We start from the raw sequence: 288,358 nt of genomic DNA on the forward strand, positions 1-288,358 counted from the left end.
GGAGGGATGGGGTGGCTGGGTGATAGACATTGGGGAGGGTATGTGCTATGGTGAGCACTGTGAATTGTGCAAGACTGTTGAATCACAGATCTGTACCTCTGAAACAAATAATACATTATATGTTAAGAAAAAAAAAAGAAGAAGATAGCAGGAAGGGAAGAATGAAGGGGGGGAAATCAGAGGGGGAAACGAACCATGAGAGACTATGGACTCTGAGAAACAAACTGAGGGTTCTAGAGGGGAGGGTGGTGGGAGGATGGGTTAGCCTGGTGATGGGTATTAAAGAGGGCACGTTCTGCATGGAGCACTGGGTGTTATGCACAAACAATGAATCATGGAACACTACATCAAAAACTAATGATGTAATGTATGCTGATTAACATAACAATAAAAAAGTCCAAAAAGAAAAAAGAAAAAGAAAGAAAACAATCCCGTTTACAATTGCACCAAAAATAATAAAATACCTAGGAATAAACTTAACTAAGGAAGTGAAAGACTTGTACCCTGAAAACTATAAAACATTGATAAAAGAAATTGAAGACGACACAAACACATGGAAAGCTATTTCATGCTCATGAATTGGAAGAACAGATATTGTTAAAATGTCCATACTACCCAAAGCAATCTACAGATTAAATGCAATCCCTATCAAAATACCAACAGCATTTTTCACAGAACTAGAGCAAATAATCACAAAATTTGTATGGTACAACAAAAGACCCTGAATAGCCAAAGCAGTCTTGAAAAAGAACAGAACTGGAGGTATCACCATCCCTGATACCGAGATATACTCCAGAGCAGTAGTCATCAAAAAGTATGGTACTGGCACAAAAATAGATGCATAGATCAATGGAACAGAATGGAGAGCCCAGAAATAAATCCACAATTATATGGTCAATTAATCTTTGACAAAGGAGGCAAGAATATGCAGTGGGAAAAAGACAATCTCTTCAACAAATGGTGTTGGGAAAACCGGATAGCCACATGCAAAAAAATGAAACTGGACCACTTTCTCACACCACACACACACACACACACACACACACACACACAACCTCAAAATGGATTAAAGACCTAAATATGAGACCCTGAAACCATAAAAATCCTAGAAGAGAGCACAGGCAGTAATTTCTCTGACTCGGCCCTAGCAATATTTTTCTAGATATGTCTCCTAAAGCAAGGGAAACAAAAACAAAAATAAATTATTGGGACTATATGAAAATAAAAAGTTTCTGCACAGCAAAGGAAATAATCAACAAAACAAAAAGACAGGGGTACCTGGCTGGCTCAGCTGGTAGAGCATGTGACTCTTGATCCTGGGGTTGTAAGTTTGAGCCCCACATTGGGTGTAGAGATTACTTGAAAATAAAATCTTGAGGTGCCTGGGGGGCTCAGTCGGTTAAGCATCTGCCTTCAGCTCAGGTCATGATCTCAGGGTCCTGGGATTGAGCCATAAGTCGGGCTCCTCAGCAGGCAGTTCTCCTTCTCCCTCTCCCTCGGCTCTCTCTATCTCACTCTCACTCTCTTTCAAGTAAATAAATAAAATATTTTTTAAAAAAGAAAAGAAAATCTTAAAAAAAGAAAAGACAACCTACTGAATGGGAGAAGCTATTTGCAAATGACATATTCAATAAAGGGTTATAGCCAAAATATATAAAGAATTTAGAATTCCTCATATCAGTGAGATCATATGATACATGTCCTTCTCTGATTGACTTATTTCGCTTGAATGGAACACTGGGTGTTATATGCAAACAATGAATCATGGAATACTACATCAAAAACTAATGATGTAATGTATGGTGAATAACATAACATAATAAAATAAAATTTAAAAAAAAAGAATTTATACAACTTAACACCCAAAAACAAATAATCCGATTAAAAAATGGGAAGAAGGCATAAACAGACATTTCTCAAAGAAGATATCCAGATGGCCAACAGACACATGAAAAGATGCTCAACATCATCCATCATCAGGGAAATGCAAATCAAAACCACAATGAGATACCACCTCACACCTGTCAAAATGGCTAACATCAAAAACACAAGAAATGAGAAATGTTGGCGAGGATGCGGAGAAAAAGGAACCCTCTTGCACATGCAAACTGGTACAGTCATTGTGGAAAACTGTATGGGGGTTCCTCAACAAATTAAAAATAGAACTGCCCTATGATCTAGTAATCACACTCCTGGGTATTTACCCAAAGAATACAAAAACACTAATTTGAAGGGATGCATGCGCCTGGATGTTTCTAGCAGCATTATTTACAATAGCCAAATTATGGAAGCAGCCCAAGTGTCCATTGATAGATGAATGGATAAAGAAGATGTGGTATATATACACAATGGAATATTACTCAACTACAAAAAAGAATGAAATCTTGCCACTTGCAACAACATGGATGGATCTAGAGGCTATAATACAATGTGAAATAAGTCAGTCAGAGAATGACAAATACCATATGATTTCACTTAAATGTGGAATTTAAGAAATGAAGGAACAAAGAAAAAAAGAGACAAACCCAAAAACAGACTCTTCATTATAGAGAACAAACTGATGGTTACCAGAGGGGAGGTGGGTGGGGGAATGCGTGAAACAGGTGATGGGGATTAAGGAGTACACATCATCATGAGCACTGAGTAATGTATGGAATTGCTGAATCACTATGTTGTACACCTGAAACTAATATAACACTGTATGTTGACTATACTGGAACTGAAGACAAAAACAAAAACAAAACTTGATAGAAAATTGGGCAAAGAGCATAAACAGTTCACACACACGCACACACACACATACAAAATATGTAGATGGGTCTTAAAAATATGAAAGATGGGGGGTGCCTGGCTGGCTCAATTAGAGGAGCATGGGACTCTTGATCTTGGGGTCATAAGTTTGATCACATTAGGTGTAAAGATTACGTAAGAAAATAAATAAATAAATAAATATAAAAATAAAAAATAAAGATGTGTACTTTAAAAAATTTTTCTTGGAGTGCTTGGGTGGCTCAGTTGTTAGGCTTCTGCCTTCGGCTCGGGTCATGATCCCAGGGTCCTGGGATCGAGCCCGGAGTCAGGCTTCCTGCTCAGCAGAACGCCTGCTTCTCCCTCTCCCACTCCCCCTGCTTGTGTTCCCTCTCTCGCTATGTATCTCTCTGTCAAATAAATAAATAAAACCTTTAAAAATTTTTTTTTCTTAATAAGAATATGAAAAGATATTCAGCTTCACTCATAACGATATAACACATATTAGAGTTACATTGACATATTAGTGTTTATCAAATTGCCAAAAATTCAAAAGCTTGGTAATATATTCCATTGGCAAGGCTGTAAGGAGAAAGGCATTCTCATAATCATTGGTGGGGGTGCAAACTGACACAAGCCCTAGGGAGGGAATTTGGAATATCTAGCAAGCATTTACCCTTTGATCCAGCAATTCCAATTCCAGGAATTCACCCTGAAAGTACACTGTCACACACATGAAACAATATTTTTATAAGGTTCTTCACTGAGACATTATTTATAATAACAAAATATTAGAAACAACATAAATGCTCAACCCATTAGGATACTAACTGAATAAACTATGATGAATTCATGCAATGGAGTAATATAAAGCCAAAAGAGGTTGAGGAATATTTCTATGAATTAATATGTGGTGATTTCTAAGATACATTAAGTGGAAAAAATCAAGGTGCTCGATAGTGGCATACAGCACGTTACCTTTTTTTTTTTTTTAATAATCTCTACCCCCAGTATGGGGCTTGAACCCATGATCCTGAGATCAAGAGTGGCATGCTCTACTGCCTGAGCCAGCCAGGCGCCCCTAGCATGTTACTTTTTGTATAAGAAAAAGAAACACAGGAAGAATAAACCAGAAACCAATAAAAACATTGCTTATAGTGGATAGGTGGGAATTGAGTGGAAGGAATAAAAATGGAAGTAAGACTTCTGAGTGTACTTTGTTATATACAGTTTTGATTTTTAAACCTTATGAAAGTTTGGTATATTAAAAAAATACATTCAGGGCGCCTGGGTGGCTCAGTTGGTTGGGCGACTGCCTTCAGCTCAGGTCATGATCCCGGAGTTCTGGGATCCAGCCCCACATCGGGCTTCCGGGTCAGCGGGGAGTCTGCTTCCCCCTCTGACCCTCTCCCCTTTCATGCTGTGCTCTCACTCGCTCTCTCTCACTCTCTCTCAAATAAATAAATGAAATCTTTTAAAAAATAAAAATAAAAAATAAATTCAGGGGTGCCTGGCTGGCTCAGTGTTACACTTGATCTTGGGGTCATGAATTCAAGCCCCACATTGGGAGTAGAGCTTACATTAAAAATTTTTTTTAATTTTAAGAAAATTAGTCCGAATTTTAAAATGTCAGTATCATGAAAAAGAAAAAAACTATCAAACTGAGGTTACAGGAGCCAAAGAGAAAAGAAAATTCGATATCTGTGATCCTTAATTAGATCTTGGATCAAAAAACAAAAATAGCTATAAAATGACATTCTGAACCAATTAGGGAATTTGAATATAGACTATATATTAACGATTAAGTATATATGAAATTTGTTGGGCGGGATAAGGGTGTTATGATTATAGAGGAGAATCTTTCTCCCTAACAGAAACATGCTGAGATATTTAGGAGTCAATTGTCATGATATCTCCAAATCATTTTCAAGCAGGTTAGCAAAAAAGCCAAAAACCAAAAAACCCAAACCCCCTAACATAGAAATACATATATAAGTGCAAATATGAAAGATACACTCGTGTTCATTGTCGTACTCTTTCAACTTTTCTCAACGTTTGAAGTTTTCCAAATAAAAGGTTATGAAGGTGGGAAGTAGGTGTTGGTCATCAGGACCCCTAGTACTTGCTAGGCCATCTGGAGATTCCAAGGAACCCATGAGGGCCATAAAGCTCTCTCTGTGGTGCTCGGTGTACATGCTGCGGATTCTTTGAGTCAGTCCTCACCCCATTGTGTAGGGTAAAAAGGTGATTTGGGGAGTCAGACAGACCTGAACTGTAATCCTTGCTCTGTCCCTTCTTGGCTGTGTGTCTTGAGGCAAGTTACAAACCGCTTCTGACCTCATTTGTAAAAAGAGAGATCATGCCTGCCCTGCAGGGTTGTTGTAATGTGCTCAGTAAATAATACTTCGCAGTGCCACCTCCCAAACCACCAAATTCTTTCTTCCTTCCTTCCTTCCTTCCTTCCTTCCTTCCTTCCTTCCTTCCTTCCTTCTTTCTTTCCTCCTCCTTCCCTCCCTCCCTTCCTCCTTTCCTTCTTTCCTTCTTTCCTTCTTTCCTCCCATAACCATTTATTGTTATTCCCTGCAATGGGCAAGGGATACAAATATGAATTTAGTTACTCTAGGAAACTCATAATCAGATGGGGGGAATACACTGTGGTCAATGCTAAAAGATGCGTGCTAAGGCTCTTGCAGAAGCACAGGGGGTAGGGTGGGGTGAGGGGCTGCCCAGGAAGATTTCTCAAAGGCGGTGAGGTCCGGTGGCCTCCATGGGGGATGAGGAAGGAGCGGGAGCTGCACTGAGGGGCCTCAGGGGCAAGGGCAGAGGAGACTGGAAGAGAGTTTGACAGAATGGACAGGGCCAGGCCAGGAAATTGGTTGGGGAAGCCATGGGAGCAATGTGGGCCTTGGTCTCGGATAATGGGGCGCAGCAGGCCGCGATGCTTGGTTCAGAAAACATAGCAGAGCTCTGCTATATTAAATTGGTTTTAAAAACGCTTGCGGGAGGAGAGGTCCCCAAAACAGAGAAAAAAACTATTAAAAACAAACACTTGAACTGACAAATAAAAGGAAGTTATGTACCCTAAACTTTTCCCTGTTGCTCTCCTCCCAGGAGAGGAGGAGGCACGGATGGGGGGCCAGGTCTGGCACTAGGGCTTGCTTCTGCGAAGGGAGATGGTGACCCCAAAGAGTGAGGCTCATTTGTCACTCGCTACCACCGCCTCCTCATCCAGGGTCCGTCCCCACGCACATAAAACTGTTAGGTCTACCCACCACCCCATTTCCGCTTTCTAGATCACACATTTCTGTAATGCACCAACGGTCCGCCGGGCCGGGGAAGCCCGGAGGCCCCCCGCCCCGTGCCAGCGCCCGGCCGAGAACTCGGGGTTCCCTGCCCCCGCCGGCGCGGGGGGCCGTGCTGCTGGGCCCGAGGGTCGGCGGCACGAGCGCTGAGCCTGGCTGGCTACGCAGACGCAGAAGGAAGCTTCTCGCCTAATTCCAAATCATTTTTCTAAGAACAAAAACTATGTACAAATGAATATTTCCATCTTTATTTCAAATTCTAGGTTTCAACTGCAATATTAATGCTACTCCACAGTGTAATTTACTTGTAATAATATATCATTATTTCCATTTTACAGTTCTCTTCTTAAAGTAGTAAAGCAAATGTTTAAAACAGCACAAATCCGCAGCCCCACAATTCTCCATTCAGGCTCAGAATTTGTGCGCTCCTTTCAGAATTGCACATAATTGAAAACAATGAAAACCCCCGATGTGCTAAATGCTCTAGTCATTAAAGCATTTTTTTACTTTGGAATAAAAGACCGTTCTTGTGGTTGTAGTTATTATTTATTTATTTATATTTAGAAGCCCCAAACAAGCTGCTTCCTGTTCCCAGACTGACATCTGCTGGGGATGTCAGGCTGACCCGCTTCCCGGGCAGGCCCGCAGCCGGCGGCCACTCCTCCCAGCCTCGGGGGGCAGGGGACCGCACCTGGCGGCCAGGGCCAAGGTGGCGCCTACCGGCTGCTTCAGCAACCAGCCCCAGGGGACCCAGTTTCTCTCCTGCTTCCGGCAGCTGGGTTAAGCCCCAGAGTGGCCGTGGCTTGGCACAAGGTCTCCAGTGTTGGTGGCTCCAGCAAGGGGCTGGTGGGCAGGAGAGAGACTGGGGGGCGATTAGGCACATGGGCACAATGAGTGTCCTCTGCATGCAAACAGGCCTGCAGACTCTCGAGAAGCCTGCCCTATTTCTTTGCTTTCTCGGGGATGTCTCTACGGGCATCTTTTATTGTTGTTGTTGTTGCTGCTGCTGCTGCTGTCGTTGTCCTGGTTCCTTTGCCTTTGATAGAACTGCTTCCTCTCAGGCAGCCCTGGGCATTGGGTCCTATAGGGGAGGGTCCCCGGCCTTCGCAAATTAGATTTCCTTTCCATTGGCTTCACGGTTAACAACCAGGAAACAAGCTTCCTTTTCCATCAGAATGAGGGTCCCTCTGCCTATTTCCCAATTTGTAGGAAGCCTGGTCTCCCTCTCCTCTGCAATTTAAACCACAGCGGGGTTGGGGGTGGGGGTGTGTGGGGCTGGGGAAACAGAGGGTTCTTTTCTCTCTTCTGGAGAGATCTTCCAGCTCCAGGCCCCCTTTCATCCGTATCTCTGACTCTGAGCTCTGGGTTCCAGCCCCACGAAAGACATTTTCGGTAAGGTGACAGCATCCTGCCCCAGCCAGCCCCGTAACACACCCTCCCACATACTCCTGCCCTGCTCAAGCGCCTCCCATGGGCCCAGATTCCTGCCGCTTGGAACCCTCCGACCCACCCACATCTGTCCCACATCTGTCCCTTCATGACCACCAACGTTTCCTTCCCCCTGCCCAACTTCTTCCACTCCTGCCAAACTGCTCACCCCTACACCCAGATGAAGGCACCCCCAAGCCCACTTAAACACCTTTAATGAAACCTCACTGTCCACAGAAAAAGCCCAAGCCTTTGGCCCCGACATTCAAAGAAACACAGCCCGGCCCAGAACGAGCCAAGGTTTCCCCAAGGCCCAGAGCTGCCTGGGGGGTGGGGGAGTCCCTGGGATGACTTCAGGTGGACTGAGGAGGAGGCCTTAGGAGACGGGATGACCACATGAGAAAAGTGAGTTTGCTTTTTACTCTCTTTCATTTCTCAGCGTCAAGGAGAAAGTCTGGTTTGGTGTTAGTCCACTTTTTTTTTAATAAACTTTTAATGTTAGAATCGTTTTGGATTTACAGAAAAATTGCAAGAATATCTCTTAGAGAGGCGCCTGGGTGGCTCAGTTGGTTAGGCAACTGCCTTTGGCTCAGGTCATGATCCTGGAGTCCCAGGATCGAGTCCCGCATCGGGCTCCCTGCTCGGCAGGGAGCCTGCTTCTCCCTCTGACCCTCCCCCCTCTCATGTGCTTGCTCTCTCTCATTCTCGCTCTCTCAAATAAATAAATTTATCTTAAAAAAAAAAAAGAACATCTCTTCGAGTTTCAGTACTCAGTACTCACGGCACCACCCCCCATGGTGACCATGGCCAGAGGAGGCTGCGACACGGCTTTGTGAATGTCCCTTGCGGCCAGAGCCCTTCCCCAGGCACAGCAGGGAGGGTGAGCGGGACTCTAATCACCTTTTGCAATGATATATTTTCTGTTACCTTTTATTTCCAGCAAGTGATACTACTCATCCACATTCGTAATTCCAAAAAAGCTCTGAAAAAATGAAAGGTTTTTTGTAAGTTTGGAGCCAAAGCTGATTTGAGGCAAGCTATAAATAGTCTTTACCCTACTTAGTGTAAATATTCATACATTTCTCTGCAGAAATATTCATTCATTCTCTGGCCCTCCGGGGATGTTAACTACCATTGCATATATGCACCGTATCACCTTTCGAAATCAGAAAAAAATGTGAATTCCGAAACACATCTGGCACTGTGAGCTTACTAGTTACAGTTATGATATAAAGTTTCTTTTTTTAAAAATAAACTTATGTAAAAAGAGCAAGTCATTTCAAGAGAAACAGCAAGCAAATTGTAAGTACAGGTGACCTAGACTTTTAAGTTCCTCTTTCACTTTTTCCCACCCTTCATAGAAACATAACTAGCACCAAAAAGAAAACAAAGAATCTGCAAGGCCTCCAGATCCTGACCAAACACCTCAGGCGGTCTTCATCTGTGCTCGGGCCCTACTCACCCCTCCACCCACACCCACACTCCGTACCCTCACCCCACCGGACTGGCTCTGGCCTCCAGGCCTTCACACAGTCTGCTCCCACTCCTTGAAATGCTTTTCCCTGGCAGGCTCCTGGCCCTTCTTCCAAACTCAGCTCAGATGCCACCTTTGGCAAGAAGTCTTCCCTGGTTGCACCCAGTCTTGTTTAGGTGGTCAGCCTGTGGGGTCCCATGGCACCCCACACACAGTATTGTGGGTAAGGAAGCAGCTTGACTCTGAGTTTGACTCTAGTTTGACTCGGCGTCTTTTAGCTGGGTGGTTTGTTCTCTTATGCTCACTAAGATTAATCAGTGGGATTGGTGACGATAGCTGCTATATGTTGAACTCACTCTTCTAAGTGCTTTACATACATAAATTCACATCATCCTCACAAGCCTGAGAGGTAGAAATTGTTTTGGTTTTGGGTTTTGGGTTTTTTTTTTTTAAGATTTTATTTATTTATTTGTCACAGAGAGAGAGAGACAGCGAGAGAGGGAACACAAGCAGGGGGAGTGGCAGGCAGAGGGCGAGGGAGAAGCAGGCTCCCCGATGAGCAGGGAGCCCGATGCGGGACTCGATCCCAGGATCCCGGGGTCATGACCTGAGTCGAAGGCAGATGCTTAACCAACTGAGCCACCCAGGTGTCCCTAGAAATTGTTTTGATCTCCATTTAATATATGAAGAACTGAGACCCGGAGAGGTTAAGTCCCTTTCCCAAGGTTACGGTCAGCAGGGGCGGTAGGGATTTCTTCCACCCTCCCTCTTGATCCCCACCATAGAACAGCTAGGGAAGTGCTTGCATCACAGGGCTGCCTGGAGAAAAAAATGGCATAAGGTTGGCCAGGTGCTGCGCCTTATCCTCACAGGCTGCTTCTGGTCAAACCTGCATTGGGTACCCCAAGCACAGGGCACTGATTTGCTTCGGAGGATAGCTCGACCCCAGGGCCCACAAGCTGTTGCTCTCTGCTCTCTCCCATTTCCTCAGTGGAATCTTCCTGCCCAAGCCCAAGCCGGGTGGGGTTTACCCACCGCTTCCTACTGTAACCGGTATTTACAATTTTGGCCTCTCTCTCTGAGCTCAGCAGAAAAAAAATGTGCCAGACTCACATGTCTTTCATCTAGCACCCTGTAGAGGGTCTGAACCAAAAGTGTTTGGTAAAGAAATGCAAAGAAAAAATGATGAAGTAAATGTATGGTTGGGTAAATGGATGGATGGATGGATGGATAGATGGATGGATGAAATAACAACGAATGCACACATTTTGTCCTTAGAATTTCTAATGCATTTGACATACCATGACTAATGAAAAATAACATTATCCAGTAAACACTCCTAAGCAGAGGTGCGGAGGCTGAAGAGAAAAGGAGAGAAAACAACCCGTCGCACTGCATTGCGCTCTATGTCTGTGTTTCTAGTAAAATAGCGTGGTAGTAATATTCAACCCTTCCGATAGGAAGCTGGGAAGGGAACAACCAGGATTTATGATAAAGTTAAGACATTTCAGCTGTGTCATTGGATGAAGGCGACGGCATAACAAGACTTGAAAGTGAATCTGAGGCGAGATCCTCAGCGGCGCTGGAAGGGGCCAAGCGGCGCAGGCCCAGCTCTGGAGCCGGCCACACGTTGGCCCTGACAGAGGAATAACTACGTAATGACCAAATGGAGTCCAAGGCAGACTGTCTGCGTGTCCATGGTGACAAAGGGGAGCCATGTCATTGACATTCAATTTATTAGCCTACTGTCCCTTATCTTCTTTCTTCTCTTCTAACTTGGGCAGTGGAAGGGTAACATATTCATTAAGGAGTACAGTTGGTAAAGGGACAAGTGTCTAATTACGGGATAAGAGGAAATCATTGTGCTGGGGAGCGCAGAGCCGCCGTGAGCCCGGGAATGGCAGCCTCAGACCCTGCAGTTTAATTTATGTGCTATTTATCTCCTCACGTACACCTGGCATAAACAATTAGCACTTGGTAATTTGTTGACCTTATCAAGGCCCTGGGATTTGTTATCATAGTTGCCACCAATATCAACGCTGCGGGAAAGAAACAATTTAGAAATGGCCCGCTAGTAAATCATGCCCATTTAACCAGGTTCAAATTTATTTTAGTCTGGTGGAGGCTTCACATTTTGTCACTTCTTGATCGCTATGTTAATTTTCCAAGGGCTTTTAGGATGCTTTCAGAACCCTAGACTATCACAGTGGGAGTCAGCATCCTTTGAAACGTGACAACGGCCCCTCAGAAAGCACTACCCGCGGGAACACAAGCGCAACAGTGAATTTTGCAAGAGGGTTTTCAAGAAGAGCACTTTCCCCGCTGGCCCTCAGCAGCCCCCGGGACTCGGTTACTTCAGGTCCACCGGGACTCCTTCCGTGTTTGCACCCATTCCAGAAGGCCTGCCGGACTGCAGAGCGCTTCCCCACTGCCCGGCGCCACGCTGTGAGCCCTGAGCCGTTCCGTGGCACCTCCGTGGCTCCCAGCATGTCCCTCCATAGACCACGTGGGACGCCACTTACAGAGTTTCCCCAAACTGTGCTCCCCAAAACTGTTCCGAAGTTAAAACAGGTGTGAAGGAGCGAAAGGTATTTTTAGATCTGAGCTTCTTTACTCTCTCTCTCCCAATTTCAAGCCTTCCCTCCCCATTTAAAGCCGGAACGGGGTACAGCGCTCACAGCCCTAGAGGAGGCTTCTATTAGAATAGAAAACAAAACAACCAGGCTTTCTGGCTTTTGTTATTCAAAACCTAAATCCTTTGGAGAATTCAGCTGATTCTCAAGCAAAGTCTGGATGAATAGAGGGGGATTTACCCCAGCCCGGAAAGTTCTTGAGCTGGAGGAAGGAGTGCAGGGGAAGGGAGGAGGGAAGGAAAGGACAGAGAGGAAGAGTGGGGAGGAGGAGGGGGAATCGAGGGAAGGGGGAATCTGGAAGAGAAGGGGAGAGGAGGGAGCCAGTGACTGTGTGTGGTTCAGGAGAGTTCAGGGAGTTGGTTCAGCGGAGCCCAGGAAGGGGACCAAGGACGAGATCAGCAAGGTCACCCAGACCAGGGTTTGCACTTGGAAGCTTTCCAGAGCCAGGCCGAATGGGTGACACAGTCCTGAGAGGCAATAGGAAGAGCTGTGGACAGAGGAGCTGGAGAGAGTGCATCCTGCCCAAGGACAAGGCTTCCTTTATCCCGAGTGTCGCGTGTCACAGAAGGGCTCGCCCCAGACCTCAGACCTGGCAGGGCCACGTGGGCTGGGATCTGGGGCATCTGAGCAGTGCCTGGATGGATCAGTGAGTGAGAACCAGAACCAGAACAGCACCCCTCCTGCCACCTGGAACTGGGGCACAACCCCGGGGGTGGGGGTGGGGGGCCTAGTGAGGGAATTCCTGGAAGGAGGGACGTTATGTTTTGGTTTTCTTTTTCCCATCAATCTGGAAGAAAGGGAGTCAGAATCTGAAATTACATAGCTTCTGATATGCTTGAGTCTGTGGACGAAGATGTCTATCCATGTCCTATCTTTGGGGAATGCTTATCCACAAAATTAAACACATTCCCTATTGTAGGACTTCCTAGAAATTTTAATATGCTGAAATAAAACATTCTGGATCTCAGAGAGAGGGATTCAACAGATCACTTGTGTGCTGGTAAATGACCAACTCAGGGATCAAATCAGGGATTAAAAACCCTGCCTTACAGCATTTGCCAATTTCCGTGGTATAAATACCCTAAATACCCCATTCCTTTGGCAGCGCTGCCCTGGGCACAGTCGAGGCCCTTGAGGCCCTTGCCACAGTTCTACAACTCCCTGGCCCCTGTCCTCCTGCCTTCACTCTCCACACACCATGGTCCAAAGGGCTTTCCACAGCAAACTCCCCACAGGCACATCTCTGCCTTGAAGATGTTTGCCCAGGTTACCTGGGTAAGACTTGTCCTTTTACACATGTGTCATCGGTTTTAATTAAAGGGACCGGTTTCCTATTCACTAGGGCATTTCTACAGAGTTGAGTTGGTTTTTTTTTTTTTTAATTTTTTAAAAGATTTTATTTATTTATTTTTGCACGTGCGTGTGCACTCGCACACGCAAGAGAGCGAGAGAGGGACAAAGAGAGAGACAGAGAGAGGACTGAACTCCCTGAACTCTACTGAACCACACACAGACACGGGCTCCCTCCCTCCTCTCTCCTTCTCTTCCAGATTCCCACTTCCCTTGATTTCCCCCTCCTCCTCTCTCCTCTTTCTCCCCACCTTTCCTCTCTATCCTCCTTCCTTTCCCTCCTCCTTTCCCCTGCTCTCCTTCCTCCAGCTCTCTCCCATTGAGCAGGGAGCCTGATGCAGAACTCATCCCAGGACCCTCGGATCATGACCAGAGCCAAAGGCAGACGCTTAACAGACTGAGCCACCCAGGCGCCCCGAGTTGAGCTCTTTTAAGTTTATTTATGCCAAGATCTGTGATTTATGAGGCATAACATAATGAATGAATAAAAGACTGGATCCCAATGGTAGCCAGCCTCCAGGATGGCCACAAATGATTCCTCCCTCCTGGTATTCATGCCCCTGTAAAGGGTTGATCTATGTAATGAAGGGGAGCAGATTTTGCCACCCTAAAATATGTCTCTTTAGCATAAGGATTATTTTGACCTAAAGGCAATCAAAACTCAGCAGATTCAGGAAAAGTTCTTTACCTTCCCTTCAACTGCCTAAATTTACACTGGAAAGGGGGTCTGTACCAGGAAGAGAGCTATTACCAGAGAGACTTTTTACCTAAGAAACGTATCTGCATAACAGGACACCTTTGTTTTCCAAACTTCTCTTCTGCCTTCCTGTGAATGGCCTTCCTCCCCTTTGTATCCCCAGACCCACTCCCCTTTCCTTGGCTCTGGATGTTATATAAGCTTCAAGCACCTGGCTGCCCTTTGGGTCTCATATTTTTATGGGGCTCGCCTTTGTTTGAAATTTGTTTTTCTCCTGTTAATCTGTCTTAACATTAATTATTAGACCAGCCAAAAAACCTAGAAGGGAAGAAGGGAAAATTTTTCCACCCCTACGGTAACAAATGGGAAATTTGGGAAATGAGTGTGTGACGTCTTCTGAGGCTAGATCATAAAAGACTTTGTGGGTTTTGCCTTGCCCTCTCTCGGATTACTCACTCTGCGGAAGCCAGATACCATGTCATGAAGACTCTTGAGTAGCTCTGTGAAGGAGTCCACATGCTCAGACACTGTACAGCATCAGTTTGCCGGCCGTGAGAGTGCTCCATGCTGGAAGCAGATCCTTCAGCTCCAGTAAGCCTTTATTTGGATGACTGCAGCCCAGCTGAGCTGCTCCTGGGTCTCTGGCCTGCAGAAGCTGTGTGAGATAATGAGCGCTTATTGTTGCTTTAAGGGGCGGAGTGTGGATGTACTTTGTCGTGCGGATATTTGTAAGTAGTAGAGCACCTAATCAAGAGGAGCTCTACAACCTTGAACAGGGGAGAAAAGATGGATGTGGACATACACAAATACGTGGAATAAGCCAGTATATGTGTGTATCATCAGATACTGACTGCGGCACGTTCGGAGAAACGGGAGAGAAGGGGAAGAGGTTGTGCACTGGAAAAACACGGGGCCCTGTTAGGGAAGCTTTCAGGAGGTCAATTTTGGAAGAAAAGGGGGGAAGAAAAGGGGGTTTGAAGAAAGGCAGAACACATTTGGGGGGGTGTGTCTCTCTTTTTTGGAGAAATTAAATCTCTGAGGAATAAAATTTCTGAGGAGTTTATATAAACGTTCTTTGCGAAATGTGAAATTCACTTGAAAATCAATGTTGCTTTAGGACATTACGGGTCAACCTGTTTTCAGTAAAGTAATTCAGTCTTAGAAAAAGTGCAAAAAATTTATCAGGACACAAAGTTGTTACCAGTTTGCTGTCTACCACCGCGTACACTGGGTGAGACATACCAGAATATTTATTTATTAGGTGGGTTTAAATTACAGAATAAAAAGATTCAGTTCTTGGTGGGTTGGTTTCCAACCAGGAAAAATGGGTATAAGCTGAAATAAAGGGAATGATTTCTATTTAGTTGAAAGGAATAAACAAACAAACAAAAGCCCTTCAATCAACCAGAGAAAATTAGTACCTCTTCCCAGTCCATTGTTTCTCATTTTGCTTTGCCTTTTGTTTTTGTTTTTGTTTTTTTAAAGGAAGTTTAAAGCCATAGTGAAAGTCATGATGATGTGGAAACGCAGGCTGGAAAAGCATCCTGGTATCTTTTTCCTTTTGCCTAATTCTCATTCAAGATACCAGTTTCAAATGACATAGGAAGTTTGCTTAAATCAAATAGAAAATTAAAGCACATGAATTAAGCAGCTGGAAGAAAAAGTACTATAAATATAAAGTAAATGAATAAATATATAAAAAAAATACTCAGCCTCACAATAATTAAAGAAATGCAAGCTACAAGGAGATGCAATTTCTAAAACCCTATCAGACTGGCAAAGACTAAAAGGTTTGATAATGCTCAGTAATTGGGAGGAAGGGGAGTCAGGCATTTCACAGGCTAGGGTTGGGAATGTAAATTGGCACAACAATTTTAGAGCGCAGTTTGACAACATCTAGCAAAATGTTAAATGCACATACCCTTTGACGCAATAACTCCATTCCTGGGTAGAAGTACAAGCTCGAGGTTATCCATTGCAGCCTTGTTGGAAAGAAAAACGAAAAAATAGAAATAGCAACGTACACAAGAGAGAGCAGCTAAATCACAAATTGATGATAACAAATGTGTGGAGTCCTTGCTTATTTTGTGATCAGCAAGAACCCCGAGACTTGATTCTCTTCTTAGAATGGTACAGCCACACAAAGAGCATCTAGCCGTCCAAGTCACCAGGGCGTGGGCTGACCAAGAGCTATTCATGCAATAATAGGAGGGGTAAAAGGAAATTTTAGAACAGGCTATAGAACACAGTCTCATTTATAATAAAGAAACAGTAAAGTGTGTATATATGTTTACATTTGTGCAGAAAATGTCTAGAAAGATACACTAGAAAGAAAGAGTTAACTGTGGGACGCTCAGGAGAACTTTCCATTTTTTTATTTAATACCTTCTTTACCTTCTTTATTTAATACCTTCACTTTTATTTACTTACTTTTTATTTACTTACTTACTTATTTGCCTATTATGCATGTGTAGAGAGTTCACCTAGTTAGACCAACCGCAAAGGTTGAGGTCAGAACTTTCAAGACTGCCTTTGCTTCTGACACCAACTGCCTATGGAACAGTCAGTTTCCATCAGTCACTAGAAGGGCGCACAGAACTCACTGAAGCTTTTCTATTCACGGCTGTGGTTTATTACAGGGAAGGGAGGCAGATTAAAATCAGCCAAAGGAAGAGACACATAGGGCAGAGTCTGGGAGCATTCCAGGCGTGAGGCTTCGATGGTTCTCTCCTGTGGATTAAGGATGCATTACCCTCCTGGCATCTATGCGTGACAATGCACACGGAGTTCTCCCAGCTGGGGAAGCTCAGAGGAGCATCATTGTCCAGAACTGGTTTAACGGGGTTTCATTATGTAGGCACGATCGATCGATTGCCCGCATGGTTGAAATCTACAGGTCGACTGACAGTACATGATTCAAAGCCATACCCTAAATTATAACATCTTTCTGGAGGGGTCAGCGCCTACTCAAACATCCAGTGTGGCCATCTTGTGCCCTAAACAAAGACAGTCCTATCAGGTATGACATAGATGAATTCCAGAGGCTGAGAGTGAAGGCCCGACCTCTTTTGGGGGCAAGGCCAAATTCTTTACTATACATTTTTGTAATTAAAACCTGGAATAGCTGTGTGGTTGGTTTTCCATGTGCTTGTTGGTACATAGTATAGTTTCTAAGTTGTGTTTTTATGTAAGAGGACTGGTTTGCACTGAGACTCCCTGATCATGTGAATTTTTGTCCTGTGTTTTCTTAGATTCTGTATTTGTCTACTTGGTACCCATTGGTCACCGGGTCAGACTCCTGGCCAAAGCTGTTGACTTCTCCTCTGTGAGCCAGCTTTTGTGTCACCTGATAATCATATTACAAATCCTCAAATCAATCATGAGTCCACACTCCCAGCCATGTCTTTTATTTAACTCACATACCAACCCAATATTCCTCTGCCCCAATCACCCAGGGCCATACAGCTAGAGACCACCTCTAGAGCCCAGAGCCTGTTGACTCAAGCTAGCCAACCCTGAGCTGTTTTCTCTGCCTCGCCTTACCTTTCCCATGGGAAACAATAAAGGTCCTGGCCCACGCTTCCCCCTCACTGGCTCTGTCTCCGGATCAAACCTGGTGCTGCCCAGTGGAGCCCTGTGTGGCATGATGTGCTCCCTTCCCTTGGGGAGTAAGTAGTCACGGTCTTCCTTCAATGGCATTAGCCTCATTGTATCATCTCCCCAAATTAAAATCCCGTGGGTACGATCAAGACAACTCTGAAACCCCTCCTCCCCAGGCCCAGGTCTTAAGAGGGTAATAGTCCTTACTTGCTGGGGCAGGCCTGGGCTCCTACATGCTTGTTGATTTTAATGAACAAGTGTACACTGCTAGTTTTTCCTCGAGCGATGGTCCATCAACCGTTCATCTTGTTTGACGCAATCAGAGCTGTAGGTGGAATTTGAAAAGAAGTTCAATAAACCGCTTGTGGAAATGCGTATCCGTTTTCAAATTCTGCACTGAGTTTACTGAAATACTTGTGCCCTAACTTGGTCAGCATTCTTTTGTCACTCTTTCTATGCCCCCAGCCCCAGTTCGTTTAGTTAGCTAAAATACTTGTACCTCCTGCCAATAACCAAACGTGCCTCGGTCAGCTTACAAACTGGAGCTCAGAAGGAAGAGAAAGTTCGACTTATTCCATTTAGGCTGGGCCTGCCTTATTTTAGGCTCTGAGCAAATGTTAGTTTATGAGTGTTTTTGCTTATTACAAAATGTCAGGGATTTCTTGTTGCTGGCTTTAACCCAAAAACCGTAAGTGTACTCTCAGGCAAAGATATGAAAAATAGAAATTCTGGTAAACTGAAGATGTACATTTGGTAGCTAATTCTAAAAAGGACAGTGTTTGACCCAGCAGCCCCCAAAATGAGGTTTGGCCATATTCGTGCATTTTCAGGGACATAAGGTGTAAAGATAGGAGTGGTTTGGAAAAGAGAAAAACTGTAATAATATGAAATAAAGAAAAATTTAAGCCTCTAGCAATAAAAATGGATAAAGTACTGACGTTATGGACAAATAAGATTATGAAATGCCAAGCCATAAAGAATGAGGAATATTTGGACTTTTAATAATGCAGGTGAGCTTTTATAGCAATTAAAAAAGAAAACCATTATGACTGCCTCAGGCAATAGTAGAGGCTGTTTATAGTTGGTTTCCAATAATTCCAAAGGGCTGACCCAATTAAGAACTCCAATTCTGAACCAGAAAGGTTTAAAAACATTTTAAAGAAGACAACTCTAAAATGGATCTTTGGGAATACTGACATTTTTTCTCGAGATCAGTTAATGAAAAATCATTTTATTTATACTATTCTACTTAGCCAAAGTGTGCTTGAAAATCAGAAAAATTAAAATACTTTGCTTTTATAATACTCTTGGATCTTTAGCTAAATTTAACAAGCTATAAAGGAACCATGCCTTAACAGCCAAGTGTAAGTTGGGGAATTGTTTGTGAGTCAGGGTAAAGAGTGTTTGTTATAAATGCTCTTGAGCACAAGGCAAGTTCTATGAAGTCAAGTGTATCTGGGGGCTTTTAGCTGCAAGTGACAGAATACTCAACCCAAAGTGGCTTAAACAGTGAAGGCATTGGACTCTTGCACAAAACAAGAAGTCTGGGGGCAGGCTGAGGCAGGACTAGATCAGCACCAGTTCAGGGTGCTTCTCTGCCCATCTTTTGGGCCTTCCTTTCCACAACTCCACATACAGTCCTTTACTAAATCTGTTTTCAAATCTCAAAGGCAGGCTATCCCAAGGGCCCTGGAATTCACAAGTCCTCATAGCAGGAGGGAAAAGAGAGTGGCAGTCTCTTCTGGTCTCCCTCTTTTGGGGGAGGAAAAACCCACCCCTCCCCCAGCTCTGTCAAGCCTCCTCCTCAGACCTGTTTACATTTCAGAGGCCAGCGCTGGGTCCCCTGCTCATCACTGGCACAGCAAAAGAAAGAGTACATGATGAATTTAGACTAATTTGATTCATTTCCTGGAGTTGGACGCATTCTCTATGGAGCAAAATGGAGATTTTGTTAGCAAGCACAAAGGGGTGAGCTGGGTACGTGAGAGGAGTATGGGCAAACAGTCAGCAGTGTTTGTGATGTTTGGGGGCATTAGCAGGTGAAAGGTGGGGCACTGGTCCCCATGCCTGAGCTGGTCATTGCTGTTCAAAGGATGCATAAAAAAGGAAATATATCTTATATTTGTTATGTTGTTTAAATTGGATAAGGACCTCAGTAAAACCAGATATCATATGTCTGGCTTTGTATCAGTTAAGCTATGGGACAGGCTCCTTACTTAGAAATAAAACTTGGCCAAATCTAATATGGTTCTTCATGAAATCTATTTGCAAGTAAAAAAGAAATGATATCCCAAGGTGCCTGGAATTCACCCCAAATGACACAAATACAATAAGCCAAAGGGCTGAAATGGCTTACACACAAAATTTGACCAAAGCAAAGAAGCTTGCTCTCATGCTGTGATCAGAAGAGCAGCAAGCTGGAGGCTTTGTTCAAAGCAAAGAGAGCATGGAATTCTAAAGGCCGTGGTCCTCCAAAGGGGGCAGAGAGATATTAGTAAACAGGGTTCGTTAATCCACTCAGGCAAGAGCCTCAAAAGTTCAAGATGTGCTTTCTCATCTGCATTTTCACAGGATTTCAAAGAACTGAAATGAAAGGCTGTGAACTGTCCCCGCCACCCCCTCTCCCTTTATATCATAGATCGCCGCAACCATGCCGGCTGTTCTCCACAGAGACTGGAACTTTTCTCAAGAAGGGTGTTTGTCCTAAACAGAAGGTTTGGCTGGCCTGATGAGAACAAGAACCAAGGAACCTTAACCGGGGAAACAGAGAGACAAAATGCCAAGCCTCATGAGAGATGACCTGAAGCGCTGGTATTTCCTATTCCTTGGAACAAAGTAGAGAGCAGGAGCACGCGGGGCCGGGAGGCGCCCACTCTCCCAGGGCTGACCCTCGGCGGGCAGGCTGTGCACCGTCCACACTGATAACATACCGGGATGCTTCTGAAGTAACTGATGCCTGGGTCCATGCGCTCCCCTACCTCCCCACAACCCAATAACTAAAGGGTGCATAAATGGAGCTTCCAGGATTCTGTGCTAGCCCATGGAAACTTGGTTTAAAAAAGAAGAAAGAAAAACAAAAGCAAAAGGGCAAGTTGAAGAGGGCTGTGTAAAAGCTTCTACTTTCCCTTCAAAGCTACCCTCTCCATAGCCCCTCTGCTGTGGCTTTTCACCACGAAACAAGCTACACATCTCCCCATGTCTTCCCTGTCTTCTCTTCCAGTGGAAGAAGCATTCCTTCATCTACCAAAGGCCAGCCACTCCACCCATGTGCCAGATCGCACCCCCTCACCGTGCCACCTCTCAAGGGCTACGCTGCTTCTGTCCCTTCCTTTCCTTCCTCCTTCATCAGCCTCAAACTCTCCTCCTCTCCACTGCTAAAAAAACAACCAACCAACCAACCAGCCAGCCAACCAGCCAGCCAGCCAACCAACCAGCCAACCAACCAGCCAGCCAGCCAGCCAACCAGCCAACGAGCCAGCCAACCAGCCAGCCAGCCAGCCAGCCAGCCAGCCAGCCAGCCAGCCAGCCAACCAACCAACCAACCAACCAACCAACCAACCCTTTTGCTTGAACATCTCCCTCCATTTCTTTTGTCCCCTTTATGGCAAAACTTCTCAAGAGAGTAATCCAAACTTGCTTTCACGTGAAACAGAACTCATCAACCAGCACAACTTTATCTTCTTTTTCTCAACTGCTCAGCAGCATTTGCTTTCTTTTTGAAACTCTGCCTTCCCCTGGCTGCTCTGCTATGCTCTCCTTGGTTTGTTCCCACCTCCTTAGCTGTTTCTTTGGGTCTGTTTTGCTGATCTCCACTCCTTTCCTTGACCTCTGTTCCAGGCTCATTCGTGGGTCCTTTCCCCTTCTTCCCATACTCTCTCTAGTCTAGGTGATCTACTTCAGTTCTCAGGTTTTAAATATCACCCACAGAGTGATGATTCTAAATTTATATGTCTGCTGCCTAAACTTTCTTCTGAATTTCGGATACACGTAACTAGTGGCCAACTTGATATCTACACATTTGTGTTTAAAGAGCATCTTGAGGGTTCCTCTGTGGCTTAGATGGTTGAGCGTATGACTCTTGATCTCAGGGTTGTGAGTTTGGGCCCGACATTGGGCTCCACACTGGGTTCCACACTGGGCACGGAGCCTGCTTAAAAAATAAAAAATAAATTTAAAATTTTTTAAAAAATAAAGAGCATCTTGAACCTACATTTAAACATTTTTAAATTGGCTTTTTTGTTTTCTTGTTGAGTTCTAAGACTTCTTTGTATATTTTGGTTAAATTCTTCATCAGATAGGTCTTTTGCAAATATTTTCTCCTACTCTGTGGCTTGTCTTTTCATTCTCTTTATAGTGTCTTTTGCAGAGCAGACGTTTTTAATTTTAATCCAGTGCAGCTCATCAATCCTTTCTTTTATGGATTGTGTCTTTGGTATTGAAAATATTATCTCCATACCCAAGGTCATCTAGATTTTCTCCTATGTTATTTTCTAGGAGGTTTAGTTTCTCACTTTTACATTTAGGTTTGTGATCCCCTTTCAGTTATTTTTTTTGTGAAAGGTGTAAGGTCTGTGTGTAGATTTTTTTTTTTTTTTATATGGATGTCCACTTGTTCTAGCACATTTGTTAAAGAGACTACCTTTGTTCCATTGTACTGTCTTTGTTCCTTTGTCAAAGATCAGTTGAGCATATGTATGTGGGTCTATTTCTGGGGTTTCTATTCTGTTCCATGATCTATTTGTCTATTCTTTCACCAGTACCACGCAGTCTTCTTTACTACAGCTTTATAGTAAGTCTTGAAGTCAGTTATGTCACCTCCATTCAAAATAGATTCTTAATTCCCACCTCCACACACTTCCCATACCTGCTCCTCCCTCGAGTCTTTCCATTTCAGTAAATGGCACCATCCATTTGCTCAGGCTAAAAACCTAGGAGTCACTCTTCATTCCTCCCCTCCCTCTCCCATCCAGTCCATCATTATGTCTTAATTCTTCCTCTAGCAAGCAGATCAAATCAAGTTGCATCTCTCCATTTCTACTGAGTCCAAGTGAGGAGCCAATCTCATTGGTTCTACCATAACAGGTCTCCCCCATATCCTCCTCCAGTTAGTGAGCACCCCCACCTTTTTTTCTTCAAAAAAAAAAAAAAGGAAAAGAAATTAGGACTTATTATACACATTTTATATTTAGCCTTAAATGAAAACACAACCAGCCTGAGCAAAGTGGGGTTTTTTTTAATTGTTTTAAAGATTTTATTTATTAAAAAAAAAAGATTTTATTTACTTATTTGAGAGAGAGTGGGGGGGAGAGAGACAGAAGGAGCAGGGGGAGGGGCAGAGAGAGAGGGAGAAGCAGACTCCCCACTGAGCAGGGAGCCTGTGGGGCTTGATCCCAGGACTCTGGGATCAGGACCTGAGCCAAAGGCAGAGGCTTAACCGACTGAGCCACCAGGCGCCCCCAAAGTGGGTTTTTTAATGACATCTGTTGGAAATCAGATGGGGATAGGAGTTCAGGCTAATTCCTTAGGAGAGAAGGTAAAGCAGTGTGCCTGGGTGGCTCAGTCAATTAAGTATCTGCCTTTGACTCAGGTCATGATCCGGGGGTCCTGGCATTGGGCTCCCTGCTCAGCGGAGAGACTGCTTCTCCCTCTCCCTCTGCTCCTCCTCTTGCTTGTGCTCTCTCTCTCTCTCTCAAATAAACAAATAAAATCTAAAAAAAAAAAAAAAAGAAAAGGTAAAGCCCTAGACCTGTACTGTCCATGCCAGTAGCCACTAAACCACATGTGGCTACTGAGCACTGGAAATGTGGCTAGTTTGAACTGAAGTGTGTTATAAGTATAAAATACACTCCAGATTTTGAAGACTTAGTATGAAAGAAAAAAAAATTTAAATAGTCTTATTAATAATTTTTAGGTTGATTATGTGTTAAAGTGACACACATTTAGAATATTGGGTTAAATAAAGTACATTTAGATGAATTGTTCCTTTTTTTTAATGTGGCTGCTAGAAAAATTTCAAATAAATCCGCGGCTCACGTTATATTTCTGCTGGGCAGTGCTGCTCTGTAAAGTACATAATGCATGCCTGGTGCAGTTCTCTGGCCTGATATCCCCTTTCCTGCACCCAGGATCTCTGTTCCATCTCTCCTAGGCACGTCAGCCCGCACATTTGCTTCTCCCTCACAGGTAGCTCTCATGACTGGGAGGATTGGGTAAGGTGGTAGATGGGTCAAGATGCCACGTGATCTTTCAAAGCATACATCATGGGTGCCTGGCTGGTTAAGTCATAAGAGTATACAACTCTTGATCTTGGGGTTGTGAATTCGAGCCTCATGTTGAGAATAAAGATTATTTTAAAAAATAAGCTTAAAAAATAAAAATAAAAACATACATCAGATTGTATGCCTTTTTTGTTGAAAACTTCTAATGGCTATCCATTTAAGTTAGAATAAAATCCTAGCACTACATCATACATACAAGGCCCTGCATAACTGAGAACCTTTTACTCATTCCACTTTAGCCATCCCAGCTTCCTGTCTGTTCCTGCAAAACACCAGGCTCTTTCCTGCCTCATAGCCTCTGCATTTGCTGTTCCTTCTGCTTGGGATGCTCATACCCTACTCATTTTGATAGCTGGTTCCTTTTTACTCTTTGAGTCTCGGCTTAATTGAATATATGGAAGTTTTCGGATATGATGTAATTCTAGATGCATTTTTACATTGCCTTCATATCTTTAATTCAGTTATTTAAATGAAAATTCCATAGTAATTATAATCCCATCTATGTAAAAACTTATGTAGATGTGTACATATATGTAAATACAATAACTATTTGGAAGGATACACACCAGTTAACTGATGTTACTTTGCAACCTCACTATGCATACTGTTCCACAACTTACTTTCCCACAAAGCAATATGAATAAGAAATTTTTCTATGCCAATTCATATAGATGTACTTTCTTCTTTTTAATGGCTGAAGCTATTCTTTGGTATGGATGTATTATAATTTGTTTCACCATTTTCCTATATTGATGGATATTTAAATTGTTTCCAATTGTTTTTGCTATTACAATTGAATCTTATTACAGCTGATATGGATTTCAATTCTTTGGATCATAGAAAATAATTTACCTTCTTATGTATGGGAGCCAGTCTTTTATCATAGCCTCTGAAATAATACATCCTGTTCAATTGTGAAATGTGGCCATCTTAAGCATTAACAAATTTTTTGTATGCAGTTTATATATTGATATCTCTAACCAACATCTTTAAAACTTTAAAGTACAGAAGCACTTTGTGACAATTCAATATTGCTAGTAATGCTTTGTGCTTGAGAGCTGTACCAACCAACCATTTATAATTGAAGGATACATTTTTCTCTCCTGAATTGAGGTATAAGTTATATACGGTAAAGTACACAAATCTTGACTGTACAACTTGATGAGATTTGACATGTGTATACATCTGAGTAGCTGCTCCCAAGATAAAAATAGAGAGAACTCCTGACCCCTTAGCAGGTTGAGGGACAGCACATTTGCATTGAGTAGGGTACTTTTTAAGCTGTTTGCTTTCAAATTTCTACATTCCTCATTTCTTTAGGATGAGTACTTCTTTACGATTCTTATGCTAATAATAACCTGGCGAAGAGAGAGCAGGGTGAAGAAATAGGGGAATCACAAAGGTCTGTCGGGTGTTTTCTCATCTCTACTCATCTCTGATCACTTGTTTATTTTTAGAAACTGCTCAAGGATACCCTAGGCTGAATTAATGAGAAAATCATGGATTGCCAAAACTTTCAAGTTTGTATGATCCGGACTGATAGGATTTTTATTCTTCTCTCCCAAAATGGTTTCTACTCATTAAGGCCAATATGGGTCATTCAAAGCAAATAATGCTATACTATACTGGTTGCACAATTATGAACAATCGTTTTTTTGTTTTTTTTTTAAACAGGGAGAAGTTGAGGCGCCTGGGTGGCTCAGTCGTGAAGCGTCTGCCTTCGGCTCAGGTCATGATCCCAGGGTCCTGGGATCGAGCCCCGCATCAGGCTCCCTGCTCAGCAGAGAGCCTTCTTCTCCCTCTCCCACTCCCCCTGCTTGTGTTCCCTCGCTCGCTGTCTCTCTCTGTCAAATAAATAAAATCTTTAAAAAAATAAATAAATAAACGGGGAAGTACTGAGCTGTGCAATTTTGGTTAAGCAATTTAATTTCTTTGCATCTTTATAAGAAAAGGAGTAGTGAGAAAGAAAACTGGAGTTATAAGAATAATAATGGAGATACATAAAATAACGCGAAGTAGGTTATGGTCAGATCACCAATGGCCTCAGTAGCTGAGTTTATATGTTTGGACTTCCTTACCTTTCCTTTTTTTCTGTCTCTTCTTTCTTGGCTGTCCCAAATCCCCTACGCTATTTCAGTTGTACTGGGTTAAATAGAATTCTGTGGCTACTCTGCAAACGTAATAACAATTTTCCGTGAGAAAATTAATTCCAATTTCTAAATAACTAATTTACAATCTAATCTTTGCAACAGTTTATTCTTTTATGACTTGTCATTCTGTTAGCATTACTTAACCTTTCTGCTCCTCAGTAACTTCTGATTTACAGAATAGGTGAGTTAAGCAAGATATTCTCAAATGATATTTTCAGTCTAAAAATTCAATGATTTATACGAAGTCCTGGCATGTTATTAACAAAATGTCAACATTTATCACTCAATCCAACAATTTTCTCTTTCAGAACATTCTTTAGCAACATTAAAATATTAATATTTCTTCCACAGAACAGGCATTTAAATAACCTCAGGAAGACATGCTGCATAGTTGTCTATAATACGTAAGGATTGGACCTGTTAGGTGATGTTAAAGGGAACTACATAGAAATTTACATTTATCAACGTGCCTCTTATACATCTGGAACTCTCTTTAGTCCTTTCATACGAGGCCATTTAGTCTATATGTTAGTATGATCTTCATTATACATATGAAGAAGGATCAACTTGCACAGGGTGACATCCTCGTGCTGGGTGTGGTATCTGAACCTAGATCTGATTAGAAGCTCCTTCCACCCAGTAAAGCTGTGCTCCGAACATGGAACAGAAGGTATAAATTCCAAATAAGGTATGATGGAGACAAGTATAGAAAATGTCTGTATTTGCTGGGGTAAAAAGCTAAGCTGCTACAAGAGAAAAATGGTAGTTTGAATACAGTAGCTTAAAGAACTCTGAAATTTTTTTTTTTACGCAAATTTTTCTTACACACATTTTTTTTTCACACTTACATTTTTTAAAGATTTTATTTATTTATTTATTTGACACAGAGAGATGCAGCAAGAGAGGGAACACAAGCAGGGGGAGTGGGAGAGGGAGAAGCAGGCTCTCTGCTGAGCAGGGAGCCCGATGTAGGGCTCGATCCCAGGACCCCGGGACCATGACCTGAGCCGAAGGCAGACGCTTAACGACTGAGCCACCCAGGAGCCCTGAAGTTTATTTCTCTTTCATTTACCAGCCCCAAGGTTAGCAGCCAGGTAACTGGGTGCTCTGCTCCTCAGAGTCCTTCAGAGGTGCAGGTTCCTGCCATACTGTTGCTTTACTGTCCTCGTACACATTCTTAATGATGGGTTCTCTGGAACCCATCGGGAAGGAAAATAGCTCCTGAAGGAAACACACATCCAACATGGGAAGGCCTAGGTCGGCAGTCAGCCTTCATTCACATTCTGCTGACAAGATTTTATTTTTTTAAATTTTATGTATATATTTTAAAGATTTGTTTATTTTAGAGAGTGTGAAGGGGGAGGGGCAGAGGGAGAGGGAGAGAGAATCCTCAAGCAGACTCCCCACTGAGTGTGGAGCCTGATGTAGCGCTCAATCCCAGGACCCTGAGATCATGACGAGCCCAAACCAAAGGTCACCCACTGGTAAACCGACTGAGCCACCCAGGCGCCCCTCCGCTGACAGGTTTTAGTCATGTGATCTACACCTAGCTGCAAAGAAGCTGAGAAACAGTTTGCTGCAGGACAGCTATACTCAATTAAAATTATGAAGAAAAAAGAATGCATTCTTGTAGCCAACTAGCATACCCTCATATAATGTCATTTCTCAGAGTAAAATCAACAGACTTGATAAAATAATCTGCAAAGCACCTCCTTCAAATAGATAGTTCATATTTATGATCAGGAGAGTAGTGTTCTATAAAACTTTATCCAGAGGACTAGGAAAATGTGATTTGAGATGTAATAAAATGAAGATGCAATCTATTCCTTGTACTCGAAGGCAACCAAGATGGTTTATTTCACCAGAAAAAAAAAAAAAATGGCAATTTGCACAAAGACCAGAAGGAGAGTCAAAGACTCAGACACGTCACTGTTGATTGGTCCCTCCCGCACTCCTGTGGGAACAGAATGCACTCACCTTGCTGGGTGGGCTCTGTGCCTTCAAATGCAGGCCACAGACACAGGCACCATATGAAGCTCTCTTCCCTCCTTAGCTGCTCGCCAAGCGTGAAAGCAACTCCATCAAATGTGATAAGAAAGCCGATACAGAATGCTCTCCTGGAATGGCATCAAAATGAGCTGTGGTTTGAGAAGCGTAAATACAGAGTGAAAGGAAGAGTTGGAGCTGAGAATCTCAACTCCTGTGACTGAGATCTTCTCATGTGTCACTGAAGAACTCTGCTGCACATCGTACAGCTCGGAAGTCTGCTATGCGAAATAGGCAAATCTCCCTATTACCTCCCATTCTTATGTGTCCTTAGGAGAAATACCATAATTATCTGTGATCATCTTTTCAGTGTGACCAGAGGCAGCACTAATAAAATGACTTAGTAGTCAAGTAGACACAAGAGTCCTCAATTGGGGACATCCATTAGAAGTCCTGGAAGTGATTTCCTAAAGAACATTTACATTTCTTTCTTCTAATTTTACATTTGCCAAGCAACTTTCTGTTGTATGATTTTACCTTGAGTGGATACAGACGTTGGAAGAAAGCACTCCAAATATAAATTAAAAGAATTGCTATCAGTTACTAAGCACTTACTAGGCACTAAGCAGTTTTAGCATCGTACATGTGCAAACTCATTTCATCCCCACAACCACCCCATGAGGGAGGTCCTATTACCCCTATTTGAGAGCTGAGGGAACGTAACTTGCCTCACCAAGGTCACACAACCAGGAAGCAGTACAGCCAGGATTGAAACCCTGGCCTCCTGACTCCTAGGAGTTCCTACCACCGTTTCTTACTTATATCTCAGAAACATCTTTTACGGTACATGAAAGAACTTGACATAATAGTTTATAAATTAGACTCTCGGAAGTTTGGAAAACGTTACACACAGCAGAGGCTGAGCTGAGAAAATCAAGTCCGGAGGCCTGCAAAGCCAAGGACCATACGAGATACGTGGTATGAGAACTCTGTAAAGTGTTGCCTGTGTGGTCAAGTGAGTCCCCTCTTTTTTTTTTTTTTTAATATTTCCTACTTGCAACATGGAACTTTTTATTGAGATACAGATTTACAAGAGGTTCAGGATATTCATAGATCAGGAAGGCAATTCAAAATCAGTTTTTGATTTTATAGGGGCCCCAAATCAATTAGAAGACCAAAAAGTCACTTTCAAAGTCAAACCTAGCTCTTTTTTTCTATCACCATAGTGTATTTTTACAAGCTTAAAATGAGATCAATTTTCTTGCCTAAGCAGTTTGCCATCAGAAACATTTCTGAAGTCTCCAGAAAAATAAAAAGAGCAATAAGTATACGTAAGTAGACTAATCAGAAAAATATGAGAGACAGGGAAAGAAGGTATTTTCTGTCTCTGAGTCTTCATTTTCTTGTTTTATTTTTTGAAAGATTTTATTTTAAAGTAATCTCTACACCCAACGTGGGGCTTGCACTCACAACCTCAAGATCAAGAGTCACATGCTCTATTGACTGAGCTAGTCAGGGGCCGCAGTCTGTCTCTGACCCTTTGAATGAGAGGGGACAGAGCTGATACAAAGAATCTTTGAGAATATAATACGAAGAGGTAACTGGAGATAAACATCAATGTGGATTTTGATGCGGGAAGCTGATTAATCACGAGTAGGAAGACTTGCTCTCCAAATGGAGCTTGGCAATTTGTAAGTGAACAGAAGCTTCACTCATAACTATGTAAATGATGAGAAGTATTTGTGCTTTTTGAGGGGTTCTGGCTCTAATCTTAGCCATGCCCGCAGTGCAAGTTATGAAGGTAATAGGATAAAACTAAACTAAGTGCTATCAAACTTTTTTCAAGCTCTAGGCACAAATCTGATCTCTTCTAACACAAATTTGACTAAGATGATCTACAGATAGGTGAAAAAATATTCACTTACAATCCTAAAAATCCATTCATTACATGAAGATACAGGCATATACCCGGTTATCTATATGTCAAAGTTCTTGGAATTCTCAACTTTTGTAGAAAATATAATTCTGTACATGTATAATGTTGCAGAACTTCTAACCAAATCAAACATTTTTGGCATTTAATTTCAGCCCCTACCGAATACAGTTACCTCAAAACTAACTCCTTCCTCTTATTAATGGCTCAGTTCTACAATGCACAATTATCACATTAGAAGTTAAGCAGAAAGTAAAATTACACAATCTTAAAGGCTTTTTAATGAGATTTCAAACTTCTTTGAGAAGTCTATGCAATTTACTTTGGAGAAGACTCAAAAGCAAGAGATTTGATTTCTTCTTACATTGCTGAAATCTTTAACAAATCCACTAATCTATACACTCCTCCAATACAGAAAAATAACAAGAATTTTTACAGCAAACTTGGTCAGCTGCACCTATACCTGAGTTTTATTTAGTTCTTTAAAAAAAACCCTTTCCACTGATTATTTTTCTCCTGTTTACTAATTTTTATGTTAGCAGAAGACCAGCATTTGATTCTCAAAAGGGACATAGGCACTAGAGAGCTTCTAAATTTTATTCATTACTTAACCAGTCCTCTTTAAACATCCCTTCCTATGTAAAGCCATATCTCCTTTAAAATTACTTCTTTTCTTGCCTTTTGTGCTACGCTAAGTAACTTTCAATGTTACGTTTGTGTGTGTTGTGTGTGTTCTGATACTTCCTTGTCTTTAACGTGACACAGTAATACCGGGGCTAACTGCATTCCACTGAATCTGCCCTCCACTGAAATGGCCCTGCGATCACAGACCACCACAGAAGGGCCATGGATGGCGACAAGGGAGGTCATGCAGGAGTGTGGACATGGGAGAGAGCATGAGGCTCAGGGATGAGGAGACTCCTATCGTCGTAAGAGAAGAAGGTGAAGTGGCAAAATGTCTCCAAACAACCAAGTTGTTACTATTTTCTTTCAGAGTTTTCTGCTAAGATTTTTGAAAGTGCTTAACCTACGCATACTAAAATTTTAGCTAGTCTAAAATATTTTAATGGCAAATATAAGAAAAGTTAGTTTTCAAGGTCTAATCTTTTTAGTAGTGGACTTTTACACTCACTATGGAAATGAAACAAGGATATAACCCACCAGACACAAATGGGTTAGTTTTCACAATAATTCCATAATCTTAAAGGAAATATTAAAAATGAATATACTCCTCTGTACAGTCAGAACCACCACCGAAAAGCCCTGAATTTTTGAAGCAGAATTTTTTTTCCAGCATCGTTTTCTTCTTGGTCACAGTCTATCTATGTTATATCCTTCATAACGTCATTGCTACCATCTTTCAAAAAATGTCCATCTACAAATTAATTAACTTCCTTGAGACAAATCCCTGGTCTACTATTCTTCTGATTCCCATGAAAGACTCACTTTTAAGATACAATTGCAGCTGCCCCACACTGCCAGTTACTGTGTCATACACACGCCTTAAAATTCTGTAATCAGCAACCACCAGGTGCCGTATCGCATTCAGCACACCACAGTCAGTCAATACAGACATCCCCAAACACACCAAGGCTGGTTTTGTCAAATGTTTTATTGAGTGTAGACATCTGGAGTACTGTAAAACATGCATTATCTGTAGATTCAAAAAGGAGCAAGCCACATTGTCCTCACTGTCAAATGTGTCAGGCTTGGCATACATGATGGAGATTAATGAAGTATCATGAGAGTAATATGGTTCCTGAAAAGCGTCTACAATTTGGAGTAGGGTCTTAATCACGTGAAAAGCAAAGCTGTTCACATTCAGTGAACTTGCATTTCATTGGAGGTACCCAGTATTTTAATTTTAAAACAAAAATAATTCTGTTTTTAGAAGATTCCCATCCCCCAACTTTATTTTCCCCTCAGTTTTCAGAAATGTTGATTTAAAAAAATCATATCCATTTTTGGAAGTTGTACATTTATCTGAACAATAACTAAAATTTATTTCTTCTTCGGTTGCTGAGGTGTATTAAATTTGAAGAAGATAATATCTCCATCTTCAACAATATAATTTCTGCCTTGTTGTCTGTACTTTCCAGCAGCCTGTGAAGAAGAGATAGAGAGGAAATGGGTTATTTTACAATGAAATACATGAGGTAAACGAGAGCATCAGATGCAAAAAGTATTCTATTTCTTGGGTCATATTAAACAAAAAAAGAAATACAGGAAAATACGTAAGTTCAAAACTAGACTTGGAGAGAAGCACAGTATTCCTGATTTGGGCAGAACTAGATTTTCCATACGTACATAATCATAATGTATTCTCTACTAAATTGTTGGTACATAAATGTAATTATACCAATATCATTAAGTTTCATTACATGCTGTTTATGGTACATTTCTGATGTGTCTGCAAACATCCGGCAAGTCACTGTAACAAAACAGATCAAACTAGGCAGGAAGAAAAGACTATATAACTAGTTTGAAGCTACTTTATTTTCTTAAGGAAATTATTTGGTGATACTGGTGATGCCAAAATGAGTTTGCTACAAGGAAAACTATTCTCAATCTTAATGTACAGATTTTAAATTATTTCCTTGTAGTTTTTTATTTAGTCTTGACAATGGCCACACACAGTGGTGTGTGCTAGAATTCACCACGAAGAAGTTTTCTGACTACAGGCCCTAGTTACAAGCAGACTCTAACAGGTTGGAACTGCAAAGAGAGAGACTTTTCCCACTCGCAAATTAGTCGGCAAAGCAAACGATTCCACCTGCTGGTATGCAGATCCAGAAGCGCAATCCCCCAGTAATTCTAACACCAACAAGCAGCAGTCCCAGAGACCCAGGTTCACCCCAGGCACAGCACACACACTTCATCCAAGCACAACAGGCTCTTCGGCACCTACACTTAACATCGCGCACAGCTGACACAGTCCCACATGACCCCACCATCGACCACTCAACAATGAGAACTCGAGGATCTTTCGGGAAAAATTCTCCCAAGTATTTTCTTTCTGCTAGAATTTACTGAGAACGTGAAACTTCTGCCCAATAAGATTAGTACTTCTCTTTGAAGATATTGATAAGGATGTTCAAAGTCAAGTGCAATTATACTAATCAGAAATAACCCTAACAAAGATTGTACATCTGAGGTTAAAATCAACAAACCAGATCACAGAGCCCTAGTAAGCACATTTTCAAATGTCTAGACTACATATCAAAAATCACCTACCGATACTGTGCTATTAAACTGGAGCTAACTTTTTAAAAAACCAAGATACCCTAACATTCTAAAAGATACAGATATACACATACACGCACACACCCACATTCACATGATTTCTGTAAAGACGTGATATATTGAAGGCCATATGCTACTTATTTTGAGAATCTAAAGCCCACTGTTATAAAACTATAGAGACAATTTAAATCAAATACATATTGACATGACATATTAATGTAAGTTTATATACTTTGTTACCACTCAAGTTTACTACTAATTAAAGGTGACAGTGTTCCTTTAAATTCTCTAGAGACCATTTAATCCATTTCCACTGCTATCAGAAACACTGGTTGAAAAAAAAAATCAATACCCATTTGTGAATCTTGAGTATGTATTAAACAAGACACGTCTAACCAGTTCATTTGCACTTGAAAGCAGCCATCTGTAGAAGCCAGCTTTGCCTAAGCAGATATGATTGCTAATAATGTGATATCCCTGTAGACTACAAAGCCCACACAGAGCTATTCAGTATATAGTTCACAGCACTGGCATTAAATTAGTTATGCTGCACTGGTGTTAGAAATATACACACACACACACAATCTTGCTCTCAAACCTGAAACCTACTTGATAATATACAAGTAAATATTTGTTGAATAAGACAGCAAAAGCGATTCATAAATGTTTTACTTTACTTGGAGTTCAAATTCTGAAATGTTAGTTTTGGAAATTAAAAACCGTACCAAATACTTAATGGTATTCTAAGCTGAAAAGCCAGAGGTCAATCTTTTCTAATTTATAGTATAAAAGTTTCCAGTTAGTGTAAAGCATTTCTACAAGCAAGAAATATTATTTTATTACATATTATAAGGTTTCTCTATTTTGTACAAGGAAGCATTCCCAATTTATATATCTTTCAAGTTTATTACAACATAGACATCGATTAAAGATTGGTAAAACAGGTTTATACATGAGAGTATAGAAAAGAAGCATCGGTTCCTGAATTCTAGTAATAGAAAAATATCCTTATTTTAATCATCTTTACTCTATGAAAAATATATATGCCAACATGATGTAGCATGTTGAAAAATAATCAGATTTTTCAAGTCTGATTAGTATTCCTGACAAAGTTCAATCTCAATGTTTGCTTACCTATCTATCGATACAAATGACACCATTAAAAAGTTAATGACTTTGTTTAGTTATAAAATGTAACTTCTTTCACTCCACTTAAGAAAACAAAATGGCTCTCATTCTACATTGAACCAATTATACCAAGATTTTTCCCTCTTCTTCCTGGGGTTCCAACAGTTCTATTAAAGTTCTGCTGTTCAGTATGATTTTTCCGATGATTACCAATGAGAATAAACTAAACTTGAAATAAACTTTTTTGCACTCCTTTCAAATTATGAAATAGTAAACACAAGAGAGACCTCTTTAACTTCTGCAATATTTTCTAGAGTAGTCTTCAAATATCGAATTAAACTAAAGATAAAGAAGCCTTCCTACAATGTCAGTTTAATCACTTGACCTATTTATCGATTAGAGATGACATAGTACTAGATTTTGCCAAGTAAAACCTAATAAAGCCAAACAAAATTAAGCTTGCAGCAGAATTTACATTTAAAAAAAATCATTTATTACTCATGTATAGCAATGCTTCATTGTTAGTGGCTGCAAATCAAATTATACTTATTAGCTAAAATAAAGCACAATTTTGGACCTGCCCTCTAGTGTTGAGAAAGCAAATCAAATTCCCAGAGATCTTAAAAAAAAAAAAAAAGTACAACTATGAAGTTTTAGCAAGAACAGGTTTTATTTAACTAAATTCCTGTCCCTTTCCTTGAATTAATTATAAGCATAATACATACTACTTCTATTTCAGATATTCAAAAGTACTAAGTATAATTTTTCATTGGCGTTTAGTGAACAAACTCTTTGAAATTATTTATAATTACCTAAAACTATTTTTATTTTCAGTTTTAGAAATATATTAATATACAACACAAATATACTGACAATTCACACATTTTAAAAATTATCTAAAAGCATGTAAACACCTACAGCTTTGCAATCAGTTGACAGTAACACTAAACCCTGACATACATTTTAAAAGACAGTTATCATTCATTTTACTCATGAGTATTTTCATATTAGTAAAAATTATAAATACAAAACCAGAAAATAATTCCTTACCTTGACTGCATTTTCAGAACCTTCCTCTTTAAAATCTTCGTATTTCATTACTTCAGCCATAATGAATCCTTTTTCAAAATCTGTGTGGATCTTTCCTGCAGCTTGAGGAGCCTTCGTCCCTTTCTTTGAGAAGAAAGACCAGAGAAAACTAATTGCATTTAAGATGATTGACTGTAAGCGTAGAGTTTCTTTTCTCTGATCTGCAGTGGGGTTCAACTTAAACTTAGTTTAATAGTACGGTTAAGATGTCAGGTATACAATTAGTACATTTTTAACACTGGGCACTGTCTGTGCAGCAGATTTTAGCACAGACAGATCAGTAGATATTAAAGCATAGCTTTGTTTTTCCTAACAGTCATCCAGTTGTATTGATTTAGATGCAGTGGTCTAGTTTTGGTGTCGGTTTCATTTCGATTTTCTATTCTTCACAGTGGAAAAAAATAAGGATTTTCAAGTAACTTTCAAGCTGAATTATCAAAGGTTTTAAAAAGATAAAAAGCCTTAAAATTTCAGCTCCTCTAAAGAACATATAAAAATCAATATATAAAGGGACATTTTAAAGACATTTCCAACAAATCATATAATCTATGTTCAGCAAATAATTTAGAAATTCTCATAAAATTTTCAAACATGTAACATAATACATGCTGCCTCTAACCATCAGGAAGGAAAATTCAAGTTGATATGGGAAGAAAAATGTCTTATAATTACTCCATATGTTAAATTACAAGGACATACATTCCGGACACACACAACCATGGAGAGAAATTTGAGAAATAATGGTGACCTAAAGGCTGCTTAATAAAGCATGTGAAAGTGATAAGGGGTCTGACACTATAAAGCACAGTTTTTACAATAAAAGATGTATTGGGCTAATACGGCTACTCACTGATGCTTACCTGACTAAATATCTCAGCACATTAAATCATGGATACTTACAATCAGTCTTAAGATAAACCAGCTTTCACACTTTCAAGCCCAGAACATGTTATCTTCCCTGCTGCATATACTTAAGTTTGGAAGTTTTAAGGCTCTAAAATATATAGTGAAAATAAACCGTGGCAATTTGTTTACCAACTTGGATTTGCTTTGACATTATTTTCTAAGTCTATATAAAAGGACCTTGGTTAGAAGTCAATCAAACATTTTTTTACAAAGGGGAGAAGGAATAAAAGTGAATCTCTTATTCACACAACACATTTAACGTTATGTTGAACTGCCTCTGTGATTCTATCCATATTAAATCAAAATAAATGTAACGATAAATTATGATAGTGAAAACAGAAATCAAAACAGCACTAAAATTTATCATGGAGCATATACTAAAAAAAGCATAATAAAAGAATCCATAAGACACTGAATATTTCTGAAAGTTCTGACATTATTTTTATATTCTGTAACGCTATTTGGGACTACATATATTTCAAAATATTTTTCAGTAGTAACTACCATATTACAATATATTTACATTTAAAAGCAAGCCATTACAGTTCACAGTTTCTATTGTCCTCTGGGAATAAATTAGTCATTCTTTCTCATCGTAATCAGTATACATCAATATTTAAAGTACATATCACATTTTTAAAGAAGAAAGATTGAATATATAACACCGCAAAAATAAACACCACTTCTATGAATTCAAATAAAAAAGCATGAATTATTACACATTGAGTTTAGCTCTTTGAGCCCAACTGTGTATCTATGAAGAGCATAATGATGTCATATTGCTTTTATTGCTGAAAATGTAATCCGAGCAAAGCAAAGGAGGAAAGAACCACCCGCAACCCAAACAAACTTAGCGAATACAAAATGAAAAGCAACATCAATTTCACTGCAGACAAACCCAGTCACACAGATTAAGCAAGCACAATACTGGTGCGTCTTATCTCTGACCACAGGAGGAGGGTAGACAGATTCTACAGGATGAAGAAATTCAGACTATGTAATAGGCAGAATCAATTGTTACCTGCCTCAATCAATGCCGCTCCACTTTCACTGTTCAGCAGCTCACAAATAATTAAAGTTATCCTGGACAAAAACCTCATCTGTAATGACTAGCTAACCGCCACCATGACAAACTTCAAAGTCAGTGATATCAATCTGAATTCAATAGTGTGGAACTGGATATAGCTGATGAATAAGTATGAATCTTACCCTGATGGTCCATGCACGTACTTCATCTGGGCCTGCAGTGAAAAAGTATTCTAGTTGGAGTGCTGCAAACCCAGCCTTAATGATCTTTGGCAAAGCGCTGAAATAAAATGAAACAAATTCACTCAACATATAAGTTGATTGTGCCAGAGATCAGTATAGAGCTAAAATTATTCAGTTCAAGCAGAAATGTTAAAGATATTAGTAAACGACCATTCATCTTTCATAATACACTTGAAGAGGCCTGAAAGCATATAACTGTTTCTAAAAAAAATCCCTTCTAAAATTGGTTTTAATTGTATTAGTCTGAATATATCATTTTGAATTGTTTACTATAAAAAAAAAGAAAAATTTGATCTACCCATTCTATGACTATTTTCCTCCAATATTAATTATTTCCAGGACATAGGTCATAAAAGCGAAATTATTTGATTGAAATCCAATGTTTAAACAATATATTAGTGTTACTCAGAAAAAATTAAGGCAACTGATTCACCCTTTCCCCTCCCCCACTGAACATGACGAAAGAGTTTTGGCGATCATTCCCTCTCAAAAATATACATAACTAATACCTATGTTATAATTAAAACACTGTACAGAGATGACAGATGACAGTTAAAAACTTAATTTAAAATAAATCTTTTCACTCTGTCTCATGGTAAAGAAAGGAGAAGATTCCCTCTTTATAATGGTAATTACTCTGTCATTTATTATTCTATCAGCGCAAGCAATTAAATTACTGCAAGGAAATAGTTGATAATAAAGTGTAGGGAAAATGAATGCTAATTAACCTTTGTGTCATGTTCGCTTCCAGATACTTCTGTCTCTCCTCAGCACTCAATTCTTGCAACTTGAGTTCCAAGGCCCCACTAAAAGGAATGACCAAGGCACCTGGGTCATACTTGTCCACCCACTCTTTAATTTTTATCAACCTGTAGACAAAAAAGGGCACAACATTATCTTGTAGTGCATGCATGACTGTACCACATTCATTATTATCAAGTAGCACATACATATTCATAAGAATTGCACGGTTTTATGATGCCATCTTTTTGTGTATAGCTTTCCAAGGTCAAGGCATTAACAGGCAGCAATTGCTTCAGGTATATGCCATAAGATTTTACTGTAATCTAGTTTTACTTTAGCACATTATCTATACGAACCATTATACAAATATTATAAAACTTTTTAAAGTTACACTACATTTATTCAGCATTAACACCTGTGTCCTTGAAACCCTCAATTTTATGATTTATTATTTTCCTTACTTTACAAAGTAAATTTTTAAGAAGCAAAAACATTAAGTTCTGTTTGTATAGGAACCACACCTAAGAAGTGCCAGCTAATTTTGAAGAGTTTTTGCCAAATAAATCATTTGTTCCACCCAGATATTTATATGCCTAGGTCAGTTCCCTCTTGGACTAACAAGAGCTTACAGTTGTACCTGGCTTTGAGGGAGATTTTTTTTTTTTATTATTATGTTATGTTAATCACCATACATTACATCATTAGTATTAGTTTTTGATGTAGTGTTCCATGATTCATTGTTTGTGTATAACACCCAGTGCTCCACGCAGAACGTGCCCTCTTTAATACCCATCACCAGGCCAACACATCCCCCCACCCCCTCCCCTCCAGAACCCCCAGTTTGTTTCTCAGAGTCCATAGTCTCTCATGGTTCATCTCCCCCTCCGATTTCCCCCCCTTCATTCTTCCCCTCCTGCTATCTTCTTCTTCTTCTTCTTCTTCTTTTTTTTTATACATATACTGTATTATTTGTTTCAGAGGTAGAGGTCTGTGATTCAACAGTCTTACACAATTCACAGCGCTCACCATAGCACATACTCTCCCCAATGTCTGTCACCCAGCCACCCCATCCCTCCCACCCCCCACCACTCCAGCAACCCTCCGTTTGTTTCCTGAGATTAAGAATTTGAGGGAGATTTTTGTTATCAAAACAAACATCCAGAAATGCACATTTACAAACCTAGCTGATTGTATCTACACTGTTCTTACTTTTGCAGGAGCACAAATAAGAGAACTGCAGAGGAAATAAATTCCTTTAATCACAAAGGGTTTGGAAAGCCCAATCAGTTAGGGAATAGACACCAGGTTGATACCAGAAAAGATGTTATTGAGTGTTTTTTTTTTTTTCCCTTCCAGATCATGGGTTATTTTGGCAAAGCAGTAGTTAGAACATAAATGAAATAAGTGTAGTGAATACATTAACCAGGTTCTGATTCTACTACTACTTTGCTAGCTCTTTATTTCTGGGCAGGTTATCAAACCCTTCTAAATCTCAGTTTCCTCACCCATAAAAGTGGAGATAATTGTAGTACACATTATATTGTAATGAACCTGGAAAAGCCTGGCATACAGGAAACAGCATTACTATTATGATTATTACTGTTAATAATAACAGTAGTTACTATTGCTAATTTTCATTCTCAGATAATTATAGATTATATGCCTATAATTCTTTTTTTTTTTTTAAGACTTTATTTATTTATTTGAGAAAGAGAAAGAACAAGGCAGGGGGTGGGTAGGGGCAGATGGAGAGGGAGCCCCGAGGCGGGGTTCCATCCCAGGACCCGCGGATTATGACCTAAGCCGAAGGCAGACACTTAACTGACTGAGCCACCCAGGCGCCACCCCTATGCCTATGATTCTGGAATAGGGTTTAGTATGTAAGTGAATATAGATTTCACAGAAACTTATGTTAAAAATATTAATGCATACAATAGTCTTATATAATTCTACGAGCCCCCCACATTTATACCAAGGTTTTAATAGCTATTATGGCAAAAAACTGGCAGGAATTCTTTAAATAATCAGTGTAAATGTCACAACAGGGGAAAAGAAACACAAAAACTAAACCACAAATTCATCAAAACTCATCTATCAAAGAAAATGGCAGGGGATCAGTTATTATAAAATTAAGAATATGGCCTACCAAGTAGGGTTTAGGATGGGATAGGGGAATGAAAAAGTCACATAATAGTTTGTACATGTTTGTTATATAAGGCTAACCTATAATTTACTTATTTAATGTTATCAGTAGTTTTTGATCTTCATAATATTTTTTTTCCTTTGGTCACTTCCTGAAAGAATGGACCAATCCCTAAGATTTATTTTGGAATAAAGTATGTGTCCTTTAAAATAGGAAATCCAAACCAGATATTTTCTTATTCAGAATTATAAAGGACAGTTTAAGGAAAAAGGGAAAATCTGTTTTTATTTTTGCTATTTTTTTTTAAAGATTTTATTTTTTAAGTAATCTCTACACCCAACGTGGGGCTTGAACTCACAACCCTGAGATCAAGAGTTGCACACTCCACAGACTGAGCCAGCCAGGCACCCCAAAAAAGGGAAAATTTAAACTGATAATTCTGCCTATAATAACATTATGAGATTCTAAGTTACTTCACAGACTTACACTGTTCAAACAAAACAATATGGTTTAGTAACATACATTTATTATATGAGTCAGAATCAAGTATATATATATACACATATATATACACACACACACACACACACATATATATATAAAGATCTATAGCAAATATAGATTCATTGAAAATGAAATAAAACAAGCCTAGGTAAAAGGATAATATAAAAATATCACACACATTTTGTTTCATAAATATGGTCAACATAACTAATAAAACCAGAACTGTTATGAAACAACAAGATAAGAAATAATTACTTTGGCTAAAACATCAATTCAGAATAACAATAGTTCTACGCTGTCATTTTAACAGCCTTTCCTGCAGAGTCCTCAGAAGGATTATTTGCATTCCTCAGGTGTTCTATTGTACAATTCAGATGAATAAAGACTTACAAATCATTCCTCTACCGCCAATGTGAGACTTTGATCTGGTGAATACACCATTGTACCTTAACTATAATTGGCAAAAAACCTGACAGTGTAGAGCATCACAAGCTTAATAACAAAGGAGAATATCTCAAAGTGTTGACAGATGATCTTCATAATGCAGAAGCAGAGCTGGTACATTTTAGCAATAAATGAGCACTGAGGTCTAAAGGTCTCTAAAGTGACTGACATCAGACCTGCTATAGCCTCACTAAAAGAAAAAGGTACCGGAGCACTCTCCGTAAAGTGAGTTAGGCTCTTTGCCTGCAAGCTTCACTTTTGTGACTTTCACTGTCATAGAAAACACAGGGAAGATGAAAAGTGAGTTAGGTTCTTTGGCTGTCTGCTTTACTTTTGTTACTTTTACTATCAAACAAAAGTGAGAAATGTCCCAAAGTGATTTTTAATTACATATTTGAAATAAACCTTGGGTAATAAAAAAATAGTACTCAATTTTGAGATTACAGACTGAAATACATATCATAATATCTATTAGGTCTGATGGTTACAAAAGTGTGATAATGAGGCCAAGATCACAAGTTTGAACCCCATTGGGACCAGTTACCTTTTTGCAGAAAAATGTCTATTCTATTGCTACAAACCATACCCCAAACTATAGTTAGTCATCTAAAAATGTGTGCTACCGGCACATGAGGAATATGGAAAATCAAAGTTGAGCTCAGTACCACTACTAGAAAAACAGTTTCAAGTACATTCTGTCAAAGTGACTCAATAATAATCTCCATATACAAATGTTAGCAAATGTCTAAAGAAAACTATCCAGTTGTTAGAGACCAAAATAATAAAATGATAATGATGATGATACTGTCATAGAATATCAAATTATATGAGGGGAGACAAAACAGTAAAGACAGTACACTTCCAAAGAGTTAAACTGTAAAGACTCTGATAATATTCATTTTGCAAATTTATATAAACAGATTACTGCAAGGGGGCCCATCTTTCTCTTGATAAGAAGCCAGAGCCAAGTTGATTTCCCTAAAGTCTATGAGTGACAAACGGAAAGAGGAATTGCCACTAGTCGTATTTTTCTCTCTGGTAATGATTCCATAAGCAAGGGGACAAAGCAGGGACAATCAGTTTTAAGACGAAAAGGATGACACTTTGAGATACACTGCCAGGTTGTGAGGTTAGATTGTTTGGCAGAATGAGATCTTTAATATTAAATTAGTATTAGATTTCCAAAAGATCATGTCTCAAATTTACCTTTGCTCTTAGAATCTGACCTTCTTAGCAAGTCCTGAAATTCCAGATCCCATAATTTGATAGGTTCATTTACATTGTTTGTATTTCTTTTCCCAGATACTAATTTTACTTCTTTTTTTTTAAAGCATGTCCACATATTTCTCCCCCATCCCAAGATTTATTTATTTATTTGAGGGGGTGGGGAGGAGCAGAGAGAGAAGGAGAGAATCTCAAGCATAACACAGGGCTCCATCCCATGACCCTGAGATCATGACCTGAGCCAAAATCAAGAGTTGGATGCTTAACCGAATGGCCACCCAGGTGCCCCTAATTTTATTTCTAAAAATTATATTTGTTTCTCCTTCAAATCTACCTGCTCTTTTTATTTTTTTATTTTTTATTTATTTTTATTTTTATTTTTTTAAAGATTTTATTTTATTTTTATTTTTTATTTTTTTAAAGATTTTATTTATTTATTTGAGAGAGAGAACGAGAGAGAGTGAGTACATGAGAGGGGGGAGGGTCAGAGGGAGAAGCAGACTCCCTGCCGAGCAGGGAGCCCGATGCGGGACTCGATCCAGGGACTCCAGGATCATGACCTGAGCCGAAGGCAGTCGCTTAACCAACTGAGCCACCCAGGCGCCCCTAAAGATTTTATTTATTTGACAGAGAGAGACACAGTGAGAGAGGGAACACAAGCAGGAGGAGTGGGAGAGGGAGAAGCAGGCTTCCCTCAGAGTGGGGAGCCAGATGCGGGGCTCGATCCCAGGACCCTGGGATCATGACCTGAGCCGAAGGCAGACGCTTAACGGCTGAGCCACCCAGGTGCCCCTCTACCTGCTCTTTTTAAGTAATATTTTACTCATTTAATGAATTCTTAGTCCCTTTCCATATTTTATTTTATTTATTTTGAAAGATTTTATTTTTTATTTATTTGACAGAGAGAGAGACAGCGAGAGAAGGAACATAAGCAGGGGGAGTGGGAGAGGGAGAAGCAGGCTTCCTGCTGAGCAGAGAGCCCGACGTGGGGCTCGATCCCAGGACCCTGTGATCATGACCGGAGCTGAAGGCAGACACGCTTAACGACTGAGCCACCCAGGCGCTCCATGAATTCTTAGTCCCTTTCCATATTTTAAACAGATTAATTTAAAAGTTCTTTCTGGGATGCCCTAATTACTTCCTGTTTCTTGGGTAAAACTCTGCCTCCCACCATTAATCATCTGCTAGCAGCCTCTCACAACAGTTGGTTCCTGTATATGTGCTGTGCTGCTTTGGGGTGTGTGGTCATTTGGCAGCAGTAATCAAGCTCCAAGGGAGTCTGTGGTCCCCTGTGTTTAGAGATATATCTATGGGGTAGTTTTGTGCTTGTTCTTCCAGGGAAAGACCTATGGAGAGTCGTGGGCTCTGGATCATTTAAAGGCTTAGTGCTTCTGCACTAGGTTATTGGTAATGCAAATTAAGGCCCCCTACTTCTCATAGTGCCGTCCTAGTCTCGAATTCCTGACAGTACAGGTTCTTCCTTTGTCCAGATGGCTGGGAATGGGAGGTTCTCTAGTATCTGATCATGGGAAGGATAGCTTTTTCTAGGCTTTATGAGTGAGCCTCATTCCAGCACCTGCAGTCTGGGGCCTATGCCTTGACTCTTATTCCTATGCCCGCCAAGGCCTCTAGACCATATATTAGCTGGGTTTTTTCCCTGACGGCCATACTCTATTGATTTCACTCTCTACTCTCACTGAGTTTCCTCTTTGTTTTTGGCACCTAGAAAATCCCTTACTTGCTTTTAAGTCCTTCTGTGTGTTCTAAAAATACCACACCATCATCAAGACCATCCTTTTCTGGTTATTTTCTCTGGTGTTTCTATATATTAGGAATAAGAATGGAGCTTCCTGTATTGGCTAAGTCCATCATCTTAACTGAAAGCTCTCCATACTGGATTTAAATCTATTCTATTGTGTTCTAATCAACAGCTTTCAAACTTTTTTTGAACATTACCCACAGGAAGAAATTGATTTTATACTTGATTCAAACATATGGTGCACAGACATATTGTTTTTATACACATAATCAAACTGACATAGGTTTCACAAAATAATCCTTATCTTTATAGTAGGAAATAGGACAATCCCAATGGTGCTATTTGATATTCTACATAAAACTAAATTCTTACAACTTAAAATAAGCCTCTGAGACAGTTTTCTCTAACGCATTTTAAGGGGCACCTGGCTGGCTCCGTTGGAAGGTGTGCGACTCTTGATTTTGGGGGTCGTGAGTTGGAGTCCCATGTGGGGTGTAGTGATTACTTAAATAAATACAACTTCAAAAAAAACCTTCATACTTTAATAAGAACTTTAACTTTTTTCTACACTTCATGTCCATATAGCCACTCAACTACCTCCTAGCTATTACATTCTGATTATATTTTCTAAAAATCCTTAAAGATGGCTCAACCCAGCACTAAAGCAAAGTTATATTACCACTTATAGTATCTTTGCTGAACATTAAAACTCTCTCAAATCTGTTCATTCTAGTTTGTAATATCAAACTGTATTTAAAATCTTTAAAACTGTTACATATGATACTATTAGATTCTTATATACAACCTACATAACTTTTTGTTTGAATCTAGGTCTTTTAAAAAATTCAGCAGTAAGATCTTGCTTGTGACTGAATGTAAGTGCTGGCAAGAACCGTATGTCAATATTCATAAAATGATGCAACTTACACAAAGGAGGATCTAGGGCTAGTTCCCTGAGTGATTTAACATCATTCAGTCAATGTTATTAAGGACTCGGCCTTTACTAAGTTAGTTCCTCTCATGTTGTTCATGGTATGGATGTACCATAAATCCAGGAGGCACTGAAAAACACTGAGGTCATTTCCAGTCTCTTCCCTTGCAGGTTTACTCTCATGTCTATTAGAATTGCCCAGAGTGCCAAAGAATGACTTTAAAATATCACATTCCTTTTTTCCATTTCCAAACATTATCACTGCAAATTAATGTAAATTTACAGTGTTCTAAAAGAAAAAGAAATAAGGCTATGGAAGATAAGATTATCCTCTTATGGATGACATAAACATTAATTAATCCAGTTCTTTCACAAATGACAATAAATAACACTAGAATTATTAATACTAAAATTAATATAAAACAATGTACAAACTGAAATATATCCTCCTATAAACAATATTAATTCAAGGCCAAAAAATGAGCTCTAGAAAATCCAAAGTTCCCAACTCTTCAGAATTCTTTTTTTTTTTTAAAGATTTTATTTTATTTATTTGAGAGAGAGAACGAGAGAGAGAGAGAGAGCGCACATGAGAGAGGGGAGGGTCAGAGGGAGAAGCAGACTCCCTGCTGAGCAGGGAGCCTGATGTGGGACTCGATCCTGGGACTCCAGGATCATGACCTGAGCCGAAGGCAGTCGCTTAACCAACTGAGCCACCCAGGCACCCCCAACTTTTCAGAATTCTTTGAATAAAGTTATTAGAATGGAGCTATTAAGGAAGTTAGTGGCTGGAGGGGGGAGCGGGGCGGGCGGAAGGAGGGAGAAAGAAGAAATACCAAAAAAAAGTAAACTCTAGTCTAATTGATTAGTGTCTAAATATCTAATCCCTATTCCAAAAGAGATCCCCATCTCTTTGATGTACGTAATAGACTTCAAATTTCCCTGTTCTTGTCTGATTTCATGGAACTGTACAGGATAAAGAATATAACTTTGTTCCTCAAGGTGTGGTCACATCACTTGGCTGTCCATCAGAAATGTAGAACCTAAGAATCTGCATTTTCAAGATCCCCAGGCATTTCACAGGCACATCAAACTTGCAGAAGCTCTGAACTAAAGGACTTTGAAAATGATGGCACATTAACTGAAAGGATGAAAATGTCTGAGATAACTCTGCAGACCGACTGATAACTGAGCACGTGTTGAACACCTATCCCACCGATATGAGGGGAGTGAGAATATAAAAAAGTTCCTGTTTACATCTTCTAGGTTGGAAACCAGAAGGGAAAAAAGTCACTAGAATTTCAGGAAGTGTAAGGAAAATGTTTGCTGTAAATCCTCTGCAATGTCAAAGAAGTTTCAGATTCACAGTAAAAATAATTAGTTTAGACAGTATTACTATATGGTCAACAGTTTCTTACTTTATAAGACATAATTACACCTCTCTTATTCTAATAAGCTTCAATACCTGGAAAAACATCTGTAGTAAGTTAGCTTTGGAGTCTAGATTCAAATTATAAGAAGTGACTCCTACAGAGAGAACTTTGTGAAATTTAAATTATCAAGTAAATGGGGTATTTTTTCTTTTTTAAAGATTTTGTTTATTTATTTGACAGAGAGAGACACAGAGAGAGAGGGAACACAAGCAGTGGGAGTGGGAGAGGGAGAAGCAGGCTTCCCGCGGAGCAGGGAGCCCGATGCGGGACTCGATCCCAGGACCCTGGGACCATGACCTGAGCCAAAGGCAGATGCTTAACGACTGAGCCACCCAGGCGCCCCCAGTAAGTGGCGTATTATGCTACAAATTATTCCTATAAGGACCTCACAGAACCACTGTCTGAAAAACTCCATTCATTCTGCAGTCACTACAATAAAATGGCATTTGTATACATCCAACCACATGTGTGCCTGTGTGTGTGCGCATGTGTGTGTATAAAAAGAAATAAAACCTAGAGAAATGTGCATTCCTTTTGCAGCAAATAAATGAAAATCAGGTTCAGACAGTATTTCAGGGATTAACAAGATTTCTGACTCTAGCAGTAATTGGAAGGTTACGAGGAAACTGAACCGATAGGTGTTATGACAAGCAGACAACCTTAAAGCAAATTAGAACAATTGGGATATACTTATCCTAACACTGTTGGCTCACTGTGACTCTAGGATTTCTTAAACTCTTAATGTGCTTAAAAAAGGATAATATATGCAATTAATCTCTATGTGATGAGCATGTAACAACTGTATGGGAATATTTTCTATGTTCAGCAAAAAGGCTCTGTTTTAAAAAAAATCTTTCAATTAATAAACAGGAGAAAACAGCAGGATGAATCCCAATTAATCTGAGTAAATCACAATAATCCCATTCTCTAGCTGGCAACTGGTTAGAGAATGGGCATGTGAACCAGTTCCGGTCAATGGGGCATGAGGGGAAGCTTCCTAGGGGCTTTAGAAAAAGATTCTGAATGGTTCTTTTGGCTCTTAAACAGAGAAAAGAAGGGAGTCTCTACTGGACACTATGTCTGGATATTACCCCTGGAACTCCAGCAGCCATTTTGTGGCCGAAAGAATGGAAGTGGGGAAAGATGAGAAAAACCCTTCTTCTTGATCACAACCTTGAATTAAACAGGAACACTGAGGGGTGCCTTGATGGCTTAGTCAGTTAAACATCTGACTCAAGTCATGATCTCCAGGTCGTGAGTTTGAGCCCCACATCAGGCTCTGCACTCAGAGGGGAGTCTGCTTGAGATTCTTTCCCATTCCCTCTGCCTCTGCCCTTCCCCTCTGGCACACTCTCTCTCTCAAATAAATAAATAAATAAATAAAATCAATCTTAAAAAAAAAAAAAAAACCAAAACCAGGAACACTGAATTAAACAACCCTAGAGACATATACCTTGGCTCTTACTATTATGTATTAGGATGGTCTTTGTTATTTATAGCTGAAAGCACCTTGATACTGATAATGACTGCATTTTGGGGTTATCTTCATTGAAGTATATGAGTGCAGTTCCTCTTAACTGGTCAAACTCCAATTTATTATTTAAGAAACCAGCTCCTGCAGAGCCTTCCCTGAGCTGCCACATGGACAGATGCTATTACCACACTCTACCCTATATTATAAATTGTCTATTTTTCTTATCTCCTCCCACTATAATAAAAACTTCTTGAGATCAGGCACTTGTCTTTCCTTTTTTTTTTTTTTTCAAGATTTTATTTATTTATTTGACAGAGAGAGACAGCGAGAGAGGGAACACAAGCAGGGGGAGTGGGAGAGGGAGAAGCAGGCTTTCTGCTGAGCAGGGAACCTGATGTGGGGCTTGATCCCAGGACCCTGGGATCATGACCTGAGCTGAAGGAAGACACTCAACGACTGAGCCACCCAGGCGCCCCGGGACTTGTCTTTCTTTGTTCCCAGATATATCCACAGAACTCTCCTGTGTTAGCATAGCACTGACACAGATGCTCAAACATTTTCTGAATGGATGATAAGATGGAAAGAGCTTTAGGCTAAGAACTGCCTAAGTGACTACAGGCAGCTACTTAAGGTTTCTTAGATTTAATTTACTCATCTGCAAACTGATGAGCAGTTTTCCCCATGTTCTGGGTTCCCTAATGGAGCCCCCGAGGTGCTAAGAGAGGAAAGGGTGGAAAGAGATGAAGGAACATGGAAGCTGTGGACCCTTCAATTTGTATTTCAACCATAGCTGCATCATGATCTCTTATATGTTGAATTTCCGCATCAGATTTCATCAGAAGAAAGTTCTGTTGTTTTTAACAACTCTAAAGTTCAGTAAGTAGATGATCCTTTTCAGATGGCAAACTACCATTTTATGGCACATGCCAGAAACTGAACAAGTGCTAAAATCTTTCTGCTTAAATGCTACTGTTCACCATCTTTTTTTCTTAAAAAAATGGAGAGAGAGAGTGCGAGCGTGCACGCGTGGGGGGAGAGCAGAGGGTGAGGGACAAGCGGACTCTGCTGAGAGAGGAGCCTGACATGGGGCTTGATCCCACAATCCTGAAATCATGACCTGAGCAGAAATCAGGAGTCAGAGGCTAAACCAACTGAGCCACCCAGATGCCCCCTACTGTTCACCATCTTCAAAAGAAAAAAAAACCTCTTCCCATTTTCTGTCACTCTCTATTCCCTCACATAGACTTTTCATAGCACTTATGTTCTTAATGCTTATGGTCTTCCACCCAGGATTGATGAACCTACTTACCCAGTTATTAGGACAAGGAACTTTTTAAATATTTTGTTCACTGTAGTATTCCCAGCACCACTTATAATAGCGCCTGGCACAAGCAGATGCTCATTAGACACTGGGTGGATCAATGAATAGGAATGAATTAAGTTGAAAGTTAAAGATTAGGTAAATGAACATTCAGAAGTATATACAATTCTTTCAGACCCTAGTTACCTGTCTCTTCTGTCAGAGTCAACCTTGAGAAATTAGTAAACTATAGCTGACTTGACCATTGGAAGTATACATGTTAATTAGCTAGAATGGCAAAGTGAAGAATCATACCAACAGAATGTGGGGGAAACATACCTAATTCAGGTAGGGCTATACAAAATTCACAATATAGTGGGGTTATTTTCATTCCCATGTTAAATCTGTGGCCTCAATTACTATAATTCAAGTCTAAACCATCAAGGTTTATTGTGAATGTACCAAAAGAAGCACCTCAAACTTTAAGATGTTCCCCAAATCTCATGCTTCTTACTCCTTCAAGGCTACTAAGTTATGATTTGTGTTCATACTGAGTGGTCCCAAGCAGGGTACATTTTTAATACTACAGAGCAATTTTCTCAAAATACAGTTTCTGGACCACCTGTGAATCCAGGACTCTACAAGAAAACCTAGATTTGTGATCTCTGCAAATGGGATTTGCACCTAACCCTTACAACACTTTGCACTCTGATGTCTGATAGCCACTGTTTTTGAATCTTGTTCTCTCTCTCTCTTTTTTTGCATTTCTACATTCTAGCTTTAAACATTACACATAGAAATATCCTATGATTACAGTTGTCATGAGGTATGAAACCAATATTTGTAGCTTGAGACTGTGAAACTCTTTCAGCTGCAAAAAAACTTCCCAACTATTTTATGATCCTATAGATATGAGATTACTTCTGGCCATTGGGCTCTGAGATAAACTATCTTTCAATTCACTTTTGTACAAAGAAGACACCAGGTTGATGCAATCTATAATCAAAACATACATTTATATGGAGAGCCACAAATCTTGACTCAACTATCACAAATTAATTTTTTAAGAATGTAGATGGTATGAGAAATGAGACTTACATGGGGGTGGGAGGGAGAGAGAGAGAACATGAATTGCAACACATATGTCATAGTGGTAGTGTGCCAAAGAAACACAGTACCATAAACATGATGAAAACTTTAGTGTCAAGTGTTTTTGAGATTGGCCTATTGTAAATGATAAAAACTAACCTGAGATAGGAACATATTTAACAAAAGAAGTGTACTTGTACAAGAAAATTACAAAGCATCATTGACATAAATTAAAGACTGAAGTAAGTGGAAAGGCATTCGTACTTGAAGGACTGAATGCTGTTAAGATGTCAATATTCTTGGGGCGCCTGGGTGGCTCAGTCGGTTAAGCACCTGCCTCCGGCTCAGGTCATGATCTCAGGGTCTGCTCCTCTCTCTGCCCTCTGCCCCTCCCCCCTGCTTGTGCTTGCTTGCTCTCTCTCGAATAAAATCTTTTTTTTTTTAAAGATGGCAATATTCTCCAAATTGATCCACAGATTCAATGCATTCTATTAAAATTCCAGCTGCCTTTTGTGTAGAAAGTGACAAGCCCATCCTAAAATTCATATGAAAAATGAAAGCCAAAACAGAGTAGCCAAAATAATATTGAAAAAAACCCTCCAAAATTGGAGGATTCACCATTCCTTATTTCAGAACTTACTATAAAACTGTGTGTCAAGTAATCAATACTATGTGGCATTGGCATAAGGCTAGACCTATAGACCAATGGAAAAGAATTGAGAGTTCAGAAAAAAAGCCCCTACACCTATAATCAATTGATTAAAAAAATTTTAATTGTGGCAAAAAACCCACAAAATTTACCATCTTAACCTTTTTTAAATGTATAGTTCAGTAATGTTAACTATATTCACACTATTGTGTAATGATCTCCAGACCTTTTTCATTTTGCAAACTATTTTATACCCACTGAACACCTCTCTTTCTCCCCCAACTCCAGTCCCTCACAACCATTCTCCTTTCTGTTTCTATGATTTGACTACTTTAGACACCTCTTGTAAGTAAAATCACACAGTTTTTGTCTTATGTGATTGGCTTGTTTCATTTAGCATAATGTGCTCAGTATTTATCCATGTTGCAGCATATGTCAAAATGTTTATTCAAGGGTGCCTGGGTGGCTCAGTTGTTAAGCGTCTGCCTTCGGCTCGGGTCATGATCCCAGGGTCCTGGGATCGAGTCCCACATCGGGCTCCCTGCTCGGCAGGAAGCGTGCTTCTTGCTCTCCCACTCCCCCTGCTTGTGTTCCTGCTCTCACTATCTCTCTGTCAAATAAATAAATAAAATCTTTAAAAAAAAAAAAAATGTTTATTCAAGTCCTTTGCCCATTTTTAAATTGGGTTATTTGGGGTTTCTGATGTTGAGTTTGTTAGAGTCAATTAATTTTTTTAAGATATATTTATTTGAGAGAGAGAGAGTGGGGGGGGAAGGGCAGAGGGAGAGAATCTTTAAGCAGACTCCCCGCTGAGATGTGGGGCTCAATCCCATGACCCATGAGATTCAAGACCTGAGCCAAAACCAAGAGCCAGATGCTCAACCGACTGAGTCACCCAGGCACTCCTAGTCAATTTCTGACAAGGGTATCAAAACAATTCAGTGGATTTCATTCTTTTTAAAGCCTTAATAATATTCCACTGTGTATATATATACCACATTTTGTTTATCCATTAATTCACTGATGAACATCTGGGTTGTTTCTACCTCTTGACTATTGTGAACAATGAGGCGATAAACATGGATATGCAAATATCTCTCCAAGATTCTACTTTCAATTCTTTGGGACATATACCAAGAAATGGGACTGCTGGATTATACAGTAATTTTATTTTTAATTTTTAAAGGAATCTCCATACTGGTTTTCATTCCCACTAACACTGCACCAAGGTTACAATTTCTGCATATCCTTACCAACATGTTTTCTTTTTTCTTTTCTTTTATGGTGCCCATTTTAATGGGTGTGAGATGATTGATACCTCATTGTAATTTTGATTTGCATTTCTTTTTTTTTTTAAGATTTTATTTATTTGAGAGTGAGAGAGAAAGCACGAATGGGGGGGGAGGGGTAAAGGGAGAGAGAGAAGCAGACTCCCAGCTGAGCAAGGAGCCCGACGTGGGGCTCAATCCCAGGACCCTCAGATCACGACCTGAGTTGAAGGCAGGCGCTTAACTGACCAAGCCACCCAGGTGCCCCTTGATTTGCATTTAGTGATATTGGCATATTTTCATGTGCTTTTTGGTTATTTATATATGTTCTTTGGAGAAATGCTTATTCAAATCCTTTGCCCATTTTTAACTGGGTTATTTGTTTTTTGTTGTTGTTGACTTTGTGTTATAGTCAGTTGATTTTTGACAAGGGTACCAAAACAAGTCAATGGGGAAAGAATAGTCAACAAATGGTGCTTAGACAAGTGGGCATCCACAAACAAAAATAAAAATGAGCCAAAGACCTAAACGTAAGAGTTGGAACTATAAAACTCTTAGAAGAAAACATGTGGAAATCTTCGTGACCTTGGATTAGGCAATAGCTTCTCGGATAGGACATGTAAAGCACAGACAACCAAAGAAAAAATAAATTAGACTTTATCAGAATTAAAGTTTTGTGCACCAAAAGACACTATCAAGAAAGTGAAATAACAATCCATAAAATAGAAAAAAATATTGGAACTCATTTATTTGATAAGGGCCTAGTAGCCAGGATATATATTTTTTAAACTCAATAATAATTATAACTTACAACTCAGTAACAAAAGGACAGAAATCCAATTTAAAATGGGCAACGGATTTGAACAGACATTTCTCCCAGAAAGATATACAAATGGCCAACAAGCATATAAAAAGATGCTCAATATCACTAATTACTGAGAAATGCAAATCAAAACCATGAGATACCATTCCATAACCACTACGATGCTTATAATTGAAAAGATAGACAACAGGGTTGCCTGGCTGGCCCAGTCAAAAGAGCATGTGACTCTTAATCTCAGGGCATGAGTTTGAGCCCACATGGAATGTAGAGATTACTTAAATAAGTAAATCTTAAAAAAAAAAAGAAAGTTAAAAAAAAGATGGACAATAGTAAGTTATATATCCATATAATGAAATGTAAGTCAGACATAAAAAGAAATGAAGTACTGATATATGCTACAACATGGATGAACCTTAAAACATATGAAGTAAAAGCCACCATACACAAAGGGCCACATATTCTATAATTCACTTTATTTGAAATATCCTCAATGGACAAATCCAGATAGACATAAAACAGATTAGTGGTTGTCATGGGTTAGGGAGAGAAGGCAAGGGATGATATTAATAGGCTCAGGGTTTCTTTTTGGGGTGATGAAGTGTTCTGAATTAGTGGTGATGGTGGCACAACATTGTAAATATACTATACTAAAACCCACTGAATTGTGTATTTTAAAAAGGAGAATTTTGTATATGCTAATTATCTAAAAATTTAAAAAAAACAAAGCTAAACTGAGTTTTTAAAGATAAAAAACAAAAATGCTAATATTCTGCACATTAGGATCCTATAATGTTTGACCTTCCTGCAGAGAGATCAGAGATCAATAGAAAAAGCAGAAATTTTGGAGTAAGGTAGATATCAACTCAAATTTCAGCTTACTTCCATACTAGCTATAAGATCCTGGAAAAGCTATTCAAGCTTCCTGAACCTCAGTTTAATCACCTGTAACACAAATAATACTACTTATCCTCACAGGTTGATGTCAGTATTAAAGCGCCTAGAACATGAGAGATCTTCAAACTTTAGTTTCCAACCTTGCTGTCTCTTATCAGTGAGTGGGGTCATTCTCAATAGTTACCATAGAGTTAAAAATACTATTAGACTACCTGTGAATAAAGAATGAGAGTTTTTTAAAAACCAGGTCTGTTATTTCTAGGAAGAAATCTTGCCTCACCAACCCTTTACAGAAAGGGAGATAACTGGAAGGGAAAGAATTCAAGCACAATGATTGCAAAAAATATATATTAAGTAACTATGTGTACTAATAAGCATCATGCTAGATCTTGGGGTGCAACTTTGAAAAAGGAGGTAGAGGGGGTAAGGGAAAAACAGGCAAACACATAAATACAAAAGAGCATAATAAGTGTTATGATAGGGGAAGTAATGTGCCACAGGAAAAATGGGGAGGGGGTGCACAATCTCCATAAAGGAAGATTTTGGCCTCATTAAAACTAGAAATTTCAGAAAAACAGAAACCAATACATTTAATTGTCTTTTCAATTATAACATTTTTTTTTTCAGGTTAATTTAGTTATAACAGGAGAAACAGAAAAGGAAAGGGGTTTTTATTCATGACAGAGCTGGAATTTTGTGGGGCCAATAAGAAAGTAAGAAACCCCCAAGGGAAAAATAAATATGGGTGTGTATGTCAGAATCCATTTGCACAGACCGCCTTTCCTAATGGATCCTTCTGAAGTTGTTCTTAATTCAGCCTCTGGAGGGTGCTTCCATATTCTAACAAAAGAGAGCATTCCCTCATGATCCTGTTTATCTAAATCCTCTGTTTACCATGTAGGATACATGTAAATTTCATAAAGGAACAGACACAGAAGGATACAAACCCAAGGCAAATAGTCCACGTAAAAAAGGTAAAGTCCCTGTTTCTGTATCTATGGAGAAAAGGGATTTGGGGGCAGAGGAGAAACAAGAACAACTCTGGAAGAGAAGATCTCTTATGCAAACTTCAATCGTGGCAAGTAAGTTCTTATTAACATATATTTTCAGAGGTACTAAACAGAACCACGTTAAATGAGAAATGAAGTGACTTTTCCCTATCAGTAGTATGCCAACTGGCTTAATATAATATTTTTACACAAGAAAAGAGAATCACATCTACCAAAACTTGTAGTTGGCTTCATAGCTTGTACTTTGTCCTAATAAGTAATAATAAGCCAGAGTCCATTATTTTACTGACAAGACATTGTGTGCAAAATGAATTTTTGTAAATAAAAAAAGTTAATTTATTTCAATGAAAGGAATCCCATAATTAAAGGATTCCCAGGGGCAATCCCTTTGCTAAGAGCGGCAGTACAGAATATGGTTACAGAGCACTGGGGCCAGACAGAGGAGGAATCCCTAGCCATGTCATGGCACCTTTCTAACGTCTCAGTTTTCTCACCTAGAAATGGAGATAGTAATAGCATCTACTTCAGAAGGTTGGTGTGAAGATTAAACGAGAAAGTGCACGTAAAATGCTCAACATGGTATCGAACACAAGGTAAGTACTCAACATATATTTGCTATTATTATTATTTATAAAGTTAAAAATGACAACTTGTGGGGGTGCCTGGGTGGCTCAGTTGGTTAAGCATCTGCCTTGGGCTCGGGTCATGATCTCAGGGTCCTGGGATGGAGCCCCACATCGGGCTCCCTGCTCCTCGGGGAACCTGCTTCTCCCTCTCCCTCTGCCATTGCCCCTGCTTGTGCTCTCTCTCTCTCTGTCAAATAAATAAAATCTTAAAAAAAAATGACAACTTGTGTCTTTTTTAAATACCTCAATGTTCAGACCACAATTTCTCAAAACAGAATTGTGTTGGATTTACTTGTGTCAGGCTATTTTCTGATAAGGCAGGTCTAAGGGCTAACCACATCTATATATATATATATATATATTTATTTATTTATTTATTTAGGCTTTTTCTTTTCTTTCTTTCTTTTTTTTTAAGATTTTATTTATTTGACACAGAGAGAGAGAGAGCTAGAGAGGAAACACAAGCAGGGGGAGCAGGAGCGGGAGTGGGAGAGGGAGAAGCAGGCTCCTGGCTGAGCAGGGAGCCCGATGTGGGGCTCGATCCCAGGACTCTGGGATCATGACCTGAGCCAAAGGCAGATGCTTAACAACTGAGCCACCCAGGCGCCCCTCAAAATTTATCTAAAGGCATTTCTTTTCTTTCTTTCCCTCCTTGTATTGTCCTGTCTGCTGTATAAAAAATGACAAGTTTGCTACTAATTAAAATCATTGCTGAGTGATACTCTTACAGTTTCTAAGAAGGGGCAAAAAATTATTTAGGGCTGCAAATATCATACAAGATACAGATTTGAGGTAAAGCAGTAGGAAGCATATTTGACCTTGCTACGATTTCTGAACCAATATTACTCAGAGCAGCTTCTCACTCCCTGTTCCCTGGCCATTTTGGGAGAGACAAAATTGATTAAACATTTATTCCTTTGCTCCTATTCCTGGTTCAAAGGTTTCTCTCTCCCACCCCGACACATACTGCCTGCTACATATATCTACTGTTTTAAATAAATTCCCTTTAAAGAAATTGCCAGAAGTAATTTTATTAATAACATATTACAATAAAATGCACATTCTTCAGTGGTTTCTCTTACTTTAAGATTTCTGCTCTTAGAATACATCAAAATAATAATTATAAATGAGAATCTAAACGCTATGCAATTGACTTAAGCCCACTTTTCATTTTGTTTCCAGGGGAGATAAATCTTTTCTTTAATAGTCTAACGGTCATTAAAAATACCCTATCTTTAGAGGCGCCTGGGTGGCTCAGTCGGTTGGGTGTTCGACTCTTATTTCAGTGCGGGTCATGATCTCAGGGCCACGGGATTAAGCATGGCGTTGGGCTCTGTGCTCGGTAGGGAGTCTGCTTGAGACTTTCCCTCTACCTCTGTCTCTGCCCCTTCCCCTGCTCACACACTGTCTCAAATAAATAAATAAATCTTTAAAAAGAAATCCTATCTTTATCTTTACACTGTAGTCAAAAGAATAAAAAATATACCACTTCTTGTCTATCAAATTAGTAAAGATTAAAACAACAGTAACACTCAGTGTTGACTGAGGCTAAGGAAATGTATCTTTCTTGAATGGCTACAAGGATGTCCACTGTACTTTATTAATTTAAATTTAAAAAAAAGAGATCAAATAGCATCAATAGAAAACACCAGGGATCTGGATAAAATATAATACATTGATACAATAGCATGGTATATGATAATTATAAGTACTATAAAATAGGTGGAGGGCGCCTGGGTGGCTCAGTCGTTAAGCGTCTGCCTTCGGCTCAGGTCATGATCCCAGGGTCCTGGGATCAAGTCCCACATTGGGCTCCCTGCTCGTCAGGAAGCCTGCTTCTCCCTCTCCCACTCCCCCTGCTTGTGTTCCTGCTCTCGCTATCTCTCTCTCTCTGTCAAATAAATAAATAAAATCTTTAAAAAAAAAAGAAAATTTAAAAAATAGGTGGAAAAACATTCATGGCTCATTAAGACTATCCACTCACAGAAGTATTTATCAAATATCGACTATGTGCAAGCTAAGTAGTGGGTTGGTAGTAATGAAGAAGACAAACATTGTCCTTGTCTTCACAGAGCTTACCAAGTCAGCCTTACCAGGTTGATCTAAGTATTTTTTCTGTATACTGATACACACCAGATAGGAAACGAGGAACCACTGATAGTTTTATTAAAAATTTATTTTTTATTCAGGTATAATTAACAAAGAATAAAATGCACAGATCTTAAAATGTTCAGTTTGATGAATTTTGAAAACTTTATATCCACATGTAACCACCATCCCAACAAAGATAAACTAATTTTTATTTCCCCAGAAAAGTTCCCTTAATGACCCTTTCCAGTTGATCCCACTCCTCACCATGTTGCTCTGTGTATTTTATTGGTGAGGTGTATGACTTCCATAGTACAAATATGTCACAATTTAATTATCCATTCTCCTACTGACAGACATGTAAGTTGCTTCCAGTTTTAGGCTATTATCAATAAGGCTGTTACTATTTTGTGTAACAAAACATTTATAATATATAAGCATATATTTTCATTTCTTTTAGGTAAATACCAGAAGTTGGAATTACAGGATCACAGGGTAGATGTATGCTTAACTTATGTGAAACTGCCAATTTTCCAAAGTGGTTGTACCATTTTATCTTCCCACCAGTAAGACATGACAATTCTTGTTCTACTTCTTTGTCCACATTTGGTGGTTTTTTAAATTGCCTTTCCCTGATTTCTTAAAGATGCTAAGTACCTACATTCATGTTTATCCATGTATCTTCTTTTGTAAAGTGTATGTTTGAGTCTTTTTTCCATTTTTAAAACTGGGTAATTGGTCATAGCATTATTTATTTGTGGAAATTTTAAGGACATAAGTCCTTCGTCAGATGTATGTGTAGTAAATATATTTCTTTAGTCTGTGGCTAATCTATTCACTTTCTTAGTAATGTTTTTTTGATGAAGAGAAGTTATTCATTATGATGAAGTCCAATTTTTTCTTTTATTGTTAGTGTTTTCTGCATCTCATCTAAGAGATCTTTGTCTATCCCAAGTTGTGAAGATACTCTCCTATGTTTCAATGAAGGATCATGGAATGAGAAAATGGCACAGTGATCTGTTTAAAGCAAATCAGAATGCCTTGCAGATGAAAAGAAGCTACAGTGTCAAGGCTGATAAGCTAGGAGGCTGTCACCTAACTCAAAAATGAGGTGGTGAGGTTTTAGTCCTGGTTGATAAGCAGTGTAACTGAAGAGAAAAGGATGAATAAGGGCCAGATTTAGAAGGAAAAAAATGGAACCTATGATTAATTGAATATGGTATGTGAAAGAAGATATATTAAAATGATCTTAAAAGAACTTAAGATTCAGAGGGTGCTAGTACTACTAACAAAGAGGAAAGTTTAAAAGTAGATTCCATTTGGATGTATTACAGGAAAAAAATATGGAGTTTAGTTTTATACATATTAAGCTTAATAATGATAATGGAATAAGCCAAGTGGAGACTGTTTGTTGACAGTCAAGAATAATGAAACTTGAAAAGGGCTAAGTGGAGAAACCAAGGCTGCCGATTTGCAAATCGTTAGCAGAGAGCAGCACTTCTCAACACAACATCCATGTACCAGCAGCAACAGCATCACCTGGGAACTTGTTGAACATGACAGTTCTCAGCCCCATCCCAGACCTACAGACTCAGAAACTCTGGTAGGGGGGCCAGCAATCTGTGTGTGTGTGTGTGTGTGTGTGTGTGTGTTTAAGATTTTATTTATTTATTTGAGAGAGAGAAGGTGAGTGAGAGAGCACAAGCCGGTGGGGGGGGGGGCACAGGGAGAGGCAGAGGGAGAAGCAGACTCCCCGCTGAGCAGGAGCCTGACATGGGGCTTGATCCCAGGACCCTAGGATCATGACCTGAGCCAAAGGCAGAGGCTTAACGGACTGAGCCACCCAGGCACCCCAGCAATCTGTGTTTTAATAAACCCTGCAGATGATTTTGCTGCATGCTAAAGTTTGAGAATCACTAGCATATAGGTTAGAGTCAAAGGTATAAGCACAGAGGGAAAGTGAAAAAAGTTAAAAGTCACTCAATTACTAATCCCTAGGGAAGAGAAGAGCCATGGCAGGCACAGAGAAAATCAGTAAAGAGATTAGAAGTGAAAGGCTAATATACCTGTTACCCAAAAGCCAAGGAGAAGAGAATGTCATGAAGTTTCTAAAGACAATTTATTCTGGTAGGGTCAGAGACAAAAAGAGAGAGACAGGTACATGCATACTTTCATTTATTATAGACACCCCCCACCCAACACCATGAGGGTCATATTGCATTGAAGAAAAATATTATTCAGGATATATTTTCCATATTAGTTTTCCTTTAAATAAGAGAAATCTGCAAATGAAGTAATACAAAAATACTACTATAAAATTACATTTATTTTTATTTTATTCATTCATTCATTTACTTATTATTATTTTAATTTAAATTCAATTAATTAACATATGATGTATTATTTGTTTCAGGGGTACAGGTCTGTGATTCATCTGTGCTCACCATAACACATACCCTTCCAATGTCCATCACCCAATCACCCCATCTCCCCACCCCCCTCCACTCCAGCCACCCTCAGTTTGTTTCCTAAGATTAAGAGTCTCTTATGGTTTGTCTCCCTCTCTGGTTTTGTCTTGTTTCATTTTTATTATTATTATTTTTTAAATAGGCTCCACACCCAGTGTGGAGCCCAGCACAGGGCTTGAACTCATGACCCTGACTGAGATCAAGACCTGAGGTGAGATCAAGAGTTGGACGTTTAGGGGCACCTGGGTGGCTCAGTTGTTAAGCGTCTGCCTTCGGCTCAGGTCATGATCCCAGGGTCCTGGGATCGGGCCCCGCATCGGGCTCCCTGCTCGGCGGGAAGCCTGCTTCTCCCTCTCCCACTCCCCCTGCTTGTGTTCCCTCTCTCGCTGTGTCTCTCTCTATCAAATAAATAAATAAAATCTTAAAAAAAGAAAAAAAAAAAAGAGTTGGACGTTTAACGATTAAGCCACCCAGGTGCCAACAAACTGCATTTCTTTTAAAAGGAAAGGAGAAACTGGCAGCCATTTTACATGTGTAATTTCATTTAATACTTACATAGCTCTTTCAAGGAGGAAGAAGAGAATAGGCTATAGTGTAAAAGGAATGTGGGGCCAAAATAAGTTGTTCTAAAGCCTGGAGGCATAATAGCAAGCTAATATGCTGATAGGAAACATCCACCAGGGGGAAAAACTGATGATACAGGAGAAAGAGAGAAGGAGGAGATGTAGATGAATGGAGATATATACGCACAACTAAAAGGTTGTCTTTGGCTAAGTACGTAGACCAGGGGTCAGCAAGTTCCTGTACATTTTTGTATGGCCTGCAATTTCAGAATAGCTTTTACATTTTTTTAAATGATTTTAAGTAATCTCTACACCTAACATAGGGCTCAAACTCACAACCCTGAGATCAAGAGTTGCATGCTCTACCAACTGAGCCAGCCAGGCTCCCCAGTTTTTACATTTTAAAATGATTTCTCAAAAAAGAAAAAAAAGAGAAGAATATTTTGTGACAGTGAAATTATATGAAATTCAAATTTCAGTGTCCATAAGTGAAATTTTATTGACACTGGCATGCCCATTTGTTTACATACTGTCCAAGGCTGCCTTCAGGTCTAACAGCAAGGCTGAGTAGCTGCAACAGACTCTGTGGTCCTCAAAATTGGAAATATTTACCATGTAACACATACCACAGAACATTTGCTGACCCCTGGGATAGACAGTTCATCCACCTGTGCTCTAAACCTTAGATGTATCTAACTAGAACAGAAGGACTTCAAATGATCTAGATACTTCTATCAATGAGTACTAAAAGTCAGTGTTGAAACATAAGGGATACATTCAACTGATTTCATCCAGCCAGCTATTCAATCAGTCGACAGTATTTACTGAGTCCAGGGTCAAGCACTGGAGATACAAAATGCAGAAAATACAGGCATGGTCCTTATTCTCCTGGGATTTAAATTCTCATGAGACAGAAAGACAAATGAGCAAGATTATATAGCTTGTGATAAGTGCTCTGAAGTAAATACACGATGCTGTGAACCTGGGAGATAACTCTAGACAGAGTAGTCAGGGAAGGTATTTCTGAGGAGGCCACAAGGGCCAACCATGGTGGAGGGAAGGGGTGTGGTGAATAAGGGGGGCTGACAATTAAATGTTCTTACATTTCTGCAGACCTAGAAACATAAGAGGAAGGAGAAATTCATATACTGTGAGTAGCACATGCATGGAACACTTTTCCTGATGAATTTTCCAATGGTATTTTTACTACAAAGTATACACAGTATAATTATATAATGGGTTCATATGGTTTGGGAACAAAATACAAATTAAAACACACACACACACACAACACTGTATAATTACTTAATTACCCGAGAGATAGGAATGGTTCCAGAAAACCATTTCCACTTATCAGGTATATACAGTAACAGTCTTTTTTTTTTTTTTTTTTTTTTTAAAGGGAGAGAAACATTCCACACAACGTAAGTTTTACAGGATACTGGCAAATGCAAACATGCCAAAGAAAGTATAAATGCTAGGCATTTCTTAATTGCTTAAAACAAAATTAAGCTTTTCCTACTTTTTTATTCTATGAATACATCACAACAAATAAATATCAAAAATGAGCATAAAAGGAAAAACCATAGAATGTTCTTCACTTCTAATTCATACATAGCTAATACAGCATAACGTATCAGTTAAAGCTTGACAAATGACAAGCTATGAACTTTGGGAAAGAGTTAGTGTCATTTGATTCTTAATTCTATGGGTTGGCTATGCAGTTTGTTCCATGTTAAAATAATTCTTTCATCATCTTGTTTTTCAGACACAAATAACTTCCTACTTAAAATTTAAGCAGACTGAAGTAGTACAAAATAATCATTCAGTAATCTTTCAGATATTCATAAAATTATACAATTCTAGTTTATTTCTCCTTATGAAAAATAGAGAAAACATGATTTTCAACCATTTAAAAAGCCAGACACAGGTCTTTCGAAATGTATGGTACATTCAATGTAATGATTCATAGTGTCTCTAATAGAAAGATTCAGCAGTTCTCAATCGAGACCTTTATTCCTTCTCTGAATAAATGATGCCTGAAATTTTTATTCTTGTTCTAATGGAATTTCAATGGCCTTCACTGCAAATCTACTGGAAATTTTTGCATATTAAGTGGAAAAAATTAAATGATGTTAACCACATTTTAATGTGATTAAGGCTGACAGGGTCATTATTTCTGCTAATCACTCAGTTTAAAAAGCTCAAACAAAACTTTATAACAGACAAGGTTTTTAATTTTCTGTATATCTTGTTGAAATTAAAAAAAAAAAAAACTGTAGAAGAAGGGAAAAAATCATACTGCAGTCCTTGACAAAAACCAATGAGTAGTTCCTACAATTTGCAGATGGGTTTCATTATACTTAATCTGGTGATGTAAAAACAAAAATGCAAAACAATCTTATACTGCACATGCTCCTCTGGTTTCTTTCTTTTTAAACACAAAGAGGGTAAGGAGAATGTGCTTTGTAGAATTCTGAGTTCTGTGTTTCCTATTTGCTGCTAAATGGAAACAAATATAGTTTTTTCTTTAGATCTTACAGCAAACTAAAACCAGAATTAATGCAGAGTACTGCCTCAAACAATTCTTCAATGTTCTATTTTTTAGATTAATCTATGCCATGCTACTATGAATATTTCAAATATATCAGTGCATACTAAAAATCTTCACTGATACAAATCTCCAAAAAGAGTGCTACTAATTGCTATTAGAAGAATAATAGGAATTCCAATGACTAGCAGTGCTTATAGATAATTTGTCTTTTCTGTTTTCTGGTATGATACTTTGTTCACTGGTCATTCTACACCAGAAACTTAAAATTAAATTAATTAGTTAAGACTGCAGGTATATTTGATGTAATTTTGGTGCTCTACTTGGAAAAACTTATTTTTAAAGTACAACATTACAATATTTTCGAAGCAAAAATGAGCAGGGACTTAGCCAAAAAGACTTAACAAATATCTTCTCTAATTTTCTGAGCATTTCAATATTTTCCATAAAGAAGAGCAGTTAAGCTAGGTACATAACCCATACAATTATATAATAATGAATCAAATACCTCACTACTCTTTTTGTTGGCTGTGAACTGCTTAACTAATACTGGTTGTTGGAAATCATCTTCATCTCTCAGCTACGAAAATGGTAATTTCTAAAAATGATTTGAGGACTGTAATTCATTTTGACATATAACATAATATGACTATTCCTAATCCAGTAGTTGGTAGTTTTTACAAAAACAAAATTAATTAGCTTTAGAAAAATATGATGAGCAAATTATTTTTAAAAAGAAACACACACCTGAAGTTCAGGCAGTCTAATTCATATTGATTCACCCCAATCTAGTAAACTTAAACCAAATTCAATGACTACAGGCAAAACATTGCATACATAAAAAAGATAAAGTAAATATTTTTTTGCATTGTAGTTTCCTAAAGCTGTATGAAACTATGATCACTGCAAATAATAGTCAAACTAACAATTATAAAACTTAAGCTACAGATGCAGTACTTTTATCTAAAAAAACCTGATCCTCCTTTTCATGGTAAATTACTCAACTGCATGCAAATAGATAAATGAGTTTACCTCACTGATCACAATCTCAGTAGCTGACAAAAGCAGAGCACCTGGCCAATAAACAAGTCCTTTGAAATTCAATTTCGTACTAAAGTTTGAAAAATTGCTGTTCTGTTTTGACACTGAAAATTATAACCAAACTACTTTTCAGCAAGAAGATCAGCCTTTTGTGAAGAGAAAGAGATTAGGGTCTGTAGTAGATTATATAAATATCAAGAAGTTCGATATTAATGCTGCATTGTAGGCATAATCTTTGATGTCTGCACAAAAAATTAATATTGTTGAACTTCAAAAAAATTTTAGTGTGATGCTATGCACTGCTGCATCAACGAATAATGCTCCAGAATTTCTGTGTTCATCTAAAAAGAGTCCCTGCTGAATGTTCTAATGCATCTTATTGTGAATCTTCAGCAAATAAAACTTCATGTATGAGCTCATGATGTGCTTTGCTGCTGCAAAGTCACAGACTCTGCGGGAAGCTCTTTATCTTCCCAGCAGTCAGTGCTCTGAGAACATCAGTGCAGCTACTGTAGTTACCTGTAGATTACTTGTATTTTCTCACATCTGTGTCCAGCAATCTAAACCATGATGATAAAGGGTCATTAGGTTTTGAGTGAGGAAGGGGATGGACTAGACAATTTGCTCTGATAAGCTCCTTGTTGGGAGCTCCAGTTTAGAATGTGAAATGTCGGATATGTACAGTTTTACGCTAGAAGGAAAAAAGAATTTCACTCTTCTGCACTGACAATTAAAAACGATGCAGTTTAATGTCTCACTATACACTGTTGATTCACATTTTATTTGAGGGATTTATAATTAAAAGTATTTAAGAGAAATAATTTTCTGTTTGTAAAATGGACGTCTACGCTCTATTAGCCACAAAGAATTCAGGTACAATTACTAAGATAACTGCTGTTTGGAGCACAGCAAAGCAATTTCCCACAGTGGGACTTATAGTTCAATTTACCAGTTGGGCAAATATTTTGTGCTCTGTAGTGGCCTAGAGAGTTAAAAGCTATAGGTAACATTAGAGCAGTGTTATACCTGGAGAAAAGTTTCTTCAATCCAAATGGATGGCTTAGATTTCAAAGTAAAGAGAATATCTTAAAAACGTTTCCCCAAATTAATATTATATAATTTTAAAACTAATACAAAATATAGTTGTCACAGAAACTCTGACTGACCTCCTATCTTCCCTGAAACACAGCTCATAATTTAGAACTCAACACTGTATTTTATTTTTGTATTTGTGTTGGATCATAAATCATTCTGATACTTAATCACATTTTCCTAGTAATCAGCTGATAGAATATGTTATATTCTTGATTAGATTATAGAATGGGAATACTAATTACTTAATTTTAAATGGCTTAGAATAATAGTGTCAGGTTACAGAAATATAAAAAAGAAAAAATTTTTTTTGGTATCCTTCAGTTATTATGTGGCACACCACATAAGTAGGATGACAGAAGTATTTTAGTTTAGGAAAAGAAACAGGGGCTTTAAAAATGCTCGCTGAATTTGCATCCATAATTTACCTCTTATTTAGGTATGCTTATTTTAGTACAATATTGTGTCCTCTACCCATCTTCCACCAAAAGGAAATTTTAAGAGGTTAACAGTGACTAGAACAAATAAAACACTGCCCTACCTCAAAGAACTATATTAAAATTATAAAAGTATGTGAATAAAATCATCCAATATTTTAAAATGAAACATCAAGTAGTGATTTGGTTGTTTTTGGAAAAAGTCTTAAAAGGGTATGCATTTGGACCATTTAAAGGCTTACCAATGCTGCTGGAGAAGAAAAATAAAAATATTTATTGTCAGAGTTGTTTGGTAGCACTAAACACAAGTGAGCTATATTTTCCAACAGGTTAAGGATAAACTAAGCATTTAAAAAACTCCTGTTCTTCCTTTCAAATACATGAATGGTCTACAATCCATTTATAAAAACCATGAGATGGGAGCTATGTCACTATTACCAATGAAGAATCATTTTTAAAAATAAAAATTATTGTAAAATATAACATTTGGGTAACTAACATTAACATCTTAAGGCAATATGAGAACACAAATCCATAATAATTATTCATACACCAAGCCATTGTAAATCTAAATCATTTCTGAAGACCTGAATGTGTCAAGAACTTTGACAATTATGACTGGAGCCAGGAAACTGTAGCAGTGCAGAATTTCTTATGAATTTCTGCAGTTACTTTTTATAAATGCTGTCTTGGATGACAGCTTAATGTGTACCACATGCAATATTTATTCTTCTTCAGTGTCAGACTGTCTAGCCATCCAAGGGAATACAAAGAATGTCACTTATTAGGATAAAAGCACAAGGAAGGTAATCAAGGACATATGTAACATCAGCCAATCATGCCCTATTTCAACATCCTATTCCATTCATAACAGTTCAACAATTATTTGCTTACTGATAACTTGCTTTCAGGCTGTTTGTGTTCACCATAATGGTGGTTTGCATTTATTTTGCTCTTTAGAATTGGACACTTGCTGTGCCATACATGTTTGTCAAAACTTTATATCTTCTGTCAGAAATGGCTTAGCATATCAAATAATTTCTATTTGTCAAGAACTACTAATACAACAATCAGTAGCCCTTGATGTCAATAGGGCACTGAAAAAACTATAAAACAGCAAATGTATAACTATTAAACATTTCATAGAAAAAAATTCTATAAGTGATACACAGTAAGAAAGTCATTATTATTAGCTAAGCCACACACACATACCTTCCCCTGCTTACGGCTTAGGATGCTCAAAAATAGGCATTGCTTTTTCTTTTGTTTCAGTTTTCCAAGATTATGAAGCTGAGAGAATATCCCAATCTAATCTGGTAGTCTTTAAACTATATATCCGAAATGTCTAAGTAATACCAAGTCACATTAAAAAACATACTTGGCCACCCATAGAAATTTCACTTAATAATAGATGTAAAACAGTGTCCCATCATACACCATAATCATGCAATGTGCAATCATAGAAACATAATTAATTATACTTAATCACAAAACTAACCAGATATGACTTCAACAATGTATTCGAATAACATTTAAAGGATTTTAAAAGTACTAATTTCCAGAGACCTAGACAACTAAGACGTTTACCTCTGAACATAGGAAAGGAAACAAAAAGGTCAATATTCTCCATATTCTCTCTCTTGGTCTCTTTTTTCCCTCTTCAGTGTCTATCTCAGATTTGGCCTGAAGTAAAATTCTACCATGTGAAAAACATTCCACATAAACTAACCCACTTTAATCCACACTAACTAAGCCACTTTAGTGGTTTTTTTTTTTTTTTTCCCTGACTCTTACTTGGATATTGTATAGATGAGTTTGTGCGGAATGTTTCTCACATCATAGAACTTTACTTCAGGCCAAATCTCCTCACCCCACTCTACACATGTCTTGTAACACAAATAGCATATGTCCTCCTTGTAAGGGACAAAGAGATAATGATATCTTTAGAGTCTTCCAGCACAAGAGATAACATCCCAGTGACCAAACATTCTCCAAGACCACTGACTCCAAACACCTTAATGTCAAGACCCCTGAATTCAGGGAATGAATGACTTATGAAGGAAACCTGGACCCTCTCCTTGTTCTGACCAGTTCCTGGATGCCTAAGAGGAACCAGACCACAATCATGGTAAAAACTCCACCCCAAGCAAAGACTCATGCTCTTTTCCTTTTTGTGACTCCTGGACACTCTGTCCGTATCTCTATATATTTATCTTCAATACACTCTGTTTTCACTTCCAAGAAAAAAAAAACCAAACACTTTTTGTGGGTTTTTTTAGGGGGTAGAGGCAGAGGGAGAGGGAGAGAGAGAATCTTAAGCAGGCTCCATGCCCAGTGTGGGGCCCGAGATGGGGCTCGATTCTACTACCCTGTGATCATGACCTGAGCTGAAATCAAGAGTCGGATGCTTAATGGACAGACCCCCCCGGGTGTCCCTGGATTTTTCTTTTTTAATTTACATCTATGAACTGTGTTGTAAACCATCAGTTTTCTTAGTTATATAGTAAGTGTTATAATGTACCTGCTGATAGGACTAGGGAAAATCCATTGGGATAGAGTTGGAAAGGTAGAGGGATAAGTCTTGATCAACAAAAAAAACACAGCAAGATTTTCTAAATGCTGCTGTTCCATTTAAAAGTCTTGAACAGGGGTGCCTGGTGGCTCAGTCGTTAAGTGTCTGCCTCCGGCTCAGGTCATGATTCCAGGTCCTGGGATCGAGCCCCGCATTGGGCTCCCTGCTCCGCAGGAAGCCTGCTTCTCCCTCTCCCACTCCCCCTGCTTGTGTTCCCTCTCTCGCTGTGTCTCTCTCTCTGTCAAATAAATAAATAAAATCTTTAAAAAATAAAAAAAAATAAATAAAAAAAATAAAAGTCTTGAACAGGGGTGCCTGGTGGCTCAGTCGTTAAGTGTCTGCCTCCGGCTCAGGTCATGATCCCAGGGTCCTGGGATCGAGCCCCACATCGGGCTCCCTGCTCAGCAAGGAGCCTGCTTCTCCCTCTCCCACTCCCCCTGCCTGTGCTCTCTCTCTCTCTCAAATGAATAAATAAAATCTTAAAAAAAAAAGTCTTGAGCATTCATAAAACAGTAAAATCTCACCAAATATGAAGTTTGGTTATATGCCTAAACAAATTTTTAACTGGATCCTAAAGTTAATTTGGGGGGGGGCGGTGAAGGAAGGAGAGAGGAAACAAAAATACAGTGAAAGGAAGGGAAAAGGTAAGTGACCATATCCTTGTAAGTTTCAGAAGACAGAACACAATATTATAAAAACCAAAAATATGTATATTTAGGAGAAATAAAACAAAATGGGAAACTGCTATCTTTTTAAAAAAATTCAGGTATAATTAACATACAGTGTTACATTAGTTTCAGGTATACAATATGATTCAACAATTCTATACATTTCTCAGTGCTCAACAAGGTAAGTGTCCTCTTAATCCCCTTCATCTATTTCACCCATCTCACCACCCAACTCCCCCTGGCAACAACCAGTTTCTCTGTATTTAAGGGTTTTTTTTTTTTTGGTCTTTTTTTTCTTTGTTCATTTGTTTCTTAAAATTCCACATACAAGTGAAATCACATTTGTCTTTCTCTGATTTATTTCACTTAGAACTATACCCTCTAGATCCATCCATGTTGTTGCAAAAGGCAAGATTTCATTCTTTTTATGGCCATGTAATATTCCACTATATACATATACCATATCTTCTCTATCCATTGATCTAGAGATGGATATTTGGGGTTATTTCCATGTCTTGGCTATTGCAAATAAATATGGGGTACGTATATCCTTTCAAGTTAGTGTTTTCATTTTCCCTGGTTAAATACCCAATAGTGGAATTAATGGATCATTATTTTCCACAGGGGCTCTACCAATTTAGATTCCCACTAACAATGCATGAAGGTTCCTTTTTCTTCACATCCTTGCCAACATTTGTTGTTTCTTGTCTCCTTGATTATAGCCAATCTGACAAGCGTGAGGTGATATCTCATTGTGGTTTTGATTTGCATTTCCCTGATTAGTGATGTTGAGCATCTTACCATGTGTCTGTTGGCCATCTATATGTCTTCTTTGGAAAAATGTCTATTCAGGTCCTCTGCCCATTTTTTAATTGGATTGTTAGGGTTTGGTTTTTTTTTTTTTTGTATTGAGTTGTATAAGTTCTTAATATATTTTGGATATTAACCCCTTATCAGATATATCATTTGCAAATATATTCTCCCATTCAGTAGGTTGCCTTTTTGTTTTGTTGGTGGTTGCCTTTGTTGTGCAAAAGCTTTTTATTTTGGTGTAGACCCCAATAGCTTATTTTTCCTTTTGTTTCCTTTGCCTGAGCGGACATATCTAGAAAAATATTTATACAGCCTATGTCAAAGAAATTACTGTGTGTTTTCTTCTAGGAGTCTTATGATATAAGAAAGTGGTCCAGTTTCATTCTTTTGCATATAGCTGTTTTCCCAGAACCATTTATTGAAGAGACTGTCTTTTACCCATTATATATTCTTGCCTCCTTTGTCATAGCTTTTTTTTTTTTTTTTTTTTTAAAGATTTTATGTATTTGCAAGACAGAGAATGAGAGACAGAGAGCATGAGAGGGAGGAGGGTCAGAGGGAGAAGCAGACTCCCTGCTGAGCAGGGAGCCCGATGTGGGACTCGATCCCGGGACTCCAGGATCATGACCTGAGCTGAAGGCAGTCGCCTAACCAACTGAGCCACCCAGGCGCCCACTCCTTTGTCATAGCTTAATTGACCATACAATTTATTTATTTATTTATTTATTTTAATTTTTATTTCCTTTATTTCTAATCTAGCTGTATGGGTTTCTGTGCAATTTTCACTAGAATGCAACTAACAAAAAAAAAACCTGTGCACTTGTTCCATGAAAGGCTTGCTATAAATGCAATAAAATGCAATAAAAATACTTTTTCTGATGAGCTCAAGATAAAAGATGTCTTTAAAATGTTGAACTAGGTTTCTCACTTTATACTTCTCTAAGTAAATAGGTAAATATTTGCGTTCCAGGGTTGTTATGAGGATTGATCCAAATAAGAGAACATATTATAGGGGTGCCTGGGTGGCTCAGTTGGTTAAGCGTCTGCCTTTGGCTCAGGTCATGATCCCGGGGTCCTGGGATCAAGCCCCATGTCAGGCTCCCTGCTTGGCGGGGAGTCTGCTTCTCCCTCTCCCTCTGCCCCTCCCCCTAGCTTGGGTGTGTGCATGCTTCTTTCTGTCTCAAATAAATAAATAAAATCTTAAAAAAAAGAGAACATACTATGTAAGCACCCCAAAAGTCCAGCACATAACACATGCTCAACAAATGGTAGTCAGTATTCTGCCCAAGACATATGTATATATGTTCTTTCCATTATACTGCTATGCATGAATGTAGAATTTAAACAGATTATGCAAATTATCTATCTGTACTTCATCTAATAAAAGATATGCACATATGCACACACATGTACAATTCCCACTCCCAAGAAGGTCTCAAAAACAAATCCAAGTTACTGAAAATACAAGGAAATAGAACAAATTACTATGTGGTTAAAAACACACACACAAACAAAACAACCAAATGGTAGAAGAAAGTACTTATCTTAAAAAATGACTGATAATATGTATTTTCTATGTAAAAATATATAAACTACTTTAACTACTATCCCTATAAAGGGCTATTAAATTGCTACATGTTTGCAATACAGTTTTCAATGACAAATTCATGAAAATTAAAATACAGTTTAGGTAACAATTTTTTTTTTTTTTTTTTTTTTAAAGATTTTATTTATTTATCTGAGAGAGAGAATGGGAGACAGAGAGCATGAGAGGGGAAGGGTCAGAGGGAGAAGCAGACCCCCCGCTGAGCAGGGAGCCCGATGCGGGACTCGATCCCGGGACTCCAGAATCATGACCTGAGCCGAAGGCAGCTGCTTAACCAACTGAGCCACCCAGGCGCCCTAGGTAACAATTTTTATGTTACCTTCAGTTGGCATTCTCTAATCAGGTTATAGTGAATTTTTAGCTTCAAATTTCACAGTGCATTAACTGTTTAACAACAACAAAATCTTATCTAAATGAAATTTATAGTGATAGGAAATGTAGCTAGTATATGACCTATTGCTCAGGCCTTGTCTACCTTTCCCCCCACCAAGGGCCCAAAGCTGAGGTACCATGGCATGGTAGTAAAGATCATGGGCTCTGGAGATAAACTGCTTAGGTTTGAATCTTGGCACACTGACTGGCTATGCAACCTTGGCCAAGTTCCTCAAGCACTCTATACTTGCTTTAGCTTCCTTAAAATAACAATGGTACCAATTTTGTAAGGTTTTTGGGAGTCTTAAATGTAACTGGAATATAGTTAAGTGTTCAGTAAGTGTTGACTTGACGCTGATTACAACTAATACAACATATTAGGCATATGAATTTGTTGTTATTCTAATTCATGATATTCTTTCACTCCCCTGTTCATTTAAACATCAACTCCTTCACCCCTAGCAATAGAATTATTCTTAACAAATTGTATGGTATGCTGGGGGGGGGGGTAGGGAGGCAAATTCTGCTTACCATATTAATATATATAAAATGATCTGTGGTTACAGCTATGTTTTCTGGGGTCTATTCTGTACTACTATTTTAGACACGGCAACTTGATGTAATTTTTAGTTTTTAATTTCAATACGAGCCATTGTATTTTCTCTAACAAAATTTTTATACATGGTATATGGTTAAAAATGGATGCTACGGTGGGTGCTAAAATATACTGCTGTAACAATATTATATAGTTAATAAAATGATAAGGCAAGGCAAAAACACCAACAGCTAAAGCTTAATATCCTAAGAAAGGCACACAGTTGTCATCCTGACAATTATCTCCTTTTATTAACACTAAACAATTTGGTGGAGATGGTATTTTCTGAGATAAAACATAACAAAATGCTCAAGTTACTTAAAGCAACATTTTCAAAGATATCTGAAGGTTCACAAATATATCTTGTTCTGTCATGTGTGGAACAGACATAAACATTCAAGTCAAATGGGTTTATTTCTACTACCTGCCTGCTACAAGAACTTGGTCATATTCTACAATCTCTCCAACTGCCCTATCTATAAAATGGGCATGATGATATCTATGCTTCAGAAATACTCATAAAATTTTCCTATGTTTCACCTATTCTTCTATTAATATCTCACCAATTTCTAAACTCAAAAGGGTGCCTGCCACATAGCAGAAGCTCAATAATAAATGATGATTTGCCATGTATGTCTTTTGGTTTGGTACAGGAAAGGCTAAGTCAATGTCATTTAATGGTACGGCAGGGGTAAGACAGACAAAAGAAAAATGGCACCATTTAAGGCAACAATTTTAAATATAAATTATGTATGAAAAATACTAGTCACCTTCATGCTTCAGACATCCAGATATGCTCTTTGTGAAAAATCTTTTGAAACATCATTTAAAACAAGAAAAAAAGCCAAAAAATGATTACCAACAGATATTATTTTTCTTTTAAATATCAAAATGGATTAAACCCAGAGATGTCTTCCACAGATTATGCAGTTCTTTTTAAAAGAATTTCTAAGGAAAATGTTGATAATCATCAGGAATATTGATGGCTACTCCTTGATCTTAATGACAAATACTTAAAGTACTAAAAAGGTACCTTTGTATCTTTATTAATGGAAACACTAATCTCATTTACCTTTTGGCTAACGTAACCCATTCCTAATCTAAAATGCAGATTGCTTAATCCAATGATCAAAATGTTTCATTTTAGTGAAAAACCAATTCAAGGCCAAAATAGTACAGTGCTGTGTGGGCCAGGTTGGGATTTGTCTGAGGATTCGATGAACTAATATAAATTATGATGTTATAAAATTTTGACAAATGTTAAGTTGCTGTTTTTTAAAAAGAGTTTATTTTTAAGTATTCTATAGCCCCAACATGGGGCCCGAACTTACAACCCCGAGATCAAGAGTCGTAAGCTCTGGGGTGCCTGAGTGGCTCAGTTGGTTAAGCGGCTGCCTTCGGCTCAGGTCATGATCCGAGGGTCCTGGGACCGAGCCCCACATCGGGCTACCTGCTTGGCAGACAGCCTGCTTCTTCCTCTCCCTCTGCCTGCTGCTCTGCTTACTTGTGCTCTCTATCTCTGTTAAATAAATAAATAAAAATCTTAAAAAAAAAAAAAAAAAAAAAAAAAGAGTCGTAAGCTCTGAGCCAGCCAGGCGCCCCAGGCTATTATTTTTAGTAAAGTTCAATCTACTTCTTTGAGGTCATACACTGAGGGACTTCTTTTAAAAGAAGTGCTTTATGAGTGGTAGTGTGGATCAGCAAGTTGCTAGACAAGCATGAAAAAGGAAAGATGAAATTCAAAGTAAATCTACATATTTGCAAACACTACTTTAAAGGTTGTTTAAAACACTTGACAATCTAAGAATTTACAAAGTTCTTTTCAAGTGGTTGTTTTCAGATTTTACTCTTTTTCAATGCTCTGTCACGCATGCCTTTGCATTCGCTGTTTGCTCTCCCTGGACTGAGTTTTCTTCAGATTCTCTCATGGCATACTCTCTCTTACTTCATAAAGGCCTTCCTTAACTACCCTAACTAAAATGGCACCCCCTCTTCCCCTGCCTTATTTTTATTCATTGTTTTAGTTATCTCCTGACATTAAGTATTAAATATTTGTTCACTGGTTGTCTATTATCCCATGAGACTATAAGCCTTAAGGGGGCAAGGGCTTTTTCTGTTTACCATCTAGAATGGTACATGACACACAGAAGGGCTCAATGATTATCTGCTTACAAAAGGAAAAAGGAAACATAGTACCCACCTCCTCAATGAGTTCACAGTCTTCATAAACATAAATTTGAAATTTATATTCATAATCATAAGTTCTTATGAAATTAACTTCTCTTCTTAAGAAAGCATTTAAAAGACTGAATGGATACCAATATGCAGCCCTAAACTTTATAGATAGGGGTGTACTCAAAGTTCCTACGTCAGTTCTTTTAGAACACATTTTTAAGGAGAATTTAAAAATTGGTGATAAAGGGGCGCCTGGGTGGCTCAGTCATTAAGCGTCTGCCTTCGGCTCAGGTCATGATCCCAGGGTCCTGGGATCGAGCCCCGCATCAGGCTCCCTGCTTCTCCCTCTCCCACTCCCCCTGCTTGTGTTCCCTCTGTGTCTCTCTCTGTCAAATAAATAAAATCTTAAAAAAAAAAAAAATTGGTGATAAAAATGGTTACAGATACCAAAATATGTCTCATCCAAACTGCACTATTTCTACTATGTTGTGAATTAAGTAGGCTTTTGAGGGTATTTCATAATCTAATGTTTTTGATGAGGAAATGCTTTCCAGGTCATGTCAGAATAAAAAAATATAACAGTTTGACTTATATAACTAGCCTCAAATACAGATAAGTCAATTCTACAGATAGGTTTTATTTCCACTTTGTCCTCACTCTAGTCAAAGCAATAGCTGCTCACTATGAGGAAAGATCGGAACATGGTTGAGACCCAGAAAAGACTTATTTTCAAGGGGTAAAGATATGAGAGAGGGAATGAGAGTAGAGGAAAGATCAGGTCTTATCTCCAACCCAGGCATATCTGTTGCTCATAAATTGGGTCTCTGCAACTTCAGAAATGCTCTCTATAGTTCCACAGTTACAAAAAAATCCTACCATGACAAACCTGTACATGAGGGTTGAGAAGGTACTAGATATTTATATAGGCATCATTTCTTTGTGAATATGATATAATCCAATTCATTAAAATCATAAAATTCTAGCACTGGAAGAGGGAATCTTAGAGATGATCTTTACTAACTAACTAACCTTCACTGCCTCATCTCCAACACACACACACACACACACACACATATATACTCCAACACACACACACATATATATTCAAAAATAGGGAAAATGAGATATATGATATATAGGAGATTACAATGGAACTGTTTTAAAGGCTTTTTAAAGAATAAACAGCCATTTTTTAAAAAAAAATTATGCTATTGTAATAAACAATGATTTCATCTAATGGAAGCCAAGAAATAACAACAAAATCCTCTAAGCACCAATGGTAAAGTCACAGGGCCCAATCTGAGAAGGAGAGAGGGGCAGAGTCATGGAAGATGGTGGTGATATCAGGGGAGTTTTATTGCTACTGCTACTGTACAACAGAGATGACTCTCGGTTGTTTGTTTTGTTTTGGAGTACAGCTGTTTCAAAGCATAGAACTACAGCCGTAAACATACATATATATATGTATATAATACATTTTATTCCTTTATCCATATAATAAAAAGAAAAACCAAGGGAATATATCCAGAAGATACACTCAGAAGACTAAACAAGTCCTTTTTCTATTATTGTATTCTTTTTAAGTATGGTTATTAAATTTGGGAAATATTGTTTATACAGAACACATTTTATGTGAACATTCTGATGAATTGTCTTCAATATGTGAAAGACTAAATAATTTGCTTGCAGTCAAAGACCTAGTTAGCAACAAATAAGGACCACCACATTAATATTTCAAATTCTAAAGTAGCAGTATTCTTAATATACCAAAATTCCTCGTAATATATACTACCTAATTTATAAATAGACTGTATGCTCAAAGTTTCTTAGAATTCATTTTCTTTCTTTTTTTAAAGATTTTATTTTTTATTTTATTTCTATAGGGAGAGAGAAAGCGCATGCAAGAGGGGAGGGGCAGAGGGAGAGAGAGAATCGCAAAAAGGCTCCACACTCAGCAGGGAGCCTGATGCAGGGCTTGATCTCAGGACTCTGAGATCATGACCTGAGCTGAAATCAAGAGCTGGATGCTTAACTGACTGAGCCAACCAGGTACCCCAGAATTCATTTTCTTTACAGACCCAATGTTATTAATGGTACCCAACATTTTGGTCTAGCCTTCAAAAGTCTATTTAACTCATAATGTAGTAGCTGAACTACAACATTAACTCCAAAAGTAGATCTTGTGACTGGGGAACACAGGAGAGAGCACAGGAATGAAGGGCAGTGGAAATAATACTCCTTTCCTATTCTGCACAAGCAGGATATTAGACAAAACACCAAAACTGCCCCAAATGGCACCCTCTCCTTTCCTCTTCTATAGCCTTCTCCTAGGAAAAACTTATTCAGATCCTGTATACCACATTAAGGCTCCATTACCCCCAACAGTCCTAAAATTTCTAGGCTTCAAAATTCTCCTCCACTTCTACCAACTACTACTAGTTAAAACTCTTATTTTATGAGTGTAGCTCATCTCAACTCACAGTTTTGGAAACAAAATTTGATCTACAGGTCCTTCATCTCCGGGGCACAAATTTTTAAAAATATTAATAGTCCCTGAATTATTCACCAACGTAAGTGGGGTAGAGAGGCGGGAAAATTCTTTTGTGTACATGAATCATCTGTAATTTGAAAAACACTATATCAGTCAAACTTTTCCTTTCATTTCTTAGATTATGTATGTGTGTGCATGTATGGGGAACATATATTTTAATTTCATATGAGAGAATCCTAGAGGACACTTGTTTGTTATGTTTTATATGGAAAACATTTTAATTGTTCCTTTTTAAAAAAATTTTAATTCCAGTATAGTTAACATACAGTGTTATATCAGTTTCAGATGTAGAATAGAGTAATTCAACAATTCTACACATTACTCAGCGCTCATCATAATAAGTGTACACTTTAGTCCCCATCACCTGTTCCACACATCCCCCTACTGACCTCCCCTCTGGTAAGAGAACACTTGTTTTTTTAGAAGAGCTTTAGTCTCTTAAAGCTAGAAACAACTCTGTGAAACGTTTCCCTATTATATATGCAGTGAAATTCTTCAGCTACTTTAAAAAAGATAAATGTCCTGACATATTTGATAAATTATATCACTCATAAATCAGTAAGTCAATAGATGTGCTAATGAAAATAACAACTGACCCTCCCAAAAGTATCACTTTCTCAAATTCAGTGAACCATTTTGCAAACAGAAATTATTGTCTGTAAATAGTACTAGGCAAAAATGCAAATAAGCCAGGGGAAATTCCTAAAATGCATAGTACAGTGGGTAGCATTATAAATAGCATTGTATTCCTATAAAAAGATGTGATTTCTTCTATAATTATCTTTTTCATAATATGGAATCAGAGTTGTTATTTGGTTTCGTTATGACTAAGCACTCTAGGGTACTAATATCACTTGATAAGAATATGAAATTGCTGAAAGAGTACCCAAAATCCACTTAATGAAACAGAAAGAAAATCACAAGTATTATTACATGTATATACGTGTACAAATGCAAAAGAACATTCCAAGTAAAAAGATTTCTGAATGAGCAAAGTCCTTTCCCTCCTACCTCTTTTAGAGTTCCATCTCTTATAATAAAAAAAAAAAAATTGTTTTGCTTTAGTATATTCTTTTAAGCTCTCAAGATTCTGATCCAAGAAATTAGAAAATAATCAATTCCACAAAATCCATTCACTGGAAATTATTTGAAATCCCAACTCCCAACTTGTAGTGTATATGATACTGTTTCAAAGCTTTATCATAATACAAATTAAAAAGCAGATAGTTGAGAATCATCTAGTAGCAAAAACAAAAGACTGTAAAACAAAGAAGGGGTCTTAAGAAAAATTTTTAGATTCATTTATAACAAGTAAAATTAAGAATATTTTGTCCAGAAGTTCACCAATTTAATCAATCTCATATTTTAAAAAATGGCTTAGTTTAGACTTCCAGAATACACTTGACCTGCCCTATCACCCCTTCATATCTGTCAAAGGAGCATATAAGCACTGGTCCTCATAAAGGAATCACCATTAAAAAAAGTATTTGATTTATGAAAATCATTATAAATTATAGCTTATAAAATTTAATTCAGCTAAAAAACCTCTCACGTGTTAAAATAAACCTACCAGCGTTATGTTGTGATTTGAAGTAGGTAGGAACACACTCAGAATAAATAATGTATTCTCATAGGCTTCACAATGTTAGGTACTTCAAGATGAAGGGGACACAACAACCCCCGAAAACTATATGAACCACAAATGACAAAAAATAGAAATTATAATCCCCCAAAACATTGCATGGATATCTCAGGGCTTTTCCTTTGCCACACTAGTGGATGACAAAAACATTTAAAAATCTCATATATGTGAATCTTGCTTTATACAACAGGGTATGTTTCTGAAAACTTTATGTGAATTAAACCTAATTTCAAAACTACTTGAGAAGCTCCTAAACTAAAATGAATAATTTTTTTAAGAATAATTACTTATTCTCACTTTCTCTGTTTCAAGTAAATCAAATGTATAACAATGTGATTTTTCCACAGCAGCATAAATTTCTAGCTTCAGTAAATAATCTTGTCAGAAATTGATGACTTCTTAGAATAGTTTTATAGAAATAGTTTTACCTTTATGTAGGTATATGTATGTACATGTATATCTGTATTGTGTATATAGATATATAGACATACAAAATTATATGTAAAAAATGAATATATTTTCTTCTTCATTCAGAGTTGCTGAGATACAGTACCTGTAATCCTCACATACAGTTCAAGAAATCAAGGAAATGTTGGATTTATTCTGTGATTCTCCCCCTAACCAGGCACACAATGTATAGTATCGCCAAACTATTTCTAGTTGCTGTATACAAATTATGTGGAAAACTAACAAAAACAGGAAAGTGGGGATGAGGGGACTGAATCACAGAATAGTAAGAATTAATAAAACCTTTTTCTATTTAGAATTCAGTTAGTGAAGCTGACACATTGCCCTTGGTTACACAACAACTTAAAAGACAGAAAATATTTGTCTATCTATCTTGAATCAATTTCAATACCCAGATTAACGGACTCATATAATATTAGTCAAAGGGTAATGTTTAGTGACCACAAGCCCACCAAGGCATATGCAAATATACATGTTTATACACATACCCATGCACACAAGAAGTCTGAATGTCTTAAATGTTAGTTATATTTTTCAGTTGAATATTAACGTGTAGCATATATAAGCAATAAAATGGAATTATCCTTTACCAATAGTTTTAAGATAGGGGCAAGAGAACACAAAAATGAAACATAATTGGAAGCTATGTAGGTATACAAAATATCTAAAATTAGTTTGCTCTACTGACTTCATAACTGGATGGCATATACTACTTACAGAGCAACAAAGGTACAAAGATTGAAATTTAAACCCCTAATTAAGCAATGGTTTGACAGTTCTAATGTCCTGTACCTGCCTGATACCGTAACTCACTAGGCAATCTCAAATGAAAATTAATATGGCAGACAATACAATTTTAGTTATAAGTAACAACTGATCGTTTTTAAAAAATGAAATCCTCAAATGTTCAAAAATCATTGGCACTCACCAAGACAACTTCTGCATTCAAAGAACAGCAATTTGTAATAATAAAAAAGGTTTCTGTGGATTCCCCTTACAACATCTTGATTACTGTCATCTGATCATAACACAACCATACTAACCCGGCTGCCATGTCAGCTTCTCTTCAAGGGGCTAGGTCTTAATCATAAATCAACGAAATGACTAATTCACATCGTTAAAACCAGCGAGTAGATTTCCGTTTTTTACATCTTTCAAAAGGTCAGTGTACCTACTCAATAACAAAACAGACTTATCTTTCAAAATGCTTCCTTCTTTTCTAGGATTGAAAAACAATGTTAGCATTTAAATTTAAAGTAAACTCCAACTAGTAATTAAAATGTTCATTACGTCTGAAATGGTGACCCCCTAAAATATAGTTTCCTATATTCTTCCTATTCCTATATTCTACTCTAACTAGTAATTAAAATGTTCATTATGTCTGAAATGGTGACCCACTAAACTACAGTTTCCTACAGTCTTCCTCTTATGGCCCAAATCACAAATCCCTCCTCCTCCTCCTCCTCTTTCCTTACCATTTAAAATAGTTTTCTAGATCTAAAAGACCCATGAAAATATTTATTACTGCTTCCTGCATCAGTCTTAATTTGCTACACTAATATTATATAATAACTTTAAAAAACAAAACTTTTTCTTTTGCTAAAGGAGCAACTAATGCAAATGGAGCTTAGATTTTATAAATGCTAGAAAGAGATGCTAACATAAATTAAAAGGATTTAGTAGTTAAAATGTATCTTAACTGTTTACATCTGCTTGCAGTGTAATGATGAAAATGATGAAAACCTAGTGTTCATATCCTTCATAATAAAAATTTATTCTGCACTTTAATACAAAGGCTATGTTGCATAAACAGAGGATTTAAAGCTGTAGCAGAGTGGCTGAATGAAAGGAAAATGGCAATCTTTCTGGCTCCAGGAGATGCCATTCCCTATCACACAATGTTTCCCACTCATAAATACATGACAAATACTTCCTCAATCATTTTTTATGAGCAGGGATGCACAGGGGGTAGTCAATGGCTAGCTTGAGGGAAAATAGGAACAGCAGGCGGCAGAAACTGTACAGAAAATGGCTATGTGGTAAATTCTCTTCTGGAACATCACTCAGTTACCCAGTCTTTGATCTTTCAGCTACAATTACACTAACTTGCACAAGATCTGATTCCCCCACCCCCCCACCAAACATACACACAACCCCAAACCAGATCATTAGTTATATATAAAATCTAAAATTTGGTTTTATAAATAGGATCATCCATACCTCTACATCTTTATAAATTAAAATTTGCTATTTAGACAAGAGTTTGCTTTCAATTGGCTATAACCATATCATCATCACAACTGGTCTCACAAAAAACATGGGGTGTCTGGCGACAGCTAAATCACAGACTGGCGTCTCCCAAGCAGTCTGTCTACCATTAGGGTCTGGGAAATGGTATTTACTATACAATTAGAGCCAGGGAGTTCTACCTGTAATCATCCAGATACAGGTGTGAGAAGCCCCTTTGGGCAAGGAAACTGACTCATCCCTTTTCATGTAAACTTTGATGTCTGTATTGTTTCATGAAGCCTCAGGAAACCTTACCATTCATACTACAATAAGATTTATTAACTGAGATCAAGTAGTAAACTTTAAAATTCCTTCCCAAAGGTAACAATTTTTAACACATTAATCATCAAATTTATAAGAATTTGAAACAAGACAGTACTGATTATTTTAAAGTTAATTATCTATTGGAGGACACTGACCAGTCAGAATTGAATTTTCATGTTAAGTTTATGCTTTCTAGAACACTGCCAATAAAGAGGACAAATTCAGTTTCCTATCAGGAACACAAAATGTCTTAAAGTAATATCAACAGGGCATTTTTAGTTGCAGTAATTTCACAGAATTTATTCTAATCATTTATTGGAGTTAACCATCTGACATTAATTATTGTTTTGGCTTCCAGTCTATGAATGTTTATTTTTCAGTTTAAAGCTTCTCACTCTTTGATATCATATGGAAATGAGAATTTTTAATGGAAAATTGAAACCATGTGCATCTAAGTACTTAATGAAGTACAGGGAAAAACCGACAATATATTTTAGGAGAACGCAGATATTTTGCTTTGGATAGTTTTGATTTGTTTGTATGACTTAATAGCATAAAATACTGAGGGTCCTGTGAGGCAAGTCAAAGTGAGTGCAATGCCAAATGTGTACATGCCCCACATGTTACATGAACATAGGAGTTTTTGAAGTTATTAGTGAACGAAAGAAAACCTTGTACATTTGGGTTACATGTCAAAAATGTTAACACATGAATGCAGCTTTTACCTTTGTACACTTTAAAAGTGTTTGAAACAGATAACTGATTTTCCTCTCCCCATCCCACACACAGTTTTTTTAACTGAAAAAAAATTTTAAAGCATTTGATCTGGATTTTAAAACTTATGCTCAGCTATAATCTCAAGTGGGTATTTTAAGGCCACATATAATATCAACACAGTTAGAAATTCCTAGTTTAGAAAGTTTTATTGCTCTAACTACATTTATTCTCATTTTGCAGAGGAAACAAACAATAACGTCTATTAAATTTAAATTTAATAAGTAAATACGCATGATTCAATATTGCCTAACTTAATTCTGTTTTTTTCTTAAGTTCTCTCAGTAGATCAATTAGGAGATTCATCTCAGAATGTACAAAACCAGACAAAGCTTTCTCAACCGTTTTAAACTTTATAATAATAAGGAGAAAAATATTAAAATCTAACATAGTCGTAAGTTCATATGTATGTGTGTTTGTGGGTAGAGACAGGATATGTCTGAATATCTCTAGGGGGAAACACTTACCATTTGTTTTTCTTTCTAATGTAGTCTTTTTCAGAAAGATTAACCAAGTAGACCATTGGTTTTGAAGTCAGAAATAAGTGTTTATTCAACACTTCAATCTAAAGTGGGAAACAGAGAAAGAATCCTTTTTAAAAGTTGAATAACTTGAAAATAAACTCTTTTCAAACAAGTAGCCATTTTCATTTTCATAATTCTTGTTTCTTAAGAGATTAGCAGTTATGAAATATCAGGAGTAGGGGAAAAGAAAATAATAACAAGCCCGGGAATAAGCAATCATTGACAGAAATAAAGTTTAACTAGATATTACCAGTAATAATATATAAAATAATGGAAAATCTAATTTGTTCTCTAAGAAGTCAAAGCCAAGGCAGGAATAGAAGGCATGATATTTATAACTTACCTCTTTGTCGTTCCAGTCATGATAGAAGCGAACAGGTTTCTTCTGATCTATAACCCAGGATTTGACTTTGCACATTATATCCTGCACAAGATTGAGAAAAAAGTGAATACAAGATGGACACTAAACATTTAGATACGAAATACTAAAATTAAGAGTTTTCAAATCCTCAAAGTAAAAACAGTCAATTTTATATGAAAGGGGAACTAAGTCACACACATAATTATTTTTTAATACCTCATCAAAAATCCAAATACCAATGAAACGTTGTTGTGGCATTAACATTTTAATATATATGTGGAATACTAGCAAAATTAGTAACAGTCTTAAAAATTTCAAGACAATTCACATACACCAAAGACTGTAAGAGCTAATAGTATTTCAACATCACCTAGTGATGCCACTTACAAGATAAACATGCTATTAGGAAATGGAGGGAGGGGGGAATACTGGAAAGAGACGGAATTATAATTTTTTCCTTAAAAAGAAAAACAAAATAGATGAAATTGAACCTATTATTGATGATCTACCCTCCAAAATATTAAATCAACTGACCAAACCCTTTTAATTCGGAATTAATTTTTTGCCAACACCTTCTTCCTGCCCACTTCTCCTGTCCCCGCTCCAACACCGCCCCCCCCCCCCAACCTGCCAAAGCCTCCATTACACAATGGCAAGAGCCCTGCACTGGTGACCTCCAACCAGCTGCATTCACTTTCAGAACATCTCTCTCTGCTGGAAATCTAAAGGCCTTTTAGTTAGCAAGCTAGTGTGCATTCAGAAGGAGTAACTGCAGGAAGAGCCCAATGTGCTTTGTTTCTCTAGCCTTTCTTCACAGAAAGATTAATCATCTGTGAAATGGAAACGGCAAACAGCAAGTGACACAAACTGAACCCTTCAAGTCTTTCCTCATCAGTTTTGTGGTTCTGAATCTAAAAGCTGCGTGTGGCAAGGTTCTTCTTACAGGCAGGTGTTAATAAAAGGCTCTTGGGTCTGAAAGGTCAAACTTAGCTCTTCCAGAAGAAGTGCGTTTGAGAGTCATCTGGTTTTTTGTTGTTGTTGTTAAAGATAATTTATGGATATGTTTTAAATATGCATTTCTCACAAATTTATTGTAATACACAGTTATTAGCAATAGATTTTTTAGGTTTTCATCGATGTATTTACTTTACCATAAATCAGTTATTTTTCTATAAATATCCCCTTGTATAAATTACCTCAATATTTAGTATACCTTCCTTCCAAATCTTGCTGTTACCAACAGGAAAAATAAGGAAAAAGCCCTATGTCCTTAGATCCTGATTTGAAACTCTCCAGGAAAAAGACTTCCCACAGATTTTAACAAGGAAGGGGTAAGCTGAAAACTTTTAATGAAATCTAACATGTTCTGCTTAAGAATAATCACTTTTACTCTTCTATAACTGAATTTCACTCATAAATGTTTAAAAGTGGCTAATGTAACACCATTTCCTACAAGGAGAAGATCAAAGTGCTATATTACAAATGCGTTATGATTAAAAAAGCCCTGTGCAGCCTTGCTATTAACTGTTCTTTAAACCCTAAAAGGCTTCCCATAGATCTCACTTGGCACTGCATATACAACCTTTGACAAGTAATGTAGACCATTTTTATTCATTGCCTAAAATTGTAGGCAATTATGTGCGTCACACTGGCCACCTGCAAATTCTGAATGCCTGCTCCAGTTGTCAGTGCAAAAAACTAATGTCGGAGGGGATTAATCTAGGGGGAGAGAGTCCTCTTTAATGGCTCCAGCAGGTGAAATGGCCCAGCTGGTTACTATGATGAGTGGCCAGAACAGCTTATGTAGAGACACGCAACAAGATTATACAAAAGAAGGAGAAGACAGTGGTACCATCTTATATTTGGTTCCATTAGTTTTTTCAATTAAAAAAAGAAAAGAGAAGAAAACAGACAAAAGAAAGCCAAACCAAAAATAAGGAAGGAAATTAAATTTTAATCATATAAAAAGTATAATATACTTTTGTAACTATAAACATTTTTATAAAACCTAAAGGGCCCCAATAAATGATGATCACTAGTGAAGGAATTTCAGTATTTCTCTTTCATTTTAAATTAACTACACAATGACTCCAGACATTGAAATCTTATCACATAATCTTTTTGGCATTAGTTTTTTTTCTCCTCACACCAACACATTATACTACAAATTAGAAACAGTCAATTTTAAAGAGAATTTACTCATAATTAAAGTTCTCAAACAGTACATTCATTAAAGCCACATTCAAACCTTTTAAGAAAAAATTTATAGAGTATAACCAAATATTTGACGAGTTGAAAGTAAAAATGTTTTAAAATTTTAAATGTTTTATTTTTTACCCAATACTCTCTTCATTAGCTCCATAAAAGATTTAACAAACAAGAAAAGACACCTTAGATTATTAAAAGATGCCAGTTTACTTAAGGCAAAAAAAGATCGCTCTCAGGTAAGAATATCTTACATAAATAATCATTATATGGTATAGTTGTGATGTGCTGTTATTCTTACATAAGAATTTTAATTTTAGCAAAAAATTAAAAGATGTTTTATGTTCCTTATCTGAAAAACTTCTAAGCAGATGAACGAAAACATTTGGACAAATTTGTATATAATACTTAATGGACTAAAATTTTTCTTATGCTTATATATAAATACATATATTAATACTTACGATGAGAACAACAAAACGTTCCAGTTAACCGAGAAAATAATCTAATACATACTTACCCTACTCCTAACAATACAATAAACGCAATCCAAAAAACACAGAAACACCTTAATGCTTGAGGCATCAGAAGTTACTTTAGGATTTCATAATTTCTTTAGCAACATCATTATGTAGAAATACAGACGTAGGAGGATAACTTTTGTTTTGATAACTTTAACAAAGTCTTCACTTTCAAAATCCTATAACATAATGAAGATTATGCAAAATTTCCTGGATATTTGAACTTTTTGGTTATTTTGCAGTGGTATGAGTATACTGATTAGAGAGGTAACAACTTAATGCTTAAGTGTGAAAATAAATCCTAGGTCTACCATTTACCAGGTCTGTGACCTATTACTTCATTGATAAACATAGATGATGACACTATCTACTCCTGGGGGTTGTTGTGAAGATCAAAAGAGATAATGCATATAAGGTGTTTAGCACAGTGCTCGGCACAGAGTGAGTTCTCAGTAAATGTGTGCTGGTGCCATTGTTATTATGATAGTTGAAAGATTAAATACCAGTCGTCTACAAAATGGCAACATAATCTCTTGGGTACTCCCTTAACGCATATATACATCTTCTCCAATCTGAATACTGTTCATTAGTCCTTTTCTTCAAATTTCTGAAGGTTTACCAACAATATTGGCTTTCTTAGTGAAATCTCAATTCAGGCGTCTAGTCTTAACATTCTACAAGAACTAGTTTTTACTGAACAACTACCTTTTAACTAAAAAGAAAATCCAAACTCACCTTGAATTCCTCACTCATATGCTTTGACTCTTCTTACTAATAGTCTCACATTTAACTTAAGAAATGCTCTATTTTCTTGATGTATTTTATTATTGTTGTTAATAGCAGTTGTAATGTATTTAGGTTCACAGAGAACGTGTGATTTGCCTAAATTCCCATAGCCAGTAAGTGGCAGAGCTAAGATTCAAATTCAGGTCTAAGTGACTCAGAAATTCATGTTCTGCCCAATCACCCTGGCCTATTTGTCTTCCTCACTGTTTTTCCAATTGCTCTTTGTTTAGCCTAGTTATTCCCAAGGTTGTTATTCCAGGTCCTCATTCTTGGTCCAAGGTCATCAGGGAAATTTACTATCGGGATTAATACTACCTGATTGTCAATCCATGTATTACAAAAATCATATTTTTCTTTGCACACAATAACATAACTGACTTTCCAAGACTACATACTAGACTTCTCTATTTTGGTATTCTTCAGTTTCCAGAGCAAGAATTATTAATCTGTGACCCATAACTAGATTTCAGGGGTTCCTTAACACCTTGAAATTGTATATAAAGTTCTATGTTTATGTGCCTTTGAGGGATGATGGCACATATCTTCCAAATGCTTTTAAGAGGAATTCATCATCCCCAAATCCAAGAACCTGGGTTATGAGTAATGCCCCAACAACAGCCAATTAAGTATATGTTCTAGGTCCATAGACTCCCAGACCTGAGGTCCAGAGACACTAACTTAAAACTTCTTTCGGCCAGACCCTCACTCAAAATTCATCTGTACTGATCAACACCATGCTGATAAAAATTCTAGCCACTACAACATATAACACAATTCTAGTTAAAATCATAACAGGGATGTTGGAGAATGTTACAAATTGAATATATCATTATTCTAAAAAAAAACGAACTGCTTGAGAGTAAAAAATATATAGAGAGAAAACTACATGACTTGCCTTGCTATGTATTAAACCATAAAGCTACAGTAATTAGAATAGTGTGATACTAGCACAAGAAGAGAGATTTGGATTAGGAATAACCTAAAAACCCATTAATTGGAGATTTGCTAATGAATTATGGGACATTCATATAACAGAACGGTTTTTATCCATTAAGACAAGACATAGCTGTATGTACATTTGTATGGGAAAATGTCCAATTTAATGCATTGCTAAGTGAAAAAAGCAGGTTCAGAACAACGAAATAAAGTTAAGAATATGAATTTTGCCATCAAAAAGATTTGGGTTTGAGTTCTGGCTCTGCCACTTTCTACCTGTATAACCTTGGGGCAGTTACTTAACATCTCTAATTTTGTTTTTGTAAAATTGGGATAACTCCAATTCAACACATGGTGATTATGAGGATTAAATGAGAAAATATGTGTAAAGTAACTGCCTCAGCTCCAGGCACATAGTAAATGCTCAATTTTAAAATTTTTTTTTAGAATTGAGCATTTACTATGTGCCTGGAGCTGAGGCAGTTACTTTACACATATTTTCTCATTTAATCCTCATAATCACCATGTGTTGAATTGGAGTTATCCCAATTTTACAAAAACAAAATTAGAGATGTTAGAATTAGGTATTAAGTATTATTATTTATGGCAGAATGTATAATGTGATCCCAATTGTGGTTTTGAAACTATATATAATACATACAAACAAATGCACTCAAATAATGAAACTAGATAGATGCCATACCAAATTGTTAGCAATAGAAATTTCTAGAAGATTGGATACCAGAGAAGCTTTACCTTTCTGCCTTCTTTTTTAAAACTACAATGCTGTTTTATTTATTCTTAACCAAAAAACATCATCTTTACAATAGGAAAAGAAATAAAGATATTTACAGTGTGAGGGGGAAGGGAGGCTTCATCTATTCACTGCTCACCATCTGTAATCCTAAAATTTGATGACTAAATAGATAAGACCTGGCAATTTATCAAGGTGACTCACTCTTATTCTGTAATAATTATAGCTTCCAAGTCTGATACTTCTCTCTAGCCAAATCCACTATCCCAATACCTGATGCTGACACCCAGATGAGCTGATCTGTGCTGGTGAGGTGGCTTTAACTAACACACAGTCAACAATGCACTCAGACCAAAATAATGGGGGTCAGGGCTTCAGCTCAAAATAGTCTGGCTAGGAGTCCAGTAATACAGCTTCTTCTTGCTCCAACCCAGAGTATCCCCTTTAAATATCCCAAGTTGAGGACAGATCAATCTATGTTTTCTCTCACGAAACAGACCTTCGTTGTATATTCTAACTTGATATTTAGGATCTGCCTGAATCAGAATATTAAACATTTGTTGCTCTACTAAATGAATGCTGTTTATGGAGACCAGAGTACTGATCCTTGACTACCATCTTTTTATATACTTCAGTGACTAAAACTCCCAGTAAAGAATCAACAAAAGACTCAACTAAGCCAATTGGCAGCAATGCTCTGCATGGCTCTGTGTGTGTGTGTGTGTGTGTGCACGTGCATGCATATGTGTGTAAGGAAGCTATCATCCAAGAATCAAAATAATAGGTTAATTCTACCAATAATGGGGGTAGAATGTATGTTGGTAGTTGTGGGTTTTCAGTTATGTGATTCACTGAAGTAAACAGTGAGAACTTAACACAGCAAAGCTCTTGGCCTTTTGGCCATAAACTGAGTGGCAACCAGAATGGACACCCAATTCATTCTTGAGGTATAGATTTCAAGAGGATTTGAACATTACTAAAAAGAAGAAGGCAACAATCCTATATGATCCCTGTAAATCAGTCTGAATGGATTTCACCATGTTCAAGGAAGTATGGTGGGGGTGAGGTGTGGAGTCCACAAATTTGATTTTAACAAAAAGGCTACTGAAAAAGGAATGTCAGAAAGGAAGCAGAAAATGATCACGCATGTGTGCGTGCACACATACCCTCTTAATGAATTATGTGGCATACTTGGCAGAATGCAAAAAGATAGAGCATCTATGAAACAGGAGCATGAGGCCATAAAGAGAGAAGAGTAATGTCAGAAAAAAATGGATGAAATGTTGAGAGAGTTGACAAACTAAGAAAAATTTATAAGGAAACCAAAATCTAAGTAGAAAGTAGGAAATAAAAGTAGGAAAATAAAAATCCAAATTGAAAATTCAACTGATACAAGCAGAAGACAATCAGTGGTTTGAATGTCAAACTTGAGAAAGGGTTATACTAAAGTATCAAATATACTCAGTATAAACTACATTAAGTATATAGCTTGATGAAGTATCACAGAATGAACACATACCTATAACTACTCTGATCAATATACACAATACTATTAGCAATGCAGTCACAATGTTTCATTCTTCTCCAGAGATATTTACTATCCTGGCTTTTTTGAATCACAAATTAGCCTGTTACTGAAATTTATAGAAATAGAATCATACAATATGCATTATCTTGTGTCTAACTTCTTTTGTTCAACATAGTGGAATTCATCCACGTTGTTAGAAATAGCAGTAGTACGTATCTTCTTTGCCATGTAATATTTCCCTGTATGGATATTTCACAGTGTATTTATCCATTCCACTGTTGGACACTTAGGATTGTTTATACTTTAAAAGCTAGTATGAATAAAGCTGCCATAAACATTCTTGTACATGTATTTTGGTAAATTTGTACATGCATTGCTCTATCATAGGTCAAACATTTACCCAAAGTTAGCATATATTGCTAATCAGTTTCTTTCCAACATTTGGTATTGTCAGTGTTCTTAATTTAAGGTGTGGTATCATTCTGTAGTCTGAATTTGCATTTCCCTAATGATTAATGGAGGATTTCCTCTTGCATGAAGTACATGTTCAAATCTTTTGCCCACCTTTCTATTGGGCTGTCTTTTCCTTATTTATTTGTAGCTCTCTGCATATTCTATAGACAAGTTCTTTGTTATATGCTGCAAATATCTTCTTTCACTCTGTAGCTTTTCCCTCTCTTGTTTAACGGAAGTCTTAATGTGAATATAGTACAATTTTAAAATCTTTCCCTTAGGGGGACCTGGGTGGCACAGTCGGTTGAGTGTCCGACTCTTGGTTTTGGCTCAGGGGGTGATCAAGCTCCACATCAGGCGCCACGCTCAGGGGGGAGTCTGCCTGAGACTCTCTCTCTCCCTCTTCCTCTGCCCCTCCCCACCACATGCACACGCGAGAGTGTTCTCCCTCTCTCTAAAATAAATAAATCCTCAAAAAAATAAAATCTTTTATGATTATTGCTTTTTGTATCTTGTTTAAAAAATATTTGTCTATTACAGGGTGATGAAAATATTTTATGCTATATAATAGATATTTTATTCCGTAAGAGTTTCATTTTCACTTTTTACTCTATGTAGACTTTACCTTTTTTGTACAGTGTGAGGTGGGTGAGGATTTATTTTCTCTCTCACAGGATATATAACTGACCCAACACCATTTCTTAAGAAAATCATTCATTTCTGTTACTCTGCAGTACCATCTTCACCACAAATCACATTTGTATCTGTATAACCATTCTGTTCCATGATCAATTTGTCTATCCTTGACTGTCTTAATCACTGCAGCTTTAGAATAATCTTGATATAAGGTTCATGTGTACCACATCCTCTAACTCTATTTTTCTTTGAGACCATCTTAACTATTTTTGGACCTTTGCATTTCCATGTAAGATGTGTGTCTTATAAGCAGCACAGAGGTAGGCTTTTGAAATCCAATTTGACATTTTTTGTCTTATTTAATTTTTTAAAAATTTATTGAGGTAAAATTCACATAAATTCATATAAACATAAAATCAATTATTCTTAAGTAGTTTAGTACTAAAAACTTGGTATATTCACGATGTTATGGACCTCTCACCTCACTTCCAAAACATTTCTATCACACCAAAATAAAATCTCATATTCACTGAGCAGTTTCTTCCCATTCTCCCCTTCCCCTAGTCCCTGGTAACCACCAATCTGCAGTTCTGTCTCTATGAAATTTACTTATTCAGGAGATTTCACACAAATGGAATCATACAATATATGACCTTTGTGTTTGAGTTCTTTCACTTACCTTAAGGTCTTCAAGGTTGATCCACATCTAGCATCAGTAGTCATTTACTTTTTGTTTTGTTTTGTTTTGTTTTTTAAAAAAATTCCAATATAGTTAACATACAGTTGTAGATTAGTTTCAGGTGTACAATATAGTAACTCAACAATTCCATACATCACCCAGTGCTCATGACCGACAGGTGCCCTCCTTAATCCTCATCACCTATTTCTCCCAACACCCCTCTGATAACCATTAGTTTGTTCTCTATACTTAAGAGTCTGTTTCTTGGCTTGTCTCTCTCTAGTACTCATTTACTTTTTATGGTTAAATAACATTACACTATATGTATATACCACAATTTATTTATCCACTCATCCCTGATGGACATTTGGGCTGTTTTCCACATTCTGGCTATTGTGAATAACACTTCTGTGAATATGCATGTACATATATTTGTTTGAGTACCTGTTTTAAATTCTTTTGGAAATATCAATCCAAGAATTTAACTGCTGGGTCATACGGTAATTCTATGTTTAACGAAATTTAACTATTTGAGGAGCCAAAAACTCTTTGTCTTTTAACTGGAGTATTATTACTCTACTCTTTCACTCTATTATTGCCTTCTCCCACTGATTGTGCTATTATTGTCATATATTTTCACTGTATCTCTATACATTAAATCATAAAACATTTTATTTTTGTTTTTTTATTTTGAAATAATTTTAAGCTTAAGAAAAGCTACAAGAATAACAGAGAAATGTCTGTACATTCAGATTCATTAATGTAACATTTTGCCACATTTGTTTTATCCTTTCTCTATCTCTACACATACAAGAAAATATAGGCATATTATTATACCCATATATCTACATATTGCCAGAATTCAGTGACAGACTAAATATGTGAAATGATGGGAAGAGACTGTCGAAGATGACTAGGTTTCTGGTTTGCATAATCTAATAGATAGCAGTACATTTCACTGAAATAAAAACCTGTGGAAGAGAATCAGATGTGAAGGAGGGGATCCTTGAGTTTGATTTTAGATGTGCCAACTCTGAGATATCTTTGAGAAATCCATAAGATGTCAAAGTCAGGAATGAAATATATTAGTCTGGAGCTCCAAGTACAGAGAAGGGCTAGAGATACAAACCTGGAAGTTATTTGTATTTAAACAGTAATTGTAACAATGGATATGGATGATACCACATAGAAAGAAAACTGAGAGGAGAGAGCCTTAGATTCAATTTTAAGTAATGCCAATATTTAATAACAAAGATATTAAGAGGATGAGCCTGCAAAAGAAACAGAAGTTGCTAGAGAAGGAGGGCTACTGAAAAATCACTATGACTGAAAATGTCCATTAGATTTAAAAATGCAAAAGTCACTGATGACCCTGGTGAAACCTGTTTGAGTGTGATGGGCAGGTAAACCAGATAGATTAGACTGAGTTATTACGAGGTAGAAAAAAGAACTCTTTCAAGAGGTTTTTAAGAAGGAGGGTAGTGAAAATATGGTAAATGAAGGATAAGGCGTGTGGTATTAAGGAAGAAGTCCCCCCCACCACCAAGATTAAAAAGGCCATCTTTAAATAGTTAATGAAAACAATCTGGTTTGAGAGGGGCAAGTTGTATATACAAGAAAGAAGGGATTATTGGTGATCAAAACACAACTTTGTGAATACACTAAAACCACTGAATATTAAGGGTAAACTTTATGATATGTGAATTTATCTCAATGAAATAATTTAAAGGCACTGAAGGGGAAAAAAAGAAAGGATGACTAATAGTGTAGGTTTCTGAAAAGTCAGGACATGATAGGATCCAGACAACTGGAATAACTAGCCACAGATGAGAGGAGTGAAAACCGAGTGAATTCCTGTCTGGTAGCTTTTATTTGGATCTCTGAAATAGGAGGCAAGGTCATCTGCTGAAGGTAGGGATGGATGAAACAGGAAGTGGGCATAAATAAGAGGTCTGAGAACAGGGAAGCAGTTGCAGCAGAGAGCAGGAGGGCAAATAAGAAACTGATACGGGTGAGGGCCCACTTGAGGCCAGTAACAATGAGTTTATGGGGATACCAAGATGTCCTATTTTAAATTTCTCCATCTGTGTTTTCTTGACTAGAAGCAAGGAGAAAGTGGACAGGTGGGCAGAGCCAGGAAAGTATGCCTATAACATATGTACCACAGCATCAGTTCATTTAGGAGTTCATTCCCTTCAGGGTATATATAAAATTGATGACGGCCTCAATGAGTCTAATCCTCCTGACCTTTGCCCCAAACACAATACATTCTTTCATTTTTGTTTCGTGTTACTCTGCAAGTCTCAAAACAGTTTCGCACTTCCTAACTGCTGTCCTCAAATAAATAACAGTGAGCACTGAGGGCCTATAATGTGCCAAGTCTTACCATTTTATGCAATATACCAAACACACTATTCAACATGGCTTTACTCTCATTTCAGTTCTCTCCTCAAGGAATGTGGCTCAGTCCACAGGTTCTGCAGAGTAAACAGTCCTACCCAAACAGTCTCCTGGCCGGAATTGGTGGGTACTTGACCTATGAAGTGGTCTCAGGCAAAAAAAAAACTCTGCCAAAATGGGAATAAACTGAGGCAATCAGATGCTTGCTCTCAGGAATCAGGATAAGGAAATACTGAGATAAGACAATTGGAGACTTAAGCTGCAAAGATACACTGAACGAACATAAGACAGAGTAAACTATATGATGTGATAAATAGGTTAATTAGAAGGAGAAATTATGAAGAAGCAGAAATCAGGAATAAAAACAATATATAAAACGGCAGATGAACTCTAGTGGTAGCAAAAAAAAAAGGAGAATTCTAGTGAAGCAGAAATGAAGACCATCTGAGTTACATAAATGGCAGGGCACCACACAGAGAAGGTGCAGACTTCTGAATTCCTGGGTGCTGCCCTGGGCTGATTTACAATTATACTCCAAAAGGCCTGGCTATACTACACTTCCTGATCTCAATAAACATTTTTGGATTTCCATTTCCCTTATTGCCTTGTATTTTAAAAATAAAAACCCATTTCTTGAAATAGCCTAAGTTGAATCTTTGGTCCTTATGACTAAACATTAAAAAAATACAATAAAATTTCTGAGATTAAATCACTCAGAAGATTTTCATCTTTAGCAGATCTTACCTGTATGTTCACATATTACCAAATAAGTCAAAAAATTTTCCCTAAAACCTTAAAAGAAAAACAGTGATTTGCTTAAAATAATGACTATAAACTGAGAAAGTAAAATACCTTACAAAGTGTTAAGATGATCATTAAATTGGTCAGTTACATTTATACCCTCATTCTTGTCATCCCAGTTCAAGAAAAAGGAGACACTTTGCCTCAATCCTTCCCACTGCTGTCTAAGAGCATCATTGTCAAAAATACCTCATTTATGCTTAGAATACTTACTATGATAGTCATTTCTCCTAAACCCATAAAGTAGTCTTACCTAGCATAGTTTGACTCTCACATTGGTATTGCCACAATAAATTAAGCAACTTGTCATTCTAATTTTGAAAATCTTATAACCTCTTTTCTAGTTTTGGGGTATGTGTATTATGTAGACTCAAATAATGAACTACGATAATTTCTAATCACATTCCTGGTTCATGCATTTCTAAATGGGTTGCTATATTTAATATTTTTTTAACTTTGGGGTTCATTTCCATAAATTTATTTTATAAAAGCAATAAAATTAAAAGAGAAAATTATTTAAGGAGGAAGCACTCATAACTATCTCTCTAATCCACTATTATCAGTTAGTATTTCCTTCTGGACTATTTTCAATGGAGATCTCTTCAAAAATGTTATAACCACAATGTACTTGTACAATAATGCTCATAATAGTATTACTCACAATAGCCAAAATGTAGAAACAATCCAAATGCCCACAGAATGTGGTACATAAATATAATATTATTCAACCTTAAAAAGGAATGAAATTCCAATCCATGCCACAAAATGGATGAACCTTGAAAACACTATGCTAAATGAAATAAGCCAGACACAGAAGGACAAAAATTATGATTCCACTTATATGAGGAACCTAGAATAGGCAATTCATAGAGAAAGAAGAAGAGAGGCTGCCAAGGGCTGGGAGGGGGAGGAGGAGATTCAGTTTGGGATGATGAAAAAATTCTGAAAATGGACAGTGGTAAAAGTTGTATAACATTGTGAATGTACTTAATGCCACTAAATTGTACACTTAAAATGGTTAAAGTTGTAAATTTTATGTTATATACAGTTCATCATAATCAAAACATTTTTTAAAGTGTAGGAAACTTCTGCTGTAGGCTGTGTCTGAAAAGATGACTAGGAAACAAGAATGGAGGGGCAGCAGAAGAGGAGAGTTCTAGTAAATGAGCTCATGCGAAACCAAAATGTTTACTAGTTCACTGTCAGGCAAGCTGAGAAAGTGTTAAGTCAGGCAAGGCTGAATCACAAAGAAATCTGTGAGCCACGAACTTATGTTGGCAGTATCTTCACAGGAAGATGGTGAGATATTTTAATCAAGGGAACAACATAGTTAGATCTGTACTTTGTTATTTGTGGAAAACAAGGGCAAGAAGGGCAAAGAAGTCAGTTAAGCTGCAAAAATAAGTGAAGCATAATGAAGCCTAAACTGAAAAAGTCATGAAAATAAGGAGGAAGAGATATAGGGAATATTCAGGAGATAAAATCAATAGGATCGGATATAATGGGAGAAAGAGGAGTCAGATATTGGCTTTCAGTTCAAACAATTCGGTTCCATTAACTGAGGTAGAGACTATGAAAACAGAGACAATGGGGAGAAAGATGAATGAATGTAGTTCAGCTTCACCATGTACTTGTAATATCTTTTTCTTTCAGAAAACAATCTTTTAAGTCATATAAGAATAGTTCTCAAGGGATACATAAACTCTAATGAGGAAAAAAGTGTAAATGAGAAGACAGAAGTGAGAGCATTATGTTTTACAGTATACCCTTTTGAATCTTTTGATTTTAGTGAAAAATACACCTATTACATATGTAAGTATCTTTAAGATAATGAGAAGATATCTGCTAACAGCTGTATCTTTTGGAGGACACTAATTATTTAACTCAGAGATACTGACAGGAAAAAAAAGACTCAATTACAATTTCTGATTGCCTTCTTTGGTTGTCTAATTAATTGTTAGTTCTATGAATATTTTTTAAGTGTGATAATTTCCAAATAATTGATCAATACAAAATAAATCATTCCTTAAAGACTTCTACTTACATTTTCCAAATTTTGTCTTTCCAAATGAAATGTATACACACTTAAAATAGATTTAAAAATCAACCTTGGCGGCACCTGGGTGGCTCAGTAGGTCCAACTTATGATTTTGGCTCAGGTCATGATCACAGGGTCATGAGGTCGAGCCCCGCATCAGGGCAGTCTGCTTGAGATTACCACTGCCCCTCCACCTGCTCGCATGTGTGAATGTGTGCACACACCTGTGCACAAACTCTCTCTCTCTCTCAAATTAAGAAATAAATAAAATCTTAAAAAAAAAAAACCCTGATCTTAATGCCCTAGTGTTAATGTTATATCATAAACCATCCTCCAGAAAGATACGTTGAAGTCCTAACCCCTGGGACTCAGAGTGTGACCTTAATTGAGCATTAGTTAAGATGAAGCCATACTGGAGTAGGGTGGGCCCTCAGCCCAATTATGACTGGTGTCTTTATAAGAAGAGGGAAATCTGGACAGAAACACAGAGAGAGGATGACTACGTGAAGATGGAGGCGGAGACTGGAGCTCTACAGCCACAGGCCAAGGAATGTCTAGGGCTACCAGAAGCTGAAAAGCCAAGAAAGGATTCTCCTCAGGAGGGTTCAAAGGAAGCATGGCCCTGCCAACACCTTCATGTCAGACTTCTAGTCTCTAGACTTTGAAAGAACACATTTCTATTGTTTTAATCCAGTTTGTAGGATTTGTTATGGCAGCCCTAGGAAACTAACTCACTTGGCTAGTTAATACCAATAGGAAATGTTTATCACACACCTGCCTTCTTTAGTGCCTCGGTTTTACCACAGACAGCAAGACCCACTATAAAAGATGACTTTATGTCAGAATATATCCACCTTACACTTAGGAGAGATTCTGTTTTAGCATTAAAAAGTTCTAAGTTTTTCCTGCTTATTTACATAAAAATACAAATGACATTCAAATCTAGAAAATGGAAACTTCCTAAGAAGAGAGGCTTGAAATGTTGCATTTTTGGAAAGATTATCTAGAAAACAGACACATTTGAGTGAATATTAAGGAATATTCAGGTAACTAGTAAACAAAATGATCTACCTAATTTTTTTTATAACTTTCAAGTAGTTATCTCTTTTACAGCCTAGGATCTATGTCCAATCAAAGTCCCGCCAATCATTTTATACCTCTGGACCATTTGTTAGAGAATGTAAGGAAACATTTTTTTTTAGAACTCCCCTATAAGAAATAGTTAATATAATCACATAGGTACTGTCTTGGGAAAACTAGAGATAAATCAGAAGCAAGGAAAAATATAAAGCATCACCAAATTAAACTTGTGATCCCCAAAAATAACCAAAAATAAATACAATGATTAGGACAAAAAATTTAAAGCACACTGGGTGAAGGAATGTACAGCAGAGACCGTTGGCTGTCCATATCCCCTTTGCCCTCACAGGTCCAGTACATGCTAATGGCTTCTTGCTGTAAGGATCTATAACTCTGCCTAAGCGCCATGCTTAGAGCACACAGACATCAGGTGCCAGGGAGTTAACAACCCTAGGAGCAGCCCAAAACCAATGACTGAGGGAAATTAGTTGATAATCACCCCAGCCTCCTCATCATTCCAACAGAAAAACTATAAGACATTTTCTACACTGTTTTTCAGAGGTCCCTAACAGGACTGAGCCCCAGCTGTTCAAGTTTCTACCTGCTTGTTTACATATTAAACAATATGTAACAAAATTAAACTCAGTTTCCTTCTCTTCCTGGTCTTAATTCCTCATTCCCTGAAGTGCCTCCTAAAATAGCTCCCAAAGAAACCACCTACACTCCAATCCGTGCCTCGGTGTCTACTTCTGAGGAAACCCAATCTAAGACTTTAACCTAAGTTTAGATGAAAAGGCAAAGGGTCTCATATTTGACTCAAAATGGCTTTGCAACTCCAAATGGAACAGTCTTAAGAAAACTCATAAGGAGCTTTTTCTTAACCTTTGCTTATAAATTACATTGTCCACGTAATTTTTCAGGTAAGTGAAGATGGAATTGATCCTAAAGCCTATAACTTCTCATAGGTCAATCTCTTTCAGTTTCACATCTCCCATCATATTCCTTTTCCAAGTTCAGACAGAAACTTCAAAACTCTTTCTCCAGTACAAAGCTAAAATTATAGTTTGATGAATGCAGATCAGAAACCGCTAAGGACAATGCATATGCATTTAACTCTTTGGAAGGCCATCTAAAAGAAATCATTTCCTTAGACCTTTTTTCTAAATTAAAAAAAAATTAATAATACGCTTATGAAAAAAAGTCAAGTAACAGAGAGGTGTAGTGTGTAAATACTCAAAGTATTCACCCTAATCATCCACTTCCCTTTCCAAATACTTAATTCTTAAAACTGTTTAAACTTTCCAGATGTTTACTATTAACATGATTGAGGGTGTTTCCATACTTGTTTTACTACAAATGTGGGTGTGACTTGCTTTTTTTTTTTTAAGGCAAAAAGTAAAATGTAAAAATAAACCAACTACTTACAAAATTAATCTACCTTCAAACATCATTCCCTGGTTAAGTTGGTTTCTATCCTCACCAATTGTCATACTGTTATATCATGATATCAGGGAAATTGTTGGTAAAATTTTAGGAGAAGACCTCCATTTTCTTTTTTTTTTAATTTCTTTTTAAATTTTTATTTATTTATTTTTTAGAGGGCGGGAGGGTCAGAGGGAGAAGGAGAGAGAGAATCTTAAGCAGGTTCCACCTCACAATCCTGAGATCATGACCTGAGCTGAAATCAGGAGTTGGATCCTTAACTGACTGAGCCACCCAGGTGCCCCGAGATCCCCATTTTCTTTTCTTTTGCATTTTTAAAATATTTTATTTTATTTAAGTTCAATTAACATATAGTGTATTATTAGTTTCAAAGGTAGAGTTCAGTGATTCATCAGTTGTATATAACACCAGTGCTCATTAGATCACGTGCCCTCCTTAATGCCTATCACCCAATTACCCCATCCTCTGACCCCTCTCCCCTCCAGCAACTCCTCAGTTTGTTTCCTATGGTTAAGAGTCTCTTATGTTTTGTCTCCCTCTCTGATTTCATGTTGTTTTGTTTTTCCCTCCCTTCCTCTATGCTCTTCTGTTTTGTTTCTTAAATTCCACATATGAGTGAAATCATATAATTGTCTTTCTCTGATTGACTTATTTTGCTTAGCATAATACCCTCCAGTTCCACCCACATCGTTGCAAATGGCAAGATTTCGTTCTTTTTGATGGCTGAGTAATATTCCATTGTACATATATACCACATCTTCTTTATCCATTTATCTGTCAATGGACATCTGGGCTCTTTCCACAGTTTGGTTATTGTGGACATTGCTGCTATAAACATTGGGGTGCAGGTGCACCTTTGGATCCCTACATTTGTATCTTTGCCAAGACCCCCATTTTCAATAATAATGAACTAAGCAATTCAGAGTTAACTTCTCTAATGACAACTGTAAAACAGGTCTAAATGGAGGAAATACCATATAATACCAAGGACCTAATAAGATAATGAGGCAGCACCACACCAAGAAGAGGGCTGGAGGTGGGGATGCCTAAGCCACTCTACCCTTGGGGGAAGAAGGGTTGCCTGCTGTATAGCAGTGAACCTCAAACTTTAGCATGCATAAGAACCACTAAGAGAGCTTGTCAAAACATATCCTCAGACATTCTGATTTAGAAGATCTGTAGCTTCCATTTCTAACAAGCTCCCAGGTGATGGTAATATTGTTAGTCTGAGGACCACATTTTAATTGTCCCTGATCTAGACTAGACACAGGGACAGCATGGGATGAGGAAAGTATAGGAATGATTTGGTGAACACACATAAGGCCAGACTCTGTATATCAACCCCTCATTCTATCTTCCCCTTCTCACCTTCACCACTCAAAAGTGTTGACCATCCCACTGTTGCTTTTGGCTACTATTACCTGGGGTCATCTGCCAATCCTCAGGAAAGAGGTAAGATGCCACAGCTCTTTGATATATGATAGAGGAGGCACTTCAATAGGAGTAGGGAAAGACAATCTTTTTAAAATACGGTGCTGTAATAACACGTTTTCCATATGGGGTAAAAAAATCAAATCAATACCCGCCTTATACTACTTACAAAAAATAAATTCCAGGTAGTTAATGACCTAAATGTGAACAGTAAAATAATATGGCTTTTAGAACATAAAAGATCATCTTGATGACCTTAAGGTAGGAAAGATTTCTTAAACAAGACACAAAAAGCACTATACTTAAAAATTAAGACTTAATTAAATTAAATCTTCATCAAAAGATACCATAAAAAAGAGCAAAAACAAAAGCCACATAATGGGAGAAGATACTTGCAATTCATTTAAAACAAATGATTAGTATCCAGAATATATATGTAACTTGAACAAAGTAATGAGAACAAGACACTGATCCAACAGAAAATGGGCAAAATTAGAACTGGCACTTCACAAAAGAGGAAATCCAAGAGTCAACAAATACTAAAAAAAAAAGATCTCCAATCTTAAATAGAGAACTGCAAATTAGAACCATGACCATACTATCACACAGGTATCGAATTGCAAAAATGAAAAAAAAAATCGGGCAATACCAAGTGTTGACAACAGGATAAACTCTCATACACTAAGAAAACAGTGTTATCTAGGAAAGTTGAAGGAATATACACACTCCTACTTCTAGATACATGCCTTAAACTACGCTTATGTGCACCAGGATGTAAAAGAATGTTCACAGCTGCATTGCTCATAATTATCAAAAACTTCGGGGGCAAAATTCAAATGCCCAGTGACAGTAAAAAATATTTTTTAATTATGATATATTCTTCCAATAAAATACTTTAGTGTAAGGAAAACAAATGAATTAAAGGTAAATGCAACATGAATGAGTACACAATATCAAATAATGTTGAGTGAAAAATGCTCATATAAATACATACAACACGACACTATATAAAGTTTTAAATCAGGAAAAAAGAATTCATACGTTTTAGGTGGCACACACACTGGTATAAAAAAGCAAGGACATTATTATTATAAATTTCAGAACTGTGGTTAGCTGTGGGAAGATGAAGAGTATTAAGTAAAGTGGTAAGTAATGGGGATATTTTTGGGTGCTAATAATGTTCTATTTCTTGACATGCAAGTAGGTTTTGCTAGCCTTTATTTTACAACTATTTTTTAAATACATATGAGGTCAATACAATTTTTTTGGAATTTTACAAAAAAAAAAAAAAAAGACAGGGGTGCCTGGCTGGCTTTCAGTAGGGCATCGATTCTTGATCTCAAGGCCATGAGTTCAAGCCCCATGTTGGGCCTACAGCTTACTTAAAAAAGAAAAAAACAAAAAAAAACTTATTGGTCCTGTAGTCAGACTGATCTGGCTGAAAAACTTGGTCTACAATTTACTAAGCATGAAATCTTTTTTGTTTTGTTTTGGTTTTTGTTTTTGTTTTTAATTTAATTTTATTATGTTATGTTAGTCACCATACAATACATCATTGGTTTTTGATGTGGTGATCCACGATCCATTGTTTTCGTATAACACCCAGTGCTCCATGCTGTTCGTGCCCTCCTTAATACCCATCACCGGGCTAACCCATCCCCCCGCCCCCCTCCCCTCTAAAACCCTCAGTTTGTTTCTCAGAGTCCATAGTCTTTCATGGTTCGTCTCTCCCTCTGATTCCACCCCCCTCCTTCATTTTTCCCTTCCTTCTCCTAATGTCTTCCACTAAGCATGAAATCTTGAGCAATTCATAAAACCTCTTGAAATTTAAGCTTCCTCAGTTTTAACATGGAGATAATATATATACTTGCATGTTGTGAGGTTTAAGTAAGATAACATTTATAAAAAGTGTCCAACAGTGCCTGGCTCAAAAAATAAGAAAAATAAGATGTCCCTGCACCAAATGATTCAGTACTGTAAAAGATCTTAATTCTCTTCAAATTGATTTACTGATTCAACCCAAATCCTATCTTTGCTAACAACTAAAAAAAAAAAAGGTTCTAAAAGCCATGTGTTTTACTATATTTACCAGTATCGGGTTTGCTACAAGAATCTATAGCATACACTCTTAGTGACGGTGATATTACTTACAGAGGGGCAAAAGATTGATTCCTATGGGTGAAAAATACTTCGTTATTAAAATGGCTTGTGGCCCTCCAAAGCTCAACCCTATCCAACAAATCCTTACTCATTAGTATTTAATTTCTCTCATTAGTGAGAAATTAAATTAATTAATTTAAATTAAATTTTAATTAATTTTTTTCCTTAGGGATGTGATAATGAAAAAAAAAGGTTAAGGAACACTGATCTATAATTTATTCTGAAGCAGCGGAATCTAATATGAGGGAAGTAAACAATGGAATGATCACAGTTTTGGGAAACAAGAAAATTAGCTTATAATGCTTTCCATCTATCCAGAAGAGCTGAATGGGGAAAGGGAAAAATGAATGAGGAAAAGGTGTTCAGATTTTTCTGTAAACACAAGTCCAAGCGATGCTTTCAAATCATGTACAGAAATTTTAGGAATATGTTTAGAAACAAGAAGAAAATACTGTTACAAGGAATTAAAAATAGCACTCAACATTCTAGTTTTCTTTGAGAGGAAAAGCCAGGAAATGGTAGCCCAAGAATTTAAGAAGAACCTGATGTCCCTTTCTCCCATTTCAGTAAAAAGCAACATTGATGAAAGACATGTATATGATCTCACTGATAATGAGGAATTCTTAATCTCAGGAAACAAACTGAGGGTTGCTGGAGTGGGGGGTGGGGTGGGAGGGATGGGGTGGCTGGGTGATAGACACTGGGGAGGGTATGTGCTATGGTGAGCCCTGTGAATTGTGTTAAGACTGATGAATCACCGACCTGTACCTCTGAAACAAATAATACATTATATGTTAAAAAAAAAAAAAAGAGAGAGAGAGAAGATAGTAGGAAGGGAAAAATGAAGGGGGGTGGAATCCGAGGGGGAGACGAACCATGAGAGACTATGGACTCTGAGAAACAAACTGAGGGCTCTAGAGGGGAGGGGGTGGGGGAATGGGTTAACCTGGTGATGGGCATTAAAGAGGGCACGTATTGAATGGAGCACTGGGCGTTATATGCAAACAATGAATCATGGAACACTACATCAAAAACTAATGATGTGATGTATGGTGATTAACATAACATAATAAAACAAAATTTTTTTAAAAAAGCAACACTGATAACTTTATTTTTAAGATAGTAATGCTTCTGAAAGACATAAGGGTGTCAGTAAGTTTCAATAAACTAAGGGATGACTGCTTAAGAATTTATTCTAATCAGTAACCATGCTGTTTGGGGCAGATGAATTGCTTTCAATCCCAACATCTTTCTCACAACCTTTTTTCCTTTTTAAAAAGGAATATTTTTCATACCCATACTTTTAATCCCCTTCTCTGCCCTAAATCTTACACAATTCCCTCAGAAAAATCTCTCTCCTTTCTCTATTCTCTATGAATAGGAAATAACTGAAATAGCCATGATGTTAAAAGAAGTAAGATGATTGGGCTTGTTCCAGACTACTAAGGAAATCAGTGGCCCAACACACGCCTCCCTGTTTCAGATCAGGCACTGTCAACCATAATTTACTGAGAGTGTGCTCAAGTTTTAGAGGTTGATTCTGCAATTGATTTCTTCCTTAAGAGTGTAGAACTCCTGGGGCGCCTGGGTGGCTCAGTCAGTTAGGCGTCTGACTCTTGGTTTCAGCTCTGGTCATGATCTTGGGGTCATGATCTTGGGGCTGTGAGATCAAGCCCCTCGGTGGGCTTGGCGCTGAGCTCGGAGTCTGCTTGAAATTCTCTCCTTCTCCCTCTGCCTCTCCCCTGGCTCTCTCTCAAATAAGTAAATAAAATTTTAACCAAAAAAAAAAAAAAAAGAGTGGAGCACTCCCTAATCGACTGAGTTTCCCAAACTTATTACAAATAAATAAAAAAGGAAAAAGATAAACAGTTTCCAGAAGTAAGAAAATTAAAAATAAACACATCTATTAAAAATACATGAAAAATTAAAAAGATAGAAAATCTTTCCCATGACAAAAAAAAAAAAAAAAAAACCATAAAAAGCAAATACAGTTTAGGGAAGATATTAGTAAGTGTGAAAATATATCATTTTTTTTTAAGATTTTAAATAATCTCTACACCCAACATGGGGCTCAAACCCACAACCCCAAGATCAAGAGTCATACTCTCCACCCACCGAGCCAGCCAGGTGCCCCAAGAAAATACATAATTAAGGCCATTGTTTTTTAATGTAAAAGACCATTTGATCATACTTAAACTAAAAGCTTCAAAACTGATTTTGAAACATTTATTATATTTTACTAATAATTACTCACTACAATATGATAAAAAACACATCTGAATATTAAAGACAATGACACATGTTTTCACTCCATAAAGATTAAAATTATCTTTCTAATAGTACATTCATTCAGCCAACCTCTATGGAAGACCAATTCCTTGTATAAATCACTTCTTCAAATCCACAAAACTCATATTCAGTTGTTGCTCTAAATCCGTAAGTTTTTCATCATAAAACTACACTTCTCTAACATTAAAACTTGAGAATATACATAGAAACCATATGAACACTCACTCAATATTACTGCTAAATATGCCTTGCTAAGAACACTTTAGCCTGTCATAATGACCCTTTCTTTGTTGCCAAAAGAAAATGAAGTTTCTCCATGATTTTTTAACAAAAATTATCCTTGGATTCTAAAATTCCACAACAATATTAGGTATTTTATTTTATTAGATGCATTATTTTAAAAATTTTAATAAAAAAATGAACTCAAGTATCAAAGAAGCTGTAAATTTTTACTTACATATTCAGGTTTTAATTTTTTATCTCCTCCTCTCACAGCCACTTTTTCTAGTTTATCTATAATGGGCCCAATCATTTCCTCATCCTTAAGCTGAAGTTCTTCGTGTATTATTTCTATATCTCGAATAGGATCTACACTTCCTTCAACATGCGTGATATCATCATCTTCAAAAGCACCTAAAATGAATTAAAGAGAAGCAATCCAATAAACAATACAGAAAGCCATTATTAAAGATTCCTAGATTAACAACTTATTCAAATTATTCTGAACTCTTGCAAGTAGGACATAGTATATATATATATTTTTGTCCTATTTAGTAATATTTAGGGCACTAGCAACAAAACAGTAATTCAAGAGCCTCAACATTTCAAAACCTGATTGAAATAAATAAAATTATGATCTTTACAGAAAGAAAATTATGCTCCAGAACTACTGCTATTTTCAGGTTTGGTACATTAAAAGATACTGAATTCCAGGCATGAGAGACTGAAGTTCTAAACTGCACTATTAGGGTTTCCAAGGGAAACCGGATTTGGGGTGGGGGGGTGGGTGAAATCATCTGGCAGACCTCTTCCCTGCTTCAATCTACTTTATCACTGTGGTTCTGACGGTGATTAGATAATGAACCACTCAGACACACAATTTACACAGCAGCTAATTTCATCGGCCTGATTTGAGGGTATGGTTTTTAGGGGGCTTATCAAAGAAGCAGATGAAGGTGCATTTGTCATATATGAGTGACAACCATTCACACTATCTGAACAAAATGGTGCTGGCCCTTATTAGAAACACATGCTATTATCACATATTTAAAGTGCAGTTGAAGCCATAATTTCAAATTGCCAACTGGAAACATAAGGGTAAAACAACCAGATATTACTGAAGCATGTGTACTGACTTTATGCCCTTTTGAAGACATAATGTGGCAACATAATTCAACTGGGATTTACTCAAATTACCAGATAAAGAACAGTATCACAAAAATGAACAAATACTGAGAAATATTATAAACAGAAAGCAGTGATATACCCACAAAACAAAAAACACATTTATAAATAAATTAATTTAATTTAAATTACCAACTAGATTATATACCCAAAATGAGATGTTTTCAAACATAAAGCATTGATTATTTTAGATAAAGATATCATAGGAATCATGAGAGACAGTTTGATTGAGTTTAACAAGAGAAAAACAGTGAGCATAGCTCATTCTTCCATACCAAAGACCAAGATTGTCATTACAGATTACAAAGAATTTTTAAATATAATTTTCTAGAATTAAAAATAATTAAGCTGTTTGTATCTCAAGGTACAACTATTCAGTAATATAAATTAAAAAACGTAAGTATATTGTTGCAATTAAAATATAAGTACTTAAAATAATACTTCAGTAGTCTTGGCATTAAATTGATGCTATGTTAAATAGTGCCATACAAATTATGTGAACAAAATTAGCAAGAAATGAGGATGTATATTATATCTTACTAGTAAATACACTAGACAGACAGTGATTTAGGTACATTTTTTGAATATTTGGAAAGTATGAAAAAAGTCTTCCTGGAAGCACAAGAATATTTATCATGTTTTGAGGCATCTTACACAAATGACACAATAAAATAGGAAAATAAAAATGAAAGCTTTGTGGCAGAGCAACAAAGACAGTATGGTCAGTTCAGTTATAAAAATAACTATACTTTTTATGACACTCTAAATGAAAAATATCCTATATAGTCATCTTTATGTAAGAACCAATGAGTTAACAACTATAGCGATGTCCTCAACAACAGTAAATGCATCAGCAGGTTTTAAATGACAATTTCTTAACTGCAACCCTCAATTTTAACCGAGCAGATAACAGAAACTTAGGAATTGCAATTCTTCTGGAAGCAAAGAAAATAAAGCTCTCTGATCATCTGAATTAATCCAAAGAGAAAACCAGAATAAAGGGAAATACCACTTGTCTATCTTATAACCTTTAAATTACCCTCTAGATTACACTCTGCCTGGAGTCTGTCAAGGATTTGGCTAGAAAAGAAAGTTATGACTGTATCATCACTAATCCATTCCCCTACTATAAGAAAAAAACTCAAAACACAGGCCCTATACACTCTGGATTGCATTGTTGTTCTTATGCCTGAAAGTTGTTGTTGTTATTATTATTATTATATTCATTTGTATGTGAGGTGGTAACATACTATGAGAAGAACTTAAATTTTTTTGATAAAAATATTGCCAAAAATTAAGATAAAAATTAAGTGAAGGGAACATTAAAGTTACCCTTTAAAACCAAATAGCCTTGTGATGAAATGAGGCCTAAAACAGCTGTAAAATATAAGCTACAGAAATTTGGTGGTCATATGGGCAACTTCCCAATTCTTAGAAAGTTTCTAAAAAGTTAGAGATTACTTCCCAAAGATATACTCCTAGGCCAACAAACTTCACTGTATACTTATATTAGAGCATTCTTCCACATCTTATCTGTTTTCGTACAAGATTTAGTGGTTAAAAGTAAGGGTTTTGAAGTCAGACAGGCTCACTGGTCATAAAATCTTAGACAAATAATTGAATCTCTAAGGATCTTATTTTCACATCTTTAAAATGAAGACATTTCTACCTCTTAGAGAATGGGGATGATTAAATCAGATAACATATGTGAAGTGCTTAGCAGAAAGCCCCACACATAAACTCTTTCAGTAACTGGGGCATATTCTATTTTTTTAAATGATGTAAGAATTAATAATTTAGAAGAAATTTCATAGTAATACACTCAAACATTAGCTTTGAGCAATATCATTTCATGTCATTCAATTCACCTTGGAATAGGTTAAAATAAGTTTTGTGAGTTTATAGAGATTCCCCCCATAATTCGTCTTAGTTCACCAGAACATTTTTACCCTAGTCCATGGCCAAAGTTATTTATTTCAACTTCAGTTTAACTAAAACAATGATTATTATACTTGTTAGAATTATTATCATCCTTTCTCTTTGGGGGAAACATTGTACTGGTAAGGAAGAGGATTTTACTCATCTTGAAGATTATACTATATCATACTGAATTGTTTGATTAGAAAGTTATTTCCATCTCAATTCTCTTCAGTCCTTCTGAATATGTCAAAGAGAAAAATCTTAGTTTGATGCTGTTGGTCTTTAATATCTAACATTTATAAATTTATCTTTTTATCAACAGAGCAGACCTCAGTCTCAGAGCTTCTAAAGGCTAAAAAATTTAATAAATACATAGTTTTCATTGTATTTATTTTTGTTTTTTGTTTTTTGTTTTTTTTTAAATATTTTATTCATTTGACAGAGAGAGACACAGTGAGAGAGGGAACACAAGCAGGGGGAGTGGGAGAGGGAGAAGCAGGCTTCCCACTGAGCAGGGAGCCTGATGCGGGGCTCGAACCCAGGACCCCGGGATCATGACCTGAGCCGAAGGCAGACGCTTAACGACTGAGCCACCCAGGCGCCCCTCATTGTATTTATTTTTATTATCTTAAATTTTGGCAAGTGATACTAATTTTCCACTTATATTAGTGACAAAGTTTCCTGTTTCATTTAGTCAAAAAAAACATGAGATCACATTTTTTTAATAAAATCAAGAAATTTCTGAAAATATTAATTATGGTCATTTTGGTGACAGGATTTAATCTGACTTTTTTAAAACTTCTTTGGTATTATTCTGTGTAAAATAAGCTAATGTGACAGCATGTACTGCAGTAGGGGAGAGGTCATGCCGCTGTGCAATACTTTAACTAGGATAGTAAGGGAGGCCTCTCTAACATGACACTGGAGCTGAGACCAGAATGGCCAGAAGGAGGCAGTAATGTAAAGATCTGAAGGATAAGGTTCTAAGAAGGACGTATAAAATCCCTAAAATGGGAACAAGCTTGAAGTGTTTCAGAAATAGAAATACGGTCAGTGTGGGTGAACCACAGCAGAGGACGGTAAACAGAGGTTAAGTTGGAGAAGTAAAGCAGTTCACATACATTTGTAAGTCATGGGAGTTTGGATTTTATTTTAGCTGTAATGGGAAGCCATTAATTGGAGAGTTTTAAGTAAGTAGAGAGGAGACAGGGTAATAAGATATGATTTATGGTAAGAGGCCACTTTGGCTAATTTAAAAAGAACAGACTTTAAGAGAGGGGATAAGAATGATGGCAGAAATAGGGATCCGAAGGGGTACATGCACCCCGATGTTTATAGCAGCAATGTCCACAATAGCCAAACTGTGGAAAGAGCCAAGATGTCCATCGACAGATGAATGGATAAAGAAGATGTGGTATATATATACAATGGAATATTATGCAGCCATCAAAAGGAATGAAATCTTGCCATTTGCAATGACATGGATAGAACTGGAGGGTGTTATGCTGAGCGAAATAAGTCAATCAGAGAAAGACATGTGTCATATGACCTCACTGATATGAGGAATTCTTAATCTCAGGAAACAAACTGAGGGTTGCTGGAGTGGTGGGGGGTGGGAGGGATGGGGTGGCTGGGTGATAGACATAGGGGAGGGTATGTGCTATGGTGAGCACTGTGAATTGTGCAAGACTGTTGAATCACAGATCTGTACCTCTGAAACAAATAATACATTATATGTTTAAAAAAAAAGAAGAAGATAGCAGGAGGGGAGGAATGAAGGGGGGGAATTGGAGGGGGAGGTGAACCATGAGAGATGATGGACTCTGAAAAACAAACTGAGGGTTCTAGAGGGGAGGGGGGTGGGGGGATGGGTTAGCCTGGTGATGGGTATTAAAGAGGGCACGTTCTGCATGGAGCACTGGGTGTTATATGCAAACAATGAATCATGGAACACTACATCAAAAACTAATGATGTGATGTATGGTGATTAACATAACATAAAAAAAAAAAAGAATGATGGCAGAAAGACTCAGTTAGGAGGTAGTAGTAGTAGTACAGATGAGAGATGACCAAATGAGTGGTAACTTGAAATAAAATAGAGAAGACGAGAAATGCTAGGGCAGGAAATGTATTTTAGAGATGGACCATATGTAGGATGGAAGGTCATGACTGAAGCTATAAAACTGGGTTATCAGATATGTTTAAAATTATGGGTCTGGATGATGTCACGTGAAGAGAGTACTCGAACACTCAGATGTCTGATGGGAAAGAGGATTTGACAGAAGAGACTAGGGGGTGACAAAGTAAGATCTATCATTCAAGAAGATGGCCCACTTAGAAATCACGGTCACTTTCAAAGTTTCACATTCCAAGTAAGCTTGCATAAACACTAAAACAAACACTGACCAACTGCAAGTTGGTAAACCAACTGATATGGAATCATTGACACTATACATGTCAAGAACAAAATCTGTAACATCAAGTCACATACAAGGCTTCAGGATTCTCCAAGACAGCTCTACTGCCAAAAGACAGTAGAGCAATGTCTTTAGAGTTCTAAGGAAAGAGACAGTGACTCAAGAATTTTATATCCAGCCAGGCTGTTTTTCATGGATAGAGTTTCACAGGAATAGAGATTAATGGCAAATAGACTCTGCATTAATATACTCTAACATATAAGACTGAACAACTGCAAGAATTAAGTTAACAAAACAGAACATATGTATTATAAACAATGAAAAGTTAAGAATAGTAACACAAAAATTCGAAGACAAGGAAAAGGAGGTAAAAACAGAAGTGTGCTAATTTCCTCATCTTTCCCAATACGGGATCAACAGATGGACAGATAAAGATGAAACAGGTAATTAAAAAATAGTTTCTCCAATCTTTTAGTGTTCTCATGATCCTCTTTCTTAACTCTAGCAGGATCATGTAGGAGAACATACCTCTTGTGAAAAAATTACCTAAAGTTCAGTCATTTCTTCTGTATTACTTTGGTCCTTTTTCTTTCTTTCAAACCCAATAAAATAAAATATAGTATTCTATTTCTTTTTTAAAATGTTTTTAAATTTATGTGAGAGAGAGAGAGAGAGAGAGCATGAGCAAGGAGGAGAGGCAGAGGGAGAAGCTGACTCCCCACCAAGCAGGGAGCTGGACTTGGGCTTGATCCCAGGACCCTGGGGTCATGACCTGAGCCGAAGGCAGCTGCTTAACCAACTGAGCCACCCAGGCACCCCTGTAGTATTCTATTTAAAATAGAACATCTAATTCTACTTAAAATAGCACACTAATGATCATATTTATATAAAATTCTTTCTCTCTCAATAACACTGACCAAATGCTAATAAAATAATTCCTGGGCAGTGAGCTACTGAGCAATTTTTAAATCTTTAACAGTTCCGTCTTGCTTTAAAGTTTTTATAATGAACATGCATTGTTTGCACAAGCCATTTTTAAAGTCATTTTTAAAACACAATAAACAAGTTTAACTTGCAGAAAAATTAGCACAAATTTTACTTGAAATTTTGGTTTTGCAGTGACTAGCCACAAGGAGAAAATCACTATTACCATTAAAATTATTTTATACCTATACATTTTTATACATATAAAATAGGTGACTGAAAATAATACCAACTATAGTAAAGCTGCCTTATCAAAAGATTTGTTATAGGAGAAAATTAACCAGAAGCTAGGCTGAGACTGGATTCCATCCCAAAGATTTTTTTTTTTAAGATATTATTTACTTATTTATTTGACAGAGAGAAAGACAGCGAGATAGGGAACACAAGCAGGGGTAGCGGGAGAGGGAGAAGCAGGCTTCCCGTGTAGCAGGGAGCCTGACGTGGGGCTCGATCCCAGGACCCTGGGATCAGGACCTGAGCCGAAGGCAGACGCTTAATGACTGAGCAACCCAGGCGCCCCCACCACAAAGATTTTTACCCATCAATCTTGTAATGTTTCCTTTCATAACAAAGCACCTTTCTCAAATCGTCCTGACTTTTCTCACATTTCCAACACTTCTCTTTTGCTACCCAGCAGCAAAGACTTAATCTTTCCCTTCATAGGGAAAATGCATGGGATGTTCGGAATATCAAAGCCCCTTTTTGTTTTTACCCAATCTTCCTTCTTTCCAGCAGTAAAAGAGAAACAATACCTTCTATTTATGGCCAATCTCTCTACTGTCTCTGCTATGGATCTTATCCTCTCCCAAGGAAATTCACTCCACAGATTGTTCCTTGTATTTCTTGAGACCTCAATCTATTACACCTCTCCCTCCAATATTTGTAGCATCTCCATTTCCACTAATATTCTCCCATTAACATTTAAGTCACCTTTGGACATGAATCCCCATTCTAGTATTGCTTTCTTTCCTCCAGTTCAGAGTGAAAATTTTTTTTTAAAGATTTTATTTATTTATTTGAGAGAGAATGAGAGAGAGCATGAGAGGGGGGAGGGTCGGGGGAGAAGCACACTCCCTGCTGAGCAGGGAGCCTGATGCGGGGCTTGATCCCTGGATCATGACCTGAGCCCAAGGCAGTCGCCCAACCAACTGAGTCACCCAGGTGCCCCAGAGGGAAATTTTTAAAAGAACTGTCTGTACCTGCTCTACTTTACTTCCTACTTAAAACTTAACTCACTGCAGTTTGGTATGCCTCCACCATGTTATCAGAAATTGATCTCAAAAAGGATGCCAAGGACGTCAAGTAGCCATTCTTCAGGAATTCTGAGTGAGCTCTCAGCAGCTAACTTCACTGACATAGTCTTTTTCACTGATTCCTTATAACCACATTCTCCTGATTTTCTTCTATTTTCTCCAGCATTTCTTCTTAGGCTATTCCTTTTCTTGCTCTAACTACCACATAAATGTTGATGTCTCTATTGGCTGTCTTCTCTTATCCCTGTATTACACACTCATTAACAGAATTTCCAGCCCAGAACTCCTGAGTGGCTCCAGTATATTCTGAGGTCATAGCAGATAAGATGAACCAAAAATTCTTTTTGGTTATTATATAAATCATTTCTATTATAAAACCTATTCACTAAGTGAATAAACGCAAAATGTCAATGCAGTTTATACTAAAGTTGTAACTTTTTAAAAAAAAAAGATTTTATTTATTTATTAGACAGAGAGAGACACAGTGAGAGAGGGAACACAAGCAGGGGGAGTGGGAGAGGGAGAAGCAGGCTCCTCGCTGAGCAGGGAGCCCGATGTGGGGCTCGATCCCAGGACCCTGGGATCATGACCTGAGCCGAAGGCAGACGCTTAACTGACTGAGCCACCCAGGCGCCCCCTAAAGTTGTAACTTTTGATATTTGTGTGCCTCATTTACTAAGAACCAGTCAAAAAACAGATACATTACTTGGTGAGATACATATGGCATGGGACATCCTATATAGTTATTTCCTGTGTGATGTGGCAGAAATGAGTTAACTATTTTCAATTATTATAAATGGGTTGAAGTTTGATCAATTTACTCATTAATTCAAAGTCTAATATCCTTTTTTTAAAAAAAAGATTTTATTTATTTATTTTAGAGAGAGAATGAGGGGGGAGGAGGGGCAGAAGGGAAAGGAGAGGGACAAGCAGACTCCCTGCTGAGCACAGAGCTGGAAAGGGGGCTTGACCTCACAACCCTGAGATCATGACCTGAGCCTAAACCAAGAGTCAGACGCTTAACCTACTAAGCCACCCAGACGCTCCTCAAAGTCTAATATCTTATTCCATAAAGACTTGAATAAGAAAGATAAATCTACACTGTTAAGGATGCTAAATCTAACTGGGAAGGATTTTAGAAATAAAAATATACTTCAGAAACTCCAGACTTCAGTGAACTGCTTTGCTCTATTTCTACTTAAATTTGGTCCGTATTCAGTTTTCAGAAACAAAGCACCCTAGTTAGATGTAGAAATAGATTTTAAAATACATGATGTCTCTAAGTGTACAGGCTTCACAGCAGTACTTTATATAAACCACCTATCACGGAAACCTTATATTCCAAATCGCATGTCTGAAGTTTTCTTGGAAATAAGAGGGTATGTGGTCAAGATGGACCAATTTGACTTATATTTTTTCCATCCTTTACCACTACACAATACAGAGATAAGGAATTCCTTGCTATTTAACCAGTGCATAAACTGTCACCGTCTCAACACATATGTAAGCCACAATACGCTTTGCTAAATATAAGTTCCCCATTTATTTTTTTAAAGATTTTTTATTTATTTGAGAGAGCAAGAGAAAACAAGAGAGTGTGCGCACAGAGGGAGAGGGAGAAGCAGACTCCCCACTGAGCAGACAGCCTGATGTGGGGCTTGATCCCAGGACCCCGAGATCATGACCTGAGCCAAAGGCAGATGCTTAACCTACTGAGCCACCCAGGTGCCCCTAAGTTCCCCATTTAAAGAAAGCTCACTTATGTATCTAACAATATGCTAAGTCTTTTGAGAATTAAAAACAAAAATCAAAATAATAGGACCTTGGTTTCAATGACTGGACAATGTGCTTGGAAAAACAAATATAATCTAATAAGAATAATACTCACTAACAAGGACTTTAAGTATAGGTTTAATTAATAATTATTCACCAAGGCCTTTAAATATAGGAAAAGAATAGTATAGGTAAAGAAGATGAAGAAAGGCATGACAAGTAACAGGGAAAAGCATCAGAGGAAAAAATAAAGACTGAAATAAACAAGGCTTACTGGAAAGCTGAGTATAGTGAGAAATTGTACCGAGGAGTAGTAGAAGATAAAAGTTTATTACATCAGGTAGGTGTGAAGGATAGGGAAGTCCAAATAGAAATATAAGTCTGGATCTCTACTGATAGTCAACAGGAAGCCAACATTGGTTTTTGTGGTAGTAACAAATGGAAAGCAGCATTTAGAAAGGCTAACCAGAGGGGCGCCTGGGTGGCTCAGTCGTTAAACGTCTGCCTTCGGCTCAGGTCATGATCCCAGGGTCCTGGGATCGAGCCCCACATCGGGCTCCCTGCTCCGAGGGAAGCCTGCTTCTCCCTTTCCCACTCCCCCTGCTTGTGTTCCCTCTCTCACTGTGTCTCTCTCTGTTAAATAAATAAAATCTTTAAAAAAAAAAAAAAAAAGAAAGGCTAACCAGAAGTACAGAACCAGCTAAAAGAGAATTGCTGTACTCTGCCGAAGTGCACTAGGATACTGATGGGAGATATGAGGCAGGCAGGATGAACGGTGAGACTTAACCAAAGAAAACAATGTTAACTAGATAAAAGAAATGAGAGAGAGTGACAGAGAGAGATATATCATGACAAGGTTTCAAGCCAAGAGATCTTTATTTGCATTTAAGGTAACATCAATACGTGTAAGATTCAAAGCCCAAATCAAGCATGAAACCAAAAGGTGTTATATAACCAAAGTACAGACTCTAAGAAAAATAAATAAATAAAAATAAAAAATACAGTACAAACTCTAGGAAAAAAATTATTACGCAAATATACTGAATCTTAAATCATAGCACCAAAACATCCTGTATGCCACATTACTTCACATTCTTTCCAGTTTCTCCTATGTGGTAAAAATAAAGGTTTTGAACAACTGTATTCTAATCCAGAGTCCTACCCCAAATCACTAAAAGGGGCCACATTCATAAGCCAGTAGAAGAAATACTATTAAAAACAATGCTAGAAATCAAGACAAGGATGTCCTGCTCAAAAAAATCTTTATCTTTTCAAATTTCTAATCCATTCTTCAAACAAAGTCCTACCTAGTGTCAGAACTGTGATTCCCAACTTCCTTATAATTCTATAGGTCATTAATATTTAAAGAGAAGGGAGAGAGCTAAATTTATATGGACAACTCACTTAACATCAATAGTTTTATTCATAAACACTGGAAAATGCGAGTTCCTATTTACTTTCTGTAAATGACATGACAAAAATTCCTTATTGTACGGTGGAGAAGAGTGGTTTAAAGCAGGAGTCAAAGCTGTTTATTGAACACTCCAGATGCTCTGATTCAGTAGTGTAGTTTAAGCCCAGGTTTACAGGTGTACTTTAAAACTCTAGTTTTAATCTACATAAAGCCCCTTCTCATCTTGACAATAAAAGCAATTTGAGCAAAAACAGAGTCTAATTCATAGCTGGACCTCAAGCTTGTAATATTTCTTTTTCTCTGTGTTAAATAAGAGGTGTAGTTTAAGCTACTTTCCTTAAGTTATAAAGTGGGAAAAGGGCATCTTGATTTATTATATTTACTTCAAAAATCAATTTACCTTCTTAAAGATATCAGAGAACAAGGAGAATCTGGGAATACAGAAAAGAACCAAAAATCATTCTGCTAACAAAATTCTGCTAAAAAGGATATAGATATAAGCCTCTAAGCTTTCAGAGTTTGAAGCAAATGAAAAGGGTTCTATCAATCAAATTTTAATTACATTAAATGGATATATTTGTAGGCCTCTGGAGAAATAAAATATTTCGTAAACATATAAAAAAGTGAAAATAATTGGTCTAGTAACATAAACTGTTAATTACTTGATGCAATGGCATAAGTGGAATAGCATAACTAGACTTGGTGGGTTGTACTTATTTACAATAACAAATCAATCAAAAGTAGCCTTTAAAGTCTTTAACTTTCATTTTCTAGGAGAAAACCTATTATTTGAAATATAGCAAAGGCCCCCAAATAATCCAGTCTATGCTTCAGGCTAACTGTTTAATGCTGGAATAGAAAATAGAACTATGAGTAGCTAATAGAATTTGCTTTTGCTTTGCTTCTCCTCTCTCTCCTCTCCACTTTCATTATAGGAAAACTAAATCCTGGCCAAGAGGAAGAAAAATTACCATCCCTCTGACATATTCAAAAATTAACCAAGGTTTTCAAAAAGCTTTATAAAATAAAATGCACATGTGGCTAACTTGGAGAGACCAATCTAAAATTACAGAAATTATAAATGACTTTTGAAGGACTTTTAACAAAGTAGTTAATTTATATGGAAGCAATCAAACAATGCTAGAAGTAAAAAATCATCCCCAGGGGCACCTGGGTGGCTCAGTCGGTTAAGCGTCTGCCTTGGGCCCAGGTCATGATCCCAGGGTCCTGGGATTGAGCCCCGCATCGGGCTCCCTACTTGGTGGGGAGCCTGCTTCTCCCTCTCCCTCTGCTTGCTGCTCCCTCTGCTGTGCTCTCTCTCTTATCAAACAAATAAATAAAATCTTTAAAAAAAAAAAAATCATCCCCAACTTTTGAGACAAATATTTAGGAGAGAACAGTAAAGTAGGCCAGTCAGGTTCTGAGACACCTTAGAAATTTTGTTTATTATTTTCTCCTAATTTTAAGAGCTCATATAAGTTAAAAATGATGTTTTTAAGTAGTAACTCAAAAACAAAACATTAAGTAGGAAGAATGAGATGAACAAAGAGAAAAAAGATACAGATATAAAGACATGAAAACCAGGAAAACTGAAGCTTATATTAGTGCAGTAGCAAGCAAAAAACCCTTTTGGTTATTACTGATGCCACTTAACTGATCAAAAGCAACACATTACAATATCACACAATATAATTCTTTAAATGTACAGAATACTAAAATACTCTGCCTTACAGTTACTGCTATTGTACTTATATTGTAGATAATTAGACAACCACACCATTAAAGAATCCTAAAATCACTTAAAGTTATGAATTATAACCCAGAATCAACACCTGTACTTAATTATATTCAATTGCTTAAGGCTTTTACATTTTTAGTTGCTGAAATATATTGACTTTTTTTCCTATCAACTCTTTCCAAAGTAGTAGGCAGAAAAGTACCTTAATGAAAACTAATATTCATCGCTCAATAACATTTTCACTCCTTATTCTATATAATAGATACTTTAAATGTATAAAAGACAACTTTAATCAATGATATTTTAAATTAATATTTATTGAGATTCTGCTCTATCTCTAATGTTGACCTAGCTGCTTTTGTTGTATTAACCTTTTCAACAACCATCTCACTAACTTCCTAATTTCTAAAACATCATTTACCCTTCTGCCAATAGAAAAAGCCCTCTATAAAATGGCCTTGCCCCACCCTCACTCTCCACAAATCCTCAGTTCAGGTCAAACTTCTTCTTTTTTTTTTTTTTTTAAGATTTTATTTATTTATTTGACAGAGAGAGAGAGAGAGAGCAGAACACAAGCAGGGGGAGTGGGAGAGGGAGAAGCAGGCTCAGGGAGCCCAATGCGGGGCTCAATCCCAGGACCCTGCGATCATGACCTGAGCCGAAGGCAGACCATGACCTGAGCCGAAGGCAGATGCTTAATGCAGGTCAAACTTCTACTGACTCATGAAGCCCAGAAGGTTCTTCACATCAATTGTCACTATTTTTGCCCATTCCTTTCCCTGGGCCTCAAAGATATATACCCTTTCCATTACAAATCAAATCCGCCCCGAAAATGCATAGTTTAATTCCCCTCATCTTACAAGACAATTCTAAAAGGAGTCCAGGTCTAAATGTCTACCATCCCTGAGTCATAAGAGGAGTTGTAGGGAGTTGTTTGAAATAAAGTATGATAAAACTAGTGGCTTAACATTACCCTAAATTTGGCTCCCAGGAAGATCCATTTTTATTCCTTTTACAGAGTTATGTTGTAAGCAGGGGAAAAAATGCGAAGAGAGAAATTAACAAAACCTAGAATGTTATCTTTATCACCAGGACTATAAGCAATGAATAAAGGAGTCATGCAGACTCTCTGCCATTCACAACATAAACTAAAGAGCAAATCAGAGCTTTAATTTTTCTAATGGTGGTGCCCATTAATAGCTCACCTTTTAATCAAACTGATCCATTCTCAATAATTTCATCTTACATTTTCAATGCTGTTACTAATCCTTCTGCATGGAATAGTCTTCCTCCCTATTTCTGCCTTTCAAGAAAAGTTACATACCTTTCATGGCCTTAATTAGATGTCACTGAAATGATATCTCCATGATACCTTCTCTAACCATATCTGCTCTCTGAACTGTTAACAATATCTACTTTATTCACATGATTTGTAGCATGTATATCTAGTATTAGAATATGTGATTCTATCTCCTAGTTACCTAAGCTCAAGGATTCTGTCTTATATGCCTGATACACAATTAGGCATAAGGTGAAGTGAAGAATAAAGGAATCAATGAATGAATGAATGTTTCAAGCGCTCATTAGCACTCAGAATGAAAAACTGTTAGAGGGGAACTATAGATTCTAGATGAAGCTAGACATGCAGCACAACAGCAAAGGATCAATTTCACAGCACACAATAAGATATTTAGCAAGTATTTCAAAGAAACCAGTGCTAAGCATGTCAATCACATAAATTAAAAGAATAAGTAAAACATAAAACACTAATAATAACGCAAACAATAATAGAAGTGAAAAGTTTTTGTGTTTCATCTCTTCACCTTTGAACTGCTTGACTATTAGTGATGAATATTCATTTAGTTATTTTCTGAGGAATTCTTGGGTGTACTGCACTGGATTATGTATTATTCACGATTTTTTAAATTTATAAGTCAAATTAAGAAAAAACATACCTATAAACTATAACTAAGATCAATAAATGCAAAAGAAAAGGAGAGAGAAGGGATTAATCAGCACAAATCAGGATTGAGGAGGGAAGGCTTGAATACAAATGAGGACTTTCAGGGACTGATAGCAGCAAACAGAAGCAGAGTCAAGAGGACAGTCCAAGCAGAATGGAAATATAAGTATGGCAGAAGTGATTAAGGGCACAGATTCTGGAATCAGACTATATGGATTCAAACCTGGGTTTCAGACTATTGATTCATTAGTTGTGTGATTATATAATTTCTCTGAGCCTTGGTTTTCCTATCTGTAAAATATAGTTTTCTTATCTGTAAAATATAAAAAATGTAATACCTACCTCATAAGATTGTTCTGAAGAGTAAAAATGATAATATATGTGAAGATCTTAGGATGGTGCCTGGTATACAGTAAGTAATTAGGGTATGTTAGCTCTACTGAGAAATGGAAAGCTAAAAGCACGTATATACCAGGGTTTCTCAATCTTGACACTACTAACATTTTAGGCCATATAACTCTTTGTTGTGGGGGCTGACTCGTGCATTACAGGATGTTTAACAGCACCGCTGGCCTCTATAAACTAGATGCCAGTAACATACACATGTGCGCACATACACACAAGCACGCACTCCAGCTGTGAAGATCAAAAACGTCTCCAGATGGGCGCCTGGCTGGCTCAGTTGGTGAAGTGTGTGACTATGGGTCTCGGGGTTGTGGGTTCAAGCCCCATGTCAGGTGTAAAAGTCTCCAGACATCGCTAACCCACAGCTGAAAACCACTGGTGTACACTAAAAGACAAAGGTTGTCCTATATAGCAACCAAAAAGATACCACCACAGGTGCAAATATGCAGATGTCAATTGATGGAAAACCTTATTTTTTTTTTTTAGAGGGGGAGGAGGGACAGAGAGGAAGAGAGAGAGAGAGAATCTTAAGTAGGTGTGGATCCTAACATAGGGCTCCATCTCACGACCTGAAGATCATGACCTGAGCCAAAATCAAGAGTCAGACGCTTAACCGACTGAGCCACCCAGGCACCCCTCAATTGATGGAAAACTTCTAACACTGATGGAAGAGTTGAAATTTAATCTCTTACATTATAAAATGCCAATGGAGATTTTCAGGGAAGAACTCTTGTGATCTTGCTCTTGCTTGCTTATTCACTCACACTCTCTTTAAATGATTCTATCAGTTTTGTATCAGATCTAATAGTTTGGAGAAATACTGATGATCCCACACAAAGCAGTAGACTGGTGGCTACCTGTCACAGAAATAACATGAAAGGGGTCAAATCTAAAAAAAAATAAAGAAAATCTTTACAAAGATTTTTGTGTGTCTATTGGGTAGGAAGAATGATATCAAACTGAGAAGAAATGAAATGTGGCCAGTCATAAAATTGGAGGTATGTAATACCTAGTTAAAGATACAATTATAAGACATATTTTAAAAACATTTACTGAATGCTAATCACAAAGAGAATGGTGCCAGGAGCAGGAAGGCAAATTTCAGAGATGAGAAAAAGCTGAATAAGATTAGTCTCTGCCTTCAAAGATGTTTCCAATCTAATAGGGGAGAAAGATCAGCACATAACTAATAAAAGAAAGTAAATCCAGGATGAAGGCAAGCAGGGAGGGGGTCAGTTTTCAATATAAGCTGATGGAAAAAGACAGTCTCAAGGTTTCAAACTGGAACACTGGAGTTATGTAGATACCATTTAAAATTTGGATTAAGATTCATGTACAGGTTTTGACAGAAGTATAAATTATTTTTTAATCCTATATTTAAGTATACTGATGCTGCGATAAGAGATAATATTGTCTCGGCTAGAGTTTGAAACTGGTGTTTAAATGCTAGAAAAATGTAAACATGTGACAGGTATTAATCAGTCAAGTAAATGGCTGGCTATTAATTTTAAAAATAACTATTTTATAGCTTTATCTATAATATCAATGGATTATGATTTTTACCCAGTTTTTCTACAATATGAAGGAGGGGGGAGTAGAAGGAATAGGACTAGAAAAGGGAGGACTCATGTTAGATCAGGAAAGTGATCGTTTGACTAAATCCACATTAAACAACAGGGAAGATATTTGTGGGTCCAAATGAAAAGCACTAAGAAGGTAGAGGTCCTAAAACCAGATAACATACCTCACAAAATTACATCCTTAAATACAATAATCCACAGCTCTAACACAAGAGCAGAAACATGGAAGAACAGGTAAGGTCTAAAGAGATTAAGGACAGGCAAACAATCACACCTTAGGGAGCAGATTGTATAGGGTAGGTCACTGCATCCCCGTAGTCTTCCAATTCAATCCACTCTGACTGACTCAACAAAATGGGTACCAACTGCCTGAGAGCATTCTAGAATTTTACTGCTACCCTAAAATCCTAAAGATCCAGCCATCACAATCAATATTTAGGCCAGAGCAAACAATTGCCACCAGGTGGTGCCAAACCAAAGACAGTATCAGAATGGACCTGGCTGGGCCTGCACCTTGTCACACCCCTTACCCCCCCTGCAACTAGCTGTGCAGGTTCACCCTAGTCATTCCGTTGCCTAGCAATAAAGTCACCTCATATTTTATGCAAATGAAACTTTTAGACCCATGTAGTACATTATGGCAAGCATTAAGGGGTGGGTTACTGGGGGTGGGGGTGGGGAGGTGGTGGTTAGGTTAGGAATGACAATTGGGGCTTATTGTAGAAGCCCAGTTACAGTAGTACCACTTATCCATGGCTTCAGTTACCTGCAGTTACCTTCTTTCTGATGCACTGTCACTCGGTCAACAGTAGCCTAACACTATATCACAAGGCCTATATCATTCACCTCATTTCATCTCATCATGCAGGCATTTTATCACCTCACATCATCACAAGGTGAGTACAGTAAGATATTTTATGAGAGAAAGACCATAATTTTCATTCACATAACTTTTATTACAATATGTTATTTAAATTGTCCTGTTATTATTTTGTTAATCTCTTACTGTGCCTAATTTATAAATTAAACTTTATCATAGGTATGTATATGTATAGAAAAAAACAATATATTGGGATCAGTACTATCCCTGGTTTCAGGCATCCATGAGGGGTCTTGGAACGTATCCTCCACAGATAAGGGGGGACTACTGTACACAGGAATAGATTAAAAATTTTTTGGCTTTATGCTTTACTTCATTAATATAAATGCAAATGAAGTCTTAAAAATAATAAGAAAATAAATAAGAACGCAGTATACTAAAAGTTCTAACTAAGACTTTAAATAGTTGAATATGAACACAATTAAATCTTCAAGGCTTTCCCACATGGCTCTACTAATGAACCACGATCTTCAACAAGAATGAAAGGATTTGGTATCACCGATCCCCCTGAAGAAAGTTAAATGATCCTTTAGTTCTTCTGTCTTTAGAGCATAAAACATGGGGGCTATACTAAAACAAAGTAAGACAAGTCTCCCTATCCCTTCCCCAATATAAAAAAAATATGAAAGTTTCTCTAAATCCCTTTAAATATTACCTCAAATTTTCCAGTAAAAGACTTCATGGCAAACTTATTCCCCTCCATCTCCATCCTGTCTCCACCACCTCCAGATTTTAGCACTGCTTATATGTTATACCTGTCAAGATCTGATGACTGTATGTTATGTATTCATCTGAACAGAACCACTACACTTAGTTACAGGCTATCATCAACCAATTCATTCTCTTGCTAAAATCAAGTCATCCAATTACTCCTTGACTAATCAAGGCTGTTTTGGCTTTTTCTTTTTTCAAAAGGTACTCAACAGCATAAACAGTTCACTTACAAGAAATGGAAAGGGGCTAATCAGCAGAATTATTGTTTTGCTGCTACAATTTGCAGTATTTAAATTTAGTTGCTGATTGGACTGAAAGTTTTATGATATAGCATATGAAACTAGTTTAATACAACTGTGAAGCTGTGTAGCTGTATTGTCTTCCCATGGCTATATTGGTCTACTTTGTAGGACAGACAACTGACTACTTTCTTTAAAATAAAGATATATTAAAAATAAGTTTCAGTATGCTTTCCCACATACATTGGCTTTATAAAGGTAACATGCTATTAATTCCTGAGCATTATTTTTTAAAGTTAGCAACTGTGTGCATACATGCACATGTTGTAAAAACCTACAATTGCTTGGGGTTTTAATTTACATTTATCTTGGCTTCTAAGCAGCAATAAACTAAAGGGATATTATTTAATTATTTGATTATTTAAGAAAATAAGTGTTATCTAGAAGAGGTTCATATTTTATATAAATACACATTATCCCTCACATAATAAATAAAACAGTGGACACTGTATTTCTAAAATGGGGAGTGTTTCAATTACAAGAATAATCCCACGTGCAAACTGTAAAATGAGTCTAATATCCATCAGTACTGTTACTCATATACAGAACTTGAGAGATTTAACAGAATGACTAAAGACTAAAATCTAACCACTAAACTGAAAACTTGAATTTTTTTCACTAAAAAGAAAAAATTCATGTGTCAAAATTTTTGAGTATTTTTAAGAGAGATGAGATCAATTCTTTAAACTGAGATTTACCTTGTTAAATGTAGAGATACTTTAACGAAAAGGACAGCTCTTATTCTGCAGGAGGAAGACATGCTTTTATAGTAAAATGAATAGTTAGGCTTTTTTAAAAAAACAACACTACCAAATTTCTTATACATTAAATGCTGTGCACGAATCATCAACAAGAACTTAACACATAGGAAGGAAAACATATACACACATAAACAGGATTAAAACAATTTCTAAATCTTTTATATATATGCACATATATTACATAAGTATTACTCTATAGGGACATATTTTGCATGCTAAGACCCATCTAGAAATTAAATTCTATACAGAATTGTAAAATTATACTTCCATTAAATGTCTGATAGAACCACTTAACATACACATAAACATTTCAGAAAAGTCTTATTTTCACAAATGCACTGACAAGGTATACAAATGCTAGCTAGTACATTTCAAACCAACCATGTTTAATTTCTAAAAAAAAATGTTATTTGAGTAATTTTTTAAACAGGATTCAATCTGACTTATCTGTACTGAAATTCAGGAAGCAAATAAATTAAAAACTAAAATACATTAACAGAAACCTAATATTCTTTAAAGCTGAATATTTCTCAGAGTCAGCACACCTGCCAATATATTAAAAATAAGTAAAATCAACTACAAAAGTGATAAATCAAATGCCATGGTAGACTTGACTTCTCGAGACAGCATTTTCAGCCGTCTTTTGTGGCTTTGTTTGGCGCCATAGTCCTTTAAGTTTTGTCTTCATAAAGCCCTAACTAGTTGTAATCATTTGCAGCCTAATTGTGGACATTTATCTGCTTTTCTTATGCATAGAACATAGCTATTAAAGCTGAATGGTGATGGTGTGAAGTATAGGTTAAATTGGGTGAAATTAAAGCAAATTACTCCGGGATGTGGAAATCTGAAAATAGAAACCACCAATGATTTGCAACCCTCTTGATGATCAGCTTCACAGAACCCTAAACGACAAGAAAACTTACATATTTTAAAGTTAACTAGGTTTTTAAAAATAATATGTATAAATGTATTTTTAACTACATGCACTTCTTAGTAATGTTGGAAAGATTATTTGTTTAACTCAGCTGCAATGTGAAAAAGATCTCAGGTTTCTATTTTAAATAGTGCAGTTCATTTCTTAAATGAGATTTCCTTTCCGTCATATAAATTTTTACCTATAAAAATTCATCCAACTATGTCAAACACAATCTATACATATTATCATATATTATTTTACTAGCTAAGTTTTAACCCTGAATAAAAGTATTAATGCTGGAGATAATATAACACTGAAGTTATAGTAATAAAACCAAATTAAAAATACAAACATAAATGTATTATATCTATAGGCATATTTATATATATGTCATATATAAATCTGCATGTGTGACTAGCATACAGAAAAAAATATAGAGGCCTAGAAATAAATATAAAACATTAAAATACAAAAATATTACTTTCATTTATCTAAAATCTTACTGCTTCATCCACAGTTTGGATAAAGACAATAAAACATGTCCATTTGCACCCTGCATGTTTTCTTAGGCAAGCAAGCAGAGTAGTATAAAAAATTTACCAGATCACAATTTAGATGAACTTACTCTAAAGCTGGAAAAAATTTCTAGCAATGAAATTGACATCCTTTTACTGACTGCTATGCAGAAAGCATATTTAGGTATCTGGGGAGAGAGAAAATTAGAGCATATGGCCTACACCTTCAAGGAGCTTACAATCCAGTTGGAGAAATAAGACAAGACAAGCATATATAACTAAATCATGGCTGCATGAAATGGTACCTACTACATAGAGAGAGCTCCTGAGCTCAGAGATAAGAACGAAAGAGCAACCAAGGGGTTGGGGAGGAGGATCACAGAGGATATGGACCTTAGAGAATAAAACTCAGCCAGAGGTACAGCAAAGACAAGGCAAAATGTGTAAAGTACATTCAAAGCACAAAGAGCAAATGTGTCTGAAGAAAATTTAAGAACAGATAAGAGAGCAATGAAAAACATATTAATGCTTGACAGTGAAGAGCCTTGAGTACCAGGCAGAAAATGGAATTCCCAGGAAGGCATGAATGTTTTATAAGAAGCAGTAACATAATCAAATGCAATGACTCATGAACAGCGATACATCTTATTTCTCAATGATTATAACACAATTAAAAGTGATATGCCAAAGATGTGGATCTCTAGAATATTAGCAATATCCCTGGACCTTAGATGCTCCTCTTTTCTTGCCTCATATCAGGTTATGAACACAGTGCTTCTTACTTAGCAACTGCATCCTTATGTATCATTATCTTTGTGTTTCAGAGTTAGCATAGTATAAAACTTAATATTCGGCTACTGGTAAATTTTTATTCATGTATATTTTAAAACTATAGCAATAATATATGCTTCTAAATAATATTGCACGTTAATAAAACTTAAGTTGGAAATTTTAACAAAATGCACACAATTATTTTCTGCTTTGTGAAAATTAAGCACTTTTTTCCCTCTATGGTATGAGACTCAAATTCTTGGACACAGTCACTAGGGGTCATAAGAATGGTTAGAAACCGCTACTCTTGAAAGAAGGAACTAGAAAAAGGAGAGACCAGAACAGTGATTTTTGAACATCTCCTAGGGTACAGGTGATTCCAGCCTCTCCTTGACTCAGGATCACTAAAGTATAAACTAGGATTCTGCATTTTAAACAAAATGTATCTAATGCAGGTGGTCCCAGGGTCACACTGATCAGAAAAAGAGAGGCCCAGCAAGAATTTATTTACTAAAGTCAGTTATAAAGCATAAGAACCCGACCTAAGAAGTGGTAGTGAAAACAGAATGAAGTAGAAAAAGAAAAGAAGCACTTCCAGAAAAGATCAACAGAAGTTGATGACAGATTATAGCAAAAATATAAAGTAAATCATTATTATCTCTAAGCAAAAGTATGGGTGCCTACTTAGAAAGCGGACCAAAAATTTAAATCTAGATACAGAAGACTGAACCTAAAAAAGAAAAATTTTCATTTGAATACAATTCCTTTATTCAACCAAATAAACAAAGACTGTGTAAAAATAAACAAAAAGAAATATAACTTTTAAAACATGGCATTTAATAGAGTTTTGAATTTATACTAAGCCTTTTTTTTTTTCTTTCATACAGACAAGCTTAAAATTTGCACTAACCAATACAGAGCACTATGTACCATTCTGCTTTCTGTTTGGTGATCCCACAAATATATTAGTTTCATTTTCATGAACAATAAACTTCACCACATAATTAATGAAGAGGAAACGTTTTTATTACAACTCTAGTAATGAAATTCCATCAGAATTATACTGCTTTAGCTCATAATAATGGGATGTTTTAAACGAGTATTATAAGCTACTACCTGAAAAGAAAGATGATGTTTGCCAGTCAAGAATCCAAGTAAATTAGTACCTAAAAAGTTTTAAACTTGAAATTGAATGGGCATTTTCTCCTCTCTCCAAATTAAAAGAATTACAAGTAACAGTGTTCAAGTTTGGAATCTGGAATGTACAGATTTGTTGTCAACTGCCAACATCTATCTACACCCTCTTCTAGACCCACCCTGCCATTACTTCTTAAGTGTTTAATTGGTCTCAGGTCATGTAGCTAACAACAATCTTTCTGACTCCTAGTTTTTTCATCTCCAGAGATATTATCTACTGAAAAAAAAATTGTGCAACATCATATCTCTGATATAAAGAAGGTACAGAACAACTGTTGGTGCTATACCCTTTTCTGGAGAGTCCACGCCAAGGAAATTCTTGTTTCCTTTTATCGAAACAAAGTCTATCCACTTCAACTTTTATTTCTTCCTTAAACATAAAACATTTAAATGTTTAAGCCCTTACTCATTGTATGCAAGAGTACCACCTATCAAAGAAATTGGATTATCTTAACCAATTAAATAATTTCGGTAACAGAGAAAAAGAAATGCACTTTATAAGATATAAAGAATGTCTTTCTTTTTTTATTGTCTACCAAATAATTTATCTCTCATTGCTCTTATGTCACCTCCTAATACTTATCAGAAGATAATACCTGGTAAGTTTTTTTATGTACCTGATGAACATTTCACTTCTGAATTTGGGAATTTCAATTCTCATGCTAAAAATAAGCCAATGTACTTTAAAGTAGAACCTGATTTCTGGGTGGTTAAGTGTCTGACTCTGGATTTCAGCTCCAGTCATGATCTCAGGGTCATGAGACTGAGCCACGGTTGAGCCACCAGTTGAGCCACCAGTTGAGCCCCGCGTTGGGATCCATGCTAAGCATGAAACATGCTTAAGAATCTCTCTCTGCCTCTCCCTCTCCCCCCCGGCCCCCCACCTCTCTCTCTCTCTCCAAAAAACAAAAAAACAAAAAACAAAAAAAAAGAACCCGAATTTGCCTCCTGTAGAGAAGATATAACAAAGTTCTGAGAAGCAGTTTTCTAGGTAGACTGAAGACAGCTATTACTTTATCAGTTACAAGCATACAGATGCAACAGAAGACTAGGAAGCTCTGACAGGAACCCAACTATGGGAGTGGCAGTTCCAGTTCACATACCTAGGAAATACAATCTGAACATGAATTAAGAAACCTCAAAAAAAAAAAAGTTTACTTGAGTGGGGTTCTGGTCCCCAAGAGGAAAGTTGTTTTTATTGCTATTACTGCAGAGTGTTAACAGTGGTCCTTTATCATTTTGCTAAGTATCTCCAGGTATATAATTTTAAATACCTGAAAAATTCTGTTCTGTAGTAATACAGTCTACTACAAAATTTGTTAGTGATAATCATCAGTATTATCTTTAAAACAATGGGGCATAAGGATGTGATAAAACATACTTCTTCTTGTACCACTGATTTATCCATGTACTAATTCCAATTTATGGTCCTTAATTATGGCCTGCTAAAAGATATTATGAACTTGGACCTTATTAAGGGAGAAATATTTTAAAGTTCTCTTCCCTTCTCCTATTGTGAATATTTAGTTAAAAATTCACTTAATATGTCTTTTCCTTATAGTACTGTCATAACTGTTATGCAAGTTGAAGATTAACTCACATTAAAAGGTAGCAACAATCATGTCTTAAAGAATCTTGAGTAAATTTAAAAAAGGAAGGGAGGGAGAGAACCCAGAAATCAATAAAATATTTAGTCTACCCCTGACCAAAGTATTTCCCCCATTAATTATACATCAGTAAATATAAGCTAATTAAAATTTAGTCACTAACACACTGGATTAAATCTTTTGCATTTTCAATTCACCCTCAAAGACTATACGAGAGACAGCACTCCAGCACAAGTAAATTCAGAATCTTTAGAAATATAACCCTTAAAATTATCAGTTGTTTTCAACAAAATTTTATTACATGATAACTAAGATATAATGACAATATGTTAATACTAAGGATAAAATATCATATGATAATCAAGATTATGAATATATTTTGGTAATTAGATGAATTTAACTATAAATGTCAAATACCTTTTTGCTAAGGTTCAAAATTTACTGCTTTATGGTCAACTAATCTTCAAAAAAGCAGGAAAAAATATCCAATGGAAAAAAGACAGTCCCTTCAACAAATGGTGTTGGGAAAACTGGACAGCAACATGCAGAAGAATGAAACTGGACCACTTTCTTACACCATACATGAAAATAAATTCAAAAGGGATGAAAGACTTAAATGTAAGACAGGAAACCATCAAAATCCTAGAGAGAACACAGGCAGCAACCTCTTGACATCAGTCATAGCAACTTCTTACTAGACATGTCTCCAGAGGGAAAGGAAACAAAAGCAAACATGAACTATTGGGACTTCATTAAGATAAGAATCTTCTGCACAGCAAAGGAAAACTAAAAGACAGCCTATGGAATGGGAGAAGATATTTGCAAATGACATATCAGATAAAGGATTAGTATCCAAAATCTATAAAGAACTTATCAAACTCAACACCCAAAAAACAGTCAGTTAAGAAATGGGCAGAAGACATGAATAGATGTGTTTTCCAAAGAAGACATCCTGATGGCTAACAGACACATGAAAAGATGTTCAACATCACTCATCATCAGGGAAATATAAATCAAAACCACAATGAAGTATCACCTCACATTGGTCAGAATGGCTAAAATGAACAACACGGGAAACAACAGATGTTGGCGAGGATGCAGAGAAAGGGGAACCCTCTTACACCGTTGGTAGAAATGCAAACTGGTGTAGCCACTCAGGAAAACAGTATGGAGGTTCCTCAAAAAGTTAAAAATAGGACTACCCTGCAATGCAGCAATTGCACTACTAGATATTTATCCAAAGGATACAAAAATATAGATTCACAAAGGAATATATACACCCTGATGTTTATAGCAGCATTATCAACAATAGCCAAAACTATGGAAAGAGCCCAAGTGTCCATCAACTGAGGAATGGATAAAGAAGATGTAGTATATATATATATATATATATATATATACACAATGGAATACTACTTAGCCATTGAAAAGAATGAAATCTTGCCACTTGTAATGACAGATGAAGCTAGAGTATATTATGCTAAGCGAAATAAGTTAGAGAAAGACAAATACTGTATGATTTCACTCCTATATGGAATTTAAGAAACAAAACAGATGAACATATGGGAAGGGGTTAAAAAAGAGACAGGAAAATAAACCATAAGAAACTCTTAGGCATAGAGAACAAACTGAGGGTTGATCGAGGGAGGGGGTAGGGGATGAGCTGAATGGGTGATGGGTATTATGGAGGGAACTTGTGATAAGCACTGGGTATTATATGTAAGTGACAATAAATTCTACTCCTGAAACCAATATTACCCTATATGTTAACTAAGTAGAATTTAAATAAAATTTTGGGGAAAAAAATTCACTGCTTTAGTACACATGCTATCATTACAGGAAGTACTGCTGTATAAGTATGATAAATTGTATTCCAGTTTTGGTGTGCCACTGAGTTACTGGGTTATTGGGTAGTCCATAAATTCACCCAAGGCCTTCCATTTTCAATAATGGCGTAGTAAGATTCCCTGGACAATTACCACTCTCCACTATGGAATAAAAATAAGATACTGAAAGCAGCTATCTACAGGGAACCTGGGTGGCTCAGTCGGTTGAGCGTCTGCCTTCGGCTCAGGTCACGATCCCAGTGTCCTGGGATCGAGCCCCACATCAGGCTCCTTGCCAGCAGGGAGCCTGCTTCTCCCTCTCTTTCTGCCTGCCGCTCCCCCTGCTTGTGCTCTCTCTCAAACAAATAAAAAAAATAAAGGCTTTAGAGAACAAATACAGACAGACTGGTTGAGAGTACTTGCTTAACAGAGGGGAGTTATATGAAGTGAGTTCCTCTTTGCAAGACTTTCAGCCTAGGGTCAAGTGTAGGCAGCACAGCACAAGGAGCAGATAAACTGGGGGCATCTGGCTGGCTCAGTAAGTAGAGCATGTGATTCTTTATCTCAGGGTCATGAGTTCATGCCCCACATTGAGTGTAGAGCCTACTTATTAAATAAATAGATAAATAAATAAATAATAAAAATTTAAAAATAATAATAATAAAGAAGCAGATAAATTGTATGTACTGGGGAAACAAAAATTAAAGCCTGGAATCTACAGTAATAGAAGAGTACAAAGGAATAGGTAAAAGGGGGGAAAAAATAGAGGAAATCCCCAAAGTCAGTAAAGACATCCCTTTGATGCCAGAACCATGCATGGGCAGGGCAGTCTCACAGCGGACTAGCTAAAGACAAAATATGTAAAGTGAAACTAGAGCTGCCAACTCAGAAGTAGAGTTTCCAGTTCAACTCTAATTGACTACTAATACAAAAGAAACAACATATAGCAGAGAAAAACAATGAAATCCAGAATCACAACTTAACATTCATAATGTCTAGGATACAATTCAAAATTACCTAAGGAAAATCAAAAACACACATGGTTAGGGAAAACAAGTGAGACCAAACTTGAGATGGCTCAGATGTTGGAAGTAGCTGAGGAAAACTTGTGTCTATTAGAAAATCTTCAATAATGAGTCTCTTGGCATTTGTATGTCTTCTTTTCGGAAATGTCTGTTCCTGTCTTCTGCCCATCTTTTCGGAAATGTCTGTTCATGTCTTCTGCCCATTTCTTGATTGGATTATTTGTTCCTTGGGTGTTGAGTTTGATAAGTTCTTTATAGATTTTGGATACGAGCCCTTTATCAGATATGTCATTTGCAAATATCTTCTCCCATTCCATGGGTTGACTTTTGGTTTTGTTAACTGTTCCCTTTGCTGTGCAAAGCTTTTTTATCTTGATGAAGTCCCAATAGTTCCTTTTTGCCTTGCTTCCCTTGCCTTTGGTGATGTGTCTAGAAAGAAGTTGCTGCGGCCAAGGTCAAAGAGGCTGCTGCCTGTGTTCTCCTCAAGGATTCTGATGGATTCCTGTCTCAAATTTAGGTCTTTCACCCATTTTGAGTCTATTTTTGTGTGTGGTGTAAGGAAATGATCCAGTTTCATTCTTCTGCATGTGGCTGTCCAATTTTCCCAACACCTTTTGTTGAAGAGACGGTCTTTTTTCCATTGGATATTCTTTCCTGCTTTGTCGAAGATTAGTTGACCATAGAGTTGAGAGTCCATTTCTGGGCTCTCTATTCTGTTTCATTGATCGATGTGTCTGTTTTTGTGCCAGTACCATACTGTCTTGATGATTACAGCTTTGTAATAGAGCTTGAAGTCCAGAATTGTGACGCCACCAGCTTTACTTTTCTTTTTCAACACTCCTCTGGCTATTAGGGATCTTTTCTGGTTCCATACACATTTTAGGATTATTTGTTCCAGCTCTGTGAAAAAACTTGATGGTATTTTGATAGGGATTGCACTGAATTGCATTTTAGATTTTTCTAGGCAGCATAGACATTTTCACAATATTTGTTCTTCCAATCCATGAGTATGGAATGTTTTTCCATTTCTTTGTGTCTAACTCAATTTCTTTCATGAGTATTCTATAGTTTTCTGAGTACAGATCCTTTGCCTCTTTGGTTAGATTTATTCCTAGGTATCTTATGGTTTTGGGTGCAATTGTAAATGGGATCGACTCCTTAATTTCTCTTTCTTCTGTCTCGTTGTTGGTGTATAGAAATGCAACTGACTTCGGGGCACTGATTTTATATCCTGCCACTTTACTGAGTTCCTGTATGAGTTCTAGCAGTTTTGGGGTGGAGTCTTTTGGGATTTCCACATAGAGTATCATGTCATCTGCAAAGAGTCAGAGTTTGATTTCTTCTTTGCCGATTCGATGCCTTTTATTTCTTTTTGTTGTCTGATTGCTGTGGCTAGGACTTCTAGTACTATATTGTATAGCAGTGGTGATAGTGGAAATCTCTGCCATGTTCCTGACCTTAGGGGAAAAGCTCTCAGTTTTTCCCCATTGAGAATGATATTCGCTGTGGGTTTTTCATAGATGGCTTTTATGATACTGAGGTATGTACCCTCTATCCCTACACTGTGAAGAGTTTTAATCAAGAAAGGATGCTATACTATGTCAAATGCTTTTTCTGCATCTATTGAGAGTATCACATGGTTCTTGTCCTTTCTTTTATTAATGTACTATATCACATTGATTGATTTACGGATATTGAACCAACCTTGCAGCCCAGGAATAAATCCCACTTGGTCGTGGTGAATAATCCTTCTAATGTACTTTTGGATCCTATTAGCTAGTATTTTGGTGAGAAATTTTGTATCCATGTTCATCAGGGATATTGGTCTGTAATTCTCCTGTTTGATGGGGTCTTTATCTGTTTTGGAATCAAGGTAATGCTGGCCTAATAAAATGGGTTTGGAAGTTTTCCTTCCATTTCTACTTTTTTGGAACAGTTTCAGAAGAATAGGTATTAATTCTTCTTTAAATGTTTGGTAGAATTCCCCTGGGAAGCCATCTGGCCCTGGGCTCATTTGTTGGTTGATTTTTGATTACTGCTTCAATTTCCTTGCTGGTTATGGGTCTGTTCAGGTTTTCTATTTCTTTTTTCTTTTTTTTTTTTAAGATTTTATTTATTTATTTGTCAGAAAAAAAGAGAAAGAGAGCACAAGCACAGGCAGAGGGAGAAGCAGGCTCCCCGTTGAGCAAGGAGCCTGATGTGGGACTCGACTCCAGGACCCTGGGATCATGACCTGTGCTGAAGGCAGACGCTTCACCAACTGAGCCACCTAGGTGTCCCAGGTTTTCTATTTCTTCCTGGTTCAGTTTTGGTAGTTTATACATCTGTAGGAATGCATCCATTTCTTCCAGATTGTCTAATGTGTTGTATATAGTTGCTCATAATTTGTTCTTATAATTGTTTGTATTTCTTTGGTGTTGGTCGTGATCTCTCCTCTTTCATTCATAATTTTATTTATTTGGGTCCTTTCTCTTTTCTTTTTGATAAGTCTGGCCAGGGGTTTATCGATCTTATTCAATTCTTTCAAAGAACCAGCTCCTAGTTTCGTTGATCTGTTCTACTGTTCTTTGGGTTTCTATTTCATTGATTTCTGCTCTGATCTTTATTATTTCTCTTCTCCTGCTGGGTTTAGGCTTTATTTGCTTTTCTTTCTCCAGCTCCTTTAGGTGTAGGGTTAGGTTGTGTAATTTGAGAACTTTCTTGTTTCTTGAGAAAGGCTTGTATTGCTATATACTTCCCTCTTAGGACTGCCTTTGCTGCATCCCAAAGATTTTCAACAGTTGTGTTTTCATTTTCATTTGTTTCCGTGAATTTTTAAAATTCTTCTTTAATTTCCTTGTTGACCCATTCATTCTTTAGTAGGATGCTCATTAGCCTCCATGTATTTGAGTTCTTTCCAACTTTCCTCTTGTAATTGAGTTCTAGTTTCAAAGCATTATGGTCCGAAAATATGCAGGGAATGATCCCAATCTTTTGGTACCAGTTGAGACCTGACTTGTGACCGAGGATGTGATCTATTCTGGAGAATGTTCCATGTGGACTAGAGAAGAATGTGTATTCTGTTGCTTTGGGATGGAATGTTCTGAATATACCTGTGAAGTCCATCTGGTGCAATGTGTCATTTAAAGCCCTTATTTCCTTGTTGATCTTCTGCTTAGGTGATCTGTCCATTTCAGTGAGGGCGGTGTTAAGGTTCCCTACTATTATTGTATTATTGTCAATGTGTTTCTTTGATTTTATTAATTAGCTTATATAATTGGCTGCTCCCATGTTAGGGGCATAAATATTTATAATTCTCAGATCACCTGGCATCAGGGAAATACAAATCAAAACCACAATGAGATACCACCTCACACCAGTCAGAATGGCTAAAATTAACAAGTTGGGAAATGACAGATGTTGGCAAGGATGTGGAGAAAGGGGAACCCTCCTACACTCTTGGTGGGAATGCAAGCTGGTGCAGCCACTCTGTAAAACATTATGGAGGTTCCTCAAAAAGTTGAAAATAGAGCTACTCTATGACCCAGCAATTGCACTACTGGGTATTTACCCCAAAGGTACAAATGTAGTAATCCAAAGGGGCACATGTACCCCAATGTTTATAGCAGCAATGTCCACAATAGCCAAACTATGGAAAGAGCCAAGATGTCCATCGACAGATGAATGGATAAAGAAGATGTGATGTATACACACACACACACACACACACACACACACACACACACACACTGGAATATTATGCAGCCATCAAAAAATGAAATCTTGCCATATGCAATGATGTGGATGGAACTAGAGGGTATTACGCCAAGCGAAATAAGACAATCAGAGAAAGACAATTATCATATGATCTCACTGATATGTGGAATTTGAGAAACAAGGCAGAGGACCATAGGGGAAGAGAGGAAAAAATGAAACAAGAAGAAACCAGAGAGAGAGAGAGAGAAACCACAAGAGACTCTTAATCTCAGGAAACAAACTGAGGGATGCTGGAGTGGAGGGGGTGGGAAGGATGGGTGGTTGGGTAATGGACACTGGGGAGGGTATGTGGTGTGGTGAGTGCTGTGTATTGTGTATGACTGATGAATCACAGACCTGTGCCCCTGAAACAAATAATACATTTTATGTTAATAATAATTTTTTTAAAAATCCTCAATAAATAAAAAATACATAGGCATACAATGGACAAAAATATACACACTCCCAGCTGATAAATACAAATGGTTTTATAAAAAAATAATAATAATAAAAACTTAGAACTGATAAACACAACACCTTAAAAAAACAAAAAACAAAAAACCTGTGTGGACATAGCCAAGTTCAGATGACGGAGGAAGTTCAGATGACAGGGCACCTGGGTGGCTCAGACAGTTAAGCGTCTGCCTTCGGCTCAGGTCATGATCCCAGGGTCCTGGGATCGAGCCCTACATTGGGCTCCCTGCTGAGCAGGGAGCCTGCTTCTCCCTCTCCCTCTGCCTGTTGCTCCCCCTGCTTGTCCTGTCTCTCTTAAAAAAAAAAAAGAGGGCTGAGGAAAGAATAAATTAACTCTTAGATAAATCAATACAAACTAGCTAGTGTGAACAACCCCCCAAAAATAAGATTGAACAAAAAAATGAATAGGGACCTTTTAGATAATATGAAATGATCCAACATGCATGTAACTGGAGTCCTAGGAAGAGAGTGGAAAAACATGGGACAGAAAAATATTTGAAGAATGTCTTATTTACCCAATTTATTGAAAGACAAAAATTTATAGTTTGAAGAAGCTCAATGAACACTAGAGAGAATAAACTAAAAAAAAAAAAAAAAAATCCATTCTAAGACACACTCAATGGCAGAAACAATAGCACAAGTATGGCACAAATATCAAAAGTAAAAAGCAAGACTTGAAAGCAGCAAAAGGTTTTAATTAGTGGTTGACTTCTCATCAAAAACCAAGAAAGGCAGAAGAGAATGCAACATTCTTGAAGTGCAGAAAGGAAAACAAAACAACCTGTCAACCAAGAATCTTATATTCAGCAAAAATATACTTAAAGAGGGGCACCTGGGTGGCTCAATCGGTTAAGCATCTGATTCTTGATTTCAGCTCAGGTCCTGATTTCAGGGTGGTGTATTTGAGCCCCATGCTAAAGAATGTAGCTGAAATAAAGACATCTTCAGATGGAAGAAAACTAAGAGAATTAACTGCCAACAGCCCTGTACTATAGTTAATGCTAAAGGAAATTTTCAAATTTAAGGTAACTAACAAAACTTCAGATTTTCAGAAAGGATTAAAGAGCATCAGAAATGGTGAATATTTTAATATATGCAAAAGACTTTTTTGTTTGTCCTTTTTTTTCTCTTTATTTTTTATATTATAAATATACATTTAAAGCAAAAGTTGTTTATGGGATGTACTAAATGCCATCAAAATGTACACTTTATCTTTTTTTAAGATTTTATTTTTATGTAATATCTCCACCCAATATGGGACTTGAACCCACAACCCCGAGATCAAGAATGCTCCACCAACTAAACCAGCCAGGTGCCCCAAGATGTATGCTTTAAAATGTTTAATTTTATATTATATGTATTTTATCTCAATTTTTAAATTGTTGGTTTTATATATGTAGAGTATTACATACAAGAAACTACAGCACAAAGGACTAGGTAGAATACGGGTTTATAAACTTGCAAGGTTTTTATATTTTGTACAAAAATCATACAATATGAACTATGTAAAATGTAAGAAACATTACCTGTGAAAAGTAAAGAGTATATATTATAATAACTAAAGCAACCAGTAAAAAGGTGAAGAAGTCTAGTTAAAAACCAAGACGAATAAGGGTGCCTGGCTGGCTCAGCTGGTAGAGCATGTGACTCTTGATCTCAGGGTCATGAGTTCAAGCCCCACACTGGGTGTAGAGTTTACTTAAAAAATAACCCCAAGATGAATATAAAAATAAAATTCTAAGAAACAGTTAAATAAACAAAAAATGCAGGGGAAGAAAAAAAAAGCCCAGAAGAACAAAATACAAGAGCAACAAACAGAATACAAATACAAAAAGACTTAGACAAATCTAAGCCTATCAATAAATATATTAAACAATACACTTTAACAGGTGCTATCAAAATTGGTAATGAAATAGAATACAACTATATGCATGTAGAAGAAATGCACTTTAAATATAAAGCTATTGATATGTTGAAGGTAAATAGAGAACAATAAGCATAAAATAGCTATAGTAGCTATATTAATATCAGATAAAGTTAATTTCAAAATAAAAAATAAATTCATCAGGAAGGCATAACATTCATACACATGTATATGTCTTATAACAAAGCTTCAAAATTTAGGAAGTCAAAACTGACAGAATTAAAGACAAAACAGTTCCAAAATCAAGAACTGGAGATTTTAACACCCTTCTCTTACCTAAATTGGTAGAACTAGACAAAACAAAACAGTAAAGACACAGAAGATATGAAGAATGCTATCAATCAGCTTGACTTAGATAATATATATAGAACATTACATCTAATAAAAACACATTCTTTCCAAGAGCACATAGTTCATTTGACTATACAAGGTGTCAAAAACCAAGTCTCAATACATTTAAAAAGACTGAAATAATAAACAATATGATCCCTAAGCACAAGGGAATTAAATTAGAAATCAATAACAATTAAGAATACTAGGTAAACCCAAACATTTAGAAACACACATATTTCTTAAGAATTAGTGGGTCAAAGAAGAATTCAAAAGAGAAATAAGAAAATATTTTTAAATGGTAATAAAAACATACCAAAATATGCAGGATGCAGCTAAAGCAGTATTTAGAGGAAAATTTATAATTTTAAATGATTACATTAGAAAAGAAGCTCTAAAATCAATAATCTGAGTTCTCACCTTAAGGAACTGGGGGGGGGGGAGCAAATTAAAACCAGTTAGGTATAAAGAAGGAAACAATAAAGGTATGAGAAGAAACTGGTAAAATAGGAAATGAACAATGAAAGTGAAATGAAACCAATGGTCCTTTGAAAAGATTAATAAAATGACAAGCCTCTTGACGGACTATGTAAGGAAAGATAAAAGATAAAAATTACATTTCATTCCAGTATCAGGAATGCAAGAGAGGACATTATTACTAATCCTAAGTCATTAAACATTAAATAAGACACATTATTAACAATTCTATGGCAAATAAATTTGGCAACCTAAATGAAATAACCAAAATAACCAAAGACACAAATTATCAAAACTGAACCAAAAAGAAATAGAAAACATAAATAGCCCTACATCAGTTAAAGAAACAATTTGTAAATAAAAACCTTCCCACAAAGAAAATTCCAGGCTTAGACAGCTTTACTGGTAAATTCTATCAAACATTTATTAGAGGAGAAATAACACTAATCCTCCACAAACTCTTTCAGAAAACTGAGGAGGAAATACTTTCCAACTCAATTTACAAGGTTAATATTACCATCATATCCAAATCAGACAAAGATCACAAGAAAATCACAGAACTGATAACCCCTCATTAACACAGATGCAAAAATCCTTTTAAAAATATTTTAGCAAATAAAATCCAACATAACGTAAAAATGATTATTCAATATCCTAATAAAGTGAGTTTATCTTGGGAATATGAACATCTTAGCTGCTCCTCTCCCTCCCCCCCACTCGTGCTCTCTCTCTCAATTAAATAAAATCTTTAAAAAAAAATATGTACAAGACCTGCATACTGTAATCCACAAAATATTGTTGAGATAACACCTACATAAATTGACAGATCTACCATGTTCATCAATTGGTAGTCTCCATTGGTAGTTTCAATACAAAGTCAAAAATCAATAAAATCCCAGTTGGCTTTTTTTTTTAATTGTGGAAGGTGACAAGCTGATTTTAAAATTTATACAGAAAACCTAGAAAAACCAAAATAATCTTGAAAAGAAAGAACAAATTTGGAAGACCTATACTATACAGGATTTCAAGACTTACTAAAGCTACAGTAATCAAGATAGTGTGGTACTGGCTAAAGAATAGACCAATGGAACAGAACAAAGTCCAGATAATAGACCTACCCTTGATTTTCAAATGTGGGCAATCGATTTTTGACAAGGTGCTGCATTAATCAATGAGAGGAAAGAAGTTCTTTCCAACAAATAATCCTGGAACAATGAGATATTTGTACAAAAAAATTAACTTCAACCCCTTACCTCATGCCATATGCAAAATCAACTAGATATGAATGACAGACTTAAATGTAAGAGCTAACATTATTAAACTTGAATAAAATAAAAACTTTGTGACACTGAATTGGGTAAATATTTCTTAAACAGGGTACAAAAAACATTCAACCACTGGAGAAAAAAATGATGAAACCAACATTATAATGAAAAACTTTTGCTCTTTGAAAGACACAATCAAGAAAAGAAACAAGGCAGCCACAGTCCAAGAAAAATATTTCACATAACATATTTGGCATTTTGGTTGCTTTTTAAATACCTGTTTCAATTGGGAACAATAATCATAAAAATGCATTATGGTATAAGTGACTCACTAAAGATTTATAGATTGGTACACATTATTCTCAACAGAGGATTCCATTTTCCTCATTCTAGTATTATTGATTATTAATTTAACCAGTTATTTAACCTTATCATGTTCAAGTAGTTTCTGTTTTGTTTTCTTACACTTGCCTAAAAGTCCCTGCTACAAATTATAGGTCAGAAATTGAGTTCTCTAGAAGGAAAATCAAAAAGCCTCAAGAAGGGGCACCTGGGTGGCTCAGTTGGTTAAGCAACTGCCTTCGGCTCAGGTCATGATCCTGGAGTCCCTGGATCGAGTCCCGCATCGGGCTCCCTGCTCGGCAGGGAGTCTGCTTCTCCCTCTGACCCTAACCCCTCTCCTGTGCTCTCTCTCATTCTCTCTCTCTCTCAAGTAAATAAATCTTTAAAAAAAAAAAAAAGCCTCAAGAATGAACCATCACCGACACTTGCCAGATTATACTAAGTGTACAAGTCAGGATCTTTAGGACTTTTTAAGTCCAGAAGCAGATACTTCATGGAAGTAGGCAGCTCAACTCCAAGACCTTTCAATCAACGCCCATAAACACAGCTACTGATTTACCTTTTAATTCTTTTAACTATTTTTAATAATAAAATTTAAATTTTGGTATGTTACATTTCTATTTTCCTTTGTATTTAGGTATTTTTCATTTCTCTTGTGATTTCTTTGACTCAATGGTTGTTCAGTAGTATGTTGTTTAATTTTAACATGTTTGTGAATTTTCCAGTTTTCTTCATGTAATTTCTAGTTTCATACCATTGTGATCAATAAAGATGCCTGATATGAATTCAACCCTCTTAAATTTGTTAATACTTGTGTGGTGGCCTAACATGATCGATCTTAGAAAATGTTCCATGTGCACTTGAGAAAAATGTGTACTCTGTTGCTTATGGATAAATATTCTGTATTTATCTGTTAAGTCCAGCTGGTCTAACATGTTGTTTAAAGCCAATGTTTCCGGGGCACCCGGGTGGCTCAGTCATTAAGTGTCTGCCTTTGGCTCAGGTCATGATCCCAGGGTCCTGGGATTGAGCCCCACGTTGGGCTCTCTGCTCAGCGGGAGGCCTGCTTCTCCCACTCCCCCTGCTTGTGTTCCCTCTCTCGCTGTCTCTCTCTCTCTAATAAATAAATAAATAATCTTAAAAAAAAAAATAAAGCCAATGTTTCCTTATTAATTTTGTCTGGATGATCTATCCATTGATGTAAGTGGGGCATTAAAGTCCCCTACTATTGCTGTATTGCTATCTATTCCTCCTTTAGGTCTGTTAATATTTGCTTTATACATTTAGGTGTTCCTATGTTGTGTGCATAAATATTTACAAATGTTATATTCTCTTGTTGGATTGACTCCTTTATCATTTATTCCATAAAGCATAGCTACTCCAGCTTTCTTTTCATTTCCAGTTGAATGGTATGTCTTTTTCTATCCCTTTACTTTCAGTCTGTGAGTCCTTACATTTAAATCAGGTCTCTTATAGTGAGCATATAGTGACTCTTGTTTTTTAATTCATACAACGACTCTTATCTTTTTATTGGAAAATTTAGTTCATTTATATTTAAAGTAATTTTTATAGGTATGTTCTTATTGCCATTTTGTTCACTGTTTTCTGGCTGTTTTTGTAGTTCCTCTCTTTTTCTATTGTTCTCTTCCTTTGTAGCCTGATGACTTTCTTCACTGGTAGGCTTATGTTCCCTTTTGTAGATCTTTTTTTTTTTTAAGATTTTATTTATTTATTTGAGAGTGAGAGACTGTGTGTGTGCACGAGCGGGGGAGGTGGGTAGGGGCAGAAGGAGAGGGATAAGCAGGCTCCCCACTGAGCAGCGAGCCTGATGTGGGGCTCAATCCCAGGACCCTGGAATCATGACCTAAGCAGAAGGCGGACACTTAACTGACTGAGCCACCCAAGCACCCCTCTTTATTTTTTTTAAGTTGTATTTATTTATTTGAGAGAGAGACAGAGCATGCACAAGTGGCGGCGAGGGGCAGACGGAGAGGGAAACTCAAGTGACTCCATGCTGGGTGCAGAGCCCAATGTGGGGCTTGATCTCACGACCCTGAGATCAGACCTGAGCCAAAACCAAGAGTCGGTCACCACCCAGGCACCCTTCTTTTATTTTTTTAGTATAGTGGGTTTTTTTTTTTTTTTTTTTTGCTTTGTGGTTACTATGAGGCTTACATATAACAACTTATATCTGTAAGTTTATCTTAAGTTGATAAAAACTTAAGTTTGATTCCATTCTAAAGCACAACATTTTTACCCTCCTCCCATGTTTTATATTTTTGATGTCACATTTTACATCTTTTTTATCTTATGTATTTCTTAATTATTTTAACCATAGTTACTTTTACTACTTTTGTCTTTTAACCTTCATGTTAACTTTATAAGTGATTAATTCACTACCTTTAGTATATATTTATCTTTCCAGTGAGATTAATTCTTTTCATATATTTTCTTGTTATTAATTAGCACCCTTTCTTTTCAGCTTAAAGAAGTCTCTTCAACATTTCTTTTAAGGCTAGTTTAGTGCTGATGAGCTCCTTTAGCTTTGCTTGTCTAGAAACCTCTTTCTCTCTCCTTTGATTCTGAATGATAACTTTGCTGGATAGAGTAATCTTGGATGGAAGTCTTTTTTCTTTCAGCACTTTGAATATATCATACCATTCTCTATGGTCTGCAAAGTTTCTGCTGGAAAGATCTGCTGATAGTTTTATGGGGCTTCCCTTGTATGTAAGGAATTGTTTTTCTCTTGCTGCTTTTAATATTCTCTCCTTGCCTTTAATTTCAACATTTTAGGGGCACCTGAGTGGCTCAGTCAGTTAAGCGTCTAACTCTTGATTTTAGCTCAGGTCGTGATCTCAGGGTTGTGAGATTGAGCCCCACAATGGGCTCCATGCTAGGCATTGAGCCTGCTTGGGATTCTCTCTCTCCCTCCTTCTCTCCCCCTCCTCCTCTGCTCGCTCTCACTCTCTCTCTCAAAAATAAATATATTTTGATATTTTAATTATAATGTGTCTTGGTGTGGGTCTCTATGAGTTCATCTTACTTGGAACTCTCCAGAATTCCTGGATCTGAATACCTTTCCTTTCCCCATTTAAGGAAGTGTTCAGCCATTATTTCTTCAAATAAAATGTCTGGCCCTTTCTCCATCTTCTTCTGGAACCCGAATACTGCAAATGTTAGTCCATTTGATATTGTCCACCATGAGACCCTTAAGCTATCTTCACTTTTTGTAACTCTATCAGGTAAACTACCTATCTCCACTTCATTAAGGTTTTTTTCTGTGGTTTTATCTTAATTTTTCATTTGGAACATATTCCTCTGTTTCTTAATTTTGCTTTACTGTGTTGGTTACTACACAGTAGATGAAACAACCACTTCTCCCAGTGTTGAAAAGGGGGCTTCATGTAGGAGGTGAACCTTGTCATTCAACCCTGCCCCAGCTCTTTGTTGTCTCTCAAACCTTTTACTTGTCCGAGAAGCCTATTATATTTTTAATAGCTTCCAGGAGAATGATGTGCTGAGGCGTGCCAGTGTCTCTAAGGGGAAGATCTCAGCACCTAGATTAAGACTGTTTGGAAACCAGATTCTCAGGCGACGAAGAGCGTTTAATAGTATATACATATATACAGTCCTGTAAAACTGCAAGCATAAGCCCCACTGGCCAGGTGATCTAGCAGTGTTCTGAGGTAGCAGTCACAAAAATTGGGGCTTTAGATGAGTATATAAGCTCTTTTCTGGAGGCCACTGGTGAGCTAGAGCAAAGCAGAGGGAAAACATCCAGATGGCGTCCACAGCCTATGTTCCTTGAAAAGAGCTCTGTAGCCCACTAGATATGAGCCAAACCTGAAGCCAGCTCCTAGACTAAAGCTCCAAGACAAGCAAAGATGTCTCCTTCACAGAAAGACTGTGGTTGTGTCTCAGTTTATGGTCGACACAGTGCCTCAGGCATGGAAACCTGGAGCCTGGAATGAAAGCCCTGTTGGCCACCAGAGCCAGGCAAGCAAGTGGCATCCCCTGGGCAGCAGCTGCAAACACCAGGGCATCAGACATAAAAACAAGAGCACCAGCCATGTGTAGAGCTTCCCTCCAGGAGACAGCTGGTGATGTGGAACACGGCAGAAGGAGAGTGTGAAGACAGCACCTACCCTCCGAGGTCCCTGGAAAGGCTTACAGTCAGCCCCCTAGATGCTTATTTAATTAGAAACCTACCCCTTAGGCTGCAGCCATGATGACTAGGCCTCCTTTACAGAAAGACCAAGCTCCTGGGTCTGTTGCCTCTTACTGTGGCCTGGGGGTCGTAGCTATTTAAGAAGTTTTTCTCCATTGGTTACAGTCCTGAGGATCCACCAACATAAGCCCCACTGGCTGCCAGAACTATGTGATAGAGAGGTGTCCCTTGGCAGCAACCACAAAAATTGGGGTACCAAACAGGGGTATGAGCTCCTTTCTTGGTGACACCAACTATGACGGTCCCCTGGGACCAGAAACACAAACTCCCATGGCCTCCAGTGCCCCTAGTTAAGATGTAGCCCCTGGGCAGCAGCCTCAAAGATCGAGGCACATATAATGTGTATAAAAGCTCCCTTCTGAGAGCTACTGTTACTCTGATATATGGCAAAGGGAGAATGTGAAGATGATGCCTGCCAGTCTCCATCCCAGAAGTGTTCCAGCAGGCTCCTAGATGTGTGTGTTAAATTAGATGCCTGCCCCTCAGGCTGACACTAACATAAGCTGGTAAGCCTCCTTCACTTTAAGTCTGGGTGAGATCAGCTGCCTCTGAGCTGGGCCCTACAGTGGGTAAGTCTGAGCCCACAGGCCCTTTAGGAGCTATCTCCCAGAGTGCTACAATCTTGTGGGTCTCTGGATACAAAAGCCCCACTGCTTTCCAAAGTTAGATGTTTTTGACGGGAGGCTGGGGAGGGGGGTGTTTCTCAGGTGCAGGTCCTAAAAGTTGAGGTCTCCCAATGTAGGGTTCAAACCCTTTGCTCCTTGAGACAAGCTCCAGGTTCTAAGTTCCTTCTTGGTTGTGAGTCACCTTACCAGGAGTGGAGTTTGTGGCAAGATTGTGTCCCATCCTCTGCTACCCACTTCAATGTGGATTCCTTCTTGTTTGCCCCAATGCATAGCTGTCAGTCATCCAGGCTTTGGGTTTAAGAGGAAATTGTTCCATATGTAGCTGTAGACTCAGTGTGTCTGTGGGAGAGGGTTAGTCAGGGTCCTCCTACGTTGCCATGTTAAAGTGGAACTACGTAACACATATTTGATAAAGTACTTGTACCCAGGATATATAAAGAACTCTCAGCTCAAAATGAAACAAGCAATCCAATTAAACAAAAATATAAAAAATCTGAACAGATACTTTAACAAAGAAGATAAATAAATGGCAAATAAGCACATGAAAAGATGCTCATCACTAATCATCTAGAAAAGAGAAGTTCAAGCCACAATGAGAAACCTTCCAGAATGTCTAGTTTAAACGAATGACAATATCAAGTGCTGGAGAGGATATGTAGTACCTGGTACTCATACACTGCTGATGAGAAATGAAAATTGTACAGCCACTTTGGAAAATAGCATATAGTAGTGTATCTTATAAAGGTAAACATACACCATACGCTTCTTTAACCCCATTTCTAGGTATTAAAAGAAACAACATATGCTTACACAAAAACATGTACACAAATATTCATAAGAGTAAAATTGGAAGCTTGAAATTCAAATGTCCATAGCAGAGGAAAAAACTAATGAGTGGATAAGCAAATGGTGATATATCCATACTACTAAAGGCTACACAGCAATAAGAAGGAACAAAATATTAAAGCATATAATATGAAAAATCTCAAAAACATTATGTTAGGTAAAAAAAAAAAAGTCAAGCACAAAAGACTACATACTACATGATACTATATGAAATCCTAAAAAATGGCAAAACTATCATAGAAAACAGATTAGTGATTGCAAGAGGATAAGGGTTGGGAGAGGAGATCACCTGCAAAAGAATATGAAAAAACATTTTAGGATGACTAAGACATTGTATTTATTGATTGTGACAGTGAATACATAACTGTATACAATAAACAAAATTCATCAAATTGTAAACTAAGAATGGGTGATTTTATTCTATGTAATTTATACCTCAATAATGTTTGGGGAAAACTCCAAATGCAGAGAACCTTGATATATAAAACTATCTTTGATAAGGTTTCATACTTGATTACTGAAGCTCAATACTATAGGGTCTTATGAAATTAAGATTAAATTTCACTATTTTAAAATCTTAATATGGGAAAAGAGCAGTTTACAATGATTTGCCAACAGATGATTTTCAAAATTATTCTGGTCTCAGGTTTCTAGAAATAAAAATGAAAGGTGATAAAAAAAAGTTTAGTAAATATAGAAGAAAAATTATTAAAAATATCAATTTAAAACACATGTTGTCACAAATAATGGATAATGAAAAAACAGTTTGAGAGGAACAATTTCCTATGGGGAATTAATTACAATCTACTCCTAATGATTTAAGGACTTTCCTAAACTCATTCTCTATGATTTGGGTGCTCTTCTAAACTCCTTCTCATGTGACTCTGTGACTATGCAAAGAGGCTCTTGACAGAGTACGTGGGATATTAAAAGCTGACCATTTCACCATGCTAAGGCCTTGGACCTAGAGAGATAAAGAGCTTCTTATCACAAAAGGGGGGTGGATTAAAACAAAACAAAGCATGTTTCTGCAAAAACTTTATTTTCAAAAGGAACCATTTTGTTTTAGATGTCAAACTCATCAATGCAAAATTTTGTTTTCAAAAGATTTCCTCAATGAAACAGTTCATTTCTGTGCTATTTAGTTCACTGTATTTTTACAAGCACCAGGCTGAGCAAACCATGATTGAGAGAAGCCATCTTATGCACATTGCTGTTGTCCCACATCATTCAGAACAAACCTTTTTAGATCGTTAACTACCACAGGAGTGCTGATTACACAGGCACCAGCAATTTCCTAACCAATGACCACCTGAACAATGATGTGTTCAGCTTCTCAGACCCTGCAGCCTTTCAAAGGTGAATCATTTCACAGTTTGGAACTAGATCTCCATAGCAACTTCCCTTTGAGGGTTTTAGAATCACCATCCAGTAATTCTATGATCATCAAGCTCAACCATTCCCAATGGTTCTTTTCACAGCAGATGGAAAAGGAAGCCTTGAAATTTTACAGTCTATTTCAAGCAATTCATCTGGCAGCCTATTAGAATTCAAAATATTTCGACCTTCAATCACAAAGCATGTTATCTGAAGCTGTGGTGATCTCAAGTCAAGACAAGCAGACGTTTTAGTCTAATCATCCATGATGAGAAGAGACTGACAAAAACTCTTAATTCAACCACCATCAAAATGCTTATTTTAACTGCATGAAAGTCTTTCAACAGGCAATGAAAACACACCATGTACCATTTTATCACAACCTTCTGTTCAAGGAAAATATGAATTCTGAATATTGACATGGATCTTTGTGCTTCTTAGACTGCTTGGAACAAATATGTTTCTTAAAAGTCAGCATAAATCCAATTTAAGAGCACTACTTTTCTCCGCCTGCAAAAGCCAAAAACCACAAGCAAATGGCAATGGACTTTTGATAAAGTTAGTTTAATAAAATCAAGTATATCTGGACTGCTTAAATTTTTTCAGGCAAACTTCAACATTAATAATCAGAAAGTAACAATTCCTTGGGAAATTAATCAAGAGGCAAAGACAGATCTTAAAGAAATACTTAACTGACAAAAAGTCACTGACTTTTTCCTATTCAAGTAATTCTCTAATGGTTCCAAAATATACTAACCCTCTTTCTTTAAAATATTGGATTCAATCACATTTAAAAAGCTATACATTCTAAACTGCTAATAAATGCAGTTAACAAGTTCTTATCCAAACCCTTTTTACTTAAAAATTCAACTGCATGTAATAATTTCACTAAATAATTTTCAGAATTTATTATACATGTAAACCACATAGAGGTATTTATTTCAGTATCACAGATGTTTAGTGGCAATATTAGAAGTTCTTTGCAAAAATTTTAAATGCTACTTTCTAATTACTAACCAAATCAAAACACAGTTCCCTATAGGAACTAAACCAACTTTAAGAATAAACTAAACACTGGCAAAACAAGACAACTACAGTCTATGAATCACTAAATCAATTCAAAGCAGATGATAATTTTTTAAAATATCAGAACATAAATATTAACTATTTTTGCACAGTCTCAAATGTAAAATAGAATAAGGAGATATGTATGGTTTTCTAAGTGACCATCTAGAGTCTTCACATAGTTAATGACTATTGAACAAAGTCATTTTTTTTTTAAGGTTTTATTTATTTGACAGAGAGATAGAGAATACAGATAGGCAGAGTGGCAGGCAGAGGGAGAGGGAGAAGCAGGCTCTCTGCGCGACACGGGGCTCAATCCCAGCACCCTGGGATCATGACCTGAGCCAAAGGCAGCCGCTTGACCTGCTGAGCCACCCAGGCGCCCCTAACTTAGTCAATTTTAATTTATGAATCCACAAAGGAACACTATAAATAAACACCAGTTCCAAAGCCTCGGTGCTTTGGAAAAAGTAAGATTAAATTTAGTTACCTCATAAGCATGAAAAATTTTAATAGACTTATTCTACTTCTTAAGGACAAAGAGACACTTACACACACTTCATATAATAAAATGTTATTATTTTCTGCATAAAATGTGCCAACTAATTTGTCTTTATATGAGCCTATGAAATAAGTATATTTCAAATCAAATACACACATATATTTTTTATTGTCTGCTTTATGCTTGGTTTAAATAAGTAATCACAAAAAAAGAAGATAGCAAAATTATTTCATGTTGCATACTTAGCTCTCCAAAACTGTACCAACTAGATAAACTCCTGACTTCTAAAAACTACTGCAAGTTTTTAAAGGAAAAATAAACAATTTAACAATTATTTAAATGATAAAATCATTAACTCTCCTTCTAAGGAGTATCTCCTCTTATTTTCAAAATTTCCACTTCCATCAGGAAGTACAGAAGAGTAGAGTAAGGAAGATGCCATAACATTATGCCTTACTTGCCTTATTTTGGATTGGTTTAATTTATGATCTGAGCTATAGAACTTAAATTTAAGCCAAGGATAGTGTGTACATTAAAAAGATAATGAGCAGGGGCGCCTGGGTGGCTCAGTCGTTAAGCGTCTGCCTTCGGCTCAGGTCATGATCCCGGGGTCCTGGGATCAAGCCCCGCATTGGGCTCCCTGCTCCGCGGGAGGCCTGCTTCTCCCTCTCCCATTCCCCCTGCTTGTATTCCCTCTCTCGCTGTGTCTCTCTCTGTCAAATAAATAAATGGAATCTTTAAAAAAAATAAAAAATAAAAAAATAAAAGATAATGAGCAGACAATTATATACACATGTGTTCATGCATTTTCTATTTTTAACTATAAGTAGTTTATTTTACTCCTATGGGGGGAGGGGTCAGGGGTCAGAACAACCAAGGAAATCATAAAAACACTTACTAATGAAATTCTCACTAATACCAAAAATTCTCAAAGTGCAATTTAGTGGATACAGTTTGACAACAATGTGAAAATTGCTGGCTATTAGTACCATACATCGAAGTTTAAATAAACAGAAACTTTTCAAAAGTTATAAGGCATGAGCCTTATTTATTTATCTGAGAGAGCAAGAGCGTGGGGGGGGGGGTGTGGGGGTTGGCAGAGGGAGAAGGAAAGAAAGTCTTAAGCAGACTCAGCGCTGAGTGGAAGCCCAATGTGGGGCTCGAGCCCAGGACCTGGAGATCAGACCCTGAGCCGAAACCAAGAGTTGGCACTTAACCGACTGTGCCACCAAGGCGCCCCTATGCATGAGTATTATATCATAATATCTGAGTTCGGTTAACTAAATATTCCAAATTTCATGTCCATATGCTGGATATTCAAATATATATCTTTGTTGGCCTACAAGGCTCTTCTACGGGCACTCTATCTTAACTCAGAAATACTTAAAAGTACTTAAAAATTCTTCACTATCAATATTTATCTTTGCTCAATTATATGTCAAACAGAGGATCATGCAGGATGGCCTGATAATATATAAATTATATAGACACTTCTATTGGTGGTAACAACATTATAATAAACTTCCTAAAACTATATGCCCTTAGAATACAAAGCAGATTTACCTACTAATTCTGAGTTATGAATTCCATCATTTGTCTTAACTCTCCATTTAGCTGTGAACTTTTAAAGAACTGTGAACTTTTAAAGAACAGATACTATGTATTTTACTAATCCAGCCCTTAGAGTTTTACATCTGATATGTTTGCTATCAATTATTACATAGTAGCGATGGCTATAACTTAAAAACTCCATGTTCCTAAAACATTCTAGACTGGTAACTAACTTACTTTTCACTTGCCAGTCATATAATGAGAACCAGAAATAGTTCCTAAAACATTCTAGACTGGTAACTAACTTACTTTTCACTTGCCAGTCATATAATGAGAACCAGAAATAGAAACTTTAATGAAAGAAAAAATATCTTGATATATCTTTATTTTTTTATTTTTACCTTCCCTTCTCTCCCAATTTTACAAGAAACTGCTCCTAACGATAAGCCAACACACAACTTAGTTTTGCAGCCTAGGGTAACCTTCAGTTTATTTTATAACATATAATCAAGCAACATACTATAACTGAAGCTCACTAAAATCAGTTACTAGCTAATTAACAATAACAGAAACATTTCTCTCAAATTAGGAAAAAATCCGAAGATTCCATAATAAAATATAGTTTGTTAGGTTAAATATAATATTTAAGTTATGTGGAAAACAATTTTATATTTAGTATAACACTAAGAACAACTATAAGACATGCATCCATTTTTATTCTAATCAATAGCTATGCCTTCATTTTGACTACAAAATACTGGGAACATTTGAGTAAAACCGGACTCAGCTTTAAGTCCAGCATCAGAAATCCAGCCATATAATCAGAGTATAAATGTGTGTGTGTGTGTGTGTGTGTGTGTGTGTGTGTGTGTGTGTGTGTGTGTGTTAGCGCTCTACTTCTTCAATCAATACAGCAAAACTATAGTTACCACGGTACTTGACCTCTGACTGGGGCAGCAATCTAAACGAAAACTCCTTTAGCAAATGTGTTATTCCTCAGATAAGACAGCAGGATGCAGTATAATGGCTAAAACCTCTTTCATAAAGATAGTCATACTGCTTCAATAATCTTCTAAGTCTCTCTTACTCCGTGCACAGAAAACTTCAGGAAGACTCTTTTCTATTAGACTATCTAGCCCTGACAGAATATTAAAGTATGAAATTGCAAGTTATACTCGATTGTTGGCATACATAATTTGATCCTGCCAATCTGGGAAAAGATACAAATCTAAAATAATGAAAGTATTTCAGAGGTGTTCATAATAAATGCCAAAGCCTTAAACATAAACAAATGCTAACAGTATGTTTTGGTTAAGAAGATAGCTTACTAACAAGTAACAAAAACCTTTAAAATGTGTACACCCTCTAACTCAGTAATTTCTACTTTTAGGAATTTACCCTAAGGGGAAAAAAACCTGGGAGGTAGACAATAGTGCATATAAGGGCAGTATAAGGAGGTCTGTAGCATCACTCACCCATTCAGTCAACAAATAGTGAGGAGCACCCATGTGTCTGCTGTCATGGAACTTACATACTATAGGGACAAATGAATATTAAACAAGTAAACAGATAACTGGCTAATATTCAATTAGAGAGAAAAATGGGGGGGAAAAAGCATTTGGCACAGGAAGGTCACTGGTGACCTAGACAAGAGCATTCTTAAATGCTCTTTTGGGGGCAAAAGCTCACTGGAGTAGGTAAAAAAAAGGGGGGGGGTGCGAAAAAACGTAGGCAGTATAAACAAGATCTTTTCAGTTTCATTGTGAAGGAGAACAGAGAAATGAAGCAGTAGCTGGACGGAGTTATTATACCATGTTTATACTGTCATGAGAACAAATCCATAGAGAGGAAACATGATACAGAAAAGAGAGGGCATGGCAGCAGGATCACAGTCCTATATGAGAGAGAGGGAAGCAGATTGTATGTGCAAATGGAGGGGTTGGCTGTGGCAAAAACAACTCACCTGTCATAATAAGAGGAAACACAGAGTATACGATACAGGTGGACATGGGATGACAGAACTCAAAAACACCAGGCCCCACTCTGCCTCAGAGCCCTTGCATATGCTGTTGCATCTGTACCCAAATATTTACATGATTTGATTCCTTACCTCCATCAGTTCTTTACTCAAATGTCAACTTTTCAGGGAAGCCTCCCCTTGTAGTGTTTAAAATTGCAAACCCCACCCCAACACTACTATCCTCTCTTCCTACATTATTTTTCTTGGTATCTATTACTATCAAATATACAATATATTTTACTTTTTAAACATTCTGTTTATTGTCTATAATAAATCTCTAAAGATACCATTAAAGAAAACTGACATCTCTTTAATAAAATGGGACACTACTTTAACAAAAAGATAAAAAGGTCAATCTTTGCTAATATCTGCACATAACTTATTTCCAGAAAAATCATGTTTATTTCATTCCCATCAGTTGTGAGGGAGGAGTAACTTATAATGCAATGGCACACCAAGATCCCAGGTTGGCAGAGAGTAGGCCACTGGCATCACAATAAACTGGCCAATGGCAAAGTCAGACTTGATAATCCAACCATCACTTGTGCAACAATGAACCACAACTGAGACCTAGTCTAGAATCTAGTCTCTCAAGAGTTTCTTCATATAGTCAGGAAGTATACACTAGGGCAGAGAAAACAGGGGAGAAAAAGACGAGGCATACAATCTAGGTTTGGGAAGAGAGAATCCTAACCTGAAGATCTGATTACATCACATACCATTAATGATCTTTATCTCTCCATACTACCTGTTGAGAATACCAAATAGCTATCATATCCCTCTATTTAATGATAACTAGTTTGTTCTCAAAGATGTAGAGACAAAAGAACTCATGGCACTGTGATGTATAAGAGGACAATAAAACAAAAAAAGAGGGGGTGGGAGATGGCTTTCATCTGGATACTACTATCACAAGTTGAATGACATTAGGCAAGTCAAAATCTAAGTCTTAGGTTCCTCATTTATAAAATATTTGTAAAATAAAAATAATAGTGGTACTTTCCTCTTAGTATTGTTCTAAAGATTAAATGTAATTCATGTAAAAGCCCTAGCACAGTCCTAACCCCAAATGGACTCAATAAATGGTACTCAGTAACTTCCCATTAATACTGCCAGAAATGTTCAGGTCTGCAGAGACTAAACTGAACTTCAATTTCCAGATCAAGATGACCAAGAGAAAAAATGAGGCATTTGGGGAAGGATACAGGTATAATCTATGATCCCATTTTTTTCCTCTCTTGGTCCCAACTAGTAGGCTCTACTCTGTGCAGCTAAAGAAGGAATTCCAGCCTAGTTCCATGCTGACTAGTCAGCTAACCATAGCATCAAAGCAGAAAAATTCAAGCATCCAAAGTTTAGCTGGGGGACATCCAGGTTGATATCTACCAAATTAAATCTAGCCTTCAAAAATGGGTATTTTCCCCTTGCCCTTTGAGTGTAGGCTAGATCTGACTTGCTTCCAAAGAAAAGGAAAACTATGAAAAGGAAAAAATAGTGACTTTACAGTGGAGAAACCTGACAAACACCACCGTCACCAAGTGATCACGGTTTATATCATCACTGATATAAATATAGATACCATGTACTCCTCGCTACGATATGAAGGCACTCCACCTCTGTGGTATTCTTTCCAAAACTGACAACCCCAATCTAATTGTGAGAAAAACATCAGATAAACCCAATTAGAGGGACATACTACAAAATACCTCAACAGTCAAAACCATCAAGGTCATGAAAAAGAAGGAAAGACGGAGAAGTTAACAGAAGAGACAGAGAAGGGGCGCCTGGGTGGCTCAGTTGTTAAGCATCTGCCTTCGGCTCAGGTCATGATCCCGGGATCCTGGGATCGAGCCCCGCATCGGGCTCCCTGCTTGGCGGGAAGCCTGCTTCTCCCTCTCCCACTCCCCCTGCTTGTGTTCCCTCTCTTGCTATGTCTCTCTCTGTCAAATAAATAAATAAAATCTTAAAAACAAAACAAAAAAGAGACCAGAGAAGACTAAGGAAACATGACAAGTAGATATAATGTGGTATCCTGAATTGGATCCTGAACGAAAAAAGGACATTAATGGATAAACTGGTGAAATCCAAATAGTCTGGTGTTTAGTTAACAGTAATACACCAATGCTAGTTTCCTAGTTCTGACAAATGTACCATGGTAAAATGATAAGGGGAAACTGAAACTGAGTGAGTGAGGGATATATGAGAACTCTCAGTGCTATCTTTGAAACTTTTCTACAAATCTGATGTTATTTCAGGGGTGCCTGGGTGGCTCAGTCGGTTGAGCATCCCATTCTTGGTTTTGGCTCAGGTCATGATCTTATGGCCATGAGGTCGAGCCCTGAGTTGAGCTCCCCGCTGGGTGTGGAGCCTACTTAAGATTCTCTCTCCCTCTACCCCTCTCCCCACTCATGCACGTGCTCTCTCACTCTCTCTCTAAAATAAATAAATCTTTTTTTTTAAAGCATTCTTAATATACAAACAACAGTCAGAAAATATAACAGAAGGGAAGACTACACTTACAATACCAGCGACAACAGAGAAAAAATACCTGAAATAAATTTTACAAGAAATGTGCAAAACCAACACAATGGGGAGCTTTAACACATTTCTAAACACTTCAAAAGCAGACTTGAACAAGTAAAAGAATGTACCATGTTTTTAAATGGAAAGAATGTAAATTCTTATTAATTAACTTATAAATTTAATGCCATCATAATAATTCCAACAAGATTTCCTTTTCTGGGATGAGGAGAGCTGATTAAGTTTATAGAGGAAGAATAAACAAAAAAGACTAGCCAGGAACACTCTTAAATAAAGGGAGCAGCCCTACCAGATATTACAATATATACGAAGTCTTAATGATTTAAAAAAGTGTTACATTAGCAAATGAATAAACTGACCCTGATGAAACATACTAAAAAGATTCAAAGTAGACCCAAACACATATAGGAATCTAGCATACGATGAAGGTGGCATTTCAAATAAGTAAAAGATAGACTTTCTAATAAATATTTGACAACCAAAGAACCATTCTCAAATAAGTAAAAATAAAGTAGGACCTATTCCTCACAGTATATACAAAGATTAAATGAATTCGAGATTTAAAAATAAAGAATAAAACCATAAATGTACTGAAAGAAAATACAGGCAAGTTATTGTATAACCTTGAGCTGGGGAAGACCTTTCCGGCAACAACTCAGTTCAACCACCAAAAAAAATTTGTATAGCAAAACATACCATAAACAAAGCCAAAAACAAACAACAAATTGGGAAAAAATATCAGCAACTCATACAATACCGAACTAATATTCCCAACATATAAAGAATTCTTAGTTGTTGAGAGAAATAAAATGAAAGAAAGTACAACCCAATAGGAAAATGGGCCAGCAACATAAACAGGCAGTCCACAGAAAAATACAAACAGCTATTAGACATACAAAAAGATGCTGGATCTTACTAATAATGAGAAAAGCGAAGTAAAACTACACTCGCATACCAATTCTCTTAACGGTATGCAAAAAATCTGTAAGTTGAACACATATTCTGTGAACAAGGTTATGGAGAAGTAAATATTCTCATACACTACTGGTGGCAGTACAAAAATTAGAACCCCTAGGAAGGAAATCTGACAGTATCTGCCATAATTACCAATGGATGTGTTTTCCCTTAAGCCCAACAAGTCCATTTCTGGGAACCTATCTCTCATAAATTTAAATGTGCATGAAATGACATACGCACTACATTATCAACTATGGCACCGTAATATAATCAGAGCAAAAAACTGGAAACAACTCAAGTATACGGCAATACTGAACCTTCTGAATAAACAACGGTTCAACCACACAATGAAATACAATGCATCTGTGAAGAAAAATGAAAATAATCTCTGTGCACTGATATGGAGAGCTCTCCAGAATATTTTAAATGTCAAAAAGCAAGGTTCATCACAGTGTGTGTGGTTGGCTTTTTGTTTAGGAAAGGGGAAGAAAAATATATTTAACTGTATTTGCTTGTATTTGTATAAAGAACCCATAGAAGGATAAAAGAAACTAGCAAAGGGGCGCCACTGGATGGCTCAGTCGGTTAAGTGTCTGCCTTTGGCTCAGGTCATGATCTCAGGGTCCTGGGATGAAGTCCAGCATCCGGCTCCCCGCGGAGCAGGGAGGCTGCCTCTCCCTCTGCCTACTTCTCCCCCTGCTTGTGCTCTCTCTCCCCCTTTCTCTCTGTCAAATAAATAAATAAAATCTTAAAATAAAAAAAAAGAAACTAGCAAAAATAAATGGGACATGGTAGATAGAGACATGAAGATTTCTCTGTAATCCCCTTATATATTATAATTTTTCCTTTTGAACCACATATATAATTACATATTCAAAGCAATTATTTTTTATTTAAATTTGTATATTATTTCTCATTATTTAGTGTCTGACATACATTATATCTCATTTAAACCTCACTATGAGCATAAAGTCTCCATTTCACTCAAGAAGCTTAAGTGTTACTTCTTGCACAAAACTAAGTTAGGTGAGTTAGGTGAGTAACAAAACTGGAATTGAAAACCACAAATCTCTTTCAAAATATTGGGTTACTTCTATTTTGAGTATGTGAAATTCTTATCTTCAAAGGCAGTAAGTACTACTTCAAATTATTTACATGAAAGTTACCAAACACAATATTAAGCATAGATTTTTATCTTCTGCACATTAGTATTTACCAAAGAGTAATTTAGAAGCATTTCTACTGCAATACACTCAGCAGAATTCCCAAGGAAAAAATATAGCTAGCCCTAGGAATGAATGTGTACACGAATAACAGCTTCTATTTCACAAATTAATTTTGAAAGCTTCCTACATTAAAAAGTAACTCCTGATCCGACGTGATTTAGGAAACTGGTAAGACAGAAAAGTGTCAATGTATATTTGCAGTAATGCTTTTCCCTTTATTTCAGATTGGTATTTTTAAAGTCTGAAATACAATGTGCCCTTTTATCTACTCACACCAAAGTTAATTTATTCCCCTAAAATGATCATTATTTCTTGACACTAAATTACCATTAAACTGGTGGGTACCACTGTGAAATAGTAGAATCCCTCCTCAGGCATATATATGAGTATCTAAATTCTAGATGCTTTTATATGTTCAGGAACTCTCTAGATCATAGCATACACGTACAAACAAATGAAACTAGTTGGAAATATGTGCCAATCCCTGATTTAGATCATCCACATTTATGTGATTATTGATATGACTGGATTGAAATTTACTACCTTGCTGGCTGTTTTCTATTTGTTCCCTCTATTCTTTGTTTCTTTCTTCCTCTACCTTTCCTTGTGCTGCGGATTTTTTCATAATTCCATTTTATTGCCTCTATAGATTTATAATTTATGCCCCTTTTTCAAAAATTTTAGTAGCTGTCCAAAGGCTTACAAAATACATTTTTAATTAATCTGAGACCACCTTCAATACCATACCATTTCATATATAGTGTAAGGACATTACAGTAATATATTTCCAGTTACTCTCTTCCACATTTTATGCTACTGTTGTCATCTTTTACTTTTTTTTTTTAAGATTTTATTTATTTCTTTGAGAGACAGAGATAGAGAGCACGAGAGAGTACAAGCAGGTGGAGGGGCAGAGGGAGAGGGAGAAGCAGGCTCCTGGGTGAACAGGGAGCCCCACACGGGACTCAATCCCAGGGCCCTGAGATCACAACCTGAACCGAAGGCAGACACTTAACCAACTGAACTACCCAGGCGCCCCATCATCTTTTACTCTTACATACACATAAACACATAATACCTTACTACTATTTTTGCTTCAGACAGTTATCTTTTAGAGCAAGGGTGGGCCCATTAGACAAATCTAGCCCATCACCTGTTTTTAGAAATAAAGTTTTATTGGAACACAGTGATGCTCATTCATTTGAATATTTCACACTACAATCACAAAGTTTGAGTAGATGCAACAGACAATATGGCTCTCAAAGCCTAAAATATTTATTATCTAGCCCTTTGTATAAAAAGCTTGCTGACCTTTCTTTCAGAATAATTAAAAATTAAATTTTCTTGGGGCGCCTGGGTGGCTCAGTCGTTAAGCGTCTGCCTTCGGCTCGGGTCATGATCCCAGGGTCCTGGGATAGAGCCCTGCATCGGGCTCCCTGCTCAGCGGGAGGCCTGCTTCTCCCTCTCCCACTCTTCCTGATTGTATTCCCTCTCTTGCTGTCTCTTGTGTAAATCTAACTTTGTGCAAATCATACTTTTTCTGTATGAAGAACCTCTTTAACATTTCTTATAGAGTAGGTCTGTTGGCAATGAATGCCTAGTTTTTGTTTGTCTAAGGAAAACTATTTCTCCTTCATTTTTGAAAGATATTTTCATTGGGTATTTATTTCTAGGCTGACAGTTTTTCTTCATTTAGCACTTTAAAAATGTCACTCTACTGTCTTTTGGCTCCCATAGTTTCTTAAGAAAAGTCAGCCATAGGACAAAATTCCTATCTTTGTTCTTTTTCAAAATGTTTCTTTTTTCCTTGGGTGCCTTTGAAATTTTCTCTTTGACTTTGGTTTTCAACAGTCTGAATATGGTGTGTGTGTGTGTGTGTGTGTGTGTGTGTGTGTTACGTATCCAGGTTGTCATTCTCTGAGCTTCTCAAATCTTTGGTTTTGTGTCTCATTATTTTTTGAAAATTCTCAATCATTATTTCTTAAAATATTTCCTTTACCTCATTCTCTCTGTTTTCCTCCTGGTATTTCAGGCATGCGTATGTTAGACCTTCTGATGTTTTCCCACTGCTCTTGAATATTCTTTTTATTTTTTATTTTTTTCAAGTTTTCTTCTCTATGTGTTTCAGTTTGGGTAATTTCATTTGACCTATCTTAAAGTTCACTGATTCTTTCCTTGGCTATGTGGAATCTACTAATGAGAGTGCTCAAGGCATTCTTTATCTATTACTGTGTTTTTCACTAACAGTATTTCCACATGACTATTTTCCCATCTCTGCAGAAATTACCCATCTGATCATGCATGTTGTTCACCTTTTCTGTTAGAGCCTTTAACATGTTAATCACAGTTCTAACATCTGTGTCATATCTGAGCTTAGTTCCAATGACTGCATTCTATCCTGAGTTTGTTTTTTCTTGCCTTTAGGTATGTCTTGTGATTTTTTGTTGAAAGCTGAACATCTGTGTACAAGAGCAGAGATCGAGGTAAATAGTTTTTATGCTGGAAAAGAGAGGAGCTTTTTCTTTTCCTAGGCCTTTAGGGGACATTTGCATGTGCCTTGTTTTATTGTACTTCGAAGATATTGTGCTTTTTACAAACTGAAAAACAATCCCATGTTGAACAAGTCTATCAGTGCAATTTTTCCAACAGCATTTACTCATCTTGTGTCTCTGTGTCACATTTTGGTAATTCTTGCAATACTTGAAACTTTTTCATTATTATTACATTTGTTATGGTGATCTGTGACCAGTGATCTCTGATGTTACTACTGCAACTCATTTGGGGCACCACGAACTGTGCCTATATAAGATGGCAAATTCTTGATAAATGTTCTGTGTTCTGACTACTCCACTAACTGACCATTCCCTGGTCTCTCTTTCTCCTTGGGCCTCCCTCCTTCTCCTTGGGCCTCCCTATTCCCTGAGACAACAGTATTGAAATGAAGCCAATTAATAACCCTACAATGGTTCAAGGGAAAGAAAGAGTTGCATGTCTCCCACTTGAAATCAAAAGCTAGAAATGATTAAGCTTAGGGAAGAAGGCATGTCAAGAGCCAAGGTAGGCCAAAAGCTGGGCCTCCTGCGCCAAACAGTTTGTTAACCAAGCTGTGACTACAAAGGAGAAGTTCCATTAAGAACATCTGTGATTGGGGACACCTCGGTGGCTCAGTCCATTAAGCAGCTGCCTTCAGCTCCGGTCATGATCCCAGGGTCCTGGGATTGAGTCCCGCATCGGGTTCCTTGCTCAGCAGGGAGCCTGCTTCTCCCTCTCCCTGCTGCTCTCCCTGCTTGTGCTCACTCACTCTCTCTGACAAATAAATAAATAAATCTTTAAAAAAAAAAAAAGAACATTTGTGATTCATGGGTAGAGGTCAAAATAACATTAACAGAAGTCTGGAAGAAATTGATTCCAACTTTCATGGATGACTTTGAGGGGTTCAATACTTTGGTGGAGGAAAGAAAGCAGATGTGATAGAAATAGCAAGAAGAAGAGAACAGTGGAGCCTGAAGATGTGACTGAATTGAAGCAATCTCTTAATAAAACCTGAACAGATGAGGAGTTGCTTCTTAATGATGAGCAAAGAAAGTGATTTCCTGAGATGGAATCTATTCTAGGTAAAGATGCTGTGAAGACTGTTGAAATGACAACAAAAGATTTAGAATACCTCATAAACTTAGTTGATAAAGTAACAGCAGGGTCTGAGAGGATTCTGGCTTTGAAAGAAGTTCTACGATGGGTAAAATGCTATCAAACAGCTACAGAGAAATCGTTTGTGAAAGGAAGAGTCAATCAAGTGGCAAACTTCATTGTTATTTTATTTTAAGAAATGACCACAGCCACCCTGACCTTCACCAACCACCACCTTGATGAGTCAGCAACCGTCAACACAGAGGCAAGACCCTCCACCAGCAAAAAGATTACAACATGCTGAAAATTCGGATGAAGGTTTGCAATTTTTAGCAAGAAAATATTTTTTAATTAAATTATGTACACTGTTTTCTTAGATGACCTGCTCTTACACTCTTAACAGACTACAAGTATAGGGTAAACATAACTTTTCTATGCACTGGGAAACCAAAAATCATTTGACTCACTTTATTGATATTTCTTTTATTGCAGTGGTCTGGAAACAAACCCACAATATCTCTGAGGTATGCCTATATTTAGTTAGGATTTGGGCTGGGTTTGAGGTTACTGCTATTGTTACTCTTTCCTATCCCACCCCCCACTCTCTCTGGTAGCAATTTTAAAACTATAGGAATGTTCCAGTTCAGAAGGGACCCAAAATATGGGCTTCTGTTTTAGTTAAATATCCTATCTGAATCCTGCTGTGTTTCAGCCTCAATCTGAATTTCTTTCCAGTTGTAACATCAGTATTTACAAGAAAATTTCCTCTGGTAATTTCTAATGTTTCTAATGTAAAATCCTACCATAAATACCATTTTAAGGCATGTAAAAGTTTATACATTTATTGCTATCCCTTAATTATTACTATGCTCAAAAAAATGCTGTAGTTTTTTTATTCAGATATCACAAGCCCAAATTTTCCAGTTGCATGCGTGAGAAAAAAATTTTTAATATGCTGTCTTCATATAGTAACTAATCCAAAATAGAAAACTATCCTTGCACCAAGTGAAGTCTCAGGGACAGATGCACTGATTAGAGACTTCAACAACATAACTTATGCGTCTGAAAGGCCTTCTGAGGCAGATGTTCCATCTTATGACTCATCTAATCATTTACTTATACACTAATGTCCACTATATTCTATCACTCATACCACAGCAACTAAGCAGTGAAAATGAAACTCCAAATTTTGTTCCTGCAAATATAAAGTTCCCATTTAAGTTCAGACTATTTCTGAAAAGAACAAAAAAGCCTTATATGTAAGTAGTTTTCTGCTTTTGAATCACTGAACTCATGTAGAGTTTCTGTATACAAACTATTGTCAAAGTGTAGCAAGCCGATTATATTGCAGAGATATACCACTGGCTACCTTGGAAAATATACGAATATGTACTACACCTTTTACTTATTATTAAAATAAAAAGTGAATAGTGACATTCCTAAAGCTTCTTATAAAATACAAGATAAATTTGCTTTAAGTAATTTTATTCCATTAGTTCTGAATTCTGTTCATCGAAAAATTATCTAAAGAAAATACTTGTCAATTTAAATAATGTCAATATATTAGTGCTATTAATTAAATAAATTATAACCAGAATTATTTAAGAAGACACCAAAGGGAAAAAATTCAGATTACTTAGAATCCACTGGCAAAATTCTCTAAGCATCCAGAAAAAGCATTTGACAAAATACAACATCCTTCCCTGATTAAAACTCTCCAGAGTATAGGGATAGAGGGAACATTCCTCAAGCTCATAAAATCCATCTATGAAAAACCCACAGCGAATATCATCCTCAATGGGGAAAAGCTGAGAGCCTTTCCCTTAAGATCAGGGTGCCCACTCTCACCACTGTTGTTCAACATAGTACTAGAAGTCCTAGCAACAGCAATCAGACAACAAAAAGAAATAAAAGGTATTCAAATTGGCAAAGAAGAAGTCAAACTCTCTCTTTTCACAGACGACATGATACTTTATGTGGAAAACCCAAAAGACTCCACCCCCAAATTACTAGAACTCATACAGCAATTCAGTAATGTGGCAGGATACAAAATCAATGCACAGAAATCGGTTGCTTTCTTACACACTAACAACGCAACTGTAGAAAGAGAAATTAAAGAAACAATTCCATTTACAATAGCACCAAAAACCATAAGATACCTCGGAATAAACCTAACCAAAGAGGTAAAGGATCTATACTCTAGGAACTACAAAACACTCATGAAAGAAATTGAAGAAGACACAAAAAGATGGAAAAATATTCCATGCTCATGGATCGGAAGAATAAACATTGTTAAAATGTCTATGCTACCCAGAGCAATCTATACTTTCAATGCCATCCCGATCAAAATTCCAATGACATTTTTCAAAGTGCTAGAACAAACAATCCTAAAATTTGTATGGAATCAGAAAAGACCCCGAATCGCCAAGGAGATGTTGAAAAAGAAAAACAAAGCTGGGGGCATCACGTTGCCCGATTTCAAGCTATATTACAAATCAGTGATCACCAAGACAGCATGGTACTGGCACAAAAACAGACATACAGACCAATGGAACAGAATAGAGAGCCCAGATATGGACCCTCAACTCTATGGTCAAATAATCTTTGACAAAGCAGGAAAAAACAGGCAATGGAAAAAAGACAGTCTCTTCAATAAATGGTGCTGGGAAAATTGGATAGCCACATGCAGAAGAATGAAACTCGACCATTCTCTAACACCATTCACAAAGATAAACTCAAAGTGGATGAAAGACCTCAATGTGAGACAGGAATCCATCCAAATCCTAGAGGAAAACATAGGCAGTAACCTCTTTGACATCGGCCACAGCAACTTCTTTCAAGATACATCTCCAAAAGCTAGTGAAACAAAAGCAAAAATGAACTTTTGGGACTTCATCAAGATAAAAAGCTTCTGCACAGCAAAGGAAACAGTCAACAAAACAAAGAGGCAACCCACAGAATGGGAGAAGGTATTTGCAAATGACAGTACAGATAAAGGGCTGGTATCCAAGATCTATAAAGAACTTCTCAAACTCAACACCCAAAAAACAAATAATCAAGTCAAAAAGTGGGCAGAAGAGATGAACAGACACTTCTCTGAAGAAGACATACAAATGGCTAACAGACACATGAAAAAATGTTCATCATCATTAGCCATCAGGGAAATCCAAATCAAAACCACACTGAGATACCACCTTACACCAGTTAGAATGGCAAAAATGGACAGGGAAAGAAACAACAAATGTTGGAGAGGTTGTGGAGAAAGGGGAACCCTCTTACACTGTTGGTGGGAATGCAAGTTGGTACAGCCACTTTGGAAAACAGTGGGGAGGTGCCTCAAAAATTTAAAAATAGAGCTACCCTATGACCCAGGAATTGCACTCCTGGGTATTTACCCCAAAGACACAGATGTAGTGAAAAGAAGGGCCATATGCACCCCAATGTTCATAGCAGCAATGTCCGCAATAGCCAAACTGTGGAAAGAGCCGAGATGCCCTTCAACAGATGAATGGATAAAGAAGATGTGGTCCATATATACAATGGAATATTACTCAGCCATCAGAAAAGATGAATACCCAACTTTTACATCAACATGGATGGGACTGGAGGAGATTATGCTAAGTGAAATAAGTCAAGCAGAGAAAGTCAATTATCATATGGTTTCACTTATTTGTGGAACATAAGGAATAACATGGAGGACAGTAGGAGAAGGAAGGGAAAAATGGGCGGGGGGAATTGGAGGGAGAGATGAACCATGAGAGACTATGGACTCTGAGAAACAAACTGAGGGTTCTAGAGGGGAGGGGGGAGGGGGGATTGGTTAGCCCGGTGATGGGTATTAAGGAGGGCACGTACTGCATGGAGCACTGGGTGTTATACGAAAACAATGGATCATGGATCACTACATCAAAAACTAATGATGTATTGTATGGTGACTAACATAACATAATAAAATTAAAAACTACAAAAAAAAAAAAATTCTCTAAGCATCCAGATTGCTCTGTAAAGTTAGTATTACCTTAAGTATAAAAGAAGTTATCTAACAGTCTAAATATTTATTTTAGAATCAATCTTAAGTCTTAATCAAACAGTTATACTTTGTTCCTTTTTAACAGAAGAAAATGAATAAAAATTACTACAAAATTCTTTTAACTGGGAATTTAAAAATTAGAACAATATTATTAAAGTGATTATGAATGTATCATATTAGGAGTATTAAACTTCATTTGAAAATCAAATTGTATAATTGAAAGATTTTCCACACACGTGTGGTTTTCTCATTTTATCCCTTAATGTAATATTTATTGAAGGCAAATTTTAAAATTGAGAAAACCTTTAACAATATAACCACCTTTATGTGCTACCAAAGTAAGGGGGAAATTTTTATGAAACTGTCAAGTTGAATAGTAGTCAGTAGCTGCATACAATCAGTAAACAAATTCAGTTCAAGGCAAGAACAACTACATCACCATTTAGTGGTTGCAATTTAGATTATTCTAGCGTGTAATACTTTAATTGTATAAAACAAAGCTGATGTCACAAATACAAAAGAACTTGTTGCAAAGCAAGTACCACAAATAATCTCTATGCTGCCACCGATGGCTGACAAGTGATGAGCACTTTGTTCAAATGTATAAACTACGCACATCAGACAACAACAGGTGGTTTATAAAAAGAAAATAGTGAATGAAGCTCTTAAATTTTTCATAATCAACATTTTTATAATATCTTGCCAGAACATCTGCTTTAATCTTTGAATTGCTAAAAGATTTCTTGTACAGGGAAATATAATATTCTCAACATTTAAAAAGGTGAAGCTGGGCCAGACAAACTAAGGTTAATACCAGGCTAAAAATGTTTATATGAGACAATGTATTAATATATTGCCAATGTGTTGACATATTATCAATGTATTCCACAGTTTAGTAATTTAGGTTAAAATATTTTCAAGTATTTTTAAAAATCTATCCTTATTCATTGATATTTGGGTACTATTATTCAGTGCTGGAGAAAAATCTCCCCATAAAAGCAAACACACACACACACACACCCAAGCTCTTTAGGCTGTAATTAGCCAGCAGTGTTAGAGGTGTTTTCTCACTGATGGAAAAAAAAAATTAAACAGACGGCAGTGTGCAAAGTGCTAGTACTCCCCACTACTACCACCACCCTAATCTAAGGAGCTAAACTTTTAAGATTTTATTTACTTATTTATTTGACAGAGAAAGAGCACGTGAGCATAAGCAGGGGGGAGCGGCAGACAGAGGGAGAGGGAGAAGCAGGCTTCCCGCGGAGCAGGGAGCCGGATGCAGGGCTCCGTCCCAGGACCCTGGGATCATGACCTGAGCCAAAGGCAGACGCTTAACCGACTGAGCCACCCAGGCGCCCTGAAAGTGGTAAAATTGAGTAATAAATTATTTTCATTTACCTGGAATAGTGGAACTTGAAGAAATCCAGGTTGTATTAACAGAAGATGAGAAAGTAGGCAGATTCATAAAGACTAACAAAGACTTCTGGGCATTTTCAAAGAATTTAGAACAGTGGTTCTCAAAGCTGTGGTTCATGGACCCTTGGGGGGGGGTCTGCAAAGTCAAAACATTATTTCATAATAACACTACAATGTTATTTGCCTTTCTCAATTGTGTTGACATTTGCAGTTATGGTACAAAATCAATGGTAGCAAAAACTGCCAGGATCTTAGCATGAACCAACATAGTGATGCCAAACTGCACTAGTAGCCACTGTGCTCTGTGTGTGCACATGCATGCACATGTACACACACACACACACACCCACAGAGCAATCAAGTTTCACTTAAGAATGTACTTAATGGGGGCGCCTGGGTGGCTCAGTCGGTTAAGCGTCTGCCTTCGGCTCCGGTCATGGTCCCAGGGTCCTGGGATCAAGTCCCGCATCGGGCTCCCTGCTCAGCGGGAGTCCTGCTTCTCCCTCTGCCTCTGCTGATCCCCCTGCCTGTGCTCTCTCTCTCTGTCAAATAAATAAATAAAATCTTAAAAAAAAAAAAAAAAAAGAATGTACTTAATGAGATAGTAAATATTATTAATTTTATTAAATCTCAACCCTTGGGCACATATCTTTTTAATATGCTGGCAAGGATACAAAAGTACATATAAAACACTTCTCCTGCCTACCACACTACAAGGGTTGTCAAGAAAAAGCACTTGAATTGCTAGTCATTTTTCTCATGGAGCATGATTTCTACTTGAAGAAGGACTGACATTCAAACCATCCTTATTTAATCTTTGGTATCTGGCAGCCATCTTATTGTAAATGATAAGACTCAGGCTTTTAAGTGAAAATCAGAATTTTGGAAAACCTGTATCTGCCACCATGAGCTTGATAGCTTCCCAATATTTATAGACTTTTCTTGAGATCTGTGGTGATATTAATAGATGTGATTTTTTGATACTGTATAATGAAAACATGTCAAGATTTAGAGGATCTGCACCACCATTGAGAATCAGTATTTTCCAAATCACTAACTGCATGTATGGGTAGAAGACCCACTCAAAGTTCAACATATACCAATGGACTTTAACCAAGTACAAAAAGTCCATTGCTATAGCTGCAAATTCTACATTTAATTAACTTTTTAAAAAAGATTTGTATTTATTTATTTGAGAGTGCGAGAAAGAGCACGAGAGGGGGGAGAGGGGCAGAGGGAGAAAGAAGCAGACTCCCACAATCCCACTTTTCTCATTAAATATTTTTGCTTTAGAAAATATAATTATTTTTCGGGTGCCTGGGTGGCTCAGTCAGTTAAGCGTCTGCCTTTGGGTCAGGTCATGATCTCAGGGTCCTGGGATGGAGCCCTGCATCAGGCTCCCTGCTCAGCGGGGAGTCTACTTCTCCCTTTGCCCTTCCTCCCACTCATTCTCTCAATCTCTCTCTCTCTCAAATAAATAAAATCTTAATATATATATATATAATTATTTTTCAAAAATATGTTAACATATAATGGGTTTGTCATTGTTATTTTAAAATGCATTAAGAAATAAATTTTTAATCTTAGTTTTAATTTCTAATATGGTAAATGGGATTGATATTAGCCTAATAAATACAAATTTTGGGGAGGCCTTAATAATTTTAAGAATATAAAAGAGTTGGGGTGCCTGGGTGGCTCAGTCGTTAAGCATCTGCCTTCGGCTCAGGTCATGATCCCAGGGTCCTGGGATCGAGCCCCGCATTGGGCTCCCTGCTCCGTGAGAAGCCTGCTTCTCCCTCACCCACTCCCCCTGCTTGTGTTCCCTCTCTCGCTGTGTCTCTGTCTGTCAAATAAATAAAATCTTAAAAAAAAAGAAAAGAATATAAAAGAGTCTGTAGATCAAAAAGGTTGGGAACTGCTGCTTTAGAGGTTATTAATCCCAACTCCTTTTAAGATATTATTCCACTTTTCCATTTGGGTGAAGGGGGTGAAAAGTTGCATTCTTTTTTATAAAAACGAATTTCTCTAGGGGCTATAAAGAGAAATAATTGCGTGAAAAAGACAATAGCAGTTAGAAAAGGGAACCAGGGTCCTATGGACACTTGGCTATTTCCAGACCTGGGGCAGAATAGAAAAGTTAAGCCAGGAACATCCTTCATATCATACCAGATAGCATAAAACTATCAAAGACTACTAGTGTGATACCAACAGGCTTCAGGGGCCAACCTGAAGAGGCTCCCTTGGCCAAAGATGGTACAACCTGATTATCAGTAAGGATGATAACTGCAATGAACTGAAACATAACAAGTGTTTAAACCTATGAATTTATAATGATCCAAAATGTATCATTATCAACCTCTAAAGGATGCTAATAAACCAACTCATTATTGTGCCAAATTTATCCTAGGAATACATTGATATAATCCCACTCACATGCCCAAGAGGGAGGACAAAGCCTAAGTCAATGGAATCCTTATTTGATAAAAATAAGCTCCTATAACTTTTAAATACAATTTTTAAAATTCCAGATAAAATACTGATAAATTGATGCTAATTAACAGTAAGCAACTACTTTCTAAAGGAAGCTGTATTTCCCTTACCATACATAAGCTGTCTTCAAAAAACCTACACATATTTACCTTTAAAAATAAAAAAAAAATTACAACTTCACTAACTGAACATCATCTCTTTCCCTCTGAACTCTATCCCTAGAAGTACTTGCGAACATCGAAGTAATTACCATGACTACTTTAGGTTCGAAAAATGTGAAGGTTTTCTTGAAGTAATGAGGTTCTAAGGTAAAAGAGACTAAAGACTTAAAACATGGACCATGGATGCTATAGTCAATTAACTAAAAAATGCACACAATATATGAGAGATAGCAGTTAAAAGGAAGGGCTTTAGACAAGAGCCCAGATTCAACTCTCAGTACTGCCATTTACTAACTTGAGCTACTTAACCTCTCTAATTGTTTCTATAGTATATAAGATGAGAATAGTAGTGCCTACTTCACGTAAATCTTGTCAAAGAGTAAATGAGGTCACAGATGTAATAATAAAGGCTTTAGATACTGCCTGTAACACACAAATCCTCAATAAATAAAGCTGCTGGTAATAGTACTCGTTATTATTCATGTTATGTAAAAATCAAAAAAGGAGATGATGGGAAAATGGGAAAATGTTGGGCAAAACAGTTCCCTTCACCAACTGTCAAGGGATAGCATCATCAGTCCAGTAAAGATTAGCTACCATTCTGCCTTTAGCTGGCATGGGGCAGTTATCAAAAAAGAAACGGACATACAATACATAAATGAGTACCCATTTTCACAGACACCAGGTGTAAGTACACTATCTGAAATAACACTGTTTCCTTTTTTAGGTTTCCTAACAAAATATTATCCAAGTCATTTGGTGAAAAGACATAGTGATGTTTATAACAAAATAATCCTTCTATGTAAATAGTCAGTATAAACCTTCCATTGACAAGTAAAATAGGCCAGTCTCCTAATGCCTCTTAAATTAAATGAAGCAAACTTTTAAATTCTCATCCATGAATTACAGTATTAGCAAAGAAAGGCTGACAAAAAGAACAGAAAGGAATTATAACAAAGAAGGATTAAAATTCAAATTCAAATTATAGTCTTGTCTTGATTTACATCCACCTTAACTCAAGAGATTAACTACAAAACCCTCCCGAATTTAGCAAACCAGGTACAAACCATCACCCAGGGCATTCAGGCTACTCCATTCTCTCCCAACAACTGTCTGGCTAGGACAGTCACACTCATGGGGCTTCTTCAGCTGTTTCCTTACGAAAGTCACCCATCTCTTCCCCTTTACTTTCCATAGGGCAAATAGTTACTAGGTAATCTTATTTCACTGATTTATATACACTTTATTTTTTTAAATTTATTTGACAGAGAGAGTACAAACAGGGGGAACAGCAGAGGCAGAGGGAGAAGCAGACTCCCCACTGAGCAGGGAGCCCGACGTGGGACTCGATCCCAGGACCCTGGGATCATGACCTGAGCCAAAGGCAGATGCTTAATGGACTAAGCCACCCAGGCGCCCAATATATACACTTTAAGTTGCTCCCAGTATATATTGTAATATTTACATTTCCAGTTGGTTAAATAGGTTAAATAGGGTACAGTAATTTCTACAAAAAGCAAATGCAAGAAACCCTTTCAAAAAGTCTATTAAGAAGTGAAATATAGGGGCGCCTGGGTGGCTCAGTTGGTTAAGCGACTGCCTTCGGCTCAGGTCATGATCCTGGAGTCCCGTGATCGAGTCCCACATCGGGCTCCCTGCTCGGCAGGGAGTCTGCTTCTCCCTCTGACCCTCCTCCCTCTCATGCTCTCTGTCTCTCATTCTCTCTCTCGCAAAATAAAATAAAATCTTAAAAAAAAAAAAAAAAAAAGAAGTGAAATATAAAAGAAGCATATCCTTTGATTCATTAATTTCTCTCCAATAAATATTTCTTTAAAAAATAATACAATATAGGCAAAAAGACACATGAGTAAAGTCACTCACTAAAGAGTTATCATAGCCAAATAACTGAAAACATATTCCAATATTTAGGAAATGATAAATTGTAGATCACTGACACATCCTCTCATTAAAAATTATTATTAATATTAAGGCCATTCTAAAACAAGAAAAATGTTTTATGATATATCAGTAAAATACCTTTAGGACATAAATACAAGGTAGCAGTTAAAGTATGGGTTTTGCTAAAAATCCTGATTCTGCCACTCAGTAACTGTGTGATTTTTGACAAGTTATTAAACTCCCTGACACAGTTTCCGTATTCCCAAAATGGGGTAATATGATCTACCAGGAGAATCAAATGATACTACTATAAAGGACATGGTCCCTAACTCAATAAATTCCCTTCCCTATTACTCAATTGATTCTTTCCTATAACTGCAACCATGAGTGTATAAAGAGCAGATCATATCCAAAATGGTATAATGGTGATAAGATTGTGGTTCTATATTTAAAATTATTATCTGTAGTACATTTCCTTAATGTTGCTTATATTTTCCTCGGCTCTTGAAAAGTGAGTCATCACCCCTGGTCTGACTGTAACCCCTAATGTAACTCTGTTACAATGTTTTTAAAAATCATCTTCAAATAATTTTAATTAAGAGTTCTTTCCCAAACATGTTACCCATACTACACAAATCAGAACTCAGCTTGTATATACCAAGATGGAAAAAAACAACAACAAATTAGGAAAATGGATGGAATACAAGCAATCCCCTACATGTTCACAATAATGCTTTATTAACATCTGAACAATAAATTTAGTTGGGGAGTAGAGGAGAACACTATTCCAAAAAAGCTATAAATTAACACAGAATCCATCCTTCTGGTTCTCTCCATCTGACAAGCCGGTATATGAGAGAAGAAGACCTTCACAACTGGTCTGAACAGAAGGTAGATACAGTTGTCCCTTTCATCTCAGCTACAAGGGAAAAGGAACAAAACCACCTTCCCCTGACCCAACTCCTTACTTATGGGAAGTGCAAAATATCTCAAGGTCTGGTGGTACAATGGCATCTTCTTCAGGTCCTATGGCAAGACCTGCGTCAGTCAAGTCCAGGTCAGTCAGGCAAGGCTCCTTCTTCCCTCCCACTGAGGGAGCAAACACAGCAAAGACAGAATTGGGGTGGGAGGAGAAGATGGATCAGGAAGGAAACATCATGGACCCGGACAAATAAATTCCAGGCTCACGGCCAGTCTAGACATTCTAAGGGGCACCATAACCTTACCAAAGAAGAGGAGAGGAAATCTCTGGTTGTGAAGAATCAGGGCTGCAACAGCGTGAAGCCCTTAGAGGAAGCCCTGCCTTTCCTTCAGCTGCCCAGGCTGGGAGGTGGCACTACCAACCCATAAGCTCAAAATGATAAGTCACTGATGTAGAAATCCTGTATCTGGCATGCAATGGGTGGTTTAAGGGTGTCAATGTAAACTCTGCAAAGGACAAGTTATAAGGAAATTGAAGACTCACTAATAAAACACAAGTGCTCATCTGATTTCATTCATGCAAGTATAACAATGAATACACTAGTTTTCAAAACCAAATCAGTCTCAATACTTACATTTTTAACTTAACATAATGACAGTGTTCTGACAACTAAGAAAAATGTGGTTCAAAATTTGATGTTTAAAGATCAAGAGACTCTCCAGGACCTTAGAAGTTGCCCTCACATCCTGAGTAATTTCAAGTCGTTAGTGAGAGAAGAGTTTTTAAAAGAATCCATGTAGCTGGCTATTTTGAGCAGAAAGGACGGGAAACAAGACCTCTAAAGCATATCAGAAAAGACATTGAAGAAAAAAACGAGAATGCTTCAAGCACCTATAGTAGATATAAGACCACCATGAGTTTGAGGATATGTTCCAGCAATTAAATAACTAGTAGATTAAATAGTAGCTTCATATGATATTACAATGCAAAGTAGAAGGAACAGTTTCCTACTGCTGCAATATTTTCCACAGTAAACAGAAGTTGGTTATTAGAATGCATTGTATATGTAGATGAGAACCACTGCATAATTACTTAACCCATTGAATTTGTACCAAGGAAACAAAGAAAACATATGTTTTTTGGTCAGATTGTTTACTGCAATCCAATACTAGATTAATTTAATAAATACTGCTCAAAAAGAAAATTACAGGACCCAAAGAAAAAAAACTCCATTATTTTAGGATACAATCAAAGGCCGTTTTATATTGGCAATTTGTGTCTAGGCAAAAATGTGTGACTCATTTTAAACTTTTAAATGATATGCTTATGGGGGCGATGGGAGGTGGGCTCTTGAAAACAATAATTTATGTTCGTGGTAATTAAAGGTGATTTACAAAACATATAAACACCTAACTTAACCTAAAAGGGAAAGACAATTAAATGAAGGCATTTCTACCTTCTCATTCAGCAGTTCAGTAAAGTTGCAGTGCCTTGAGCACTACAATTCCATACAAACTAAAAGGCAACTTAAAACCCATTTCTTCCATCAGTGCTACCTTCATCTCTTTTTAGCAAACACAACAACAAAATTAAAGGACCTCTTTGGAATCTTATTGGTAAAACTCAGCTAAGCAATTTAGACGTAAGAAAGTCAAACAGATACAGAGGCACAGTAATATAAAACAGAATGAAGACACATCTGTCATTAATAACAAAGGAGAAAGGATAAGGGCTTTTATTTTCCCTGGCCAAAAATTCTAACCATCTGCACAGAAATCATCTACATGGATCAGTCTTAGTTCTATCTCTGTAAGAACTTGCCTGCCCAGTTTAACAGGCCTGAAGGCCAAGAGAGAAGTGAAATTGGTCAAGGACTTAAAACTATACTAGAGGAGAAGGCAGGGAGACAGAAGTATTTTCTAAGAATTATAAAACTGCAGAGATCTTTCAAAGTAAAAAGAAATGACATCAAAAATGAACAAAATAATTATGTTATTACAAAAACTGAAATGCTCTACTTACTAAAGAAAACTCTTCTTAAGGAAAATAAACATTAAAAAGTAAATTCAAATAGAAATTATACTCCATATATTCAGGAAAAGAAAATAAGCATACATCCTTTCTTTGGATTAAAAAAATGGCAATTATTTCTGGAGACTGGGAACAAGGGCCAAACATGCAATTTTATTGTGAAAACTTATTTTCTATTTTGTTTATGATAAGCATATGTCATTTTGAATTTTTAAAATATAATGACTATATTTTTTTAAGTAACAGCATCTATTTGGCCATTTATTTATTTTATTTTATTATGTTATGTTAATCACCATACATTACATCATTTGTTTTTGATGTAGTGTTCCATGATTCATTGTTTGCATATAACACCCAGTGCTCCATTCAGTACGTGCCCTCTTTAATACCCATCACCAGGCTAACCCATCCTCTCACCCCCTTCCCCTCTAGAACCCTCAGTTTGTTTCTCAGAGTCCATAGTCTCTCATGGTTCGTCAGGTGGAGAACAATCTGATAAAACCAAAACTGTCCACTTATAAGGTATGAGAGGCCAGGGTGTAAACACCTTATTAAATTACAATTTTAGGGGTGCCTGGGTGGCTCAGTCAGTTAAGCGTCTGCCTTCGGCTCAGGTCATGATCTCAGAGTCCAGGGATCAAGCCCCACACATTGGGCTCCCTGCTCAGTGGAGCCTGCTTCTCCCTCTCCCCCTCCTCCTGCTTGTGTTCCCTCTCTTGCCCGCTCTCAAATAAATAAAATCTTTTTAAAAAATTACAATTTTATATGTACTATGGAATGAAGTTCATTTTTTCTAAAGCACAAGTTTTTGTACCTAAATTACATATAATTCAATCTAATATAAGGGAACACTTTCTGGTATCAAGAAGGTAGCTATTGATTATATCTCAACAGTGGGCTGGCATGACTAGCAAGGGTTTCCCTCTGCTTTAACAAATTAACAAAGGAATTCTGTTTAAGTGATTCTACATCATGCATATTAAAACAACTAATATAAAGATAATAACATTGCTAAGAATCTATTTAAAAGGCTGTGTTTCTTTCCCTATCATCATTCTTACTCTTGAGGGGAAAAAAGCCAGATGAAATGAAATACTGAATTCTCAATGAGTTCCCTCCATCTTTTCATCTTAAGTGGCCAGTTCCTGGCTCTACCTGGCAAGGGCAAAGATAAGGCTCCCAGAGGTTCCTAGGGGTGGAAAGAGGAAGTTGGATTATATCCCCTCACCAAAAATATGTAGAATGGGAAAGAGTTAACTGTACACAAAGAAATTAGTTTGTTATTAGGACAAGAGTTGTATAAGGACAGTCCTGCCTTTCCCCAGTCTTCCCTTCTCCCCTCAACACCACAGACAGACACACACACACACACACAAACATTCACTATGCTACTTCCTACATTTGCTCCATTAAGGTTTCTTAGAAATGTAAGCATCACTTTATGGCAGAAGAGATCACACAAATATAATGCTATGAGAATGATCAAGAAAATAACTTCTTTAACAACAGAATCCACTAATTCAGTTATCTGCGAGTAAATTCCTATCCTTGCTGAAAATGCTGATTAGTCCAGCTTAAAAATAAATCCCTGACAACTCCTGAATCACAACATTCTAGGGCAAAGCCATCTTTTCATTGATTTTTGTATTAAAGATTTATTTATTTTAGAGAAGGAGAGAGAGAGAGCAAGCAGCGGGAGGGGCAGAAGGAGAGGGAGAGAATCCCCTGCAAGCAGACTCCCCACTGAGTGGGGAGCCCAACATGTGGTTTGATCCCAGGACCCTGAGATTATGACCTGAGCTGAAACCAAGAGTCAGATGCTTAAGCGACTGAGCCACCCAGGTGCCCCTTCTCATTGTTTTAATACAGAACTCTAGAGGATTTTATTTGAATCATTTGTGAATGCCTTACATTGGTATTTAAATTAGAAAATTCCTCATGTTTTAAAAATCAGAATAATACCTGTCCACCTAAAAAAAAAAAAAAAAAAGCCAAGGATCTAAAGTAAAAAAGGAAAGTCACCATCTCTCCTCCCACCCAATTCTATTCTTCAAAAATCTATCAACAATTTGATGTATCTTTTTCTCCTTTCCTCCTTTGAGTATAGGGGACAGCTGAGCTGTCCAACAATGTACCCACTAACCACATGTGGTTATTAATTATTTGAAATGTGGCTAGTCCAAATGGACATGTGCTCCAAGTATAAATGACACACCAGATTTCAGAGACAACATAAAAAATGTATCAGTAATTTTTCATATTGACCGCATATTCAAATAATATTTTGGATAGATTATATTATTAAAATTAACTTCATCTTTCCTTTTTACTTTTTTTAATGTGGCCATCAGAAAATGTTAAATCACATATGTAGCCACATTAATGGCTAACGATATATTTCTACTGGTCAGCACTGGTGCCAAGGCTACCAATGTAGATTTCAGAGTCAGACTTGCCTTACTGAGTACAACTCCCAACTATATCTTCTACCAACTGTGTTAGGTTGGGCAAATTTCCTAACCTCTCTGTATCCATTTCTGACTTATTCTGAGAATCAAATGAAATTACTCACATAAAGCTTGGCCTGGCCCACACTAAGCACTTAATAAATATTTGATAGGAACAAAAGAACAAAAACTATAACCTAATTCTTTTAAAATCACTACACAGCACCTGTCTCTTTGGGCACTATATATTGTGCAGAGCAAGTATTCTCTGAAAAACAATGTACACCAACCATCTGAATCTTCTCCCTCTCTCACATCCAAATACGTGGATTTTAATATGTTTAATGTATAGATTCTAAACATTCAGATCTAAAAATGTATGAAAGCAGTGTGGTATGGTGAAAGACTGGAAAGAAAAAGAACTTTAAAGGATGAAAATGTGCTCTAAGTCCAGTTTACTAGCTACATAGCCTAGGAAAACGACGTAAGCTTTCACTCTCAAGATCCTCATCTATACAACTGGGATAGTACCAATCCTGCAGAAGTGTTAAGATTGAAAGGAATAATAAATTAGAAATAATCTACCAGAGTACCTAACACATACCAGGTGCTTACTGATCATTTCCCTTCTTCTGGAAATCAAAATAAAATGCCAACGCTTCAGACACATGCTAATAGCATTAATATTCACTTGCTTGCTATGTCACAACTGCCCAAGCCTGTACATACTCTGAAGAGGTAGTTTAAAAACATGCTAATTCCATAGTCATCTAGATTCCCTACATTTTAGCCCTTGTACGAATTGGAGTTAAGACCTGTACTACTGTATAACAGCACAGGTAAATACTCCAGAAAAGATAAATCCTTCAGGAAAAAAAAAATAATCTAACTCTACAGCCTCTGTTTTAATCCAGCGTTATAAAGAGGGGTAGAAGACTGCTTCCAGATTAGTGCCTTTTATGCAAACTAAGAGAAAACATTGCACATCGGCTGTGCCTCAGGTCTCTTTTACAAAGATGCATTAAATGTCAGTTTAGAGCGAGGAAAGGGTAGCTCTTCTGATATATACCACATGCACATGAAATTAGACAACCTATAATTTTTTCTCTTTGCCTCGGCTGCCACGATGCTCAGCGGTTAAGATTTACTCTCAATGTCAGTATATATTCAGCATGTGTTACCGCGTACCTAGGCTCCTGACCATCCATCCACCCTATTCCCTTTAATTCTCATTCTTCATTAATGGCTTTCGTCAATTTCTTGTTGTTTTAATGTATTTGTCTTTTATTGTAAGACAGTTAAAATTCCTTTTAGAAGTCAGCAGAACAAAATAATAAACAGAATTAAGTTCACACACAGAGTTCAAAATAAATCCACACACAGAAAATGTGAACAAGCAACTGGAGAAGAGAACTCAGGAAGGAACAGGACACCATATCCCATACGTCCACCAATACCACCAATATCGCACATACACGTATGCATGTACACGCATACCAATTTAGCTGAAAATCATCAAATGTATTTGAAGCTTTGTTTTCTATAACTATAAATGATTATATACTTTATAATTAACATTTCTATAAATCTGAACCTCCTGTATGTTTCTAAATTAGGAACAAAACTGTCCCATAGCTCAGAAAGCCAGTCTATAAGCTCATATCTCTCAGCACCTGTTGTGAAACTTTAACAAGTTCTATCTATAAATATCTTAACAGTAGGTGCAGTGACACTGCCCAAGATGCTGTCCTTCAGATAACACACAAACGCCTTAGCTTCCTGTTGAAATATCACTTCAAAACTTCTAATGCCAGCTTTAAAAAGCCAAGGATGCAGTGAAATCAATAGCCTCGTCATGTTCAAAGCTTTAAACATCTAACGATAGCCAAGTTATATTGCTTCTAAAAATTGATAAAAACAAGTCACTTTGACTCACTAAACCCTAGTGAAAAAATTAATCATTTTCTTAATAAAACATCTGTTATCAGAAGTTACAGCATGTATGAATTTTAGAAGTACTTCCTTATCATAAGACACTGGCTGTTTTCCTTATTCTATATTGAATCTTTGGCAAACAGTCTAACATCAGCAGAACTTTGTTTATAAGAGATGTAAAAAAAGCCTATCATTAAGTCTTATCCCTTCTTCACAAAGTGTCTCAAATTTGCTTTTCTCTTCAACTGACAGTTTTTTGAAATTATTTCATTATTTCCTCCATGAACTACTACAAAAACCTTCTAGTTGTTCTTTTTGCCCCAAACTTCTTCCCACTCAAATCCATTCACATGTATTGATATGTAGTTGCTAAAGCATCAACTCTTGTTAACTAAGTTACATAATCCTGCACATCAGGCCTAAAGTGAATAAAATCCAAATTTCTGACTTAACAAAATTACAAATTATCAATGCCAATACATAATAGGGCTGAATCTCACAGGCATTATGCCTTTGAAAGGAGGAAGGCACAAAAGAATACAGAATATATGATTACATTTATATGAAGTTCAAGAACATGCAAACATGGGGGCGCCTGGGTAGCTCAGTGTCACATGTACTCTTGATTTCGGCTCGGGTCATGATCTCAGGATTGTGAAATCAAGCCTTGTGTCGGGCTCCATGCCCCTCTCCCTCTGCCCCTGCCCTTCTCTCTCCCTATCATAAAATACATACATACATACACACACACACATTTATACATATATATATACACACATATATGTATATGCAAACATATATATATATATATGCAAACATAATAAATGATGATGGAAGTCAGAATAGTGATTACCCTGAGTGGGGAACTGTCTGAGAAGGGTGAGAGAAATGTTCTATACTTTGATCTACATGGTACTTATTCAAGTGTATACATGAGTACAAATGCATCCATATCTCAAAAAAAAGAAAAATAAACTAGACAAAAACACCTGTGAATATTTACTGATCACAGAGAAGATAAGAACCTTCTACGTATAAAAGTAATAGAAGAAATCAAAGGAAAAGATTGATAAAAATATTTTCAACAGACAACACATATAATTAATATATTCTCATGTACCTGTACTGCATAAAGAACTCTAGAACAAACATCAGCAAATTGAAGCTTATGTCCTATTTTTGTATGACCCTAGTGCTAAGAATAACTTTTACATTTTTAAAGTAAAATGTAAAATGCAGAGAAAAACATGCAAGAAAGCAAAATATCTACTTGGGCCACTAAAGAAAAGTTTTCCAACCCTTGCTCTAAAACAAACACAAGAAACTAATAAATGCCATTACTTATGAAGGCAAAACAGAGGAATCAGAATGTGGGTAGGAACAAGATTTCTCAATGTATATCCAGCGTGTCAATTTTCTCTTTGAATCATGTAAACATTTTATCTATTCCAATGTAAGACCTATCTAAAATTATTCAAAGAATAAAAATTTTAAAATATCAATATCCCGTGTATGGAAGGGGAGAATTTGGGTGTATCTGATAGAATTCTAAATGTTTATCGCCTTTGGCCTAGTAATTCCACTTGCAGGCATATCCCTTAGAGAAGTACCCAGACATGTACCAAAAAGAAGCCTGGAAAATAACATCCATTAGCAACATTCTCTGCAATAAAAAATCAGAAATAACAAATGCCCATACATTATTCTAAGTGAAATGTAAGTCATGCAAAGAAAGAAAAATACTGTGTGATCTTATTTATATGTGGAATCTAAAAATGCTGAACTCAGAGAAACAGAGACTAGACTGGTATTTGCCAGGGACTGGGGTGGGGGAAACGGGGAGATGCTAGTCAAAGGGTACAAACTTCCAGTTATAAGATGAGTAAGGTCTACAGATCTAATGTACAGCACGGTGACTATAGTTAACAATACTATACTATGGAAGTTGCTAAAAGAGTAGATCTTAAGTGTTCTCACCACAAAAAAAAAAAAAAAAAGTTAATTATGTGAGGTGATGGACGTGTTTTAACATCCTTATTGCAGTAATCATTACACAATATATAAGTGTATCAAATCATCATATTGTACACCTTAAACTTACACAATGTTGTATGTCAATTATATCTCAATGAAGCTGGGAAAATAAATAAATGCCCACAAATAGGAAGTACTTCAAAAAACTCTGCTACTTCCATACTATGGACAATGACATAGCAATGAAACATGAAATAAGCCAGTCACGAAAAGACAAATATTGCATGATTCTACTTATATGAGGTACCTAGAGTAGCCAAATCAGAGATAGAAAGTAGAAAGGCAGCTGCTAGGGACTGGGGTAGGAAGGAAGTGGAAGATATTATTTAATGGGTGTGGAGCTTCAGCTTGGGATGATGGAAAAAGGTGTGAAAAGGGATGGTGATGATGGTTGCACAACATGTAAGAGTACTATATACCACTGACCTGAACACTTAAAGATGGTTAAAATGGTAAATGTTATTTTATATATATGTTACCTTAATAAAACACACATTTAAAAATGAAAAAAATATGTTGAATTAAAACTCTATATTCAACAAAAAAACACACCAATGTAGCAACATTAAAAATAAGTCTATATGCAATGACATAGAATGATCTCTAAACTCCAAAATAATTTAAGTGTAGTATTACAATTCCCATTTTACATGAGAAAATGAAGTTCAAAGAAACAGTGTTATTTTTTCACAATTATATAGATAAAAAGTGGGCTGATATTCACTTTCAGGTTTGTGATTCCAAAACCCACTCTTTCCACTTTAAGCACCAGACTGAAATGCAGAAAAAATAGCTGCATTATGCTAACATGGTTCTGATTTGTTTCCCTTTCATTATTATCTTTACTATTATTTAACCAGTAACTAATTTTTTTTATTATTATGTTATGTTAATCACCATACATTACATCACTAGTTTTTGATGTAGTGTTCCATGATTCATTGTTTGCGTATAACACCCAGTGCAACCAGTAACTAATTTTTAAGGTATCATTTTGAAAAGCACATCCTAAACATCATACACTTGCATTTCTGCTCCAAAGTAAATGAAGGTTTAGGTTTTGTTTGTTCTAAATTTTAAAAAGTTCCTTCAGGGGTTGGTTCAGTCAGTAGAGCATGCAACTCTTGATCTCAGGGTCGTGAGTTCAAGCCCCACATTAGGCGTAGAGCTTATAAATAAATAAACAAACAAATAAATATTTGTTGAAATAAAAAAATCAAAAAGCTCCTTCAGCTTATATAAATAACCTGTTAAGAAAATGTGCATAATGAGCTTCAAAAAAAATTTTTTAAATAAATAGTATTTAGCTTTTTACAACAGATGTTCATAACAAAATCTCCCATAAAAGTGATATACACTAAGTATAACGGATATCTATTTTATTTTCAAAAGCAGTTAATCCATTAAATAACTTTTAGAATGTTAATTTCTAGTGTTTCTTCAAACACCAGAAACGTTATTTTTCTTTCTCAATGGTAAGGTCCAGTAAGAAAAACCAAAAGTTAAAAAAAAAAAAAGACTATTCCGAGAATTCATAAAGAATTTCTGTTCTACACTTAATATTACATCATTAGCAATGGACACAACCATAGTTATTCAGAGTTGTTTACCCAAAATGGATGCCAATTATGCCAAAAATATGGAGAAATTCCCACTTTTTTTTAATTTAAATTCAATTTAGTTAACATACAGTGTACTATCAGTTTCAGGGGTAGAATATTGTGATTCATCAGTTGCAGATAACAGCCAGTGATCATTACATCAAGTGCTCTCCTTAATGCCCATCACCCAACTACCCCATCCCCACACCACCCTCCCCTCCAGCAACCCTGTTTGTTTCCTAGAGTTAAAAGTCTCTTATCGTTTGCCTCCCTCTCTGTTTTTATCTTATTTTATTGTTCCTTCCCTTCCCCTTTTTGTTTCTTAAGTTCCACATATAAGTGAAATCATATGGTATTTGTCTTTCTCTGACTGACTTATTTTGCTTAGCATAATTCCCTCTAGTTCCATCCATATCATTGCAAATGGCAAGATTTCATTCTTTTTGATGTGTGAGTAATATTCCATTGTATATATATACCACATCTTCTTTATCCATTCATCTGTCGATGGACATCTGGGCTCTTTCCATAGTTTAACTATTATGGACATTGCTGCTATAAACACTGGGGAGCATGTGCCCCTTTGAATCACTACATTTGTATCCTTTGAATAAATACCTACTAGTGCAATTGCTGGATCATAGGGTAGTTCTATTTTTTTTTAAGATTTTATTTATTTATTTGAGAGAAATTGAGAAACAGAGCATGAGCGGAGGGGGAGGGGCAGAAGGAGAAGGAGACTCCCTGCTGAGCAGGGAGCCCGATAAGCAGCTCAATCCCAGGACCCTGGGATCATGACCTCAGCCAAAGGCAGACGCTTAACTGACTGAGCCACCCAGGTGTCCCAAGGTAGTTCTATTTTTAACTTTTTGAGGAACCTCCATACTGTTTTCCAGACTGGCTACACCAGTTTGCATTCCCACCAACTGTTAGAGGGTTCCCCTTTTTCTGCATCCTCGCCAACATCTGTCATTTCCTGAGGTGTTAATTTTAGCCATTCTGACCAGTGTGAGGTGGTATCTCATTGTGGTTTTGATTTGTATTTCCCTGATGCCAAGTGATGTTGAGCATTTTTTCATGTGTCTATTGGTCATTTGTATGGCCATACCTTCTTTGGAAAAATGTCTGTTCATTTCTTCTGCATTGCTTGACTGGATTATTTGTTTTGGGGTGTTGAGTTTGATAAATTCTTTATAGATTTTGGATACTAGCCCTTTATCTGATAAGCCATTTGCAAATATCTTCTCCAATTCCATAGGCTGACTTTTAGTTTTGTTGAATGTTTCCTTTGCTGTGCAAAGGTTTTTATCTTGATGATGTCCCAACAGTTCATTTTGCCTTTGCTTCCCTTGCCTTTGGAGACGTGTCTAGCAAGAAGTTGCTGCAGCCAAGGTCAAAGAGGTTGCTGCCTGTGTTCTCCTCTAGGATTTTGATGGATTCCTGTCTCACATTTAGGTCTTTCATCCATTTTGAGTCTATTTTTGTGTATGGTGTAAGGAAACGGACCCGTTTCATTCTTCTGCATGTGGCTGTTCAATTTTCCCAACACCATATGTTGAAGAGACTGTCCTTTTTCCTGTTTTGTCAAAGATTAGATAACCACCGAGTTGAGGGTCCATTTCTGGATTCTCTATTCTGAAAATTCCCACTTTTTAAAATCATACAAACCATTAAAATATGTTCTGTCTGGCTCAAAAAACCTGAAAAACAGTCAGCTAAAGAAAAACACAATTTATCAACTATATGTCAGGAAGGCTGGATGGAAGGTAGGAAGGAAGGAAGGAAGGGACACACAAAGCTAATCCAAGAAAAAATTACTGCATGGTTTCAAACATTCAAGATACTTTGGGGGTGGGGGGACAATTAAGTAGAAGAATGATTATTTAGAACATAACCAACATTGGGGCGCCTGGGTGGCTCAGTTGGTTAAGCGACTGCCTTCAGCTCAGGTCATGATCCCTGGGTCCTGGGATCGAGCCCCGCATCGGGCTCCCTGCTCAGCCAGAAACCTGCTTCTTCCTCTCCCACTCCCCCTGCTTGTCTTCCCTCTCACACTGTCTGTCTCTCTCTCTCTCTCTCTCTCCCTGTCAATTAAATAAATAAAATCTTTAAAAAAAAAAAAAAAGAACATAACCAACATTCAAAAACAATTTGACACTCAGACCAAAGAAAAGAAAATAACTAACCAACTGCTTGTAGATTTTTAAGCTCTGCCAGCCGCGTCACTTCAGGCAGACCTGAATTCAAATCATAGCTCTGGTGCTCATCAGTTATGTAAATTATGGCCTAATTTCCTAGTCTCTTTAAGCCTCAGTATTCTCATCTTTAAAACAGGTATATTCCCGCCCCTACAGGATTGTTACGAACAAAGTACACATTGCATTAAGTCACACAGTCAATTGTTACATGTAAGCTCCGTACAACCTCCAAAAAGAAGTTACCATCTAACAGATTAATGAAAGCTGCTACAGATACTGCCAGGACCCTGGCTACTGATCAAAATGAAAATACCAGAAGAATGTGTGAGAGTAAATTTGAATGTGTTCTCTCTCTTCCTTCTGAAATATGTTTTGCTATCTCTATTACTAAAAGTGTTAAGAGTCTGTAACATGTATACCTGAATCCAAGCCATATAAATCTGTTTCTCTAAATAAAGTCATCCCATACCCTTTAGGAATTTACAAAATAAATAATTTTCCACTGCCTTTTTACTATATAATTTGGGTATCATTAAAAACTGCTTGACCTGGGGCGCCTGGGTGGCTCAGTCAGTTAAGCATCTGTCCGCCTTCAGTTCAGGTCATGACCCTGGGATCCTGTGATCAAGGCCCACATCGGGGTCCCTGCTCAGTGGGGAGTCTGCTTCTCCCTCTCCTCCTCTCTCTGCCCCTCCCCCCTGCTTGTGCTCTCTCGCGCTCTCTCCCTCAAATAAATAAAATCTTAAAAAAAAGAAAAGGAAAAGGAAAACTGCTTGACCTAGAACTGATAAATTTTGATGCAACTTCTCTGGAATTTACACAAGTGTTTCTCAAAGTGGGTCCACAGACGAAAAGTTTCAAGAGCTCACAGACTAATAAAAACTTTCGTGATTTAAAAAAAAAACAAAAAACTTCTTTATTTGCATTGATAATTCTCAACATAGATTAATGGACTAGTCCAACACAGAGCAAGGACTTTGTAACCAGAACTGAGTTTAAAATCTGATTTCTTGGAATACTGCTCAGCCATCAAAAAAATGAAATCTTCCCATTTGCAACGATGTGTATGGAAGTAGAGCAAAATAAGTCAATAAGAGAAAGACAATTATCATATGATCTCACTGATAAGTGGAATTTAAGAAACAAAACAGAGGATGGTAGGGGAAGAGAGGAAAAAATAAAACAAGACGAGATCAAAGAGGGAGACAAACCATAAGAGACTCTTAATCACAGGAAACAAACTGAGGGTTGCTGGAGGGGAGGGGAGCAGAGGCATGGGGTAACTGGGTGATACACATTAAGGAGGGCACATGATGTAATGAGCACTGGGTATTATATAAGACTGATGAATCACTGACCTCTACCTCTGAAACTGTTAATACATTATATGTTAATTAATTGAACTTAAATTTTAAAAATGGAAAAAATAAAATTCATTATAAAATGAAAAAATAATAAAATCTGATTTCTGTTACTAGCCATGTAACTCCTCTACTCTTTGGATTCCTTATTTACAAAATGAGGATAACAGTACCTATTCTTACAGAGGTGTTAAGAGGAATAAATGAGTTAATATTTGTACAGGGCTTAGAATACTGCATCTTTGTTAAAATAAAAACAGTTAGACTTTAGTTTTGGTTAGCGTTTCTCAAACTGTGATCCATAACAAAATCTCAGAGATAAATACTTTTTCCCCTAATTTCAATTATAACCCTTTATCCTTTCATGGAAAGATATTATATATAAAATACATAAGAACATAAGAGGTAAGATTTCTGTGTTGAAGGTAATTAAATTAGCCTCTGATATTCATATCTCACATAAAGTTTATCCTCTGTGATGTCATAAAAATAATTAAATTGCGCTAAAAAATTGCAAGTATTTTTGTAGGGAATTAATTCAATTGAAATTCAATTTTGTGGCATTCTTTGGGTCAGTATTGAATGTTCATTCAAGCAACACAAGCACAGAAAATTAAAAAAAGAAATCCTTTAAAGTTAACTACTAGTTTGTTTTGTTCAATAGCTGGAAGAGCACAGGCCATACAAAGAGGCAAAAAACCTAAAAACATGTATTAATTTTTTTTTAGTTATGTTTAACATATATCTAACATTCTGGAAATTCCAGCACAATAAATAGCACCTTATTTTCAGGCATAAAATGAGTGCTAGGTATTTTGGAAGCACAACTTTGCTCACCGAAATTATGAACTTCAAGCTCTTACCAACTCCACTTCCATGTAAACCCTATATACTCAAGAGAGGACAGACAGTGGCACAAGAACAGCCTACCAAGCTGTGCTCCCCTTCCCCCACGTACAACCCATCACACTCATTCCCTGAGCCGCCGAAATGATACCTGGCGGGAATTTTTTTCCAACCTGCAACAAAACATTCAAAATTGATATTATGTCTTAGATACATTCGACTACTTTGGCAGTGAAGAAGTAATTGAAAAGACAATAAAAGGGCTTTCATAAAGTAATCTAATTAAGATTTGCCTAAATTTGTCAACAAGTTTTTGCAATAGCTATTCCCGAAGTTTACTTTAAAATCTTCTAAATGATTCATCTCACTTGTTAAAATGTCACTTATTAAGCAAATTACTTATATTAATGTGTCATCATAATGTGTTATGCTTTGGTTCCTTCACCTGGTAATTTATGCATTAAATTTGTAAAAACCTTTTTCTTGCCTCACATTTAATCCTCCTCCCTCCATCTCAGGTTTTCAGGGAAAACTAACTCTTCAAGTTAACCTTAATTCTATTAAAAATTCTGTTTAAAAAGGTTTTGCTTTATCAGCATGTATTAATAACACTTTTCAAATTAAGAGGTTTTTTTTTTACATTATAAAAGTACTTGTTCATAAATTTAACCCGAGCAGAGTTTATATTACATTTAACAAACAAATGTACGTGTATTTTCCCCTATCAATAGAGCTGACAGATGATTTTACAGGAAACTATTTTTAAGTATTAGTATGAGTTTTTAAAGACCCAGCATCTTGTTTTGTGAACACAGATAAAAAGGTACATTCTAAATGCAAGAGACAAGAAATCTAATGCAGTGAATCCATCAAAATCCTCTACTGACTTTCTTCTTGACAGAGTCATCAAACCCTATGTATTTCATTCAGCAACACAAATGACTAGAAACAACATATTCTATCTAGATAGGTTACAGAAGCATGCAAACATTGTAATCTAATCCGAGTCCAGTTCGTACTCCATGGAGCTCCGGCACAGGCTTCAAGAGTAAAAGCTACCTTTATAAAGGAATATTACTCAGTCTTTTGCAAACACAGATGGAGCTAGAGAATATAATGCTAAGCGAAATAAGTCAGTCAGAGAAAGACAAATACCATATGATTTCACTCATATGTGGGATTCAAGAAACAAATGAACAAAGGAAAAACAAGAGACAAACCAAGAGACTTTTTTTTTTTGTACTTTTTTTTTATTATTATGTTATGTTAATCATCATACATTACATCATTAGTTTTTGATGTAGTTAATGATATAATGATAGAGAACAAACTGATGGTTACCAGAGGGGAGGTGGGGGGGGGGGATGGGTGAAATAGGTGATGGGCATTAAGGAGGATACTTGTTTGTTTGTTTTTAAAGATTTTATATACTTGACAGAGATTTTATATATTTGAGAGAGAGAGAGAGCACAAGCAGGGGGAGCGACAGGCAGAGAGAGAGGGAGAAGCAGGCTCCCCACTGAGCAGGGAGCCCGATGTGGGGCTCAATCCCAGGACCTGGGATCATGACCTGAGCCAAAGGCACTTAACAGACTGAGCCACTCAGGCGCCCCTAAGGAGGACACTTATGATGAGCACTGGGGGATGTATAGAATTGTTGAATCACTATATTGTACACCTGAAGCTAATATAATACTGTAAGTTAACTATACTGGAATTAAAATAAAAACCTTATTAAAAAATATATATATACATATATATTGGGGTGCCTGCTTCTCTCTCCCCCTGCTTGTGCTCTCTCCCTATGTCAAATAAATAAAATCTTTTAAAAAAATACATACACACATATATACATAAAAGCTACGTTTAATCCTTAGAAAATCAGGTGCTTTTTCTATATACTGTTAAAGTTTTCCCTCAAACATCTATTTCTTCCAGAGGTTGGACAACACAGAATTGGAGTTAATGCTATGGTCAAGACAGAAAGGGTGTGGTAGGAAGGACTGATGCCATATAAAGTTGGTTCAATCACAGGGACTGACAACTTTCAATTACGTGACTTAAGCAAATCATTTTAACCTCTCTAAGCTTTGGTTTTCTCATTTTCAAATGAGGATGACAATAAGGCATATACATCTCACTGGGATCTTTGATGATCAAGACCTAACAATTTAAAAAGCACTAAATAAACAAAGTGCTATAAAGCTATTCATTATTATTTTAAGTTGGACCTACTTGAGGCATCTGGGTAGCACAGTTGGTTAAGCATCGGACTCTTGGTTTCAGCTCAGGTTATGATCTTAGGGTCATGAGATAGAGCCCCGCGTTGGGCTCCATGCTCAGCATGGAATCTGCTTAAGACTCTCCATCCCCTAGGGCGCCTGGGTGGCTCAGTCGTTAGGCGTCTGCCTTTGGCTCGGGTCATGATCCCAGGGTCCTGGGACTGAGCCCCGCGTCGGGCTCCCTGCTCAGCGGGGAGCCTGCTTCTCCCTCTCCCACTCCCCCTGCTTCTGTTCCCTCTCTTGCTGTCTCTCTCTGTCAAATAAATAAAATCTTAAAAAAAAAAAAAAGACTCTCCCTCCCCTAAAATAAATAAATCTTAAAAAAAATTAAGTTGGACCTAGTTGTTTGGTGAGATAGGCCTTTTGGTATCATATCATATCATAACCTACAATCCTGCTTCTCAAACTGGGGACTGCACACTGCTGGAAATACAGAATAAAGTAAACCATGAGATGCTAAAAACTTTTCCTTGAAGTCAAGTGTCTGGAGCTACACTGTGTACCAAAAGCCCCCCATGTTTGTTCCTCATCCTTTGCAGTTAGAGCTCTTAGATAGAAAAGTTCGACAAACACAGGATTCTCACTATTTTCATAACACCCTGTATTTCCAGGTACTTTATGTTTTAGAAATAGGCAGTTCTGCCCATTAGCTCAAGACTTAGTCTGGTTTAAGGCAAAACTTTGTTAAGAATTTTGTTTTTGTTTTTGTTTTTAAAGAAAAAAAGAGTATTTCCCAAAACATCAAGAGTAAAAAAAACACTATGTTATTTAAAAACACTTAAAAGATCCATAAAAGAATAGAAAGAATGAGATTAAAGAAAACTGAAAAAGTAAAAAACAGAAAACAGAAAACCAACCCCCTCTGGATTAATTTCAGCCCCTCCTAGGTTCCAGAAACCTGACTAATGGATGGGCCCAGATGATATGCTAATAAACCATTAGCTTTCATCTGTAAACCTTTTTCAAAATGAAACAAAACAATACACATTGCTATTATTTCACTGATACAGTATTCTCAAAAAGACAAAACTCAAGTGACGGAGAACAGATCAACAGTTGTCAGGCTTCAGAGTGGCAAGAGTGTGACTATAAAGGGATAGCATAAGGGACTTTTTTGGGGGTGAAGTGTTCTGCACCCTGTGTGCTGGTGGTTACACAAATCTATACATATGCTAAAATTCATAGAACTGTATGCCAAAATAAGTCAATTTTACTATATGATAATTTAAAAAATAAAATACACATACTCCTGAGTTTTATAAATGAAATTTTTATTTTATTTTTTTAAAGATTTTATTTATTTATTTATTTTGACAGAGAGAGAGAAACAGCGAAAGAGGGAACACAAGCAGGGGAAGTGGGTGAGGGAGAAGCAGGCTCCCCGCAGAGCAGGGAGCCCGATGTAAGGCTCGATCCCAGCACCCCGGGATCGTGACCTGAGCCGAAGGCAGACGCTTAACGACTGAGCCACCCAGGTGCCCCAAATGAAATTTTTAAAAAAATGTTTTGCCCAACAAACTAACAAACTTGCCAATAAATAATAATAGTTTAGAATTTTTAAAGAATTCTCCAGCTGAAAAGATTCTGTACATCAGATTAGCATATGAAAGAGACAAATAATTTCACTTTAATGCACCAAAATCCAAGTTTCTTCACAAAATATCAGGTTTAATTCTGATTTGTAAATCAATACAAATAGTGCACCAACCTACTAATTATAATCTAGAAACAGGACATCATCTCCAATGCTTACACTACTGAAACAATCAGGGTAACACAGTCCAATCAAAACTCCCCTGGAAGGAAAGGTGACACAGAAGTTGTTGCTGGTTTTTTGTTTGTTTGTTTGTTTTTTAATTTTCCACACCCTTTTTCTTTTTTGTTTTACTGAGTGAAATTAACATTTAATAAACTGTGCATAAAGTGTACAATTTGATATAGCGTATGTATATACCTGTGATACCATCACCACAATCAAGAATTATGAACATTCCATCACCCAAGTTTCCTCACACCCCTTTTAATCCCTCCCCCACCCCTCCCCCTTCCCCATCCCCTTGACCCCAGGCAACCACTGATCTGCCTTCTGATATATTTAGTTTGTATTTTCTAGAATCTTATATAAATGGAATCATATAGTTTATGTTCTTTTCTGGACTGGCTTTTTCTACTTAGCATAAATTATTTTGAAATTAATTCATGTTACTATGTACAGAAAAAAATGTTAACATTACATCTACCTCCTATATAAAATTGGTCTACATTTTCTACAAACTGGCTTACATACTAAAGGAGCATCTTCAATAAGCTACATAAGAAGTTTCACATAATGAACAAATTATTAGATTAGTCTTCAATTACTGTTCTTTAGAAAAAGTTTTCTAAGCATTTTTTAAAGTTTTCTAAGCATTTAAAATAGCAAGAAAAATGTCACCCTGTAGTAAGTGAAGACTCTGATTCTGTTTTCAAATTAATTTTAAAAAGCACAGATTCATATGTACTATTAAAAATACTTCCCACAAAGCTTTGTTTATAAAATTCACCAGAATAAAAAGATTAGCTCTCATACTTCCCATCAGGCAAAGTCTGGCAATTTTTGTATTTTTGTGTCCCAGTAAGACTTACTTTTGCTTCAGTAACCCTTGTTTACAGAAAGAGTAAATTCTTGTTTATCTAGCTGAACCCATAGCTATCGGTTAGTACTCAGTAACTTTAAAAACACACTTTAAAAGGTAAGTGTTAACTCTAAATCTGCGTACATGTGAACAAGATAATCTTCCATTTTTTCCAGTATCTCTCATTACCTTATTAGTATACTTTGCAAACAAGAAAACCCCTGAAAATAAAATTTTAAAGAGAACTCTAGGGGCGCCTGGGTGGTTCAGTCAGTTAAGCGTCTGCCTTCAGCTCAGGTCATGATCTCAGGGTCCTGGGATGGAGTCGCGCATCGCAGCGGGCTCCCTGCTCAGCGGGGAGTCTGCTTCTCCCTCTGCCTCTGCCCCTCCCCCTGCTTGTGCTCTCTCTCTCTCTATCTGCCTCTCTAATAAATAAACAAAATCTTTCAAAAAAAAAAAAAAAGAAATTTAAAGAGAATTCTAATGACTCATGGAGAAAGGACCTAAAACACCTACACATTAGGCAACAAACCCCACAAGAAAAAAACACTATTTAAGGGGTAAGCAAACGAAAGAATGCGAATAGATTCTTTTACAAAAGAAGTGTTCTACATTTGTCACGCCAGACATCTATGAAAATCATTATCAGTATCTTGAAAATAATATCTTTATAACAATGAAATTTCAAACTCTTGGTGCCTAACTCCATTTTGATTTCTTAAAACATTAAAAATGTAACTCAACTGAATAACTGCCAAGTAAGCTCCTGGAACAATTTAATCTGCCTTCCTACCCCAACTCTCCATTTAAAACTCTTCATATTTAAGCCAGTAAGCCTATATATGGTGGACATGGTGAATCCCCAATTACCTCCTTGTCTCTTTTCCATCGCTCCTCAACATCATTCATCCTAGCCACACTGATAGTCCTTTCAAAGCAGCAGGGCCTTGAAACAAGCCATTTACTCTAAATAATCAATCTCTCCTTTCTTTCCTCCTTCCCCTAACATATTAGCTCCCACTCAATCTTTCCCTCCCAGCATAACCATCATTTCCTCAAGGCAACGCCACACCCTCACATGCACATGCTGTCTCTCTTCTTTATGCACAATTAGAGAATGGCATCCTATGTTTATATGACCATTTATTCAATGTCTGTCTCCTCCACTGGTTTGTAAGCTCTATGAGGGCAAGAGTCATACTTGTTTTTACTCACGATTACATCCCTCAGCATCTAGCACACTTGAAAGAGGTGCTCCATAAATAATGTGTCAAATGATTAGACAGAGTGAACTAAAGATTTAAAACCAAAGCAAACCTGTCAAAGTATTTATATTTAAAACAAGAATAAATTTTTGAGGCAATGTATATATTTACATATGTCTAATAACCAAGGGAAGTAAACAAGGTGAGGGAAAAGTTAATTTTAAAAAATTAAATTAATGGAGAGAAACATAGCATTAATAAATTAAAATTCAAAATAAACCAAAGTTTCCCATTCATAATTTTGTCTCTCTCCTAACATTCAGATGTTCTTTTTTTTTTAATATTTTATTTATTTGTCAGAGTGATAGAGAGCACAAGGTGGGGGAGGGGCAGAGGAAGAGGGAGAAGCAGACTCCTCGTGGAGGAGGGAGCCCGATGTGGGACCTGATCCCAGGACCCGGGGATTATGACCTGAGCCGAAGGCAGACGCTTAACCAACTGAGCCACCCAGGTGCCTCCATTCAGATATTCTAATGGAAAGCTTAAAAGTGCCCTAGGCACTAATACATACATCATCACTGTACTGTCCCTTTCCTTAGTAGTTGTTGTTGTTGTTGCTGTTATTGTTTTTTAAGTCATCTCTAGACCCAATGTGGGGCTCAAACTCTCAACCTCAAAATTGAGTAGCATGGTCTGCCAACTGAGCCAGCCAGGTATCTGGTCCCCTTCCTTAGTAGTTTTATATCAATTGTCTAAAACAAAAATAGAGAAACTAAAAAAATATAACCATAGAAAATGGATTTTTTTCTCACCAAAATAAGAAATGATGAATTTAAGAATTAAAACAAGTTTCAAACGTTGTAATAGGCAAATAAGTAAATAATTCCCAGTAAGTTAAAAAAAAAAAAAGTCCAAATCCAACAATGTAATTACACATTTATTAATATAATTATTCAATATTTATTTCCACCACTAGTCTAGAAGCTTCATAAAACCAGAGAATGTTAGATTCTGCTACCCACTATCTATTTCCAGCACCTAAAACACAAAGCATTTACTATAGAATTAATAAATAAGACAACTGCATTTCTGGTGACTTTAAGAATATAATCTTCAAATAAGGAGTAATATGAAAGCTAAATCTTCTTTCACATTCATATTTAGTAATCTGATTATTGAAGACAAAAATATATCATAATTTCGAATTAAAGAATTCCCAATTTTCACAGTTTCAAAGTAATCACTTTATCTTTTTAATCTCTGCAACTGATTTTTTTTTTTACTGATTATAATTCTATGAAGGTATTTTGTTCTGAGTTCTGTGCACTATACAATAATATATACCATATTTCATCAATTCTAAGATGCATATTTTCACAATTTAACACCTCTGATATCAAATTACTATAAGAAACCAGGGTATCTAGTTTAAATGGATTTTTTTTTTCCTTTCTTCACAATAGCTTTAGCCTGAATGAAATACAATAAAGTATGTATGCTCCTAACCAAATTCATTTTTCCCCTAAGGGTTAGAAAAACATATCAGACGAATATTATACAACAGATAACAAAACAAAGACTTGATTACATTTAGTTTCAGGCCATTATCAGGATCTTACCATCACCCTTAACTGCTCCACCTCTGAAAATGTTAAGTCAAATATCCCTCCCCCTATGCCCAGCATATCTGTTCTTGAACCTCCTCAGGAAATTAGATCTACGACCCTTCCATTTTTCAGTCCTCTGTTATGTTCCCTCCTACTCTATGTTAAGCTCTATTCCACCCATCAGTTCAATCTTTCTCACCCCAAAATTTCAATTCTCTCACCCCCATCCTCCTGTCACACCTGCTCGATCAATCCTACTTCCTTATAGACATCTCTTACCTGGATGTCCCAGGTACACAAATCCAAAAAACTGTCCCAAACTGGGGCACCTGGGTGGCTCAGTCAGTTAAGCATCCGACTCTTTTTTTTTTTAAGATTTTATTTATTTTTGACAGGGAGAGCGAGCGAGCACAGGCAGGGAGAAGCAGCAGGCAGTGGGAGAGGGAGAAGAGAGCCTGATGCGGGGCTCGATTCCAGGACCCTGGGACCATGACATGAGCCGAAGGCAGACGCTTAACCGACTGGCCACCCAGGCGCCCCAAGCATCCAAATCTTGATTTCAGCTGAGGTCATGATCTCAGGGTCGTGAGATCGAGCCCCACATCGGGCTCCGTGCTGACTATGGAGACTGTTTGGAATTCTCTCCATCTCTCTCTCTGCCCTCCCCCTACTCTCTCACTCTCTCTCTCAAAAAGCAAAACAAAACAAAACTGTACCAAACTGGCCTCATTAAGTCTCTCCCAAGACTTGCTGGTCCTTCTACATTTAACATGTCAGTGAATGCCATCAAGATTCATTCAACTGGCCCAGTCCAGAAACCCAGGAGTCACACTTGATTCCACTTCTCTTTGAAACTCTCACATCAGTCACCAGAACCAGTAAAAAAATCAAGCTGTCAGGAAAACAAAGGCTATCGCCAGTGCACCCAGTGCACGGGCTTTAAGTAGCACTACTCTACATAACTGAATTCCTCCCCCATGGCCCCCCAACCCCAACCCCAACCCTATTCTTCACCTGCACCACAAACCCCTCCAGAAGGTGTCTCCATACCTCTACCCAATATGAAGTTACCTAAATCAGTCCTTCTCAAACTATGTGTGGTGGACTTTTGCAAAATACAATAAAAATGGGGGCACCTGGGTGGCTCAGATGGTTAAGCGTCTGCCTTCAGCTCAGGTCATGATCCCAGGGTCCTGGGATGGAGCCCCGCATTGGGCTCCCTGCTCAGCAGGGAGCCTGCTTCTCCCTCTCGCTCTGCCCCTCCCCACCACTCCTGTGCACTTTCTCTCTCTCTGTCAAATAAATAAATAAATCTTTATAAAAAAAACAATAAAATGAAAAATTGTTTAAAAACATACAGAAATACTAGCACAATTTGTTAGATTCACATGACAAAAAAATTCCTCAAATGGCTATAAAATTTTCTAAATGCTCATTTATAATTGCTATAGTTATCTAGCTGTGGACCCAAAACAAACAAAAGCACTAAACCAGACCACAACTGGCCTGTACCCCTAACTTGCACTTCCTTCATTTGCACTGATTTGTTCATTACAATACCATGCAGTGCGGTCTTGACCTGAACCTTAACCTAAACCTAACCTGAACCTTTCTGTCAAAGAATTACTATGTTCTTGGCTCACTTCTGCACTCAAGAGAACATAAACTAACACACAGTTCTACCAGTTTTCCTCTTTGCTTTATACCCCTCTCTCCATCAAAGATTAGCTCATCTGTAGTTTCTCCTTAACCCTCTCATCTCAGTAAGTACCCTGGATGCCTCTCTCTTCTTTGAAATAACAGAATCCCCTCCTCTATTAATTCTGCCTTCTCAACGCATGAAAAGCAACAATGCAGAAAAGTTCCACAAGTTAAGAAAAGTTCAAATGCCTTTATAAGCAACAAAATTATTTCCACATAGAAACACTTCCCAAAGGTGGGGGGGGGAGGGTGGGCAGGGATACTCAGGGACAGGGCATCATAGGGATTCGGCAAAAAATGCAGCATTAAAGGTAACCCCTGCCCCCTAAAAAAAAAAAGAAAGAAAGAAAGAAAGAAAGAAACACTTCTCAATGGATCCAATCCAGAGCAGGGGATGGAATTCACTTAGAATATCAATACAGCACATATTTGCTATGGAATAAGCCTTCTTGTATGGAAATGATACTAAATAACATTAAAGTCACAATTAGCAGACCAATCCATGATTCGTCTTGTGAAACAAAGCAAATCTATTAGTCAGTCATTATTAATTTTATTTGAGCTATAATGGAAAGAAAACACTGATTATAATGAAATGAATCAATTAAATAAACAACTGTACTTACGTGTTAGATGAAAGATTCCATCACAGGCACTGATATGAGATAAAAAGGCATTTCCCAAGCCTTGACCATTGTGAGCTCCTTTCACAAGGCCAGCAATATCCACTACATTTAGAAAGGCAGGAATTTTGCTGAAAAACAAAAGATGGTTTTATTATAAAATAGTACTAAGAACCTGTTTATTAGCTAAATTGATTTCGAAAATATTCTACATAAAGTAATCCTTTCCCTTCTAGAACAATGTTTAGAAGACTCTCAAGAATGATTTGATAAATAAAAACCAAAAAAAATAAATAAGAAATAATCTTTTAATACTTTAGGACTTTCTTACCTAGGAAAATGAAGGAAAACTGTAAAGCAGAATAGATGTTTTTATTGTGTCTACAAAGAACTAAAATTCGTACCATTAATTTTACTATACTGTTCTGCTGGCCCATGCATATGGACACAAAAGCAATGGAGAACATTTTAAGAATATACTGATAAAAGGTAATCATTATAGAATGAGCCAACATATTTTGTGATGGGCACTGGACTAAGTGATTTACATGTATCATTTCAAAGTTCAAAACAACTCCATCAGGTAAGTGCTATTATTAAATCTACTTTAAAGATGAGGAAATTGAGCCTGAGAGGAATTAAGAAATCTATGTACATTCAGGGGATTACTCAGCTAGTGGTAACAAAACTGGGATTCAAACACAGGATATCTGGATTTGCATTTAATCATCATGTAGGTTATACAGACAAAAAATGCATATAATGATGTGAACTGGTTATCAGCATGGTAATAATCTAGTTGTTAACAACAGCAACAGAAATAAAGGCATATACAAAATAACCTTTGCTTTGTTCAAAGTAAAGGCATAGTTAACCCAAGTTAGAAACCAAGTTAGGAAAACCAGCTGGCCATGTAAATATGGAGATTAAAGGACAGTTGACCCTTGAACAACACAGGGGTTAGGGAGTGCCAACCTCCAGGCAGTCAAATATCCACACATAACTTCTGACTCCCCAAAAAACTTAACTACTAATAGCCTACTATTGACCAGAAGCCTTACCAATAACATAAACAGTTGATTAACATGTATGCATATATGTTGTATACTGTATTCTTACATAAAAAAATAAAGTAAGCTAGGAAAAGAAAATGTTATTAAGAAAAATCATAAGGAACAGAAAATACATTTATAGTACTGCACTGGAAAAAAAGTGTGTGTATAAGGGGACTGCACAGTTCAAACCCATGCTGTTCAAGGGTCAACTGTACTATAAATTACTGTCAATTTTTTTATTTGCTTAACCACAAAGAGGCCAAAATTATGTTATAGAAAAAATGAATATGGGTTCCCATTCAATATTTTTATTTCCACAAAAGCATTTAATCAATGTTTACTAGCAAAGGAAAAGGGAAATTTTGAGAAATTAATTCCCTCACCGCCTAAAATTTCAACAAATTTGAAGTCTAAGAGCTTTATGATTGTTGTTGTTCTCTTGAGGTCTCTGAAAAATTTCAGCAATGTCACATGACCACACAGTCTAGCAGTGACAAGGGCTCACATCTAAAGAGTCGGAGTGGGGAGAAAAGATAGCACAATAGCAGCTGGGGCCTGTACAAGGCATCTCGGCAGGAGAGGACCAAGGACCAAACCAGCAGTGTCCAAATCAGCCAACAAGACAAAGGCGTCAAGAGATTGGCGACATATAAAGGAACTGAACAAATAAGCACATTAATGGGACAACTGGAGAAAACCAAATGGAATCTATGAATTAGATGGTAACACTGGATCAGTGTTAATGTACTGATTTTGGTGGTTTACTGTGGTAACGTAAGAGAATGTCGGGGGCATCTGGGTGGTTCAGTCAGTTAAGGGTCTGACTTTTGGTTCCGGCTCAGGTCATGAGCCCAGGGTCCTGGGCCCCGCATCGGGCTCCCCACTGAGAAGCTCCCTCTTCTCCCTCTCCCTCTGCCCCTCCCCATGCTCGTGCACTCTCTCTCACTCTCTCAAATAAATAAAATCTTAAAAAAGGGGGAGCAAATATGTCTGTATTTAGTAAATACAAATTTAAGAATTTAAGTGCAGTGTGGCATCACGTCTGCAACTCATTCTCAAAGGTTCAAAGAAATTTGGGTGAAGGGTACACAAGCATTCTGTGGGTAATTTTGCATCTTTTATATAAATTTGAAATTATTTAAAAATAAAAAAGGTTTCCAAAAGAAAACAGAAGCCAGTTTGAGGAGCCAATTTCAGGAATATAATTTGAACCATGTCCAATCACTGACATATTGTAACCAATTGAGTAACCCTTCCATGAATGAATACATGAGTGAATAAATGAAGACAAGAAAGCTCTTCCTTACAGTAGGCAGCCAACAAATAGTAAGAAGAAATGAGGGAATTATAAAATCACCATGTGGCAATCATCACTGTAATAATTAATTCATTAAAAAAAAAATCAGTGGATGCTCAAACTAATGGATGAAAGCAGAAAAAGTGAATAAATTTGGTATATATGTGGCTAGAACTCATGAGAATTGGGACGCCGAGGTGGCTCAGTTGGTTAAGCGTCTGCATTTGGCTCAGGTCATGATCCCAGGGTCCTGGGATCAAGTCCCGCATTGGGGTCCTTGCTCAGCAGGGAGCCTGCTTCTCCCTCTGCCTGCCACTCCCCCTGCTTGTGCTCTCTTTCTCTCTCTCTCTGACAAATAAATAAAATCTTTAAGAAAAAAAAAAAAAAGAACTCTTAAGAATTGTTGATAGATTGGATGTAGGGGTGAGGAAAGAGAGGAACCAAGGATAAATCTTGGACTTTGACTTAAGCAACTGAGGAAATAATAGTGCTATTTATTGAATTATAAAAGTCCTGAAGAACAAATTTGGCACAAGGCAGAGTGAAATGAAGAGGTCCATTTTGGACATGTCAAGTCTGAGGCACCTATTTAGTCATCCAGGTGTCAATGTCAAGAAGGTAATTAGATATGTCTGTATATCAGCAGAGTTCAGGAATAGAGACAGAAACTTGGGATTTATCAGCACATTTCAAATGGTGAGAAACTAAAGGCAAACTAAATTCTCAGTAATAGGGAAATAAACTATACATTCATATAATATAGTATTAAACAAAGTTATATTAGAAATTATTATTTAAATCTGTATTTTTTAATCTAGAAAAATATTAGTAATACCCCAAGTAAGAATATATTCTATTTTTGTAAGTATGTGTGTATACCTTCAGGGAAAAGTATGGAAGGTTATACCTCCAAAGTATTTATATCTGTGATATCAAGGTAGAAGTATAGGTGATTTTTACTCTGCTCTTTATACATTTCCATACTGTCTGAACTTCCTACAATGAACCTGTATTATTTTATTTTTTCTAATTAAAGATATAATACGTTTGTTACAAAAACTTCAAACAATATCAATACAAGAAAGTAAAAATCAAAAAAATAATAATAATAAATGAAAAGAAAGTAAAAGTCACCTAAAATTCCACTACCCGAAGATAACCATCAAACAGTTTCATACATTTTCCCATGAATATACATGTATATGTATAATTTTACATGAATGGAATCATAAATACAGGCCACTTACTCCCTCTACTTCATAATCCCCTGAAAAAAATAACTGCAATGTTAACAGCCAGATGTATCCTTTCTCACCTTTCTCTACGCTCTCTACATTATAATCACCCATAATACATACATGTTGGAGAAAAAAACACTTCTGTATTTTTCTTTTAAGTAAACTACGCCACACATGGGGCTCGAACTCACAACCTCAAGATCAGCAGACACATCTTCTAGCAAATGAGCCAGGCAGGCACCCCCTATATGATTTTAAATATATTACTTACATATTTTTACTCAGTCTATATAGGGTCAACAAATAAACAATGGCATAAAGATTTTCTTACCTTGCTGGTTTGTGGTACTGGCAAAGAAAGTCAAACCTTTCATCTGGCACAGGTACTCTGCTCTCATTAGGATCAATAGTGCAGAATGGGAAGTTTTCTGCTGAAGCCTGACTATTGGTTAATACATTGAAGAAGGTAGATTTCCTAAAATAAACAAAAACAATTTCAATCAATTCTTAGGGTTAACACTGAGAAAAACTTAACCTCATTTTCATGTCAATGCTCAAATAAGATCCATGATAATTATAAAACCAATCTGGGAAGGGAAGGTGGAGAATAACAGGAATGAATGAAATTTACTAACAAAAATGAATTTTTTTACTAACAGAAAAGAATGAAATTTACAACAATGCAACTCATGATTTATAATCAGTTTATGTTCCTATCTCAGTCTATTTGAAACTTAAAAAGCACTTTCCCAAAGAATCTTTGTTATAAGTAATAACTAGTTTCACACACTATAAAAAGTATTTTATTCCTAAAGTACCTGGTAGTACCAGTACCACTTCACCTACATCTAATATAATCTTCTCCAGCATAAATGTAGAAAGGTGTGCATCTAGCTAGGTCAATCATGGCCCAAGCATTCTAAATTGGGAAACAGATGCCAATTATATAACAGGAAATGGGAAGCTGGAGCTCAGACCCCTACTAATTGTTAATAATACAGATTATTGTTAAATCTAGAGTTACGAACTGTGAATTATGAAAAATCAAAATGTGAATTCTTCAAGATATAATAAATTAAGAAAAAGATCTATTGGGTGCCTGGGTGGCTCAGTCGTTAAGCGTCTGCCTTCGGCTCAGGTCATGATCCCAGGGTCCTGGGATTGAGTCCCACATCAGGCTCCCTGCCCAGCAGGAAGCCTGTTTCTCTCTCTCCCACTCCCCCTGCTTGTGTTCCTGCTCTCGCTATCTCTGTCTCTGTCAAATAAATAAATAAAATCTTAAAAAAAAAAAAAAAGATCTATTAATAATAAATTGTCGAGGCACCTGAGTGGCTCAGTTGGTTACGTATCTGCCTTCAGCTCAGGTCATGATCCCAGGGTTCTGGGATCAAGCCCCGAGTCTGGCTCCCTGTTCAGCAGGGAGGCTGCTTCTTCCTCTCCTCCCTACTTTTTTTTTTTTTAAGATTTTATTTATTTATTTGTCAGAGAGAGAGAAAGAGCACAAGCAGGGGGAGCTGTAGGCAGAGGGAGAAGAAGGCTCCCTGGTGAGCAAGGAGCCCAATGTAGGACTCGATCCCAGGACCCAGGGATCATGACCTGAGCCGAAGGCAGACGCTTAACTGACTGGGCCATCCAGGTGTCCCTCTCTCCTCCCTACTTGTGCTCTCTCTCGCTATCTCTGTCTCTCTCTCTCAAATAAATAAATAAAATATTTAAAATAATAATAATAATAAATTGTCACTAATGTTCTAATTATCTGATTCTTACCAGGTAATACATGCTCAGAGAATGCCAACTCTCATATTAACACTAGCTATATTTCTTTTCTTTTTTTTTTTTTTTTTTTAAGTAGGCTCCACACTAGGTGTGGAGCCCAATGCAGGGCTTGAACTCACAACGCTGAGATCAAGACCTGAGCTGGGATCAAGAGTCGGATGCTTAACCAACTGAGCCACCCAGGCACCCCCAGCTACATTTCTAAAATATGATCATTACAGTGTCAAAAATCACAGAGCAAAATCCAAAACAAAATGGTATTTTTAAAGGTTTGTTGATCTATTCTATACTATTTTCCAATTCCATCACTAATACGGACAGCAGAGAATTCACTATAGTGAATTTTCTTGCTCCAGAAATAGGACGGTAGCATACATGAGGACTTAAAATGAAAATTACTGGGGCGCCTGGGTGGCTCAGTCATTAAGCGTCTGCCTTTGGCTCAGGTCATGATCCCAGGGTCCTGGGATCGAGCCCCGGGTCGGGCTCCCTGCTCGGTGGGAAGCCGGCTTCTCCCTCTCCCACTCCCCCTGCTTGTGTTCCCTCTCTCACTGTATCTCCCTCTGTCAAATAAATAATAAAATCTTCAAAATATATATATATATAAAAAAAAAAAGATGTGACCTAAGCCTATAGGAAGAAATTGATACTACAATTAGCTCATCTGATTCAACTTTTAACCAAAGAAGTAACCCCTTTAAAAAAAAAACAAAAGCATGGGGCGCCTGGGTGGCTCAGTCGTTAGGTGTCTGCCTTCAGCTCGGGTCATGGTCCCAGGGTCCTGGGATCAAGCCCCGCATCGGGCTCCCTGCTCGGCGGGAAGCCTGCTTCTCCCTCTCCCAATCCCCCTGCTTGTGTTCCCTCTCTCACTGTATCTCTCTCTGTCAAATAAATAAATAAAATCTTTAAAAACAAAAAAAAACAAAAAACTCTGAGACTCTTAAAAGAGAGTTATGAACAAAAGGCAACAATCAAGGCTTATTTAAATACTACTGGTGAGAAGTATATTTCGGCAACAAGACAGGTTTAACTTGTACCTGCCTATAGGTCTTTAAATATTATTCTTTTTTTTTTTTTTTTTTAAAGATTTTATTTATTTATTTGAGAGAGAGAGAATGAGAGACAGAGAACATGAGAGGGAGGAGGGTCAGAGGGAGAAGCAGACTCCCTGCCGAGCAGGGAGCCTGATGCGGGACTCGATCCCGGGACTCCAGGATCATGACCTGAGCCGAAGGCAGTCGCTTAACCAACTGAGCCACCCAGGCGCCCTTTAAATATTATTCTTATACCACATTCAGACTAAACATTTTTTAATAAAGAAGAAACGTTTGCTAAATAGCCACATGAATCATTACTGGTTACTTAGAGCACCATTAGCCAAATCAGTAGCTTTTAAATGCCTGCCTATAACATAATTAGCTAAGAACATAAAGACGTGCATTACCAGGCCTCTTTCTAGACCTGGTGTAAGTACCAGTATTTTGAAAATATCTCACGTGTTGCGTATGTAAAGTCATGTTTTGGACCAACACTGCATTCTGACTCAGCTAACAACTCACTAAGTAATACTGACTGTTGTAGAATTTATATTGGCAATCTCTCAGAGTCTGGTAACAATCCCAGAATTCTAGGAATGAAAATTAAAAAGAAATCACTACTTTCTTTTTTTTTTTTAAGGTTTTATTTTAAAGTAATCTCTATACCCAATGTAGGGCTCAAATTCACAACACCGAGATCAAGAGTCACATGCTCTTCCGAATAGGCCAGTCAGGTGCACCGAAATCACTGCTTTCTATAAAGCTAGCTTTTAATTTCAATCCTGTTAAGTGTCACAGTACTTAATTTAAAATAATCCGTATATTTATAAAGTTCTTCTGTGTATTTATAAAGTTCTAGTCCACCTACTTTCAAAAAGATTCTGAAGCTCAATACAATTTTTAAAATTAACACATATAATAAGGCAGATAATTTTTTAAAAAGAGAATTCACATTCAGATTATGATCTTTAAATACCGTGTCCTTTAAAAATAACCAGGACTGGGCACCTGGGTGGCTCAGTCAGTTAAGCGTCTGCCTTCAGCTCAGGTCATAATCTCAGGGTCCTGGGATGGAGCCCCACATTCAGCCCAGCTTCTCCCTCTCCCTCTACCTGCCTCCCGCTCCGCTATCTCTCTCTCTCTCTCTCTCTCTCAAATAAATGAATAAAAAAGAAATAACCAGGACTCCTTGGAGAAATGGCTAGTTCCAGGTCTGGGACCAGAAATGTGAAGATAAGTCTCAATTTTTCCCACAGAAAAGAAGGAAGCTATGAAAGATCACAAAGTCTTATCAAAAGGACTCTGAAGCCAACTTGAATAGCCAAAAATAGATCAATCTGGGCATCAATAAGAACAGCTAATGATAACTGTAACAAATCAAATAACTTTTTATCCACGAGTTGTCAATAATCCGCAAACCAAAAGAAGCCCTCTCTGGCCACCTTTTAAGGATGCTAGGGTGATTGATTCTTTTGAAGATTAAGTAAAGCACTTATTTCCTATATGAACTGTACTTTTAGAGTAACAAATACTTGATTAAGAGGAGATTATCTTATGGACATATTCTAGCCAATAAATGAGGAAAGAATAAGAAACTTAGAATACTACCATTTTGCAACCCCTAAGAAATTAATGGATCTGGGTAATGATCACCAATGACAGTTAATACTGCAAAAAGAAAAAGAAAAAAAAAACACAAGAAATAGAGTGCCTCCTAACAGAAGAAAAGAAGTATATACAACATCTTTCAAGTATTAACATAAAAATTATCTGATCAAAAATTATCTGATACTAATCTAAACAAGCCTTTGGATATTACCACCACTTTATAGGAAATAGGAAAGAAGAATATATTAAATGACACCACAGAGAAGCAATCAACAAAATTCAGACTTTGGAAAATTCTATAAGACAAACAACCAGATTTCTTCAAAAAGTCAATTGGGAGAAGGCAGAAATTCTGTTTCTGGGTGAGATGCACACTCACAGCAGACTAGAACTCTTACCCAGAACTAGAAAAGCCACGTAAATGCACAATACGAAAACATCTATTTGAAGAGGCTAGAAATCTGGAAATGGAAAAAAATCTCAAAGAAGTGATCTGTGACCACTTTCACCCTGGGAACATTTGCCCATTCAAGACAGAGGAAGGAGGCCAAGAATCCAGGCGTTACACTCATGGAAAGCTGATGCTGGAGGGCAGAGAACCCAGCAAAGCCTCCAGGGGAGTCTTAGACCTCAAGAACATGGCCAGTTTTCACCTGAGGATATTTCTCCCAAGAGGGAAAACTACAAAATGTGCTTAAGTAAATGGTGACATAAATTGGCCCACTCCCCTGTACCTTTACTTCCCTCCACACAAAAAAATAAACTGGTTGCCAGAATAACCCATCAGTCCTTATTTATCTAAAATTTAACTAAAATATTTTATATCTACAATGAAAATATTACAAAATAATGTTACAATAAAGGTACTTAAAGTAAAATGTAAATATGTTAATTAATCCAAACATATATAGAACACTTGCACCTTTTTGGTAGGGACAAATATTTTTTTTTATATTGTAGTTTAAAAATTGCTCATTGTTATTATTACAGTCATACTAATTACAATATTAAAAGGCCAGAGAGGATTTATGGACTTGTTTTCAAATTTATGGCTATCACTAAGATAGTATTTTTGACTGTCTACCTTAACAAAAATGTTTTATACTAAAGGGAAAAAGTTATCCCTTAAAACATAGAGAAAAAGATAGCAAAAGAAAGTCCCATTATCTCTCAGACTGAAAAAATTCTTACGTACAGCCAAACTAAACTTGGAAGACAAATCTCCACTTATATAAAATATCTCATCTTGGTCATGGATTTTAAATTTCATAAAGTCTAAGTCATTTGTACCTTCCAAGAGTTATAAATACAAAAAAGTAAAATGAAATAAGGAACAAGAAAAAGGAAAAATTTCTAAAGATTATTCCTATAGGCTTCAGTGGCAAGTTAAGACATTTTGATCTATTCAAATCTATTAAAGGAAAACCTTGTGAATTTAAAAGTTTTGGCCTATGTCTAGAGTGTTAAAACCCATAAGGCTTTTTGTGAGGATTTTATACACATACACACATACAAACACAGACATATTTAGATCCCTTAAGGTTATTATTAAAGCTTCAAAATAGGAGGGCACCTGGGTGGCTAAGTGGGTTAAGCGTCTGCCTTCGGCTCAGTCATGATCCCAGAGTCCTGGGATCGAGCCCAACATCTGGCTCCCTGCTCAGCGGGAAGCCTGCTTCTCCCTCTGCCTCTGCCTGCTGTTCCCCCTGCTTGTGCTCTCTCTCTGTGTCAAATAAAATAAATAAAATATTTTTTTAAAAAGCTTCAAAATAGGAGAAAGATTCAAAATTGTAAGAATTTTTCTTATGAAAGAATGGGCTTACATAAATATTATTTCAGCAATGATAGCATTAAAAAGAAAAAAGTGATTAGACTTAATGAATGCCTCTCTCCATTTAGGACCTAAATATTTTGAAATTACATGTTTTACTGTAGTAAGTAAACCTGACCGAAAAGATGTCTTATCTAAAACCTTATGCAAAATTACAATATGTATTGGGAAGTCAGGATGCCAATGCAAATCCCACAGCATTCTGAATTAACCATTTATAAAACAAACATCTAAAACATGGAAAAAAGTAGAATGTTGTTTCACTAAACTGTTAAAAAAGTATCTGTTAGGTAAAAGAAATAAACAGGGATGACAGAAATGAATACCAATGTGTGTATACATGGGTTAGTATAACCACATATATTTCCTAACTCTATCAGGTGAGAGGGCCTAAAAGCAGTAACATTCCAGCACCAAAAATCATACCTAGAGTCAGATCTTAGTTTCTAAATACCATTCTCCAATAAAAGAAACCAGGATCCCTGGAAACAAGGCTGGGACAGGAAAAAAATAATAGCCTGAAACATCTTATAGTGTCATAGAGGAAGTGCTTTAAAAAAAAGAAAGAAAAGGGGCGACCGGGTGGCTCAGTGGGTTAAGCGTCTGCCTTAGGCTCAGGATCCTGGAGTCCCGGGCATGATCCTGGAGTGCAGGAATCAAGCCCCACGTCGGGCTCCCTGCTCAACGGGAGCCTGCTTCTGCCTCTCCCTCTGTCCCTCCTCTTCTACACCAGTGTGCGTGCGCACTCTCTCTCTCTCTCTCAAATAAATAAATAAAAATCTTTAGAAAAAAAGATTTATTTATTTGAGAGAGAGAGAGAGAGCATGTGCTCACGCGCATGGGCAGAGGGGCCAAGGGAGAGGGAGAGAATCCCCAAGTGGATTCCGCACTGAGTAGGGAGCCCAACACAGGGCTCCGCTCCAACAACACTGAGCTCATGACCTGAGCGGAAATCAAAAGCTGGTGTTCAACCAACTGAGCCACCCAGGCGCCCCAGTCAGGGAAACTTTAAAGAGAAAGAGGATATTTGAATAGCCTCAAATTATCTTTCCCCTATAATATTAATTAATTATTGTTGATGGTCTTAACAAATGTCCACAAATTTTTTGATACTTCTCCTTTTGAAGGTGGAGCTTCATTCCCCACTCTTTGAGTGTGGGTTGGACTTAGTGACTTGCTTCTAATTAATAGAGTATGGAAAGGAAAAAAGGTTACTTTTACAATGAAGAAATCTGGCAGAGGCCACTTTAATCAATGATCAAGTTTAATATCACCAGTAATAAGTTGTGTTGATATTGTATATTCCTTAATATGATGCTATAAGGATACTTCACCTCCATGGTATTCTTCCCAAAAGTCCATGCATGATTTCTGATATCAAAACATATTACAGGGGCACCTTCAGTCATTAAGCGTCTGCCTTCGGCTCAGGTGATGATCCCAGGGTCCTGGGATCGAGCCCTGCATCAGGCTCTCTGCTCAGCGGGAAGCCTGCTTCTCCCTTTTCCACTCCACCTGCTTGTGTTCCCTCTCTCACTGTCTCTCTTTAAAAAAAAAAAAAATTACAAAGCTACAGTGTGGAACTAACATAAAGATAGACATAGAGACCAGTGGAATAGAATAGAGAGCTCAGAAATAAACCCTCACATATATGGTTGAATGATCTTCAACAAGAGTGCCAAGACCAGAAAATGGGGAAAAGACTGTCTCTTCAACAAATGGTGTTGAGAAAACTGGACAGCCACATGCAAAAGAATAAAGTTGGATCCTTACCTTACACCATATACAAAAATTAACTCAAAATGGATCAAGGACCTAAATGTAGGACCTAAAACTGTAATACTCCTAGAAGCAAAAAAGGAAGGAAACAACAGAGTGAAAAGACAACCTATATAATGGGAAAAAATAATTGTAAATCATATGTCTGATAAGGGGTTAATATCCAGAATATTAGGATAAAGAACTATAACTCAACAACAACAAAAGTAACCTTTAAAAGTCACATACGTGAACAAAGGACCTAAATAAACATTTCTCTAAAGAAGATAAACAAACGGTCAATAAGCATTTGAAAAGATGCTCAACATCACTAATTATCAGGAAAATGCAAATCAGTAGTACAATAAAATATCACCTCACACCCATTAGGATGGTTACCATCAAAAAAACAGAAAATAAGGGGCACCTGGATGGCTCAGTTGGTTAAGCGTCTGCCTTGGGCTCAGGTCACGATCCCAGGGTTCTGGGATCGAGCCCCACATCGGGCTCCCTGCTTCGTGGGAAGCCTGCTTCTCCCTCTCCCACTCCCCCTGCTTGTATTCCCTCTCTTGCTGTCTCTCTCTGTCAAATAAATAAAATCTTAAAAAAAAAAAAAAAAAGAAAGAAAGAAAACAGAAAATAACAAGTGTTGGGCAGGACGCAGAGAAACTAGAACTCTGGTACATTGCTGATGGAATATAAAAGAGTGCAGCCACCACGGAAAACAGTAAGGAGGTTTCTCAAAACACTAAAAGTAGAATTATCATATCCAGAAACCCCACTTCAGGGTATTATACAAAATTAAAAACAGGATCTCAAAGAGGTATTTGTACACCCATGTTCACTACAGCATTATTCACAATAGCCAAGAGGTGGAAGCAACCCAAATGTCTATCAACGGATGTATGGATAAAGAAAATGTGGTATATACATATAACAGAATACTTTCTGGCCTTCAAAAGGGAAATTCTGTCACATGCTAAAACACAGGTAAACTTTGAGGGCATTGTCCCCACGCTCGGTGCTGAGTGAAATAACCAAGTCACAAAAGGACAAATACTATATGATTCCACTTATATGAGATATCTATAGGAGTCAAAAATTATGTAAACAGAAAGGAGAATGGTGGTTGACAGGGGCTAGGGAGAGGGAGAAATGGGAAACTGTTCAATGGGTAGAGAGTTCCAGATCTGCAAGATGAAAAAGTTCTAGAGATGTGTTACCTAACAATGTGAATACAGTTAAAACTACTGAACTGTACACTTAAGAATGTTTAAAGGATAACTTCTATATTGTGTTTCTTACCATAATTTTTTAAAAGTTCATAGCATGAAAAAACATCAAATTTGATTTGAGAAACATTATACAAAATACCTACATCCACACATTTCAAAAATAAATAAAATTTTCCATGACCTTTAAAAGATCTGTACTAGAAAAAAAGAACATTAGTGGGAAACCTGGTGAAAGCCAAATAAAGTCTACAGTTAATAGTAAATAAATAAATGAGCAAAAAATAAATCTATCTGAAATTATGTGGTAATACAACAATACAGATCAGAATTCTGAATAAAGAAAAAACACTGAAAATTAAAAGATTTAAGAGAAAGCCATCTATCAAGTACTTTTAAGGGACACAATTACTGCTGAAATAATAACAGGAAAGACTGAAAAGGAGAGCAGACCTGTCATCCAAAAGATTACTCAAAACACATTAAAAAAAAGAAAGCAAATAATTCCCAAATCACAAATTTCCATGAAAGAGCAGGCACACTGGAATGCTGACAAGCATACAATAAGACTGAAGTTCATTTAAAATGGTACTGGGGAGTTTTGCTTTCCCTTCTACTATGGGACTGCCCTCCTGCCATAAAGAGCTGTAAAACTACACAAAACATATGAAATAACAGTTTTCAGACAGAGGACAGTATGTAGCACAGCCCTGTGTTCCCTAAGAGAACAACAAATGAACTAAGCTCTACAACTACCCCAGCTGACTGCCTAAAAGTAATTTCAAAGCCACAGCACAGGGAGGGAGAACCAACAGAACCTGGCAGTCCTGCCAAGTTAAAGAGAAGGAGATGAGAGTTTGAGGAGGCCAAACCAGCTAGAATTTATAGGGCCGTGTAATGGATAGGAAGGAGCTGCACAGAGGGAGGGCTCTGGAGATCAGCAAAAGGTGTCCTCAAGACTATGGCTAAGTAATGATTTGTACATGAGTTAATTCAGTCTCCAAAAGGCCGGGGGTGGGGGGCACTCCAAAGCAAGAGAGTGAACAATTCTCAGGCTCACACAGAGCTTGGAATAGTTCACAGTCCTACCAGCCAGAGTAGAGAGATCATACAATATAAGGGAACTTGGGCAGAGTCCTCAAAAAAGTCGAATCTTGTATGAGGGCTAAAGTAACACCAGAGCAAAAACTATTATGAATTCATCATAAGAAAACATAATAGCAAACCTCAAAATAATCAAAATGATACACAAATAACTAAATGCCAGAACATAGTTGAACACTCTTTAAAGGAATACTATAAAATGCAGCACTCAACATAAAATCCAATGTCTGGAATCCCACAAAAACTACAAGGCATGCAAAGAAGGTAAATATAGACCAAAATCAGGATAAAAGCCAATAAATACAAACAAATCAGGTAATGATAGAGATAACAGAATTAGCAGATAAGGCCCTAAAGTAAATGTTACAAATTTTTTTAGAATTTTCTGAAGGACATAAAGGGAAATATGAAGACAATGAGGAGTGAAATGAAAGTATGAAAACTATGCAGACAGAACTATTGTATGAAAAATACATTTGAAATAAAATGAAATTGAAAAACACACTGAATATGATTAGCTCCTGATTAGACACTGCAGAAAAAAAGATCAAGGAACATGAAGACAGAGCAACAGAAACTATCAAATGAAGCATAGTGGAAAAAAAAAAAGATTGGAGGAAAAAAACCAGAGCCTCAGTGGAATACTATCTAGATAACTAACCCACTTAAAATAAGAGTCCCAAAAGGAGAGGAAGGGGAAGAGGGGATGGGAGCATTTGAAGAAATACTGGCCAAATATTTTACAAATTTAATGAATATCATAAACTCACAAACCTAAAATCTCAACAAACACCAAGCAAAAGCGGCATAAGGAAAATCACACCAAAGCACGCGATAATCAAATTGCTGAACACCAGTAGTAGAGAAAATTTTAAAAGCAACTAAAGGAAAAAACAAGACATTATGTACAGAGAAACCAAGATTAAGAATGACAATAGTTTTCTCATTGGAAAGCTAGAAGAAAATGGAAGGTAACTTCAAAATGCAAAAAGAAAAACTGTCCATGGAATTCCCCCCAGTGAAAATCTTTAAAAAATGAATGTGTAACAACCACATGAAAATATGCTTAATATTATTAGGCATCAAGGAAATGCAATTCAAAACCACAATAAGATATACTTCACACCTTGGCTATAATAAAAAAGATAGTAACAAGTATTGGTGGGAATGTAGAGAAACTGGAACTCACATACACTGTTGGTGGGAATGTAAAATAGCACAGTTGCTTTGAAAAACAGTTATGCAGTTCCTCAAAGAGTTAAACATAGGGTCACCATACAAGGCAGAAGTTTCACTGCTAAGTATACAAGAGAGATGAAAACCTATGTATACACAAAATTTTGTGTATTCCAAGGCTGGAGCAGAGAAAAGTACAAATAGCCTGGAACATACTGTGGTACAAAAAAGTAGAAAGTACTCAAAATATAGAGAACATATCAAAAGGAATATGAGTGAACAGGAAGGTTCCCGATGGCCAAATATGGGCAATTTGAACAACAAAATAAGTAATAATAGTAATAGATTATAACCAACAGAATAAACTAGGAATCCAATCCTGATATAAACAAATTATAATCAAATACATGAAAAATGGGGAGCTCTTCTTTTTTTTTCTTTAAGATTTTATTTATTTAACAGAGAGAGAGAGCACAAGCAGGGGGAGCAGCAAAGGGAGAGGGAGAAGCAGACTCCCCGCTTAGCAGGAGAGCGGGGCTCAATCCCAGGACCCGGGATCATGACCTGAGCCGAAGGCAGGTGCCCAACCGACTGAGCCACCCAGACTGGGAGCTCTTCTTTACAAAAGAATTCAAGCCAATAGAATTTCTATTATTCCTTCTATAAATTGTTCCTACTATAAATGTAAAAGGAACAAAGGAATCTTTAAAATCACCTTTTGATAAACACTACAATAACTATTTCAAGCAAGAATCATTAATACATGCCAATACTAGGGGCAAACATATGAGAAAATACTATTTACAGAACTTCAAAGTATCTCCCACAAGATATTTATTCATTGAAATGGGAAATACAGTAACCCTTTCAGGGAAGAAATTTGTCAGACACCTCCTCAGACAACTAATCAAAGTTAACATCACTAGTAATAGGACAAATCAACATCATGTGCTTCCTGATATGATGTACTAAGAAGTAAATGTCACTTCTGAACCCCAAAATGCATAACCTGAATTTAATCAAAAGAAAACATTAGACAAACCCATCTCATGCAGTGACAGCAACCAGAAGAGCTATCCCATGACACAGTAAAGTCTGGAATATCAAAATACAGTTTCTCAAACAAAGGCAATTACAATGGAGCAAAGATAATGTTCTGAAGAAACAGTGCTGGAACAACTGGACATCCACATGCAAAAAACAAAAACAAAAACAAATCTAGATACGGATCTTACACCCTTCACAAAAATTAACTGAAAATGAATCACAGACCTAAATATAAAACACAAAACTACAAAACTTCTAAAGGATAGAAGAAAACATAGATGACTTTGGGTATGGTGATGACTTTGCAGATACAACACTAAAGGTACGAGCCATAAATAGAGAAGCTGGACTTCACTGAAATTAAAAACTTTTTTTTTTTAAGATTTTATTCATTTATTTAAGAGAGAGAGGGACAGCATGAGCAGGAGGAGGGGCAGAAGGAGAGACACAAGCAGACTACCTGCTGAGCACAGAGCCAGACACAGGGCTGGATCCCAGGACCCCAAGATCATGACCCAAGCCAAAGGCTGATGCATAACCAACTGAGCCACCCATGTGCCCCTAAATTAAAAAATTCTGCTCTGCGAAAGACAATGTCAAGAAAATGAGAAGACAAGCCAGACTGGGAGAAAATATTTGCAAAAGACACATCTGATAAAGAATCGTTATCCAAAATATATGAAGAACTCTTAAAACTCCACAATAAGTAAACAAACAGGGGCACCTGGGTAGCTCAGTCGGTTACGCGTCTGCCTTCAGCTCAGTTCATGATCCCAGGGTCCTGGGATTGAGCCCCACATGGGGCTCCCTGCTCTGCAAGAAGCCTGCTTCTCCCTCTTCCCCCTCTCCTCTCGCTGATCTCTCAAATAAATAAATAAAACCTTAAAAAAAAAAAAAAAACCTGATTTTTAAAAAAAGACCAAAGATTTTAATAAATACCTCAATAAGAAGATATACAGATGGCAAAGAAGCATATGAAAGATGCTTCACATTATATGTCATCAGGGAAATGCAAATTAAAATAATAATGGGATACCACTACACACCTATTAGAATGGCCAAAATCCAGAACACTGACAACACCAAATGCTGGTGAGGATGTGGAGCAACGGAAACTCTCATTGACTGCTGGTGAAAATGCAAAATGATACAACCACTTCAGAAGTTTCTTATAAAACTAAACATACTCTTACCATATAATTCAGCAATTGTGCTCCTTGGTATTTATCCAAAGGAGCTGAAAACTTATGTCCACACAAAAACCTGCACATGGATATTTATAGCAGTTTTATTCATAACTGCCAAAACTTGGAAGCAATCAAAATATCCTTCAGTTGGTGAATAGGTAAACTACAGCATATCCAGAAATGGAATATTATTCAGCACTAAAAAGAAATAAGCTATTTAACCATGAAAAAAACATGGGGAAACTTTAATGCATATTACTAAGTGAAAGAAGCCAATCTGAAAAGGCTACATACTATAAGATTCCAACTATATGACATTCTAGAAAAGGCAAAATTATGGAGATAATGAGAAGATTAATGGTTGGGGGAGGGTAGGTGAATAGGCAAAGCACAGAGCATTTTTACGGCAGTGTGAAATTACTCTGTATCATACTATAATGGTAGATACATGTCAATATGCATTTGTCTAAACCCATGGAAGGTACAATGCCAAGATTGTACTCTATGGACTTTGGCTGATAATGATGTGTCAATGCAGGTTCAGTTGTAACAAATGTAACACTCTGGTGGGAAAATGTTGACAATAGGGAAAGGCTGTGCATGTGTGAGGGCAGGGGATACATAAGAAATCTCTCTGGGGGGGATGGGGTATTAAGGAGGGTGATGGGCATTAAGGAGGGCACATGTTGTGATGAGCACTGGGTGTTACATGCAACTGATGAATTACTGAACACTACATCTTGAAATTAATGATGTACTATATGTTGGCTAACTGAATTTAAATTAAAAAAAAAATTTAAAAAAAAATCTCTGCCTTCCCCTTATTTCTGCTGTGAACCTAAAACTGTTCTTTTTAAAAAAGGTAGTTTCTGGGGCACCTGGATGGCTCAGTCAGTTAAGCATTTGACTCCTGATTTCCGCTTAGGTCATGATCTCAGGGTCCTGGGATCAAGTCCCAAGATGCACTCCATGCTCAAGAGGAAGTTTGCTTGGATTCTCTCTCTCCCTCTGCCCCCACTCATTCGCTTGCACTCTCTCTCTCCCTCTCTAAAATAAATAAATCTTTAAAAAAAAATTTAAAAAGGAAGTTTCTCCCAAAAGCCTCCAAGCCTCACAACCACAATACTACACTGACCCAAGAGGAGCTAATTTATAAAGGGTCACTGAGGTTTAAAAAAAAAAAAAAAAAGTAGGGGTGCCTTGGTGGCTCAGTCAGTTAAGTGGCTGCCTTCAGCTCAGGTCATGATCTCAGGGTCCTGGGATCAAGCCCCACATCGGGTTCTCTGCTCAGTCAGTGGTGAGTCTGCTTCTCCCTCTCCCTCTGTGATCTCTCTAGCTTTCTCTCTCTCAAATAAATAAATAAAATCTTAAAAAAAAAAAGGCAAAACAAATCTAGAAACCAAATCTTCATATTCTTGGGTTTGGTATTGTTTCGACTTCATTAAAAGCAGCCATTAAAACATGCGTCCTTATCATTAAGCCTACACACTACATCGAGGGGGAAAAAACTACCCCATTCATAAATAATTCCTGAGTGCCTAACAAATTCCTAAAAATTCTAAGTGTTATGAGAACCTGGGGGCACCTGGGTTAAGCATCTGACTCTTGATTTTGGCTCAGGTCATGATCTCAAGGTCCTGGAATCGAGCCCCATGTTGGGTTCTCACTCAGCAGAGAGTCTGCTTGAGGATTCTCCCCCTCTGCCCCTCTTCCCGCTGACATTCTCTCTCAAATAAATAAATAAATCTTAAAAAAAAAAAAATTCTAAGTGCTAGAAATATAACAATAAACAAGAACAATACAATCCTTGCCTTCAAGAAATTTAAATTCTAATTGGAGGGGGTGGGGGGTGTTAAAGAGCTAATTAAATTAGATAATGCATATAAAGCACTCAGAATAGTAACTGTCATATATAAGTGTTTGATAAGTATCAGCTACTATTAGCCATAAACATTACCTTTAAGTCTTTAAGTAATCAGCCTCATATATGTTAAAAAGAAAATCTTATTTGTCCAGTTCTCCAAAAATCATGACATTCTTTAGATGGTTTCTGTACCAAATGTCCTTATTTTGATCAGCAGGCCATCTTTTAAAGAACCACCCCGTACCCAAACTACCTCTTGTAGACCTATCCAGAGGTAGATATGTCCAGTCAGACTTCTCTACACAGTAATGTGAATCACTGAGAGGTAGCAGGAGATAAGAAACGCTCAGTTCATATGGCTGAGCTCCATAAGGATGCATCTCTATCAGCATTACCCCAGTTCCTGTCCTTCCTGAGGTCTGCTGTTCAGGTTGTCCTTCAATTCTATCCTTCCAATAACTCTCTTTTTTCTGTTTAAAACAGCCAGAACTTGTGTATCTTACAAAGAACCCTAAAGAACCCTATCTGATACAGTTAGGTAATGTAAGATCACCCTACAAAAAGGAGTGTTCACAAACACAACTGCCAAAAATCAAACTGAACATTATTAAAATGAGAAAATTTTACTATTTGTAAAGTATACCTCAATAAAATGGGGGGGGGGGATAATGGGATGGGTATTTAATTGAAAAGCAGAGGGCGCCTGGGTGGCTCAGTTGGTTAAGCGACTGCCTTGGGCTCAGGTCATGATCCTGGAGTCCCAGGACCAAGTCCACATCGGGCTCACTGCTCAGTGGAGAGTCTCCTTCTCCCTTTGACCCTCCTCCCTCCCGTGCTCTCTCTCTCTCATTCTCTCTCTCCAATAAATAAATAAAACCTTTTAAAAAAATAAAAATAAAAAAATAAAGCATAAATAGCACATTTTTACTGGATAATATATTTTCAGGTTATTTTCATATACACTGATTATACTATGTTCTACGGCCAAAATGTTCATATAAGAAACACTTCTTAAGTTGTCTCAGTTTAAAGTAGTCCCATTTAAAGTCAGCTGCACTGACTACAGTGATTTTAAAATAAGAGATGTTAATATCCAAAAACTGTCTTACTAGTGAAATAAAGCTCACAACATAATGATCATATCTTGCTTACAATTTTATTGACAACACCCTACAGTACTTTGCTTAATTATTTGTTTTGCTTACATTTCCACTCTCTATTTAGTCTTACTTTGCAAGCAGCCTATATCACAGCAGGAAACCCCTTCAAAATGCAAACCTCTCCAGCTCCAGGAAAGACTGAAATTAGGACAGCCACACTTGCTCACGTTTTACATCACAAGAATTTAAGAACTGCCATACTTGGCCATCCCATGCCTCATTCACTACAAAATCTCTAGGACAGGGACTCCAAGGAACACATGAAAAAACAGTTATCCTACCTGCCACCAATCGAAAAGCACATGCCAAAATATATCCATTTGCCTTAATAAATCCATATTGGATCTCTTACCATTAGTACACCCTAATCACTTTTGAAACATTTTATATTTTAAGGTTAGTAAAAGGTATTAAAATAGAAGGACAAATAATGAAAAAAGTAGACTAAACATCCAAACTGCACATGCGTGGGTTATATAACAAGCTCTACATGTATTTCCTACCACTGCCTTATTTGCAAATAAATGATTCATTTTAATTTTAAACATTACAAAACTCAAAGTTTTGCTCTGGTACCTTTCAGATTTAGCCACTTGATAACAGATACCCTTTTATCTAGCAACTTCCAATATTAAACTCAAAATTGTTACTTTCTTCTCCAGTAAAACTTAAGCCATCTGACCCCTGATCTCCCAAGAATCTAATCAACTTTATACTGGGGCTTTTAGAACTAATTCCCAAAGTATCCTATTATAGCCAGCCTAGGTAGGTACCCTACATAGCCAGCGAGCATAAAAATCAAATTTAAACTACATCAATTCCACTTAAATTCAATACTGAGTGTCTCCCAATAGTATCTCAAGCAAACAGAGCTGATCTGGTTCAACTTAATGTTTCAATTCTCATTGCTTCTTTCTCTTCTTTCTTAGCAAAACAAACAACAGAAGTAATTCAAGTTTCAACACAGTATCCATGTGGAAGACCAAAAATAAAATACATCCAAATGAAAACCTTGTTTTGCAACATTAATATTCCAGCTTCCCAGCTTCTTTTCTTCAATTTAAGTTTTAATTACCACATGAGTTCCCTTTCCTACAACAAGACCCAAAATATTTACAAGAGGAAAAACAGGAAAGCCCAACATTCACCTACCCAACATTTGGCAATCCAACAATACCAATTTTCAAGGAGGTTCCAAATCTTCCAATGATTGGGGGTGGTTTAATTCCATCACCTCCCTTTTTGGGGGGCATCTGAAATGTCAAAACAAACATACATATAAACAAAATTTTTTATACTCCCCAGTAACCAAAAGCACATTTCATCACACAAAATACACTACTTGAGTAACAAATTAAGAATAAAACATACTGTATATACCAATCCAAAACCAACACGGAGCTAAATCCACTTTTTCAACAAAAATGTAAAAAGTTCTAGAAGTAGATCTGATTCTGATAGCTGTCAAGGCAGTCACTCCTAAGAAGTCCTGGAAAGATTAATCTAAAAATATGTGGCACCATAAATCAAAAATAAACTTAAAATTTAGCTGCCAATCTTCCATCCATACTGTTCACAAAACACTTTCTTTCTTAATCTGATACATGGTTACAAGAATGAAAGCATTCAGAAGCAGGAGCACAGATAAGACAGTCAAAGAGAATCCATTCTAGTACTACCAGCAACCAACTCACGACTCCCCCCAAACCATTCCTCTTACCTGGAACCTTCCCATTTTCCCCACAAGCACCATTTTCACACGGATGAACACACACACCAGTATCAGGGTCTTTCCGACCAAGTCTCTTCCACCTTTGGCACCGTAAGTACGACTCCACGGTCCAGAATCTACCTCCAGTTCCTTCTAGTCGTAAATGAATCCACTAACTCTTTTTATTTACAAATTGAAACTTTCCAGGTCCCTGCTTATCTGGCTCCAAGTTCCTCCTTGCAGAATCAATACCACTTTACTACTGCAAGCTGAACTCACGAGGACTGCTAACCTGATATAAGCTGGGAACTAAAACTGTCCCTGTCTTCTGGCGCCTGCTGAGCCTCCGGCGGCCACGCTGAGGCCCTGCTCCTGAAGTGGTATTCCAGCGTCTTGATCCCTGACCCCTAGGACCAGGGATCTCCCTTCTCGGGGTCTTAACTCACACCTGTTCCCAGCCAAAGCCCAGGCCGCCGAAGCACAAGCAGAGCCTCTCCTGTCCTCTGGCCTCCTACCGTGGGGTGGCCGGCAGCCCTGCCAAAGCGGGCCTCCACCCAACATCTCCCTCGGTGGATTGGGCCACTGGTCGTCCCGGCCTCTGCAGAAGGCTTCCCCCAGAGCGTGCCTGGGTGAGGCGTGGGCCGCTCTCAGGACGCGCGGCCTAGTCCAAGAGCGCCTCATTCATCCACACACCCCTCGCCGCCCCCCTGCCCTCGCCCATCCCGGCCACCCGGCCTTGGCCTCACACCCGCCTCAGGGCCACCGGCTGGGGCGCCGAAGACTAGGCGGGGAGCGCGCCCGCGGGCTCCCGGAGGGACTCACCGTGCTCGGGGCGGGCGATGACACGGGGTCCCAGCGGCAGCGGCAGACAGATCCTGCCGGCAACGGGAGGCGGGGAGGAAGGAGGAGAAAGCACAGGCCCAGCCCCTCCGCCAAGCAGCACGCACGACGGCGGCGGCGGTGGTGGTGGCGGCGGCGGAACGGGCGGGCCGGGCGCCGGGCGGCACCTGCGCGCAGACCGCGCGCCCCGCCCCGCCCCCTCGCTCCCGCCCGCCCCGTCCATTGGTCCGACCAGCCAGGAGGCGGGAGCAGGGTGGGAGGAGTCACGCGGCGCCGGAGCGGGCGGGAGGGGGTGCCTGAGCCAGAGCCAGTCTGACTGCCTCCTCAACTTACACACACACGTACCCCCCTCCCCCGCGCTAGTACCGGGAGTTCCCGTCTTCCGCCCTCTCCGCACGTGGAGCTTCTCCGCGCCGGGTCTCCGCTTCCCTCCTGGAGCGCGCCCCGCGTTGCCGCACGCGCTCTCTCGTTGGCCTGCAGCCCCACAGATCACCCGCGAGATCGCGAAGCACCCTCGGCCTAACACCCCCCGCACCCCCCTCCCCGGAGACGGATCTCCTGAGGTCTGGCGAACAGCCACGCCAATCCTGCGGACCTCCTGGCTGCAAACCGGGCCCTCGGGGACAACGGCCCCAGCCCGCCATCCTTTCCCTGTAACTTTCTTCAGCCAATCCAAATGCTGTTAAATAAACTTTCTTAAAGGAAAAAAAGGCGGGGCGGGGAGGGGGGGCGGCAAGGGAAGCTTATGATCTAAGGATTCCTTCATCACTTTATGGTTCAGGGGTTTTACCGGCACTGGATCCCATAACGCGTTTAATAGAGCCAGCTTCCCCGCTTTTCCTCTGGATGGTTATGAGCAAGGGCCTTTGGAATTTGGGAAACAGGTTCCCATCTGGATTCCACTCTTGTGATCCTGGATAAAGTACCTCTCTGGGCTTCAATTTCCTTTTAGATAAAAGTGAGACTATTGAGATCCATGTGTAAAGCTTGCAGCAACAGTACCTGGCACAACAGGAAAGGTTCATAAATAGTAATAAAGGGTAGTGTTAATATTAAGATTTCATCCCATCCCGCCCACACCTACCTGTACCATGAGCTCCATCTGTAGAAGGAATTCTTTCCATAAACTTTCAAGTATGTGTTGCAAGAATGTAATACTTTCCCAAAAATTGTGACCCTAGATGCTTCTTTCAAGAAGTCTAGTTCATGGGGCGCCTGGCTGGCTCAGTTGGTAGAGCATGTGACTCTTGATCTCGGGGTTGTGAGTTGGATTCCCATATTGGGTGTAGAGATTACTAAAAAATAAATAAAACAAAGAGGCTAGTTCATAATAAAGAAAAAATATGAATTGGTTGCTATCCCCATTTTATAGATGAGGGAACAAAATCAGAAAGGTAATGTAATTTGGATATGTCGCACAACTAGTAAATGGCAGAAACCAGATTTCAGACCCCAATCTAACTGAAAAATCCGTTCCCTTTCAGTAAAATTTTTTCTAATAACTCCTTATAAGCAACAACTGAGCCATTATTTATAATAAAATTACATTAAGGTTTATCTTAGCCCTATGAGAGTGACCTACTGAGGCAGGTTAAAAAGCTTTTTCTGTAAATTTGGAATTCTCAAAGACACAGTCAACTTGATTTTATTTGTTTAATATCATTCATCAACATGCACTATTTATATTCTTTCAATCTAACTCCCCTGTTACCAGAACAATGCATTTATAAAAGAGTCGTCTGGGTACACTCTAGCTATGAAACAGAAGTAAGCTAACTAGGCCATATTTTGTACCCACCATCAATATAAACTTATGACTAGTCCTGACAGAGTAATTCCTAAATCGTTTACTGCTGTTTTAGTAGTGAGGTTCTATAGTTGCTTTTCACACTGCTGCTTGTGGAAACAGAGAGGAACCATTACTTAGAAAGCTGAAGAATCCCAGAGAGCCTACTTTGCCCAGCAACCAGCCACTCCAATACTAATTGAAAATGTTCCCCAGTCATAGAGTAGTAGAATCATCTTCAACTTATCACTGTCTTTTGGCCAAATATAGCTACTTCTTCAATCTCAATATCGCTCAGATCTACCCATTCCCTTCAATTCACACTATCAAGTCCTTGAGTCAATTACCTGTTTCTCTATTTGCAGTTACATCTTTCTTACTTGCACTTTTGACCACCTTTAAAGTGCCTTGACAAAACAGGTCACACAGATCTCAGTGAGCTAGGCAGAGTTTCAGGAGAGGCCAATTGCTACTGCTAAGTTACCTGATAACAGAACTACATTTCCAACTCACAGTCACATAGTCACAAAAAAGGGAATCTGATTGGCCCAGTTTAGGTAAAGTTCTAACAAGGGCCCCATCAGCCTTAGCCAAGTAGGTAGAGGTTATAGAGTAGAAACATCCCTATGAGTGACCTTTACTACTAAAGCAGGCGGTTCCCAAAGGTCCAGCAGGATATCTACTATTCTATATGATCAACGAAGACTCAGTGAGACAAACAGGATAATAACTTTACAGGGGAAGGGAACCACTTGCAAAAAAAAAAAAGTACCCTGGGGGATGGGAGAATTAGGGAGGTTTTGGTCAAAGAGTACAAACTTGCAGTTAAAAGATAAGTTCTGGGATCTAATGCACAGCCTTGTGATTATAGTTAACACTACTGTTTTATATACTTGAAAGTTACTAAAAGACTAGATCTTAAATGTTCTCATCACAAAAAAGAAATAATTGTGTGAGGTCATGGAGGTGTTAGCTAGGGATAGTGGTAATCATATTACAATGTATTTGTGTATCAAATCAACACTTTGTACACCTTAAGCTTAGTTATATGTCAGTTTTAAAGTACTCTGTATAGTTACAAAATAGCATTTTCTCTGTTACCTGTATCACATTTTTTCTCTCTACATTAAGCTATCATATATCCAGCACCCAGAGAACAGTCCCCATATATTTAGAATATCCTTTTCTTCACTTTTTGTTGTTATTCACATGAAATTATTTTCTTGAGTACCACTCCATGCCACTGCTCTAGGCTCTGAAACAGTAAAGAACAAAATAAATATGGTCCTTACCCTCAAGGAGCTTCTTAGTTTAGACAAGCAAGCAATTACACAAATAACTATATAAGAACATGGTAAAAATCTATAGAATGCCTAAGTACTTTGATTACAATTTGAAGATTTGAAATAAACCACTTTCATTTTCACTTACTTTCTGGACTTCTGATTTTATATACCAGGCAGTGTTTAATCATCCCCTTTCCCTGTTCCATTAAGAGCAATACACAGACACTGTGAGGCATCAGCAAACAAACAGATTTTCTAATTTTCATTCTTCTACTTAACAGAGCATGATTTTGAATTTTTGAAACTATACCATAAGTTACCTGTGAACAAGACCCATATTTAAACAACTGTTCTCTATTACGGAATTGTCATAGTATTTAAAAGAAAGCTAACTGATTGGGGTACTGATTCAGGGGCAGGGAATCCTTATACCCTAAAGTAGAAAGAATTAGATATTGATGAAGAGTGATCATGCCTAACACAATACTCACAATAGATTCACAAGTAGGTTCTATGAAGGACATTCTAAATCAATATGCTATTATCAGTATATAAAATACTGCAACCAAGGCTGCCCTTCTTTCTAAGATGATTCTTACAATAATTGTTTTTAAAGATTTTATTTATTCATTTGAGATAGAGAGCACGCACGGGTTGGGGGGGAGGAGGAGAGGAAGAGGGAGAAGCAGACTCCCTGACATGGGGCTCGATCCCAGGACCCTAAGATCAGGACCCAAGCCAAAGGCAGACACTTAACCAACTGAGCCACCCAGGTGCCCCTCTAAGATGATTCTTAGAGAGGAGCCATGACTGATGTTACTTTGGTGGTGCCTACTCGTCCCACAGCCCCCTCATTCTAAGAAAAATCCATTCTTCTCCCCCTAACAGAGGGATAGGCCTAAGTCTTCCCATATATAGCACATGAACCCTCTGGCTACAGCCAACTGGACTAGGGTTTGGTGAAAACCTGACCCAAGCTGGGCAATCAAGATTCTCTTTCTCTTGAGAAGTTGGACTTAGAACATAGCAATAAATACTATTGACTGCTTGGAGAACACAGAATCAGGGCTATGTCAGACACTTTCTTGACAGGTACAGATAAAACTCCTCAAAAGAAAGAAAGAAAAAGAAAACAGGGCAGGCAGGAAAAGGGGTGGGTAATCAACCATGTAGTCCTTTAATCACAAATTCCAACTTTCTAGTTCCAGTCTAGTCCTCCTAAAGCCCCTATATTTCTAGGACTCTATGAGATAACCCTTTGTTTCACCAAGAACTTTGGTTTTCTGTTCAAATTGATTTGCAATGGGTTTCTATTTCTTACAGCCAAATAATGGTTGCAGCAGCCAAAGTGAAGAACTTATACTGTCCTGAAAACTATTAATGTATATTAGGGGCACAGTGATCCAATGTTCCTCTTGCCTATAGTTTTAAATTATAAGGCATTGTTTCCTGGAGTGTGTTCTGTAGAACAATGATCCTCCAAGCTGCTCTATGGAACAAGGGATTTAGGATCAGGTAAGTTTAGAAAAGTGCTGCATACCACATCCCCCTTCAGGAGATGGATAATATACATTAGTATATTTAAGGTTCTGAGAAGTTCTGTGTAAAGAGACCTATTAAATCTCCTTAACCCAGCATTATCAAATGTGTACATACTTTCCCATATAATGCACATTAAAATCTCTTGGAACATGTGCTCTGTAAAGAACAGCAACCCTTTGAAAGTTGCTATTAAACTGATTTAGGAGAAGTACTTTTTGCTGCAGTTGAAGCAGCAAATCTGTTGAAGAGCATTCTCCTCCCTTGCTTTTTTAGCTAGCAAATGACAAAGATGACTATTTAATGAGGAAAAAAAGTGAGCACCAACACTAAGAAAAGCATTGCTCCCACCAGATGTCTCACTATCAAGTTGAAACTTAGAATTAGAATTAAAAGTCTTGGGGCGCCTGGGTGGCTCAGTTGTTAAGCGTCTGCCTTCGGCTCCGGTCATGGTCCCAGGGTCCTGGGAGGGAGCCCCGCAGCACTGGGCTCCCTGTTCGGCAGGGAGTCTGCTTCTCCTGCTCCCTCTCCCTCTGCTGTTCTCCTTGCTTGTGCTCTCTCTCTCTCTCTCTCTGTCAAATAAATAAATAACATCTAAAAAAAAAAAAAAAGAATTAAGAGTCTTGTGCTTCATTTTACTCTGAATGAGAATACAGGTGGGGTAAAAGATCCCCAAAGAGGGAGATGAAATTTGGAGGCTTTCTTGAGTGACTCTGGAAAATGATTGAGGAATCTTCCTCTAGAAACTATCTTTGGGATATCCTGATGGTCTATTGGAGAACCTCTGATTGGGATAGCCACTTTTTTTATTTTACTCTGTGCCTTTATATAAATTAACAGAACTAAAAAGCCTGCTTAACGCTTTGGTTTCCTGGTGAACTGAAGCAATAAATAATAGCTCAGGTTGCTGCTCCTTTAATGTAGAGCTGTATTAGAATGACCTAAGTATCAAGCGAAGAAGCACTACTCACAATCATCTTCCAGATCAAATGATTTTTACTGCTTCTGTTTATATATAATATAGGGGCTTTTTAGGTTGAGAAAATGAAATGGTTATTAAACCACTATTGTGCGCCAGATACTGTGTGAGCCACTTTACATTTGGGAACTATTTTTTTTTTTTTTTAAGATTTTATTTATTTATTTGACAGAGAGAGACACAGCGAGAGAGGGAACACAAGCAGGGGGAGTGGGAGAGAGAGAGAAGCAGGCTTCCCGCGGAGCAGGGAGCCCGATGCGGGGCTCGATGCGGGGCTCGATCCCAGGACCCTGGGATCATGACCTGAGCCAAAGGCAGACGCTTAACGACCGAGCCACCCAGGCGCCCCCATTTGGGACCTATTTTACTAGCTCTGTAAGTAGGTCTCTTTTACAGCCAAGAACATCAAGTCCATAAAAGGTTATTTTACTATAGTCTCATTGTTAGTAACTATTAGGCTATATAAAACCAATTCCAACTGACTCCAGAGTTCTTGTACTTTCTATTTGTTTTTTTAAAGATTTTATTCATTTATTTTGACAGAGAAAGACAGAGACAGCGAGAGAGGGAACACAAGCAGGGGGAGTGGGAGAGGGAGAAGCAGGCTTCCCGCCGAGCAGGGAGCCGGATGCGGGGCTCGATCCCAGGACCCTGGGACCATGACCTGAGCCGAAGGCAGACACGCTTAACGACTGAGCCACCCAGGCGGCCCTGTACTTTCTATTTAAACATGCTTGTCCCACACCAGTCAAATGATGTTTGACACACAGTAAATGATGCAGTCTAACAGCGTAGGTAAAGACATGTGTGTATAGCCACAGGAGGCCTACATGCCGCCGCTGGGGCCGCCGCCATGTCTCTAGTGATCCCTGAGAAGTTCCAGCACATTTTGCGAGTACTCAACACCAATATCGATGGGCAGCGGAAAATAGCCTTTGCCATCACTGCAATTAGGGGTGTGGGGCGAAGATATGCTCATGTGGTGTGGAAGAAAGCAGACATGGATCTCACCAAAAGGGCTGGAGAGCTCACTGAGGATAAGGTGGAACGTGTGATCACCATTATGCAGAATCCTCGCCAGTGTAAGATCCCAGACTGGTTTTTGAACAGACAAAAGGACGTGAAGGATGGAAAGTACAGCCAGGTCCTGGCCAATGGTCTGGACAACAAACTTCCTGAAGACCTGGAGAGACTGAAGAAGATTAGGGCCCACAGAGGGCTGCGCCACTTCTGGGGACTTCGTGTCCGAGGCCAGCACACCAAGACCACACCAAGACCACAGGGCACCGTGGCCGCACCGTGGGTGTGCCCAAGATGAAATAAATCTGTAGGCCTTGTCTGTTAATAAAATAGTTTATACACCTAAAAAAAAAAAAAAGAAAGAAAGAAACGTGTGTATATGTGTGTGTATTGGAGAACATATTCAATATATCAAGCAGCTTTGGTATTCAAGGACAAACGAGAGCCTGGAAACATTAAGGCTTCAGTATTCATGACATGACCAGGATTATCTAAATTGAAGCAATGATTAAGATGTTTTGCCAGGGAACAGTTTATTCAGGGAATCCTGGATGTATTGCTCTGAAATCACTGTGAACTATTAAATGATGCATATAAGTAGGAAGATGAGGCCCCAGAACTGTGTTTCTTCTCATTTCTTCCATCTTTTAACCTCAGTTCTCATTACAGCTTGAAGAAAAGCATTTTCTAATGATGCTTATAAAGTAAACAAAGGACACTGCCTGACAGACTACCACGATGACTATTCTAAAACAAATGAACTTAGCTGTATATCAAACGGTGATTGACCCACACAAAAGAACTATTTTTAAGTTTTTTTTAGAACACAAGACTTTGACTAAATCTATTCCTAGGAATGTGAATCCTAAGGACAAAAAGAAAGGCAAATTATAAATTTCATTTAATAGCCTAAGGATTAGTTAAAAAAAAAAATTGGTTTCATTTTTGAAACTCTTTCATGGATATTATAGAGCAGATAATTATGTTAATGTGTTAGGATCCAAAACTTTACATGTAAGAGATGAAACATAGAAAAACAAAAAAGTAAAAGTCCTATAATTTTTTGTTTCCTGAAAGAGCCTAGAAGCCATGACAAACCCAGTAGCAATGAACAGGCCTAACACCCAGATTATATCACATTTAGGTTAGCTGATCCCAGGTCTGAAACAGAAAATGTATAAAATGAACCTGTGGTGTCTTCTACCTGAAAGCAAGGAAGTTGGGGCGCCTGGGTGGCTCAGTCGGTTAGGCATCTGCCTTCGGCTCAGGTCATGATCCCAGAGTCCTGGGATCGAGCCCCACATCGGGCTCCCTGCTCAGCGGGAAGCCTGCTTCTCCCTCTCCCACTCCCCCTGCTTGTGTTCCCTCTCTCGCTGTGTCTCTCTCTATCAAATAAATAAATAAAATCTTTTAAAAAGAAAGCAAGGAAGTTATCAAAGAATGTTGGGGTCGTATCAAAATGACACAAAAGTCAGCTCCTCTGGGGCTTCCTCTGGCCAAATTCAGACCAATTTAAACATCCGAAAGAAAAAATGACCGCAACTGACTGAAACACATTGAATGTATAAAATCCATGAGTTCGTAATGACAGGAAAGAGAGAAAGAAAACTAATTAATTAGTTAATTAAATACACAAGTCACTGGTCACCATTAGAACTTGGGCACTGTATTATTTTGCTCAGGCGGCCATTGGGTGACTTAAATAACAGAAATTTATTTCGTCACAATTCTGGAAGCCAGAAATCCAAGATCAAGGTGTTGGCAAGGTTGATTTCTTCTGAGGCCTCTCTCCTTGGCTTGTGGTTGACCACCTCCTCCCAGGGGCTTCACATGTATGAATGTGTATGTGTATATCTGTATCTAAATTTATTTTTATAAGTGCACTGGTCATACTGGATTAGGGCCTCCCCTAATGAGCTCATTTTAACTTAAGTACTTCTTTAAAGGCCCTATTTCCAAAAACAGATACCGAGAGTTAGGACTTCAACATATGACTTGGCCGGGGGCGGGGGGAGCGGCGGGGGGAGCACAACACATTTTAGTAACAACAGGCACATGTCCTTGCTTTGAAAATTAGAAATTGGGGCACCTGGGTGGCTCAGTCGTTAAGCGTCTGCCTTCGGCTCAGGTCATGATCCCAGAGTCCTGGGATGGAGCCCCACATCAGGCTCCCTGCTCAGCGAGGAGCCTGCTTCTCCCTCTCCCACTCCCCCTGCTTGTGTTCCCTCTCTCGCTGTGTCTCTCTCTGTCAAATAAATAAAATCTTAAAAAAAAAAAAATTAGAAATTCATGGAAAAGAAAAAATTTATCTTGCCTGTCCTCTATAAACTGTATTTTAGAATCACTAAATAGTCCTAACTGAAGAGAAAAATCAAGTTAGTAAATGTAAAAGGGATGACAGAATTTGAAAACCACTATTTTGTGGTTTAGGCAGTGCTCATCAATGGATGATAAAACTATTTAGGAGAAAGTTGATAGTTCACTTTACAATGTAACCATTAAGCGGTTACCACCGGTCAGTTTAGCATCACTAAAAGCTGGATAACCAGACATTATAAACCTCCTGAAGGGATGCAGTATAACTTATATTGCATTGCCTATGAGATATTCTTGCTGAAGAAGTTAAAAGTGAAACCTAATTGAACCTAACTGGAGGGTTTCCTGGAGTGGGGAACACCTATGCAAACTTGTAGACTGAGCGAGGTTAAATGAGATGAAGAGCTAGCAAGTCTCAGAGAAACACTAGACAGCAATTCACTTAGTGACTAGTAAAGAGTACCTGGGGCAGAGCAAGGGGGCTCACGGCAGGGGACAAGGACAAGATCCACAAGGGACCTACCTGCCTGCTAGACTTCTCACCACTGTCTCCATCAATATTTCTGTTCACAATTAAAGTGTAGTAAAGTCCCTACCAACCAGAAAAAATAACCCCAAGAAAAGCCAGATTATGAAATTGTGAAAGTCTAGAACAAGCAAATAAAGGGAACGATTTGGCCTAAAGCCATTTCTCACATTTATATAAAACTATACTGCTAAAGAAAGTGGAAGAGACTCCTTTGTATAGAATTGTTAGCTAAATATAACTACCCAATCATTTGTGAATAAATTGAAATGAGCTATCTTGGGAAAGTATAGAAATGTCACTATTCTCTAACCACAGATTCTGTCTTAGATACGGGGCTTTCAAGCAGATATTTCATGCTGTTTGGGGATTTTTTTTTTTTAATGTTAGTGTTCTAATCCACACTATTTTTCTTAAGTCAAAATCTCAGGAATGTTGTACCTATCAAACATAACTGTCTTTTATTGCACTTTATATTTATGCCACAAATATCAACTTTAAGGAAAGTATGATGCAATGAATAGATCTTTGTCAGGTTGTTTGACAGCATTAAGCCAACCAAAGAACTCCATAAGTAACAAGAAAAAATATTTTTCCATAGAAATATAATAGAAATCTATTATCACATAAGCCACAAATATATCTTGTTATATGAATAATACTTACTAAAAGAAGAAAGTCTGTTTATTGAGACTATGATAAAGCAAGGCTTTGGCTAGCTGTACATTAGCACTGTATGTAAAAATAAGACCTTTCTGGTACTTACTAATATAAAGGTTTCTAGAATAATATTTTTTAAATTGCAAATCATGTTTTTCTCTGTTAAACTTGAAGTTTTCCTATTAATCATAAAATATTTCCCCAAGATATGCACATTCTTTTTTTCTTTTTAAGAGACAGAGGGAGGGGCGCCTGGGTGGCTCAGTCATTAAGCCTCTGCCTTCAGCTCAGGTCATGATCCCAGGGTCCTGGGATCAAGTTCCGCATCGGGCTCCCCACTCCTCAGGAGGCCTGCTTCTCCCTCTCCCACTCCCCTTGCTTGTGTTCCCTCTCTCGCTGTCTCTCTCTCTGTCAAATAAATAAAATCTTTAAAAAAAATAAATAAGAGAGGGAGGGAGGGGGAGGGAGAGGGAGAGAGACTCTCAAGCAGACTCCACACCTGCCAAGCACAGAGACCAACGCAGGGCTCGATCTCACAACCCTGAGATCATGACCTGAGCCAAAATCAAGAGTTAGATGTTTAACCGACTGAGCCACCCAGGTGCTCCTTGGGTAGTTTTTCCGCTTCAAGCGGCATCTGGTAGGCACTAGGATTGCTAGTAGATCCCAAATAGCTTCTCTCATTTGGCTGGCATTTGGTGCTAGCCAGCTGGGGTTGTTGGTGAGGGCACCTCAGTCCTCTCCATGGCCTCTCCATGTAGCTCTGGGTGTCTCACAGCATGGTGGCTGGGGTCAAAGTGGGAGCATTTCAGGAACAACTGGAAGAAGAAGCTGCCAGTTCTCTTAGAGAGTCTATGTCCACAAGACCAAGAATGTCACTTTGTCCACATTACTGGTCAGAGCCAGTCTGGCTCCAAGGAAGGGGCCATAAGCCCATTTCTTGATGTGAAGAGTGGCGAGCATATACAGTATGAAGTATATGGGGAGACAATCTTTGGAGACTAGCTACTACGGACCACCCTCTGGCCATAACAATTCACATCCCTCTCCTGTGCAAAATATACTCAGCCCTTCTCAAAACCCCTAAAAGTCTCCTACTATTATGGCATCAGGTCAAAGTCCAGGATCTTGGCAGCTATATAAGGTCCGGGAGCCCTTGAGGCGCTAGAGGTGTGGTCTCGCAGGGGCAGCACCTCGGTCGTGAAGACCTTTGAACAAGAAAGACAAATATCTGCCCCACATGCATCCAATAATACAACGGCGTAATGGGGACAGGATAAGCACGATACCTCCATTCAGAAGGGGGTGGGGGGTGAGAGGCATAAAGCAGTGACCAGATCACAGCACTTCTGAAATTCAGCCAAACGCATATTGTCATTTCCTGCAACTCGGAGATCAGAAATGGTTCTTGATTAAGACCTAGTTCTGCTCGCTACAAGTAGTTTTTTTAGATTCTCTAGGCCCTTGGCTCTGCCCCAGGGGTCATTCTTTCTTTTCTGTGACAAATGGCCCATGCTTACAGGTGAGTAGCTTTCTCTGCTTGCTTCTTGCCCAGAGGACGTTGGAGACTCAGAGGCCTCTTTCATTATTAATCAATCTCTCTGTCCCTTCAGTCCATGCTTGTATAACTTGGTTTTTAAAAATAACTTTGTGGGCTGAGGCCCCTGGGGGGCTTGGTCAGTTGGGTGACCGACTCTCGATTTTGGCTGAGGTCATGATCTCAGGGTCCTGGAATTGAGCCCCAGGTTTGGCTCCATGCTCAGCAAGGAGTCTGCTTGAGGATTCTCTCCCTCCCTCTGCCCTTTCCTCCCTCCCCCACCCCACCCCCACCCCTAAGTAAATAACTCTCAAAAAAAAAGTTGTGGGCTTCTTGTGTATCAAATTATAATCTATTAGATAAAAGCCACACCCACAAATCTCTTTGAAACAGACCCCCACAGGGCACCTGGGTGGCTGAGTCAGTTAAGCGTCTGCCTTCAGCTCAGGTCGTGATCCCAGGGTCCTGGGATCGAGCCCCGTGTCAGGCTCCCTGCTCAGCGAGGAGTCTGCTTCTCTCTCTCTCTCTCTCTCTCCCTCTGTCCCTCTTCCCTGCTCATTCTCTCTCTCTCAAATAAATAAATAAAATCTTAAAAAATAAAATAAAATAAAAACCTTTGAAACAGACCCCCTCCACCTTGGATTCAGAGTCAGGTGCTATGGGACAAATGCCCTTAAGATTCTTATAAGCCCTGGGGCGCCTGGGTGGCTCAGATGGTTGGGCGTCTGCCTTCGGCTTGGGTCACGATCCCGGGGTCCTGGGATCGAGTCCCGCATCGGGCTCTCTGCTAGGCGGGGAGCCTGCTTCTCCCTCTGCCGCTGCCTCTCTCTATCTCTCTCTCTGACTCTCATGAATAAATAAATAAAACCAAAAAAAAAAAAAAAAAAAGATTCTTGTAAGCCCTTTTGCCCAGCAGAGAAAATCTAAGAGAGGTGCCTTTAAAATTCTCAGAAGCCCTATCGTCTAGCCGGCGGCATTTTGGATTTGATCTTTGCCAGCAACGCCCTGACTTGAACATTCTATATTCATATTTCATTATATGCAGCTAAAAGAAACTAATTGGTACTGGCAATATTCTGCCTGGAAATCGTTTTAGCCATATTCACAAGTTCACGAAGCGTGTCTTCTATCTTGCCTATTACTACAGACAACAGTGTTACCAAACTCTCCACCATTATGTAACAGGAGTTGCCTTTTCTCCAGCATATGATAATTTTATCACTGTCCTTCCGTCTTCATTTAGTCTCCCCAAGGCCCTTCTGGCCCTCCACCCAATGGTCCCAAAGTCAGTGCCACACGTTTTTAGGTCTTTGTAACAACAGCTCCATACTTCCAGATTCCAATTTCTTAGTTACCTCTTGCTGTATTTCTAAAAAATCCCACAAGTTAGTGACTTAAAATAATAGCAGTTTTATTATTTCTCATGATTCTATGGGTTGTCAAGGCTTTGGCTGGGTGGTTCTGGTCTTATTTGAGGTCCCTTGTGTAACTGCATTAACAGTAGTTGGCTCTGGAACATACAAATGCTTCTTTACTCACATGTCTGGTGTCTCAGTATTCCTCCTTGTGGTCTCTCTCTCCATATGATATCTCCTCCTCCAGGGTCATTCCATGTGGCCTCTCTCTGGCTGAGGAGTCTGGCTTTCTTTTTTCTTTTTTTTTTTTAAGATTTTATTTATTTATTAGAGAGAGAGAGAGAGAGCACAAGCAGGGGGAGCGGCAGGCAGAGGGAGAAGCAGGCTCCCTGCTGAGCAGGGAGCCCAATGCGGGGCTCGATCCCAGGACCCTGGGATCATGACCTGAGCTGAAGGCAGATGCTTAACCGACCGAGCCACCCAGGCGCCCCAGGAGTCTGGATTTCTTACATGATGGCTCAGGGTTCCAAGGTATAGGACATGAAGACCCTAAGTTCCCTTAAGACCTGAGCTTGGAAGTCCCAGAAAAACATTTTTGCTGTGTTCTATTGGGCAAAGCAAGCCACAAGACTAGCTCAGATTAAAGGGGAGGGGAATAAACTTCCTGTTATGGACTGAATGTGTGTGTCTCCCCAGAATTCATATGTTGAAATCTAATCTGCAATGTAATGGTATTAGGAGGTAGAGCCTTTGGGAGATGACTAGGTCGTGAGGATGGAGCTCTCACGAATGGGATTAGTGCCCATACGAGAAGAGGCCAGAGAGCTGGTTTTCTCTTTCCAATGTGTGAGGAAACAACAAGTCAGCCAGTGGGAGACAGCTCCCACCAGAATTCGAACCCTGATCTCAGGCTTCCAGCCTCCAGAACTATGAGAAATAAACTTCTGTTTTTCAAGCCACTCTGTGTATCCTGTTTTGTTACAGTCAGCTGCTTCTAAATATGAGGAACAAAATAAGCATTCCGGGAGGGGAGGAAATGTTGACGGCCAATTTTAGAAAACTACCACAACAGTAAAGTCTAGAGCTGCCTTGTTTGGGGTAAGTTATAAGAAGTCTGAGTCCTGACTGCTCTCTTCTTGTGCACCGGTGCACTTGAATGTGGGAGTCTCTCTCTGACCAGACCAAGTGCTGTCAGTCTCAACCTCAAACCGCATCTCAGGCCAGCAGGGAATGTTGCGCCAGACGTTAGAAGATTGCAAAGCTCCCTCCTCTTCCTTTTTCTCTTTCCTTCTTTCCTTTTTTTTTTTTTTTTAGGACACCATAAATGCATTTAACTAATCTGGTAAAGAAGAAAATCTTGCTCAAATCAGTGATATCTCCTTTGAACCAATCACCCACTTTTCGTGAATTATAAAATGGTACCCAACCAATTACCATTTGTCTGATTTCCCCAAAGCAGTATGAGAGAGTGTGTCAAATTGCATAGGTATTTCTTACTGGTTGATTCCACTGCTGGCTGTTTGACTCATGGACTATAGACCCAGATTCACCATTAAGAGTTTTGCCTGTGTAGTGATACTTTTCAAACTATGGGTGTAAATAAGAAATGTTTAATGTAGGTAGAAATGTTAAATTCAAACAAAAAGGAAATATGACCAACTGATTAAAAGATACGATTTTTTAAAATGAGGTCAAACATAAGTTAGATAACTTTATCTTAGGGGTGTACAGTAATACTGTAAAGTATATTATATAGTATATATATATAGTATACAATGGTATAACTAAGCAAAATAAACTAACCATGGGGCATTAAATTGGAGTAAATACTTTATTTCTATGTAGCATGCCCTGTGTCATATAGACTTTACTTTAATCTGCTGTAGTCACCTTATTTTTTATTGATATAATTCAGATACCATAAAATTCACTTTTTCAAGATATATAACTCTGTGTTTTTTAGTATTGTTGACCCTTGAACGACTCAGGAGTTAGGGGTGCCCAAACGTAACTTATAGCCCGTTTACCAGGAGACTTACCAATAACACAAACACTTGATAACACATATTTTATATGTTATAGGTACTACATACTATATTCTTACAATAAAGCAAGCTAGAGAAAATAAAGTGTTATTAAGAAAATCATAAGAGGGGTGCCAGGGTGGCTCAGTCAGTTAAGTGTCTGACTCCTGATTTCTGCTCAGGTCATGATCTCAGGGTCATGAGATCGAGCCCCACATTGGGCTCCACACTCAGCGAGGAGTCTGCTTGAGATTCTCTCTCCCCCTCCTCCTCCCCCTCCCTCACCCCCCCACTCTCTCTCTCTCTCCAATAAATAAATCTTTTTAAAAAATTAAAGAAAATCATAAGAGAAAACACATTTACAGTACTGAGCTGTATTTATCCAAAAAAAACCATGTTTAGGTAGACCTGTGCAGTTCACACACATATTGTTCAGGGTCAACTATATATTCACAATGTACAGCCATCACCACTATCTAATTCTAGAACATTTCATCACCCCGAAAAGAAACCCTGTACCTATTAGCAGTTGTTCCCCATTCCTCCCACCCGCCCCACCCCCATCCCTGGAAACCACTAATCTACTTTCTGTCTCTGTGAATTTGCCTATTCTGGACATCTGCAAAGTGGACTCATACAACATGTGGCTTTTGGTGTTTGGCTTCTGTTACTTAACATAATGTCTTCAAGGTTCATCTGTGCTGTAGCACATGTTGGTACATCATTTCTTTTTATTGCCAAATGATATTCAATTAGAAGGCTATACCATATTCTAGTTATTCATTCATCAGCTGGTACACAATTTGGGTTGTTTTCACTTCTTGGCTATTATGACTAACAGTGTAAACATTCATGTTTAGCTTTATTCACTTTAAAGATTCCTATAGAATACTGTAAATAAATAAGGTTAATGATTTTTCTTTTTTCTTTTTTTTTAGTTTTTATCTTAATATTATAGATAGTTTTTTGGAAAAGAAAGCTGTCTAAAAACTGATTTCTGGAGGGAGAAATTAGGGCAATAATGAATAGTTAGATTAAGTGTAGAGTGTGAAGTTAGAAATTACAGGTCCACTTTACTAATCAAACTCATAACCCCAGGGAGGATGACAAGAACATAAAAGAGAATTCAAGCTGTTTTTCAGGGGTAGGGGGAATTTATATAACAAAAGTTAAATAAAAGTTCTCTTGTTTCAAGATTTACAGGAAGTATAAACCAAATAAAATTGCCTTATTATGAAGATTTAGGCAAAGAATTCTTTCTAGCTAATTATTTAACATTGCAAGAGGCACAGTGCTTACCTCTCCTGTCCTGTTTCTTGTTTAGAGGGTGTTTTTGTTTTTACGTATAATTAATGGTCCCCAGATGTACTGGCCTTTCAGAACTCTATCTTTCCACTTTCATCTTCCTTAGGGAACAGAGGTTTCCAATACTTCGCCAAGCCCAAAGTTTAAAAACAGACCAAACAATAGAGCCATGTTGCCAGCACTTTTAGGAAGTTTTCCTTTTAGGTCTAATATCAGACCCTACTACGTAATCTTAGCACACCTCTCCGCTCGGTAATACTGACCTCCAGGTGCTGTCACTCCCTGCAACTGTTCTTCCTCTCAACTCTTTAATCAGAAACCTCATTGTTCTCACCACCACCCGCTCTGCTCCTGCATTTCTTGCCTCCCTGTCTTTAAACGGGTTCTCAGGCCTTATCTCTCCCTTCAGTGTCTTAGGTTGTCAGACTTCTAGCCCCTTCCGGTTCCTCTTCCTTCCCCTCCCCTGGATCCCAAAATGTCAGCCACTCTCTCCCCAGCCCCTTGGATTCCCTCAGCCGGGGGCTTTAGCCTCATCAACGCTGTCAGCCATCCAAGCAGAAAGCAACCGAGTTCGACTTCTCTATGCCCGGACTACCATCCTCTGGTCTCTCTGCACTCCTGTGAGAGACCTACCACGCTGGCATTTCAGCGTGGCCCAGAAATTGTTTTATTCCTTCTATTCATAATGTCTACTTCAAACCTTTACTATTCTCCTCAAGTCCCAGACTTTCTCCACCATTCTCTCAGCAGGTAAGCAAAACCAAAACCAGAGGTAGCAGGCAGGAACTACTTTCATTCCCCTCCACTTGTAAATGTGTCTCAATCTTTCTTTATCCTTACACCTTTTTACTCCATTGATCACCTTCTCTGTGCTTCTTGCACCCCTTTGGCTTCTTTCGAGAACTTATTCTTGGGGTACCTGGGTGGCTCAGTCAGTTGGGCATCTGCCTTCGGCTCAGGTCATGATCCCTGGGGCCTGGGATCGAGCCCCACACTGGACTCCTTGCTCAGCAGCGAGCCTGCTTCTCCCTCTCCCTCTGCTGCTCCCCCTGCTTGTGCTCACTCTCTCTGTCAAATAAATATATAAAATCTTAAAGAATAAAAAAGAGAACTAGTTCTTGACTTATTCTGTTGACTTCCCTCATTCATAGCTTTAGGTTCCTCCATACCATTTCCTCCCTTATAGTCTCTAGACAACATCCTAAAAAGCGTCTTCTCCTACTTTGCCCCCCCTCTCTGGATTCACCCTTACCTTCCTAATTAATTTCCCTGCCTTCAAACACTATCTTTCTCTACAATTCAATCCCTAATGCAGACAGAGAATTCAAAAACACGAATTTGATTGTGCCATTTCCATAATTTAAAATTTTCCATGGCTCCTCACAGTCTCCGGGATAAAATCCAAACTTTACAGCATTGATAGACAAGCCCCTCAATCCTGCAACCCCCATCTACCTTTCCAGCCCCATCTCTCCACTCCCCCAGGAGCATGTTACCCTTTTGCTGTAGCACTCAGTGATTGTCTTATACTTTCATGTCTCCATGACTCTGCCTAGAATGCTCTCTGTTGTGGGCTGAACCACGTCTGTCCCAAATTCATATGCTGAAGTCCTAGCCTCCAGTACCTCAGAATTGACTATATTTGGGCTTTTAAAGAGGCAATTAAAGTAAAGTAAGATCATATGGGGTGGTTCCTATCCTAGTATGACTGAATCCATTTAAGAAGAGGAGATTAAGACACAGAAGGATGGCCACCTAAAACCCAAGGAGAGAGGCCTTCAGAATAAGTCAACACTGTCGTCACCTTGATCTTGGACTTGTAGCCTCCAGAACTATGAGGAAATAAATTTCTATTATTTAAGCCACCCTCAGTCTGTGGTACTAGTTATCTCAGCCAGAGCAAACTAATTCACTCCCCATGTATTCCTCCAGAATCTCCTTCTAAATACCTACTGTGTAGGCCATCTACTGCCTCCTTCAAACTCGGTGAATCTCATCTCCTCTCTAAGACCCTGTTCCTTTTAGGAGACAGCCCCTCCTACCTTGAGCTCCATTCCTCCAGGGGGCCGTGCGCTAGGCTCCAGTACATTCTCACCCCCAATAGTCATCCGTGTTCTGTAGGCCTCCATTGCTTCTTTAACCTACACGCAGCTAAAGCTACATCTATATTACAGTAGATCAGATGCTCTCTGGACACCACATGCTAGGAGCAGTATTTCTTTTCCTGACAGAGACATCATAGTTTTAGAAACCATCACAATTTCATATCCGTATGAAATTTTCTTAGTATCTGCTAATAGACCAACAACCTGATTTGATCTGAAAATATATTGTGTCGTACAAATGTTCATTCAAGAAGTTTCTGCTTATTTTAAAGATTCTTACTATGTACAATTAGTGACGTGCTAATAATTCTTCACATCAAGTTTTTCAGACCTTACGTGTAGGTATTTATGACTCCTAGGTGTGTTCTTAGGCGCCGTGGTCAAGGACACGGGGAATTTTACATAAGGAAACAGGTAGTTGTAGAGTGTTGCTTTTTAAAGACATCCCAAAATAAAGAGTAGTCCTTTAAGATGTGAAATAGGTTGCAACCTTTGCCAGACCAGCTGGAGTTCTTACAAGACTGCAAAAGACACCGTCCTTTAAAGACAGCACTTTCTGTTGTAACGATGGAGACAGAATCTGGCGGCATGCTATCCGAGGTCAGAGGAGTAGAGAGAAAGGAGCACTGACATGTGTCTGTAGCCTCACTCATTAGAGCCGGAAAGGGCATCTTAGGCGGGCAGACAACAAAAGAGCCTATAGGAAGATCACCTCTCGCATGATGAAGGCCCTGGGAAAACCGTGTGCTTGCCATGCAGTTTGAGGTTAGAGTCCTCTCACTAAGGCTTCGCTTCAAGCACGTTCCCCGGTGATTGTATGGCCATCCAGCTTTCTTATGCCTCAATTCTAACATCGTAAAGGAAATGAGGATTTGGTACACACTTCAGTGGTGGAATTTAAGGGCAGAAATTGTATTTTGTCGGTAGAAAACAACACCTCTAAAAATCTATTCTGTAAAAACAAAACAAAAGACAGCTCAGGGAATTACGGAGGAAGCGCTGCCACAGAGAATAACGCACAGGAGACCCCACAGTGTCATTTTCAGTGCCGCAAAATGCTCTGGAGCAATAAAAAAGCCTGTCCCATTTCTTGGCGGGTATCGCCCTCACTTCTTGCTTAAGTCACTGTTCTCAACTTCCAGCAAAAAAAAAAAAAATCACTAATCTGCTCCAGTTTGCACTAGCTCTGTTTCCTTGTCTTTTTGCAGCTCTGCCTGATCCATATCTTCCACGCTCTATAAAATGCAATATCACACAACCGTAGAGCAGGACAGCGACTTGAGAATGGGAGAAGTCACGGACCAAGAAGTGAGACGGCCTCCCTTCATCGCTGCAGGGTTTCCTTACAGCAACGGAGATGAGATTTGAGGCCAGTGCTCTTTCTTCCTTGGAGGCTCTCCTGGGTCAGGTTTTTCTCTTTCCCACCCTCTCTAGCTCTCACTCACCATCAAGACACCCTATCTCACGTGCTGTGAATTCCCACTTTAACCCCTATTTGCCAGAGGCAGAGTAACTAATTTTTACACGTGAGGGAAGGGGGGCTATCTGGGGCAAAGGAACCAAACTGTGGTCCGACCCACTAACCCTTCATATGATCTTATGTTCTGCACATTTTTCTGTCCTGTTGGTCATTCTGTGTCTGTGGAAAAGACCCTGGACCCTGAACCTGGGTTTAACATATAAGTCTGCCATACTCCTCTCTTGCATCGTCCTAACCACCCCCATCACTGCCCTGCAGGAGGTTCCTGGTGGTTGGGAACAGCAGGCTCACATCTGCCCTGCTCTTTTGTTATGGTGACATTCAAACATGGTGATATATGTGAAAGCTCTCTGTGAACTCTAAATCAGGATGCAAATATTCCTTTTATTACTATTGTTCTAACATCTCAGATACACTAGAAAACGAGCCCTTGCAGGTCACTCATTTCTTCACTCATTCATTTATTCATTCAACAAATTGTTGACCTTGGAGATAGAGAGGTAGATAAATATATATAATAATAACTACCACTTCTTCACTTTATACAAAAAAAGTTTTTAAATACTTTATGTGATTTATCTCATCTCATCTCATTCTCGCAAAACACGTGAGGTAGGTATTATCCCTATTTGCATATGAGGAACTTGTGGCTCCCATTTAGCCCCAAATCTCATAGCTTTTAGTGACAGAACCAGTTCTCAGCCCAGGACTTCTAAAAAATATTCATTTTTACTGTGGTTAAAATGTACAGAACATAAAATTTACCATTTTAACCATTTTGAAGAGTACTATTCAGTAGCAAGAAGCACATACACACTGTTTTGCAACCATCAGCAATCTCTAGGACTTTTCCGTCATCCCCAAATTGAAACTCTGTCCCTCTTAACACTAACTCCCCATTCCCCCTCCTCCCAGCCCCTGGTAACCACTAACCTACCTTCTGTCTCTATGAATTTGACTATTCCAGGTACCTCGCGTAAGTGGAATCATATAATATTTGTCATTTTGTGTCTGACATGCTGTCACAATTAACCCATGTTGTAGCATGTATCAGAATTCCATTCTTTTTTAAGACTAAATAATATGTCTTCGTATGTATTTCACATTTTGTTTATCCTTTCATCGCTCGATGGACATTTAGCCCAGGTCTTTTGAATGGCAAATCTCTTAACCACTAAAGCAAGCTCAGTTGTTATTCTAAGAGCTATCATGCTGTCAGAATGTACAAAAAGCTAAACTGTTACCCTTAGAATTTTACTCTGGGGGATTCTAGGAATCACTTAATTTCCCTAGCATGGTGAGCCACTAAACTTAATAGGATTTTCTGCCTAATATAATAATATCAACTCATATTATCAAGGATGATAGAAAAAAATCTGAATGAATCATATCATTCTAAAATTAGAATTTATTTTAGAGAATTACTTTTGTCATTTCAAAGTTACAAATCTATTCTTTTAACTTTTAGCAAAAATGACAATTAGTTCTGATCACTGATTCTAACCCAATACAATAAGAACATTTTTTTTTAATATATCTTTTTTTTTTAAGTAGACTCCACACCCAGTGTGAGGCTTGAACCCACAACCCTGAGATCAAGAGTTGCGTGTTCTACCGACTGAGCCAGCCAGATGCCCCAATAAGAAATTTTTTAAGTTCAAAAGAAGATAATCCAATGGTAGCATCTGGACTTAACCTGGTACAAACTTACGAAGGTAGAGGGTTGCTCTCTTGTTTTGTTTCTTTCCATAGGAGATCCTAACCCAAATGCCATTCTAATTACAATTTGGAAGACTTTTGACAACATCGTCTGAAAAACTACACATTGAATTTTCAGAAATAATGTTTTTTAAACAGCATTATCTTGAGGTATAAATGACATACAATAAATAATATATATTTAAAGTATACAATCTGACAAGTTTTGATATACGTATACATCCACTCATTGTTTTACATGTTTGGATATCCAAATATTCCAGCACCATTTGTTAGAATAATTATCTTTTTTCCACTGAACTGCCTATATATCTTTGTCAAAAAATCATGTTGCCTATTTCTAGACTCTGTATTCTCTTGAATTGATCTGTCTTTGTGCCATTACATTTCACTGTCTTGGTTACTGAAGCTTTACAAAGTCTTGAAATCAGATAGTCCTCCAGCTTTGTTCTTCTTTTTCACTTTTTTTGGCTATGCTAGGTCCTCTGCATTTCCATATGAATTTTAGAATCAGTTTGTCAATTTCTATAAAATGGCCTGCTGAGTTTTTTATTAGGGTTACATTGAATGGATGGATCAATTTGGAGAGAATTTACATCTTAACAATATTTAGTCTTCAACCCTATGAACAAAGTATAGTTTTCCTTTTATTTAGGTCTTTAACTTCTCTCAGCAATGTTATATAGTTTTTAGTGTACAGGTCTTGCATGTCTTTAGTCAGAAAAGTATTTTATATTTTTGATGGTATTATAATTTTTTTCTTAAGAAATTGGGTCTTTAAATTGCATTAATTCATCTTTATGTAATATTTCGGTATACTAGAATATGGCTGGTTGTTTTGAGTATAGAAATGTTTCAGTGTCAGGGCACCTGGGGGGCTCAGTCAGTTAAGCATCTGCTTTTGGCTTGGGTTATGATCTCGGGGTCCTGGGATAAAGTCCCTCATCAGGCCCCTTGCTCAGCAGGGAGCCTGCTTCTCTCTCTGCCTGCCGCTCTCCCTGCTTGTGCTCTCTTGCTCACTCTCTTTCTCAAATAAATAAATAAAATCTTAAAAAATTAATTAATTAAAAAAAGAAATGTTTCAATGTCAAGAATCTGTAGAAGTTACCATACTTCCAGTTCTATTTCTTATTGACGAGGACTAGAATAAGTAGTCTTGGTGGACACATTTCATCCAAATGGCTAAGCATTTCAGTCCTTATTTATGGTTATTCCTTCCCAACTACAAAGAAAACGTGCTTCTCTCTAACTTTCTAGTTAGGAAACTCATGAAAAATATATATATTCCAGTTGGAACTTTGGAGCCAACTTCTATTTTTCTGGTGAATGAAAACATTCCCAGCTTTCCACCACATTCCTAGAAGGTGCTTAACAAATATTTGTTTTGAAGAAGTGAATAGTTAGCATATGGAACACAGGAGCTCTCTCAGAAGATGCTTTCTGCAGTTGAAGGAGGGAGGATTTTCATTTAAGCTCTGCCCAGGTTTTATAATTTCACTCAGTTTATTTGAACTTACTACTTTGTATTTATTTCAAAGAACTGTTAAAATGAGACACACTTGAGGATGCTTAAATGTGGATGGGAAGGAGCCAGTAGAGATGGATTGGTTAAAGTTAAGGACAGGAAAAAGCAGTAATAGTTTAAGTGAGTTCTCTGAGAAATCAAAAGGAAGTAAAGTCTAGGGCACAAATGGAGGGATTGGCCTTACACAAGGGGAGCAGGGAGCCTCTTCCTCTGAAGTTGGAGGAATAGAGGTTATAGACATAGCATAGGCTCTTAGACGTGTTGCTAGGACATTGAAGGAATTCTGGTCTAATGGTGTCTGCTTTCTCTAGGAGTGAGAGGTAGAGGAGTAATGAAGGAAAATAGGAAAGTTTAGTAGGGGGAGCCCAGTAAAGAAAGACAGAAGCATATTCTAGACCTCTTATTAATGATAAGTATATCTTCAGGCTACAAAATTATTCTGTTTTCTCCCCATCCTCCCCAAAAATCCACCCCAAGCTTTTGCCAAACCCTTGCTAGCACCACTGAAGGGCCCAGTAATGTCAGAGACCAGGAATGAGTGAATGAAAAGCTCACCTTTTAAGAAAAAAATTCTTAGGGAATTTGTTTATATATACTTATATATAAGGATATAAGCATTGTGAGCACTTGGTGATTTCTAGTTAAGTTGTAGGATCATAAAAAGTCAGAGGTCGGGCGCCTGGCTGGCTCGGTCGGTAGAGCATGCAACTCTTGATCTTGGGGTTGTGAGTTCCAACCCCACATAAGGATTGCTTAAAAATAAAATCTTAAAAAAAAAAAAAAGTAAGAAGTGTTAGGAATCACTTTTGTTGCTTTGACTTTTTAGCACAAACCAATATAATAATTTCATTAGTAGTTTAAAATTTTAATATTACTTTCTATCATAATCTTTAGCATTTTAAGACGCAAAAATGAGAAATAGTTTCATAATCCAGATTCTTTCTTACCAATGATAAGTGGTTGATAACCACTGTTGCCGGCCATAAAATTACTCTTATTTCATCTAAGATGCATATTTTTTCACATTTTAATATCTCAGAAATCAAAATATACCTTACAATTGATGTTATCTTCCAACTATAGTTGGAAGTACTTTTTCTTTTTAAAAAATACATGTAATAGGGGCATGTGGGAGGCTCCGTCAGTTAAGCATCTGCCTTTGGCTCAGGTCATGATCCCAAGGTCCTGGGCTCCCTGAGTGGGGTTCCTGCTCAGCAGGGAGTCTGCTTCTCCCTCTCCCTCTGCTGCTCCCCTTGCCTGCGCACGCTCTCTCTCTCTCCCTCTCTCTCCCTCTGTCAAATAAATAAATAAAATCTTTTTTAAAAAATGCAATAAAGGCACTCCTTATGACTGATGGTATCATAGTTTCCATGAAACAGCCCTTCTTTTTCTCCACTCCCCTACTCCTTTCTTTCTTTTTTTTTTTTTTTAAGATTTTATTTATTTATTTGACAGAGAAATAGAGAGCACAAGTAGGCAGAGGGAGAGGGAGAAGCAGGCTCTCCGCCGAGCGGGGAGCCAGACGTGGGGCTCGATCCCAGGACCCTGGGATCATGACCTGAGCCGAAGGCAGATGCTTAACAACTGAGCCACTCAGGCGCCCCTTCCCCTACTCCTTTCTAAAACTAACAGGAAAAAAGAAAAAAAGATTTGATGCCTTCACTCTTTTTGAGGGACGAATAATACCTGACCCAAAAGTATTTACATTTAATTTTAATTTTTTTATGTACTTACATTTTAAAAGAGATGGTTGAGATAAGAGAATGAATTTAACCTATCCCGTGAAAGTAAAGATTTCTATCTGGGGAAAGACCTTTGGGGACCCTCAGATGTACCATGTTAGCAACTATCTCCTCTGAAATGTCACTGTCTTCACCTCCTAAAAATTGTGACCAAATGAGCCCTAGATTTTTACCTATAGATTTACCTTAAATGCAACTCCAAAATTCCCTGGGGAGTATAGATATTCTACCCACTATGTTCACCAAAGCAAAGAAGACATTGTTTAAATGATCTGGGTTGGAGAGGTGTTAGTCTCTAAAAATATCTTTTCATCAGGATACACTATGTCCTCTTTCCAGAAACTCCAATACAGTTTCTGGGTTTTCTGAAGGAAATGGGTAAAAGTTTGAAGCAATATTTCTCAAATAGTATGCTCTAGCCAACTGCATCAGAATTACATGGGAAGCTAGTTAAAATACAGATTCATAGGCCCCATTGATAAGCCACCGAAGACAGCATTTTTAACAGGCTGATTCATATGTGCATTGAAATTAGAGATCTTAGACCTCTTTAGAGAAGCTCATTCTCTCCTAAGAAGTTTTGCACAGAGCCCGGCATATACCATAAATGAACACCAGGGGCTTGTATTGGCTACTGCTACATAGTAAATCACCCCCAAACTTAGTAGCTTAAACAGCAAACATTTATTATCTCACGGTTTCTGTGGGTGAGGAATTAAGTTTAGCTGAGCGATTCTGGCTCAGAAACTCTCATGAGGTTGCATTCCAGATATAAGACGTGGCTACAGCCCTCTGAAGGCTGACTGGGACAAGAGGATGGTTCATGCACCTGGTTCTTGACAAAAGGCCTCCATTACTCCTGTTGGCTGTGTGGAGGCTCAGTTCCTCCATCGATCGGCCTCTCCGTAGGACTGCTCGAGTGCCTCCTGAGATTACCTCATGAGATTGCCACTAATTTCCCCTGAGTGGGTTATTCAAGAGACAGCAAGAAGGAAACCTCAATGCCTTTTATGACCTCAACTCCAACATCATGCCCCATCATTTCCCTCATATTTGATTTGTCACTAATTCCATCCCCCTATCAAGGAGAGAGGAATTAAGTGCCAGCTCTTGAAGGGAAGAGTACCAAGGAATCTCTGGGTATATTATTAAATTACTACAGTGCTAATACTATCGCCTTATGGTAGTGCAGAAAACACTTGCAATAGGGTCTTGTTTGAGTTCCCCAGAAATGCCCATAACTTCCTACCCATCTTTTGGGGGGAGACTGGTGAAGAACCCAACCCTACAGAGGCTGTTTTGTGCCACACATGACTTGCTTTTCTAATTGTGGATGGGAAGTGAACCTCCCGATACTCTTCCTTCCTCGGCAAACAGGCTTTGGCTCAGCTAGTGGTTAAAACAGCTCAACAACCTGCAATCATAAATGTTGTAGAGCTAAAGGAAGGGAGAACAAGCTTGAGGTGGGTGTTACTCTCTCCCTCTGTGGCACCACATAGCAATGGAAATGCCAAGCGGACTGCCACATGACATTGCTACACAGCCCCTGGACCTGTCCGTCTGGAAGTCAGCACTCCATAAAACCAATGGGGATATGGTGACTTGCCTTTTAATAACAAATCCTTCATTTTATAAAAATTTGGGATCTAAAATTCCTCTAAGTAGCCTACACTACTAACACGCTAAAAATGTTCATTTTAAATCTGATTTACAAGGATGCACAAGAGACACCTTTGCAGAATTCCAGGAGCCTGTCAAAATTACACAGCTTCCCAAAGCATCTAGTTTACAACCAGTAAGTAATTTAAGCAGTGGAGGCATTGGGCTGATCCTAGAGCTGCGTTAGCTGACAATCTGAAGGGAAATTGCAATACAAGATGGAATCAAATTTTGATCTTTCTTCGAATGCCTATTGTCTGTTTTATCAAAGACATTCGATATTGACATAGTGCAGGCTATTGAGTCTCAATAAAATCTATTCTTCACTTTCTTTTACCTCATCTGCAGACTGTTGACATTTTCTTTTATTTCCACACTGATGTTTTTCTTTTACATTGGAGATTTTAGCACTGATGTTGTAATTGCTTATCACACAGCTGGCCCTGTTATGATGTTCTTGTGAATGTCCCTTCATTTTCCTGATGGTCCTGTGATCCAATCTACAATCCATTTAAAAACAAAACATTCATGTGCCATTTTATGCTGTGGCTCTTTTGGAGTTCCATTTCAGTTTCATTAATATTGATGCTGTCTGTCTCCTTGCTTATTTCAGAAGATTCTTTGAAATTAATCTTCAGAATTCACTGTGATTTGTTGCTGTTTTGTGCGTCAGCCCCAGTACAGCTTGTCTCTCGTTAATTTTGTTTTTCTTTATTTTTACCCGTCTGCTATGACTGTTCTCCTACTTGTACTACTGGTGTGTGTCAGGTCCTTTATGGAATCCCGGTTTCACCTCTGCCTTTCACTGTGATTTTCCATCATTAGGGACCTCTTGAATAAAAATGTAGCCCTTGTTTCTGACAGAGTCCGTGTTCCTTTACTTTTCTTTCTGTGTGGTTTTCCGTCATTATGGTTCTTAAATTTCTTGAATAATGACATATACTATGAACAAATGGACAGAACAGTAATGGCTTCATCAGTGTTTTCTAAAATGTATCTGCAGCTTTTAGAGCACACAGTGCCAGAACAGAATCTGTACTATGTATGTAAAAGAATTTTTAAAATGGATTTTGTGGTCTGTTGGTGGCAATGCTCTGGTGCATTAATAATTCACATTCTTGCTTACAACATCTGCTTGTTAGAATGCCCGTTCCACAGCAGCCAGGTGGGAGAATAACCTTAGGTCTGGATGTCTTTGAGGAACATAGGTACATTGCTATATGTGCTTTTTTTTTTTTTCCTGTAACATTTTCAAAGGCAGCCAGTATTTCCTTGACCAGGAATGTTAAATTGCAAATTGCACTAATTTCAAAAATGAGATAGATGAAGCCAAATTTTACTCATTTGGGATTTTTGTCATTTCATTGATTGCTGCTGAATAAAATAGCTCCATACTTCTAGTTACAAACAGGCAAAGGAGCATTATAGGTGATGGAAGAACAGGATTCAAATTTAACAGCTACAATTGACTAAAGCCAAGTCAAGAAAATGCCATGAAATAAGAGGGTAGAGCTGAAAATATTGGCTGTGCAATCATTGCTATAAATATATGGAGAGCAAGTAATGCTAAAATAAAATACACAGTTCACTGTTTGTTAAAAACTATGTTTACTTCATGTTCAGAATACCAATTACCAACTAGGGAACTCAAAGTCAGTTCAAGCAGTTTGCTCTTTGAAAATGCCCTGTAAGAAACTAACAAAACCTGGAGACAGTTGGTATTTCAGAGATTTATACAAATCTATGATGCTCAAATTATTTCAAAGTTAAACAAAAGAGATTTTGTCGTTTCTTAGATGAAAACCAGTGTAACTTGGACAAGAACCTAGAAATCAGAAATTGAGTACTCATTTTATTGTTAATACTGTATTTCATTAGAATTATATCAGTTCTTTTATCAACACTTTTCATATTTTTTAATAGAAGCAACACTGCCTAGAAAATGGAATAGAGAGGTGCAGGGGAGGCTCAGTCGGTTAAGCCTGGGACTCTTGATTTCAGCTCAGGTCATGAGATCCAGCCCCACATTGGGCTCTACGCTGAGCGTGGAGAGTGCTTAAGATTCTCTCTCTCCCTCTGCTCTGCTTGCTTTCTCTCTCAAAAAAAAAAGAAAAAAAGAAAATGGAATATCCATATGCAAAGGAATGAAATTGGACCCCTATTGAACACGATATTCAAATATTAATTAAAAATGGATCAAAGACTGGGTGCCTGGATGGCTCAGTCGGTTAAGCTCTGCCTTCGGCTCAGATCATGATTCCAGGGTTCTGGGATTGAGCCCATCATCCGGTTCCCTGCTCAGAGGGGAGACTGCTTCTCCCTCTCCCTCCCTCTTTCTCCCACCCCCACCCACCATCCCCGCTTGTGCTTGCACCCACTCTCTCTCTCAAATAAATAAATGAAATCTTTATTTTTTTTTAAAGATTTTATTTATTTATTTGAGAGAGAGAGAATGAGAGACAGAGAGCATGAAAGGGAAGAGGGTCAGAGGGAGAAGCAGACCCCCAGCTGAGCAGAGAGCCCGATGCGGGACTCGATCCCGGGACTCCAGGATCATGACCTGAGCCGAAGGCAGTCGCTTAACCAACTGAGCCACCCAGGTGCCCAATAAATGAAATCTTTAAAAATAATGGATCAAAGACCTAAATGCAAAAACTAGAACTGTAAAACTCTTTTTTTTTTTTTGGACTGTAAAACTCTTAAAAGAAAACATAGGGTTAAATCTTCATGACCTTGGATTAGGCAATGGTTTCTTAGATAGGACACAAGCAACCAAAGTAAAAATTGTATAAACTAGATCTCATCAAAATTAAAAACTGGGCAGTGCACCTGGCAGTGCTGAGGATCTGTGTCTTGCTTTAAGACTGTTTAGATGTGGGGGGCCTGGGTGCCTCAGTTGGTTAAGCCTCTGCCTTCAGCTTGGGTCATGATGTGGGAGGTCGTAGGACGGAGCCCAGCGTCAGGCTCCCTGGTCAGTGGGGAGTCTGCTTGTCCCTCTGCCTTTCCTCCCGCTTGTGCTCTCTCTCTCTCTCTCTCGCTCACTCTCTCTCAAATAAATAAGATCTTTAAAAAAAAAAAAAAGTGGGTGTAACAGACCCAGGAGACGCCCCTTCTTCCAGCCTGCGACCACCCTGCAACCTCTTTTCCCTTCAGAATCCTACTCTAGCTATCCTCTGCCTTCAGGGCCAGCCAACGCCGTTTTGGGGGCTTACCTCCTTATTGCCGACCTCCCGCGAGTTCCCAGATTTATTCCACCGAGGTGGAGGCAGCCGTCAACCCCCTGATCAACAGGCATCTGCGGGCCTCTTACAGCTACCTCTCTCTGGGCTTCCATTTTGACCCCACGAGGATGTGGCTCTGGAGCGCAGCGGACATTGCTTCCTGAGTCGGTGAGAAGAGCAAAGGCTCCAGCCCCTCGGGAACACGGGAACCGCCCGCAGCCACGCCCTCTTCCAGGACACGCAGAAGCAGCACCAGGCTGCCGCCAGGGTCCCCAAAAAGAACCTGGCCCCAGCGCTCTGGGGCTGCATGCCTGGGTTCTGCCAGCGCAGACCCCCAGCGCCGTGACTTCCCGGAGAGCCACTTCCTGAATGAGGAGGTGAAAACTCAACAAGAAGATGGGCAACCGCCTGACTCACCTGCCCAGGTTGGGCTGGGCGAGTATGTCTTCGAAAGGCTCGCCCTCAAGCGCCACTAGGAGCCTCCAGAGCCCGGCGGCCTTTGGAGGGGCTCTCCTGGGACACCCCTGGTGCCAAGCTTGTACCTGAGTCTCTTCCTGCAGCCCTCTCCCAAGCCCTAGACCAAACGGAAACAATAAAGCTTTTGGCAGAAAAAAAAAAATTAAAAACTGGTGTGCTTCAAAGGATACTACTATCAAGAAAGTGAAGAATAGGAGAAAGTATTTGCAAATCATGTATCTATAAGGGTCTAGTAACCAGAATATATAAAGAACTCTTACAGCTCAATAATTTTAAAAAAGAACCCAATTAAAAAAAAAAAAAAATGGGCAAAGAACCTGAATAGACATTTCTCCAAAGAAGGTATACAAATAGCCATTAAGCCCATGAATGATGCTTACTCAACACCACTAGTCATTAGGGAATTGAAAATAGAGATATCACTTCACACCCATTAGGATGGCTGTAACGAAAAAGACAATAACAAATGTTGGCAAGGATATGGAGAAACTGGAACTCTCATACATCGATGATGAGAATGTAAAATAGCACAGCCACTTTGGAAAACAATCTGGCAATTCCTAAAATAGTAAAATTTAGAGTTACTGTATGACCCAGTATGTGCTGTATGACCCAGACAAATGACCTAGATACCCAAGAGAATTAAAACCATATTTTCACAGAAAAACGTATACACAAATGTTCATAGCAGCATTACTTATAATAGCCAAAAACTGGAAACAACCCAATGTCCATCAACTGATGAATGGGATAAATAAAAATAGTATATTCATACAGGAATATTATTTAGCCATAAAAAGGAATAGAGTACTGATTCATGCTAAAATATGAATGGACCCTGAAAACATTATACTAAGTGAAAGAAGCCAGATGCAAAAGGCTACATACTGTATGGTTCCATTTATATGAAATGTCCAGAAGAGGCAAATCCATGGAGACAAAAAGTAGATCAGTGGTTGCCAGGGACTGGGGGCATGGGAGAATGGGAGGTTACTGCTCAGGGGTTCAGGGTTTCTTTTTTGAAATGATAAAATGTTCTATAATTGTATAGTGGTGACTGTTGAACAACCTTAAGAATATACAAAAAACCACCAAATTGTACACTTTAGAAGAATGAACTTTATGATTTTTTCTTTGATTTTTCTTTTTGAATTCTCTATGAATTTTCTTTTAATAAAGAATAAAAATGCCTGGTAAGTGTCTTTATGAAGCAGAGTATTATGAGAACTGAAACACTCTATTAATATTAATAACATGGACTTAAAAATCGTGAATAGAGGTGACCGTTTAAACTTGAAAAAATTTAACAGAATTAGGCACTGAGGGCAAACCAATATTTGAAGGTACCTTTACATTGTCCCATGATGATGACAGTCTGGAAAAAAATTTAATTTGCGAACATCTCAATGTGGGACATTACATTTTTGACATTTCATCAGGATATTTTGGTATGTAGACCTTTATCTCTTTTCCAACAGGATCCATTATTTAGTTCACCTTTGAGCCTACTTTTCAAGTACTATATATTCAATAATATTTAAGGAGTTATAAGTGTTGATATAGTAATTGGCTCATCTACATAATATTAAGCTCCAACCATCACTCAAAGCAAAAAATCCCAGGAAAAGAAATTTTCACTTCTGAACCTTGAGTGTAATGATGCTACAGTAACATTGCTTGTTGAAATATATTTCAGTTAAACTAAAAACAATTCACTGAGCTCCGATCAAATATGAACAAAGATGTTTACCTGAAGTAATCATACCCATAACTTATTTTTTGATAATTTTTGGATCTAAATTGTGTCATAAATCAGACATAAGGAATCCCAAAGTGGCAAAAGCCAATTCATGGTCTTCCTTTGATGTACCCAGGAATGTTCTCAATTCAATGTTACATTTCTCTCTTCCTGCTCCCATCAAATTACTAGAACGGTTTCTAGTGAGCAGCTGAATTCAAGGGTTACCCATCTTGGCTCATGGATCTTGGCACAAGGTGAGAAATTCCTGATGGAAGTACATTCAGTGATCTTAGCAGTGAGCTCCCCGTCATGACACTTTCCCTTACCATGTCCCACCACTGAAAGCCTGAAAGTGAGTTCCATGTTGTACTGTTAATCTTCCCACCCTTTTTTTGTTTCCATTATGACTTATGAATCATTGTCTGGCCAACACAGACTTGTTCCTTGTGAGAGTGACGTATGAGAAGTCTGAACACTATCATGATTTACATGATGTTGGTCCTTTCGTCTATCACAAAAGAGACTGCCGAAGGCCAGCAGCAAATTGCTATCCTGTGCATCACTTCGAATGGGACGGATAGTTGGGTACAACTTCCAGAAATTTAGCCAAATTAATCTGTAGTATTCACCCATCATCCAGTGGACCTTCTGGAGTCACATGCCTCCTGGATACAATCTTTCTGGATAGCAGAAATAGGAAATGTGCAGGGAAGGATATATTTTCATTATTCTCCAAAAGAAAAGGTCTGCTGGGCTAGGAAGGCTGTGGAACATCCATTTTCTCCCCAGTCTACACATAAAGATCCCTATGTGTAAAACACCTGTAAAGCATGGCTTTTTGAATGTGTTTATGGTAGGTCATCTGCCCAGTGTATTGCTTATCCCATTATGATCCCAAGCAAACATTTATAACAAATGAAAGCCCACCATATGTAGACCTGGAATTTGAACACCCCGGAGCACATTCTGTAGCCCTGAAAATCCTGCTTCTTTTTTTTCTTTGATGTTGCCCATGGGAGGGTGAATTCTCTCCAACTAATAGAATGATGCCAGGTTAGGAACAGATTCAGGTTGGTGTATTGTGTTCTTCAGAGAAATTTCCAAGGCACAAGAAAGACTTTTTTAAACTGCTTACGAATATAGTTGGTTTTACCTGGACCATGCAAGACTATACTCTCCCTGCAAGGGACTTAACCCAGGAACTAAAACATCTAGTGGAAAAGGATATAGAGAGAAAGATAACCCAGGCTTCCCCAAGGGAGCAGCCTCAGTTCATTTCATTCCTTCTGCTGCATGAGTGCGGGGAAAGTACCAAAAAGAACAAAATATCTGAGTGTTTTGAGCGGGCGTCTGTGTCAGCTCACCATATGAAAGCCAGGAGGAGAAGAAAAGGCATGTTTTTAATCACAGTGACCCTGCCTACAGATAATTGTAGACTAATAAGTTTCTTGAAATCTAACCAGAGTGTCAACTCCTCCTCCCTGGAAAGAGGGGCATGAGATTTCCTTTCCCTTTTTATAGTGTACAGAGCACAAATTTCTTATCTAAGCAACTAGCTTTCAATCCTGGATTGGCTTTCACTGACACAGTCCCCACATCCATGCTATACCCCTGCCCAGTCTGAATTTGATACTTGCTTAAACTGCTCACCAATTGGTGGCAGGCACCAATGTCAGAACTGACAGAATTCTCCATCTCTTCCAGAAACCACCTGCTGGTTCTTATCACAGGATGTGGGCTCCGTGCCCTAGCTGGTGCCATCAGCCCCCTTGTCTCTTGGATTCTGCCTTTTCCTAATCCCCTAGACACAGAAGGGAGAGAGTTCCCTCTCTGGTTTAAAATTTGACTGGCTAGGGGCACGGGGTGACTCAGTCGGTTAAGCATCTGCCTTCAGCTCAGGTTGTGATCTTGGGGTCCTGGGATCGATCCCCACATCGGGCTCTCTGCTGAGCAGGGAGTCTGCTTCTCCCTCTCCCTCTGCCCCGCCCCCTGGCTTGTGCGCTCTCACCCTCTCTCTCTCTCAAATAAATAAATAAAATCTTTAAAAAAAGAAATAAATAAAATTTGACCTGCTAGTCATCCCTTTCATACTGATGAAGGTGGGGCTTCATCCTAGACCCTTCTTCTCAGTCCCTTTCGGGAGTGCTGAAACCCTTTGTTGGTGAATTATGAAGGCTTTTAAGGAACAGTTGCTTCTTCAGCAAATTCCATTCATCTGAGTCCTCATAGCTTGTGTTCCATCGTGTATCAGCATCCTGTTAGGGGTGAGCAGAATTTCTGATCTTCAAATTCAAAGTTTATGCCTCTGTTGGATCATCCACTCAGTTGCTGGTTTTTATCCTTTGGAAACCTCCAACTCTCCGCTCATGCCCCTGGCAAAGGTGACAGGCAAGTTCAAATCTCAATGAATCATCTCACCTTTATCTACTCTATCAGGTCTGCCCATTACCCAGAATCTCTTTAATGAGCCATCTGGTCCAATAATAATGACAGATAATTTTCTCTCTACAGGCAGTGTGGGGGGGGGGGAGGTAAATTCTCACATGCACTCATGAAAGAAATGAAACAATAGTATCAGGAAGACCACCATATCATAATGGAAACTGAAAAATAGAGTAGAATCAAGCAACAGACAAAAATGAAGATCCTTGAATTGTGGTGGAGCTCAATCTCTTTCAAAAAAAATATAAATAAAATCAAACATCATATCAAAATCCTTGAATCACAATGAAGACTTATAAAATCTGTATGGTAGCAGAGCTCCTCAAAAATCGTTCCCTGCCCGGCACATGCTCGTAGCCTCAGGATAACCACTAGTTCCTATATGATGAGCTAACTCGAAGGTGTGCAGATGATTACAGCCACAAGAATTGCGAGGAGGATATACACTGACATTCAGCTTCAGACCATGTGGCATCTCGATGGAATACTGGAAAAAATCAATGACAGCTCTTCTGAAGAAATGATTTTGCATAGGGGACAAAGTTTAAAGGACGGAGGTATAAACAGTAATAGAACTGCGAACGGTGGTATCTGCCATACATTTTAAAAAGAACATATTTGGGAAGAAATGCTTTGAAGCACAACTGTTACACAGATCCGCCATGATCTTTGGCATAACTAGTTAGTGATAGGTCCTGTTAAGGAAACATTTCTGTTCCATCTTTCCACCCAAAACACAAATGCACTGAGTAGGGCACCTGGGTGGCTCAGTCGTTAAGTGTCTGCCTTCGGCTCTCAGGTCATGATCCCAGGGTCCTAGGATTGAGCCCCACATGGGGCTCCCCGCTCGGCGGGAGACCTGCTTCTCCCTCTCCCACTCCCCCTGCTTGTGTTCCCTCTCTCGCTGTGTCTCTCTCTGTCAAATTAAATAAATAAATAAATAAAATCTTTAAACAAAACAAAACAAACAAACAAAAATGCACTGAGTAAGCAATGGTTCATATTTCACTAGAAGTTTCATGATTCTTAAATTGGAAATATAGTGATAAAATTTGCAAGGATACTACATAAATAATCAGATTGGTCTTATTTGAAGGATCAGAACAGCACAGGCTGTTGAATTATTTCTTTTTCAGATGCATCTCATTTAATAACTGGAAGATTGCATTATTGTTCTTAATTATTCATCACACTTCCTGGAAGAGAGTGATCTATCCTACACATTTCCATGTGACTTGCAGTCCCTTCATAGGGGAGGTACATACTTCCTCACTTATTAACATTGGGTTTACCCGTGTGATTTGTTTTGGCCAATGAAATGTGAGACACAGTTGATATGTAGTATCTAAACAGAAGCTTGAGAGCCATTGCATGGTTCAGACATTATATTCTTTACACTCTACCATAATAATGAGTGTCCTAAATAGGTGTTGCTCCTTCAACCTGTTCAACCTGGATCCTGAAATGAGCACACATTGAGCAGAGAGAAACGCAGCTAACCCATTCCATGAGTGAAAATGAAACCTTTGCTGTTGTAAGCCATTAAGCTATTTGCATGTTTCTTATTGCAACACAAACTAGCAAAAAGCTCATTCATACAATAACCGTGCGGATTAGCACAGTAGCTATCCATTAACTGTATTTGTCAACTGTAAAATCCAGATGAAGTGCTCCATCCAAATGGCTTAGATAAAGACATGCCGCACAAAAGAAATGTAATTGATGTTAATCTTAATTTTCTACCTAGGACTTTTCCACTTATTTGGAAGGTTGATAACAAACAGGTTGTTGACATAATATATCCAGCTTCCCCATGTTCATTAAAAAGATTTTCACTGTGCTCAAATTAAGACTGTTATCAGCTTGTCTCTTCAAATAAAAACCATGTGCTTACTTTTAAAGGAATCGTCATTTTTGGTCAAAACATTACTAATTCCCAGAGTATCGTATAGAGTAAGAAATCAATTTGCATTTATGAGTTTGTATAAACAATTCAGTTGATTTCCAACATTCCCAACAGCATTAGAAGCAAAATCATATATTAGAACAGAGCATAGAAGCACTAGGAATCAGAGAGCTTTCTGTGGGATTTTATAGCTAATGAAGCGCCACACCATAATTAGTTTGTCTTTCAGTTATATTTTATCCTAAGAATCCAATTTTTACAATTTCTAGGCTTGACATCTTTAAGGCCAGATGATGCAGCCTCACTTTTAAGGACAAATTATTTCAAGTTCTGTATCTACACAATGTCATGATGATTGGTCAGATCTATGAAAACGTTAGGTAAATCAGTTGCTTAATACAATGTTGGCATAAAGTGAATCCCAAGGACTGGTAAATGAGGCCACATTCCTCATTTCTGGCCTTGGTCTTATATTTAGAAATATCTTTGCCTCTCTGTGATTATAAAAACATTCTGGGTTGTCATACTTGGGCCAAATAAAAAGGTTTTGGGAAGTACACCCAGGCCTTGTATAAAGTGGGGCTATCTGCCCATTAGCTTAACTTAGGGCAGCAGCACCGCTAAGCCAGGTTGGACTTCACCATCTGAGTATCCTAGTAGCCATGTCCTCCTGGCTTTAGGAAGGACAGCTTGCTGGTCTGTTCCTTGCCATGTACCCTAAAGGAGAACCTTCCTGAATGCCTGTTCCCTAATCTCAGTCTACTCTAGGACAGGCCAACCTATTAAGCCTGTTGTACGGATGGCTTGTGGACCCAGTGGATAGGATGTTCAAAAGGAGAATCAAACGGTGACCCATATTATTGCTGAAGAAATCCATATTGAGTGCTTGCACAAAACAGTCTCCACCTGGCTTCCTTCTTCTTTGCTTTAGGAAAGAAATATTATACTTACCAAATGGGGGAGCTTGACTCAGCCTGTAGGCCAGACAAGTTTTCTAATACTTCTCACTAAGTTTAACAAACCATTCATTCAATCACAGACAAGAATTCCTAGACAAACCCCCCTTCATATCCCTTCCAAGTAAACCAGCACTTTGTCCTATTACTGTCATGCATTTCACGTCGACATATGTTGTAAACCCCACATTACATTATTTTGTTGTTGTTTAAACAGTCAATTAACTTTTTAAAAGATTGAAATAATAAGAAAAAAATCTAACACATTTACCTACATTTTTACCATTTCCAATGCTCTTGATTCTTTTTGGTACTTTCATATTTCTGCCTAAAAGATTTCCTTTTAACATCTTTTGCAATGTGGATAACACTGATGATGAATTCTTTCATCTTTTTAATGTCTGAAAAAGTCTTCATTTTTAAAAGATATTTTAGTGTAGTATATCTATGACAGCTTTTTGTTATAGTACTTTAAAGATGTTGCTTTTTTTTTTTATTGTTTATGTTGTTTCTGTCAAGAAATGTTCTGTCATCATTATCTTTGTTCCTCTGTACATGTCATGTCTTTTTTCTCTCTTTCTGGTTGCTTTTAGTATTTTCTCTTTATAACTTGTTTTAAACAATTTGATCATGATGTTGCCTTGGTGTTTTCTTCATGTTTTTTGTGCTTAGGGTTTGTTGAACTTCTTGGATCTAGTTTTTATCAAATTTGGGAAAATGTTGGCTTTTTGTTTTTTCAAAGATTTTTTTTTCTGTCACTCCCATCCCTCTTTCTGTCAGGGCTCCAATTACATGTACATTAGGCCACTTGAAGTTGTCCCACGGCTCACTGATGCTCTGTTCCTTTTGTTCCCCCAGACTTGTTTTCGTCTGAGTTCATTGTGGATGGTTTATATTGCCATGTCTTCAAGTTCACTCCTGTTTTTTCTGCAGTATCCAATCTAAAATTAATCCTATCCAGTGTATTTTTCATCTCTGTCATTGTTTTCATTTCTACAAATTCAATTTGTGTCTTTTTCTGATCTTCCATGTCGCCACTTAACATACTCAATCTTTCCTCTCGTTTGGTGTTTCTCAACCTCACCACTACTGACATTTTGGGCTGAATAATTCTTCATTGTGGGGGCTGTCCTGTGCAATGTGGGATGGTGAGCAGCAACCTTGGCTTCTACCCACTGTATGCCAATAGCATCACTTCTGCCAAACTCTGACAACCAGACTATCTCCAGACATTGCCAAATGTTGCCTGGGGGGAAGAATTGCTCCTCTATTGAAAACTACTACTAGCTTTTGGAACATATGCAATACAGTTGTGATAACTATTTCAATGTCTTTGCTTACCGAATTCTATGACCTGTGTCAGTTTTCTCCCCATTTCTATTGATTGATTTTTCTCCTTATAATTTTCCTGCTTCTTCACATGTCTTACAGTTTTTCAATGATTATATTATATATTTTATTATTATATAAAAATATTTGTTATTATTTACATTGTGAATTCTACTTTCTTGGGTGATGGATATTCTTATATTCCTATAAATATTCTTATGTTCCTATAAATAAATTGTGTCTGGTGAAGATGCAATTGGCCATCACCCTGTAGAAGAGATGATTCCAAACCTTACGTTTTATTCCCTGTAAATATCGATCAGTTTTTCATCTACTAGCAAATTAATTTCAGCATTCCTGAGCTGCCAGATGTGTTTGTTCTTTGGATTCTTCTTTGAAAGGGTTTTAACCTCTTACTGTTTCCCTCATTAATTAATGAGTTAAATAAAATCTTTGACATGGACTTTTTAATATTTGTGTGACAGTCATGATTTTGCCTTATTTGTAAAAATATCTTTTATTAGTAGCATATATGAATTATTATAGTGTGTGTGATTATTATTATTATGTTTGAGAGGATTTGGAGAACATGTCAAACTGTCCTTTGGAACAAAGTACGTTTTTGCTAAGTCCTGGCTTGGTTTCAAATTCTGTATGACAAATCTGGCTAGCCACCTATTTTTGTAAATAAAATTTTGTTGGCATACAGCCATTCATTCATTTACACATTGTCTCTGGCGGCTTTTGTGCTACAAAAGCAGACTTGAGAATTCTGAAAGAGACTATATGACCCACAAGCCTAAAATATTTACTCTCCGGCCCTTGATAGGAAAAATTTGTTGACTCCTGCTTTCTGATTTGACACCAACCTACTTTACCATATTAACTGCAAGTGAAAATACTATTACTTATTTAAGTTGGGATTGCCAGGCTTTTTCTGTACCTCCAAATAGATGTGCAACGCTAATGCAGAGGGAGCGTCTGCAGTTTATGAGACTAAATAGGGGAGCGTCTGCAGTTTATGAGACTAAATAGCATAGTGTTTACTATCTCCCACTGGCCTTGAAATCAGAGTGCACAGGGTTTGAAACCACACTCCCTCACTTAGGGCTGAGAGACCTTGATCAGGCTGCTCAATCTTTAACCTCCCCAAGCCTCTGTCACCTTATCCACAAAGAAGGAATAATGATATCTCATATGATGGTTGTAAGGATTAAATGAGCTGCTATATGCATGCAAAGAGCTTAAGGCCCAGAACACAGAAATCTGTGTTGTTATTGGCCATAGGCAAGCTTTGGAAAGCACAGAAAAATAACATCTAGGCCTATTTTTGTAACTTTCTAAAATCTTTTTTTAAAGAGATTTTATCCATTTATTTGACAGAGAGAGAGAGCACAAATAGGGGAGAACAGCAGAGGGAGAGGGAGAAGCAGGCTCCCCGCTGAGCAGGGAGCCTGATGCGGGGCTCAATCCCAAGACTCCAGAATCATGACCTGAGCCGAAGGCAGATGCTTAACTGACTGAGCCACCCAGGCACCCCTGTAACCTTCCTAAGTCTTATACCTCTTTCCAGACTGCCTGACTTCAAGATTTTCTACACTATTCCTATGAAGTTTTCCCCTTCTCCTAACTCAAGAGGTAAAGCACTTTGAAAGTTGTGTGTCTGGTTAATTGGGAGCACTCCAAAGAGAAACCTCACTAAGATACCCCTAGCACAATCCCATCCTTATTATGGTAGACTGATAGCAAAAATGGCCTCAATTCTTCTCTTCCCGGTACCCATGCCTCTTAATGATGTGATTTTGTAGCTTCTCCCATCTTGAGGTGGAATCTATTTTTCCTACTTCTGAATCTCTACTGGCCTTGTTGCTTGCTTAACTAGTACAATGCAGCAGAAGTGAATGTGTCAGTTCTGAGATGCGAACTCAAGTAGCCTTCCATGCTTCTGTATGCTCTTTTGAAACCCTGCCTCCACGTGATAGCAAGCCTGGGTTAGCCTGCTAGAGGACAAGAGTGCAGAAGTCTTATCCATGGCCATCCTAGTCTAATTAGCTCCTGGCTGATCTGCCAGCTGACCACAGATTCAAGTGAACCCAGACGAGATCAACAAAGCCCAGCTCAGATCAGCAGAACTACCTAACCAAGCCATAGACTCATGTGCAAAAATACATATTTATTATATGCCAAAATAAATAAATGTCTGATAATTTCTATTATTGGAATCTTGGCTACTTGATGATTGCTATCTGCTGTTATTCTCTTGGAGAGTGTTGAGCATCCACATACAACACATTAAAATAGAGTGTTCATCTGAAAATGTGGTCCTAACTCAGTCCTGCTGTGTCAGGACATTGATGAAATGATCAATTCAGATACATACTCAAGTGGAGAATTTCCTATGAAAGATTTGGACTGAATTCACAGCCCTTGACCACAAAGATTATGTAACAGTACTATGAGAATTTTTAAAGAAAAGATTGTAAATAGTTCCATCTACAAGACCAATTCTTATGATAGGGCCATTATTAGAACCAATATATTTTCATGACAAAAGGATTTTTGAGTTCCCACTGGTTAGCCTCCTGTTTGGAAATGGTAGTTAATAGAACAAAATCTGAGTACTGCTAGAGAACACGCTGTTCCTTGGGACTATAACAAGAAATAACATGATGATATTATGGTGCATTTTCCCAAGGTAGCCAAAGGGAATACAATTCTCTCTGGGTCTCTGGGACTTCCCTTGTGATTCTAAGGCTGCCTATGCCTTTGCGTCTTCCACTGTACAGAAACTGCCACCCTGGGTCACTTTAAGCCAGTCATTTCATTGCTCTGGGCCTCAGTTTCCTTATCTGTCATATGAGGTTATTGGATTATTTCTCAGGTCTCTTCTATCCCTGTCAATTTCAGATACGTATTTTTTTTTCTTAACAATTTTTGTTCTTACTCATCCAACATTTATTTCCTATCTAGTAAAATGTGTTAGGCATTTTACTAGTCACTGAAGATACAGCAGTGAATAATGAGACATGGCCTCTGGCCTCACATTAATAATGATAACAAAAATGACAGCAAGCATATCATTAACAATAACTGATACCATACTACATTATAGGTTCGGAAACACTTTCACAGGCATTTTTACATTTGACCTTCAGTGCAGCGCTGTTAACTGGTTAGGACAAGTATTATCATCTGCATTTTACATATGAAGAAGCCGAGACTCAGAAACATTTAGCAGTTTGGCCAAGGCTATAAGGAACTCATGTTATCATTTAGGATTTAGAAATTTTGATCCTGATTATTTACAAAAAAAATTTCTACTGTGAAATGTTTCAAACATACCAAAAAATAGTAGGATGATAAATCCCAAATACCTATAACCCCAAATTTAAACTTACCAATATTTTGACCATATTTCCTTCATCTTCCCCCACCCCATCCCCAATTTTTTCCTTTGCAGAACTGTTTTAAGGAAATCTCAGAGAGGGGCACCTGGCTGGCTCGGAGGAACAGAGGACTCTTGATCTTGGGGTTGTGAGTTCGAGTCCCACGTTGGGTGTAGAGATTACTAAAACAATAAATTTTTTAAAAAGTTAAGCAAATCCCAGAGATCATGCTATTTAATCTCTTCATACTCAATATAAATCTTTAAAAAGAGCATTATTTTAACATAACCACAATGGCATTTTCACATTTAGCAACATAGATAAAACTTTGTCTCATTTAGATAATAATTCTTGATGTTCACTTGGATAGAATGAAGTTTACAAATGTGTATAAACTTGTCTTAGCACAGCAGATTCTTGGTTTCTAGATCATCGCTCCTCTCTCAAAGCACTAATTTTGTGGTAGGGGCTACTATTTGCCCTCCTGTGTCTCACCCCTTTCCCTTAGTTATAGATTTTTTAGCTAGGAACATGGCCTTGAGGAATAAAAACGATTTCTCAGCCTTCCTTGCACATGGATGCGGCTATGTGAGTAAATTCTACTATAGGAGATGTTAACTGAAGTGTTGAGTTTAGCTCCCAGGAAGTGTTCTTAAAGGGAGGGAATATGTTTTCTTTACCCTTCCTCCTTTTTGCTGACTAGAATGTAGAATCAGTAGCTGGAACTTAAGCATCTTGATCATTAAGGCTGTGTATTAAGTCAAGTAGGTGAGACATCAAGAGAGGAGTCAGATCCTTGATGATCATGGAGTCACCATATCAATTTAGAAGTAAACTTCTATTTTCTCAACTTCAAGCCAACACATTTATCTTGGCTTCTCATTGTTTTGACACATGTATCCAAATGAATCCTAACTTATTCATATTTCTGTGTACTTCTTTCTCTATTTCTCCGTTATGGTGGAGTTAGGCGCCTAGAAAAATGGGTTAGCTCTGAGCTGATGCCTCCTCATCTAATGTAACTATTAAATGAGGTGTGTTACATTCAACCTAATGTTTTAAAATGACAGATTGTCAGCTTCCAGAATTCCGTTCTCTTGGGTCTGTCCTTGCTATATAATCAACATCTTTCTTGCTTTCTTAATTGATAGGCTATCCAAATATACCCATGGTTTGGTTCTTAAAAGAGATGTTTTGTTCATAAAGTTTGCAGAAAGGACTTGGAGAAGGATGGAAAAGGCCTAAACTGTTGAATTTATAACAAGCATTGGATACTGAAATCAAACCCAGCCTCATAACCCATCTCAGATCTCTGTAAATGCATCCCTGCTTTCAGAACTGGTCTGGGTGAGCTGTCACAATTGATGTAATCATTATCAGAAGATGACAGTATACGTACAGAAGTTCAAATATTGTCAACAGTTCTACATTTAAAAGATTTCTTATGTAATTTTACAGCTGGTAAATCAACCCCTGATGACACAGTGAAATAGGACCAGGATATTAAAGCATTTAAACATAGGTTTTTAATTTGTTAACCAAACATTAGGACATCTCCTCAGTCTCTTTTCATATTAAAAAAAAAAAAAAAAGATCTGCAGTAACAAAAGTTTTAAAGTTTCTTTCAAAAATGTAGGCTGATTTTTGGGCATCTGGGTGGCTCAGTCGTTAAGCATCTGCCTTCTGTTCGGGTCATGATCCCAGTGTCCTGGGATCGAGCCCACATAGGGCTCCCTGCTCAGCGGGAAGCCTGCTTCTCCCTCTCCCACTCCCCCTGCTTGCGTTCCCTCTCTCGCTGTCTCTCTCTCTGTCAAATAAATAAATAAATAAAATATTTAAAAATTTTTTCTAAAAATATAGGCTGATTTCTAACAGCCCAAACCTTTGCATTGCATAATCAAATAGAAGCTAATAAAAAAGAATGCACAACCAAGAGATTGAGCATTATTTTTTCTATTATCAATAGTTCTTTATTAAAGCAGTCGTCAAATTTTATTTTTTTTTAAGATTTTATTTATTTATTTGACAGAGAGAGAGATAGCGAGAGCAAGAACACAAGCAGGGGGAGTGGGAGAGGGAGAAGCAGGCTTCCCGCAGAGCAGGGAGCCCGATGCGGGGCTCGATCCCAGGACCCTGGGATCACGACCTGAGCCAAAGGCAGACGCTTAATGGCTGAGCTACCCAGGTGCCCCTCAAATTTTATTTTAAAGGATGTGAGTAATGGAGTTATTAGATCAATATCCTCATTGTAGTGTTTTTAGCTAAAACAGAAACTCCCATAGGTACAGAAATTTCTGGGCCTGATGTTTATCTGCTGATGAGAAGTTTAAAGAATTGTAATGTACTTACTAATTGTGTATGTGAGAGCAAAATGTTAACACATTGCAAATTTTACACTTCCAAGAAACTAGTGGAAAATAATTCCTAATAAAGAAAGCATAGGGAGTATGTAAAATCCTGCTTTACATCTCAGTCTTTGAGGAAAAACTTTAATTTTCAACTGCTACCGGCAGTAAAAAGTAGCTTTCAAATGTTAACCTCCCTGCACTCTGTTCGGAATCTCCCTTATGGATACACATATATTGTTGCAGAAAGTATTTTCCAAAAGGGGCTGAAACAGTATCTCGGATCTTAAGGGCTCTTTCTACAATGTGATCTAAACACTTCTCCCTTGGAGAGGTAGAGTTGATGTCCTTTCCCCTCAAAACTGGGCAACATTTGTGACTGCCCCAAGCCACAGAGCACTGCAGAATGATTGCAAAAATGCCACGCGTTTCATCTTGCTCTCCTGGGACACTCACTCCTGGAATTCACATGCTAGGAAGTCCAAACTAGCCCATCCGAGAAACCACCAGGAGAGACCACATATGGGTATCCTGGCTGAGGGCCAGAATCAACTGCCAGACGTGTGAATGAAGACTCAGCCAGGACCCCAGTTCAGTCTTTTTGTTTTTAAGATTTTATTTATTTATTTGACAGAGAGAGACACAGCGCGAGAGAGAACACAAGCAGGGGGAGTGGGAGAGGGAGAAGCAGGCTCCCCGCTGAGCAGGGAGTCCGATGCGGGGCTCGATCCCAGGACCCTGGGATCATGACCTGAGCCGAAGGCAGACGCTTTTTTTTTTTTTTTTTTTTTTTTAAGATTTTATTTATTTGCAAGAGAGAGAATGAGAGACAGAGAGCATGAGAGGGAGGAGGGTCAGAGGGAGAAGCAGACTCCCTGCTGAGCAGGGAGCCCGATGCGGGACTCGATCCAGGGACTCCAGGATCATGACCTGAGCCGAAGGCAGTCGCTTAACCAGCTGAGCCACCCAGGCGCCCCCTAGCCGAAGGCAGACGCTTAACGACTGAGCCACCCAGGCGCCCCCCCAGTTCAGTCTTGAGTCTTCTCAGCTGAGGCTTCAAATGTGGTGAAGCAGAGACAAGTCATCCATCCCCACTGTACTCTATCTGAATTCCTGACTGGCTGGCTGGGGGAGAAATGAGGAGATGTTGGTGGAACCACCATGAGATGAGTAAGTTCTGGAGATCTAAGGATGTATAGCATGGTGACGATAGTGAACAATACTGTATTGTATATTTGGAAGTTGGAAGTCGCTAAAAGAGTAGATCTTAAATGTTCTCACCACTGCCACAACAAAAATGGTAATTACGTGAGGTGATGGATGTGTGAACTAACCTTATTGCGGTGATCATTCCACAATATATATGTGCATCAAATCAACATGTTGTACACCTTCCACTTACACAATGTTATATGTCAATTATATCTAAAAAAAAAAAAAAAAAAAAAAGCTGGGAAAAAGAGGAGCAGTACATTTCTTTAATTGTTCAAGTAGTTGAGAAAAAACCCTAACTGGGACATTGCTGGTTCTGCTCTTTTTTTTTTTTCCCTTCAATTTTGACTTAGAGAGGAATGTGCATATATTTGCAAAAATGTTGTTGTTGTTGTTGTTCAGGATGAGTTTACTGTAGAGAAATTACATTTTCTGCAAATGGAATTGACATTCTCTTCCTCTCTCTTTTTAGTTTTCATCCTAGCTAAAAATGTAACTTCTCAAGTCAAAATATTTTACCTCGGTAGGGCATTCTAAAGTAAAATTGAAGGACTGGAACCTTCATTTTCTTGAGCCATTATATTGCAGAGGGGGACTTCCTGAACCTGAATTCTTTTTTTTTTTTTTTTTTTGGTCTTCTGCAGAATGACAAAATAAACAATCCCACAGGAGATTCATAAAAGGAGGCATCTTACCAACAAGAACAGAACTACCCAGTTTACTCATACCATAGCCCCAGGTCTTGAAACCAAACTTCCTGCTACTCAAGAGAAAGGATTTTGAATATTTGTAATTCTATAAAATCAGTTGTTGGTTTTTTTGTTTTGTTTTGTTGTAAATAAAGAGTAAGACTATGTGTGTCAGGAGCATGATTGTGAGAGGAATTTTATTCAGAAGCAAGTGAAGATTCTCACAAATGCTCAAAGTCTACATGCTCCAAAAGCCCTAATAGACACATTTTTCCCTTGCTGATTCTTCTCTACTTCACCTCCTTGAAATGCTAACACACAGCTTGTCAAATCTATAAAACTCAATGCAATGTGCATCACTCCCTCTCTTATTCCCTCATCTTACTATTTAGCATCATTGCCCTCTTTGGGCACACATCCACCAGGTGTTTTCCAGAAAGATTGCATTGGCTATTGGCTCTTCTCCTCACTCTTTTCTCTTTTCCTCTTGCTAAGTCTCTAGGGACTGATCAAATGCGATTAACCATCCCCGCTCTTTTAAAAAAATAAATGAAGTCTTTAGGTTTGTTTTAGTATTTCTTCTTACCTAGAAACTCCACTGGCAGGTGGAGGCCCTTGTATGGTATCCAGTGATAGACACTGAATCCCATCCTTACTGGTATTTGCTCCTTGGAGGTGAAAAAAATAAATGTTTTATAAAGCTCAAATTGGCCTTATCAAACAAAACATCTGCTAGATCAGTGAATGAGTGGTGACAGCAGGAGACAGCAGTGCTGGCCTCTCCAATAGAAGTCACTGCAGTTAATGGAAGCTATTATGGGAAAATTCTGGCAAGAAGTTTTCTTTTTCTTCTTTTTTTTTTTCTCCTCGACAGCTAAAATTTTTTAAAAGAAAAAAATGTATTCAGTTGCTAGGGTAACTGTGGTTTCAAAACTACTGTAACAAAAGCCAGATATCACATATCAAACTACCAAATTGTTAATTTGACTGGTATTTTAAAATAACTACTTAAAAGAGGTATTTTCTCCTTATCTAGGTATCGAGGGCAGAAAAAAAGGGGGAAATAGGAGGAAACTAAAGGAGGAGAAGAGAGGAAAAGGAAACTGGTAGATTCAAGGAATGTTTTTGCTTTGCTAAATATTTGTTGGAAATAAAATCCTTTCACCCTGTTACAGATATATTTGCATACAAGAATTATTCAGTTAGATTCAAAACATAAGGAGGATACTGAGTTATCCTGTTTTCAATTTCTTTTCCCACATTTCAAACCCTGCCTGGGTTTTAAGTGAATGGTTTTCTGTGGGCACTTGGTAAAGGAACTAGTTACTTAGGAGAGTCATGCATGTTCTGAAATCTTTTACGGGTGATTGTGTTTTCCTGTGTCTTTCTTTTCATCACTTGATTTAAAGGGAATATAATAAAGCCATTAAGGGCTTGGACTCTGGAGTCAGACACAGCTAGGACTGAATTCCTTTTTACCTTTTACTAAATTCCTTTAACCTCTCTGATCCTGTTTCTTCATTTATAAAAAAGGATATCAGGACAAACATCATGGTTACTTCAATAAATAAATTGCAAGGAAAGAAATAGAGAGAGAAGGATCTATAGATTAGAAGAGACTTGAGAGACTAAATGTGTGGTTATTGCTTAGATCTGATTTGAAAGGAAAAAGAGCAATTGTAAAAACTCATTTATGAGACAACTGGGGAGACTTTGAACACTGATTAGATGTTTGATAATATTAAGGAATTATTTCAAATGTGTTTAGGTACGAATATAACATGGTATTATGGTTTTGGTTTCTTTTTAAGAGTCTTTTGATATTCTAAGACATACTGGGATATTTACAAATAAATGATATGATGTCTGAGATTTGCATTAAAATAAGGGAGGAGGAAATGGATGGGGTAGAGAGTAAACAAGCTTGGCTAGGAGCTGCCAATTGTTGATGCCGCCTGATGAACATAGAGGGGCTCATTATCATATTCCCTCTACTTTTAAATAAATATTTGAGATTTCCCATAATAAACGTTTAAAAAGAGAGATAGCAATAATACTCACCTGATAAGATTTATCACGTGGATTAAATGAAATGCTGTGTGTAAAGCACTTGGCAGAGTGCCTGGCATATAAGTGCTCCATAAATGTAGCCATCTCTCGTAGAGACAAGGCCTCCGCTTTCCCACGTGCAGACCTGTGAAAGCTGGGCCCAAGAAATGTGCTGCGGATGGGAACAGCTAACCTAACTCCTTCCCAAACAGGCAACTGTTAGCTGTTATTCCATTCATCTTTACCCAACCTGATTCTGTACGAGGCCCTATGCTTTCCACACACAAACGAAAATTCTGTCTTACAGTAGCTATTGGTTTTGACTTTAGTTCCAAAGTAAGTTTTAGGTGGGAATGCTATTTCAGTGGAAAACTGGAGGCAAGAACCTTTTTTAAGCTTGACTATTAAGTTTTGAGCATATTGCCAGGATCATCCTATATAGTTTTATGTAACTTTTATAACAATCGTTCCAAGTCTAAATTATTAGTTTCAGTTTACAGAAGAGGAAACTGAGAAGCTTCCTGGTCTGCCCAAGAACACAGCATCATGTGGTGGACCTTTACTCACACCGAGCTCCTCAAAGTCCCAAAGGGCCCTGCAGTCCTGACCATCAGCCCCCTTGCCTCTCTTTTCCTCGTTCTAGCTTAAAAACAACCACAGCCCAGAAAAAGTTAAGTTGATATTCCCAATCAAGAGTCTGAAGTCATAGTTATCTGTCCTCTGGAGTAACTGGCAACGCTGATTTGCAGCAGGGTGGTGAAAGATCTGAATAGCTGATGAGGAGACTCACAGGCTTGGGTGGAGGCTTGGGGCCCGCAGAGGGGAGGCTCAGGAAGAAGTAAGAGGAAGAAAAAGGATTTCAGGATTGCACTGACATTTGTGTTTAATTTTCCTCTTGTTCTAAATGCTCTTTAACTTTTAAGGGAAAGAGAAAGCAGAGTGATACCTTATAAGAGAACTGTTCAATTCCAAAAATTAAAAACAGCCATCTGCCATCCAGTACTGTCGGCCTTCACTCAAGCTCCAGCTGTAATTTAGTTCGGTGGTTGCGCCAACACCCTAAACTTGCAAATGATGAGTTGACGTTAGAATCCAGCTTATTTAAATAAAACGGGACCACTCCACGAAAGGCGGGTATCTGATTACAACCGGAGTTATTGGTTGTTTATATCCAACATTCTCGGGGAATGGAGAGGCAGAAAGAGGCACCAGGAGAAACAGAAAAGGCCAGCGACAAAATGCCCAAGGAGAAAGTGTTAGAGCCTCAGACTGCAGGGTTAACCTCCTGGGTCCCACTCCAGAGCGTCGGGAGAGCTCGGTTCTTTCAGCAGCCGCCGGGAAGGTTTCCAACTAACCCTCTCCCTGCGGTGGCCCTGAGGCCCTCACTGTAAGGCCAGTCCGGCAGCCAAGCTGCTGTAAGGAGCCGACACCACCCCTCTCCAGAGCCAACCTCCCCAGGCCTGGCCATCCCCTGCTGCGAATCCCAGATCCTCTCGATTGGGTTGGGCTAAAGTCCTCTTAATTAAGAAACAATAGCTATTTAAGAAGAAGCGCAAATAACCCGCTCTCTGCGCGCCCAGGCTTGGCATTGGAGTCCCGGCGGGGAAGGGAGCAGCTGGGGGAAAGCGAGACTGCTCTTGGAGGCCAGGGCGACCGGAGCACCCGGCGACCCGCCTCCCGGGCCCCGCCCTCAGCCTTCCCGCCCGGCGGGGACCTGACGGGTGGGGAACCAACCCCTTCACTGCGGCAGATTTCGAGTGGAGGGATCCAAAAGCCCGCAGGGAGAGGCGCGGAGCGCGGGAGTTGGCCGCTCGGGAGGGAGAACGGTCCCCAGTCCAGCCGCAGGCCCCCTGCGCCGGGCGCGCGGCGTCACTGCCACAAAATCCTTTTCTTCCCCGGACGGAGCCGACCCTCGATCCCTTGGAGGGTGGAGATTCCTCACGTTCCCTCCCCCCGCTCCCCCGGGCTGGAGGGGAGCTGTGGGATTAGGCTGGAGTGAATATTCCGCGTGCTCTATAATTACGCACACACTGAAATCTGTCACCGTTGACTTAAGTTACTTGGCGCAGCGAGGGCTGGGGCCCTGCGTATTGATTAAACGCAGCCTCTATTTACCTAAACAATAAATGTAGAGATTAGCGACGTTCACTTGATCACAATAATGGGGTTGACAGTTAGGGGGCAATGCATCCCAGATGTAGCCGAGCCTATGGGAGGCGGAGGGCGGCAGGCTTCTGGAAGAGGGGCGCTCGGGGGCCTACGGAGGCGGAGGTGCGGAGCCCCGCGCAGAGCGGCAGTCGGCACGCGGAGCTCGGCAGGAGGCTGAGGGGAGGCCCAGCCGCTGCAAGGCCGCCGGCCACCAGGCCCCGGAGGCCCGCAGCGGGCTTTGGGGGACCTGAATGTCCCCGCGCCCAGGTAGGCATCTGGAGCGCCAAGCCCGCCTCCCCGCGGCTGTGTCACCTGCCTCAAGGCCGTCTCGCCTGCAGCTGCCTGGCTGGGAAGGACGATGGACGCCGCGGGCGCGTGCCCGAGTAAGTGTGTCTGTGTCATCAATGTGCATTCTGCATGCGGCAGCGGGAGGAAGGGCAGGGGGGAGGCGCACGTGCCTAATGTGTGCAGAGCCTCCCTCTTCCCCTCTGTGTCCTCCAAGAAGCGAGTCAGGCTGGAGGTGTCAGTCTGCTCTCGCCATGGGGGTGGGTGTGACATCCATCCGTGCGTGTGACAGGAGAGGCTAGCCGCTCAGGGTTGGACCGGAGAGCGGCAGGACTCCAGAAAGCATGGACGTGTGGACCCAGGATAGGCCTGTTCCCGGGCATATCACAGTACAGGGGTACCGGGGTCCTTGGTGGGAATCTTATAACCAACCTTCTTCCTCAGCCACTCACGGCGTTGGGGGGCCCTGAGAAATCCTAGGAAGCGGAGGATTGAAAAGAACTAACTCAGAGCAGAACTCAGGAGAGCAAGATATGGGGTCAAAAAGGGCAGATGAGAGCAGTTGGTAGTGGTGTGTGTGGGTGTGTGAAATCGTGATCCACCTAGAAGAGTTTCCCAGTCCTGGGTTCCCATCCCATACCGGCTGCAAAAGACTCTCCCAAAGCAAGTGGTTTCGCTCTCTTTTTCCCCCCTCTTCCCTCTGTGCCCCATTATCAACCCATTATGCTTCCCATTCCACATTTAGGTACACACACAAGGATTTGTTCCAGACATCCACAAACAAGCCAGGACGAAGCCCTTTCCCGCCAAACCGCTAAGGCTGGGAAATAAACAGTGCCTGCCCAAACTCTGGGAGCGGGAACCTGGGAGAAGACTTGAGTGGTAAGAGGATCTAGAGGATTGGAAGGAGGGAGGGGAAAGGAAGAGAGAAGGTTGGGAAAGAGAAAAAAGAGGAAGGAGGAAGAGGAGGGAGCAGCAGGGGCAGAGTTGGGCGTGGGGTTCGGTTACAAACGCCCCCCCCCCCGCCCCCACCCGGGGCTCAGGGTCTTTCCGAGCGCTGTCTTCCTCACCGCAGAGCCGAAGCAGCCTGGGGGAGGGGGCGCTAAGACAAAGGGAATTCTCCGGGAAGTGTCAAGTGCATCTGTCCTCTCCTTGCAGGCTCTGGAAAAACTGGCAGGAATTTCCTTGTCGTGAGAAGACCGACGAGCGTCTGCAGCAGAGACAACTACAAACAGACTTTGGGACGGGAAGGAGGGCGGGAGGAGGGGTGGCGGGGGCCAGCTTTGATCGCTTCAACTCTGTTGTAATTTTGTCTTCTCCACATTAGCCAAAATAGTCAGCCCTAGCTAGGAGTTCAGTTCCGCGGAGTCCCCTCCCACCCCACCCCTCCACCCCCAGTCATGTGCACGCGGGGAGCTGGGTCGCCGCTCCTCCCCGAGTCGCGCCTGAAACTTCAAGGGCTAATGGTTCTGTGTTCCTGCCGTAATTAGGAGGCCACACAGCTCTCCAACACTGCGTTAAACAAGTATGTAAGTCATCCTCCCCCGCTCCGGGGACAGACCCGGGGAAGGAAGGCAGCTGGGACCGCTCCAGGCGGTGTCCTCCGTTAGGGGAGTGGCTTCTCTGTGACCCCCGGCTGCTCCTCCTGGCCTTGGTCTTTCTAAGCTCTTCCTTAGAAAGTAGAGAAAGGGGCAAAGAATGTGCATCTCGCCACCCACCGGACAAGCCAGGCGAGCCTGTGTCTGTGCTTGAAAAGTTTTCTAAATAAATCGCTCTGGTGGTTCCAAGCAGTGATGAACAGAGGCTGAACCCGGGTCTTTTCCAGAACAGTGCAACAGATGTAAAGAAGCTGCAGTCCCAGCCTTTCCCTTTTCTTCCCCCCTGTAAATCAGCCATATAAATCATTCGCATTGTTTAAGGTACATTGATCAATCTAATGGCTTGTAATAGGCTCCTAATTGCCACTTGCAGAGTTCTGTAGGTTCCTGTTTGAACAGGGAAGGTTTCGATTCCAGCCAAAGTCCACCTTCATCTTGAGACTGGATGATTACAGACCCAGGAGGAGCACCACAGTGGCCTGGCCGCTGGAGTCTCAGTGCTTCAGGGGAGGGAGGAGTGGGGGCTTACTGGAGATATTTACTATTCTTTTTTTTTCTTCTTCTCTTTTCAAAGCCCACTTTTAAATTAGTAATTCTCTCTCTCTGTCTTTTTTCTTTAACAAATTACTAATTCTCTAATGAGCAAAGCCCAGGCAAGGATGTATTGTTTATTGTTTATATCAGACAAGAAACCTTCCTTATTTGCATTCTTTATGTCTGTATGTACAGTAAAAACTTCCTTAGCAGCAAATGGGTATTCTCTTAGTCATCCCTTTTCTTTTGATTTACTTATTTCTAATATGGTAACACCAGGAGTCGTGATAGCAAATAATATGGGGGGAGGGGCATGCTAAAAGGAAGGAAGAAGAAGCCAAACTTTCTCCAATATGGAGTCCTGGAGATATGCCTAAACGCCTGCTTAACATCTTGTGGTGGTAGTGTCTCCTCCAAGCTCTGGATGGAGGAGGCTGAGTTGGAAGTATCCTCAAAAGCTGCCTACGAAAGAGTAAAACTGAGGAAACTGGGACCCTGGCTGGGAGGAGCCGAATAATGACCAGAATCCTCTGGCCTTTGGCTTTTTTTTTTTTTTTTTTTTTTTTTGATGTTAACTCAAAAGATTACTTTAATGTTCCAGAGGTGGTTCCACTTAGGTTGGTTGAGACAACAAATTGTGCCTTTCTTTGGTAGAAACACTCTAAAAAAAGAAGAAAGCCAACACTGAATGACACATTTGCTTAGGTCTAAGACCCCTCTGTGGTAGTTGGTAATGGAGGGAGGAAGGTGAAACTCCAAGCCCAATAGGCCCCCCATAGTTTCCGAGTAATGCAGTAAACAAATCTATGATGCTTGTTGAATAATCTTCCAATAATTGCAGTCATTAAAATCATCACACAGTCTACAGTTCCCTTCCTTCCTTTGACACACCAGTCTTTCCTTTAATTGTTAATGCATTTTTGGCTCAGATAAACAGATCAAGGCAGGCTTAAAATATAAGGCCCAGATAAATCTAGCAGCAGAAAATTAGTTGTGGAGAAAATGTTTGGAGTGTACTTAATGACCAGGGGTTTTCACTTTCTCCAGTAGACCCTTACAGGCAAGAAGGATTTGCATCTCCTGCCACCTCTAAATAACAGTATCACATCTGAGGTAGAGAAAAGATCCTTCCAGGCTCTTTTATATATCCAAGGGTTGGGTTGGAATTAGGGCGTTATAGAACAAGTATTAAATGAAAGCTTAGCAGAAATTGCGGGAGAGTTCCTCAATTTTCAATTAATTTTCTCCATTCATCTGATCTCAAGGCTGGTGCTTTTTAAAATATAAATATGTGTTAACTATAAAAGATTCCCTTCTAATCAAAAGCTGCATTTCATTTGCACCCACAACTGGCAAGCTCCAACTGTGGAAAGGATTTACTGCACTCAACAGGCGCTTCCGTCTGTCCCTGCTTCCTTCGCCCTTGTTCGTGGCAGGCGACTATGGTACACAGGGGCAGCTTTTTTTTTTTTTTTAACCCAAGTTATTAATGTATCTCCCCAATCCCCACACCGTGCTGACCTGATAATCACTGCTCTAGTGTAGATCATGCAAATGAAAAGCATAATTAACTGAGCAAATGATTCAAAAAGGGAGCGCTGTGGCTTACCAAATAAGTAAATAAAGGCAGGTGGGAGGAGGACAGGTCAGATAAATGCTTTTTACGGGCTCCTCTCGCTTCCCTCTCCCCTGTGCCCGCCCCCGGGCTTCCCGGTCCTGGTGGTCGAGGCTTTGACAGCAACCAGCAGGGCCCAAGCGAGAACCTTCGGTTCCTCCTCCCCCCAACGCCTCCCCTCCCGCCCACATCCTCAAGTCTCCCCAAGTCTACCTCACCCCACCCTGGAGCTGTATATCCGCTGCTAACTCTGGGAGTGGCCGAAGCCCCGGGGAGACTGGGCAGCCACCTAATATTTCGAATTATTCAGAAGATAGATGGTCCTCCCCGTCCCCACCCTGCTTCCTGTGCATCGGGGAGAAGCATTTTTTTTCCTGTGGTGTAGGAGCTCCAATCCTTCGGATCAGCGCTAATGACGGAATTGTTCCCCGGCTTTGCCTTCTAAACGCCGCAACTTGAGCAGTTGCTCAGATCAAAGCTCTCGGGAGAGGCAAGATGGGAGAAACAATATTTGTTCAAAGGAAGTGAACTCTTCCCTTTAATTACCCTATTCTTCTTTATTAGGATTCCTATTGAATTTTTTTTTTGCAAAAAAAAATTATGTTGATTTAACCATAGTGTATTTGCGATGTAAATATATTCCAAGATGAAAACGTCACGGATCAATTGTAAAGGACCCGGATACATAATTTTAAAAAATCAGTTTCAGTGTATATGAGGTTCTCACCCCACTTTCGCTGCTCAGTCAGATTTGTTTATGCAGAATCGACATTTAATAGTGCTAATTGCACTCCAGTTAAATTGCCCTGATTGCAGAAAGGGAAGCAATTTTCGTGCTCTCTGTCTGGGTTTGGAAGAAATTGTTTTATATTCACCTCTTTATAAAGAAGTGGAGATAAGGCACCGGGGCCTTTGCACAAATTGCACTTAGGGGCTGACTGGCAGCATTCAGGCGCTATAATAGAGCATTATTTGGCCGTTTTGAATAATGTAAAGCGTTTGCTGAAAGCTATTCTCCCGAAAATTGCTTTAACTTTTAAAAGGGTGATGATTCACTCCAAACCAGGCCTTTGTTACATTGTCATTATTTCCCCAAATGTTTTAACAGTCAGCTCAACACTTTAGCATAACACATTGATCTTTGTTTAAAAACTAGATTTTTTCGAGGATGAAAAAAATCTGTCACACGAAAAAAAAAACTGGACTTCTTTGGGAAGATTTCCTTGGGGCCCCACCTTAGAGTTGAAGTGGCCTGGGTGTCGGCCTGCGTTCGTTTGGAAGATTTCCCTAACTTTTATTGTGATCCGGACGCGTGTATCTAAAGGAATATCCGAGTGCCCACGTAGAGAGTCTGACAGCTGGAACCACATTGAAAATGGCAGGAGGGGGAGGGGAGCAGACGAGGAGAAGGAGAAGAGGAAGGTAACCAGGGCTCCCGGAGCCCGAGGTGCCAGCATGAGCTGTTTTAAATGGTTGACTTGAAAATGTCACTAGTGCTAAGTGGCTTTCCGGATTGTCTTTATTTATTACGTTGTCAGGTTTCCTTAAGGAGGGGGTGGGTTGGAGGTGGGGGAGGAGGTGGTAAGGGGAAACCTCCGCGCCTCTCCTACCCGGGCTGCAGTGGGTGAGTCGGAAACGCCTCGCTGCCACTTAACAATCCCTCTATTAGTAAATCGACGCGGAGACTCTACGGGAAGCCGAGCACTAGTCTCCCCTTCCAGGGCAGAAGTCACCTGTTGGGAACAGCTCCTGGGTCCCCCTGCCGGGCTTTCTGGCTCTTCCAGGCTGCCTGGATTTCCCCTTAACCTTCCACCCTGAGTCCCCCCCCCCCAGGCTTTTGACACCTTCTCCACACACACACCCCCCCCCCCCCCCGATTTCCACCACAATCCCCCAGGGCACAGAGCTTCAGGATAGCAACGGGTCTTCTCACTCTCTCTTCTCCCCTCCTTCTTTCTCTGTCACAATTTCCTCGGTGCTTTCCCCACCTTAAAATAAAGTGTGTGTGTGTTTGTGGGGAATTCTGAGCGAAGGTATTATAACGAAAAGCAAAGAAAGCAACCCACACAGCCCTTCCACCCACCGAGTGCACCAGGATGCAAGTAGGCTCCATCTTAGGGCCGAGAGAAGAGCCACAGTGGTCGCACTTTTGGGCCAAGAGATATTGCAAAGAGGAGAGAAAACACTGGGGACACAGTTCCACTCCTCCTTACTTGCTCCCTTCGGCAACAACTCCTCTTTTGCACCCAAGCACTTGGGGTTCGTGGTTACAATGTCTTTTAAAAAGCAGGATGTGGGTTTGGAAGGGAATGTGGTACATTAAAACCAGTATCCAGGTCTGTCCGAGGACGCTGGTATTTCTGGTTCAAAAGCAGCTCCAACTGCCCTGAAGAAAGAGAAAGCGAGACCCAGAAAGAAAAGCGAACTGCTTAGCGATTGCTGAGGGACTCCAGCACGCGCAGTTGTCTGTCTGAGGACACCTCTTTTCACACCGACAAGATCCGGAAAGGACTTCAGGATGCTTTCAGCCTACAAAATGTTGAGGCGCCCACGTGTGGCCTTGTCCCCCTCACTCGCGGATGGAGGTCCCCAAGAGAGGCTCCTGGAGCACGTCCACGAAAGCAGGGCGCTGCGTGGGGAGAGCCCACCTCTCAGCACGGTGCCTTTGCTGAGCACAAGAGCCTCTAGGCCCAGGAGGTCTGGAGTGGGAGTGGGTTGAAGCTGGGGCAAGAAAACTCGACTCCAGGCTGAAACGTGACGTGCAAATCTTCACCGGGTTAAACAAACAGCCGAGCAAGCTGCAGCTTCGGCGGGGGTGGCGGTGGGGGCGGACGCAGCTCGCGCCGGTCTATGTTTCCAAAGTTGTTACAATGTGAAAATAAGCGGCTTCGTGCAGCGTGTTGTATGGGTTGATGCCTCCCACCCCCACGCCAGCCCCCTGCGAAACCCGGCAGATAATCAGCGCTTCCCACTGTTTAGTCGTATTTGACAACTGGGTTAACCTGGTATCTAGGCGCTGGCGAAACGGTACAAAGGGTGCCCTCAATTACCACTAGAAGCTTCTGGTGTGAGTGGCACTTGTATTGCCCCCCGGGTCAGAGGCCAGAGCGACAATTAGGAAGTCACTTAGACCTCTGGGGGAAATAGCGGGATGCGCCGGCTCCAGGCCCTCCCAACAAGTCTGTGGGTGTAGACCTGGACGGAGAGGCCTATTTCTCTCCTCTCAGAGGAGCTGTCCTTTCGCGCCCTCTCCTCAATGTGACTCTGGAGCGGGTAAAACCGAATCCAGTGGGGAAAAGGAACTGAGTAGAAGACAAACGACAATGATAAAATTGCGAGCGAGAATGATGGATCCCAGCTGAAGTTGTGCTCCGCAGGCGAGAGCCTAGATACACAAAGTGAGCGTTGACATTTCCGTCTTTACTTAGGCCTTGCTGGTGCGGCCTCCGCCTCGGCGCCCCCTCCCCTCTTGCCTTCTTTCCCACAAGTGGGGAGTGGAGTAGGACTGTCAGTTCTAACTTGCATCATCTCGGGGTGGTTCGGGGGCCTTGTGGCTTGGTCTCAGCGCTACTTAAACCTGGCTTGGTGCGTGTGTGTAAATTTTTAATTGCACTGTAATTTCTTCAGTCTCTAGCCCGCGCCCCCTCCCCCCAACACCTCGCTAGCCGCCTTGACTGGCACGCGCCGGGAGCCCTGGCTTGGGCCCCTCGGCGCGTCTGATTGGCTGCGGGGCAGCTCCCGTCTGCTCCGCCTGCGCCCTCATTGGGCGAGAGGCGCAGCCAGCGGCACTTCAAAGCGGGTGCTCCTCGCACTTAGGCTGAGTTTAGCCGGCGGGAGCCCGGAGTCCGCTCGGCGCGAGCGCGGGGACGCGGGAGCTGCGCGGGATCCGAGCAGCTTTCCGGAGCAGCCGTCAGGCTCAGCCCCGCTCCCGGCCCCGCCGCGCAGCCCAGGGACCTGCTATGGCCACGTCTATACTCGGGGTAAGTCGGAAGTGCGGCAAGGCATTTGCTTGTTTTAACTGCAGTAAATTTTCGTTATGGCTTCTCTGCGTCCGCGGCTCCGGAGAAACTGTTGCTGCCGGACTGCAGCTTCAGCTCCTTTTAGCACTTTTCACATTTCTGGGACTGATTCTTTCCAAGTTATTGAAACCTAGGAGATGCCTTTGTAAGAAAATGATTTGTTAAGCAAGTCCTTTTTAATGTGGCTTTAAAGAAAACCTAGAGGTTTCTTTTCTTCCCCTGGTGGTTTATACCCCATCCCCCCTTGCTCCGGGGATTGTTGCAATTACGCGACAGTGGTGTTTCCAGAAAACAGCCTTAATCGTTTTGCAGTCCGTGTAGTCACGTTAACAAACATTTACACTTCTGTGGCTCCCCAGTTCGCTTGTGACTTTGAAATCCATTGCTGGGTCCCTTCTCCTCGGATTCTCGTTTTCATAATCGAGGGGTTTTTTTGGGGGGGAGTGTAAACATTAACAACAACCTTTTTCTATTTAAAAAAAATAAAGAGTCAAGTCGTAGCCACCCTTGGAAGCAGTGTCCCAAGTTTCCCCCGCCCCCGAGCCGCTGTTTCGGCCGCCTCCGCCCTCACCCGGTGTTTGTTGTCGTTGTGTTTACTTCCGTGCTTTACTCCGAAGGGCTATTTGGGGGCCTCAGTGAGAGGAGCGGGCTTACGGCGAGCGGGAGGCAAGCAACCCGAGTCCGGCCCTGGGTAGGGGTTGCAGCGGCTGAGACGGGGAGAACTGAGACATCTTTGATTTGTAGCCCCAGCGAAGAGCAACTTTCCAGCGCCGGGCCCCTCGCCCTTGGGAGCGGCGCATCCTTGGCGAGCGCGCGGGGAGGAGGCGCGAACCCGGGAGCCACGACCCCCCGGGACCAGCCGCGGGGAAACGAGGCTGCTCACGGGTGCACTTTGTGTCTTCCTCCCACTTCTTCCTGCCCTCCTTCTCCTTGCTCCCTCCCTCACCCCACCCACTCTAGGAAGAGCCGCGCTTCGGAACGACCCCGTTGGCCATGCTGGCGGCGACCTGCAACAAGATCGGCAACACGAGCCCGCTGACGACGCTGCCGGAGTCGAGCGCCTTCGCCAAGGGCGGCTTCCACCCCTGGAAGCGCTCCTCGTCCAGCTGCAACCTCGGCTCCAGCCTCTCGGGCTTCGCCGTGGCCACCGGTGGCCGCGGCTCGGGCGGCCTGGCGGGGGGCTCGGGCGCAGCCAACAGCGCCTTCTGCCTGGCCTCCACGTCCCCCACGTCGTCCGCTTTCAGCAGCGACTACGGCGGCCTCTTCTCCAACTCGGCGGCGGCCGCGGCGGCGGCGGCCGGAGTGTCCCCGCAGGAGGCGGGCGGCCAGTCGGCCTTCATCTCCAAGGTGCACACGACGGCGGCCGACGGCCTGTACCCGCGCGTGGGCATGGCGCACCCGTACGAGTCGTGGTACAAGTCGGGCTTCCACTCGACGCTGGCGGCGGGCGAGGTGACCAACGGCGCGGCGTCGTCGTGGTGGGACGTGCACAGCAGCCCGGGCTCGTGGCTGGAGGTGCAGAACCCCGCTGGGGGGCTCCAGAGCTCGCTGCACTCGGGCGCCCCCCAGGCCTCGCTGCACTCGCAGCTCGGCACCTACAACCCCGACTTCAGCTCGCTCACGCACTCGGCCTTCAGCTCCACGGGCCTCGGTTCCTCGGCCGCCGCCGCCTCGCACTTGCTCTCGACCAGCCAGCACCTGCTGGCTCAGGACGGCTTCAAGCCGGTGCTGCCCTCCTACTCGGACTCCAGCGCCGCCGTGGCGGCCGCCGCTGCCAGCGCCATGATCTCGGGCGCCGCGGCCGCCGCCGCCGGGGGGAGCTCGGCGCGCTCCGCCCGCCGCTATTCCGGCCGCGCCACCTGCGACTGCCCCAACTGCCAGGAGGCGGAGCGGCTGGGCCCGGCCGGAGCGAGCCTGCGGCGCAAGGGCCTGCACAGCTGCCACATCCCGGGCTGCGGCAAGGTGTACGGCAAGACGTCGCACCTGAAGGCACACCTGCGCTGGCACACGGGCGAGCGGCCCTTCGTGTGCAACTGGCTCTTCTGCGGCAAGCGCTTCACGCGCTCGGACGAGCTGCAGCGGCACCTGCGGACTCACACGGGCGAGAAGCGCTTCGCCTGTCCGGTGTGCAACAAGCGCTTCATGCGCAGCGACCACCTGAGCAAACACATTAAGACGCACAACGGGGGCGGCGGGGGCAAAAAGGGCAGCGACAGTGACACGGACGCCAGCAACCTGGAGACGCCCCGCTCCGAGTCCCCCGACCTCATCCTGCACGACTCCAGCGTCAGTGCCGCCCGGGCGGCGGCGGCGGCGGCGGCGGCTGCGGCGGCGGCCGCGGCGGCCGCGGCGGCCTCGGCGGGAGGCAAGGAGGCCGCGTCCGGCCCCAACGACTCTTAGAGGCCGGGCGAGAAGTGCGAGCGAGCGAGTAGAGACACCGAGAGCGAGCGAGAGGTTCGGAGGGCCAGCGAGCGGTGCACGGACGGGCGGGGGCTCCAGTGACGCCCCCGGGCCAGCGCCAAGTGTAGCAGCGCCCGGCTCCTCGGCCGCTGCTCGCCGGCCACGCCAGGAGCTCCCCTCTGCTGTCCCAGCCCAGACGAGAATCGAACGCGTGGTCCGGGAACAAAAGCAAACCATCCTCCGACGCAAACAACACTTCAAAAAACTGCACACAGACACACACACACACACACACACACACACACCGGACACCTACAACCACAAGCACGCACATTAGCGCGCGCGTGCGCGCGTACACACACACACACACACGCACACACACAACACTCGCACAAACTTCTCGAGCGAAGAGCAATACACAGAAACGCTCCCTCCTCCCCCACCGCCCACCCCCACTACCCTTCTCTTTCCTTTTCTCAAAAAACAAGCCACCACTCTGCAAAGGACTGTCAGAACATTTGAAAACAAACGGGACCTATAAAAACAGACCCTTTGTGTGGATTATATTATATATAAAATGCTCCAAGTCCTGCTTGATATCTACTTACAATGAGACTTTTTTTTTCCTAAAAAGGAAGCATCAAAAAAGGCTTAAGGTGAGAAATTAAACTGGAAGTCTAGTGACAGTTTCTCTGTATTTCATAACATCTGTATAAATAGGGTTCAAAAGATTGTGTTCTTTTTTATTTTCTTGTAAATGTTCATTGGAATAGAGGTTTTTTTTTTTTTTTGGTGAATTCCTGAAATTCAGGGAGTTTTTTTTTTTTAATTTTCTGATGCACTTTGTGAAAGTCAGTATATATGTAAAAGATATTTAAAATGTTGAGTTATCATTTCACTCACAAACACGTAAGTTAAGGTCATCTAAAGAAATTAAATGCGTTTATCTGTATGAAGAAAATCTTGACATCATATTTTCATTTTGGTATTATTAAAGGACTCTGAACAATACACTTCCTTTTTTTAAATCCTGTTCCCCTGTCAATAACCTTTACGTGGGTCGGCTTTTTTTTTGGTTGGGAAAAAAATTCCTTTAATGTTAGTTTTAGCTAATGTAAGGTTTATGTGAGTTATAAAAGCCATAATACATATACGTTTTTGAGAAGTCAAAATTATTTATTTGTATATCAATAGCGTAAATTAAATTGGGTTATAAGAACGTGTAGTTGTATTACTTAATGAGAGAGCTCTCAGAAGGTGACATTCTAAAACTCTGGAGCCCCTCAAATAAAGCAAAGATCCTTGGCAGCTTTAACTGGGGAGGTGCCTACACCTCCCGGAGGGGTCGGACAAAACTCCAGTGGGTTTGTTTGTTTTTAAAAAGCGATTTAAAAACAATCTGTGAAAGGAAAAAGCTTTTTAAAAGAAGTCTTTTAGCTCCCAAGCCCTCTACGTTGGGAAGCGACTCAGGGGAATAAATCGCTAGAGTCAATACCCCGGAAAAGACATTTCATGCCTAAATGAAAATCTTGTTAAATGTTATTAATTTTGACTTAGAGCACACAGCAGCCCCCTGTGCCTTGTATTCCCTTATTAGGGATTCATGTCTTATCAAATATCTAATTAATCTCCTAGACATCATTTGTTCTGGCCAACTTTATCTCAGCTGGTCCACGGGGAAAACTCCAAATATTCTCCGTGACAAAGCTCCCTTGAAGATCTTTTTAATTGTCTAAATTAACTGCACCAAATTTGCATGTCAAACGGTAAAGGGCAACCTGAGATAAAATGTAAACGTTTTAAAAGCCCCCAAACTAAGCACTTGATTTGATAACTAGGCTTTTTAATGTTATGGAAGACAACTGCTCCTTTCCTTTTCAAAGACGGCTGATCTATGCAAATAGTGAATTGGAAATGCCTAGGTCCCCGCGCCGTCAAATGGCCCTCGCAGGTTATTTGAATATCAGTGGCGCTGCTTCTGAAAAGGTTCAAGGATGCTCTCTGACTTCTTTGTGATTACTCAGTGCGGCGTCTTATTCTGAAGAAAAAAAACTCAGGAATAATTAAAGGCTGGGATCAGGCCTGGGAACACATTTGGGACAGGAATCTCATTTAGACAGTCTCTTTCAAAATAAGGCACAGTTAAATTGACCAGAAGGCAATTATTGAAATGAAAATTATTTTCACTCTCTTTGTCTTCTGACCACCAACTTAACAGCCCCAGTTTAAAAGAGAGGGAGAAGAGAGGGAGAGATGAAAAAGAAAATTGGTAAATGAGATAATTTCGCAATTCGAAAATGTTAATTTAGAAAATAAAGTACATATTTACAGAATAAAAATATTTCTGAGAGGCTCCCCACACAATAGGAAACACAAGCAAACTCAGCCCCAGTGGAATTTATTTTTTTTTTACTGTCCATCTTGGGAACTTGAATGCAGGTTTGATTTTTAGGGATGAAAAAATAAATTATTGTTACTAACAACCAACAAAATGTTTTCTCGCACACTCTGCTCTGAAAAGCCAAGTAGCAAAGTAGCGATAAAACATGGAGCTAAGGTCCCCAGAGGGACATTTGCAGCGTGAGGTTCGGTGTCTTCTTCCCTCTCCTCGTTCTTGCGGTCCCCACAGCCTCGGTTACCCCCGCTCTTCTTCCTCGAGTTTTTCTTCTCTTTGACCATTTTCTCTCTCCGCTCCAACAGTTCGTAACCAGGACCTCCCTCCCCAGCCGCCCGCGCGCCTCCTGGGTCGGGCCCGGGCTTCCGGAGAAGCCGGCCGGGGTGCGTTCGCTCCGGGGGCTTTGGGCCGTGGCGCTGGAGGCCGAGAGGGTGCCCGGCGCGTTTGGGGGCTGCGGGCCGGCGGCACCGAGGTGAGAGTGTGGTGGGGTTTCCTGAGGGATGAGGGCGCCCGGGCGTCTGTCCCAGGCGGCTTTGTTTCTCGTGGATAATAAAGGCAGATCAAAGGGCCTGGCCGTGCAGGTCCCGCTCGCCGCGCGGCTCCGGCCGCAGCCCAGTGATCAAGGCCTCTGCGCGCTGCCTCTGCCCCGCGGGTCAGCGGACGTCCATCACCGCGGCTCCGGGGAACTGCGGGCGGCGGCCCGGCCCGAGCGTCCAGCCGGGAGACCAGAGCTCGCGGAGTCTGCACCCGAAGGAAGCGGGGCCCCTGCCCCCTGGCCCAACCCGTCAGGCGAAAACAGATCCCAGTCCCCCTCTCCTTCCCACCCTCAGCCCCAGGGGCTCCTGGGGGCGCGGGGAAGCCTTGGCCTGTGCGGGGGGCGACCTGCTGAGGCCGAGCAAACTGGAGACAGCGTGCGTGGGAGGGCAGGCCCTCGAGCGGGGAGACCAGCTCGGTCTCCACCTGAGGTGGGGCCGCGTCTCGCCAGGGCCACCTCGGGGCTCCGGCCGCCGGGGATGCTCCGGCTCGGGGGCCCGGGAGGAGCGGGTGGCCGAGGGAGGGGTCCGGGCGCAGACCTCGGCAGCGGCCTGCAGGCCGGCGTGGCGCGGGGACCGCGGCCCGGCTGTTGGGGGCGCGGACCCGGTCTCTGAGTTCCGCGCGGCCCGCCTGAGGGGAAGTGCGATTTCGTTTCAGCCGGTTTCTCCCAGCGTTTCCTGTTCCTTTCTCCCAAAGCTTCCTGCGCAGTAAAGGAACGAAGAGCAAGTTTTCCTCAGCCCCGCGCCCACCCAGCCCCCAAACACACCCTCTTCCCCCCCACCCCCCACCCCGCGGTAACCTTTTCTGGGTCTCTTTCCCCCACGAGGAGTGAACTGGAGCCTACCTGATGAGGAAAAAGAGAAAGAGGAAAAAAGGGAAAGATTTTCTTTCCTCAAGGAGAGACAGCAACATTATTTTGACGAGATTAGATTGTGCACCTGAACGGCGTGTCTGGACATTCCGTCAAATAGTTATAAGTCGTGTAAAATTGAATTTCTTGTTATTCAGATGGAAACTTTATTTATTTTAACTCTAATCTTATTTGCATCTATTATCTGTATTCACCAAGGCTCTCTCCCACTACAAAAATGCAGATGAAGTAAATCTCACATAAATCCCGCCCATTTGTGTAATTGGTATACTAAGTGTTTATTTTAAGTGAGAATAATTTAGCTACAAATTTTCTTAAGGAATAACATTCTTAACACATTAAAAAAACTGAAAACTCTGATTTGCTTTTATGTTTGACAGTCGCTCTTGATTCCCTTAAGAGGAGCTTGGCGAGTGCGGCTCGCGGGCGCCATCTAGAGCTCCGGGCCGGGAAGGCCGCGCTGTCCGCCTGGCTTGTCGCTATTAGCGCCGGGAGACCGGCGTTTGCCGCGAGAAGCCGCAACCCAGCGAAGCGAGCAAAGAAAAGCGAGTTTTTGTGTACCAGGGGAGGGGGACGAGCCCCGCCATTGAGGGGCACTACTTAGCAATGGCCGGTATTACTGGTTCCAGGAAGGAGGTCGTTTTTGGAGCGTGCCAACTGAAAATCCAAACAAAACAAAATAACGCCCCGCTTGGCCCAACTCTTAGAATTGTCTCATTTAACATGCCTTTCAAGGTAACTTCAGGGTCTTCCAACTTGGAGTTGAGCACGCTGGGCGCTGTCGGCGGCGACGTGGACCCCGGGACGGGGACGCGGCCGTGGGCACAGTCCCCCGCGCTCTTGGCCCAAGGACTCGGGATCCGAGGGCTCCCGATCGGCGAGGCCCGCCCGCGTGGACTATCCGGGACCGACCGGAACCAAGCTGATTAAACCAGGCCACCAGTCCGTCCCACGTCCCCAGACTCCCCTTTGAAGGGGAGGTTAGCGAGGGAGCCCGCAGCCAGACCGGGGAGGGCCGAAGTATCCTTTTGCCTTGCCGCCGCCCTCCAGGCAGCCGTCCCGCCCGAGTCGGGTGGTGCTGGGGGCTGCTGAGCAGGCCGGAACCTGGAGGAGCGCGCAGGGCTCCCGAAGGCGCCCAGAAGCCCCGGAACCCCTCGCCCCAGCCCCTCCTGAAGAGTCCGCACTCCCTGCCGGCGGAAACTGACCCCTTGTGTCCCCACCTTTCCCCCTTTGAGACCCAAATCTAAAATCGGGTAACAGTTGGAGGCGTTGACCAATTTTCTCTCCAGGCTGTGCATCGCCCTCCCCGCGCCGCCCCTTTCCCTCCTCTTCCCAGTCCACTACCCCACCCCTCATCTTCAGACTTCGTGCGGTGCCTTCTTCCCCTCCTTTCTTGCCCCCCCCCCCCGCGCGCCTTTATTGTATTTTGATCTTAAAAGCTACACCTCCAAATCCCGCGCCCAGGGCGGCAAAAGCGCGGTCGCCCGCAACAGCGAGAGTCGGCCGAGACGCTAGGGCGCCGGGCTCCCCGATCTCCAGCCGGGGAGAAGCGGTGCGTTTCCGGGAACTCGCATCCACCTTTGCAGCGAGTAGCTCGGCTGGGTTTGTATTTGCTGTTTTAATACAAACCCCGCCGCACTGCCTATTTCAAAGATGTGCTAATTACTACTTGGATAGCAGGGCGCAAAGTCCTTGTCCATTTCCCAGTACAAAGTAGGTTGCTAGAAAATTTGAAATTGCCTTTCAGCCTAAAGCTGCCTTACCTGAATGTCATAATTACAGTAATTATGTACATCCAAATTACATGCTAATTAAATTAGAATCAAATCGTTCTAAATCGAAATCAAATGAGGTAGTGAAGAATTAATCAATGACAACATAAATAGAGAGCTTCCTTCAGAGATATTTATTGTAACGATCCAAGGAGGAATTTGATCTGAAAAAGTCACCTGTTTATTTACTTTCAAATTAGTAATCAGTTATTATCCCTTCTCCATAATTTTAACCGTTCCGTGTTATTTACCCCCCACCCTTTCTAGACGCTGGAGTTTATAGAAATATGTATGAGGTAAATACATACAGACATGCCTACCCTATATGTTATTGATATAAATATATACAGTGTGTTTGCAACTCCAGTTAAGGGGAAGGTTTCAGAATGTCCGTGGGGACACAATCCTCCAGGGCCTGTTCTCTGAGACCCGGGAAAGAAAAACACCTAAGTTTTTAGATTTTTCTAAGATCCCTGCACTCTCTTCCTTTGGAAATTCTTATCAGGGATTTTGCATTGTTTTGCGAACACCTAACCGTTTCTGGGTGGTTCATATATAAAAGAAAAGCAAAGTGATAGGTTGTCTCCCCCAGTCCGTTTTCTGCTGGCAGACTGCAGGCTGGAGTTGACATTTCCATTTTGCCCCAAGAGCGAGAGATTAGCATCAGCGTCCTAAAGCGCCCTCTTTACCTGTGGAGCCGAGCAACGAGAGAAATTTCGCTCGCTTTCCTAACCACCGAAGGCGAGTCCACCCTCCGACCTTCGCAGGAGAACCGCGCCGAAGGCCGGGCGAGGTTAGGCGGGGGCTGGCGGGCGAGGGCGCGCGGCGGCCCCGGCGGCCGGCCCCCAGGGCGCAGCCCCCTTGGCCCGCAGCCTGGCGGAGTGGCCCGGGAATTCCTCCTGGGCGGGTCAGGGCCACAGGCGCGCGGCGGGGGGCGGGCACCCGTGCTGCGGGCTAACCCGGACCCCTTCCCGTTACACTTTGTGGGTGGGGAGTCCAGCGGCCTCTCGGCACGGGAGGCGCATCTTCCAGGAAGGGGAGGCGCCCCCTAAGTCTCAGCTTTTCCATTTGGGTTTGAGGTGCGATCAGAAGGTGGCCGGACACAGGTCTAGGAGGAAAGCGCCACAGTACCCTGGGTGGCGTCGCCTCTGGGGATGGGCAGGGGCAACCCCAGCACCGGACTCACTCCATCTCCCTACTCCAGCCCCCTTCCGGCTTCCTTTGGCTTTAGGGCGAGGTCCTTGGAAGCCCCGCTCTGGTCAGCAGCCGAGGCCCCCGACCTCCATTTCTCCACCCCGTCGGGAAGGCCTTGGAGCCGAAGGGACGGACGGGGGTTTTCCGGGTCTATGAGTGGGCGGCAAGCGGCTCACGGGCAGTTTGGGCCGGAGTGTGGGTTTCTTGCCATCACAAGCGGCTCCTGACTTTCATCCCGCACCTCGCTCTCGTTATTACTGCTACATTCTGAGGGATGCTAAGGGTGGCGTG

At 38.8% G+C, this 288,358-nt stretch overlaps 2 protein-coding genes, 1 long non-coding RNA gene and 1 pseudogene across 4 annotated transcripts; 2 read left to right on the top strand and 2 right to left on the bottom strand.

Annotated features, from left to right (window-relative positions):
- Nucleotides 1-14,879: 14,879 nt before the first annotated feature.
- On the bottom strand, nucleotides 14,880-15,575 carry LOC118525206 (uncharacterized). Its single transcript, XR_004912031.2, has 3 exons — nucleotides 15,554-15,575; nucleotides 15,054-15,243; nucleotides 14,880-14,967 (listed from the first exon to the last, which is right to left on the bottom strand). It is a non-coding gene; the product is annotated as an uncharacterized LOC118525206 (long non-coding RNA).
- A 15,598-nt stretch (nucleotides 15,576-31,173) lies between these two features.
- On the bottom strand, nucleotides 31,174-220,545 carry OLA1 (Obg like ATPase 1). Of its 2 annotated transcripts, XM_036075803.2 has the most exons (11): nucleotides 220,369-220,545; nucleotides 218,988-219,088; nucleotides 201,387-201,530; nucleotides 197,469-197,596; nucleotides 106,041-106,216; nucleotides 83,426-83,506; nucleotides 83,026-83,123; nucleotides 37,943-38,083; nucleotides 37,155-37,251; nucleotides 35,001-35,123; nucleotides 31,174-31,682 (listed from the first exon to the last, which is right to left on the bottom strand). In XM_036075803.2, exons 2-11 carry the CDS (start codon nucleotides 219,086-219,088, stop codon nucleotides 31,581-31,583), a joined length of 1,191 nt encoding a protein of 396 aa, XP_035931696.1. In that variant the 5' UTR covers nucleotides 220,369-220,545; the 3' UTR covers nucleotides 31,174-31,580. The 2 variants fall into 2 exon arrangements, with proteins under 2 accessions (XP_035931696.1, XP_035931697.1); XM_036075804.2 differs by lacking the exon at nucleotides 218,988-219,088 and having other exon boundaries at nucleotides 220,369-220,542.
- A 6,260-nt stretch (nucleotides 220,546-226,805) lies between these two features.
- Nucleotides 226,806-227,357, top strand: LOC118525223 (small ribosomal subunit protein uS13 pseudogene; annotated as a pseudogene).
- A 51,356-nt stretch (nucleotides 227,358-278,713) lies between these two features.
- Nucleotides 278,714-281,546, top strand: SP9 (Sp9 transcription factor). Its single transcript, XM_036075795.2, has 2 exons — nucleotides 278,714-278,862; nucleotides 279,862-281,546. The coding sequence occupies exons 1-2, from the start codon at nucleotides 278,842-278,844 to the stop codon at nucleotides 281,299-281,301; spliced, it is 1,461 nt and encodes a 486-aa protein (XP_035931688.1). The 5' UTR covers nucleotides 278,714-278,841; the 3' UTR covers nucleotides 281,302-281,546.
- The last annotated feature ends 6,812 nt before the right edge of the window (nucleotides 281,547-288,358 follow it).

The sequence above is a fragment of the Halichoerus grypus genome, chromosome 4 (assembly GCF_964656455.1).
Source record: "Halichoerus grypus chromosome 4, mHalGry1.hap1.1, whole genome shotgun sequence".
Classification (NCBI taxonomy): Eukaryota; Metazoa; Chordata; class Mammalia; order Carnivora; family Phocidae; genus Halichoerus; species Halichoerus grypus.

What these genes read in the sequence shown, in the direction of transcription:
- OLA1 (XM_036075803.2), bottom strand. Translation starts at nt 219,088, where the DNA reads ATGCCCCCCAAAAAGGGAGGTGATGGAATTAAACCACCCCCAATCATT. An exon ending in TGGAATCTTTCATCTAACAC is followed by an intron (nt 106,217 to 197,468) that starts GTAAGTACAGTT and finishes AATTCATTTTAG; the next exon opens with GTGCTTTTGAAGATGATGAT. An exon ending in GAAGCGAACATGACACAAAG is followed by an intron (nt 37,252 to 37,942) that starts GTTAATTAGCAT and finishes ATTTTATTTCAG; the next exon opens with CGCTTTGCCAAAGATCATTA.
- SP9 (XM_036075795.2), top strand. Translation starts at nt 278,842, where the DNA reads ATGGCCACGTCTATACTCGGG. An exon ending in TGGCCACGTCTATACTCGGG is followed by an intron (nt 278,863 to 279,861) that starts GTAAGTCGGAAG and finishes CACCCACTCTAG; the next exon opens with GAAGAGCCGCGCTTCGGAAC.